Source organism: Artemia sp. Qi Xiang Cuo, chromosome 11 (assembly GCF_049724085.1).
Source record: "Artemia sp. Qi Xiang Cuo chromosome 11, ASM4972408v1, whole genome shotgun sequence".
Classification (NCBI taxonomy): Eukaryota; Metazoa; Arthropoda; class Branchiopoda; order Anostraca; family Artemiidae; genus Artemia; species Artemia sp. Qi Xiang Cuo.
This window is the reverse complement of record NC_142804.1, coordinates 47455540-47743897: the sequence shown is the minus strand read 5'-3', so window position 1 is coordinate 47743897 and position 288358 is coordinate 47455540. Positions and strand designations below refer to the sequence as shown.

The 288358-nt window shown below is 35.8% G+C and overlaps 4 protein-coding genes and 1 pseudogene across 7 annotated transcripts; 4 read left to right on the top strand and 1 right to left on the bottom strand.

The window, feature by feature from the left end:
* The first annotated feature begins 50092 nt into the window (after window positions 1-50092).
* Window positions 50093-70799, top strand: LOC148947062 (suppressor of cytokine signaling 6-like). Of its 4 annotated transcripts, none has more exons than XM_089096854.1 (2): window positions 50093-50192; window positions 69771-70799. In XM_089096854.1, the coding sequence occupies exon 2, from the start codon at window positions 69788-69790 to the stop codon at window positions 70706-70708; it is 921 nt and encodes a 306-aa protein (XP_088952980.1). In that variant the 5' UTR covers window positions 50093-50192; window positions 69771-69787; the 3' UTR covers window positions 70709-70799. The 4 variants fall into 4 exon arrangements, with proteins under 4 accessions (XP_088952980.1, XP_088952979.1, XP_088952978.1 ...); XM_089096853.1 differs by having other exon boundaries at window positions 50099-50168; XM_089096852.1 differs by lacking the exon at window positions 50093-50192 and adding an exon at window positions 50209-50427.
* A 12752-nt stretch (window positions 70800-83551) lies between these two features.
* Window positions 83552-84484, top strand: LOC148947061 (suppressor of cytokine signaling 6-like; annotated as a pseudogene).
* Window positions 84485-95427: 10943 nt separating this feature from the next.
* On the bottom strand, window positions 95428-166453 carry Lkb1 (Lkb1/serine/threonine kinase 11). The gene is made up of 8 exons (XM_089096850.1): window positions 166356-166453; window positions 151452-151700; window positions 150086-150259; window positions 148093-148225; window positions 138881-139017; window positions 105544-105729; window positions 101833-102008; window positions 95428-95622 (listed from the first exon to the last, which is right to left on the bottom strand). The coding sequence occupies exons 2-8, from the start codon at window positions 151691-151693 to the stop codon at window positions 95549-95551; spliced, it is 1122 nt and encodes a 373-aa protein (XP_088952976.1). The 5' UTR covers window positions 151694-151700; window positions 166356-166453; the 3' UTR covers window positions 95428-95548.
* A 62-nt stretch (window positions 166454-166515) lies between these two features.
* VhaAC39-1 (V-type proton ATPase subunit VhaAC39-1) lies at window positions 166516-271292 on the top strand. Its single transcript, XM_089096851.1, has 7 exons — window positions 166516-166690; window positions 183703-183874; window positions 220563-220741; window positions 222793-222950; window positions 225742-225918; window positions 242219-242296; window positions 271067-271292. The coding sequence occupies exons 1-7, from the start codon at window positions 166570-166572 to the stop codon at window positions 271226-271228; spliced, it is 1047 nt and encodes a 348-aa protein (XP_088952977.1). The 5' UTR covers window positions 166516-166569; the 3' UTR covers window positions 271229-271292.
* On the top strand, window positions 227097-236431 carry LOC148947059 (phospholipid-transporting ATPase ABCA3-like). Its single transcript, XM_089097113.1, is given in 5 exon segments — window positions 227097-227901; window positions 232585-233415; window positions 233418-234416; window positions 234419-235126; window positions 235245-236431. Coding segments are annotated over 5 exon segments (4530 nt in total).
* Window positions 271293-288358: the final 17066 nt, after the last annotated feature.

Sequence of the window (288358 nt, the reverse complement as noted above, 5' to 3'; positions counted from 1 at the left end):
ATATAAATACAACAAATGGATCTATGCCCAGTAAATAAAAACGAAGAAAAAACAAAATGAATATTTCGCCCTATCAAAAAGCGTCTTCAGCGTAGACAAAAAAAAATAAAAAATGTACATAAAACTAAAATAGACTCACCTAAAAACATAATACACAATTTCATAAAATTTACAATTTGGAGCTACCTTCGTGAAAGACCTCACAAAAGTAACTGGATTAAATCTTTTAAAATACCAAATTAACAAGGAATAAGTTATTGCGACATAATTCTATGCAAAGCTTTTGATGCTGCTATTCGCTTAGATTCATTATTTGAACTAACCCCTGGAGCTTTTTGCAATACTTTATTTTTTAAATTTGAATGGTGACGGCACCGTTCTTCAGTTCTGAAGACACAATCGTGATTAAATTTTGTATGCCGCAGCACTTGCCGGAAAGTTATTGCCTATTCCTGCAACTAGTGTAACCGCAGAAAGACTATTTTTGGTGGTAGGCCTGATAGTGAATATGATAGCTACTTAGAAAAGAAATGGCCTCAGTCCACACAGAGTGGATAAAATGATTCTCATTCACGAAAACTATAGCCACATCCCGCAGTTCAAATATACTTCTGAAGTTTGCCTGACGGAGCTTTTTATCGACTTGCACTAATATTCGAAGATAAATGATAAATTTTGTGATGCGGTATTCGAAGTTTTGTATGCAGTATTTTTCGATGAATAAAAATACTACTGATTTTGATAATTAATTCTGTTAGGAATACGTAGCTTTTAGATATTTCAACTATTCTGCAAGGGTTCTGAAATGCCACGGCCATTTCGTTTTTACCAGATTTCTTCTTTTCTTGATGAATAACGAAGAAGACCAGCGTCCAGCCAGTGACTCGCAAAGTTTCTGCTTCCTGAATAGGTAGAATATCTTGTAAATAAAATGGGATTTGAGAAAGACTGATCAAAAAATAAGCGCTTCTGGTCAACATTGATTACCTCGGTATTCTCTTACAGGTGTGACGTCGGGGACTAGTGGTAATTGTAATAGCAGTGGTAGCATACACATGCGTATTAAACCTTATAATAAAAACATTATATGTCCTCAGGGCATAACTTGCAACCCATACCTTGAGGGTTGTGGTGGTGGGTACCATTCTCAAAGACCTAATTTTCAGAATTTTAAAGTACGTTAACAAAATGGCAATCTCAAAACTTTGATTCAATATGTTTAGGGAAATGGTGGGTGTGAGAGGGGGATTTGTCGCCCTTCAATTATTTTTTACTATTAAAAAGGGTACTAGTCCTTTCAATTTCCAATCGAAGGATTCCTTTTTGAAGTTTCTACAAAAAGACTTTTTATAAAAACCTTTTATACCCCCAGAGCATAACTTACAACCCTTACCCCGAGGTTTTTTTTTTTGGGGGGGGGATTTCATCCTCAAAAACCTAATTTCCAAAACTTTCAACTACATTGAAAAAAGTGAATTTTGATTGGATGGGTTTGGGAAAATGGTGGGTGTGAGAGGAGGGTTAGTTACCCTCCAATCACTTTTGACTTTTCAAAAGGGCATTAGCCCTTTCAATTTTTAATTGAGTTAAGCCTTTTTGAAGGTTCTACGACAACACTATATAAAAACCTTATATGGCCCCAGGGCATAATTTACAACCCTTGCCCTGTGGGGGGTTTGTCACCATCAAAGACATAATTTCCAGAACTTTCAACTACGTTGAACAAAATAGATATCTCAAAATTTTGATTGGATTTGTTTGGGGAAATGGTAGAGGTGAGAGGAGGGTTCGTTGCCCTCCAATCACTTTCGACTGTCAAAAAGGGCACTAGCCCTTTCAACTTCCAATCGAATAAGCCCTTTTGGAAGTCTCCACAAAAATGCTTTTTATAATAACCTGATTCACTCCCAGGGCATAACTTACAACCCTTTCCCTGAGGATTTTTGGGGGTTTGTAATCTTCTAAATCATAATTTCCAGAAGTTTCTACTACGTTGAACAAAATGGCTATCTAAAAATTTTAATTGAATGTGTTTGAGGAAATGGTGGGCGTGAGAGGGGGGCTAGTTGCTCTCCATTCACTTTTGACTATTGAAAAAGGCACTAGCCCTTGTAATTTCCAATCAAATGAGCCCTTTTCGAAATTTCTACGACTACGACATCTATAAAAAACTTATTTGCATCTAGGGTATAACTTAAAACCCTTGCCCTGAGGCCTCTGAGGGGGTTGTCATCCTAAAAGACCTAATATCCAGAACTTTTAACTACGTTAAATAATTTGAATATCTCAAAATTTTGATTGGATGTGTTTGGGGAAATGTTGGACGTGAGACGGGGGTTAGTTGCCCTCCAATTACTTTCAAATATTAAAAAGTTCACTATCCCTTTCAATTTATAATCAAATGAGCCCTTTTTGAAGTTTTATGACAACGCTCTCTATAAAAACCTCATATGCCTCCAGGGCATTACTTACAATCCTTGGCCTGAGGGCTGTGGGAGGTTGTCATCCTTAAAAACATAATTTTCAGTGCTTTCAACTACGTTGAAAAAAATTGCTCTCAAAATTTTGATTTTATGTGTTTGAGAAAATGGTGGGCGTTCGAGGGGGTTTAGTTGCCCTTCAATTACTTTCGATTATTAAACAGGCCACTAGCCATTTAAATTTCAAATGGAATAAGCCCTCTTTGAAATTTTTAGACAATGCTTTCTATAAAAACCTTATATACCCTCAGGGCATAACTTACGACCCTTGCCCTGAGGGCTGTGGGGGAGGGGGCTGTCATCCTTAAGGACCTAATTTCCAAAACTTTCAACTACGTTTAACAAAATGGCTATCTGAAATTTTGGTTGTATGTGTTTTGGGAAAAGGTGGGCGTGCAAAGGGGGTTAGTTGCCCTCCAATCACTTTAGACTATTAAAAAGGGCACTAGCCCTTTGATTTTCAATTGAATGCGGCTTTTTTTAAGTTTCTAAAGCAAAGCTTTGAGTAAAAACCTTATATGCCCCCAGGGTATAACTTATAACCCTTGTCCTGAGGGCTCTGAGGGGTTATCGTCCTCAAAGACCTATTTTCCAGAACTTTCAACTACATTCAACAAAATGGCTATCTCAAAATTTTAATTGGATGTGTTTGGATAAATGTTGGGGTGGAAGGGGTGTTATTAGCCTTCCAATCACTTTCAACTATTAAAAAGGGCACTAGCCCTTTGATTTTCAATTGAATGCGGCTTTTTTTAAGTTTCTAAAGCAAAGCTTTCAGTAAAAACCTTATATGCCCCCAGGGTATAACTTATAACCCTTGTCCTGGGGGCTCTGAGGGGTTATCGTCCTCGAAGACCTAATTTCCAGAACTTTCTACTACGTTCAACAAAATGGCTATCTCAAAATTTTAATTGGATGTGTTTGGATAAATGTTGGGGTGGAAGGGGTGTTATTAGCCTTCCAATCACTTTCAACTATTAAAAAGGGCACTAGCCCTTTCGATTTCCAATCGAAACTTCACCCTTTTGAAGTTTTTACGACAACACTTTCTATGAAAATCTTATATGCCCCCAGGACATAACTTATAACCCTTGCCCTGATGGCTGTGGGAGGGCTGGGGGGTTCATCCTCAAAGACCTAATTTTCAGACCTTTCAACTGCGTTAAACAAAATGCATGTCTCAAAATTTTGATTGGATGTATTTGGGGAAAAATTGGGCCTCAGAGCCCTACAATCACTTTCAACTATTAAAAAGGGTGCTAGCCCTTTGAATTTCCAATTGAATGAGCCATTTTTGAAGTTTCTAAAACAATGTTTTCTATAAAAATCTAATATGCCCCCAGGACATAACTTACAACCTTTGCCCTGATGACTGTTGAGGAGTGTCCTCCTCAAAAACATAATTTCTATTTGGAAATCAACCACGCTGAACAAAATGGCAATCTCAAAATTTTGATTGGATGTGTTTGGGGAGATGTTGGTAATGGAAGCGGTGTTAGTTGCCTTCTAATCACTTTTGACTATTAAAAGGGGCCCTAGCCACTCCAATTTCCAATCGAATGAGCCCTTTTAGAAGTTTCTATGACAACTCCTTCGATAAGAAGTGCCCTGGTATATAACAAAAAAAAATAACACATTGTTCCAACATCGTTCTTTACTTAGGCACTGCGATTACGCTGCCCATGATATGACTATCTCAAAATTTTGGCCGGAAGCTTTTGGGAAAAAAAGGACGTGGGGAGGAGGGTCAGTCACCATCCAATCCCTCTTGAATTTTAAAAAGGAAGCTAGAACTTATTAAAGTGAGCTCGATTTTACCCTGAATTAGCCTTCTCCGAAGTATGTGACCACCCTTTCCAGAAAAACCTTAAATGTTAATAATGGGCAACTATTATAGCTTACAGCCCCTGCCCTGAGGGCTGTGTGGGTTTTTCATGAAGGGCATTTCTTCGGGAGGGCAAGGGGTAGTTGCCCCCTCAATAATTTGGAGAAAAAATATTATATTGCCCATTCTCCTTCACTATTCAGGTATGGATCCCTCTTGCCCCCCCCCCCCCCGAATAAAAAAGCTTCATCTACGCCCCTTGTTGTCATACCCAAAGACATAATTACTGGAACATTCGAAATGGATATCTCGGAATTTTGATTTTCGCTTTCACTTTCGACTATTAAAAATTGCACCGTATTTGTCCATTATCATCGAAAGTGCAATCGCGCTGCCTAAGTAAAGAACGATGTTGGCACAATGTATTATTTTTTTTTTTTTTTTTTTTTGTTGTTTTTTCCATACCAGGGCACTTCGTGTCGAAGGATTTGTCGTAGAAACTTATAAAAGGGCTAATTCGATTGGAAATTTGAGTGGCTAGTGCCCTTTTTAATAGTAGAAAGTGATTAAAACCCTATGCCCACAAAACCCTATGCCTTCCCAAGGCCAGAACATAATTTGCGATTCCCAAGGCCAGAACTTAATTTGCACTTTACTCAAAAAATATAATTGTTCTTACTTTTATAACTTTAATAAGTCAAATAATATTAACATTTTGATTACTAAGTATCACTATATGTATATTAAAGTGACAATGCGCATTCAATTGTATTTTTTTCAGTAAAGTGCAAATTATGTTCTGGCCTTGGGAAGGCATAGGGGCTTTGAGCCCAACTTATGTTAATTTCTGTTCGTTTTGAGTTTGACTCGGTTATTTAATGTAATTTATATTCGGTTTTGGGTTCATTTATTTATCAATGCTGATTTGCGGTAGTTTCACGCTTCGTAGATTATTTTATTTTATGATTGCTGATTTTGAGTTCTTTACTTTTCTTTAAAAAACTTATTTTGTGGAAAAAGTTTTTTTAATTAATTTCTCTTCGTTTTATATTGACATAAGTAGAAGTGACCCTAAAGGTCCCGTACTAACCACGTGGTTTATGGTCCAAATAAGGGCATAGCCTCCCTAGGGAGAATGATTGCGTAATCGGTCAATGACCTCTTTTTCCAAGGTCGATTTATTTGATGTTTCTATGTGTAATAACTCCGGAACGAAGGTTGCACATGCGTATTGAATTCTAACGGGAACAATGTTATTGATCTAGGACTCGAGGGGGAAGTGAATTTCCGAGAAATTGATTGTGTAATCGTTCGCGAATGTCATGGTGTCTAGAAATAGTATTTGTTGTTGTTGCTCTCGCCCAAATGTTATGAGTTTCCCGGAAACAGTTAGATCACGTGTTTCCTTCTCAGCCAATCAGCGAGTCGGATACATCCCCCTTCTCAGCCAATCAGAGGGCTTGTTTACATATGAGCGGCGGAGTGAATATAAGGAACGGGTTTTTTTGCTAGATTTGTGTTAGTCTGTGAATAGAATTCAAAGGAGTGAGAAGAAGAACAGTTTTGACTTTACTCATTTGGATATATATTTGTGTTGGCGATGAGTGGAATGTTTACCCTAGTAGAAGTTGATAGTGGAGTTGATGATAATAGTACAAGAGCACCAAACATTGCGGTGGAAATTACGAAAGGATCGCGGCTTTGTCTGGAATGGGATGCAGTATATGCAAGATATGTAATATCCTTGAGCAAATTTAAAATGGAGGATCAATTATGTTTCACCGCTAAAGTTGATATAGCACATGTGAATAGACTTTAATGTGCTTTAAGTGCATTGGTGAAACATATTGAAGACAATAAACAGTATCGTTAATTGTACATGCTCTGTATTATTGATTGTTATTGTTGTAACAATTCGTTACAACTATTTTGAAATCGAAAACGTTTCCATTCTTCTCTTATTAAGAGCGACGAATCAGGCTCAGTCTAGAGTCAGCAGTCAGGCTAAAAGTAGTGAAAAATGGAAGAATTCGAGACAGAGATAATTATTCAAAATCTAGAGTTTATGGAAAAATATTGGATTTTGGATAACGATTTTCTCGAGTTATCTCTTCAACGCAGGATATTCTCTCGTCAGGGAAAACTTGACAATATAATGAGGACTGATTCTCCCCATTGGACTATTGTATGAAACTTTTAAAATGTGATTCAAATGCTTATACTCAATTTATTGATATATTAATTGGAAAAAAGCAGAATCATATTGTGGATATACTTTTGAAAACATTGCCAATGGATTCAATGTAGATGGCTCCCCCCATCATTCGAAAGAAGTAACATTACAGAGTTACTCCTCTCTCCCACATTTCCCTCTCGTTGAATTTATGGAACGAAGAGGATCAGTTTCGTTTTAGCTGTGAGTGAGTTGACATCAGAAACCCAAAAATGTTCTATATATGTCCATTGTGCATGTACACTCTTGGCAGTTGGAATCAATGTGAGAATTGTACAATTATTGATGACTATAGTGAAAAGTATAAATTATGTAATCCTTGTAAATTACATAGAGGCTATGCAGTACAAATTAAAGGATGTAATTCATGTCTTGAGGAGGTGTGTGACTCTCATCCTAGAGGGCACCTGTGCTCCAATTGTCACTATGATAAATTTGATCAGTGGGAGAATACTTACCCCACTATAATCATAGCGGGGTAAGTATTCTCCAAACGTGATTTTAGGTATTTTGGGTATTCTCCAAAATCCCAAACGTGATTTTAGTTTATTTCTACGTGATTGGTATCGTCGTGGATTTAAATTATTCTGGGAAGAGGAATCTGGTCTACGATTCAACTGTTGGGGTAACAAGACAATCTGGTTTCTACGTCATCGCTGTGATGACACTGCCTACTATAACTATAAACCTAGTGATTTTTATTTGGCAGTTACCGAATGTGATTCGCCACTTGAAAACATTGTATGTGATATTGCTTCAAAAAGACAGATTGAAACTCTTGAATTTCATAATATGAATGCAAATAGTATCATTGACTATACAAAGAGATATGACAAGAGTGAAGTTACATTGTACTGTAGAAAATGTGACCCTGACTTTGCAGTCAATCAAGATCAATATACAGTGAATCCAAATGATTTACCAACATTAGTGGTTCATGATAGTTGCCTATACATCGAAGATGAAGAAATCTAAAAGTGAAGATTTAAAGACATTGTTGTATATATATACATTTTATTAATAAACAAATTCACAAACATTTTTTAAGCACTTTACTCTTAGGGCACTGAAATCAATACTATATAGGTCTGAGAGGATATTTTCCACTAGAAAGTCGTTCAGACGGGGATTGTCACTATAAATGTGGAGAAACTGCTTGTAAGTGTAACCACGACATCGGAACAAAAAATATAGTAGTGCATGGAAACCACAGCTTTTAGTCGTTAGATCCTGAACCCTCTTCCAATTTTGAATAATAGTTTTCCCACTGCTCTCAATATAGTTGCGGAAGTGAGGTGAGTAGAATGTATAAGGTAGCCAAGAGGATAAAAAAATTCAACCGCCTTAATTGTTGGAAAGATGCACAGCCAGTGACCCGTCAGCACAGTCGACGGACTGCTATTAACAATAATTAAGGTATTGTTGACACTTTGAAGTTTTCCAAGAAAGTCCGAGGGCAGACAATAGGATTTGTTCTGGAACATGTTGGGGTCCATATTAAATACCTCGATTATTTGACTGGTGTTCATGGCGCCAAGTCTAGTGGAACACTGCCGTCGGGAGTGATTTCACAATAGGTTTCATATTGGTTTAGTGAGATTAGTGCAATATTCTCTGCCAATGGGTCGGCAAATGTACACTCTAAACGCACACTCCCCATACGTACTATACTCATATCCTGTGTACCCGACAAATCCAGTACAATGATACCATGTGTTTTAGCAAACATATCTTCGGTTATACCATTTTCAAATAGTTGCGAATCATGATCTAGGGTTTGCATGCTCAACTCGTAAATGTTCTATAGGATCTGTCAAAAGATATATTGTATAGTGGTATGCCGTTTACTTTGCACACAAGAGATGAAAGTCCAAACATCTCGAATTTATGTGGGCATTCAGTCCATGATCCTATTGCACTGGCGCTTTTTACAAATGCCAAGCCAATTTCGAAGGGATTTCGCCATTGATAAAGGATGAATCGGTGAAGGTGCGTGACCCCATGGCTATATGACGCTGATTGGTGATTGTATGAGGCACAAGTAGTTTAATATTATTGCCATTGGCTCTCAGTTTTTCCACGGCCAAAGCAATAGAACTCATGACCTGTTATTTGCGTACATGTAGTATTGCCGAGGTGAGGGAGAGACTTACATCGGGATTACCAGCAAGTTCTTTTCTCAATATGAAATTGGAGGGTGCAAGCGTCAATTTTATATCCACTTTAACATTGGGTGGCAGCCATTGGGGTATATTAAATATTTCATGAAATATTTTTCCAACTAGATGTAATTAACTAGTTGTAGTATTTTTAAGTGCATCAATACTATCAGTATTAGTAATATATTCATATCAACTAAAGATAAACTTCATGTCCTTGTGAGACTTGGTCTTCACCAAAACGAAATAGATATAGCTTTCGGAATTTGAGAGATTGGTCATTTTTCTCAGCATCGTAACGTTGTTGCAGACACTCATGTGAGGAAATAGATTATTAAGTATACAATTTTCAAAGGATATCCCATCGACCCGAATTGGCATTGTATTATCGGATTTCCGGACTTTCATTTGCAAATCTATAAATGTGGACGATAAATATATGAAGTAGTCTTCATTGGAATAAATTTGAAAGTGGATATTATCGGAGAGGGGTTGTAGTGGATAAAATTGTTCATAGTATCCATGCTTGACACTCCCATCAACATTTTCGGCATTGAATAGATTCAATGAGGCGGTGATTGAAGGTTGAGAATCCTTATGCGGTAGGTAGGACATTTTAGGAGAAGAAATCTAGTTTCGATCTAACAATTTTCTTCCTGGGGCTTCTGCTTACACTACGTGTCGGCTTTTTTCTTCTTTTCTTTGACAAAGGGATGTCTTACGTTTCCGTCCTGAGTAGAGACTGATGAGTGATGCGTTGTTTCTTGACCTTTTTAAACCTTTACCATTCTGTTTTAATTTCTCGCCAAGGCTTCGCGCACTGGACCTAAGATTTTCCGAAGCACTTTTTTTAAAATCCTTGCCAGAGCCCCAATCGTATAGTGTAGAGGATGCAAAATCTGTCGCAGCCGGTACAAGATATTTTCTAACCAGTTGTAGTGGAGAGCGAAAGAGCTTAGAAAACCAACTGCCAAGAACATAGCCAGACACTGACGAGCGACCCTTGTAATAGTCCATTCCATTACCCTCTTGTCTGGGGCCAAGAGTATTAACATAGCTGTCAATATCATGACAGGTGAATGCCACTTTTTTATTAGACATCTTGTTGTTGAATGATGGGTCGAAAATGGAATGTAATCACAGCCAAACCTTTTGAAATTGCTATTGGATCACCCAATTTGATTCTTATTGTTAACTGACAGAGTTCCAAATAGCAAGTGTTTACGGGAATATACTGAAGATGCTTTATATTGTAGTGATGAATATGTTCTTGATTGGTTTTTCTTTCAAGAACTCGTAGGAGGGGAACATTTGAATTACCAACCCGAGATGTTTCCACAAATGAAGCATAGAGAAATATACAAGTGTCATTGGAGAAGGCAGGCGGTTAGTCAGCGAAAATGAAATTAGTGTTTCCGGCACTATTATCATTGATTATATTGAGCTTAAAGACAAGAACAACCTTGATATTGTCGTTGAGAATAACCTTTTTGTTGGAAATGGTTGAACTAATGTAAATCTAACCCTACTCATTTGAATAGTTGAAATGAAAAGCACCCTTTTCATGAGCGCCAATTCTTTTAATGATAGCACGATATAACTAATTCATACAGGTGAGCTCCTCGTAGGGTAATTTAATATATGGATAATCCAACCAATTGATTTTTTGAATTTGCTCTTGATCACCTGGTAGTGGTGGCCAATCATAGGGTCTAATTTTTATTTCATATTTATGATCCTTTCTCAGGGTGTCATAGGTATTTTTGAAAATACAATCGACAAGAGCCAATTCATACTTTCCGTCGAAATTGATGGTGGGGGAGAGTTTAGTCCAAAAATCACTTGTTCTATTCAGATCATTGTAGAGATGATCAGAAACATTGGACATGAAAGTAACATATAAATCATTGTGCATTGTTAATATCTTCAGCACTGACCCAATAATCAACATCCGAGTTGTATCCTAGCCAGCGAACAAGCAACTGTTTCTTGCCATGGCATTTACGTATCTTTAATATCTTTTCAATTTGATAACTTTCACTAGTGTTTCTAACTTTTTGCAGTTCATATTAATAAAAACCACCGAGAATCTCATCATCTGTGGTGTCTCGCAGTCGATACGTTATGGGTATGGTGTCTAGGATTTTGGACACTTTAAAAAGTTCGGTGCTCCATAAATAAGTCCCCTTTTCAAAAATATTGGTGGTTCTATTAATTCGAACAGTATCACCAACATTCAATTTCTTCTTCTTTTTCTCTTTTTCACCCTTGGAGTATTGCTTTAGAAAAGCATCATATGTATTTTCATTGTAGTGAACATCCGTTGGTGTAAAGTTGGACAGAGATCGATGGGGTCGATGGTTGTATATCTGCATGATTTTACCTAAATCATTAATAAAAGCCGGCGTATTTTTCAATGTGCAATATCTTGAAATTAATTGACGAATCTTTCTTATTAGTTGTTCGGCCAATGCAGCCTTTATCGGACTGTGACTACGATAAAGTAAAGTATTATATTTCAAAAGAAACTTTTGCAACTGTGGATTAACAAATTCACTACCATGATCCGATTGAATTTTTCTATATGAATCCTATTTTAGAATACTTTCAATGGCCCGAGCAACTTCAACACCTCTCTTTGATCGTAGTGGAATGGCATAGGCATAGCGACTAAAGATACTGATTGCCACTAGAATATATTTGTAGGGCGCATTGTGACGTTGTTGAAGTGCGTCTAAAGTTAAAAGATCCGTTTGCATTATATGCAGAGAGAAAAAGGCTTTAGTTTGTCGATATTTTTTACTGCGAAGTCTGTGATTCCGATGCAGTGTGTAACTTGGTTCATTTTCTAGATACTCTTTCGCATTTTTCAATGTGGTGGTGCCGGAGACAGCTTTGGAAAGTGTTTTGGGAGAGCTTAAACTCCCCGCTTCACCAATATTTTCATAGACACCTTTCAAAACTTCATCCATTTCGAGCGTAAAAACGTAGTGTAATGTCCACTCCCCTTCTGCACACTGATGGGCGAATCAATTCGTCTTCGCTTTTGACTAGCAACCACAGGTGTTGTAAAATCAGTGACGCTGCTAGTATCTTCAAATATTGAATCTTCTTCTTTTTTCAATGGTGTTGTTGGAGGACTATATTCTCTTAGTTTCTTTAGAATTTGCTTATTGCCAATAAGACTTTTGGGAAAGTTTGATATACACAGAAAGGTGTATAGATTATCGTCAAAGGATAAGAGTCCTTTACGATTCGTCACCATATCGCAAATTAAATCAACTAGATTATAACTTTTTCCCTGAATTATAATTCGTTTCCCTGTGCTCTCGACTTGAACTTGATCGCCAGTTTCCAACATGAGATAAGATAATACTCTTTTACTCTGTTCTCGATAGGTCAACGGCAATAGGTTTCCAATTTTCAATACAATCGAATTCAAGTCCTTCTCCTTTAATTGTACATGATCTGGAGTTGTTTCCTGTTTAGAGGGATCAGTGACAGGTCTCTCACGATATGGTTTATGTTTGTCCACACGTCGCAATACATCTTGAAGTAAAAGCAGTTTTTTGTCATCGGCAATATTCTCATCGTTAATGAATTTGCTTAGATTGTCCTCAAAATGTTCGATGGGCGAGAGGACAAGTTCAAATGGTGTCAATTTATAGGGTTTTGCCATTCTCACTAGAGAAAACTGTTTACAAGTCCTTCAATTATTGGCATTAAAGGTGTGTAGAGGCTACCACCCGCCTGAAGTGGTTGCTTTCTTTTTAAATTTTTTCCCTTTTTTTTAAAAGCCACCGCGCGTACAGTGGAACCATGTTGTTTTTCTTTTGTCTAACACCTTCTGGAAGTTGACCATTAACCTCAGTTAAATTTAAAAATAGTTCAGATATTAGATTAATTAAATCATTTCCAGCACCATATTTGAGTATAGCCTTCATAAGCAATGGTTTTCAAGTGATTCAAATGGAAAAAAGATGTCGTTTTTCGTATAGTTTTTTTCAGTCTCATACTGGTAACTGGTAGCCTATTCGAGTGCTCACTGGACGATATACCGTACTTCCATTGTTTAAAATTTTGTCGACTATACTTAGACCATCAGGTGTCCACTGATTAAGATCCAACCAATTGTAACGACAGGGATTGCTCGTCGCCTGAGTGTACGCTGACAACAGAATTTTAGGGGTGCCAGGGTTTATCTGCTTATTGAGATTTATGAGTGAGCTAGAATCACGAACGACTCGATAGATAATATAGACAGTGCAATTCAAAGCAAGGGTTCGCATACATTTGCTCTGATGAAACAGATTGTGTAGAACCAGAGTAACGGAAATGTGTTCATGATGGGAGCGAACGGTGAACAGTTGTAGCATTTCCTGTGAGAACTGTTCAATGGATTCAGCCAAATCATCAATAATCAACCACGAGTTTGATTCAATACCATTGAAAACATCAAGTCCTCGTATGAATTGTATTGGTATGGATGTGGCAATAGCTTTTATTTTATCATATGACTCCTGCCAAATACTATAGCAATAGTAGATTTTTTTTGGCTTCTTCGAAAACATTTTATCGCAATTTTGAATTATTCAAGATAAAAGCGTTGTTTTCCTCGACATTGAGGGTCCACACAGGAACGATCTGAAGGGCGTTTTAAATTGATACATGCTGTTGACAACAGTCGGACTACAACTAACTGTAAATCATATGTGCTCAATGAATAAGTAGTAATTTCCCCATAGATCTATCTATTCAAGAACAACAAAAACAATAGTTCATGGCAGAATTTATTTTGACACTGAATGGAAACAAATATTTGCAGACAACATGCTCAACGATAAAAATAACACAATAAAAATTGACAAAATTTCATGGTCCACAAGAAAAATCTATTTGTTCAACACGAACAGCAACGATAAAACTTTATAAATAAACACTTTTTGTCCATCAGCAGCACTTTTTGTCTTTAAACACTTTTCTTTACAATAAAAAAACACTTTTTATACAGCAACTTAAACACTTTTCTGTACAAAAAAAAACAACAAACACTTTTCTATACAATAACACTTTTTGTACAACAGAAAATACACACACGGGAACATGAACTAGCACAGTTGAACTTGATTACAGTGAATTTAAAAATGGGACCCCCACCCCCCGGGGACTGTGGGGCCGAAGGCCGGCCGGCCGCGGGCGGGACCCCCCCCCCTGGGGGGCCGCGGGAATGGACCCCCCCCCCCCCGGAACCGCGGTGGAAAAAGAATAGTTGTCGTCACTGCAGGTTAGTGGATGGGTTAGTGGTGGTGGTTAGTGCTTGGGTTAGATTAGTTGGTTAGGTTAATTTATGAAAGGTTGAGTGATGGTTAGTCAGATTAGGTTAATTTATCCAGACCAAGTTGATTGCGATAGTCAATGCATTCAACTCGGTCTGAAATACGGTAGTGGCCGTGGGGTAGAACAGTCACACCATTCTGAAGCACATAGACCTTGTCGGATATACATGACATTGCATTCTTTTCCACTCTCACAGTATAATTTCTATACTGTAGAGAGCGAATTGCAAGCACTTGTGCTCTCGGCACTAGGCTACTTTCTACACAGTCTCTGTACACGCTCATGTTGAAATTGCTCTTTACAAAATGTTTTGGCACCCCTTTACACGCCTTCTTTTCATCCCCACTATGTGTTTCCACGCAATAGATTGTAGGACTCGGGAAAACCCTCCGGGATATCAACTCACTCCCTGTCTCTAATTTTAATGTTAATATTTGGTTGGGGGCTTGACGTTTCACTAACTCGGGGCAGAGAGATGGATTCCAGTTGGTAAAATCTATCTGTGAGCTGATGTGCACCCCTTTTCTAAATCACCCAATAAATCTTCAGACTCATTTACCTTTAACAGCAGAGAATCTGTATCACCATAGTAAACATGAACCTCCCCCTCCCGTTGCCAGTGCACCTTGCACATATAGTAAAAGAAAGACAGCATGAGCTTTTTTTAATTTTCCAGTACTGAACTGCCTCCTGCAATATTCTTGTTCAGTACCACATTTCTCTTTCGCCTGTGTAGAAGAGCCATACCGGTCTCTATGCACGTGAATGATGTAAAATTGGGGTCGGCACTAAGTCATGCATTCTTTAGAGGGTCAGTCACAACGTCGCAGCGAGATCTATTACGAACGCTTTCACACATTTTGCCAAACGCTGAATTTAGGATGAGCTTTTACATTTCCTTCTCCACCTTTGAATTTGCCCTAGAGCGTTTATCGACCAAGGTGTCAATAAACGTTTTCAAGTAGGGTCGCTGATTGAACTGCAGGACCCTGGGTATTTTAGTGATTTTGTAACCGTTGTTCACCATCCAGTGCAAAAGCAAATGGTGAACAACGATATTCTCCTTAGGGTCCGAATCAGCAATAAGTTTCTTTTTGGTGGGGGTACAAAGAATCCACAGATCCTCACCACCTGAACAAATGTAGGGGTTCAGCGAGTCTCTGCTCACTAGTAAATTTATACATGGCCAAACTAAAAAGATGAATGTGTCATGACCCGCCAATGGACGTTGAGCGTTTATTTCAAAGAACCATCCTTGTGGCCCATTGTCCTCGACGGTGGTAATGTCGGGGAACTCACAAGGATTCCCAAGCCATTGATAGTTCCCACACGGCAAACAGTAGTTGGACATTGCCGAGGGGTACAATGAGTTCATGTCCAAGAACACTGCATTTGACTTTGCACCGGTGCTTTGTCCGCTCGGATCGGTTGATAAGACGCGGTCCCCATGAAAAACGTACCCTCCCCTCATTGAACGCTCTACAAAAAGGTGCTGATCTACATCGGTGATTAGGCCTATTTCCTCCCTGCTAATTTTTAAAATTAAATCCATCACTAAATGGGGTGTAGAAAAATAATAACCTATATCTAACCCGAACTCTGAATAGATTTGGTCTGTGTTCTTACAGACTATATCCAACAGAGTTAGAACGTCACTGGCCAAGTACAGTCTACAATAATCCCACCCATTTTTACAATCCCCCTTGGACCACACCTTCTTGGCAAACTCATACTCCTCGGCTGTGCATTCACTGTGGTCAGTGGTCAGTGAATTGTAAAAAGCTTCAATTGGAGGTAGTTTCTCCTCACTTAAGCGTGCGCCAGAACAGTAATAATCGTATGCGTATATACCTTTGCAGGCCAACAGGTCATACATTTCACTGTCTGGAAAGTGTTGTTTAAGCAAGGGAAAGCTATCAAAATTGTCGCTTTTTTGCACTTGAATCAATTGACTCAATGCCTTGGGGAAAAAACTAAAGGAATCTAAAAACCTGATTTTATTCCAGCACGTATGTGCATTATCCACTGCCTGCCATTTCAGTTCGAGAAGCAGTAGCTTCTCAGCCGATTTGGGAATTATTTTGTAGGTAAATGAACTATTTACCCATGGACAATCTACTCCCCCTCCCTCCCTGTGCCTACGTGCCAGTGCTGGTAAAATAAATTTTAAATCATAATTGGAATTATGAATAAAAACAGGGATAAAAAACTGCTGGCTAAAATTTAAATTACACGATTGATGCGCACCCCCCCCCTAAAATTACTACCGCCCGAGGATATTTCCTGCCACAAAGGATTATGATCTCTGACTTTCCCCCTCCCCCCACGTTTCCCTTTAGTCCCCTTATCCCCCTCTGCAAACTCCCCCATACAAACCCAACCTATTTTTTGATTTTTAATCGCGAGACGATCCTCTGCAGACAACACCATTGGATAATGAGTATTTCTCAAACGAGAAATAGCACCATTAGCCGTGCCAATCAGTTTAGTGAATGCCTTGACCATGCACTCATTCTCATCCTCTGTTTCTACTATTTTTAACAAATACATGGTGTTAGAACTGTCTCTTTGCGCGTGGGCATAGGAAACTGCAATAGCCTGGTGTTCTTTGACTCGGTTTGGATATTGGGGGTCATTCACCTCCACCAGCTTAGCCTCACAGTCTAAAGATATTTTGTTGCACTGGAAAAGGGTATTCTGGAAATTTTTAAAGAGTAGAATTGCCCTATCCCCTGAAACCGTTTCCACTGTCTGGTATCCGTGGCGTCTACAATGCCTCATATGATTTTGTAACTTTAGTTCAGTCCAAAATCTAGAGAGGCATGTTGGACAGTAGAAACGAGTCCCCCTATTCTTACCCTCCCCCAGAACTCTACTAATGTCAGTGATAGGGTTAAAATGACCAATTGCGTTCGGTTGACTAGGTGGCGTGTATAACAACCAAACCCAGTGTTTAACCAAATCAACTGACGGGCCCCATATAGGGAAGACCACCCCCTTCTTGTTAGAACGAGTCCCATCTTCAAATTCAGTTTCGTACTGAGCCACAGTAACGCTAATATCTAAGTGGGCATTAGCCCTTTCAAAAATATCAATGGATCTAAGCGTCACTGGATATTTCCCTTCTAAGCATGAAAAATCTACAACTGGGACATGGGACCCCTCCTTCCCATGCACAGCCCAAACGTCTAAATTCTTCTTGGTAGCGTCCCGAGATAGAGGCTCGTATGCTGATATGAGGAAAGCATATCTTAAACACTTTTGACCTGTTTCAAAACGAATCCGCTGGACACCGCGCCAACCCACTAGATCTGGATTATAATTTGAAACAGTTGACCTCTAAGACCTTGCCCCCCCTCTTGAAATAAAATTTTCTTAATTTTACAAATATTTACACTTAAATTTTCAACAAAAAGAACTAGAGATCCACTCCTGTTTTCGTTATAGTTCTCGAGATGCGTTATAATTTGATCCACCCAATCGAAGACTGCTCCCTCAAAATTTTCTAAATTTGAATAAACCAAACGCATCTCGGAATGTATAAAATGATAGTAAACCTCGCTTTTCCCCTCATTCAAATAAAACACCTTTAGAACAATTGAAACCTTAATTGAATCCCTACCTCCCCACAACTGAATTTGATTCTCCAGAAGTGCACGAATTTTATCTACATATGCAAGCACAATTTCTACAGGGTCATAAACAAATTTTCCCGCCATAAGTGTATTAAAAGGATCCCCAAACGTCGCAGTGAAAACAACTATATTATTTAAAATTCTGTTGGACAATTGAAAGTCTGGGAGAGTTGTACCCCCCTCCCCCGCGTGGTTATTACCCCCTCCCCCCAGTTGTTCAACAATATCTGGCGAATGCTCCACTTCAGTTGTTCGAAGTGGAGTCGTGTGGGTGTCGGAGGCGGGTGGGTTACCTGTTAATTCCCCGGGAAAATAGTCTAAAAATTTCAAAGTGTTTTGACTCAAGTCCCCCAGTTCAACTGTGCTATTATCTAAATTAAAAAGAAAATCATCTAAAAACTCATCAATATTAAAGGGTACTTCAATGCTATCGTCCCATAGTGAATTGTCCTGAATCTCCATTGGCGGTGTTAGAATCGGTTCTTCCTCTTCTTCACTGGTCGGAGAGTAGGGGACCAATGCAATCTATAAATGAAAAAATAGCTTATTTTCAAAGTGTTCAAATCAGCCCTACTGTTTTTAAAATTTTGATTATTGCTTAATAACATTTTGTTAATTCAACTTAACGACAATCAAAGATATGACATAGAAGGTGACAATTTGTTCGTTTATTTTCAAAGTGTAAAAAAAATTTTTTTTTTTCAGCGCTTCCCCCAGCGCCTCCCTAACCTTGCCCCACAGCGCTTCCCGGACCCATCGTGGTGCTTCTCTGACCCACAGCGCATCCCTGTGGCGCTTCTCTGATCCGTGGCGCTTCTTGGACCCACAGCGCTTCCCCCCGGCGCTTCCCACATCGCTTCCCCGGCCCCACCACAAGCATCCCAGCCCCCCTTTACACAATGCCCGTCAAAAGTTGAAATATTCGCTTAGACTGCATAAGTACAAGTTTCTCTCTAATTCCGTTCTACAGGTTCGGTGAACTCTTCATTAGCTCACAATTATTGTAAGCCACCACGCGAGTGTTCCGATTTCCAAGCCTGAACTTGAGACGAGAAAACAGTACACTTAAATGCTGTAAACCGTTAACTCAGTATATCGTCAACAATGTTTCCCCATCACTAAAATATTGGCAAGGCTTTGTAAGATTGAAGGCTATTTTAAAATATCCTTGCGCAAATTACGGGATCCATATGTGACAAATAGATAAATGTGAATAATCTCTCAGTTCCTTCTCTTTCACAATTGTGATAATCAATTGTGAAAAATATGAGATTTTGAGTTTCAAATGGTGAGCATTAATTGACTAGAAATTACCCATGAAAAATATTCGCTTATGAGATAGCGGCGAAGAGATAGGGGGAATGCATAGAAAATAGTAAAGATTAGAAAAAATAGCATTTTGAGTTTCAAAGGCAGTGATTATTAATAGAAATTACCTAAAAATATTCGCTTATGAGATATCGAAGCGATAGCAAAGATTAGAAAAGAGCAGTTTCTTTGACATGCAAAAAATTACATTATATTTAGATATCTCCGAGGGAGGGGGGGAGCAGAAAAATTTAAAACAATGGGTGTGGAATTATAGAGAAAATAACATTTTTTTAATATCTCTGAGACAAACTTTTACAGTGTTGAAAAATAGTGAAAAAGAAAAGACTAAAAAAACATTGGAAGAAATAGAAAGGTAGGAAAAAATGCTTACATTTGCATATCCCGGCTGCACTTGGGCATCCGAAGAACCAGGTAGTGTATGCTGGAGGGCCACTTCCTGACCTAGCGTAAGTGGGGAAGCTCTTGAAGGCCCAGGCAACGTATGATGGAGGGTGGACGGAGCGGTATCGATATGTTCGTGTGTAGCTGGGCTAGATATTTAAAGATCGTGTATAGCTGAGCCGGTATGGTTCTACAGATTATAAGATGCTAACTACTCTCTTTTCGGGGTTTGACAGGGCTGTATGGTGGCTGTATTGTCATCTCTGGCTTTTTAGGAAGGAGGGGGCAATCTTTCTTCATAATTGGCCTTAAAAAGAAGAGAAAAAATTAGTATCAAAATAATTTCCCCCTTTTTTACAGAAAGAAAGGTAGTACCCTCATCCATATAATTTTGTTTAGATAAAGCTTTTTATCTCTTTTTAGTAAAGCAAAAAGTAAAAATTTCGCGAGAAATATATTAGGCTTAGAAATCAAACGTTTTTATTAGACAATCAGTAGTCTATAGCCATAGGATAGGAGTCATTGTTTCTATTTTTACCATTTAGAAAAATATTAAATTTTCCGGTCTATAGGCTTTAAAATAGATCGTTAACCCATCGACCTGTAGGCCTATATTTTGCAAACATAGGTTAAAATGCTATTCAATTTATACATAATATTAGCTTCATGCAATTTCCAAAGACTTTTCTAGCCCCGCACTGTTTGTTTTCATCTTACACTGTTGAGGGTAGAATTGAGGGTCTTGCGTTCCCCCTTCAAATAATTTACTTACAACGAAGCGGTTAGAAGCAATGTATTGACCCCCCCCCTTTCACATAATTTTCTAAATATATTGTTAAACTTAATTTGAAAATAATCTCATTCACCGGCTCTCTGACAAATACAAGGCCATTACTTTTAATGCGAAGAAATAGTTTGTTTTCATTTTACACTGATGGCGGTAGAATTGAAGGTATTGCCCTCCCCCTTCACATAATTTACTTACAACGAAGCTGTTAGAAGCAATGTATTGCCCCCTCCCCCCTTTCACATAATGTTCTAAATATATTGTTAAACTTAATTTGAAAATAATCTCTTTCACCGGCTCTCTGACAAATACAAGGTTAATATACAGCAATCTCTTTTTGCTTAAAACTGTTTTAATTTGACAGAAGAATAGTTCCATTGACCGCGTTTGTAAACCGGAAAAAGGGTGACAGCTAATTATAGGCCTCACATTGGAGTCTTGTGTCAAAACCAGAGCGAGCTAATAACAACAGTGACGGAAGTCAATGGTCGCTTTCAGCTAGGATATAGAACACTTAAAATTGCATAATTTAACGAAAAGATTATTATTTCCATTTGCGAGAATTTGGTTGTAAAACAATGGTGGGAGGGGGTTAGGGTATATTTTACGTTTTCCATTGATTATAATGATGTTTGTAAGGTTTGGGGGGGGGGGGGTTTGGGGTAAAGGAATATATTTACGTTTTAGCTGAACATACTGGAGGATGTCCAAGGAAAATAATTTTGAAAATAAAACGGAACTTACATGGTAAATTGTAGTTGCCAAGGCTTCTAATTCATCAATATTATCCATTGTTATATCAACTATGTCAAAATACTTTCTGATAATTTAATCACATTGCATGTCCGTTATATACGAAATCTCAAGGGCGAATTGTTATGTAACGGTGAAACTATATGTAACAAGGCCTCTGATTGGCTGAGAAGGGGGATGTATCCGACTCGCTGATTGGCTGAGAAGGAAACACGTGATCTAACTGTTTCTGGGAAAGTCATAACATTTGGCGAGAGCAACAACAACAAATACTATTTCTGGACACCATGACATTCACGATCGATTATGCAATCAATTTCTCGGAAATCCACTTCCACCTCGAGTCCTAGATCAATAACATTGTTCCCGTTAGAATTCAATGCGCATGTGCAACCTTCGTTCCGGAGTTATTACACATAGAAACATCAAATAAATCGACCTTGGAAAAAGAGGTCATTGACCGATTACGCAATCATTCTCCCTGGGGAGGCTATGCCCTTATTTGGACCATAAACCACGTGGTTAGTACGGGACCTTTAGGGTCGCTTCTACTGACATAGTCTTTTCAGGAAGAAAAAATTAATACTTTAGATCTTTTCGTTTTTTTAAGACTTTATAGTTTGGTCTGCTATTTGTATACTGGAGAAAAATTTTCAGCAGTTTTTAACAACAAACACCCTTTTAAAAATCTGGACACAAATAGTAGTGATTAATTTCGTTTCATACCTCCTTTAGTTGACGTGAAATGGAAAACTTGATACCATTTGCAAAACAATCTGCTTACTTTCTTTGATAGCTTGGATACGCTTACGCTATTTTGACTTGGTAAAATTTTAAGAGCAGAAGCAGTCCCAAAAGTTTGAACATAATACCCTCAGTCGTTCTTGGGATACTTATGAGATGCCTTATTGGGAATTAACATTAACACAGTGCATTTTGATTTAATCTTAAGGCAACATTTAGTTTTTAAACACAAAGGCAAATTGGGAGGGTGGGCGTAGGAGAAGGATTAGTTGCCCTCCAATCACTTTCGACTATTAAAAAGGGCTTAAGTCCTTTCTACTTTCAATCAAGTGAACCCTTTTCGAAGTTCTTACGAGAACTCCTTCGATACGAAGTGCCCTGGTCTAAAAAACGACAACAACAACAAAAAATCATACATTATACCCACATCGATCTTTACTATAAAAATTTCAAGCCTTCAAATCACTTTCTACTATTAAAAAGGGCACTAAGCTTTTCGATTTCCAATCGAATGAGCCCCTTTTGAAGTTTTTACGACAACTCTAACTTTAAAAACCTTATATGCCCCTAGGGCATAAATTACAACCTTTGCCCTGGGGGCTCTGGGGGATTTTTCATCTTTAAATACATAACTTCCAGAACTTTCAACTACGTTGGACAAAATGGTTATCTTTAAACTTTGATTGAATGTGTTTGGGGAAAATATGGGCGTGAGAGGTGCGTTAGTGGCCCTCAAATCACTTTCGACTGTTAAAAAGGGCACTAGCCCTTTAAATTTCCAATCGAATGAACCCTTTTTGAAATTTCTACAACAAATTTCTATATAAACCTAATATGAATCCAGGGCATAACTTACAACCCTTGCACTGAAGGCTCTGAGGGGTTTATCATCCTAAAGACCTAATTTCCAGAACTTTCTACTACGTTGAACAAAATGGATATCTCAAAATTTTGAGTGGATGTGTTTGTGGAAATGGTTGGCGTGAGAGGGGTTTAGTTGCCCTTCAATCCCTTTCGACTATTAAAAGGGCACTAGTCCTTTCAATTTCCAATTTAATGAGCCCTTTTTGATGTCTTTACAACATCGCTTTCTATAAAAAACCTTACATATCCCCAGGGCATAACTTACAACCTTTGCCTTGAGGGTTTTTTTGGGGGGGAGGGGTTGTCATCCTTAAAGATTTAATTTCCAAAACTTTCAATTATGTTTAATAAAAGGCTATCTAAATATTTTGATTGAATGTGTTTGGGGAAAAGGTGGGCGTGAGAGGGGGGTTAGTTGCCCTCAAATCACTTTCGACTATTAAAAAGGGCACTAGCCCTTTGAATTTCAAATCAAAAGAGCTCTTTTTCAAGTTTCTACGACAAAGATTTCAATAACAACTTAAATGCCCACAGGGCATAACTTATAACCCTTGCCCTGAAGACTGTGGGGGGAGAGTCCTGCTCAAAGGTATAATTTCCTGAATTTTAAACTGCGTGAAACAAATGGCTATCTAAAATATTTGATTGGATGTGTTTGGGGAAAAGATGGGCGTGAAAGGTGGGTTAGTGGCCCTCAAATCACTTTCGACTATTAAAAAGGGCACTAGCCCTTTAAATTTCCAACCGAATGAGCCCTTTTTCAAGTTTCTACGACAAAGATTTCAATAAAAAACCTTATATGCCCCCAGGGCAAAACTTATAAACCTTGCCCTGAAGACTGTGGGGGGAGGGTCCAGCTCAAAGGCATAATTTGCAATGGTCTGTAAACTGCAATGGTCTTTTAAATATTACAGAAAACCGGCTTTTATTACAGAAATATTACACAAAGCATTGAAAGAAGCTGTTGTTTAAAGTTAATTTCTTATTATCAAAGAAGTAAGGCGCACTCGTAAAACAAAGTAGGGCTAATCAAATATGAGTAATATTAAAAGTAAGTTTTGCCAAACACTGGAAAAGATGTGAAATCTGATGTCTGAAAATATAAAGGAGACTAATAACCTGAATGTCAGCCATCAATGAAACGTATTCGTTTGAGATGCCACCCTAATAGAACGCCTGTGTGAATTTATACCAAAGAAAGCTCAAAATACCAAGCAACTCTATGTGGGAGGCAGCATTTTTTACAATGACAATTTTAGTTCTATGCTTTACTGTGGAAGTTATGGTTGTAATTTCTATGAATGTTTAGCAAATTCGTTCAAACCAATTTACTCCGCATTTATCTAACTTTTTTCCATTCTAGGATTAGAGATAGACTATTGCTCAAGACTCTTCGTCACTTTAACCAAGTTGGAATAGCCGGAGGAGTTTTCTGAAGATAACTTTTATCATAGCAGCGCAATCACGCTGCCAAACTAAAGAACGATGTTGGCACAATGTATTATTTATTTTTTGGTTTTTCCATACCAGGGTACTTCGTATCAAAGCAGTTGTCGTAGAAACTTCAAAAAGGGCTCATTCGAGGAAATTGGAGTGGTTAGTGCCCTTTTTAATAGTCAAAAGTGATTGGAGGGCAACTAGGCACCACCACCCCTCACGCCCATCATTCCCCCAAACACATTCAATCGAAATTTTGGGATAACTATTTTGTTCAGCATAGTTGATTTAAGATAGAAAATATATTTTTGAGGAGGACACTCCCCCACAACCCTCGGGGCAAGGGTTTTAAGTTATGCCCTGGGGTATATAAGAACGATGTTGGCACAATGTATAATTTATTATTTTTTCCTTTAGAGCAGGGCCCTTCGTATCGAAGAAGTTGTCGTAGAAACTTCGAAAATGACTCATTCAAATGGAAATTGGAGTGGCTTGTGCACTTTTTAATAGTCGAAAGTGATTGGAAGGTGAATAAAACCCCTTCCTCGCCCACCATTTCCCGAAACACATTCAATCAAAATTTTGAGATAGCCATTTTGTTCAGCGTAGTTGATTTCCAGATTTTTTAGGAGGGCACTCCCTCACAGCCCTCAGGGCAAGTGTTTTAAGTTATGCACTACTACTAGGCTACTAACAACTCACCGCCAAACCAAGCCACCTGAGGCCAACACAGCTACGCACGCTCGTCCTCCATCCCAATCTATTCAAAGCCTCCCTTTTTACACCCACCCATGAAGTTCCCATTTCCTTTAAATCTTTCTTTATGACGTCCTCCCACCCCAGACGAGGACGACCTGCTTTTCGTTTAGCCCTAGACGGTTGGCCAAAAGCACAATCTTCGGCAATCTGTCATCCTTCATCCGCACAAAGTGCCCTAGTTACCTCAACCTTGATTTCCTTATAGCCCTAGAGAGCGGTATTGAACCATATTTTTATTATAGCCCATTGTTTGAAATACGGTCAGTTAGCCGGGTACTCAGAACAATCCTTAAGCAATTTATCTGGAAAATATCTAGCAAATCTTCATCCGCTTTTCGGAGCGCCTATGCTCCTCAGACATATCTGGCCACTGTCATCTCTATAGCTTCCAATATTCTAATCTTGGTTTGCAGACTTATCTTCCTATTCTTCCAAACTTTTTTCAACTGTGATAATAAATCACCCTGAGCCTTGGCTATTCTACTTTTGACATCTTCCCTGCTCCCACCTTCTTTACTAATAATACTACCAAGGTAAATGAAGATGTCCACCTGATCAATCTTTTCGTTTCCCGACGTCACCTTTTCATCTTCACTTATTCCTAGCCTTAGCGGCCTAGTCTTCTTAACATTCATTTTCAAATCTATTCTAGGATCCTGAACTTGCAAAACCTCTAAAAGTTCATTCTCTTTGCTCACACTTTCATCTAGGATGCTTAAATCATCAGCATAGTCAATGTCCAGGAGTTTTTCCTCCCCATTTGATTCCTTGGTATCCCATTGCCTTTCCTGTGCTCCTTAAGATAAAGTCCATCAAAATAATCCATATAAAGGGGGATAGAACACAACCCTGCTTAACTCCTGATTTAATACAAAACCAGCTGCTAACCTCATTTCCTACCTTAACCGCAGCATTGTTATTCTTTTACATAGCACTAATCGCCTTAATGTATTTGTTTGGTATACCATACAAGAATAAAACCTTTACTAAAGCTCTTCTATCAACAGAATCGAACGCTTGCTCATAATCTATAAAACTGAGGACCGAAGGTGTTGGAAAACTCAGGCACTTCTCAATTATTAACCTAAGAGTCAAAATATGGTTGACACATCCTCTACCTTTTCTAAGACCGCACTTTTATTCTCTTAAAACTTTGTCTACGGCATCTCTCAGTTTAAAAATTATCATATTACTAAGCAATTTACTACCTACAGAGACCAGACTAATCCCTCGATGATTACCCCACTCACTTTTATTACCTTTCTTATAAAGTGGCTTAATTAAAGTTTTCCTAAAATCGTTAGGTACTGCCCCTTTTTCAAAAATCATATTCATAATCTTCAATAACTTATTTCTAACCTCACAGCCACTATATTTAAGACACTCATTTACCACACAACCAGCACCTTGGGCCTTATTTTTTTTTGTCATTTTAGTACTTTCGCTAATTCCTCTTCACAAAACAAATCTTCCTTCACATCCAAGGTATCACAAACTCCTCTGAATCTCTTCCTTCAACTCTATCTCGGTTAAGCAAATTCTCAAAATGTTCGGCCCATCTTTATTTAGTTTTTTTCCTTATTGCTAATTGCGGCCCAATTCCTATCTTTAACTCGGCCAAGTCCGCATTGACTACTCCCTCTCAATTTGTTAACATGCCAGTACAATATTTTACTATTATGCCGTCTAGCTGTGTTGTGAAGCGTTATTATTTGTGGCATTGGGGGGTTGTAGCCGTAGATGCCTTAATTCTCTCTTTATAGGGGAGATAAACTCTAGCCCTAAGTTAATTAAACTTTTGGTAGCGTGCCCTAGGCTACGCCCGAACCAATGGGGCGTACCGACTGGGGATGTTCGAGAGGCTAAAATTAGATTGTAGAGAGGTCACCTAAAATACAATACTGTTATTTATCTACCATAATATATAATCTGATAAAAATGATCTACTGTGACTGGCTGTCCCGAATAGCCCACAATTCTCAATAAAACAGAAAAAAAGTATAAAAAAGATACTTACACAATAACAGTGATAAGAGAAAGTCCAAGGTATTTCAAATGAGAAAATAAACTGGCAGAGGTTCACCCGGCAAGTCAAAAGATCTGCCTTCAGTTTCAAAAATTGGGGTATATATATGAAAAACCTAACCACGTCTTTCCGGTAAATTGACGCATTTAGCCAGGAAATTAGTTATTGAGCAAGTTCCCTCCAAGCCCACACATTCCACGATTTGTATCCTTATCTTAAAAAGTGGTATTTTGAAAACTCTATATTTGCGTCATATATAGTTTTACTAAATTAATAATTAACTAAATTAGAAAGCTTTAACATAATTTTCTCTAATTAAAGAAGAATTATCCTATTTCTCAATATTATACTTTTAAAACAACTAAATTTCGTTTAAATCTATTGTGCTGACATCGGTGGGTCAGTAGGTTCGCATACTCGAGCGTTTTGTCATTGTGGTTCTTATTCCGTGTCCTTATTGGACATGTTGCTTTTTTTTGTCGAGTGATTTTAGATTTAAATTTATCCGTTTTTCTCTTTTTCTCTATCTTTAGAACAGAAACTTACTCTCTACCCTCTTCCTATACATAGTCTCATTTACTTGAAACCAATCGGCTTAAACATAATATTAATGGTTTTTGCTAAAATTAGATTTCAAGTTATATTAGACAAGTTTATGAATTATTTGAGTTTAAATTTATTTCCCCTTAATATTTTAATTTATCTGTGTGACGTGGCTGATATACCGTTTTTTTTTTTTTTTTCGTTTTAGAAATGTCTTGGTTAGTCAATATATAACAATTTGTTTTGTAACCACAGATTTCTTTAAACACAACACTTTACATTTTCTTAACATTTTAAATTAACTTAATGAATGTTTAGGCTATAAGCCATTTGCTTATACATCTTAAGCATTGAAAAGTACTGATTTAAATTAACTTTTCAGTAATTAAATTGGTAGTAAATTCTCACTTATTATTGGATTTTGTTGACGTTGATTTCGGAAAAGGTAAACGTTTCGGTCCTGGATAGAAAGATTATCTTGGGCTATGCTAACTACAAGCTCTTGCAGTGCACCAAAAATTGGTTGATATTAGTATCATACATGAACAAAAATTGGCTGAAGTTGCATCCAACTTTGGTTGATATCGGTAAAAATCAACCAAAAATAGGTTGTAAAAAAACTATGTCTGTGATCTAAAGAAAAAAAATTAATATCAGCATAAAAATAAAGCATTATCGTTTGTATATATAAGGAAAAAAATCATACACTAATAAATACAAATAATTTTTTTTTTCTTTTTTTTTAAGTAAGAGGCTAATTATTTTCTTACTCGTTTTCTAAACACAGTGTGCCGCTACAATAGAAAACTTTTGTTTAGGGTATATTTTAATTTGATTTAAATTATTTACATATTAAAACTATCATTAATTATTAAATAATTAAAATAACATATTAAACCCTCATATCTTTGTAGACATCAAAACATTCGATAGTTAGTTACTTTAATTACTTTCTCCGCTTTTTTTTAATCACTCAAAAAATAATATCCCGGTTAAATTGAAACATTATATTCCTTGCTGGATTATTCTTTCAAACTTAAATACTAAACTGATTATTTTACAATATAAAAATTATTAATACTTTGACTCGATGTAAGACATTTACATACAACATTACATAACTAGTAAAAATTTAAAGTAAATTAAAAACATAGTATATACATAAGTATTTTGTAATAAACTTACACAAGCATTGTTAAGCAACAAAACTTAGATACAACATTTATAAAAAAATACATTTGGTTAAAGTTTAAATATACACAAAGCATTTTTTTTTCAAAGTAAATTTCTTAAAAAGCAACACTAAAATGTGTTATAACTCTTTTTTTTCCATTAGCAAAACGCTGAAAATACCAATTTAATTACAATCAAAAGTATTACTACTGTCATAGCAAAGAATTAGCTTATCGTACTGTTTTACTTTCATACTTATGCACTCGTAGTGCCAACCGTTGTCTGTGGTTGCAGATAAAAGTTATTTTTTTTTCTTTTCTTTTTAATTAATTAATTTCTTTGCGAGAGATTATGGTTTCGTGCAGACAGGGGTTCTTACATCCTTCCCTCTGGGGTTTGATGTTTCCTATAATACCAATATTTAAAAACATATATAATCAATCCCATAATCATTAAAGTAGTTATGAAATATCCCCAAGTTCAGGCTAATAAGCCTTTATAATAAGTGGTTCTTTCCACTTTCATCTAGGTAAGTCTTTTTTTCCAGTTTTAGTGTCCTTTTGGGACAAGGCTTAGCTTACAGCTTAGATTTGATAAGCTCAGAATTTAGCTATTCGCCTTTTTACCTGTTTTGGCACTACCAATTTACTTGTGCCCGTACTCTGAAGGTTTGCTTACCAGGGCTGCCTTCTGGTAGCTCATATAACGTTTCTAAGTTCTCTTGTCATCAGCTACAGCTAAAAAGACTATTATGAACCTGCATACAAAATAGTTCTGAACACAATAATCACATTCTTAAGGCTATTATGTGCCTTACTTTCAATTTATGTCATGCTAGTCATTTTTCTGAAAACGCTTCCACATATGAGAGCCAAATTTCTTTTCTTGACTACTTTGAGCAGTTGTGCAATATTTTTACTTATCTCGGCCGACGTTTACCAATGTAACGGTGGCTCCGTAGTATTACTGCTACTTATTGGTACTTATTTAGTACAATTTTCACACTAGTTTGTTCGGCAAGTTCAATAAGTGCGTATAACAGAGTTTAACTGACTTCATTCAGTTTATTTTCCTTTTAGTTTCATCTGACTATATTTTGAACTTAAACTTTCTTTTTTTTTCTTTTTTTTTTTTACTTCAGTGAAGCCTAAGCGGTTTTTTCAAATCTTTGTAAGCTTTTTCAGTTTAATAGGTCTTTTCTAAGCCTATATTTATACTTCTCCTTTTTTATTCAACAGATTTTAAAAGTTTTTACGCCGATTGCCATTCTTCGGTCAATTTCATTATCTCCTTGTTTTTAAGGGGGGGGGGCTTCTATTGTCGCAACCTGTATTATTCTGAAATTATTTAAGTTTCTCCGTCCAAAAGTGTTTGCATTCTAAAAGCACTGTATTTTCCAGTTGATTTTTAGAGCACTTTTAGTTAAGTTTTACGCCGCATTTTCTAGCCCTCATTTGTTCATAAAAATGCAATTTTTACGATATACTGGTTGCAAATTTTATTCTAGATTTAATTACGATCCTTTTTGCCAAGGAAAGAAAGAAAATAGTCCCATTGGCAAGGCTGAATAGCTTTGAATGCATTTCTCCTTAGTCTGCGGTGTACTGATAAGCTTGAATTTGGGAGAATTACTAGAATGAATCTATGCTCATTATGGCGAGTTTTTTTCTGGTATGAAAGGTTATATTTTATTCTTAAATAAAAAGTGGATATTTTTAGTTTCTGTTAGAGTTTGATGTCTTGGGATTTGGGTGTTTGGGTTGGCAGAGGTAAAAACCAATTGTTTAAACTCTCCTGTGCCAATTCTTTTTCTCAGATCCAATACATCGCTAGAGTTAAAATTATTATCTTGAACAATGAACTATGGTTTGCTTGTGACGATGGGGTTAGTTTTTGGCTTATTTTTACTGGATTTTGTCCTTGGCTTTTACCTCCTTGTAAGTTTTTAGGTTATATATTTTTTTATATTGCTTTTCGTTTCTTTTACCTCGCACTTTTTTTGCTTTATAAGCTTATTCTAAGTTTCGCTTTAATCTTTATAGCGCTTGATTATTGTCTTTATTTTTTTATATTTTTTTTTCTTTTTCATAGCGTAACTAATAATAAGAAAATTATTAAGTTATACTATGAATAATTTTAATAATAATACAGCTAGATTGTACTTGTCTTGCGCAAGTAATGTAAAATCTTGATGTTTTTCCTATTATAATTATTTTAAAATTGTTCCAAAAACATTTTTTTTCAAATTCGACTGAAAGTGTCACCTCAGAGTCAAAGGTCAGTAGATGCATTGCATGTACTTAACAACGAGAGGCCAGCCGTGTTTGAGCTCAACTCCCAATTTTCTAGCTTACTATGACCCTAGTTCAGTAAACAACTCTTCTTGGGTTTTTTTTAAGGATCTCCCCCGAAAAAAAATTATTTTTTTTTCAATATGCATATCAAAAGAATCGTCTTTTAATTCTGATTCTAAATATGTATAATTTAATTAGGTTTAATACACCCATTTAAAAGTTACGTGGCCTTACTTATTTTCCTTTTTCTCTGAATTGAAGCCTAATTTGTTTTGTCAATTGGATATTTCACCGCTCGCGAAGGCTTATCTCATAATGAAAGCAAAATTTGTTGCAGGAACCTACGATGCCACTTCCGATCGGAAATAATAATTAGGCTTTGGAATGTGACGGTCATAATAGATATTTCTATAGTGACTGTTATACTCGTTTGATTTTTATTTAATATTTTTTTTTGTTAATATTATGTTATTAAAATATTAATATTCTTGGGGCTGCACTTGTTCTGTCTTTATCCGTTTAATGTTCTGAGTTTTGTACTTATTTGCTTTTTTTCTTTATAATATTGGAAAGTCTTTCCGTGGTTTCTATATTGTGGCTTACAAGGCTCTGAATCCGAATGCTGTTTTGTTGCCTCGTCAAATATCTTCAATCTTTGTTTCTCTTAATGTTTGGCCTTCTTCATAAGTTTTTTAGCAACTTGTGTGGCTGACAAAGGAACTTCTTGCTGCCCCTTTGGTTTCGTTACTGTTTTCCATAATTTTTCTCTCAAAGAAGGTTTTCTTGACGATGGCCCAGGTTTAGCTATATCGATTTCTGTCGAAGAATTTTTGGTGTCACATTTTGTTAGCTCGTTTTTGGTAGATGACGTTTGTTCCGAAAGCTGTTTTTGCGCTAGGACTGTAGGTGAGTCGAGCGTATTAAAATCAGATACTTCTTTGGTTTCTTCCAATTTTTCTTCCTCTTTGAACCTACCCTCTCGTTTATTACGTCTTAAACCATTAGGTTTTGCTTGAGACTCTTTTGTCACTTTCATCGCCTGTATCCGATGAATATTGAACTTTTCTTTTTTTTTCTCTTGTTTGTTGTGGAAAGTTCGCAGCAAAGACTGAGCTAAATTTTCCTTCAGATTCTCCCAACTGTTGTGGTCATTAAAAAAGTCATAAAATTCATATGGCCTTCTGATATATAAAGGTTAGATCGTTTTTTCTATTTATTCTTCTAAAAATATAGGCTCTGCTTTCCACAGTTTTGAAAAATATCCCTTTTTCATTCTATTATGGTGTATTACATCTTCCTTTTCCTTATGCTGATGTTTTAGAACATATGTTAAGTTATTTGGTAGAATTTTTGTAATCCTATAAGGTCCGTCCCATTTCGGTTTTAACTTTTTTGTTCCTTGTGGATTTGTTTCGTGAACATAAACTAAATCTCCTAGACAGTAACTCGTTTTATTTTTGCTTGTTCTGTCATATTTTTCTTTTTGTTCTTTTTTCGCATCTTCCAGATTGTCTTTAACTTGTTCCATAGCTTTTTTCATTCACACCACCATCTCTTGATTATATTGGTCTAAGTTGTAATATTTTTTGTCATTTTCTATTTCATTTAAAAAAATTATGGGATCTCTTATGTGTTGCAAAAAAAATGGACTTTCTTTTAAGGTACGTGAAAAAGCCGTATTTATTGCAAAGACTAAAAATGGTAAATGTTCATCCTAATTTTCATTTTCCTCTCTAGAATGTATTCCCAGCATGTAAGCTAATTCTAAATGCTTAAGTTCAACTTTCCCATTAGCTGCTGCAAGGTGAGACAAGGTAAACCATCGTCTACCCCCAGATATTCTGTAATTTCGTCTAATAATTTGGCTCTAAAACATGGCCCATTGTCGCTAAGTAAAACTCTAGGGATAACCCCGTGTTCTAAAAATAGGCGATTGACCAAAACTTTCGCAACGGTTATTGTTCTTTAATCTTTAATTGGAAAAGTGTGTAAATATGAATTAAAATGGTCTACTATGGTGAGTACACACCTGTTTCCTTTCCTGGAAACTGATAAACTTCCCCCTGATCCCCAAACGTTAATTGACAGTATTTGTCCTACCCCTGAAGGGGTGGAGTTTTGAGCTAATTCAGCCTTAGGGTCTTTGGTGGCGACTTTTGTTTGGCGCACTCTTGGCAGCTTTGTATAAAAGCTTTTACTTTTGAGTACATTTTTGGAAAATAAAAATTCCCTTTCAGTCTCCCCATAGTTTTTGCTTCTCCCGTGTGACAGCCAATCGTTGCATGAGCCATCTGTAAAACTTCTCCTTCCAGAGATATTGGAATAACTGGAATAGTTTTAAACTATTTTCTTCTATATTCTTGCTATGATCTATGGTATTTTACTAGAAGTTTTTTACTTTCGGCCATATAAAAATTACGTTGGTCACCTAAACATTTTTTATAGTGCTCTGGCGGTTCCATTCCTTCTGATAAAAAATATTTAATTTCTAAAAAAAAATCTACTTTATTTTTATGCTTTGAAATATTTTCATTAGAAAGTATTCCTACCCCTTCCAGTTCGTTCTGGATGGTTGCTATCACATTTTCTTTCGTATCTGGATTTCGTGATAAATAGTCTGGTAAAATATTTGTACGGCCCTTTATATATATTGGAGTATATGAATATGCTTGCAGACGCAGTATCCACCGTGTCAGCCGGGCTGAAGTATTTTGCATCGTATGTAGCCAAACTAATGATTTTTGGTCTACTCTTAATATAAATTTTTTTCCAAGTAAAAATTGTTGAACATATTCTGTAAAAACTACAACTGCCAAACACTCCCTTTCAACTCTCGAGTATTTTTTTTCTGCTTCCGTCAGTGACCTACTGGCGTATTGAACTATTGATTCTACTCCTTCAGAATTAATGTTTAATAATATGGCCCCTATACCGTACCCCGAAGCATCTGTTTACAAACAGAAGTCTTGTGACAAATCTGGCAGTTTTAGTATTGGTGCCAGTATTAATTGCCTCTTTATTTCATTTGGCGCTCGTTTTGCGTCCTTTGAACATTTAAATTTAACTGATTTCTTTAAAAGGCTCGTCAAAGGTTGTGCTATTGTGGCATAATTTTTAATATATCGTCTAAAATAGCTTAATAGCGCACAAACTGATCTGCAGCTTTTTTGATCTTTATGAGGCTGTAAATTTTCAATGACTGTAAATTTTTCTTGATTTGGTGAAATAGTACCTTGGTTTATCAGGTGTCCAAGAAATACTAATTTTGGTACCACTATTTTTAACTTTTATGGTTTTAATTTTAAGCCTGCTTTTTCAAACTTTTCCAGTATTTTTCTAAGTCCGACCATGGGGTCTTCCAAGTTTTCATTAAACAGAATTACATCATCTAAATAAGCCAAGGTATCTTTTTTCCTCCCTGGTTCGATATCTTTTAACACCAAATTCATTAGCCTACTAAAACAATTTGGACTAAATGATAAGCCAAACGGCATACGTTCAAATGTGAAAGTTCTCCCGTCGTCTAATATTACTGTAGCCTTATGCTTTGTTTCTGCATCTAAAACGATTTGCCAGTATCCTGCTATTAAATAAAACTAGAATAATATTTTAAACCCCCTCCCGCATCTAAAATCGAATCAATTCTTGGTAACTTCATTATGTCTTTAACCGTGACTACGTTTAGTGCTCTAAAGTCTCTACATAATCTCCAGGTACTATCTTTTTTTCTGACTATCACTAATGGAAAGCACCAGTCACTAATGCTTTCTTTAATTATACCCTGATCTTCCATTCTTTTATTTGGCTTTCTAGCCATGGCTTTAAATGATAAGGTGTTTTATACGGTGACTTCTTGATTGGAGGGCCCTCTGTTGATATCTTGTGCGTGATTAAGTGAGTTAATCTGTAATTTGATTTTTGTCTTGCAAAAGTCCATTTAAAATCCCAAAGAATATTTTCTAACCTAGTTTTTACGTTTTCCGGTAAATGTTTTAAATCAAATTGTTGCAAAAAATCCACTTTCGCCATTGCATACTCTTCTTGTGGTTGCGGTTTTAATGAGGATAAATGTTCGCGGTTATAAGTGAAGTTTATGCTGAATTCTGGACTGTTTAGCGATTTTATTTCTTAGTGCGAAATTTTTTCTACTGGTCCAAGTACGATCTTGTTCAATTATATTTTATCATCAATTAGATTTGATAGTTTTAAACATTTTCTACTCTCTTAAATTTTTATAACTTTATTCTAAACAAAAATCATAGTGTATTCTTTTATGGTGTACCCCCTTATCACGGCATCCATCGCTTTAACCTTTCCATCTTTTTCATTTAGTGTAGCTAGAACTTGATCTCTCGGTCCCCCTTCTATTGTGACTTTTCCGCTTAATTTAGGTTATCATTTAAACCTTCACTTTCTTTATTTGTTACTACGCAAATTTGGCTATTATTTTCATTTGCCTGGTTTATTGTGATTGTATTGGATATGGGCTCCCATAAAATCCCATATTTTCTGATGGCATCTACTCTTAGAAAACAAGGAAATGGTAGCTGCTTGCATATTATTGCTGTTAATGTTATTTCTTTATCCCCTGCACTAAATTTTAGCGGACAGTCTCCCAAAATTGTCAGCTTGTGCCCTGTCACTGATTTTAGGTTATTTTGGCATCTGCTTACTCGATTTTTGACACTATGAGGAAATCTATTAAATACTTCCTCTCGAATTAATGATTTAGATGCGCCTGTATCTAGTAAACATGGTAAATTTTGAAAACACTCAATTTTAAAATAACGCAGAATTGGTAGATTATTATTATTTGCATTTGTGTCACAACATTGTAAACTACCTAGGGGTCTTTGTAAGGAAACAGCTTTGTCGACCCTTGCAGGCTTGTTTCTCCATTAATATGCCCACTGTTTGGCCAAAAATTTCTGGGATTATCCCAGTTTTCTTCAGCGCTGCTACTTTGACCCTGGGTATTGTTAACCGTTTGCCTTCTCGGGAATATTATTAGGTGTTTGCCAAGTATTATCTGGTTACTGTAGTCCTAAATATATGTACACCTACGTTCTGATTTGGTCTTATATCTGGCACATATGGGCTTCTTTGCGTAGTCACTGTCAGAACTCTTATGCATAGTGGTTTGTAGTGATAAAATAATATCACTAAAAGATTATCTGTATTTGTCTGTTTGTTTACTGTTTTTTTTTATATGTTTTTGATCTATTCTTGTTGATTCCCCAACTATCTGTCTTTGGTGGGGGGGGGGTGCCCATATTTTCTATAGTTATTAGCTGCTAATCTCTCAAGGTCGTGTAACTTGTCAGCTATCTCCCTAGACGGCAACCCTTGGCCTCCGTCGCGCCTTTTTGGTTCACAATTCGGCTCTTCAAAGTTCACCCTTTTCTGTCCTCTTTCATATTTTATATTTTCTTGGGCTCCTGTGTTATTTATTGACATTTGGTCAAACTTTTTCGTAGCCTCGCCAATTTTTACCTCTGTTTCGACTAGTATTATAGCCTGCTCTAAATTTTCAGGTTTTCAAGATAATATTAGTCTTAATAACTTTTTTGGCAACCCTTAGCTGAAATTATATAGTTGTATTTTTTATATTGTCGTCATTTTTACCCTTTTTTAATCGTAAACAGACGGATCTAAAAATTGCGTTAGCATACTTTCTGATATTAGTTGAGGTATTTAATGTCGCTACCTATCTTCTTAGCTTCTCGGAGATGCTTGTCTCAATGAATCTTGTTTTAAAAGCTTCAATTAGAGTACTGATGTCCTTGGGCTCTTTTTCCTTAATTGTTTCAATATATTTAAGGGCGCTTCCCTTTAATCTGGCTGCAACGCATTGCTCTTTGACCTTATCTTCAAACAATTCTGTTAGTTCGTCGAAAATTTTTAATTTTCAGACAAATTCATCTACATCTGAATTTTCCTTATATTTTTGCATAATTTTTGCAACTTCAAGTAATGTTGATAGGGACGTAATTTTTTCATCTGGTAAAGCCATTTTATTTCAATTTACTATTTTATCAAGCCTTCTCGACCCAGTTTTTCTAGCGACCACCAGTTGCTGTGAAGCGTTATTTGTGGTATTTGGGGGTTGTAGTCGTAGATGCCTTTATTCTTTCTTTATAGGGGAGAAAAACTCTAGCCCTAAGTTAATTAAACTTTTGGTGGCATGCCCTAGGCTACGACCGAACCAATCAGACATATCGACGGGGGATGTTCGAGGAGCTAAAAATAGATCGTAGAGAGGTCGTCTAAAATACAGTACTTTTATTCACATACCATATAATATATTGATATAATCTGTCTACTGGGCCTGGCTGTCCCAAGTAGCCCACAAGTCTCAATAAAACAAAAATAAAATATAAAAAAGATACTTAGACAATTACAGTGATAAGACAAAGTCCAAGGTATCTCAAATGAGAAAATAAAAGGGCAGAGGCTCACCCAGCAAGTCAAAAGCTCTGCCTTCCGTTTTAAAAATTGGTATATTCATATAAAAAACCTAACAACGTTTTTCCGGTAAATTTACACATTTAGCGTAGAAATTAGTTACCGAGCGAGGTACCTCCACGCCCACACATTCCACGATTTGTATCCTCATCTTAAAAAGTGGTATTTTGAAAACTTTACATTTGCGTCATATATAATTTTACTAATTTAATAGTTAACAAAATAAAAGAGCTTTACCACAGCTGCATCTTCCAGATCCTCGGCAACTTTAGCCCTGGATTCCATTTAACACCTCCTTAGTTCATATTTTAATGCTTTCTCCACTTCCTTTACACTCCTTTTGTTTTTATATGATATATCACTAAGGTAATTCTTGTACAAGTCCTTTCTCCTTTCTATCAAACATAAAGCTTTTTCACTAATATTCTTACCTACAGTTCTAGCTTTCTTCCCTAAGACACCTTGAGCAATTTCAAAATTATTTTTCTAGAATTTTTCCAACCATCTTCCACATTATCAAATTTTAAACTCTCAAGTTTAGTATTCAACTGTTCCTGGAAAGTTTATCTCATATTTTATCCTGGATTCTACCAATATCATAACTTCCCGGGAGTAGTTACCCTTCCGATATTTCAGCTTCAAATTAACCCTTGAAACTACTAGATGGTGATCTTTACTTTTAACATCAATGACGGCGCTCCTATATACCCTAGTATCTTGTATTACTTAGGTTATGCCCTGGGGGCATGTAAGGTTTTTATAGAAGGTGTTGTCGAAGAAACTTCAAAAAAGGCTCATTCGATTGGAAAGGGCTAGTGCCCTTTTTAATAGTCGAAAGTGGTTGGAGGGCAACTAACCCCCCTCTCACGCCCAACTTTCCCCAAACACATCCAATCGAAATTTTGAGACATCCATTTTATTCAACGTAGTTTTAATTTTTGGAAATTAGGTCTTTGAGGATGAAACCCCCCCCTCCCCACAGCCCTCAGGTTTGTAAGTTATACCCTGGGGTCATATAAGGTTTTTATAGAACGCGTTGTCGTAGAAACTTCCAAAAGGGCTCATTCGATTGGAAATTGAATCGGCTAGTGCCCTTTTTAATAGTCGAAAGTGATTGGAAGGCAACTAAAACCCCTTCCACGCCCACCATTTCCACAAATACATCGAATAAAATTTGAGATAGCCAATTTGTCCAACGACGTTCAAAGCTCAGGAAATTATACCTTTGAGCTGGACACTCCCCCCACAGTCTTCAGAGCAAGGGTTATAAGTTATGCCCTTGAGGAATATAAGGTTTTTATTGACATATTTGTCGTAGAGCTTGAAAAAGGACTCATTCAATTTGAAATTCAAAGGGCTAGTGCCATTTTTAATAGTCAAAAGTGATTTGAGGGTAACTAACCCCCCTCTCACGCCCACCTTTTCCCCAAATACATACAATCAAAATTTTAGATAGCCATTTTATTCAAAGTAGTTGAAATTTTTGGAAATTAGGTCTTTAAGGATGACAATACCTCCCTCCACAGCCCTCAAGGCATGGGTTGTAAGTTCTGCCCTGGGGGCATATAAATTTTTCATTGAAAGTGTTGTCGTAGAAACTTCAAAAGGGCTCATTCAATTGGAAATTGAAAGGGCTGGTGCCTTTTTTAATAGTTGAAAGTGATTGGATAGCAACCTCCTCTCACGCCCACCATTTTCCCAAACATATCCAATCAAAATTTTGAGATATCCATTTTGTTTAACGTAGTTGAAAGTTCAGGAGATTCGGTCTTTAAGGATGATAACCACCTCAGAGCTCTCAGTGCAAGGGTTGTAAGTTATGCCCTTGGGGCATATAAGGTTTATATAGAAATTTCTTTGAGAAATTTCAAAAAGGGCTCATTTGATTGGAAATTGAAATCGCTCTTTTTCATAGGCAGCGCATTTGTGGTGCCTATGTAAAGAACTATGTGGGCACAATGTATTATTTTTTTCCATACCAGGGCACTTCGTATCGAAGGAGTTGTCGCAGTAACTTCAAAAAGGGCTCTTTCGATTGGAAATGTGAATGGTTAGTGCCCTTTTTAATAGTCGAAAGTGATTAGAAGGCAACTAACACCCCTTCCACGCACACCTTTTCCCCAAACACATCTAATCAAAATTTGAGATAGACATTTTGTTCAGCGTAGTTGATTTCCAGATATAAATTATGTTTTTGAGGAGGACCCTCCCCCACAGCCCTCACGGCAAGGATTTTAATTTATACCTGGGGGCATTTAAGGTTTTTATAAAAAGCACTGTCGCAGAAACTTCAAAAAAGGTCTGTTTTATTGGGAAAAAAGGGCTAGTGCCTTTTTAAATAGTTGAAAGTGATTGGAGGGCAACTAGTCCCCCTCTCACGCCCTCCTTTTCCCCAAACACACCCAATCAAAATTTTGACATAGCCATTTTATTCAAAGTAGTTGAAAGTTCTGAAACTAGGTCTTTGAGGATGACAACCCCCAAGATCCCTCAGGGCAAGGGTTATAAGTTATGCCCTGGGGGCAAATAAGGTTTTCAAAGAAAGCGTTGTCGTAGAAACTTCAAAGAGGGCTCATCTGATTGGAAATTGAAATGGCTAATGTCCTTTTTAATAGTCGAAAGTGATTGGAAGGAAACTAACACCCCTTTCCACGCCCACCATTTATCCAAACACATCCAGTTTTGAGATTCAGTTTTGACACATCCATTTATCCAAACACATCCAAATTTTGAGATAGCCCTTTTGTTCAAAGTAGTTGAAAGGTCCGGAAATTATATCTATGAGGATAACACTCCCCCACAGCCCTCAGGGCAAGGGTTGTAAGTTATGCCCTGGGGGCATATAAGGTTTTCATTGAAAGCTTTGTCATAGAAACTTGAAAAAGTGCTCATTCGATTGGTAATTCAAAGGGCTAGTGTCCTTTTTAATAGTCGAAAGTGATTGGAGGGTAACTAACCCCCCTCTCACGCCCATCTTTTCCCCAAACACATCCAATCAAAAGTTTTAGATACCCATTTTGCAACGTAGTTAAAAGTTTTAGAAATTAGGTCTTTGAGGATGATAACCCCTTCAGAGCCCCCGGGGCAAGGGTTGTAAGCTATACAATGGGGGCATATAAGGTTTATAAATAGAAACTTCAAAAAGGGTTCATTAGATTGGAAATTAGAAGGGTTTTTGCCCTTTTTAATAGTCGAAAGTGATTGGAGGATAACTAAAACACCTTTTGAGAACTAACAAAATTTTGAGATAGCCGTTTTGTTTGACGTAGTTAAAAAGCCTGGAACCCTCAGGGCAAGGGTTACAAGTTAGGCTCTGGGGGCATATAAGTTTTTTTATAGAAAGCGTTGTCTTAGATAGTAAAAAAAGGAATCATTCGATAGGAAATTGAAACGGCTAGTACCCTCTTTGATAGTCGAAAGTGATTGGATGGCAAGTAGCCCCCCTCTTACGCCCATCATTTCCCCAAACACACCCAATCAAAATCTTGAGATAGCAATTTTGTTCAACGTAGTTCAAAGGTCTGGAAATTATGTAACACCCCTTCCACGCCCACCATTTCTGCAAACACATCTAATAAAAATTTTGAGATAGCCAATTCGTCCAACGACGTTCAAGGCTCAGGAAATTATACCTTTGAGCAGCACACTCCCCCCCACAGTCCTCAGAGCAAGGGTCGTTATGCCCTGGGGAAATATAAGGTTTTTATTGAAATCTTTGTCGTAAAAACTTGAAAATGGGCTCATTCAAAATTTTGAAATTCAATCAAAATTTTTAGATATCCATTTTGTTCAACATTGTCGAAAGTTCTGGAAATTAGGTATTTTAGGATGATAACCCCATCAGAGTCTTCAATGCAAGGGCTGTAAGCTATGCCCTGGGGGCATATAAGGTATATATAGAAAGTTGTTTTAGAAATTTTGAAAAGGGATTTTAATTATGCCCTCTTTCACGCCCACCATTTCTCCAAACACATTCAATCAAAGTTTAGAGATGGCTATTTTTTTCAACGTAGTTGAAAGTTCTGGAAATTATATATTTAAGGATGACCAGCCCCCAGAGCCCCCAGGGCAAAGATTGTATGTTATACCCTGGGGGCAAATAAAGTTTTTATAGATAGAGATGTCGTGAAACTTCAAAAGGGGTTCATTCAATTGGAAATTGAGAGGGATAGTGCCCTTTATATAGTTGAAAGTGATTAGAGGGTAACTAACCCCCCTCTCACACCCACCATTCCCCCAAACACATCCAATCAAAATTTTCAGATAGCCATTTTGTTCAACGTTGCAGAAAGTTCTGGAAATTGTCTTTGAAGATGACAACCCCCCCCCAGCCCTCAGGGCAAGAGTTGTAAGTTATACCCTGGGGGTATATAAAGTTTTTTATTGAAAGCGTTGTCGTAGAAACTTCAAAAGGGCTCATTTGATTGGAAATTGAACGGACTAGTGCCTTTTTTAATAGTTGAAAGTGATTGGCGAGCGACTAACACCCCTCTCACGCCCACCATTTTCCCACATACATCCAATCAAAATTTTGAGATAGTCATTTTGTTGACCATAGTTGACAGATCTGGAAATTAGGTCTTAGAAGATGACAACCACCCTCACAACCCTTAGGGTAAGGGTTGTAATTTATGCCCTTGGGGCATAGAAGGTGTTCATACAAAGTGTTGTTGAAGAAACTCAAAAAGGGCTTATTTTATTCTAAATCAAAAGGTCTAGTGCCCTCTTTAGTAGTCGAATGTGATTGTAAGGCTCTACATTTTTATACTAAAGATCGATGTGGGTATAATGTATTCTTTTTCTGTTGTTCTTGTTGTTTAGACCAGGGCACTTCTAATCGAAGGAGTTTTCGTAGGAACTTCGAAAAGGGCTCATTCGATTGAAAAAAGAAAGGGCTGATGCCCCTTTTAATAGTCGAAAGTGATTGGAGGGAAACTAATACCCCTGCCACGCCCACCCTCCCATTTGTCTTTATGTTTAAAAACTAAATGTTGCCTTCAGAAAAAATCAAAATGCACTGTGTTAATGCTAATTCCCAATAAGGCATCTCAGCAGTATCCCAAGAACGACTGGGGGTATTATATTCAAACTTTCAGGGCTACTTCTGCTCTTAAAATTTAACCAAATCCAAATAGCATAAGTGTATCCAAGCTATCAAAGAAAATAAACAGATTTGTTTGCGAATTGTATTAAGTTTTCCATTTCAGGTCAACTAGAGGAGGCATGAAACTAAATTAAACACTACTATTTGTGTCCAGATTTTTAAAAGGGTGTATGTTGTTAAAAATTGCTGTAAATTTTTCTCCATTATAAAAATATCAGGCCAAACTATAAATTCCTTAAAAAAAAACGAAAAGATTTAAAGTACTAAATTATTGTTCCCTGAAAAGACTATGTCAATATAAAACGAACAGAAATTAATTTTTTTTAAACTTTTTCCACAAAATAAATTTTTCAAAGAAAAGTAAAGAGCTCCTTTTAAACAAAAATTGAGCAAAAATAAAATCAAACAATCTACCAAGCGTGAAACTACCACAAATCAGCATCGATAGATAAATGAAACCCAAAACGAGCAGAAATTGCAATAAATAACCGAGTCAAACTCAAAACGAGCAGAAATTAACATAATTTGGGCTCAAAAACCCATATGCCTTCCCAAGGCCAGAATATAATTTGTACTTTACTGAAAAAAAATACAAATGAATGTGCATTGTCAGCTTAATATACATATACTTATATTTAGTAACCAAAATGTTAATATCATTTGATTTATTAAAGTTATAAAAGTAAAACGATTTTTTTTTTTTTCAGTAAAGTGTGAATTCTGTTCTGGCCTTGGGATGGCATAGGGGTTTTGAGCCCTATTCATGTTAATATCTGCTATTTTGAGTTTATTTATTTATGATAATTTTCTGATGATATTATGATAATTTATGATATATTTATGATAAATTTATTTATTTATTTATAATAAATAAGCTTCGATTTGCTTAGGGTGGGAGGCAGGGACTAATTTGGACACAATCTTCCGACACCTTGAACATCCTTTCGACACAACTGTCCCATACACCTCTAAGAAACGCTTGGTAAAAAAAAAAGCACCGTGTATTTTCTTGGTCATGGGAGTTGATTCCAGCTCGTTGTATTTTCTAAAATTCCCTTTTCCGTGAAAAAAAACTCATCTTTTCAATTTTAATTATCTTTTAAAGCGTATAGTTTCAGTGTTTAGAATACTGTTATGTTGACGATAGTTTTTGGTTGATGAAGAAGCGTTGCAACTGAAAGCTTGGTGGGTGTTCATGAATATGTCTTGGCTTATTTGAAAAACCCTAAGCAATTTTTTAAGGAAAGAAATGCTAGTAGAATGATTAAAAAAGAACATTGGTCGTCCTTAAAAAAAAAAAACAACTACAGTATCTTAATGATAAACTGGACATGTGCTGTAATGCCCTTTTAAATATTACACAAAACAGGCTTATTTTACAGAAAGCATTGAAAGTTACTGTTGTTAAAAGATAATTTCTTCTTATAAAAAAGTAAATTCGTTCAAACCAAATTACTCTGCATTTAACTACCTATTTTCTATCCTAGGATGGGAGATAGACTATTGCTCAAGACTCTTCCTCACTTTCACCAAGTTGGAATAGCCGGAGGAGTTTTCTGAAGATAACTTTTATCTTCAGAAGATTGACATCCTTTTTCTTGTCTAGGTACCGTAACGAAATAGCTGGGTAGTAAATTTGCTCATTCCGTATAAGCCTATTATCTGTTAGATTCGTTTTGCTGTGTAATGGCGCTCATTTTTACATAGAAAGTCAGTGTAACATTACAGGTCTTTTTAAGGTTTAAGTTTAAATTACAAAAATAAAAAGAATCAAGGGTTCTAAACTTTAAGCTAACTAGACTCTCAGTACAATTCATGTGTATGCCTCTTTCTTTCCTTTTTTTATATTTTTACAAAAAAAAGAACCCTTAACATTTTTCTAAACGATTTCCTTTTTTTTCATTCCTCATCTAACAAATCTAATGCTCATACAAGCTGCCCACTTATGTGGCCTCTACTCCTCGGCCAAGGAACCCCTTCCTGAGTCAACATTCAAGAACAATTTAATATTTTAATAGGAATTTATATAATATAATGTAGTTTCCTTATATTCTGGGAAATCACATGTTTTTCCTCGAGTTAGGGATTTTTTATTGATTTATTTATTTCTTACCCGTCAAACAAGACAAAAAAGTACACAAAGACGGAATATTTTACAAGATTGTGGAGTGGGGGAAATGTGGAATAATGGATTAGTGGAATAAGGTCGCAAAGATGATGGGTAATATACTACGTGATCAAGATATAGTGGTTTGGCAGTATGAAAAAAGCCTTTCTTGTTCCCTTCGCATCTACACGTCGGCGAAGGAGACATGGAGGGAATGGATTTTGTTTAAGGTGAATTTAAAAAAAAGGAATTGAAGTAAGTAATTGAATTAAGGGGAATAGTTTTCCACTTGGGGTCAGAAGGAAGTATTTAGGGAGGAGGTAAGGCAGGATGGTCCTTACTTTTTCTGGATATGTGGATGTATGGATGAGAGTGTGGGTCACGTGATGCATGAGTGTGTAGAGTTTAGAGATGAAGTCTGTGGAATGTGTGAGTTTGATGAGAAATGGCTGGTGAATTTAACGAGGGATAAATATTTTGCAAGTATTAAAATTTAGGACGATTTTTCATGTTGGCAACGGAGCACAGAAGTAGATTTTTGTGAATTTTGTTTCTCTTTGTTTTGTAATTTATTTTTCTCTTCGTGTTATGTGATGTTTAAGTTACGTTTATGTAATGAAAATTATTTAAAAGTGAATTTCCTTTTTTTGTATTGCCATGGCCCTAGGACCTTTAGGACAATAAAAATTACTTACTTACTCACTATTAATGCTATTTGCTGTGATTGGTTCAGTAATATTTGAATGTTATTAAGAATTGAACTTTACTTGTATGTTTTTCTTTCTTTTTTTATATGTTGTGTTTAATTTTGCTTAATTCATTTCTATTTTCGTTGATAAAGGCTCCTAGATGCGGAGTCAAAATATTTGGATTTTTAATACTTAAAAATTGTTATTTTTTGTTTCAACTACTTTGTTTAATCATTTCACCTGTTGTTTTCTCTATATCTTCATTAATTAAACTGTTAATTGCAGGATTTATCCTTGGGAAATTTTTGATCCTTGGTGTGTCTGACAAAGTTAAGGGTGTTGAGATGAAGCTTCAGGGAATTTTGAGAGGTATTCTAGACAAAATCAAAAGGTACTGTGGGCATCTAAACTATCAATAGTATGGGATATACAATACCTTAGGAGTGGCTTAGGTTGTTAATTTGAAACTTTCTGGACAATTACTACTAAAACGGGTACAACTACGAATTTGGATACTTAGATTCTAACCACTTGCAACTGAGACTGGAACTACTTTCAGGAAGTTTTGAGGAGGGGATGTTTCTCGGCATTATTTAAAAAACGGCCAGAAATTAAAATAAAAAAATTAGTTTTTTTTAACTGAAAGTTATCAGTAACATTAAAACTTAAAACTAACAAAAATTATTATGTATTTGAGAGGGTTGCCCACTCTTCAATACCTCACTTTACGCAAAAGTTTTTTAAAACTTTTAAAAAGGCCTATTGTTCTAATAGTTATTCTTCAATAATTTGAACAAAAAGTCAAACTTTTCCGCAATAAGCGAAATATTGAAGAGGGGGCAACCCCTTCAAATGCGTAATAATTTCTGTTCGTTTTAAGTTTTAATGTTGCTCCTTATTTTAAGTTGAAAAAAATTTTGTTTTTTTTACTTAAATTGTTTTACCAGAAGAATATAAAATAATGCTTGTTATGTTGTAAATATTCTTTAACGAACTTGCGACTTATGTAAAACTTCTCATCAGAAAGTATCAAAGGTTCCGGCATATTTTTTTCCTGTTCCGGCAATATTGCATTATAGTAAACAACACCCCTTAAAAGTTAAATGTTGACAACGTCAACTCTGGAACCTGAGGTTAACAGACCTTAGAATTAAATGTTGACAACTTCAACTCTGGTTGCCGCTGAGGTTACGTTCGTACCATTTTTGGAACGTTTTAAATAAGACGGCACGTTTTACGTTACGGTCCTAAAAACGTTACATTTTTGTTACGTTTCTGAATTTATGTTACAATTATGTTACGCTTTTTAATGATGAGTAAGTTTCAAATTTTCTGAGTAATCTATTTTTTCCCCTGCGAAAAAATCCGCTGTTCCCATTTTAATTACTCTGACATGAGTGTGGACTTTCTTTCACATCGCGGTCATTTAATCTTATCAAGTAATCACTCAGTTATTAGGATGAGAAAATACCCACTTCGCTTGCTCAAATAGTAACTTAAGATAACATTCTCTTTCATGAGCATAAGATTATCATTTGTTTAGTGACAAGTAAGAATAGTCAGTTAGTAACCTAGCCAACTTTCAATTTTATCAATTGACCTTGAATCTTGTTCAGTCAACAGTCATACTGAAATAATATGGAGAAGGCGCAAGCTGAAGTCAGGAAGGAAAATGTATAATAAAAACAGGTAAATAATAATCAAAGTTGTTTTCTTTATAATTTCTTTTTAAATAAGTGATTATAAGATGATATGGTACTCTTCAGTTAGCGAGAACACGTGAGAAGTCAAGTTTGGTTAATGCTAATGATATAAAACAAAATATGATGAAAATATAGAAACAAATTTGGGCTATATATTTCCAAATTAGGGGAGGGGAGTAAAGCATGGTGCATATTAAATAGGTAACCTAACCTAGATACTTTTTCCCCCTAAACCTAAAAAAAAAAGTAGTTTAAATATTGTAAACGCCATGACAAACCATGCTTTGCGATCGAATTCTCTATTGACTGATACTGGTTTGACTAGTTTCCTTTCGCATCTATCCTGCGTGTGTATCAGCTAAATGACAAGTACCGATGATATATGTATTATTCGTTGCGTAAAAAACTCACCTCCCACCCCCTTCTGATTGGTTGGACATAATATCAGGTTATATACAAAACTTGTTCTTTTTATATGGTATTATGAACAGCTGATATTGACAAAATATATGAAACTGTAAAAATGAGCCATTTTTGGTTATATCTAAGCATTGATAAGGGAGGTGGGTTAGTTGAGCCGGAATTTCCGATTTTGTGCTAAATTTTTTCAAAATATCATGGTCACTTTTTTGACATTATACCCCCCTCCCCATCTGTGGTCCCATATATAACTGCATAAATACATTTCATCGTTGTGTTGAATCTTGTGATGACATTATTTCTTGTTATATTGTTTGGTGTTATTTCATATTATAAATTAAGAATTTTATTGTTTTTTTTTTCAATGTATTCTTAGGGGTATAACTTAGACCATCAGGGGGAGGGTGTATTTTCAGAAAATGGGCCATGATATTTGGAAATAGTATAAAATAAAGAATTTAATGGTACTGCTTGTGTGTTTAGTATGTTTTCTTCAGAAAAGAACAATCACTAAATATTTGGCTTTAGAAAAAGAGGTACTAGTGCATTAAACGCACTCTTTTATAAACTGTATATGGAATGTCAAACTGGAGATGCTAAAGATACCTGGTAGAAACTGCCAAACTGGTTATTTCAAGCGACCGCTATTAAGAATTGGAATGCAAAGAGTAGTTTTCATTGCGTTTACGATATTTAAACTGTTGTTTTTTGGGGTTTAGGGGGAAGGTACCTAGTTTAGGTTGCAATTTAATATATGGTATTCTTTACCCCCTACCACTCCCCCCCCTATTGTGCAAATATGTAGCCCAAAATTTGTATCTAAACTATTATATATTCATCCTATTTTATTTCATAAGCATTAACCAAACTTGATATCTTTAGCAGTATATAAAAGAGTACGTTTAATGCACTAGTACCGAAAAAGGCAACTAGACTAATGCCCATTTTTATGAAGAAGATTAACAGTCTTTTATCTGTATAGGGTAGGCTTACAGTTTACTTAAAAACTGATTCTTAGGGACCACGCAGGCTGGACTGGTGCCCCAACCCCCTGAAAACTTAAATTTCTCCGCATTTCTTTATTAAATTGTATTTTTTTTATTATCCCCCCTAATTTTTTAAATAAAATCCTTTCCAGTTCATTTTTATTATCTCACTGATCTTTTTGTTCCATCTGCCATTTATTTCTTCGTCCCACAATATTTTTTAATTTGTGAACTATTTTTCAAGCAATTCCAAATGTTCAGTTACTTGCCACTTTTATCAGTGTAGCACAACGGTAAGAGCAGTTCCCAAGGCTGTGTTAACTTAGGTTGTAATATCAGATTGAGACATTATGTTTTTTTTTAATTAGAAAATCAAAAATTTGAAAATATCAAATATAAGTGAAAATTTGGGGCAAAATATCGATTTGTTTTTTGCAAAATTTGATCTTTTTTATTATTTTTGTCCTCAACTCATCGACCTTTTCCGTTTAGGTATTTGAAACATACGGAAATTGCTGTTTATGCTATGTAAGACCCAATGCTTTTTGTGCCCCTCATGTTCACTGATATTAAAATATTCTTGAGAAAAAAAATTTCAATTTTTTGGTTCATTTCGGATATGAATTTTTTTTTTCATTGTTTGACCTCCTCCCCTAATAATTCTTTGTGCGTGCCTAGACTTGCGAGGCCCATCAAAACAGCTTTAGGATCACATTCTTGAAGTTGAATTGTATGAACTCTTCTTTTATTTCTTGATAAAAAAAATAATAGACGTTAAAAAATTTTTACCAGTTTTATGCGCAGTACTAAACAGCGCCAATTAGTCACGGCTTTGGCCACGGCTACGATAGTTCTTTATAAAATATATGAGTCTCTATTGATTTCTTTTGGTTTTGAGAGTTACGATTCAAATTACAAACAGAAAAAGGCATTTTATGTAAACTAACTGCTGTTTCGTATAAAAACTGAAGACAACGGTTGAAATATATTTTGTTCGATAAAATAAAAACAAAACAAAACTCTGTCACTTGGAATTGCTTAAATCTTCATGTTAGAGCGATGTAAATTTAAAGCTGGAAGAAGTAATACTATTTGAAACTGGAGAAGGTCAATCTAAATTATTAAACGGGACGGAAGCGAATAAAATGATTTTTTGGGTTTTTTAAGAATCTAGACTTATTAAGACCGTTTTTATTGAAATTTAACAATAAAAAAAAATCTAGTTTGTTAACTTCTTTTCTGATAAACTCTAAATTGTATTGTGTTTATTGGTTTGCCTTTCATTTTGTATGTACTATTTGTAAACTTTTATTTGAAAACACCAAAGATGGCAATTAAAAACAACAACAACAAAATAAGCAAAACATTTGCCTGGGGCTATATAAACGCATCGGGGGGGGCGTCTTTCTAATGTGCAGGTTAACTGGAAGCAGCACTTACAGTTGAATAAAAAGAAATTTCCTGCAGGTAAAAAAGCATGAATTGTTATTATTGTATACTTTATAGGCACCTTTTAAAAGTTTTAGGGAGGATTTTTAATGAGATTATGTACAAAAATATTTTTCAAATTATATAGGCGACAAACGCCCCCTCCCCTCTTCATGTAAAGCTCTCGATATTAATATAAAGGCACCCTGCCATGAAAATAGACTTTCCTATCAAAATTTACGTTTTTAAGAGTTTGAACGTTACAAATTTTTTTGGTCTGGTGGTAATCCTGCTCAGAAGGCGGTATCATGGGCGTTTAAGCCAAATCAATAATCCTTAATAATCTCTTTTTTTTTGTAAGTGCGCTACGTTATCTTAATTTTATCTTTATCTTTTGCATACAGCCAGAAATAATAGTCATGATTTGGCAACGACCTAAAGGAAGAAAAAGAAAATATCTTTTAGCAATATGCACTTGAAAATAAAAGATAACAAGAATGAGACGTAATTGCCTAATATAAAAATATGGTAGTGAGATACCTTTAGCTTCAATATTCAAATCTGCTTCTAATAAATCAGGGACTCAGAGATCAATCTGACTATGATTAAAATCAGCTTGAAAATTTAGGCTCTTGCAAAATCAATTTAAAGCTGGAAGAGGTGATACTATTTGAAACTGGAGGAGGTCAATCTAAAAGCCTTGGTCTAGGCTACTCTTACATGTATCAAAGGATAGAAGACTCCCAATACAATCTCAAAAATTGTAAATCTGGTTTAGATTTCATTGAAGGTCATTGTGATAAGTAGACAAAGCTTTGAGATGTAGCCTAGATGGTAAATTTTTGGCTGTTCATAGTATTGACTTACAAATAAAGTAAACAAACCACTCAGTGCTTTTTGGTAAATATTCACCAAATCATATTATTGAGTTGCAACTAAAGTGAATATACCACTCAATGTCCTTTTGTATGCTCTTTACAAATATAATAATCATTTTTGTCAGAAATGAATTTTAGCCCCCACCCCTAAATATAGGGCCTATATCAGTTCCGTGTATATATTTGCAACGTACGGGGGTAGGGGTAATTTTATTTCTTTTGCACAGGTTAGTTACTTTTAGACTTTCCCCCAACCCCCCTACTGTGCAAATATATAGGGTAAGACACCCAGTAGTCGGCCACCTGCCTATTCTCAGACATAATCTTTTATGCTATTTTAATAACTAATTTACAATGAGATGTTTGTATGTCCAAGTTTAGGCAGAATTGTCACTTGTTAGTAAATTCAAAAATAGGAGGTGCTGTACAAGTGAAACTATTTGAATTAGTAACCTACTTGTTCAGAAATTTTTTGATACAAAAATTAAGTTTCTAGGTGGTATAATACAGTAATTAGAGTAGTTTAAATGTCAAAAAGTTTTCAAAGTGATTAAAGTGTCTGACTACTGGGTGTCTTACCTACCCTGAATTGGTATATATAGGGGTGGGGGCTAAAATTCATTTCCAACAAAAATGGGTATTATATTTGTAAAGAGCATAATAAAAGGCATTGAGTGGTATATTCACTTTAGTTGTAACTCAATAATATGATTTGGTAAATATTTACCTGCTTTTTTTATGCTCATTACAAATACAATAATCATTTTTGTCAGAAATGAATTTTACCCCCACCCCTATATATACCAGTTCAGGGTATATATTTACAGATTAAGGGGGTGTGGTTAAAGTTAAAAGCTTACCTCTCATTTGCATCAGAAATAAACTTTACCCCCACCCCCTAATATGCGAATATACCCTGAATTGATATATATATATATATATATATATATATATATATATATATATATATATATATATATATATATATATATATATATATATATATATATATATATATATATATATATATATATATATATATATATATATATATATATATATATATATATATATATATATATATATATATATATATATATATATATATATATATATATATATATATATATATATATATATATATATATATATATATATATATATATATATATATATATATATATATATATATATATATATATATATATATATATATATATATATATATATATATATATATATATATATATATATATATATATATATATATATATATATATATATATATATATATATATATATATATATATATGTATATATATATATATATATATATATATATATATATATATATATATATATATGTATATATATATATAAAGTACAGAAACTTTCAGGAATGGGTCTACAGGCTAAAGTATGTCCTGGGAGGGTATTTTGAAGTACCTACTCTACTACTTCTCCCTCTAGAGGGTCCTGGCCTTTGATGACCTTTCAAAATTTGTGTGTTATAAAAGTGAAACTTTGCAAAATAGATCTTCTGCTTTAATGAAGTGCAACAAAAATGTTTTCAGCTTCACAACTTTGATCAATCCCAATTTATAAGGTTTTAAAGAAATGCAAATATGTTTCCTAAATTTTGGAAAAATAACCATTGATATGGCTTAAAATTCTACTCAAATAACAGGAATTACATTTTCAGAACTAAAGCCAGAGAAAAAGAAACTGATAACTGAAAATTAAGGTAAAATATTGTTTTGTCAAAATTTTAATAGGTTTAGACCTGTCAAGTAGGCAAATTTCAGGACCCTCTAGAGAGAGAAGGAATGGAGGTAGGTACTTCAAAATACCTCCTTGGGACATACTTTGGCCTGTAGACCCATCCCTGAAAGTTTCATTTTCCTAACCTAACCCCTTTCCAAGAGAGCCAAAAGTACCTCAAGTAGAATTTTACCAATGAATAATCTCCCAGAATAGTATTCTTTCTTCATTTCCTGGCAGCTTGATGTTAAGCAGTTCACTTGTGTCAGGCTTTATTTTCAATCTTGATAAAATATTTCTTGTTTTATTTGCTGACTTTGCAATGCTATTGCAGCTAAAGATGAGGTGTTGTGAAGTCTCAGGGACTAAAGAACAAAATTTACAATTTTTGTTCTCCCTTTTTTTCCAGTTGTATTCTTCTTTCCTCAGGATCAAGTGTATCACTTAAAATTCAGAAATATAGGGCATTTTCTTCAAGTGATGGAAAAATAAGTACTAGTGGTGGTAGATTCTTTGGTAAATTTCTAGGTGGCCCTATAATTTAGCTAGGATGAAAGTGAAAACATCATTTGATGCCTTTTTTATGCTCTTTCATAATTCAATAATTGCTTCTTTTGCAAATTGCATCTTGTGCCCCTAAAGGAGCCCCAAAGGTATTTTATATGAATTATAAAAGAGCATAAAAAAGCATAGAATGAAGTTTTCACTTTCATAGTGAAAGTTTGCAGATGACACCAAGCTGAATAAAGTAATCAAAACAGCTGCTGATGCACAATTTCTACAAGAGGACCTTAACAAGCTCAATAGTTGGATGTCCAACTGGCTGATGGAAATCAATATTGACAAAAGCCACAAGCTAACAATAGGGAAACCCACTATCCACTATGAATATAGATTAGGAGACTTACCAATCATATCCTGCCGGGAGGAGCACGACTTGGGAGTTGTCATTGATAGCAACCTTGACTTCTGGGCCCACTATAACAGAATTATTGGGAAAGCAAATCATGTTGCAGGAGTTTTAAGGTGCAACTTCACTTTTGGAAATGACAAGACCCTTTGCCTTCTCTACAAAGCTCTAGTACTGCCAATCCTTGAATACAGTCATTGCACTACACATCCTTTTTACAACAAAGGCATCAAAGCTCTTGAAAAAGTTCAAAGACAAATAACAAAGTCCTGTCCAACTCTGAGAAACTTACCTTATGAAGATAGGCTCTGCAAGCTCAAGCTTCCTTCACTAGCTTATTGACTGCACCAAGGAGACCTCATTGAGGTATACAAGTTTTGCTATGACTAAAAAACATCCAAGCTACCAATGTTCTCAACTTCAGCCACAAAAACCTTTGCGGTCACAACCTCAAGCTTCAAGAGGAGAGTTTGCAAAAGGATATTGGCCAGTTGGCGTTCAAGAACCAAGTAGCAGAACACTGGAACAAGCTCCCCTTCAAAGTCAACAATGCCAACTCATTAAACTAGTTCAAGCAGGAACTGGACAAATACTATGATGAAAGTGCCTATAATTTTTGTCAATTTAAAAGATTTTTGTACAGTAGAATCTATGAGTTGATGCCTTCTACTAGATCATTGAGATACAGGTTAAATAAGAGAGGGCCAAGGACCAAGCCCTGAGGAACACCACTAATTACCTTGACTTTGAGTGTGCTCAGAAATCTGTCTACTGATACTGTTTGAGGCCTTCCAATAAGGAACTGTTCGATCCAATCAACTGTGGTTCCCAGACCAAGGTTGCAGAGTTTGTATAAGAGGCAACAATGAGGTACTTTGTCAAAGGCCTTTTTAAGGTCTATGTAAATGGCATCAACTTGATCACCCTTATCTGCATGCATTTTCCAGTTTTCCACTGCCAGAAGAAGCTGTGACTCTGCAGACCTTCTCTTCAAGAACCCAAATTGTGTGCTAGTGATTATCTTTCTTTTGCACAGGTGCTCAAGGATGTGGTCAGATATGGTAGGTTCCAGTATTTTGCAGGTTAGACTGATTGGGTAGTCATTTAGAGGATCTTGGCAGTTTCTCTTTTTGTGCAATGGTATCACCATTGCCTTTTTCCAGATACTAGGGAGTTCATTCAACTGTAAGGATTTTTGAAGTCATTGATAGGGCCTCTGCAATTAGATCTGTGGTTTATATTAACACTGGGGTGCAGTCTGTCTGGACCTGGGAATTTGCTTATCCTTAGCTCTTTGAGTCTCTTCGGTACCACCTGTGGATCTATCTTGACCCTGAGTGTTTAGTCAGAGACTATGGTTTGCAGGGTTGGTAGTTATGACTAAATAGGTTCCTGGGTGAAGATGGTAGTGAAATGTGTGTTGAGTAAATCTGCTTTTTCTACAGATCTTTCAATCAGGAGTCCAGTTGTAGGGTCTTTTAAGCTTGGAATATCTGGCTTTGCAATGCATTTAGAATTTATGTGATTCCAAAACATTCTGGGGTTGGTCTTGACAGATTCTGCAAGGTTTTGCTCTTGCATGCTAGCTGTTTGCCTGGTTTGTCACCTCACTTTATTTTGTAGCATTTGGTAGGCTCTTGCTTTGAGAGGGCTTGACTTGTCAGCTACATAATTTTTCCAAAAGACTTGCTTTTTCTTGATGAGGTCCAAACAGTGCATGGTAGGGTTGGTCTTTTATATTGTTTGGCAACTGATACGGGTTTCTCCCCAGCCTGAGACATGACAAAGAGAAATTTGGAGTACATTTTGTCACAATTTTCAGTCAAAGTGAACTCTTTTTCCCAATCCACTGTACTGAGGTCATTGTGTATTGCAGCAAAGTCTACTCTGTTGTAACTTTTTCTTGGTGTTGTTCATGTATTGGGGATCTCCCACCCCCTCCCCTGGTAGTTTTGGGCACTTGGTAAAAAAAAACAAGTCAGTAAAATTGCAGCACAAAGCACCACAGTTTTTCTGATGCCACCAAGACTTTTTGTTTGGCTAAATAAAGGCCACAAAAATATTGATATGTCATATACAAAAAATCTTGAACTTGCTTGGTAAATGCAGCAGTTTTACCAACTCCTGCCATGATTTTACAGATGATGCCACAATATTCCATTTGGTTGAATAAAGAGCATGAAAATATACCAAAAGTTACATGACATATACCAAAATTTCAGTCTTGGTTGGTAAATGCAGCAGTTTTAACAAATTTTTTGGTGAGTTATGTATTGTAATTGAAACAGAAATTATGCTAATTATTTATAAAAAACAGTAAGTAAAAATGGCCACCCAGTTGGTTACATTTTGGCTAGTAATTCCCCTGGGTAACACTAAACTTAATCAATTATATATATTTGGAATCACAGGCAGTGCAATGACACTGCCTAAGTAATGAATGATGTGGGTACAATGTATTATTTATTTGTGTTTTCTGACCAAGGCTCTTTGTATAGAAGGAGATGTTGTAGAAATGTCAAAAAAGGCTCATTCAATTAGAAAGTGAAATTTCTTGTGCCCTTTTTAAGAGTAAAAAGTGATTGGAGAGCAACCATCTCCCCCCCCCCTCGTGCTCATTTCACCAAACCTATCCAATCAAAATTTTGAGATTTTTCATTTTTTCAAGTAACTGTATCTTTGGGGATGACAACCCCCACCACAACCCTCAGGTCAAGAACTATAAATCACGCAAGTTGCCCATTATGGACATTCAAGGTTTTTATGGAAGGCGTGGTTGTATAAACTTTGGAGGGGGCTCATTTGATTGGAAATCAGAAATTCTATTGCCCTTTTAGGAGTAAAAAATGATCAGCAACTAGCCTCTTCCATCCTATATTCTTTTTTCCCAAATGCTTTCAATAGAAATTTTGAGATAGCTATTTTAGTTCAAAAAGTCCAAATATCATATAATAAAGCCTTCAAGGTAGGCTTGTAAGATGTGTCCCAGGGACATATAAGGTTCTTATGCACAGGATGGCTGCATAAAATGTAGATGAGGTTTGTTTGATTAGTAATTTAAAGTTCTAGTTCCCTTTTAAGAATTAAAAGTGATGGAGGGCAACTAGTCTCCCCCCTTTCAACAACTCATCAACCCCTTTCAATCCCCCAAACTCATCTGATTGAAGTTATGACATACTCATTTTCTTGAAAATAGTCCAAAGAAAATCTAACAATACCTCTAGGGTTGACAAAACCCCCAGAGCTCAGGGGCAAGGGTTGTAAGTTCTGGTCCAGGGGCATATAAGGTTCTTATGGAATGCTGTAGGTGGTTGTATAAACTTTGAATGGGGCTCATTGGATTAGAAAAATTGAAGTTCTAGTGCCCTTTTTATGAGTCAAAAGCGATTGGAAGGTAGCCAGTCCCATGCTGATCATTTCCCAAAAGACATCTAGTCAAAACTTTTAGACAACTATTTTGTTCAACATTGTTGAAAGGTCCAGTAATTATGCCTTTGGGGATATCAAATCCCCCACTGCCATCCTGGCAAGGGCTGGAAGTTAAGCAATTTGTTCATTGTTTATATATGGTAAAGGTTATTCAGAAAGGTGGGCATGTTTGACTTTTACTTTCCCAAAAGACAAAAGGGTATTCAGGTGAGCTTCCCAGAGAAGTGTTGAATTAAATCAATATACATTATGTGCATATGGGTTGTCAAAAGAGCATGACTCAGGAATGACAAAGTATATTAATTTGAAACTTTCAGGACATGATAGGGGAGGTGATCAATTGACTAAAATGGCAATATTTGCATGCTATTGCTGCTACCACAACCACTACTACCACTAAAACAACTGCTTCTGTAGCAAGTCCTACTAAGGCAGAGAATATTGAAATAAACATCTGAGTAAATGCTGAAGGAAAAGTTGAAGCAAATCAAAACATACCTTGTGCATACAGATTGCTGATATAAGTGTCTTGGCAATTTTTTGGGAACAGCTCACTGTTTCATGAGGAAACTTCTTGAGAAACACCATAAGTGGGTAATTTTGAAAACTGCACTGCCTTTCCATGTCAATAAACCAATAATAGCATTTCTGCTGATGATGGTCACTGTACATGTGATTAAAATACCTAGTATTTTTGCCAGTGTTATTATTACTGTCTGATAAAAGGATTTATTGTTATATGCACTTTTATTTATCATCACAAGTGGATGTTCAACTGACCAAAAGGTGACACGTAACTGGTACTACTGCTATTAATACTGTTGCTGCTACTGTTACTACTACTACTAATAAAACATAATTGCATCCTATTGCTACTGCGTCTACTCATACTGCTATTGTAACATTATGTGAAATTAAGAAAAACCTTAATTTCCTACAAAGCTGCATTTCTTAAACAAACTACCAGAAATTTTACTATCAAGTTTTTGTTTTGTAACATGCAATTGCAATTAGAATTCAAGCAAGTTGCTTGACAGGTAAATCCAAGTAGATTGCATGATGCTCTCTTGCACTAAGCAAGTTGCTTGTCAAATAAATCCAAGCAGGTTGCATGATATTCTCTTGTTCAAAGCAAGTTACTTGTCAAGTAAATTTATGGTAATTTATAGATACTTTCTTGAACTAGGCAAGGCAATCAGAAATATTACTGCCATTGAAATTCATATATTTAAGAAAGAAAAATGGGAAAATATTTGGTAAAATTGTAAATGTAGAATTCGTAATATTCGAGTTGATTTAGCTTTTTAATATGACCCAAGCACCTGTAAATACAACAATATAAGCACACAAGCAGAGCAAAGCAAAGCAGCACTAAATATAAGCACATAACAAAAACAACACTTAAACTAATAAGCAAGCGAGCTCAGCGGGATGCTACATCTTCCTTCTTCTGAGCATGCTGTTGTCTCTATAAGTTTAACCTGATGGGTTTGGTTATTGTTCTACCAGATCTTGTTTGCATCACTCCGTCTCTGTCCGGGACTGATCTCATCTGTTGTTGCGCTACAGCGCTAGTAGGGGCGGTGGCACTATTTCCGTTGCGTTCAGTGGGGGCTGCCAAGCTGGGTGAGGCTCGGCGCTCAACAGGGTTGACTTCGGGTACCACCTCGGATGGTTCAGTGGTTTCTGCATTTTGGTATTCTTATTCTGAATGGATTGCTTTTTCTGATTTCCTGTGGGAAAGTCTAACCCTGTTACATCAGAGCATCGATCCGTCGTCGGTAGCAACTGTGTACAAACGTGGCTGCGAGCAAACTTCGACAATGGTTACTCTCTTCCAAGGACTGCTGGGTGTCACCTGGACACTCACTCTCGACCCTACCTGGATTTCGGGCAGGGATTTTGGGGTCCTGTCATAGTACTCCTTCTGTTGCACTCTAGATTTCTCTCTGTGTGTCCGAAAGCTTGCTTTGGGCACACTATTCTTCTCTAGGTGCTGCTGCGTGACAGGGAGGACTGATTGCAGCTGCCTGCTCATGAGCAGCTGGGCTGGAGCTGCCCTACCATCTACGGGCATGTTCCGGTATTCTAGGATGCCAATGTATGGGTCCTGTCTGCTGATCTTGGACTTGTTAAAGATTCTCTTGCAGGTTTGCACGCATTTCTCGACGAGCCTGTTTGTCGTGGGGTGATAAGGGCTAGACGTTTGATGTTTGATGCCCCAGTTTTTCGTGAATAGCCTGAATTCGCTGGAACTGAACTGCAGCCCGTTATCAGAAGTGAGAATGGCTGGTATTCCATGCCAAGCAAACTGGCCTTTGAGTTTTGTGACCACTTGAGAAGTGCTGTTGGAGGCTAGGTTGTCCACCTCAAAATAGCGGCTGTAATAGTTGACCGTTATTGCATACTGCTTCCCATTCCATTTGAACAAATCGCATCCCACGTGCTGCCATGGTAGTGACGGGATTGGCATGGGAATCATTGGCTCTTTTTGATTGTTTGACATTGTGTGAGTGCAGGCATCGCATCTTTGGATGAACGTTTCAATGTCTTTTCCAATACCTGGCCAGTAAACAATCATTCGGGCTCTTTGCTTGTTTTTTTCTGTGCCCAAATGAGTGGAATGTAGTCCCTTTAAGACGTCATCTCATAGAGTGGTAGGAATGATGATTCTCGAACCTTTGAAGATCAGATTGTCGTGCATTGAGAGATCTTGGCAAATACTCCAGTATTGGACTATGGTGTTTGGGCATCGTCTCCTGTTGTTGGGCCATCCCTCCAAGATGACAGTCTTCAGCGCTTGGAGTTCGTGATCTGTCAAGGTCCCCTGTTTGATTTCCTCAAGTCTGCTGCCCGTGGCGTGTATGGATTTTACGAATGAATGTACAAAGATGTCGATCTCTTTGTGTAATTCTTTGTCAATGTCTGGAAGGTGTAGTCTTGAGAGTGCATCTGCAACAGGGATTTCCTTACCAGCCCAGTACTTGAAAGTCAAGTCATACAGCAGTTTGTACATCATCAGGCGTTGAATCCTTGGTGGTGCTGTATGGAGGGGTTTGATTAGTATGGATTCGAGTGGTCGATGATCCGTGATGACCTCTACTTTCCTTCCGTATAGGTAGTGGTGGTAATGATGGCAGCCATAGACTATGGCAAAGAGTTCTTTCTCCAGCTGTGAGTAGTTCTGTTCGGATTTACTCAGCGATCTTGATGCGTAAGCGAAGACTTTGCCGCTCGCGGATATTCGTGCTCCTAGTCCATGTTTCTAGGCGTCAACTTCGAGCTCAAGGGTTGGGCTGGAGCTGTCAAAGAAAGCCAGGTTGGTTACTATGGACTCTTTGAGCTGGTTGAGACATGTGGTGTGGAGCTCTTTCCATTCGAACTCGTTAGCTTTAATCAGATCCCTTAATGGTTGGTTCTGTGTTGCCAGGTTTGGGATGTACCTCGAGAGAAAGTTCAGCATTCCAAGGAGAATCTGCAGCTCCTCCTTCGATTTTGGGGTAGGCATCTCGTTGATAGCGTGGAGTTTCTCGGGGTCTGGTTTAATGCCGGCGTTGCTGATGATGTGACCAAAGTAGCAGACTGACTGGACTGCAATCTGGCACTTTGATCTGTTGAATTTCACACCCTTCTGTTTAGCTCTTTCAAGCACGTCTGCAAGTCTTCTGTTGTGCTCTTCTCGGGTGGCTCCGTAGATAAGTAGGTCATCTCATCGACGAGTATTTTAAGACCTTCCAAACCTTGAAATATCTCTTCCATCTTCCACTGGAACTCGTCCTGGGCAGATATCAACCCAAGGGGTTATCTCTTCCAACGGTATCTGCCGTAGATTGTATTAAATGTCGTGAGGTATGAAGCTGCTTTTGAGAGCACAAGCAACCAGTACCCAGAGGTGGCATCAAGCTTTGAGAAATATTTTGCACCACTCAGATCAGCAACGGCGTCTTCGAAAGTCAGGATCGGGTAATGAGGGCGCTTGATGGCCTTGTTGAGGTCTACCAGATCGATACAAAGTCTCACGCCTCCATCCCTCTTTTCAACTAGCACCATCAAGTTGACCCACTCCATAGGCTCTTCCACCCTTCCTATTATTCCCAAACTTTCCAGTCTGTCCAGCTCTTGTTTCAATTTCTCACGCATCGCAATAGGCACTTTTCTGGCGGGATATGCTGTCGGCATAAATCCTTCCTTGAGGTGAATCTCGCACTCGCCTTGTATTTTCCCGATGCCAGAGAACAACTCTTTGTATTGTTCGAGGAGTAACTTCAGATCTGGCGTCGACTTGCCGTCATCTGAGGCATCTATATTAAGGACAAGTTTCATCAGGTTCATATTTTTGCTAGACTTGAATCCTAGGATAGGAACAGAATTTCCTCCAACTATGAAAAACCTATGTTTCTGTTCAGAGGTTCCATTGTAGCTGCATGATAGGAAGCAGGTTCCAACTGTTGAGATGGTTGAGCCACAGTAGCTGGTGAGTTTTTGCTTTGTTGGCTGTATAAGTGGTTTTGGGGCAAGGAGATCGAAGTAGTGTTGTGGTATGATGTTTGCCTGAGCCCCAGTATCGATTTTGAAGCTTAAAGTAGTCTGATTGTTGATCTTCAGTGGAGCAAACGCCTCATCCTTACTCCCATCTTGCTGTACGGCGTATAGCAGTATTTCATCCTCTTCAGCAGTTTCTGCTATTCGGCTCCGTTTGTCATTTTTGATGGCATTCACAACTTTGCTGCAGCATACTTTTGCGAAGTGGTTTAACTTTCTGCACTTTGAGCATGTTTTCCCTTTGGCAGGACAGCTGTGTCCAGGGCCATAGATTCCTCCACAGAAGTAGCACTCTGTGCCTCTCGATCTTGATCTCGCGTCTGCTGGTTTCGGTTGTTTCCGGTATACTACATCCACTTCCTGTTTGATTGGGGGATGGTATGAATTGTTGTTGAATGACTTCAGCTGTGCTTGGGTCGTTTCATAGATCCTACAAACTTCTACTGCTCTCTCCAGTGTTAAGCTGTTGCCTTCAGCTAAAAGTTTCTCTCGTATTCTTGGATTTCTGATGCCACAGACGATTTTATCTCTGGTCATCTCTTTTGGATCATGGTATTCGCGTGGCTTGACTAATAACTTCAGTTCTATGATGTATTTCTCAAGTGTCTCTCCATCACGCTGGTCACGTTTCTGAAATATATATCTGGCAAACACTTTGTTCTTCTTTGGAGCAGCATATTCACGAAATTTCAAAAGATAAGGCTCGATTTTATTTGCATCATCCGCTTCAATGTCGAAAGTTTTGAAAATGTCTCTTCCTTTTTCGCCAATCCATATGAGTAGATAGGCACACTGAATCTTCTCTGATTTACCAGAGAGAGGGCCTCGAAACATAAGTCTTGCATGTTCTTCAAACTTCGAACATTCTTCATCAAGATTTTCAGATTCCCAGTTGATTGCTGGAAGGGTTATATGTAGAATTCGTAATATTCGAGTTGATTTAGCTCTTTAATATGACCCAAGCACCTGTAAATACAACAATATAAGCACACAAGCAGAGCAAAGCAAAGCAACACTAAATATAAGCACATAACAAAAACAACACTTAAACTACTAAGCAAGCGAGCTCAGCGGGATGCTACAGTAAGAGTAGAAGCAGTAATAGTAGTAGCCCTGACAGTTTCATTAATACTCCTAGTTGTTCTTGGAATATTGCTGAGATGTCTTATTGGCAACCAGCATACACACAGTGCCTTTTCCTTTAGTTTCAATGCAACATTTAGTTATAAAGTATAATGAACAAATTGCATAACTGTCAGGTTTGACATCCCCAATATCCCTAGAGACATAGTTACTGGACTTTTCTACTATGCTGAACAAAATGACTCAACATTTTGTTTGCAAGTGTTTGGGAAATTATGGGCTAAAGAATAGGGCTTCTTGCCCACCAATCACTTTTGTCTCTTAAAAGGGATAATAGAACTTTTAATTTCCAATCAAATTAGCTCTTTTAAAAGTTTCAATTATATTACTAGCTATGATAGAAGAGTGCTGCCTGTTATATTGCTTATGTGCCCTTTTGAAAACCTGATGTATATGGTCTTGCCATTTAAGTGAAACATTCACTAAAAGTATCACCTTAATATCCTTAGTTGGCATTAGTCACAATAACCATAGAAATGATATTAAAATTATAAGCACAGTATCTTCTGGCCAGTTCAAAATCCACAACAACTTACCATGAAAGGTCTAACTTAATAATGTAAGCTGTTCTTGAGATATTGCTGTGTTACCATTTTGAACATCTACATGCTCATAATTCATTTTGATTTAGTTCAACATCTGCCTAAATATTCCTTGAAAGCTTCATCTTAATATCCTTGGCCTGTGTACCAATTAGCTTGTGTAGTAGTAATAGTTGTAGTAGCAGTATGCATATAGCTTCTTTGGTTTTCTTCAACATCCCCTTCAACACAAAATGAAAGTTTCAACTTAATACCATTGACTATTAATGGAGCATTGCTGGAATGTCCTCTTGACTACCTGTGTGGGCATAGTTTATTTTGATTTAGTTCAATACTGCCCTAAATTCTATCTTAATACCCTTAGCCTTTGTAGCAGTCATAGAAATTGCAGTAGTTGTAGCAGTAGAATTAATAGTAGTAGCCTTAGCATTAGTAGTAGTAGTATCATGAGTAGAAGCAGTAGCAAGCGGATGCAAATATTGTTTTTTGGTTAGTTCAACATCCCCAGCAGCAAGCCCTGCAAGTTTCAACTTCCCACACAAAAGTGTTCCTAAGATGTTGCTAATACGCCCTTTTGACAACCTGCATACAGACAGTATGTTGTGATTCAGTTCACCTTCCCCCTAAAAATTTTCAGAAAGTTCCATCTTCATGCCCTTGGCATAGTTGTAATAGTAGTCACAGTAGTAATATTAGTAGTAGTAGTAGTATTAATAGTAATAGCGCTAGTAATAGTAGCAGCAGTAGCATTAAATTATTTCCTTTTGGTCAGTTGAACATCCCAGTCATCAAGTCTTGGAAGGTTCTATTTAATACAATTAGCCATTGCTATGACATTGCCAATATTTCCTTTTAATAACCTTTATATTCATATACTTCCTGAAATTTTCATCTTAATGCTCTTGCGGTTGTAGCAGAAGTAGTGTTTTGTTAGTAGTAACAAAAGTAGTGGCATTATTGATAATAGTAGTAGAATGTACATGTTGCCTTTTGGTCTGTTGAACATCTCCCTCATAATACCCTGGAAGTTTCAACTTGATATGGTAAGGTGACTGCTACTACTAAGACACCAGTACAATTAAGGCTATGTGTATGAAGCTGAAAATTTGACAGAACATTAAGGGAAAATATGAACTAAATCAAAACACACTAAGTGCATGCAGATTGTCAAAAAACCATATCTCAAGAATGGATTTGGTATTAAGTTGAAACTTTCAGAGAATACTTGAAGGAGAAAATCAATTGACAAAAAGTTAATATGGGCGTGTCACTACTAACATTACTACCACTGGTACTTTTAATACTACTACTGCTGCTCTACTGAACTATTCCAACTTCTACTTCAATTGTACCAACTTGTAAGGCTTAGAGTATTAAGATGAAAAGGGCATCGAAAGGGAAAATCAGCCATATTTTTGATTGGAGAACAAGTAGGGACTTCAGAGGACACTAGTTAAGGATATCTGAGTCTAAAAGGGTTATGAAACCCAAGGAAGATATCTTGTGTTCTGTATATGATCAATGCATTAACCCTAACAATAATTGGCCACTCTCTTTCAATCATATTAGCTCATCCTTTTTGAGAATCAAGTATTTTATCCTCTTTAGAGATGATTTTTAGGGCACACTTTTGAGTTGATTTTTGATTTATCTGGAAGAAAATTCAGAAAAGTCAGGAAGCCTCATAGAACAGGCACATTCTAAAAGAGATTTGTAAAGGAGAAGTAAAGTCAGGGTGAAGTGGAAAGAGGATGGTTAGATTTTTTTCAAGAGCTTACAGAAAGGGATTGAGAAATTACCTTGTCTAAAGATATGTTAAATCTGAAGATCCCCCCCCCCCTGCCCCTAAAGGAGTTTTAGACTAGCCAAGTAATAGCAATTTATTTTAATTGTGTTTGCTATCACTTTAGTTCATTCAGTCACAGTAATTTCTTTCTGTTTAAGTTGTAATTATAATATGTTTTTTTTGTATGTTTTAACTTTTTAGTGATGCCTTTTACTTCTCTTTAAAAAAAACCTCTGTTAAAACAATTTTGTTTCATTTTTAATAGTCATAGTTGTTTTATGTGGTAATTGTAGAATTTTCAAGCTTTTCTGATTAAGAGCTAATATGTTGGCAAAACTTTAGACTTGGCAAAACGAATTGGCAAAACTTGTAAATTTTCGGCAAAACTTTGGTCCATGTTTTACTCAAAAACTTGTCCAAATTTTGTATCAGCCACAGTTTGTGTGGCAATGTTTATGATAAAAGTTTTGGAGTTTAATTTTCAATCAGATTGGAAGTCTGTATAACATTTAGTCTTTTAAGAGGCTGGTGTGACCCTGCACTCCATCCTGTCGGGACTTCAGCATAGATGTATCTTATTCTATTGTTTTATTACAAACATCATTGAATTTTCTGTTTTGATGTAACTTTTAGTCCATTTAAATAAATGTATGTCTTGGTATTGTATATTGAAGGAATTCCTTTTTATTTTCTTTAATCAAAATTGAAGCCATGTTGTCTTATTAATAATTTCCATTTTGAATGTTTTTTTTTAACTAAATTTGTAAGATACCTCAACAACAGCAATTATTTCTACTGTAGATATGATAGATGTTATTCTAAGACATTTGACCATGCTTGGAAAAACCTGTTGTTTTTTCTTGTATTTGCTGCTATGAAAATAAATCTGTTGCTAGGATAAAACATTAAAATTTGTTGATAGAAAAGAGTAATTAATTAACTGAGTAATATTTTGGAGGTTCAGAGACAGAGAGGCTTAGATTTTAGTTTGGAATTTTTTATTTTGGTTTTTAGTTTGCTTTCTTTTTGGAGATTCTAGTTTTGGAATTTTTAGATTTTAGCTGTTGTATTTTAAAAGGTTAATTTGGGACACAGGGGGAAGGAGGAAATGTATTTTGTCCTCCCTTGCCTTCAGTAAATATTTACAGATCTTACAAATTTATAAACAGATTAGCAAAATCAGTAAAAAATGAAGATTTGTTTAGGAATTAAATTAGTCTTTTACTCATCAATGCCAAAATAATTTAAAGAAAAGGGGGAGGGGGTGGTATGGTTTAGCCCCACCAAAAGTTTGAAGAAGGAAGAAAAAGGTTTCATTTTCTTTCCCCCTGTTTTTTAACAAGAAAAGTGAATTTAAATTTCACATACTGTATTGTAAATTTTAGTAACTAGAGAAAAGACTCATTCTTGACTGAATCTGAATACTAAATCAATAGTTTGGTTCAGTCACTTATTTTGTCTCCCTTTTTCCTCATAGGGGGCCTTCTTGTCTCTAGACACTATTCTTATCTACAAGCTTTTGACTTCTTTGCTTGACCACTTAAAATCCTTTCAGACCTGAACATAGAAAGTATTGAAAGACAATTCTAACATGTTATGTGATATCCCTCGGGGTCCCTATAACTAATTCTACTTCATTTATATTTCAATTCACTGGGGTACAAAAATGACAAATGTAACCATATGGTCCTGTCAGGAACTTAGGGTAAATAACACTACCTTCAAGAGACAGTACTTGGGCTACTTATGGTAGAAGAGATTAAAGCAAATGGAATCCTTGTTGATACAGAGGTGAAATTTACACTTGGTACACATTGTGCAACTGGTGCCATCCTTCATATACTCTTTGTAATGGCACCTTCATTGCCATTTCAGGGTAGTGTCCAACTTGGTCAAACCTGATGGGTTTACTTGAAAGTCCCTCTTTTGTTGTAGTGGTAGCTCTCTTGGAGAAGGATGGTGGACAGCTTGCCCGTAGGCTGAGCTAAACAGTGCTTACTGATAGTACACATGACTGTGTCCATCTTGAAATTCAGCAAGGATATGTGGTCCTTCAAATCTTTACACTGTCTACTGTGTAGCAGCCAAGCATTTGTTACAGCCAGGTCAAAAAAGTAATAAACTATCCTCATATATCACTTTTTTGACCTTATGTCTGTGCGATAAAGTTCAGGCAACATATCAGCCAAGTCCATGCATCTATCGACTTCTTGTAATTGCAAACAGCTCCTGGCCTATCCACCTCAATGTGTTTCTTGGTGATATTGTCCCATTTCTGGCATTTGTCAAGCAGCTCCACACAACAATAGAAAGAGGCCAAATGTACTACTTTGTTGTTATACCTGACCAATGGACTCCTGACTGTGTCTCTCAACTCTCCAATATACACAACCCCTTCTCTGTTTCTTCATTTTGCTGTTGAAAGTGAGGACAGCTCCTCTCTGACTGTTGCTTCTAATGGTTCTGCATGATTCAATTCCCCGTTCAGCTTTTAGCTTCTTGATGAGTTTGATGGAGGTGTCAAAGTTGTCAAAAAACCTTTTATAGTTCATGAACTTGCGGATGTCCTGTACCAGACTTAAGTACAACTTCTGCACCTTGTCTCGTTGGACTAGTGGTAACAGTTCCTTTCCCAGTGTAAATCTCAATGTTGTACACAACACCACTAATACCTGAACAAGTGGAGACTTTTACTCCCCACAAATGGGGTTATCTTTCAGGTACTGTTTAAGCCTGATTCTTCCTTTGAAAGGGATCATTTGTTTATCCATGCTGTGGATTTCTTCTAATGGGATCAACTTGGTGTTTCCTCTAAACCCATCTTACAATGTCTTCCATGGTCTTATTTTGAACAGTATATCATGTTCAGGATGTCCAGTTGTTTGGCGAGCATATTGTTCTGAAGATGTGGAAGTTTGTGCATAGTTGCATAAATCCGTCTTGACTGATTAAATCAGAAACTGGGGAATACCTGAGGGTCTTTTCCCAGTGCATCCACTGAGCAGAAAGTTTCACAATACCTATCGCAATCTGAACGCCAAGACTTCCTTGCATATCTTCACTTGAATACCTTCAGTGTGCATGTACTTTTTCCTGAAAGCATTCAAGTTGGTTTGGTCTGCTAAGCTGGCAATCATTTATTTCAGTTATAACCTTGCAAAACAGGTTGCTCAGAAGGTCAATATTGGTGTTCTGTGGCTCACATCCTTTCCAAGTTGTCTCTGTGCCATTCTTCAACCATTGGTACCCTTTAATCTTCTGTTTTTTCCTGCAGGCTGTCTTTCTCCACAAGACACTGAGTCATCAGACTCACCATCAGCTTTGGCAAGATCTAAATCAAACATCTGCATCTGAGAGAGAGGTAGATTTTACAATGGGTCTACATATTGTTTGTGCTTGCACGTAGATGATCTAGCAGCAATATCTTGGTGCAGAATTTCCAGAAATTTTGCTAGACTGAGGTGCCCATGACAGGACGTTGTCATCATCAGAAAACATATCCAAGTCAGAAAGGTCATTGGGCTTTGCCACTTTTTCTGCTGACGGTTTTTGGCAACTCTTTGTGATTTCTTGCCGAAAATCTTTCCTCTGACGGCCGTGAATGCAAAGACGGTTGTGTTTCAAGTTATATCTTCATCACCTAGAAAATACCATCGTAAGTACTGCTATACCTGACAATATCCATGCATTGTTCTGTAGAATACCCTTCTGTCCCTGATGTAATCATATGGTCACAGTTGCCCTACATTTGATGTTCCACCTGTTTTTTTTTACATTTACTTTCTTATTGTTGGATGCTAGACGTCAGCTAAATAACACACATGCAGTCTGACGCCTCTGGGAAACACAACCACAAAGACCTAACTTAACCATTTGGTTACAGTTCGAAAAATGTCCAAAAATTGTCACTCACTTGCTGCTATTCCTCCCGGAATAGAAGACTTTTGCTTAAATTGGGCATGTTGACTTTTCACCCTGTTAACCTGTTAGCAACTGACCACCAGAGACATCTACCAAACAAAATTTCATTAAGTAGCCTGATCAGTGAGTTATGAGATAGTGTGCTTTACATACTGCTCCAAGCAATCAAAGGGAGGGGGTATCAAAACAAACCATAACCATATGGTTAGATATGGCCTGAAAGGGTTGACATCTTATGTTTTGTCCAGAGTTATCATGAATATGGTACCAATGTATTTCTTCTTCTTAAAAAAAAACAACGGGAATCCTAAACTGGCTACTTTCGGCTTCTAACTGCACTTTTCTTTTTCTTCGTTAGAAATCACTTGGACTCCATTGATTGGTGTCTTTAGGGCTTCCAAGTTGGTGGATTCTCCTCCATGGCATTAAATTTATTTTCTTCCAAGGAGGGGGGGGAGAAAACTAAATTGGCTTTTTCATAAGGGCCAAACAATGGAAGCGTAGGGTCCTGCTACCATTTCCCCGCAATTTAAGAGTAAACTCGGCAGGTACCTCTACGGCTCTTGCGACAGGACCCTCCCCTTCTTCTGCTTGTCGACCCCTCCTCATTAAAGTTACAATACTTCGGAAGATGTTACTCACTCAAAGAACATCTAAATTTATTAACACAATTGTCTCTCTGTAAAACTTCTTTTCTATGGAGGCTGGCAAGGGAGCATCCACAATCAGGTTAATATCTAGTGGAAGTTTAAAATTTTGGGATAGGGTACGTAGTTTATTAATTACAGGAGTACTTGCAGTGCATTCAAAGAGTATTTGTTTTGTTAGTAGTCTTAAGTTAAGCATAAATAAGCTATGACTTTTTTTCTTTCTTTTTTTATGTCTGAAATCTTGGGAACGCATGGTTGGAATCTCAAACTTGTTCAACATCTAGACAAAATAATATTTAAAATGGTGGAAGTGGAGCTTCTCCTTTTCAGGGAGTGCAATACTGTATGAAACTCGTCAGCAAAAAAAAAATATCAGAACTTATGCTATAACTTATCCCAAGAGCATTATGATTGTGTGTGTATATACAGGGTTTTCAATTCTGTTGTTCCTTCCACGAATTTTGACTTTGTCTGTGCATCAGCATCTTATTCTGTCTCTAAAATAATACTATTTGTTGACTTTTACCGATTTTTTTTTCCACAGATGATAAGAATAAAGGAATGAAGAGACTTAGTTTCGTATTTTTTGGAAGTCGGGATGGTCGATGTACTGGTACTGCAGACAATGTTGAGAATGCTGGTACAAGACATGTAACACCCCATAGATTGAGCAAAAGCTTATCAGATTTGGTAACTAACAATGATCAGGTGAATTTTGATCAAGATCTAGAATTGCCATTAAAGATACCCAAGTCTAAATCCAGCTTTTTCAATGACTTGAAGAGAAAAGTTTTTAAAACTTTTCACAAAAAATCATTCTCAAGAGTGTCTGTCAGAAGATTTTCTACATCTGTCAAAAACTTGTTTGATAACAGAACAGTTGATGCAAATGAACCTGATAATAACAATACTGAATTGAATTACGAGACTTTACCAGCTCAAGATGATGTACAGAAACAACAAACAGTCTGTGTTAAAAAGCCACCAACCTCTCTTGCCTGGGAAATATTTAAATTAGTTAAATATGGTTGGTATTGGGGAAAGTTGACTCCCTCAGAAGCAGAACAACGCTTAGAAGATCTACCAGATGGAGCCTTCCTTGTTAGAGATTCATCAAATGACTGTCATATCCTCAGCTTGAGCTTCCGTTCATATGGAAGGACATTACATTCCAGAATTGAGCACAGCAGTGGCTATTTTAGTCTCCATGGTGACAGTGATACAAAATTTGAAACAATTCCAGATCTAATTCTTTTTTTCATGGAAAGATCAAATGAAGGGATGTTCTGCTTTATGAGGTCCCGTAACCCCTCCCCATCTATGCCTGTTAGACTAATTAAACCAGTGTCAAGATTTGTTAATGTTCAAAGTTTGCAAGCCTTATGTGCGTTTGAAATCCGACAATATGTGCGAATGGACAATGTCCAGAGTCTCCCTGTTCCAGAGAGGTTGAAACACTTTATTTACTACCCTTCTTCATAGCGTGCCATACACAAAAGTAATTGTTAATTATTATTCCTTTTTTATATTAAAGGTTATGTTAGCGTTGAAAATGTCACTGCTAGTCTTTTCTTCTCTGCTTTTTTTAAAATTAGAAAATGATTGCTAAATGGATACTTGTTCAAATTGTGGCTACTGTAAATACTGTAGTGGAAAATATTATGATATGGCGACATTAAGGGTGATGAAATTTTATGCTTGTTCCCGCTCACTAAAAACTGTGAATTTTATATGGAAATGATTAATCTTTATTTTTGATCTTCACAATTTTAAATACCTTAAAAAGACGTATTGATTCTTTATTTGCACTGCCGACTGCCAGTGCCAAATATTAATGTGTTTTTTTAAACATCAGTTAAAAATTATGTGTTTTTTGTCAAATTTCCCAAATTCCTTATGAAATGAAAAATTTCTTACATAGTGGGTGTAACTGAAATACTGTGTTGATGATAATTGTACACAGTCAATGATTCTTTTTTTAAGAGCAAGGGGCCAGAATATAACCTAAAGGCTAATGTCATCCAGCTTGCATAAATGGACTGACATTTTACTTGTCAACAAGGGAACGTTTTACCAGCTACATCCTATAAAAATGGACAAAAATACTTTTTTGAGGGAGGGGGATCTTGTGTAATTTTGGTAATTACTGACACAACTTGGTTTTGCAGCAAGACTTGTAACTTTTTCAGTTGATATCTTCCCAGTCTTGGTTTTTAGCTAATCACCTGATATACTGCGTGTGCGTGGGGGGGGGGGGTGCACTTTTAATTAGGCCTCCACAAGAACCTTATGGCTCTTGAATTGGGAGGGGAACAGTTGTCCCTCGCCCCCTTGATTTTGAAAAAAAAACTTTATGGTATATTTATTGAAAAATAAAACAGAAGTACCCTCCCCCCTAAATCTCGAAAACTACATTTCCCCCTACGTTTTGGTAAATTGACGTCTCTAGACCCTTCCTGCTGGTCTGTCATTACTTAGTGGGAAAAGAACAGCCAATGAGCTTTTGCCTATTAATAGCAAAGGCGGAGGCAGTTGCAAAGGCGTAGGCAGTTGCAAACCTTTGCCTAAAAATTAATATTGAATAAAAAAACTTTTGCATAGCACTTTGAAGGCTAAGATAATGCTCGTTCAGTATTCCTTTAATTCAAAGTACCTTAGTTAAAATTGAGTAGTACTTGAAATAGCATCTCTGTCGACATGATACGGAATTTTTATTTTATTTGATTCTGTGTCGGCACCACGGGTGTTTCATTTTGAAAATGTTGACATCATGTCGACTTTCTGTTGTCTTGTGATGATACAAAAAAAAAGACTCGTTTGTTTTCCTTGGCAACAAAGAAATGATGAATTCAAGCAGCAAATTCAAAGTAGAAAGTAAATTGATGACATTCGTTTTAAATTTTTGGAGGTTTATATGTGCTCAAGAATGGTAAGGAGCATTAAAATTAACTAATTATCTGATTAAAATCTGACAGTTGGTTAATTCGGTAGTAGATGATGTTAATGTATTATATTCGAAACTAGCGCCCGAAAAAAAATGTGTTCCACATGCTATTATGATCCAAGTCGGCGCAAAGAGACACAAACCAGACGCTAAAGAGTAAAGATTATTTTTAACAATATTGAAACTTAGGAAATAAATTGAAAAAGAAAACAGGATCTAATAACTAGTGGCTATAAACGGAGTTGATGGTGCAGACCTCAAACCAAAAAAGATTATTTTATCATACGTGGTTGTGAAAATAGAAACATTTTGAAATGCGGAAATTATGGAATGCGATCATTCAGAGTCGTCACGTGTCAGATTTAACGATTTGACCATCTCACATTAATTTTGCTGAAACAGGTAGGTAGATTCCTTCTGCATTATTAAATAATAATGCATAAACTGCGACCTATTATTGCTACAAGTGCTACATATATTCCATAGGAAATTTATTATAGTTGACAAAAAGAGTTCTTTTTAACAATGCTAGTACTTTCTATTAACAACTCACCGCAGCACCAAGCCGCCTAAGGCCAACAAAGGTACACACGCTCCACTTCCATCCCAATCTATTTTAAGCCTCTCTCTTTACACCCTCTCAGGAAGTTCCCATTTCTCTTAAATCTTTCGTTACGAAATCCTCCTACCCCAATCATGGACAATCCTTTTTTCGTTTAGCCCTAAACGGTTGGCCGAAAAGGACAGTTTTTGTATCAACTATATGCATCTACTATGAGCGCTAGTCTTGCCAATAATTTTTGTTAGCATTTGGAGATACGAGCTTTAACATCTTGATGCAAACAAAGCCAAACGTAGCTTAATTCTGTTTCTTTGAAGCAAGTAGTTCTTCATAGCTATAGTAATTATCGTTTTAGTACTTCTAATGACATTTTAAGCTTCTTTTTTTTATCACTATGCACGTAAAAAAGGAAAATATAAATAAACTGTTTTGATTATTTTTAACAATGAGTACTTTCTCATTGAATTTTTAACAATGCTAGCACTTTCTATTAACAACTCACCACAGCACCAAGCCGCCTAAGGCCAACACAGGTGCACACGCTCCATCCCAATCTACTCAAAGCCTCTCTCTTTACACCCTCCCAGGAAGTTTTCATTTCCCTTAAATCTTTCTTTACGATATCCTCCTACCCCAACCATGGACGACCTTTACGATATCCTCCTAACCCAACCATGGACAACTTGCTTTCCGTTTAGCCCTAAACGGTTGGCCGAAAAGGACAGTTTTTGTATCAACTATATGCATCTACTATGAGCGCTAGTCTTGCTAATAATTTTTTGTTAGCATTTGGAGATACGAGCTTTAACATCTTGATGCAAACAAAGCCAAAAGTAGCTTAATTCTGCTTCTTTGAAGCAAGTATAGTTCTTCATAGTTAAAGTAATTGTCGTTTTAGTACTTCTAATGACATTTTAAACTTTTTTTTATCTCTTTGCATGTAAAAAAGGAAAAATATAAATAAACTGTTTTGATTCAAGACTTCTTTAGTTAAAATCATGAATTTATTCACTTTACAAACTGGTCAATGATTCTAATCATAAAATAGATGGCGGTACATTATCGTATAGATGTCCTCTATCCATACCAAAAATAACCTGTTCAGGAAATTCATGGCAGATCCTACACATGAAAATCAGGCCAAATTTCGGCAGTACAGAAATTGTCTGACAAAGTTACTGCGAGAAGCGAAGCAGTCATGCTATCTTGATGAATTTCAAAATGCTGAAGGGTCCCCAAAAAGACTTGGTTGAGTATTAATGAATGCCTCGGGAAAAAGAAAATGAAAAACCTTCCGGAAGAGATATTATCACCAAAAGACAAGAAAATTGTTAAAGAAAAGTGAAATGTTGTTGGTGTCATAAATGAGCACTTCGCAAATATTGGTCACGTAACATCGCTTGAGGCACCAACTCGAAGTTTACCCGAATCAGCATATTGTACTTGCGTGCCGTCTCCATCGGATTGCTCTCTTTTCCTAACGCCGGTGTCAGCGGAAGAATTACCGCAAGTTATGTACCAACTGAAGAATGGGTCGTCGGAAGGTACGGATGGCTCGTAGACAAGCCTATTAAAACAGATAATGCTTCATGTTACAGAATTTTTGGTTCATGTTATCTACTTATGTTTTCAAGTGTACGTTTCCCAGCTTGCTTAAAGTCTGCACGTGTTTTGGCCCTGCATAAGGGTGATGACGTGAAAGATCCAACAAATTACAGGCCAATCTCGATCCTATCTTTATTCGCAAAAGTAATTGAACGATGTCTCTACAACCGCATAGTGAAGTTTTTTGATAAGAGGGGATGTTTTAATGGCCTTCAGTTTAGCTTTAGGAAGGGTCATAGCTCTGAACATGCGATTCTGGCACTCACACAGTTTAGACACGACACTTCGGATAAAAAAGAAATTCTTGCTACTATATTTATAGATATAAAAAAAGCGTTCGATACTATTTGTCATGCAATTTTTTCTACGTAAACTGGAAAATCATGGTATACGTTGACCTACAAATTCTCTGATTTACTCATATTTAACTGGGCGCAGTCAGTTTGTGGATGGTAGAAATGCTACCTCTTCACTACTTGGTATCACTGGTCAAGTCAGCGTTCCTCAAGGGTCCATACTTGGACCTCTACTCTTTCTTATTTATATTAACACCATCAACAGGGCAATGGAAGATATCGGGCTAAATGTCCTATTCGCTTACGGTACGGCCTGCACAGTGTGCGGTGCCGATGAAATGTGGCTTAAGAAGAAAATGTTGGCAGCTTTCGAGAGGATAGAAACTTGGTTTAGTGCAAATAAATTATCTGTTAATATGTCAAAAACCAAGTTCATTATTTTCTCTCGTACTGACCAGTCTTTACCTGAACTTAGTAGACTACCCATTGATGAATATACTTATTTAGAGCGTCTATCTACCATGAGATATGTAGGTGTACTAGTTGATCAGAATATAAGTTGGAAGAAACACATTGCTAAATTGCGGATGAAGTTGGGAAGGAATGTTGGAATATTGCGGCATTTGAATTTCATTCTACCTTGTCATGCAATGAGATCGGTATATTTTGCCCTAGTCCATTCTTATCTGAGTTACTATCCCCTCATTTTTCTGAATACATTTAAAACTCATATAAAACCACTTCAAAGGCAGCAAAATAAAGCACTGCGTATCCTGAAAACTTTCATCCCCTCCCCAATATCCTACCATCAAAATCGCCAAATAAAAGTATATATTCTTTCCATAATATATTACCAGTGGAATTATTATTATCTTTTCATGGATTGATGTTTTGTGTTAAGCATTTTGCTAAAATTCTACCGAAAAATTTTTATGCTATGGATCTATTTAACCAATGTGAGCATGATTATGGAACGAAGGGATCTTCTAAGTATATTGAACCCCGAGCGTGCACTGGGAGATCAAGGTTCTCACTCATGCACTCCATAACCAAACTTTGTGCATGGGTCGGGTCTTAATATTGGTGTTTCTGTTGGTACACTCCGGGGTCATTTAAAACTCTTTTACTAACTCTTTGATCATTTTTTTTATTTTTCTTTTTTTTTTTTTTAATTCAATTATGGTCTTCCCGCTGACACATTCTATTGGTAGTGTTTCCCCACGGCTTCACTATTTTTGGTGTTTTGTTTTAGTTTGTTCTCCGTTTGGCTGCTTATAACCTTATGGCTCTTGAATTGGGAGGGGAGCAGTTGTCCCTCGCCCCCTTGATATTGAAAAAAAAATTATGGTATATTTATTGAAAAAAAGACAGAAGTACCCTCCCCCCTAAATCTCGAAAATTACATTTACCCCTACGTTTTCGTAAATTGACGTCTCTGGACACTTCCTGCTGATCTGTCATTACTTAGTGGGAAAATAAAACGCCAATGAGCTTTTGCCTAATAATAGCAAGGGCGCAGGCAGTTGCAAACCTTTGCCTAAAAGTTAATATTAAATAAAAAACTTTTGCATAGCTCTTTGATGGGTAAGATAATGCTCTTTTAGTATTCCTTTAATTCAAAGTACATTAGTTAAAATAGCATCTCTGTCGACATGATACGGATATTTTTGTTTTATTTGATTCTCTGTCGGAACCACGGGCGTTTCATTTTGAAAATGTAGACATAATGACGACTTTTTGTTGTCTTGTGACGATACAAAAAAAGTCTCCTTTGTTTTCCTTGTCAACAAAGAAATCATGAATTCAAGCAGTAAATTCAAAGTAGAATATAAATTGATGACATTCGTTTTAAGTTTTTGGAGGTTTATATGTGCTCAAAAATGGTAAGGAGCATTAAAATTAACTAATTATCTGATTAAAATCTGACAGTTGGTTAATTCAGTAATAGATAATATTAGTGTATTATATTCGAAACTAGCGCCCGAAAATAGATGTTTTCGACATGCTATTACGATCCAAGTCGGCGCAATGGGACACAAACCAGACGCTAAAGAGTAAAGATTATATGTAACAAGATTGAAACTGAGGGAATAAATTGAAAAGGAAAACAGGATCTAATGGCTAGTGGCTATAAACGGAGTTAAGGGTGTAGACCTCACACCAAAAAAGATTATTTTATCATGCGTGGTTGTGAAAATAAAAAGATTTTGAAATACGGAAATTATGGAATGCGATCATTCAGAGTCGTCACGTGTCAGATTTAACGATTTGACCATATCACATTAATTTTGCTGAAACAGGTAGCAACAACCTTTTTGAAGCATTCTATTACGTAGATTCCTTGTGCATTATTAAATAATAATACCTAAAAGTGACCTATTACTGCTACATATATTCCATAGGAAATTTATTATTGTTGACAAAAAGAATTTTTAACAATGCTAGTACTTTCTATTTACAACTCACCACAACACCAAGCCGCCTAAGGCCAACACAGGTGCACACTCTGATGAGGGCATCGCTTGCTCTCTTTTCCTAACGCCGGTGTCAGCGGACGAATTACTGCAAGTTATATACCAACTGAAGAATGGGTCGTCGGAAGGTACGGATGGCTCGTCGACAAGCCTATTAAAACGGATAATGCCTGATGTTACAGAATTTTTGGTTCATGTTGTCAACTTATGTTTTTCAAGTGTACGTTTCCCAGCTTGCTTAAAGTCTGCACGTGTTTTAGCCCTGCATAAGGGTGATGACGTGAAAGTTCCAACAAACTACAGGCCAATCTCGATCCTATATTCGCAAAAGTAATTGAACGATGTCTTTACAACCGCATAGTGAAGTTTTTTGATAAGAGGGGATTTTTTAATGACCTTCAGTTTGGGTTTAGGAAGGGTTATAGCTCTGAACATGCGATTCTGACACTCACACAGTTTAGATACGACACTTCGGATAAAAAAGAAATTCCAGCTACTATATTTATAGATATAAAGAAAGCATTTGATACTATTTGTCATACAATTTTGCTTCGTAAACTGGAAAATTATGGTATACGTGGACCTACAAATTCTCTGATTGACTCATATTTAACTGGGCACAGTCAGTTTGTGGATGGTGGAAATGCTACCTCTTCACTACTTGGTATCACTGGACAAGTCAGTGTTCCTCAGGGTTCCATACTCGGACCTCTACTCTTTCTTATTTATGTTAACGACATCAACCGGGCGCTGGAAGATCTCGGGCTAAATGTCCTATTCGCTGATGATACGGCCTGCACAGTGAGCGGTGCTGATGAAATGTCGCTTAAGAAGAATATGTTGGCAGCTTTCGAGAGGATAGAAACTTGGTTTAGTGCAAATAAATTATCTGTTAATATGTCAAAAACCAAGTTCATGATTTTCTCTCGTACTGACCAGTCTTTACCTGAACTTAGTAGACTACCCATTGATGAATATACTTATTTAGAGCGTCTATCTACCAAGAGGTATTTAGGTGTACTAGTTGATCAGAATATGAGTTGGAAGGAACACATTGCTAAATTGCGGATGAAGTTGGGAAGGAATGTTGGAATATTGCGGCAATTGAGTTTCATTCTACCTTGTTATGCAATGAGATTAGTATATTTTGCCATTTTCTATTCTTAACTGAGTTATTGTCCCCTGTTTTTACTGAATACATTTAAAACTCATATAAAACCACTTTAAAAACAGCAAAATAAAGCATTGTGTATCCTGAAAGCTTTCATCCCCTCCCCAATATCCCTACCATCAAAATCGCCAATCAAAAGTATATATTATTTCCTTAATATATTACCCGTGGAATTATTATTATCTTTTCATGGATTGATGTTTTATGTTAAGTATTTTGCTAAAATTCTACCGAAAATTTTCTATGCTATGGATCTATTTAACCAATGTGAGCACGATTATGGAACGAGGGGATATTCTAAGTATGTTGAACCCCGAGCGTGCACTGAGAGATCGAGGTTCTCACTCGTGCACTGCATAACCAAACTTTGGAATGTGCATGGGTCGGGTCTTAATATTGGTCTTTCTGTTGGTACACTGCGAGGTCATTTAAAAACTCTTTGATCATTTATTTATTTTTTTTTCTTTTAATTCAGTTATTGTCTTCCCGCTGACACATTCTATTGGTAGGGTTTCCCCACGGCTTCACTATTTTTGGTGTTTTGTTTTAGTTTGTTCTCCATTTGGCTGCTTATAACCTTATGGCTCTTGAATTGGGAGGTGAGCAGTTGTCCCTCACCCCCTTGATTTTGAAAAAAAAACTTTATAGTATATTTATTGAAAAAAAACAGAAGTACCCTCCCCCCTAAATCTCGAAAATTACATTTCCTCCTACGTTTTCGTAAATTGACGTCTCTGGACCCTTCCTGCTGATCTGTCATTACTTAGTGGGAAAAGAAACAGCCAATGAGCTTTTGCCTATTAATAGCAAAGGCGGAGGCAGTTGCAAAGGCGCAGGCAGTTGCAAACCTTTGCCTAAAAGTTAATATTAAATAAAATACTTTTGCGTAGCTCTTTGATGGGTAAGATAATGCTCTTTTAGTATTCCTTTAATTCAAAGTACATTAGTTAAAATAGCATCTCTGTCGACATGATACGGATATTTTTGTTTTATTTGATTCTCTGTCGGCACCACGAGCGTTTCGTTTTGAAAATGTTGACATCATGTCGACTTTTTGTTGTCTTGTGACGATACAAAAAAAAAGAGGCTATTTTGTTTTCCTTGGCAACAAAGAAATCATGAATTCAAGCAGTAAATTCAAAGTAGAATGTGCATTGATGACATTCGTTTTAAATTTTTGCAGGTTTATATGTGCTCAAGAATGGTAAGGAGCAATAAAATTAACTAATTACCTGATTAAAATCTGACAGTTTGTTAATTCAGTAATAGATAATATTAGTGTATTATATTCGAAACTAGTGCCCGAAAATAAATGTTTTCGACATGCTATTACGATCCAAGTCGGCGCAAAGAGACACAAACCAGACGCTAAAGAGTAAAGATTATATGTAACAAGATGGAAATTGAGGGAATAAATTGAAAAGGAAAACAGGATCTAATAGCTAGTGGCTATAAACGGAGTTGATGATGTAAACCTCACACCAAACAATATTATTTTATCTTACGTGGTTGTGAAAATAAAAAGATTTTGAAATACGGAAATTATGGAATGCGATCATTCAGAGTCGTCACGTGTCAGATTTAACGATTTGACCATATCACATTAATTTTGCTAAAACAGGTAGCAACAACCTCTTTGAAGCAATCAATTCTATTACGTAGATTCCTTGTGCATTATTAAATAATAATACCTAAAAGTGACCTATTACTGTTACATATATTCCATAGGAAATTTATTATAGTTCACAAAAAGAATTTTTTACAATGCTAGTACTTTTTATTAACAACTCACCACAGCACCAAGCCGCCTAAGGCCAACACAGGTGCACACGCTCCACCTCCATCCAAATCTACTCAAAGCCTCTCTCTTTACACCCTCCCAGGAAGTTTTCATTTCTCTTAAATCTTTCTTTACGATATCCTCCTACCCCAACCATGGACAACTTGCTTTCCGTTTAGCCCTAAACGGTTGGCCGAAAAGGACAGTTTTTGTATCAACTGTATGTATCTACTATGAGCGCTAGTCTCGCTAATAATTTTTTGTTAGCATTTGGAGATACGAGCTTTAACATCTTGATGGAAACAAAGCCGAACGTAGCTTAATTCTGCTTCTTTGAAGCAAGTAAAGTTCTTCATAGTTATGGTTATTATCGTTTTAGTACTTCTAATGACATTTTAAACTTTTTTTTATCACTATGCACGTAAAAAAGGAAAAATATAAATAAACTGTTTTGATTCAAGACTTCTTTAGTTAAAATCATGAATTTATTCGCTTTACAAACCTGGTCAATTATTCTAATCATAAAATAGATGACGGTACATTATCGTATCGAGAAGTTCGGGTATCCGCCCTTCAACACTGACTTCTTGTGTCCTATGATATATGGTTTAAAAATTTCGATCAGTTAGATTAGCGAGCTCGTAAGAGAAAAAACTAGCCAATTGAAATAAATTAGAAACTGTTAGCATCACTGGCGCGGCGTTACCGAACAGCTATAATAAATCGAACCCATCCTAGCTTTAATATAATATTATAGTCTTTGTTTTTAGCTAATCACCTAACGTACTGTGTGTGTGTGTGGGGGGGGGGGGTGGCACTTTCAATTAGGCCTCCACAATGAAGAGGGTCCCCTAAACCCTCTTCATTGAAGTCAAGAAGACTCGACGCTGCTTCGATTGTAGTTCATGAACTTGCGGATGTCCTGTACCAGACGTAAGTACAACTTCTGCACCTTGTCTCATTGGACTAGTGGTAACAGTTCCTTTCCCAGTCTAAATCTCAATGTTGTACACAACACCACTTATACCTGAATAAGAGAAGACTTTTACTCCCCACAAATGGGGTTGTCTTTCAGGTACTGTTTAAACCTGATTCTTCCTTTGAAAGGGATCATTTGTTTATCCATGCTGTGGATTTCTTCTAATGGGATCAACTTGGTGTTTCCTCTGAACCCATCTTACAATGTCTTACAGGGTCTTATTTTGAACAGTATATCATGTTCAGGATGTCCAGTTGTTTGGCGAGCATATTGTTCTGAAGATGTGGAAGTTTGTGCATAGTTGCATAAATCCGTCTTGACTGATTAAATCAGAAACTGGGGAATACCTGAGGGTCTTTTCCCAGTACATCCACTGAGCACAAAGTTTCACAATACCTATCGGAATCTGAACGCCAAGATTTCCTTACATATCTTCACTGGATACCTTCAGTTTGCATGTACTTTTTCCTGAAAGCATTCAAGTTGGTTTGGTCTGCTAAGCTGGCAATCATTTATTTCCGTTATAACCTTGCAAAACGGGATGCTTAGAAGGTCAATATTGGTGTTCTGTGGCTCACATCCTTTCCAAGTTGTCTCTTTGTGCCATTCTTCAACTATTGGTACTCTTTCGTCTTCTGTTTTTAGCTGCAGGCTGTCTTTCTCTACAAGACACTGGGTCATCAGACTCACAATCAGCTTCGGCAAGATCTAAATCAAACATCTGCATCTGAGAGAGAGGTAAATTTTACAATGGGTCTACATATTGTTTGTTGTTGAACGTAGATGATCTAGCAACAGTATCTTGAAGTGCAGAATTTCCAGAAATTTTGCTAGACTGAGGTGCCCATGACAGGACGTTGTCGTCATCAGAAAACATATCCAAGTCAGAAAGGTCATTGGGCAGAGATGAGAGCATATTTGCCACTTTTTCTGATGACGGTTTTTGGCAAATCTTTGTGATTTCTTGCCGAAAATCTTTCCTCTGACGGCCGTAAATGCAAATACGGTTGTGTTTCAAGTTATATCTCTTCATCACCTAGATAATACCATCGTAAGTACTGCTATACCTGACATTATCCATGCATTGTTCTGTAGAATACCCTTCTGTCCCTGATGTAATCATATGGTCACAGTTGCCCTACATTTGTTGTTCCACCTGTTTTTTTTTTTACATTTACTTTCTTATTGTTTGATGCTAGATGTCAGCTAAATAACACACATGCAGTCTGACGCCTCTGGGAAACACAACCACAAAGACCTAACTTAACCATTTGGTTACAGTTCAAAAAATGTCCAAAAATTGTCACTCACTTGCTGCTATTCCTCCCGGAATAAAAGACTTTTGCTTAAATTGGGCATGTTAACTTTTCAGCCTGTTAACCTGTTAGCAACTGAACACCAGAGACATCTACCAAACAAAATTTCATTAAGTAGTCTGATCAGTGAGTTATGAGATAGTGTGCTTTACATACTGCTCCAAGCAATCAAAGGGAGGGGGTTTCAAAACAAACCATAACCATGTGGTTAGATATGGCCTGAAAGGGTTGACTTCTTATGTTTTGTCCAGAGTTATCATGAATATGGTACCAATGTATTTCTTCTTCTTAAAAAAAAACAACTGGAATCCTAAACGGGCTCCTTTCGGCTTCTAACTGCACTTTTCTTCTTCATCGTTAGAAATCACTTGGACTCCATTTATTGGTGTTTTTCTGGCCTCCAAGTTGGTGGATTCTCCTCCATGTCATTAAATTTATGTTCTTCCAAGGGGGAGGGGAGAAAACTAAATTGGCTTATTCATAGGGGCCAAACAAGGGAAGCGTAGGGTCCTGCTACCATTTCCCCACAATTTAAGAGTAAACTTGGCAGGGACCTCTACGGCTCTTGCGGCAGGACCCGCCACTTCTTCTGCTTGTCGACCCCTCCTCATTAAAGTTACAATACTTCGGAAGATGTTACTCACTCAAAGAACATCTAAATTTATTAACACAATTGTCTCTCTGTAAAACTTCTTTTCTATGGAGGCTGGCAAGGGAGCATCCACAATCAGGTTAATATCTAGTGGAAGTTTAAAATTTTGGGATAGAGTATGTAGTTTATGAATTCCAGGAGTACTTGCAGTGCATTCAAAGAGTATTTGTTTTGTTAGTAGTCTTAAGTTAAGCATAAGTAAGGTATGACTTTTTTTTCTTTCTTTTTTTATGTCTGAAATCTTGGGAGCGCATGGTTGGAATCCCAAACTTGTTCAATTTCTAGACAAAATAATATTTAAAATGGTGGAAGTGGAGCTTCTCCTTTTCAGGGAGTGCAATACTGTATGAAACTCGTCAGCAAAAAAAAATATCAGAACTTTTGCTATAACTTATCCCAAGAGCATTATGAGTGTGTGTATATACAGGGTTTTTAATTCTGTTGTTCCTTCCACGAATTTTGACTTTGTCTGTGCATCAGCATCTCATTTTGTCTCTAAAATAATACTATTTGTTGACTTTTGCCGATTTCTTTTTCACAGATGATAAGAATAAAGGAATGAAGAGACTTAGTTTCGTATTTTTTGGAAGTCGGGATGGTCGATGTACTCGTACTGCAGACAATGTTGAGAATGCTGGTACAAGACATGGAACACCCAATAGATTGAGCAAAAGCTTATCAGATTTGGTAAATAACAATGATCAGGTGAATTTTGATCAAGATCTAGAATTGCCATTAAAGATACCCAAGTATAAATCCAGCTTTTTCAATGACTTGAAGAGAAAAGTTTTTAAAACTTTTCACAAAAAATCATTCTCAAGAGTGTCTGTCAGAAGATTTTCTACATCTGTCAAAAACTTGTTTGATAACAGAACAGTTGATGCAAATGAACCTGATAATGACAATACTGAAGTGAATTACGAGACTTTGCCAGCTCAAGATGATGTACAGAAACAACAAACAGTCTGTGTTAAAAAGCCACCAACCTGTCTTGCCTGGGAAATATTTAAATCAGTTAAATATGGTTGGTATTGGAGAAAATTGACTCCCTCAGAGGCAGAACCACGCTTAGAAGATCTACCAGATGGCGCCTTCCTTGTTAGAGATTCATCAAATGACTGTCATATCCTCAGCTTGAGCTTCCTTTCATATGGAAGGAAATTACATTCCAGAATTGAGCACAGCAGTGGCTATTTTAGTCTCCATGGGGACAGTGATACAGAATTTGAAACAATTCGAGATCTAATTCTTTTTTTCATGGAAAGATCAAATGAAGGGATGTTCTGCTTTATGAGGTCCCGTAATCCCTCCCCATCTATGCCTGTTAGACTAATTAAACCAGTGTCAGGATTTGTTAATGTTCAAAGTTTGCAAGCCTTATGTGCGTTTGAAATCTGACAATATGTGCGAATGGACAATGTCCAGAGTCTCCCTGTTCCAGAGACGTTGAAACACTTTATTTACTACCCTTATTCATAGCGTGCCATACACAAAAGTCATTGTTAATTATTATTCCTTTTTTATATTAAAGGTTATGTAAGTGTTGAAAATGTCACTGCTAGTCTTTTCTTCTCTGCTTGTTTAAATTAGAAAATGATTGCTAAATGAATACTTGTTCAAATTGTGGCTACTGTAAATACTGTAGTGGAAAATATTTTGATATGGCGACATTAAGGGTGATGAAATTTTATGCTTTGTTCCCGCTCGATAAAAACTGTGAATTTTATATGGAAATGATGTATCTTTATTTTTGATCTTCACAATTTTAAATGCCTTAAAAAGAAGTATTGATTCTTTATTTGCACTGCCGACTGCCAGTGCCAAATATTAATGTGTTTTTTTAAACACCAATTAAAAATTATGTGTTTTTTGTCAAATTTCCCAAATTCCTTATGAAATGAAAAATATCTTACAGAGTGGGTGTAACTGAAATACTGTGTTGATGATAATTGTACACAGTCAATGATTCTTTTTTTAAGAGCAAGGGGCCAGAATATAACCTAAAGGCTAATGTCATCTGGCTTGCATAAATGGACTGACCTTTTACATGTCAACAAGGGAACAGTTTACCAGCTACATCCTATAAAAATGGAAAAAAAAATACTTTTTTGAGGGAAGGGGATCTTGTGTAATTTTGGTAATTACTGACACAACTTTGTTTTGCAGCAAGACTTGTAACTTTTTCAGTTGATATCTTGCCAGTCTTAGTTTTTAACTAATCACCTGATATACTGTGTGTGTGGGGGGGTGCACTTTCAATTAGGCCTCCACAAGAACCTTATGGCTCTTGAATTGGGAGGGGAGCAGTTGTCCCTCGCCCCCTTGATTTTGAAAAAAACTTTATGGTATACTTATTGAAAAAAAAACAACAGAAGTACCCTCCCCCCTAAATCTCTAAACTTACATTTCCCCCTACGTTTTGGTAAATTGACATCTCTGGACCCTTCCTGCTGATCTGTCATTACTTAGTGGGAAAAGATACAGCCAATGCGCTTTTGCCTATTAATAGCAAAAGCGGAGGCAGTTGCAAACCTTTGCCTAAAAATTAATATTAAATAAAAAACTTTTGCATAGCTTTTTAAAGGCTAAGATAATACTCGTTTAGTATTCCTTTAATTCAAAGTACCTTAGTTAAAATTGAGTAGTACTTGAAATAGCATCTCTGTCGACATGATACGGAATTTTTTGTTTTATTTGATTCTCTGTCGGCACCACGGGAGATTCATTTTGAAAATGTTGACATCATGTCGACTTTTTGTTGTCTTGTGACGATACAAAAAAAGGCTCCTCTGTTTTCCTTGTCAACAAAGAAATCCGTGAATTCAAGCAGCAAATTCAAAGTAGAAAGTAAATTGATGACATTCGTTTTAAATTTTTGGAGGTTTATATGTGCTCCAGAATGGTAAGGAGCATTAAAATTAACTAATTACCTAATTAAAATCTGACAGTTGGTTAATTCAGCAGTAGATAATATTAATGTATTATATTCGAAACTAGCGCCCGAAAAAAAATGTGTTCCACATGCTATTAATAGTAATAGTAATTTATTAACACACACAAGGACAATACATTTTACTCACTACCGACCCAAGAACCTGGGGTCAGGTTGTCCTAAGGGTAGGCATATATCAAAATTTCATATTCACAACAGAAATATACAACCTAGGCCTAAAAAATAAAATAAAAGAAAAATCATTCCCCTTCGCACGCGGTTCCTACCACCAATCACAAAATCACTATACTTGTCCTCCAGGTACATAAAAAAAAAAAAAAAAAAAAAAAAAAAAAAAAAAAAAAAAAAAAAAATTAAAAATCATATTTCTCATATAACATTCCTTTTATTTTATTTTTAAATTCCTTCAGATCCCCTATTTCTCTTAACTCAAGTCGGCGCATTATTACGATCCAAGTCGGCGCAAAGAGACACAAACCAGACGCTAAAGAGTAAAGATTATTTGTAACAAGATTGAAACTGAGGGAATAAATTGAAAAGGAAAACAGGATCTAATAACTAGTGGCTATAAACGGAGTTGATGGTGCAGTCCTCACACCAAAAAAGATGATTTTATCATACGTGGTTGTGAAAATAAAAAGATTTTGAAATACGGAAATTATGGAATGCGATCAATCAGAGTCGTCACGTGTCAGATTTAACGACTTGACCATCTCACATTAATTTTGCTGAAACAGGTAGGTAGATTCCTTGTGCATTATTAAATAATAATACATAAACTGTGACCTATTACTGCTACAAGTGCTACATATATTCCATTGGAAATTTATTATAGTTGACAAAAAGAATTTTTAACAATGCTAGTACTTTCTATTAACAACTCACCGCAGCACCAAGCCGCCTAAGGCCAACAAAGGTACACACGCTCCACTTCCATCCCAATCTATTTTAAGCCTCACTCTTTACACCCTCCCAGGAAGGTCCCATTTCCCTTAAATCTTTCTTTACGATATCCTCCTAACCCAACCATGGACAACCTGCTTTCCGTTTAGCCCTAAACGGTTGGCCGAAAAGGACAATCTTTGTATCAACTATATGCATCTACTATGAGCGCTAGTCTCGCTAATAATTTTTTGTTAGCATTTGGAGATACGAGCTTTAACATCTTGATGCAAACAAAGCCAAATGTAGCTTAATTCTGCTTCTTTGAAGCAAGTAAAGTTCTTCATAGTTATAGTAATTATCGTTTTAGTACTTCTAATGACATTTCAAACTTTTTTTTTATCACTTTGCACGTAAAAAAGGAAAATTAAAAATAAACTGTTTTGATTCAAGACTTCTTCAGTTAAAATCATGAATTTATTCGCTTTACAAACCTGGTCAATGATTCTAATCATAAAACAGATGGCGGTACATTATCGTATCGAGAAGTTCAAGCCTCCGTCCTTCAACACTGACTTCTTGTGTCCTGTAATATATGGTTTAAAAAATCTGATCAATTAGATTAGCGAGCTCGTAAGAGAAAAAACTAGCCAATTGAAATAAATTAGAAACTGTTAGTATCACTGGCGCGGCGTTGCTGAACAGCTATAAGAAATCGAACCCATCTTAGCTTTAATATAATATTATAGTCTTGGTTTTTAGCTAATCACCTAATGTACTGTGTGTGTGTGGGGGGGGGGGGCTGGCACTTTCAATTAGGCCTTCACAATGAAGAGGGTCCCCTAAACCCTCTTCATTGAGGTCAAGAAGACTCGACGCTGCTTCGATTGATAAACTGAAAAGTTTACTGTCCCAAGTCGACCGGTCTCCCTGCTTAGAATGTGACGACGTGGATCAAGCTACTGAATACTTCATCAACCCGTTTGAAATAGTACTTAATAAGGCATGTCCTTTATCAAGCCTGCAAGCTAGGCGTTATATTAAACCAAAGAAACCATGCATTACAGCTGCTATTCTGTCCTCTATCCATACCAAAAATAATCTGTTCAGGAAATTCCTGGCAGATCCTACACATGAAAATCAGGCCAAATTTCGGCAGTACAGAAATTTTCTGACAAAGTTACTACGACAAGCAAAGCAGTCATACTATCTTCATGAATTCAAAATGCTGAAGGGTCCCCAAAAAGACTTGGTTGATTATTAATGAATGCCTTGGGAAAAAGAAAATGAAAAACCTTCCGGAAGAGATATTATCACCAAAAGACAAGAAAATTGTTAAAGGAAAGCGAAATGTTGTTGGGTGTCATAAATGAGCACTTCGAAATATTGGTCACGTAACATCGCTTGAGGCACTAACTCGAAGCTTACCTGATTCAGCATATTCTACTTCCATGCCGCCTCCATCGGCTAGCTCTTTTTTCCTAATGCCGGTGTCAGCGGAGAAACTAATGCAAGTTATATACCAACTGAAGACTTGGTCGTCGGAAGGTACGGATGACTCATCGACAAGTCTTTTAAAACGGATAATGCCAGATGTTACAGAATTTTGAGTTCATATCATTAACTTATGTTTTTCAAGTGTACGTTTCCCAGCTTGCTTAAAGTCTGCACGTGCTTTAGCCCTGCATAAGGGTGATGATGTGAAAGATTCAACAAAATCAGGCCAATCTTGATTCTATCTTCATTCACAAAAGTGATTGAACGATGTCTTTACAACTGCATATTGAAGTTTTTTGATAAGAGAGGATGATTTAATGACCTTTAGTTTGGCTTTAGGAAGGGTCATAGCTCTGAACATGCGATTCTGACACTCACACAGTTTAGACACGACACTTCGGATAAAAAAGAAATTCCGGCTACTATATTTATAGATATAAAAAAAAGCGTTCGATACTATTTGTCATGCAATTTTGCTTCGTAAACTAGAAAATTATGGTATACGTGGACCTACAAATTCTCTGACTGACTCATATTTAACTGGGCGCAGTCAATTTGTGGATGGTTGAAATGCTACCTCTTCACTACTTGGTATCACTGGTCAAGTCGGCGTTCCTCAAGGGTCCATACTTGGACCTCTACTCTTTCTTATTTATGTTAACGACATCAACAGGGCGCTGGAAGATATCGGGCTAAATGTCACATTCGCAGATGATACGACCTCTACAGTTAGCGGTGCCAATGAAATGTGGCTTCAGAAAAATATGTTGGCAGCTTTCGAGAGGATAGAAACTTGGTTTGGAGCGTATAAATTATCAGTTACCATGTCAAAAACCAAGTTCATTATATTGTCTCGTAGTGAACAGTCATTACCTGAGCTTAGTAGAATACCCATTGACGAATCTACTTATTTAGAGCATGTATCTACCATGAGATATGTAGGTGTACTAGTTGATCAGAATATGAGTTGGAAGGAACACATTGCTAAATTGCAGATGAAGTTGGGAAGGAATGTTGGAATATTGCGGCATTTGAAATTTATTCTACCTTTTCATGCAATGAGATCGGTATATTTTGCCCTAGTCCATTCTTATCTGAGTTATTGTCCCCTGATTTTTCTGAATACATGTAAAACTCATATAAAACCACTTCAAAGGCAGCAAAATAAAGCACTGCGTATCCTAAAAACTTTCATCCCCTCCCCAATATCCCTACCATCAAAATCGCCAAATAAAAGTATATATTCTTTCCTTAGTATATTACCAGTGGAATTATTATTATCTTTTCACGGATTGATGTTTTGTGTTAAGTATTTTGCTAAAATTCTACCGAAAAATTTGTATGCTATGGAACTATTTAACCAATGTGAGCACGATTATGGAACGAGGGGATATTCTAAGTATGTTGAACCCCGAGCGTGCACTGAGAGATCGAGGTTCTCACTCGTGCACTGCATAACCAAACTTTGGAATGTGCATGGGTCGGGTCTTAATATTGGTCTTTCTGTTGGTACACTGCGGGGTTATTTAAAAACTCTTTTACTAACTCTTTGATCATTTAATTTTTTTTTTTTTTAATTCAGTTATGGTCTTACCGCTGACATATTCTATTGGTAGGGTTTCCCCACGGCTTCACTATTTCTGGTGTTTTGTTTTAGTTTGTTCTCCATTTGGCTGCTTATAACCTCATGTTTCTTGAATTGGGAGGGGAGCAGTTGTCCTTCGCCCCCTTGATTTTGAAAAAAACTTTATGGTATATTTATTGAAAAAAAGACAGAAGTACCCTCTCCCCTAAATCTCGAAGATTACATTTCCCCCTACGTTTTCGTAAATTGACGTCTCTGGACCCTTCCTGCTGATCTGTCATTACTTAGTGGGAAAATAAAACGCCAATGAGCTTTTGCCTATTAATAGCAAAGGCGGAGGCAGTTGCATAGGCGCAGGCAGTTGCAAACCTTTGCTAAAAGTTAATATTAAACAAAAAACTTTTGCATAGCACTTTGATGGGTAAGATAATGCTTTTTTAGTATTCCTTTAATTCAAAGTACATTAGTTAAAATTAAGTAGTACTTGAATTAGCATCTCTGTCGACATGATACGGATATTTTTGTTTTATTTGATTCTTTGTCGGCACCACGGGCGTTTCATTTTGAAAATGTCGACATCATGTCGACTTTTTGTAGTCTTGTGACGATACAAAAAAAGGCTCGTTTGTTTTCCTTGTCAACTAAGAAATCATGAATTCAAGCAGTAAATTCAAAGTAGAATGTGAATTGATGACATTCGTTTTAAATTTTTGGAGGTTTATATGTGCTCAAGAATGGTAAGGAGCATTAAAATTAACTAATTACCTGATTAAAATCTGACAGTTGGTTAATTCAGTTGTAGATAATATTAATGTATTATATTCGAAACTAGCGCCCGAAAAAAAATGTGCTCCACGTGCTATTACGATCCAAGTCGGCGCAAAGAGACACAAATCAGACGCTAAAGAGTAAAGATTATTTGTAACAAGATTGAAACTGAGGGAATAAATTGAAAAGGAAAACAGGATCTAATAACTAGTGGCTATAAACGGAGTTAAGGGTGTAGACCTCACACCAAAAAAGATTATTTTATCATACGTGGTTGTGAAAATAAAAAGATTTTGAAATACGGAAATTATGGAATGCGATCATTCAGAGTCGTCACGTGTCAGATTTAACGATTTGACCATATCACATTAATTTTGCTAAAACAGGTAGCAACAACCTCTTTGAAGCAATCAATTCTATTACGTAAATTCCTTGTGCATTATTAAATAATAATACATAAACTGTGACCTATTACTGCTACATATATTCCATAGGAAATTTATTATAGTTGACAAAAAGAATTTTTAACAATGTGAGTACTTTCTATTAACAACTCACCACAGCACCAAGCCACCTAAGGCCAACACAGGTGCACATGCTCCACCTCCATCCCAATCTACTCAAGGCCTCACTCTTTACACCCTCCCAGGAAGTTCCCATTTCCCATAAATCTTTCTTTACGACATCCTCCTACCTAACCATGGACAGCCAGCTTTCCGTTTAGCCCTAAACGGTGGGCAGAAAAGGACAATCTTTGTATCAACTATATGCATCTACTATGAGCGCTAGTCTAGCTAATAATTTTTTGTTAGCAGTTGAAGATACGAGCTTTAACATCTTGATGCAAACAAAGCCAAACGTGGCTTAATTCTGCTTCTTTGAAGCAAGTAAAGTTCTTCATATTATGTTATGGTAGTTATCGTTTTAGTATTTCTAATGACATTTTAAACTTTTTTTTATCACTATGCGCGTAAAAAAGAAAAAATATAAATAAATGTTTTGATTCAAGACTTCTTTAGTTAAAATCATGAATTTATTCGCTTTACGAATCTGGTCAATGATTTTAATCATAAAATAGATGGCGGTACATTATCGTATCGAGAAGTTCAATACTGACTTCTTGTGTCCTATGACATATGGTTTAAAAATTCTGATCCATTAGATTAGCGACCTCGTAAGAGAAAAAATTTGCCAATTGAAATAAATTAAAAACTGTTAGCATCACTGGCGCGGCGTTGCCGAACAGCTATAAGAAATCGAACCCATCTTAGGTTTAATATAATAAAATTTAGATTTCAATTTGAGGTATAAGTTTGTTTGAATTCTGCATGATTTTTTTTATAGTATGCTGATTTATTTGTTGTTAAACTATTTTTTTTATTATAAAATAGTTAAAGCTAGGGTAGTTCACAGAAAATAGATTAGTAAAAAAAATAATGCACACAAATCTGCTTATTACGGCTTTTTGGAAAAAAGTATGTTTTATCTTCTACCCATTATAAATAGTAAAATTAAAAAAAAAGATAAAAACCCAAAATACAATCAGTATTTCCATTCAGATTTAAGCTATTATTTTTATTATTTTGCTGGATAGCATTCAATGGCATTATTTTTTCTTTTCTTGGAGACAAGCTTGATTTTCGTCTCTCATCAGTTCTCTTATTTACTCAGACATTTCAGACTTTAACTTCTCTAATTTTGTTTCAATGCTTCCTTTATCATATTTTTACCTTCAAATATCTAGTAAGAAATCGAATTAGCTCTAGGAAGAAGATTAAGGACTAGTATCCAGGAACAGGACCATGAGCTAACGCAGAAGATTCAGAGATGTGATCACCTATCCCTAAATCCGGGGAATTTATAAAAAGAATATGTAAAGAGAAAAATTTAATGAAAAGACAAAATGAAAAAAGGGCCATTTCGCAGTACTCGTCCTCCAAACCCCAATTAAAATCCGCTCTCTCTGTAAAAGTTAACTATGGCTAAAACCACAGACAGGATTGCAGTGTCTGTGGATACTTGAAACACTGCTGCAATAAATAATAAAATTTTTTCTGATAGTTGTTCAAATTGTGTTTAGGCTATGTTCAACTTTTGGACAATTCGAAACATCTTCACATTCAACATACCGTCATGCCAGAACAGAAGGAAGTATTTCACATTTTTAGAGTTTCGAGGAGAGTAAAAATAAAATTTTAAAGCTTTCCATAGGACAGCTTTTTGTTCAAAAATTTGAAAAAGCGCATCGTGCAACTGGATAATTTAGCTTCATTTTGGTAAATGGCACATACAATTATCTTTGGTAGCCTTTGAGCTAAAGACAAAAAAAAAAAAAAGAATTTCAGAATATGCAAATTAAGTTAGGTAGTCTGAGAACTGAAAACTATTTTTTGCCTCAATCAAAATCGACCTCTGCTAGCTCTTATGAGATAATTTTGCCTCTGCAAATACGAGCATTAGATAGAAATCTTTTAGAGGAATATCTCAATTATTTTCGAAATAAGGGTGAGATAGCCCTTGTGTTCTGGATACGGTGATATTAAGTATATAAAAAAAAATAGTAAACATAAGAAAAAGTTTTTAAAGTGGACTAAAAAGTAGAAGGCAGTATACAAGAGGGGGGAATTTTGATGTTGTATCATTGCAAAATTATCGGAAGTGAAAATACTGATAAAATTTGGAGGTAGTTTAACATTCGGAAGTAAACACAAAATGGCTCGCAAATTTACGTGACAAAATTACCTACGAGACGGTGGATTAAGGAAAATGAATTCATAAAAAATGAAAAGGCACCAGAATCCTTTCAGAAAATACTGACTGCTCGTTACAGAGCTTCCATTATTACCGAATTTCTCAGGATTTATATTAAAGAAAAATGGATTCTCAGAAGTCTTCCAAAACTTAACGTTTGTAAATTCAAGAATATTAACACGAAATACAAATCGTTAATTTTCGTTAAAACTCATTTTCGAGGAAAATTCAAAGAACTCAAATTTTCGCTCGGCAGAAGTTGGGAAAACCGGACAAATTTGAGGATGGTTGAAGCACTGTTTCGTCACGACGCACTTGCACTATGACATATTCGATGGTTACAACTCAACATACCAGTACGACTGAACATAATTATAACAAAACTGAGTTCAAATAAAGCCATATATTCAGTGGCTTTGAATATAAAGCAATATAATCAGTGACTCAATAAAGCAATATATTCAGTGGCTTTTACTTTTTATAACGGTGAAAAATCTGTTGATTGTTTAGAGACCACAATCCCCTAATGGTCATAACATTGCGGCCAAAGGAGTATGGATTAATAGAACTGATCACACACAAAGTTTTAAACATTAGCTTCTTTTTTTCTGGATGAGCGGGGAGCCAAAGAATTTTTTTTCGTCTTTAGTTGTTGTGGCTCGAAGAAGCTCCGGAGACACCGGACTAAAACTTTCACCTCGAATCAGACACTTACACAGATATTTATTTCAGAAATAAGGGAATAAAAACCAAAATTAAATCAGACAAATCGAATGAATGAATGATATATACAAATTGTAAACATTTGTCAATTTTTGGAGACAAGAATAGACCTGTAAAGAAGCAAGCAACCCCCCCCTCTTGGGTAAGTTTTAGGTCAAGTCTTTGAATAAGTAAATACTTTCTATGTTCATCTTTCTCATGAATTGTGGTGAGAACAAAACCGAACTGATATCATTCCGCAAGTCGCATAAGAGTTACACAAGCAGCAGTTCTAGCCAATAGAAAACAAATGCTCGTTTTAGCCCAAATAATGAAAGAGAAGAAGTTAGCTCCGATAACAATATCATTAAGGACTTTTGCACCCTTATCAAATTTTGGTTAAAATGTAGGGATACTATTTTCCCAAGAAACTAGGGGGTAGCCCAGGCAAGTTCTTCATTGTGGGTCTTACGCCAAATTTTTCACTGCGTCCCAAATCAACAATAACATATGCATATTGGGTATTTATCTCTTATAGCCACCCCACTCGTGAAGTGAAATTAGATTAATCTTAATGAAATATACGTAAGTAAAATGAAAATAAAATACTTTAGTAACAAAATTATGGAAACTACAACAGAGAATTATAGAAATCAGGCCCCCAAGAACGCATTATACTAAATGGTTTCTAACCTAACCAAAATACCAACTAATGTATTTAATTAAAATATGACTACATTGTAGTTTATCTCTCTCGTGCTAAGCTGATTATCACACAGTGCATACTGAAATACAGTAAGAAACCGGTTCTACATAGACCAACAACTTGAGTGTGGAAATAAGAGATAAGTACCGCATATTTTAGTAAGCAGCAAACAATGATAATTTCTACAATATAAAAAAATAGTTCAGGGAACCTCCAATAGAAGTGTTTCAAAAGCCGATCCTGAAAAGGCAATTTGAAACTATCGAAGAACGCTATTCAAACTTTTCTTGGGAGATTTAGGCAATATTTCAGAGACTTCATTTTTGACTCATTTTCAGGAAATCATTTTTGCACATATTTTACGAAATTTGAAATGTAAACTTTTCTCAAAGCAGCTCCCTGCCATGGGATTATTCAGCCGCATGTTCACAACAAAAATTTTTCATTTTATCTTGCTGAAAAAAAAATGGCGGGCCATAAGAGGACATCCCACGGACCATTGATTGGCCACCACCTACACTAGTACTATCAAGAACTCTTCTTGAGACTGGCTAAGGAAAACTTTAAATAAATAAAAACAAATAAACGAGTTTAATGTTTGGAATAAAAAACACAGTTTGAGTAAAATAACAATAACCCACTTTTGAGATACGGAACACACAAGCTGGAAGATTTTCTTCTCAAAATTTTCTTTTTCATTCATACAACACTACATCCAATGAAAGACCTTCGACCACGAAAATCTGGCTTTTCTTCTTCCTCTTCTAAATTTTCTGTAAATAAAATTATTTTGATAAAAATATATACATGGGCAGCAGCAGAATATTTTTTGATGGGAGAGAAAGGGAGAAGAATCGCAGTTTTCCAAAGAAAATTTCAGGACACAAGAAGAGTTTTGAAAATAGTTTCCTTTGCCCCGAGCGTCATATTTCCCACAATATTTTTTTTATATACTTGTCTTTAGTCCTCCAAGATGAAGAGGGGGAGGGAGAATGCCCAGCGCGTTTCCTAGCAGATGGTCATAAACACATCTTCAAACTAGTTGAAGCAATCGGCAAGAAACTTCTCGTAAAAGAATAGCGTTCCGCACCAATAGATGAATGGCAGAAATTTGATAATTCCTCCGTATAGATGTAAAAACCAGCTGTTACGTTGTACAAATATTTATGACAATGTCACGAACATAATTACTTGGAAATAAATTTACATAGCCTTTTAATTTCACTGAAGAATTATTTGTCTTTCTTCCTTGAAAGCGCCGTTTTTGTGCGGTTCTATGCAAATTTTCAAATTAAAAGACGCATGGGGAAACCCTCAAAAACGGATGGATACCACGGGAAGACCGATCAGTTTCTTCCATAGTAACGACCGGTTTTGAGGATTATTTCTGGTTTCCAAATGATACCGATTGGTTTTTCGTGAGTCGTCGAGCAAAAACGAGCAAGTATTTTTGCAGGCAGAAAGCATGCCAACTTTTAAGCACGCGAAAGTTCGAAATTTGGCGGTTATTATCCAGAATCCCTGGTTTTTATACAATTCAATTTATGTTTTGCATAAAACTAGCAAGAAAAGAGGAGATACTTGGCAATAAATACACGTGGCTCAGAGACTTGCCGAGCACAAATGCATGATGGGTGCTTTTTATGAAAAATAAAGCACCTATCGTTTGAACACTTTTCCCCTCGTACACATTGTTTTTTCTGATAGCTTTTCCCATATGTCTGAACTGACCACAATTTAGTTTTGAAAATTAGCCGATCCCCACAAGCATGACATCGCGGAGAAAAACTATGTACGAAAAATATTGTTCAAATAGATAGCACAAATTTTCAAATCCTATATGATGATTGGCTCTGTTTGTAAACTCAACCAGAAATAAATCCTGGTTATTTTGATATATAATAATAAATAAGATATAAAATAATTAAAATAAGCTCGGCTATTCAAGTCTGTAGAATATTAAACTCCCAATCTTAGGGTAAAAGCTGGACATGAGGAGTTTAAATAGAGAACATATCGATTTTTTCAAGCAGAAGTTGCCTTTATGCAGAAAACTCGATATCAGAGAAGATACGTGAGCAGATAATTCGATAAATTTCGGCATGAGTTGGATTTTTTTTTTAAATTTAAACTATATTTTTGAAAATCTGGAAAACTTTTGATAATGTGAGGGGAAAAAATAGTCCCTTACCTCCTACATTGGTCTGTATATGGTGGAGTTTATAAAAACACTTTAAATAATTAATAAATTTTGGTATATTATAACTTCTCATAGATTTAGACCTCCATCCTGGTATTGTGTGCATATTTTCGTGAACGATAATGATAATAATAATCTTACTTCATACAGAGAGAATATTTGTTAACAAAAAAACAGAAAAAAAGGAAAATTTACTGATAAGTCATATAGCTTGCGTGGCCATCACTAAACTACAAAATAAAAACAAACAATAATAGATTCAAAATAATATTTACGAAAGAAAAGAAGTTACAAGAAAAAAAAGACCACCTGGAATCAGGTGGCCACCACCTAGCAGCAGCATCTATTATGGATCCAGAATATTGCGGCATCTGCTCAAAAAGAATAACCAGCAAAACAGGAAGCGTGCAGTGAATTAAATGCAATGAACGGCCTCATTTTAGCTGTGGAAAAACTAAGTACTCAAATGATTTGAAGAAAACCTTTGTGTGCGTAATTTGTGCGCAAAAAGATTCTCCAAAAAACTGTATCCTGGCTAAATTGAAGTCGAAAAATAACAGTCAAATAACAACAAGAAGAACCATGATCAATTTCAAACGAATACTATTTTCCCGAGTGAAAACGTGTTGACAAAATCACCAGCGGTTCCTGGCGTAGCACCGAGACTTATGGCTGATGCAGAAAATATAATGACGGAAAGAAAAGACTGCTCAGCTTCTGAACTGAGTTGTCTCATATGTGACGGAACGTTAAAAGACAGCCCCTCGTTTGATTGTCATCAATGCTTACGTCACATGCATTCAGCTTGCGCTGCAATTGATGCAGACATAGTTTTTGCTCTGTAGAAGCCCTCGGGACGATTCTTTCTTTTTACCCTTGAAAAGTGCTTAAATCAAGGTAATAAGACCGGCTCAAAATGTCCCAGTACTGATGTATCTGTTCAATACAGTAGCTTTGTTGCCAGTCAAGCCACTCAAAGTAAACAAGAGTATCCTCAGTCCCTTCATACAGATTAAGAGACTCATACAGCTAATATTACCCCCGAGGGACATGTTTGCAGATTTCACATAAGTGGAGGTTGCAGAAAGGCGGAGAATTGCACGTTTCTTCATGTCTGCGTGGATTTTTTTGAAGGTAGCTGCCATGACGAGTGTTGTCTTCTGCCACACAAATTTCTGTGTAAAAAGTTTGCTCTTGGATTTTGTTTCATGAATTGTTGTCCTAATGTGCATCTCACTTTCCGCGGAAGGAGAAAGCTACGTTTCAAGACTGAATTACGAAGTCGGAAAAACGGGGAGCGGAAAAATGCACCTCTGTTGATGCAGGGCTGCCAAAGATGGCCATATCAAGTCCCTCTTATGAGTTTGAGTCTCATACCGCCTGTCTTAAATCAGCCAATGCACATCCCTCCTCCATCATACCAGCCCCCCCCCTCTTGAAACCCTGGAGAAACTGGCAAGAACCAACTTTAGACAGGTTTCCGCCAATCCGTCCGGTCCAAACAACCAATTTTAAAGAAATCAAAGGAATTTTTAAGAAATCAAAGATTGACCTACCATTCAAACCATGCTTTCCGAGTTTCCCAACTTGGAACCGATTCAGTGTGCTCGCAAGCAAATTCGAGACCGCAGTGTAAATCCCCCAATTCATCCCCATTCATTTCCGAAAATACTATTGTGAAATGTCCGGCCACTTATGAACAAAATGGAAGAGGTCGAACTATGCACGAAAAACGAACTTATTGATATTGCTTGTATCTATGAATTGTGGTCCGCGACTGAAAAGTATGTTGCATTTGATGGATATGATACCTATTTCAAACCAAGAATGACACCCAATGACATTACAGTAACACATGGTGGTGGTGTTGGTATTATTTGTCAATCATCTATAAAAAACAGAGTCCTCAATTTCAGCAATATACCAAATAAACACAGTTTTGAAGCCTTATGGGTGTGGTGCAGGCCCAAAAGGCTACCTACGAAAGTGGAATCACAGGTGATATGTGTTGTTTACTACCCGTCCCGTGGCCCTTATGGTAAAGACCTGGTGAATTACTTAATGAATTGCACTGGTAATGTTCGATCCTTGTATCATAATGACTGGCGACTTTAATGACTTGGATCTCAAATGGATAAGCAATTCACTGTCGCTTAAGCTGATTGTTAATATGCCAACAAGAGGTAACCGTATGTTAGATCTCATCTTTAGCAACTGTCCGGAATATCACAATACCCCAGTTACATTACCCCCATTAGGTATGAGTGAAGACCTGTGTGTTGCTTGGGTACCTAAACATTTTATCCCAAATAGACAAAAAAATATGTGGTGTACAGGCCCTACACACCCAAGCTAGAAAATATCTACAAGAAATGGCTCAAAAATCGTGACTGGCGTGATATCCTCTCATTGCCTGATGGTGACGAAATGACACGTTTATTTTGTAAGGACCTGTTCGAAAAATACTCTGAAATTTTCCCACAAAAAAACAAATATAAGTGAAATCTAATGAAAAACCATGGATTTCCCAAGATATTCGGGATCTGATAAAATTTAAGAATGAATTGCATTTAACTGGACCTGAGAACGAATTCAAAAGATTAATAAATACAACTGTGTACAAAATAAGATGTTCACGTAAGCAGTATGGTTCAAAAATAATAACCAAAATATATCAATCCAACCCAAGGAAGTTCCGTCATACAGTTCAGAATATTATCGGCAAAAAAGTGACCAAAGTTGAAGTTAACGATAATGATGGTAAACCCCTGCAACCTAATAAGATTAATGAATTTTTTGCATCAATTTGTAAAATTCATCCGCGACTATCAATGTTACCACCTAATGACTCAGTTTCAAATATCCCTATCCTAGAGATTAGTTCAGTTGTTAAAAGTTGAAGGCACTTGATCCTCGTAAATCTAGGTACCCAAGTGAGATATCGATTAAATTGATTATTAAGTGTGCTAATCTTTTATCTATTCCTTTAACGGCAATTTATAACCAAAGTTTTATTGATGATGTTTTCCCTAGCATGTTTACACAGGTGTATGTTATCCCAATCCCTAAGTGTACGTCCCCTAAGGGTATTACTGATATGAGGCCATTTTAAAAAACACCGGCTCTTTCAATAGTGTTTGAAAGTTTTATTTTCGATTGTTTATTTGAGGACATACAAGATAACACAGATTTACTACAATTTGGATTTAGACCCGGGCATAGCACTGTCCATTATTTGGTTGAATTCTTGGGTACCATCCTTAAATATTTAGAAAAAATGGGGCTTATGTTGATGCATTACTTGCTGACATAGTTAAGGCTTTTGATAGTGTCGACCATAATCTAGTAGTGGAAGAAGCCAAGGCTATGGGTGCCCGTCAATTTGTTGTACGTATGATTGCGAGTTTTCTTTTTAAAAGATCTCAGTGTGTCCAACTCCCTGATCATGAGCCATCTGGATTTTTAGATATTTTTTTGCAGTTCGCCACAAGGGACTAAATTAGGCCCACTTTCTTTTCTAAGAGTTTTTAATCGTATTTTAGCAACAGTTCGTGCGCGTTCTAAATTTGCTGATGATTTAACTGTCATCACTGCAACTAAGCCCTCAGACTACTGATCAGTCCTGACTTGACAAGAATTTTTAATGACCTAAAAGCTGAATTAGAAAAGGTGAAACTAACGGTCAGCGAAACTAAGAGCTCTTATATGACTGATTTCCTTCCTAAAGGTTGACAGCCACTTTTTTCTTAATTCCCTAGTGCCGACAAAGAAAACCGTTAAAGTACTTGGAGTGCTCTTGAACAAAGATTTAAGATGGAACTCACGCGTTGGCTTTCTGGCTAAAAAAGGGGCCTCACTTTTACATTCATTTTCCAACCTGAAGAGGTTTGGTATGCCAACTGAGGTTTTCAAGTCCGTTTACTGCTGCTATGTTAGACCTTCTCTTGAATATGCATGTCCAGCTTGAACGAAAGATCAATCAGATAGAATTGAGATGATACAAAAAAGAGCTGTAAAAATTATACTTGAACATAACTACTTAACATACGATGATGCACTAAAACCACTCAACTTGAATAGTCGTAGACATGGGTTGACATATCGGTTTGGACTAAATTGTTTGATTTCCCCAGCTTATCGTGGTCTACTAACCAACCTCTAGAGCCCTCCTACTGAAGGACCAGTCACTAGACTCCGACAAATAATTGTCCACGGTATAACGACTTACCCAGCCTCTAGTACCGAGACATATTGCAAATCATTTGTCCCTTATTTTACTCGGTATTTTAATAATATTACCTTACAAAAATATTTAATTATTATGCAGTTTATTTCAGGTATTTGCATGTGACTGTTTTTGAGTGTACCAACCATTTAATAGTCTGGTATTAAAAATTGAAAACTCTTAAAATTGATTCTTGACTTATATTCATTTTATATTAATTTTAATATTGAATCATTTTAACTTATTGACCTTGAAAACTTTAATTTATTGACTTGATGCCTTGATTTTTTGTGTTGCTATTTATTTGTTTTTTTTTATCCTTGTTTCGGGTCTCTTTTTTGTCATGACATGCTATTGTTAGTGAATGAAATATATTCTATTCTATTCAGAACCCTGCTTCAAACAAAAGGAAAAAGAGGTATTAAATTACACAAACACAAAAAAAAAGTGGTTTTCTATCAACTAACAAAAAGTGGACTTATTAGTCTCTTGGTTAATTCTATAAGGAAGGTAGCTTAATCTCGTTAGCCAAGTATTTCATCCGTGCGCTATGCTTACCTTGCATTTCATGATGGGCAAATACATGGTCAGAGTGAGAGCTTTCAGACCCATCTTCATGAACACGGTGCAGTTCTTCTAAATAAGGAATTACAGTCATATTGTGGTCCTTGTCATCACAAAATGGGGGTATACACACGGGCAGAGAGTCATCTGAGTGCTTTTTTGCAAACCACCTTAAAAGTATAAACTTTTGCTACAATTAATTGGTAAGAAAATTTGATGTCAATAAGATAAATTAAACCAACTTTCATCTTATGTAATTTGGGTACGACTTCACAAGCTAAATCCTTATTCTGATGGAATATGTAAATTTTAATTATAGAACTTAGATATTCTTCTTATAAAAATATGAATGGCGACACTGAAATTTACGTAAACTGGCTAAACACATACGTGCCACTTTTAAAGAATATGGAACTATTTATTCCACTTCCTCAAGCAAAAATTTCATTCGTCAACAGAGCACACTTGTTTTATCCGCATCAAAAGTCTCAAGTAAAAACTCTTACTCATTTGTATAAAGGAAAAGCATCATTCTTTTCGGAAAAAAACTAAAATATCATCTGATAATTTCTTTTTGATAAGTACACTGCGCACAGCGAAATAATATGCTTATGAACGAAAATCACCACCATATGATAGTAGGCCCTTGGAAAAATAATTTTTTAAAATTAATAATATTTTAACATATAGGAAACATTTTTATAAAATATTTATAGAAAATATTGATGCATAAAATATTTTACTTTTAGGATTTTTTTTATTAGTGAATATGTTTTTATTAGACTTTTCGAGGCTTCGAACCTACCATTAGCTTACATGTTTTTGTCTTGCTTTTTCTTTTTATTACAATTTAGACCATAAATGTTGCTCAGTGAAGAAGAGTGGGAAAGCGGCAGTTTATTGAATTTCGATATTTTTTCTTCTGTCATTTGAGCGAGTTTTCTCCTTATTTTCTATGACCTTGTTCCTGGACATATGCTCCTAATCCCTCCTATCCACTATGAAAATATAACCGTATGGAAGTGATATTTCATTTTGCATTCAGATTTTTTCCTCAATATGAGGGGGCCACTGCCATCTTCAGCACATATTCTCAGGAGTTTTGTCGAACAAAGTCGCTTGTAGTAAAGAAAGGCTAGGGGGAGGTAATCCAACCCCTACTGTTTCGGCCTAAAGGAGTGCTCCCGAGAGTTTCAGTCTAAAATACCATTATTTGAGACGCCAAGAGCCCCTTACCTTAAACCCCTTTAATTACCCCTTAAAACTTGAAGTACAGTTCGGAGATTTGAGCTTCTCCCAATATTTTTTTTCAATTCAGCTACTATGAGCTGTGGTTCACTTTTTATTAGATAGTAGCTACTGCTACAACTAAGAGTATCTGAATTAAGCAATACCCCTGGGAATATTAAAAAAAAATATAGCATGTACGTACATTCTCTTAAGTTTAATTGAGTTGGCAAGAAGATCAGTATTAATTGTTTTTGTCTGGTGTAATTGAAAAACTAATTGCAAGAAGCAGGCAATCAGAATTTCATATAATTTCATGGTCACTGAAAAACTAACGTGAAACAACTTTAAGAAATGACCAGAAACGATCAGAATAAATGCTTGCGAACAGATTGAACTGTCGAAATTCGGCTAAGAATTTCGGGAAAATTACACAGCCCAACAGTCAACTGGTGTCTGTCATATATTTATATTGAATAAATTTCTGTTATTTTCCCTCATAATCTGCACTTTTCAATTTTTATCTTGTTTTATATACATATATATATATATATATATATATATATATATATATATATATATATATATATATATATATATATATATATATATATATATATATATATATATATATATATATATATATATATATAAATGTTCGTTTATTTTTAGCTTAGTAATGATAAGGCTCCCAAAAACAGTTTCTCTCTTTTAATCAGTCATAAGACTTTTTTTTAAAGAACAGAACTATTCAGAGTTAAACAATCGAAATGTACCCTAAGATTATTTATACTTATACAAAAGATGGCTGAGACAGTTGCGTGTATATACTCGATATGCTCGATTATGTATGAAGTCTCAAGCTATAATGCTCGATTATGTATATAATATCGAGCTTGATGCACACAATATCGAGCAAAGTGCTAAAATGTGTGTCATAGTCGATTATAATCAAGTATTACATACAGAAACCTACTTTTCTAATGAAATCATGGGGTTAGAAATTTTGAATTGTCTAACAAGATAAGACATGGTTCGTTTGTAGCTTCGATTCTATTTTTTTTCTTTTTCTTTTTGGCGTCGCTATGTTCTCTCATTTTGTGGTGAACTGTATGGACGAACTCGAGTTTTACCTCCACAGAACAATTGGTCTGGACATTATCTGCAGAAATAGCTACAATCTAGTAAATAACGAAACACAGCAACCGAAAATCCAAAAAAAAACTATTTTTGAATAAATTTTCAAACGTAAGAGAATAATCATTTGAGGAATTTTAACTATTATCCTTATTGAACTGCTAAAACATAAAAGTAATGAGGAAAACAAATGTATGAGAATTAAAAAAAGTTTCAAAACCTTCGAAAACGCTGGTGGATCAAAATTAAAACTATACAATTGGAACTCCCATGGTCAGTCTAAAAACATTTTAGCTTGGGTAGGACTGTTATGTCATTTTTTCCCCAAGGCGCTGGCAAGATACTAGAAAATCGTCGAAAGCCGTTTATGGACTGTTTTGAAAACTAATTCTTACATCTATGTGCTTAAAGAATCCCTTAAAAGGCACAACGAATTTTATAAAAAGAAATTGTAAAAAAAAATAAAATAAAAAGAAAACACCACCGCTTATAAAATTACAAAATCAACTAGAAATGTAATTTCAAGCAGTTGTTAAAAAAAATCTATCAATTCCACATATTATTATCTTCAAAAACAAATGAGATCATTAACTTAGCATTATCAGAGGATTTCCTGATAATGTAAGGAATTTTCCTCATGAATCCCACCCTCAGGGAATTTCCCAGGAGTAGGAACGCAAGTGTTACCAGAAATTCTGTTTTATCTAAATTTGAGAGGAAATATTCGGTTAAATGCAAATACCAAATAGTGCAACAGAAAGATTACTAAAAATGATGATATAAAAACTGGAAATTTGCATTAGATTATGCTATTTTAAAAGTGCTGCTTAGGAAACAAGAGTTTTCCGTGACTTGGCTTAATTTCCCAAGATTTCTAGATTTCAGGAGATATTGCCAAATAATGCAACAGCAAGATTACTAAAAAGATGATGTAAATTTGCATTAGATTATGCTATTCTGAAAGTACTCACCTTGGAGACAAGAGTTTTCCATGACTTGTCTTAATTTCCAAAGATTTCTAGATCTCATGAGATATTACCAGATAATGCAACAGAAAGAGTAATAAAATAAGGCAAAAAAAACGAATATTTTGATAGCCGAACGGGAATAAAGTATTGTAACTTGGTTTCAAATAAGTGAGGTTCCGCAGTCTCCACTTGGAAAGCCTCCATTCCAGAATCCAAAACGCAGCCTACGGAACGGAGAATACTACGCGATTGAATTCATTCGGCACCAAGGGCAAATTTAGCATCAACACCCTCTATGCCCAATTAAAAAAAATATTGGCGCGTTTCAATACCTTTTAGACTATTTATAGAACTTCAACTTCATTTTTTTTACCTGGTATTCCTTACATCTCGTATGGAAAATCTGTTATCTGGATCTTTTTGAAGCATACCAACAAGAAGTTCCTCGAGAGAGGACTCTACGATATCTGGAACCGAAAATATCCCCTTGGCAATATTCTCAAAGAGCTTAAATACGTTTGCTCCTTCAAATGGATATTTACCTGTTGTCAGGTTGAATCTGAAAAGAAGAAACACAATTTACGATAACTCCTTGAGAAAACATCTTAAGGCACATTCACATTGAGATTTCACTAATACTGGGAATTAACTAGCGTTAATTTGAGCCAATCACAATTTTCCGTGAATTTTTTTACCAATCAGAAAATTCTATGAAAAATCTAATTGGATAAAACCAGAACTAGCTAAATCTCGCTATGGTAAAATCTCTTTGTGAATAAGCCTTTAGTGTGTCAATCTCATTGAGAGGTCTCAATTAATAATCCAGCTAGACAGTGACCTAAAAGACAAATTCAAGGATCAATGCAGTTCAAATGGGATTCAGGTTCCCGTTTATAAGACCAAGGTCATGCGCTTCAATCCTCTGAAAAGAGACGTTGATTACCCTGACCCCTTGTACCCTACCACTTCGACTGCAGTTGTCCTTGGTGTGACATTTAGAGACAATTGTGCATTTAGTCCAAACGCTACGAACCTTGTAAGAAAGGGTAAATACGAGCTGTGATCCTTAACCACAATGCGTCGATAGGATTTTTTTGTAAAGCAATTAGTGTTCGCGTACACGTCTTATGAACACCCTCTGATTGAATACGCATGCCCAGTTTGAGGATCACAAGTGCATAACATCGAATACCTCAAAGATGAAATTGAAACAGTGCAAAAAATGGTCTTGAAAATTATCCTAGGAACCAAGTATGTACCCTACCACTTCGACTGCAGTTGTCCTTGGTGTGACATTTAGAGACAATTGTGCATTTAGTCCAAACGCTACGAACCTTGTAAGAAAGGGTAAATACGAGCTGTGATCCTTAACCACAATGCGTCGATAGGATTTTTTTGTAAAGCAATTAGTGTTCGCGTACACGTCTTATGAACACCCTCTGATTGAATACGCATGCCCAGTTTGAGGATCACAAGTGCATAACATCGAATACCTCAAAGATGAAATTGAAACAGTGCAAAAAATGGTCTTGAAAATTATCCTAGGAACCAAGTATGTCACTTACGAACCTGCCCTCGCAGCTCAACGAATCTCAACCCGAACGCAGGTAACATCTGATGTGTAAGTTTGGATACTCCGTGCTTTTGAGTGATAAACGCCCTTCCCTACTACCTCTTACCATTGCAGTCAATAGAAACACACGCCACAAGAACAAGCGTGAATCAGTGCACTGCAGGACAAATCATTTCAATAATTCATTCGTTCCTCTATTTTTTACTAGTTAAGTGATAAATCATACTTATTGTCTATTATGTTGTAAAAGGTAGCGTAAATTAGTTGCGGCACTAGCCGTAACTACAATAGTTTTTTATTTTTTATTAAATGAATCGAAGAATACAATAGTTGGACATGAAAAGGTGACAACAACTGAAGGGAAAGCACGGGATCATGGCATTCAATAATGGCGAATTCAAAATAAGACAGAATTCTCAGCATAGCAATACTGAGAAACATTTAAACCTTGCGTCAAGTTTTTAAAGAAGACTTTCTAAACAGAAACAAAAAACAGAATGAAGGCACTATATTAGGTATGACTGGTTTGTTTAATTGAAGGCTAAATTATCTGGTTTTTCTAAAGGAAAAACATCAATTAAAGCCCATCAAAAATAAAATTTAAATCAAAATTGTGATCTTCTTCTTGATGCTGTCTGGATTAGCATGGAGAGGCTTTCGCATTATCTTATCACCGGAATCAAATGCTGTGTGTCACCAAATATCAATTCTTTAATTACAAACCCTATGAAGATAAAAAGATGCTTGTGTTAATTTTATAGATTCTATGAAGACACTTTCTGTTGATTTTCTTGATAAACAGGTCTTGACACAGTTATTATTGGCATCATGATAGACATAAAACTGGACATTTGGTTGTTCAGCTCCCTACTTCTAACATCGTTGTCAAGAATGTTTGCTTAAGTGTATTTATTAGCTATCAACAGGGACGTTGTTTGGGAAGGGGGATAGTTGCCCCCCCCCACAATAATATGGAGAAGAAAATTATTATAATCCCATGCTCCATGACAATCCGGATATGGACCCCTCTTAAGTGAATGTTTGCGTAAGTAATATAATGTTGATCTTCTTGAATTTTTTTGGCACATATATTGGACATTTGAATCAAAGTTGTTATTAGACATTATCACAGGCATAAAACCGAATGTTTGTCGGTTGTAATAATTTTTGGCTTTTAATATCAAAATGTAAAAAATTAATCAGCGGCACACCGAAAGCTAAGCTTAAAAGGGGAATACTGTGAAAATACTGAGAACAAAATGAAAAAAATATAATGAATAGAATTAAATAAAGATGACGGAATGAATTTTAAGATTATTTTAAGAATTAGGGGGGAGGCTGTGCTATTGAACACAGGCAACCAAACACATAAAATCTAAACAAAAAAGGAAGAAGCCTTCCAAGAGGCAAAATAACCGAAATAGGCGCTTAAATAAGGATTTATTTTCGCAGAGAGAGAATCGACATTACAGCGAAAACAAAAAAAAACTATGTGAATTGATTGCAAGAGGGGTATGTTCTTAATATATGTTTTAAGGAAAATCGCGATTTTCCGTGAAGAGGACATATTCTTATTAAATTTTCAAAAGCATTGTATACACAGAAGGATTCAAGACCCCCTTCCCCGATCACATGCCTTATACATAGGTGCCTGCATCACAGTTAAATAGAAATTCCACGAATATCATCGACAGAATGGTGACTTCACCACTGGCGGATCCAGGGAGGCTGGGGGACCCTCCCCCCAAAGATTTTCAGGCAACCTCATTCCTTGTTTTTTTTTCCTGCTTTTCTCTCTTTTTTAAATAAATTTTTCAATCTGGTCAAGTATTGGTGCCCTTGCCATATTGCCCCCCAAGATTTTGATTATTGGCAACCTTGTCACACTACCCCACCCCCAAATTTTTCGCTCTTGATCCGCCCCTGGACATCACAGGAAGGATTTTACCATAGACATATACCCTGGATGCGTGCATGCAACTATGTAACAAAGCAGCCACATTTCGGAAGTTTTTTCACTTAAGAAAGATTTAAATATGCTAATTGATTCCTACACTTTTCTTGAGCAAAATCTATAAATTTCTGAAAACTTAAGACTAAAAAGAATTCACTGAGAAAGAAGCTTGGAGCCTCATTAATTTTACAAGATGGGCAAACAAAAATTTAATGAGACAAAAACAAGGCAAGTCGATCTATGTGTATGATTAAATAAAAAAAACAAGTTTTTTTTTAACTGAAAGTAAGGAGTGACATTAAAACTTAGAACGAACAGAAATTATTCCGTATATGAAAGGGGATGTCAGTAGTAAGCTTGTATAAGATTCGAAAAATGCATGAAAAAATATATTGAATTGCACAAGAAAACCCATACCTGAGACACTAAACTTACAGGTGAACATTCTAAAAAGCTGAAAAGATTGCATTATTGTTGTCAATTGCACATTTTTTTTTAAAGCTGGCATGGTATAAAGTAGTCCAACAAGTTTTGGGAGTATGCACGAAATTATATAACTCAAGCAGAGTGTTTTTCGAGCCAACATCCGTTTTTTTATTTGTCCTTGAGATTTCGTATAAAATGCCCATACATTACGATTTAATTTTCATTATGATTTGATATATTCTAGATAATACACCGAATATTATTAACTTTGGAACAATGGATCGGTCAATTTTAAACATGATTACATCTTACTAAATTTCTTCATGTATTGTCAAATAAAAATCATTTTACTAGTACACACAAATTTCAGTGGCACAGGCCCCCCTCCCCTCCAATACTGCACAACTATCAGAAAATCTAAGCGTACTTGTTAGGAAATTCAAAGTATGCTCTTTTTTCTATTATGTCAAAGAAAACCAACCTCCCACAGCTCTATTTACGAGCATAATTCTGTAGTTTTACTTATCTCGTTCAAAATGGCCCTTTTCCCAATTGTGTATTTAAGATATTTTGTCTTTTTCCGGTCTAAAACCGCATGCTTACTGAATTTCTTAATTTATTGCCAAATGAAAATCATTTTACCAGTAAATTCAAATTTCAGGGGCATAGGCCCCCCTCCCCTCCAACAATACAAACCCTAAAATATGATGAGTATACTCACTAGAAAACAAAAAGTGCGCTCTTTTTCTATTATGTAAATAAAAACCCCTCCTCCACTGCTCTGTTTACGAGCTTAATTCCTTAGTTTTAGTTATTTCGTTCAAAAATGTCCCTTTTCCCAATTATCAAAAATCTTTTTTCCGGTCTAAAACTGTACCATGAGTAAGATGCGATGTATTTAAAATACCAAAATAAAGTTCCTTTTTTCTAAAGATAATTCCGATTTCCTATAATTAAGTTAAACGTAGTTTCAAAAATGAAGTCCTTAATCAGCAAAGAGAAAAAGTGCAGTAGCCCCAGACAAAGAACAGCACTATCCAGGCTTAAGATTTCGCTAAGAGAGTGAGAAATAAAAAATATGCTACGTACGATATTTCTAAGGAAGTTTTAATGGCAAAAACCGTGTGAACGCCTGAATCATCAGAAAAATCTAAAAGGAATTATTGGACGAAAGATTTACATCCTTGGTCCAGACGGGCCAATGGCGAGCCAGTCCTCACAACGCAGGACTGAAAAGCTATGTTTGATAGTGGGGTAGATGTGCCTTTTAAGATTATTGGTAAATCAGATCTAGAGAGAGATTCGTAAGTCAAATTTGGTATTATTTGTATATAAGATTAGGGAGGATTCAGACGAAATTCTCATATTCGTGTCACCGTTATTGTCATTGAAGTGACCCATTGCTGTGCACCTAAATATGTAAGTCAATAAATCTATTGCCTTTTTTATCTATGTTTGTTTCATTTTATATGTCTGCATCCAGTCTGATAATAGATAATTAGTTCGTATGTCTGCAAGGTAAACGCTCCTAAAGGGAATTGGATCTCCAGATAGCTCGATAAAAAAGAGGCCACATTTATATGTCTACATATTCAATTTTCTCCCATTAATTGAGAGCGGCGCTAGCCTAGTTGACACAATCTCCAGTGCTATAAGCGGCGCTATTGGAGAATTTTCTATCGCTACAAATATCAATTTTTTCTATTGCTACAAATGGCGCGAGTCGGAAATTGGAGAAAAACTTGCGAACTAATTAGGCTACGAAAGTTTGTAATTTGAATTTCATTGTTGGGAACGATACAGATATATAGGTAGAGTAATTACATCTATTGCCGCTAAGCTACGATAGGAAAACCCTTGTGTCTCATAGGAGATAATAGGATCCCCCAAAATAGATTAAGTAAAAATAAATTTATTTTCAAATTAACTCAAAAAAAAAGGAAGAACTAAACGGTTTATTAATAATGCAGAAGTTAGTCGCAAAAAATATAGAAATAGTAAAATATATACCAGAGTACAATGGTCAATCGGATATTGACGAATTTAATATCCAATTGACCCAGTTCGTACAACTAACAAAAACGGACGTTGGAGCGTTAAAAGACATGCTCCTACTACGATTAAAAGGCCAGGCCTTAACCTTTATAAAACAGGTCGAACATACCATAGGCAATAACGCCAACTTGCCAATAAATACGGTTGATGACTTGTTAAAATCATTCAAAGAGAGATTTATAGAAACCAGTTCAATAAATAAATTAAAACACGGAGCGGTGAACTTTGATTTTTCACAGAATATACGAGAATACCTGGATATTATACGCATTTCTGTAGAAGCAAAATACGGAAGTGGTTCAGGACAACTGTATGAAAAAGTCATACTAAATACCTTTTTGCAAGGGCTACCCCCAAAACTATATAGAGCAGTAATATCCAAAAATATTCAGACGTTGGATCTTGCAGTTCAGGAGGTAGAGCGATTAATCGAAGTTGATACAATGGTTGCTAATCATAGTAAAGCAAAAATAAATAGCCTAGACGATTCAAACGCGAACCTAATTTTCAAGGGCGATCAGGCATCCCCCAATTTCTTTTCAAGGGATAACTCCCCAGTGCCAAAAAAAACGCCAGAACCCGCTAGGCAGAAAACAGTACGCTTTCAGCCTATTAAACAATCTAATTATGGAAATAACCCTACAATAATAAGGTGCTATAATTGTAATCGTGTTGGCCAAATCTCCAGGGAGTGCCATTATATCACCAATCGCATACCAAGAATTGCTGTCGATAACACGCAAAATTAAGGCAACCATTTTTTCGGAAGAACAAATTTTAGCACCGGTCGTGCAATAGGCTATAGCCAGGGGGGATTGCGCCAATCAGTACCTTATAATGCATACCAACCAAATTTTTATAACCCTCCCCCCAACAGACAAATTAATTACCGATTTGAAAACCCAAATACCCGCCAAAGCCAATATAATGCAAGAATGCCATATAGAAATCACGAAAATTTGCCGATGGGAAATGAAAATTTTGCAAGCCAACGGCATTGGCAGGCAACGCCAGCAAACGGCACTGACACGAGACATCCAAGTTACCATAATAATACACGGAGCAGACAGACAGACGTAAATCAATTAAATATGCCTACGGAACCTAATACGTCTGAATATCTATTACAGGCACCGACACATGAAATAAATTCCCAGGGAAAAGCTTCAGGCCCCTTAGAAATATAAATCGGACCTAGAGGGTGCCCGGAAAATTTAATAGGTCCAAGACAATATTAGTGCCGTCTTGTAGCGATATTAACAACAAGTTACCTATATTTAATGATTTTTGTGTAGAAAATGTTTATTTTAAGACTTTGATTGACTCAGGTGCAACAATTAGCATCATAAACTCTTGCGTATTCAATATGTTGCCTCTTCATATTAGGCGACAGAGGAACCCTAATAATCCGAATTTAACGAGCGTTACAGGTCATAAATTAAATACAAAAGGGTCAATTTGCCTAAACTTAAAAAGAGACAATAGAACGTTCATGACAAATTTTATTATATGTGATAATTTCCCATATGAGGCTATTATAGGCGCAAATTTTCTAAGGTCTAATAAAATACTATTAGACGTGGCTAATGAGAGGGTTGTCTACCCAGCTAAGGTAGGGGAAGACATTTATACCTTAAGAAATCGTAACAGAGGTTACGAAGACAACGTAACAGTAAACAAAATTTCTGGTGGTATAATGTCGCAGTATTTTGAACCTCATGTCTCGCAAAGACTTGGCATAATTGGAAATTTGTTCAATTACCCTGAGAGATATTGCAGAAAAGAAGTAAATTTAAATAATAAAAGTATTGAATCTGCGAAAATAAAAATAGGAGATATGCGACAGTACAGATCAAACGAAATTAAGAAAATAGCGGACTTAAGGAAGAGCATAGTACAACCCAGCGTGACGCCACAAGAGGCCGCAATGACGCAGCATAGCGCCAGTATGAATCTAATAAACAATGAAAATAAAGAGAAATATTACGGATTCACGATAAGAAAAACAAAAGTCCCTCCCAAAACGATGCAAAAATTCAAATATCACAGATGATTGAGCCAGTAATTAGCAAATCAGAAATATGGTTTGTGACACCGTCTGAAATACCTGAAAATCTGTTATGCGAGGAACTGATTATATCTTATGACAAAGGGGAAGGTTTTATATGGGTAACCAATAACCATGAAAATGATAAAATTACAATTAAAAAGGGGACGTGTTTAGTTCAAATCCAGGTTTTAACGGAGAATGATTTGAATAGATGGGAAAGTTCTAAAAGAAACCTAGTTAACGGTATTAAAACTTCAAATAACAAATATCCTTTAACTAAATCACATTTTTTAAACAAATTTAATATGGATCATATTACGGACTTGGAACTTAAGAAAAAATTATGCGAATTATTATGGAATTTTAAGGATGTATTTTCTACATCTGAAGATGACATAGGGCTAATACAATTTTATGAACATTCAATTTTAACGACTGGTAATCCCGTAGCAAAACAGCCATATCGTGTGCCATATAAGCACAGAGTGGTTATAAAATAAAATCCAAGAATTAGAAAAAAACGAAATTATACGCCCAAGTATAAGTCCGTATAGTGCACCAGTGATCTTATTATCAAAAAAGAATGGAGATCTTAGACTCGTAGTAGATTATAGGACCCTCAACAAACAAGTAGTTAGCGATAAATTTCCTCTACCAAGAATAGACTAAATTCTTGACTCAATTTCAAGCAAAAACAAAATTTTTACTTCTTTGGACCTTACCCAAGACTACCACCAAGTGAAAATAGCCGAAAAGGATGTCCATAAAACTGCATTTTCAGCATCCGAATATGGATCTTATGAATACTTAAGGATACCATTTGGGCTTAAAAAAAGTTCAAGCGCTATGTAGACCCCCGTTGCACCTGTTAAGAGGATTAAAGAATATAACTCGTTTTGTTGATGATATTATATGCGTGGGGAAAACACTGAACAACACTTAGCAACGTTAGCTAAGGTGTTCGAGAAGTTCAGACAAGGCAATTTAAAATGCCGGCCCGAGAAAGTAAATTTATTTCAACCTAAAATTAAATTTTTAGGAGTAGTAGTAACCCAGGGAGAGATATCCCCAGACCCTGATAAAATAAAATGTGTTGAAAAGCTCAAGCCCCCCAGAACTATGAAATAATTAAGTGGAATTTTAGGCCTTACTGGCTACTTTAGAAAATTCGTACGCAATTACGCCCAAATTGCGAAACCCCTCATAGAACTAACTACAAGGAAATCCATAATGTTAACTGGTTTCAGGAAGCTCAAACATCCCTAAACCGTTTCAAAGAGGCCATCCCTTTTGAACCAATATTAGCAATCCCCGATTTTAAAAACGGAGGATTTGTAGTTACAACTGATGCTACTTAAAAAGGCATTGGTGCATTTCTTTCGCAAATAATCCCGGTAGAAAACACCAATCTTCTTGAGACAACGCCTAAGCAGAAACAAATAGAAAAAGTTATATTCTATTCAAGTAAAACCTTATCAAAAGGTGAAAGCAGTCATTCCACCACAAATTTGGAATTATTATCTATTATCCACCACTTGGACAAATTTAGACATTATTTAATTGGTAGAAAACTTATGCTAAGATCAGACCATAAGGGATTGCAGTACCTACGCACATTTAAAAACTCCCCAGGTATTCTAGCTAGGAGTATTAGGAAAATCCGAGACCTAGATTACGAATTTGAACATTTAAAAGGCAAACAAAATGCAGCTTGTGACTTTTTGAGTAGATACCCAGAAAATATTCCGTCGGGAACTGACGAAAATGAAGTTAATGCTATCAATGCTAAAAGAGAACACAAATGTAAGAAAAACAAAGTCAAAGACACAGTAAAAGAAAATAAGATTAACTATTGTCCCTTGTCCTTGGAAAATATAAAAAGAAAGCAAAAAAAGACGAAATGTGTGTAGCACTAATTGATTATTTTGTGAATGATGATGCGTTACCAGATAAATTCAAAACTCTTAGAAAAGAGATAGATAATTTTTACTATGATCTGGATGAAGAAATACTGTGTAGAATTGTGACCGCCGAGACAAATAGAAACTAAACCTCGATAATACCTGTGTTACCACAAAACTTAATAAGGCCTGCATTTGAATATTTTCATTCAGAAATAGGTGGACATTTAGGGGTAATGAAAACGTTCCATAAATTGAAACAATATTTTTACGTACAATCTACACTGACAAAACTTAAAGAATTTGTAAGTACATGCGAAGCATGTAACTTGAGAAAAATCCCCCCATCTATCCAAATCCTCCAATGGGAAGAATCCCAGTAGCAAAGTATCCCTTCGATATTATCTCATTTGACCTATACGGGACAAGTGGAGGCTTACCTGTTTCTAGCAGAGGCCATACTTGTATTCTTTCGGTTATAGATCACTTTTTCGGATTTACTTTTGCAAAAGCTTTAAAAAATCAAGGTGCTTATGCCACAAGTAAGGCATTAGCAAAGTTATTTTTACAATTTGACATTCCTAATAAAATTTTGAGTGACAACGGGAGCAATTTTGTTTCGAAAATAACAAAAGACTTGATGAGTTTTCTTAATATAGAGAAAATGGTGACAGCGCCGTACCATCCACAAGCCAATGACAAAATAGAAAACAGGCATAAGATATTTTCGAACGTACTAAGTATTTATACGAAAGACAATAGGAGCGACTGGGATAAATTCTTACCTTATTTAACTAACGTAATCAACACTGCTTATTCCGAAACAACCAGAGACAATCCATTTTATTTACTTTTTGGTCGAGATTTTAGAATCCCGTATAATGAAATTATTCATTCTCGGCAGTGTTATAATAGCTCGGAAGATTACAAGCGAGAATTCATAAATAGAATGAGGAAAACTTATAAAATAGTTAGGCAAGAGCTGGAAAAATGTAAAATAAACCAAGAACTAAGAAACCAACCCAAAGTCAAGGGGAGTGTAGATTTCAAAGTAGGAGACTTCGTTTACCTAAAGAACGAAGCAAAAACCGAAGGCAAAAAACTTTCCAACAAATATTCTGGACCGTACAGAATATTCAAAAAGTACGATAACGAATATACTTTTAAAATGGAAAACCCCGATAGTGGAAGAACTTACAAGGCGCATGTTAGCCGAATAAAAAGAGCGAAATTTCAAGAGAGATGGGTATCACAACCCTCTTCTAGTAATTCTTCAGATTCATAAAATGAGCCCCCTTGGTCAAGATTGGCAGAGCTAAAACCTTTGAATTTTCAACAAAATTATTTTGAAGGTGACAGTGATAAGGAAAACTTTGAAGAATTTTTAGCCATGAAAAATCTAGTTATTCCTAAGAAAAAATCCCTAATACCAGGATTCTTTCCTGAAATAAAAACAACAAAAAGTCCAAAAAGTTATTCATCGGCGAGCGCATGAGATTTAGATTATACAATATCTCCAAAAACCCAATTTTTCCCCGACAGAATTTCGACCCCATGTCCCCCCAAAAGATTTCCAGACGATATGGTTTCCCCTGCAACATCGATAGAAAGACCCCTGTCTTTACAGGAAGAATTAAACAGAGCTGTAGAGACCCCCGGTATCAATTTAAAGAAAACTCCTCCTGAAAATTTAACTAATACATGCCTACGAGAGGTTATAGATTTAATAAATTTCCCATTAAAACGAGTCGAAGTACATTACCCAAGAATAAAACTCCCAAGGATGAACAGCAAGATCAAGATCTTGATATAACTGTGTCCAAGGTCAAACCTAAACAGTAGACTTCACGGAGGGAATCCCTATTGCAAAGAATGCCCCATCCCCCTGAAGACATGGCCTTCAAACAATGGAGGAACCCCGCAAAAACTCTAGATTCCTCCCAAGGCTCTCAAGAATCTTTCAAATCTCCCACGTTGAGGTCTCAAGACGAGGACGTAAGGAATAAACCTTCGACTTCCAGAGGAGTAGAAATTTACGAGGGAAGGGTAGGTGATACCTCAAAAGGTGCCATCTGTAAAAGTTCCAATCCGGATTCGTCTGAAATCAGTTCCGAAAAGTCCGACGGCGAATCAGACAATATAGTAGTTAAAGAAATAGGGAAATCAAAACAGAATTCAGCAGCTGCACACGCGAAGGAAACAAGCTTTAAAGGGGAAGAATTTTGGAAAAAAACAATGCAAGAAGTTTGACCTTATTTCGCTAGAAAAACTGAAAAAGAAAAAAACACAAGAAACAGAGGAGAAAATAATGACACAGTCAGGTAGAACGGTTAAAAAACCTGACAGATGGAAATATCCCTAACTAATGTAAAGACAAATTTCAAAAGATAATAAATTTAACACCATAATAAGTTCAACACTGTGCAAGTAAGGTTAACCAAGTCAACATTAATGAAAATAAAAATAATAATAATACGAGTGATGTCAAAACATTGGTGATCAGAGAGAAAGGTGGGAACAGAAAATAGCCAAAGGTAGGAAGCTCGTGGTCTACTGAGGACGACAACTGGCGTTTGGGACTGTTTTGTGGGAAGCCTGGGGAGGAACTCAAGGCCCACGCGGTTTTTAATTTACTGGGTTTTGGCGGTCTCCTTGGATTTTCTATGAAAAATTGACCCAGGTCAGAACAAAGATTGATGTCATGAAAAAAAAAACAAAAAAAAACAACCAATAAAGAAGCGTCTAATTATGAGCTGATCATGTTCGTGGATATGTACCGGATCATAAGGATCATGAATTCCGTTCCCTTGGATCCTGTGCATATTTATGAATGTTATCATGATTTCTGTTCCAAGAGAAACTATTGGTCCTATACCCGAACATGATCGTGGAAAGTCCTAACCTTGAGCATTTTCAGATCATGACAATGGAATCGAAACCTATTCGAAAGGCGATAATTGATACTGAGTTCATTACCATAATGAACGCGAAGGAAAACATATTATATTTGGCAGCTATGCTAGTCGTGGACGAACAAGGAAATCAAATATATGAGAAAGAATAGGATGTAACCTACAACCTTAAAGGGTATGCACCCCACACTTATAAGTATGGTTTAGCACTTGCAAATTCCCCCAAGTATCGTCCGGCTGAAGGGAGGTCAAAACAAAATATAGGAGAAGAAGCGCAAAGCAACTTGGCTGTCTAAAATTATTGATAAAACGCCTACAAAAGAACTTCAATACCAAGTATTTCTGTTGCAAGGGGCCAACTCAAACAGACTTATTAGTCCTTGATAAGCGCAGATCCCCAAAAATTTGCTACAGCCTTGAAAAAAATCCCCAATGTGTCAAATATGAAGGCATACATCATCCTTTAGCGGAAATCCAACATTACAAACAATTTTTATTTGACCCTGAATCTGAAGAATACAATTCCCTTGGTAGTAAATTATTCCTGAAACGTATGAAAATTAACCAAAGGAAAAGAGACGCCTATAAAAATAGTAACAAGAAAATTAATAGAATATTCTAAACTCAAAACTACCTATTAGTAGGTAACTGTGGATGAAATTAACCTCGTATACATAAACTATTTTGTCACAATGCAGATTATAATTGTTTTAGGCCTACACATGAAATAGGATACCAGTGTAACTATGTGCTGCACGCTCGCTTATTCATATGTTCCTTACTCGAAAAATATAATGTAAAAAAAAATTAAATTGTATAGCGATTATTAGCAACGCTTTAAAGTTATATCTCAACCAGTCACAGAGGTATATCACGACCAGAATTAAGCTCGGAAGTCCTAAACTTTACTTTCCTTACCTATCTAATTATAAAATATTTATTCTGTTTTACGCCTATAAATCAGTTTTCTTTGGCCAATGCCACAAAATGATTACATAATAAGAAATAACCTAAGTAAAAATTAAAGTGCCTTTGAAAAAAAATACATATATATGATAATAACAAAGGAGTATACAAAAGAATTTTGCAAAAAAAATGGGTACAATTAATGATAAATTAAGCATATAAACAAACAATAAGATGAGGCCTAAGAATATCAGCCTAACCATCGTTGTTCATGCAATGGTCCAAGATATTGTAAAACACGGAGTAATATTCAAGCATGAAAATTCACTGCTAGTTAGCCATGACGCATGGAAAATCTTCATGAAATTGGACCCCAAACCTTTCGAGACCTTGTTCCAACAAGTAACAAGACTAGAAAAAAACACGAATGAACTCAAGGAATCGATATTTCAATACCTTAGATCGAACAAAGGACTACAAGCCAGTAAAATAATGCATAATAAAGATAATAAAGAGTTTCCAACTTCAGTTGTACCCAAACAAAAATCAAAATTCGTAATAGATTACCCTGGTGAGAAAAGGACAGGAATTGACATGGCACTTGGAACGACCATCGAGGAAGACCAAGAGAAAAGACTGGCGGATAATGTGGAATACTTTGCGAAAGACGTTGCCAAAACAAAATCGATACTAAACCCTAAACTACTGACTACAGGGAACGGAAAACCTTACGATGGAAATTACGCAACGACCGAAGAACCACCATTGTACAATCTAAATGAGAAAAATACAAAAAAATTTCAATTCATCAAGCCTATTTGATAATATATGGAAAAAGAGTACAAGAACTATTGGCATCATTTACCACAGAAGTACAAGAAATAAAACAAAGTATCAAAAAGATTTTCGAAGTAATATTTCAAAAAACTCAATACCGTTGGTCCAGAGGCATAACTCCCATCATCGGAGAACTCGCCTCCCGACTTTTCGGTTTAACGACAGAGGAAGACCTAAACAGCCTAAGGGAAAGTGTAAGAAAGTTGAATAATGCCATGAACGTAACATTACACGTTCAGGAGATACAAGCCAGTGTAGCAAATTACCAGAGAGATAAAATCGATATGATATCTAAGAGAATCTGAAAAACTATAAACGTAATGAATTACTTGAGGAATGAAGTGGACCGCGTGGTAATAGACGCGATCTTAACCAAGGTTTCACTCGATACAATTACCATGTCATTACTAAATTTGGCGACAGACGTCAGCAAGTTCGAGTTTGCACTATTTGCCCTCACGGGAGGAACTTTGTCCTACGACCTAGTAGATCTTGCTAGCCTAAAAATTATGCTAGACAAAATGAAAACGCACCTAACGTTTGGCTTACATCTGCCCATAGAACCAGAAGTATCAAATTTAATCCATTACTATACTAAATTAAAAGTCCACGTCACGGAAATAAATGAACAGCTATTTGTGGTAGTAACAATTCCATTGATAAATCAACAATCCGTTTACGACCTGTACAACATTTCGACCTTCCCGGCTAGCATAAAGAAGACGAATTCATTTATGACTATCACGCCTGAAGAAGAGTACTTGCTTATTGATCAAGATAGACGAAAATACGCCCTAGCCAATCCACAAAGACTTAAAAGAGTGCGTACCATTCAAAAACTTAGTATGCCAACTTACGTTACCTATTCATAATGTCAAGTCTGGATTCTGTATGTTAGATATATTTTTGAAAGACACACAACAGGAAGAAACACCGAATTCATGCAAAGCCGTGATAGGAAGTACTAAGCGAGAAATATTCGTTCACCTTAGAAATGACCCTTGGTTATTCTCAGTTTCAAGAGAAACTGTCGGAACTCTGTCTTGTTACAATAATACGGAAAGAATAGACCCAAGTTACAAAACAGAGGTACTGTTACAAGATGTGGGTACGATAACCATAAAACAAGGGTTTCGACTCGTAACTAAAGAGTCAACCGTCCGAACCCCGTTAGTTACCACAACCACAAAGGTAATAAGTCCCGAAATAACAAACTTCAAGGCTATCAACCTGTCGTACACTATTCCCAATCTAGAAAACGAGGAAATAAAAACGTCGATATGGTTAAAAATAGAGAAGAATAAAGGAACGATAAGGCTTACAAAAATGAGAGAAGCATTAGATTCGCAGATTTCCCTATTTACAAACGAAGACCAAAGATTAACGTATGTAGATAATAAATACGGATTGTTCTCGACCAATTTCTGGTGGAACATATTATTGGCCGTATGTTTCGTATTCGCAACCTTCCTGACCATAAGAACCCTATTGACTTTTAATTACGGAAAAGTCCTAAGAATAAGAAGACGAAAACCAAGAGAAGAACACGGGGAAACAGTCGAAATGCATAGGTTAAACCCGGAGCCCCATCAGAACGCCTAAGCCAAGAAATAGGGAAAACATTAGAAAACGAGTGGGTATTGAGGTCTCCATTCGTCCTTGTTATGTCTTGTTCCCTCATTGTAGTATCGTTCACGTAAAACTGTGTGGCTACGACGCTGCAACATGCGTTTCTTAAACAGCACGGACGTGCGTGAACAATGCAGGAATGAAATATGTTGTAAAATTAGACCTCAAAAAATTAACCATGTAGCATAAACTCTGTTTAAATGATTATTTTAGATCTAATGTAAAATTAACTAAGTCTTAAAAGAAGTTAAAATAAAGTGTATGTAGTAGTGTATATTAAAAAGTATAATAAGAGACTATACTTATAGCTAAAGAATTAATATTTTATAAGAAACTTCTATGTATTGAATTTCCCAATGGGAACAATGTTGTTTTAACCCAATTAATGCGTGAATTATTGTATGAGTATTTACTTCAAAGAACGCGTGATTCTGCCTCGCTATTTTTATTACAGGAAGTAAATGGACACATTGGTTATTGAGCATTACAATGAGTTGCCCAGTACAGATACCACCTAGTAGCATCTATTTTCATCATATCTCAACCAACGAAGAGTACTCACCATAGACTCAAGGCAATTTTCATCTCAACTCCGTCTACGAAAACAACAGTTACCTTTGATCGTTGTTTCTTCGACCATGAACCATATTACGTATCAGGTAACACTAAATTTGAATCTCAGTATCAAGTGCTTTAATGAACTATAATTAGCTTTAATAAACTATAGCTTTAATGAACTATATAATCACAAAAATGCTGAGAAACCTATCGGTCAGTACAAGATATAAATACATAGATATCGCCTTTGATACTCACTATGGACCCCAGAATAATTTGACAGTATAGTGACGATATTTGAAGCTAAATGGTATTTAACGATATTTGAAGTTAAATGATATTTAAAGACATTTGAAGATATTTGAAGCTGAAGTTAAAGACAATTTGAAGTTTAATTCTGAGAACCCCATCAATCAGCGCACGATAAACGATATTTGAAGTTAAATGATATTCGAAAACATTTGAAGATATTTGAAGCTGAAGTTAAAGACAATTTGAAGTTTAATTCTGAGAACCCCATCAATCAGCACACGATAAACGATATTTGAAGTTAAATGATATTTAAAGACATTTGAAGACATTTGAAGCTGAAGTTAAAGACAATTTAAAGTTTAATTCTGAGAACCCCATCGAGCAGTACAAGACAAACGATATTTAACGATATTTGAAGTAAATGATATTTGAAGATGTTTGAAGTTGAACTTAAAGACAATATATTAAAAGAGTCACTATAGTATGACGACAACCCGTTTCAAATCCAAACTTCAATTTCCCCGTGGTTAACCTAGGAATCACCGCAAAGGCTAATCGACGCAAGCCACGAGCTAACAATTTTATAAAAGGCACAAATGAACAATTTTACGGGAGAATACATTCTCTATGTGCCTCAAGACATACTAAAAAATGATATGCTGAGAAGAAATACGCCAACACCTGTAGTGGGGAAGCATCATTTCCCAGTTGACTATTAGAGAAAACTTGTCGTGTGAAGACAACCAGGCTCGAACTGTTCCATGAAGAAACCATAACGTAAATGCTTCAAAGTTTTTGCCAAGACAAAAAGAGTGAAGGACAATAATTTACAACAGAAGGATTGAGTACATTAAGGACTCGAAGGTGATGAATAGATGTGAATCTACATATGTTACTTCCTAATAACTTTGATAATTCAAGAATCCCAATAGTGAAGGTGTTTTAAAATTACAAGTGAACATGGTAAACACAATATTGTGTGTTTTAAATCGTTTTTGTATGTAGTGTTAGATATCCAGATAGTTATGTATAGCGTTGTCAAGCTATTCATTTAATGTAGCGTAGATAGAAAATAGTGTACCATATAGACAAAGAAAAAGTGAATTAAAAAAAAAACTAATGTAAAGGTAGAAGAGCCCCAACCTTGTTGGAAATGTAAAAGTAATCAGTGTTAGATATAGAAAAAAAATCCTTAGTATAGTAGCTAACCTAGAACCATGAATAATCTTAGTCCGGTAGATGAATTTTAGATAGGGATGTAGAATAAAATAAGAAAAATAATAGAGAAATTTTTAGCACTCCTAATGACGTAAAGTTACTAATGACGGGACGTCATTAATTGATGGGAAGGGTGATATGTACCACGAGTAAGATGCGATGTATTTAAAATACCAAAATAAAGTTCCTTCTTTCTAAAGATAATTCCGATTTCCTATAATTAAGTTAAACCTAGTTTCAAAAATGAAGTCCTTAATCAGCAAAGAGAAAAAGTGCAGTGACCCCAGACAAAGAACAGCACTATCCAGGCTTAAGATTTCGCTAAGAGAGTGAGAAATAAAAAATATGCTACGTACGATATTTCTAAGGAAGTTTTAATGGCAAAAACCGTGTGAACGCCTGCATCATCAGAAAAATCTAAAAGGAATTATTGGACGAAAGATTTACATCCTTGGTCCACACGAGCCAATGGCGAGCCAGTCCTCACGACGCAGGACTGAAAAGCTATGTTTGATAGTGGGGTAGATGTGCCTTTTGAGATTATTGGTAAATCAGATCTAGAGAGAGATTCGTAAGTCAAATTTGGTATTATTTGTATATAAGATTAGGGAGGATTCAGACGAAATTCTCATATTCGTGTCACCGTTATTGTCATTGAAGTGACCCATTGCTGTGCACCTAAATATGTAAGTCGATAAATCTATTGCCTTTTTTATCTGTGCTTGTTTCATTTTATATGTCTGAATCTAGTCGGATAATAGATAATTAGTACGTATATGTGCACAGTAAACGCTCCTAGAGGTATTTGTATATACAGATGGATAAAGAAAAGATTAGCAACTTTGATGGGTATAAATATTAAATTTTCCCTTGCTAATGGAGATCGATACTCGCCTAGATCTCACAATCTATCGTGCTCTACTAGCTAATATTGAAATCACTTCTATTACCACATATATCAATCTTTTTTATTGCTACAAAACCAGATGTGTTTATAATTAAAGAGAGTCCCTTTTGAAGCCAGAGTTCAAACGTGTCTTATCTGAGTTATGAAAACAAAAGGCTGATGATTAAGACAGGGTTTGTGTAATTCTCGCCAGAAACTTAGAATTTATATAAAACCAAATCGTATTCAAATATTTTCTTGGGGAGAAATTTTAAGTCTAGTATTAATTTGGATTAGCTCACATTTAACAAACTTAGTCGTAGTTAGGTGAAAATATGCATAAATATCTTAATTTATAGTCTAATTGGATGGCTACTAAAGGAACAATGAGCATTTTTTTTGGGAAGAAATTAAAGTTTTGTATAAACAAAAGGACACAAAGTGCTAAAAATATCAGACTCGACTTTAGGGTGCACATTAAATTATGGGGAAGTTTTACTGAAATCTCCCTTCCCTCCAAGCTCAAAATTTCCAAAATTTTGCTTTAGAAGGCTTTTTAATTATTTCTAAAGCGTCAGGACATAGAGCACTGCAAACATCAGAATTAACTTTATATGGCAATTCATATCATGGAAGGAAGTTATGTAAATCTCACGTCCCTCCAAGCTAATATTTTCCAATTTTCTGAATTAGAAAAATTTTTAATTATTTATAAAGCACTGGGACTCAGGTTTCTAGAAATATCGTACTTAGATGTACAGGGCAAATAAGATCATGGGGAGATTTTTTTGAAATCCCCCTTTCCCCCCAAGCTCAAATTTTCAAAAATTTTACTTTAGAACCTTTTTTTTAAATATTTTTAAAGTGCTAATAGTTATAGCACTACAAACATCAGAATAAACTTTAGAGGGCAATTTATCTGTAAAAGAGGGGTTATTATTTCCTTACTAAATTTTTCTTCTTTTATAAGGAGGAGAAGGAGGGGGTGGATTCATACAATTACTCTACCCCCAACAAGAGACCAAGATGGGGTGATACCACATCGATGCAAGCTGCAAGACCATCCATCATCAGATATGCTAGCTCTATTGCAAGTTCTCTGGACCAGCCGGACCCTCTCATGCCAGTGTCAGCTCTCTACAGACCACTAGGCAACCTGGCAGAAAATTCAATAGGGACTGGATGCTTTCTCACAATGCATCAGCCTCATCTAGTCAAGATCGGGAACGGATCCCTCTTCATGCTTTGCCAGGGGCTTCAGGCATGAAAGTGCAGTCTGAATTTGTAGATTTATGTATTCTACCACTACCTCATACGTTATTATTTACTTAAATAATTCTAGCAGGATTTGAGTTTTGTGGCAGATGTGGAAAAATGGTACGTGTTAAATATTCAGGTAAACATACGACTAAGAAATACTTCACTATGAGTAACGCTATTAGCCTACACGTCTCTGAACTTTGTGTGAGGCAGGGGTAGGTATTTAATTTAAATAAGTCTAGGAGGAATTGAGTTTTGTGGATGATGTGGAAAAATGGTACGTATTAAATATCCAGGTAAACATACGACTAAGAAACGCTTCACTATAAATAAGGCTATTACATCTTTCTGAACTTCCTGAGGGAGGCGGGGGTAAGTAATTAGCTTAAATAATTGTAGGAGGAATGAGTCTTGTGGATGATATGGAAAAATGGTACATGTTAAATATTCGGGTAAACATACGAGTAGAAAAATGCGTCACTATAGATAAGGCTATTATGTTTTTTTTCTGAACTTTCTGTGTGAGGCGGGGGTAAGTATTTAGTTTAAATAATTCTAGGAGGAATTGAGTTTTGTGCCTGGTGTGGAAAAATGGTAGGTGTTAAATATTCAGGTAAACACACGACTAGAAATGAACATGATTTTTCAACTTTATGAAATAATGGTTATTTCACATAGAAAATAAACCTTTTTTCTATAGATTAATGAAATAGCAGCGCCATTGGGTCATAAAACATCAACATATACTGGACCTGAACCAATTCTAGCACCACCAATGAAATTCAGAGATAAACCTTCATTAGTCCTAGACAATATGAAGTGACATAGGGGTTTTCTTAATGATTTTTTTGGGGGTATGGCCAACCTAAAGGACTTAAATTATGAAACGGAAATGTTGGAGTATCCGGACTGGGAGAATAGATGTATGCTTGAGCCTTTATGGGATGTTACTAGTGTATCTGAACCGGGTCCTCATAAAGAAATCCCATCACAGGACAATACAGGCTGGCTCGATCAGCTGTCCCCAAACACCTTAGAATATGTACTAACAGGCCTAGGGGACTTCATGCCATCTCCAACTATTGGAATTGAAGAGACTGGGGGTGGTGATATTGACAATTCTGTGTCACCCCCCACCATTCCGATTAATGATATAGCTAGTACTAGTACTAGTAGTAGTAGTAATACAGCAACAACAACATAAGTTACCCCTCTTCCAGATTGTTTTCTGTCCAACTGTGCCTTGCACCCCACAAAGGTCTACCGTACCAATTTCGATGAGCCCTTCAACTCTAGTGTCGGGGGATATAATAACAGAACCATCGACCATTACACATTCATATACTAATAGGATTTGAGCCATTCTTGAACAACAGATGGGGGCGTGGGGGGTGGGGGTCAGTTTAAAAGCATAAATAGCACTAAAAATATTTTTTTTTAAATGAAAATGCGAGCGAGCTGTATTCGAAGTACTTGCATACAGAGATGTTGGCAATTCGCCCGCATTTATCAAATTACGAGGAGATTTTTTTAATTGGGCTAATAGTATTCAAAGAGAGTGGGAAAATTATAACGAGTTGGGTAGTGGGTCTTTGGTTTAATTTATTGAAAGTTTAAATGTTAATATTTGTAGATTTAAAAAGGATTTTATTGTAAGAGGTGGGGCTGGGGAGAGGGCTATAGTTTTAAAATATCATTCAGATTTAGAGAGGTGTCAGGGGGTACAACAAATCTGTTTCGATACGAGGCTACAGTGTTTTAAGTATGCATTTTTAATTGCAACACACAAACCTTTTCAAATAGATGCATCTAAGAAAAGGTTGGATAAAATGGCAGTTAATGGTAGGGAGGGTTCAAAGTTCCCCAAAGTAGATATTAATTGTTTAAATGGCCAATTTCCCGTGACACTAAAAGGAATATATATTTTCGAGCGGGCTAATGCAAATTTAAAGATTGGTGTCACGGTGTTACAGTATGAAACAGAATTTGAGGAGGGCCACCGTTCCGATAAGAAGGGGGTATTATTTCCAGTGCGGGCTCCTTCAATTGAATCAGTAGAACATTGGATGTGGCTTCTATACACTCCACCCAGAGACTCCGATTCAATTGGTCACTTTAATCCAATTACGGATATTAGTAGGGTTTTGGGGGAGGGTAAAAAGGGGAATGTGGGTTATTACTCTCCAACATGCCTCTCAAGATTTCGCTCTGATTTAAAGTTAAAGCATCAAACGAAACACTGTAAATGTCATCGATACCAGGCTGCGGAGACGGTGATTAGCGATAAAGTGATCTTACTTTTTAAAAATTTTTAGAACACATTGCTGCATAGCACTGTGGTCACCTGGTATTGTGAAGAGCAACTAATGGACATGTGCAATTCGTCGAATTCAAATCGTGTTAAAATAAATGAAGCCATAAGGGTATCTTACGCTCATGCGCAACGAGATTCCAATAATACCATGCAAGTGCTGGACGTAGTTGAGTTGTTGGGTGACGGTGAAGACTGCATGCGCTCGGTATTGGTCAGTATAATCAAAACAGCGAACGGTGCAATTTCGCGCCTTCGTTACACAAACTATCCTATGCCCTATACCCAGATGACATAACGGCTATTAAAAATCGTAAAATGTGTTGGGTTTGCAATGGAGAATTTGATGCTGGTGTTGGGAATGGAAGGAGGAGGAAGGTGATCGACCATGATCATTTGTGGCAGGAAATTATATCGGGGGGGGGGAGTAACTTTAGGGGGTAGCATATCAGTCATGCAATTTAAACGTTAGACAGTTATACTTCGTACCTGTTTTTATACACAATTCCAATTACGACTTAAAGTTTGTTGTAACGGCGTTGGCCCGCATTGCCAAGGGTGGAGTTGTAGATGACGCATGGATAGATGGTTCTTTTTCATATAATATCATACCCAAATCATCGGAGAAGCTACTGCTGCTATAATTCCTGTGGAAAACAGTTGATAAGGGCAATACTTACATGAATAAAATCCGTTTCTTAGACTCTTCCAGCTTCTTCCCCAAATCTTTAAATCAATTGATTCATGTACAGAAAAGTGACAATTTTGATAGCCTCCCCTCCTCAAACAGCGCGTCCCCGATGATGAAATGTATGATTTATTAACGTGTAAGGGTATTTATCCATATGATTATTACAACTCTGGCTCGAGGCTAGATGAGTTGGCACTACCATCAATTGAAGCTTTTTACAATTACCTTACTGAGAGTGACTGCACCACTAACAACTACGAATTTGCTAAGAGGGTTAGGGGACAGGGCAGATGTAAAAATGGGTGGGATTATTGTAAACTATACTTGGCCAGTGACGTACTCACTTCTGGACATTGTGTGCAAAACTACGGATAAAATCTATGGGGAATTTGGGTTGGATTTAGGTTATTATTTTTCCACTCCTCATCTGGTGATGGAATTTATACTTAGAATCAGCAAGGAAGAAATCGGTCGGATCGTAGATGTGGATCAACATCTGTTTGTAGAGAGATCAATGAGCGGTGGCTATGTTTTTCACGGGGACCGTATCTTGAAAACTGATCCGACCGGACAGCACACCGATGAAAAGTCGGACGCAGTTTTTTTGGATATGAATTCTCTTTACCCATCGGCAATATCTCACTACTGTTTGCCGTGTGGCAATTATAAATGGCTTGACAATCCAAGAGCTTTGAATTTCCCCACATTGCCAGTGTTGAGGAGAATGGGGCAAATGGACGGTTTTTTGAAATTGACGGTGAAATACCCATGGAAATCCATGACTCGGTAAAAGACTTTGTTTTTCCGTGCATAAATAGACCGGTGGGTAGGGACTCTCTGAGCCCCTACAATTTATCATTAGTAGAGGATGGGAGTATGCACTGGGTACCTTCAAAACAAAAACTAATTGCCGACCTCAACCCGAAACAGAATATCGTCGTTCATCAAGTGCTATTGAAATGGATGGTGTCCAATGGTTTCAAGGTCACAAAGATTCATAGAGTCCTCCAATTTGTTCAAAAGCCTTACATGAAAACGTTTAATGACACCTTTGTCAGTAAGCGTTCACAAGCAAAAACGAAAGTTGAAAAAGAAGTCTATAAACTCATTTTGAACTCAGCTTTCGGTAAAATGTGCGAGAGCGTACGAAACGCTCGTACATTGTAACCAATAAGTCGATGTGACATTGTAACCAATCCCAAAGATTGTGCTCGAATCATTGCGGATCCAAACTTCACATCGTTCACAATCATAGACTCTGATATGGTGCTCCTACACCGTAAGAAAAGAAACATTGTTTTAAATACAAATATTGCAGGCGGGAGTGCAATAATGGAAATATCTAAGAAACTCATGTGGTCATTTTATTATAATGTATGCAAGGTACAGTGGCTGAGTGAGGGACAAGTTCAAGTATATTAGAGGGACACTGATTTACTCCTGTTAAAAGTCAACACTGAAAATCTATTGAATGATTTGGAAAATGGTGAGTACATTAGCTCACGAATAGACTACACTATTTTGGACGAAACCCTCCACCCAGAGCTAGTGAAACATCAGGCCCCAAATCAATTGTTAATACTAAAATCTGAAAAAGGTAGCGATCTGATATCTAGTGGTGTGTTTCATTATCCAAAGGTAAACCGCTTAGAGACGCAAAACAAGGATATCAAACAAGTTTGCAAAGGGGTACCTAAACATTTAGTTAAAAAGAATTTTGACATTAGTGTGTGTATAATCTGTGTGGAGCATAGTCTTGTCCCAAGGTACAAACATGTACACAAATGCACAGGGTGTACATGTGCACACATTTACACATGTACATGTGTGTACATGTGCGTACATGTACGTACATGTACACATGTACACACATGTACATGTGTAAATGTGTGTACATGTACACACATGTACATGTGTGTATTGGCACCAAACTATGTTCCAAACAGTTTCTATACACACTCATGTTTTTTTACAAAGTTTGTAGGTACCCCCTTGAAAACTTATTTGATGTCCTTGCCGTGTGTTTCGAAGCAGTATACTTTCAGACCGGGAAACACACTACTGGATATCACATTGCTACTAGTTTTAGATTTTAACAATCACACCTGATTAGGGACCTGATGTTTAACTATCTCCAGGTGACGGGAGTTATCCCTGTTGGAGTTGTTAATTTGTGATCTAATTTACTCAATATTTTCAAAATTACTCAACATGTTTTTAGAATCAAATTTTAAAGGGAATGAATCAGTGTCCCCGTAATAACATTGACCTTGTCCTTCACTCAGCCATTGTACCTTGCAAAAATTGTAATAATATGACCAAATGGGTTTCTTAGATATTTTAGTTATTGCACTCCCGCCTGCAATATTTGTATTTAAAACAATGTTTATTTTCTTACGATGTAGGAACACCATATCAGAGTCAATGATTGTGAACATTGTGAAGTTTGGATCCGCAATGATTCGAGCAAAGTCTTTGGGGTTGGTTACAATGTCACATCGACTTCTATTTCATACACTTTCGCAAATTTTACCGAAGGCTGAATTCAAAATGAGTTTATAGACTTTTTTTTCAACTTTAGTTTTCGCTTGTTAATGCTTTCTGAAACAGGTGTCAATAAACGTTTTCATGTAAGGCTTTTGATCAAATTGAAGGGCTCTATGAATCTTTGCGACTTTGAAACTATTGGGTACGAACTATTTCAATGGCAAATGATGATCAACAATATTCTGTTTTGGTCTGAAGTCGGGCAATTATTTATTATTTCGAGGGTACCCATTGCATACACCCATCCTCTATTGAAGATAAATTGCAAGGGCTCAAATACTCCCTACCCACCGGTCTATTTATGCACGGAAAAACAGTCTTTTACCGAGTCATGGATTTCCATGGGTATTTCACCGTCAATTTCAAAAAACCATCCCTGTGCCCCATTCTCCTCAACACTGGCAATGTCGAGGAAATTCGAAGCACATGGATTGTCAAGCCCTTTATAATTGCCACACGGCAAACAGTAGTGAGACATTGCCGATGGGTAAAGAGAATTCATATCCAAAAAAACTGCGTCCGACTTTTCATCGATGTGCTATCCGGTCGGATCAGTTTTCATGATACGATCCCCGTGAAACATATACCCACGCCTCATTGATCTCTCTGCAAACAGATGCTGATCCACGTTGGTAATTATATCAGATTCTTCTTTTCTGATTTTAAGCATCAAGTCCATCACCAGATGAGGAGTTAAAAAATGATAACCTAAATCAAACCCTAATTCCCCATAAATTTTATCTGTATTTTCTCACACTATGTCCAGAAGAATGAGTATGTCACTAGAGAAGCGTAGTTTACAATAATCCCACCCTTTTTTACATCCACCCTTTGCCCGAACCCTCTTAGCAAATTCGTAGTCCCTAGTGGTGCACTCACTCTCAGTAAGAGAATTGTAAAAAGCTTCAATGGGCGATAGTGACACCTGATCTAGCCTCGAGCCAGAGTTGTAATAACCATATGGATATATACCCTTACACGTTAATAAATCACACAGTTCATCATCGGGGAAGCGCTGTTTAAGGAGGCGGAAGCTATCAAAATTGTCGCTTTTCTGTACCTGAATCAATTGACTTAAAGATTTGGGGAAGAAGCTGAAAGAGTCTAAAAAACGGATTTTATTAAGGCACGTGTTACCCTTGTCAACTGTTTTCCACATGAATTCTAGCAGAAGTAGCTTCTCCGATGATTTGGGTATGACATTAAATAAAAAGAACCATCTATCCATGCGTTATCTACAACTCCACCCTTGGCAATACGGGCCAACGCCGGTAAAACAAACTGTAAGTCGTAATTGGAATTGTGTATAAAAACCGGTAAGAAATATTACTGTCTAACGTTTAAATTGCATGACTAATGTGCTACCCCCTTAAAGTTCCTCCCCCCGATGTAATTTCCTGCCAAAAATGATCATGGTCGATCACCTTCCTCCTCCCCCCATTCCCAACACCATCATCGAATTCTCCCTTGCAAACCCAACACATTTTACGATTTTTTATAGCAATTCTGTCACCTGGTGATAAAAGCAGAAGATAGATTATATAACGAATATACAAAAGTTTGTTATTTGCATTTTCGATTGTACTGACTATTGCCAAGTGCCGGAAGGCTCCGCTGTCACTCAACATCTCAGCTTCATCCATCACGTTTTTCGCATAATTGACCTCCTGCTTTGAGTGAGCGTAAGAGACCCCTATGGCTTCATGTATTTATAGCGCGATTTGAATTTGACGGATCGCACACGTCTGTCAGTTTAGCTTCGCAGTTTAAAGCGATATTATTGCCCTGCAGGAGCGTGTTTTGGAAATTTTTAAAACGTAAGATCGCTCTATCTCCGCTTACCGTCTCCACAGCCTGGTATCCATGACGTTTACAGTGTTTCATGTGATGCTTTAACTTTAAATCAGAGCGAAATCTTGAGAGACATGTTGGACAGTAATAACACACATTCCCCTTTTACCCTCCCCCAGAACCCTACTAATATCTGTAATCGGATTGAGATGGCCAATTGAATCGGGGTCTGTGGGTCGCGTTTGTAGAAGCCACACCCAATGTTCCACTGATTCAATTGAAGGAGCCCTCACTGGAAATAATGCGCCCTTCTTATCGGAACGATAACCCTGCTCAAATTATGTTACATACTGTATCACCGTGACACCAGTATTTAAATGTCCATTAGCCCGCTCGAAAATATATATTCCTTTTAGTGTCACGGGAAATTGGCCATTTAAACAATTAAAACCTACTTTGGGGAACTTTGAACTGTCATTTTATCCAACTTTTTCTTACATGCATCTATTTGAAGAGGTCTGTATGCCGCAATTAAAAATGCATACTTGAAACACTTTAGCCTCGTATCGAAACAGATATGTTGTACCCCCTGACACCCCTCTCAATCTGAATGATATTTTAAAACTATAGCCCTCTCCCCAGCCCCACTTCTTACAATAAAATCCTTTTTAAATCTACAAATATTAACATTTAAACTTTCAATAAATTAAACCACAGATCCACTACCCACACGTTATAATTTTCCCACTTACTTTGAATACTATTAACCCAATTTAGAAAAACCATCCCATAATTTGATAAATGCGGGTGAATTGCCAACATCTCTGTGCGCAAGTATTTTGAATACAGCTCGGTCGCATTTTCATTTAAAAAAATATTTTTTAGGTCTATTGATGCTTTCAAACTGACCCCCACCCCACACCACCATCTGTTGTTCAAGAATGGCTTGAATCTTATTAGTATATAAATGTGTAATGGCCGAGGGACTTGTTATTATATCCCCCGACACTAGTGAGTTGAAGGGATCATCGAATTTGGCGCTGTAGACCTTTGTGTGGTGCAAGGCAGAGTTGGAAAGAAAAAAATCTGGAAGAGGGGATACTGATGTTGTTGTTGTTGTATTACTACTACTACTACTACTACTAGTACTAGCTATATCATTAAGCGGAATGGTGGGGGGTGACATAGAATTGTCAATAGCACCACCCCCAGTCTCTTCAATTTCAATAGTTGGAGATGGCATGAAGTCCCCTAGGCCTGTTAGTACATATTCCAAGGTGTTTGGGGACAGCTGATCAAGCCAGCCTGTATTGTCCTGTGATGGGATTTCTTTATGAGGACCCGGTTCAGATGCACTAGTAACATCCCCTAAATGTTCACGCATAAATCTATCTGCCCACTCTGGGTCCTCCATCATGTCAATGTCACAAGTTAAATCGTCTAGGCTGGCCATGTCCCCAAAACAATCATTAAGAAAACCCCTATGCCACTCCATATTGTCTAGAACTAATGAAGGTTCGTCTCTAAACTCCATTGGTGGTGCTAGAATTCGTTCAGGTCCAGTAAATGCTGATGTTTCATGACCGAATGGCACTGCTATTTCATTAATCTATATAAAAAAAGGTTTATTTTCTATGTGAAATAAGCATTATTTCATAAAGTTGAAAAATCATGTTCATTTCTAGTCGTGTGTTTACCTGAATATTTAACACGTACCATTTTTCCACACCAGCCCCCCCCCCAAAAAAAAACTTAATTCCTCCTAGAATTATTTAAACTAAATACTTACCCCCACCTCACACAGAAAATTGAGAAAAAAAACATAATAGCCTTTTCTATTAACGACTCATTTTTCTAGTCGTATTTTTGCCCAAAAATTCAACAAGTAACATTTTCTCAACATTAGCAACATCACTCAATTATTAATACACTAATTTAAGGCAATTACCCACTCCCCATCTCCCACACAAAATGCTAGGGGATGTGATAACCGTTTGTATAGTGAAGTGCTTCATAGTCGTATGTTTACCCGAATATTTAACACGTACCATTTTTCCACAGCAGCCAAAAAACTCAATTCCTCCTAGAATTATTTAAACTGAATAGTTACCCTGCCTCCCAGAGAAAGTTCAGAAAGATGTAATAGCCTTATTTATAGTGAAGCATTTCTTAGTCGTATGTTTACCCGAATATTCAACACGTACCATTTTTCCACATCTGCCACAAAACTCAATTCCTCCTAGAATTTTTTAAGTAAATAATCACGTATAAGGTAGAGCTAAAATAAATACATTTACAAATTCAGACTGCACTTGTATGCCTGAAGCCCCTGGCAAAGCATGAAGGGAGGTCCCTTCCCGATCTTGACTAGATGAGGCTGATGCATTATGAGAAAACATCCATTCCCTCTTGAATTTTCTACCAGGTTGCCTAGTGATCTGTATAGAGCTGACACTGGCATGAGAGTGCCCCGGCTGGTCCAGAGAAATTGTAATAGAGCTAGCATATCTGATGATGGATGGTCTTGCAGCTTGCATCGATGTGGTATCACCCCATCTTGGTCTCTTTTCGGGGAGAGAGTAATTGTATGAATCCACCTCCTCCACCTTAAAAAAGAAGAAAAATTGAGTAAGAAAATAAAAACCCCTCTTGTATACATAAATTGCCCTCTAACGTTTATTCTGATGTTTTTAGTGCTATAACTATTAGCACTTTAGAAATATTAAAAAAAATAGCTTTTTAAGTAAAATTTTGGAAAATTTGAGTTTGGGGGGAAAGGGGGATTTCAAAAACATCTTCCCATGATATAATTTGTCCTGTAAAGCTGATTCTGATGTTTGTAGCACTCTATGTCTCAGCGCTTTAGAATTATTTAAAAATGTTTCTAATGTAGAATTTTGGAAAATTTGAGTTTGGAGGGAAGGGGTTTTTCAAAAACATCTCCCCATAATATAATTTGCCCTATAAAGTCGATTCTGATATTTGTAGCGCCCTATGTCCTTTTTATACAAAACTTTAATTTCTTCCCAAAAAAAATGCTCATTGTTTCTTTAGTAGCCATGCAATTAGACTATAAATTAAGATGTATATGCATAATTTCACCTAACTACGACTAAGTTTGTTAAATGTGAGCTAAAATCCACATTAATACAAAACTTAAAATTTCTCCCAGAGAAAATATTTTAATACGATTTGGTTTTATATAAATTCTAAGTTTCTGGCGAGAATTACACAAACCCTGTCTTAATCATCAACCTTTTGTTTTCATAACTCAGATAAGACACGTTTGAACTCTGGCTTCAAAAGGGACTCTCTGTAAATATAAACACATGTGGTTTTAGACCGGAAAAAAAGATTTTTGATAATTGGGAAAAAGGAACTTTTTCGAACGAAATAACTAAAACTAAGGAATTATGCTCGTAAACAGAGCAGTGGTGGAGGGGTTTTTATTTACATAATAGAAAAAAGCGTACTCTTTGTTTTATAGCGAGTATACTCATCATATTTTAGGGTTTGTATTGTTGGAGGGGAGGGGGGCCTATGCCCCTGAAATTTGAATTTACTGTTAAAATGATTTTTATTTGGCAATAAATTAAGAAATTCAGTAAGCATGCGGTTTTAGACCGGAAAAAGACGAAATATCTTAAATACACAATTGGGAAAAGGGCCATTTTGAACGAGATAAGTAAAACTACAGAATTATGCTCGTAAACAGAGCAGTGGGGGATGGGTTTTTGTTGACATAATAGAAAAAAATCGTACTTTGCGTTTTCTAACGAGTATACTTATACTATTGTATGGGTTTGTATCGTTGGAGGTGAGGGGGGCCTATGCTCCTGAAATTTGAATTTACTGGTAAAATGATTTTTATTTGAAAATAAATTAAGAAATTCAGTAAGCTGTACTCACATTGAAAATTGACGGATCCATTGCTCCAAAGTTAATAATATTCGGTGTATCATCTAGAATATATCAAATCATTGAAATTTAAATTGTAACGTATGGGTATTTTATACGAAATCTCAAGGACAAATAAAAAAACGGATGTTGGCTCGAAAAACACTCTGCTTGAGTTGTATAATTTCGTGCATACTCCCAAAACATGTTGGACTACTTTATACCATGCCAACTTTAAAAAAAAAAATAATAAAAAAAAAATGTGCAATTGACAACAATAATGCAATCTTTGCCAGCTTTTTAGAATGTTCACGTGTAAGTGTAATGTCTCAGGTATGGGTTTTCTTGTGCAATTCAATGTATTTTTTCATGTATTTTTCGAATCTTATACAAGCTTACTACTGATGTCCCCTCCTCAACGCCTCGCTCTTTACGCTAAAGTTTTTTATTGCTTTAGAAAATAAAGTTGTGGGACAGAGTCAAACTTTAGTGCAAAGAGCGAGGCGTTGAGGAGGGGACAGCCCCTTTCATATACGGAATAATTTCTGTTCGTTTTAAGTTTTAATGTCGCTCCTTACTTCCAGTTAAATTTAATTTCTGAACGTTTTTGAATCAATGCAGCTTTGATTTTGGCTCACCGTACATGAATAATTAGAATGAAATTTGCATTGTTTTGGCTAAATGGCTTTCTCGAAATTTTGTTATGACGTAACTTACGTAACGAATTTCTATATTTGTATGTTTTTATTAAGTATATAAAGATGTTTACCCTTAGTCAATACCTCGCTCTTTACGCTAAAGATCGAATTTTGTTCGAATCACAAACCCCTGAATCACAAAGGCCGGGTAATTCGAATCGATAGCTCTTTTAAAAGTACTAAAACAAACTTTAGTGTAAAGGGCGAGGTATTGCCTAGGCAGCGAACCCCTTCATATACGTAATAATTTCTGCTTGTTTTAGGTTTTAATGTTGCTCCTTACTTTCATTTGAAAAAACTTGTTTTTTTATTTAATTTCTGATCGTTTTTTAAATAATGCTGGGAAATCCGGCGCCCCCTTCATAAAAATGTCCCTTCTCCCACGGAAACATCCTCCATAGAAAGATCCTCCCCCGACCCACCCCCCACCAGAAAAAACACTCTTCTGAAACGTCTGTATACTTCCCATTTACCAATACTATATGTAAACAATGCAATAGGCAAAGTTCATAACTTGCAGCCCTTCCCGCGGGAACTGTGGGAGATTAAGTCATTCTCAAAGACATATTTATTAGATTTTCGACAATGCCGAACAAAATGGCAATCTTAAAATTTTGATTGGTGACTTCGGGAAAGAAATGAGCGTGGAAGGGGGCCAAGTTGCCCCCCCCCCCCAATTTTTTGGTCACTTAAAAAGGGCACTAGAAATTTTAATTGAAGTTCAGATGAGCCCTATCACGATATTCTAGGACTACTGGATCGATACGATCACCCCCGGGGAAAATAAAAAAGCAAAAAAAAAAAAAAAACTAAACACGCATCCATGATCTTTCTTCTGGCAAAAATACAAAATTCCACATTTTTCAAGATAGGAGCTTGAAACTTCAAGAGTAGGGTTCTCTAATGCGCTGAATGTGATGGTGTGATTTTCATTAAAGTTCTATGACTTTTAGGGGTTGTTTCCCCATTTTTTCGAAATTAAGGCATATCTTCTCATGCTCTTAACTTTTGATGAGTAAAATTAAACTTGATGAAACATATATATTTGAAATCAACATAAAATTCCGATTCTGTTGATGCATATATTGGTATCAAAATTACAGTTTTTAGAGTTTTGGTTACTATTGAGCCGGATCGCTCCTTACTTACAGTTTGTTACCACGAACTGTTTGATATTGAAAATACACACGTTGGCTACTTCTTAATTTATCCATCAGGGCGATCGATTTAGACCGAAAGATAATCTGTTCATGAGGCTCCTAAGTATATTAGCCAGAACTGTAACCAAGAGTTTATACAATTTCTGACACATAGACAAAAATGGAACGGTTTCGTAAATTCAGAAAGTAAAAACTTACAAAGTTATTCCGGAGCTCCACACGTCTAATTTAAAGCCAGAGAAGCGATCAACACCGTTTGCCACTTCGGGAGGCTGAAACACAGGGGAGCCCTGACTTGTGTGAATAGAATCGTCTTGTGCAAAAAGATCCAGCATCTGAAATAAATATTTATGATAATGTAGAAGAAAAACCCAGCATAAAGTAATTTCTTGTTATTTTTTTCCCCATATTTCCAATCGCGATTCACGATTTGAATCAGTATTTTGCGGGTATCGCATACACACATTGCATGTCGAAAGATGTTAATTATTCGAGAGAATTCTAAAATCAATTTTAACACAAAAAACTGATATTGAATAATAAAAAAAAGTCGGCATAGTAAAAATAAACCTATTCATATAAAAAAATATTTTAAAATCAATGTTATCAGCAGAATAGAGAATATTTTTCGCTAGATCATGAGCAAATTAAGGTGCGAGAATTATTTGGAATATTTCGGCTTTATTTAGTTTTTTTTTCATAGGCATTGAAAATGAAAAACCATTTTTATAATTACGAAACCCCAGATTAGAATTCATACGGCTATCTCATCCATGTATCTTCATTTTTATTTTGTTCATTTATCATTTATTGTCAGGGGCTTCCAAGAGAGAGTAATATTCAAAAACTTGTCATAGACAAGGCTGCCATATAATAAGTTTTATTTAGTCTAAAAATAGATAAATGAATTGGAAGAAAAATTCCTTTTTATTTTGCTTTAACGAAACATGATCTTGGAAGTAAAAATATAGAAACATTGAAAACAACGATTGAAAATAACAAGAAACTGGAAAACTTTGGAAACGTCTACAGGACCTATTTCCGATGGGTATATTTCCTATAAATACTTAAGACACCCATTTCCCAGAAATGCTTAAGACTAGTAAAGAAAATTAGAATTTTAAAAAAGCAAAAACGATACAAGTTTTTTTTTTGCCTTGCTAGTTTTCTGTATTTCAGATTATGTTTGAAAAAAACTCAACAGAGATTTTCCGAAAATTTTGCTTCTGTTTAATTTTTTCCACCGTCGAAAAAGAATACCCAATTGTTAACTTCTTTCCCTATAAATATATATATATATATATATATATATATATATATATATATATATATATATATATATATATATATATATATATATATATATATATATATATATATATATATATATATATATATATATATATATATATATATATATATATATATATATATATATATATATTATTAACAGAAATATTGTCAAAAGCGTTTACTTTTCTTCAATTTCATTTCGCTGTTAATATAGAACCTCTTATTGTTCTGATTTTTTTTTTTTTTCTAAATTTACTATGGGATGACCCACTTATGGGATACGGATAACCCACGGTTTTTAGGGTGACAGATTGGAATGTTTTCTTTTTATATACAATGTTAGGGCAAATCTAAGGGGGTGATTTTTTAAATGGTGACAATGATAAGCTGTTAGTGGGGATCCATAAATCAACGATATCTAAATATACCGTGGCAATAGACAATTTTATTTAAAGGATTTAAAGGCTCGAAAATAGGAGTTTTCTTTTATATATTTTCATCGGCTTACTCTCTTATGCTTACACAGAAAGTAATCCCCATACACAAAGGGCCACCCCCTCCTCAATACCCCGCTCTTTACGCTAAATTTGTTTACTACTTTGAAAACCTGCTTATTCTAATCAAACAGCCCTTTTGTTTCCGGAGTCGTTCTTAGAGAATTGTGATAAAAATTGAAAGCAAAACTAAACTGAAAAGACAGAGTACCAAAGAGGTTAAAAACTGCCATTAAGTCATTACGCCATTAAGAGTATAAACTGCATTAATGGGAAACAGCCATTAAGCTTGACGTTTGGAGGGTTTTTCCACTCTTTTTTCTAAAGTCAGACAAATTTTCTCAAGCCTCTAGCCTTTGATGGGTGACACCATGAATTAAATTAAAATTCAAATGAATTTAAATTAATTTTTTTTTGAAGTTTTTTCTTTTCCAACTGAAAGTAAAAGCCAAATCAATCCGAAACAAGTCCTCCGCATGAAATCCACCCCCCCCCTCCACATAGAAGCACTTCTAATATTGCTGGAATTCCCGAGACTGACAACATAATTTTCAAAAAAAGTTACCTGTCTATAATACACCTGTCTCTATAACATGACTGTATTACCTATATACATAAAACGCCAATAAATTTATGTTATTAAACGAATAATATTGTATATATATCCATTTGTTATTTTTTCTACAAATTTTTCTCGAAAACGACACTATAATTTTTTTTAAATTGATATGCTGCCATTTTCTGTGTGAGAAAATAATTCGCATCGCAACTTAGAAAATTTATTTTGGCAAAGAAAATTTCAATGAATGACGTCACATAGGCGTGGAATAGTTAGAATAAATTTTGGTGAAGATGAGTATCTATCCTAAAGATTTTCCAAGACATGTTACAATTTAATATACAAAAAGATTTGCTGAATAGAATAAATTAAAGCGGTTTTGTAGAAGAGATTAAAAAAATGTCATTGCAAAAGGTGTCTTTGTACCTTTAATAATATATATTCATTTACAAATAAACAGATTAGAGTGAAAAAGATAAGGGCCCCCTAAGAGCCTTTCGAAATCACTCAAGAATAAATTAGCGAATTATGAATACCCTTCAAGCATGAATTAGTCTAATCATGGCAAATCTGAAATTATTTATCTTCATCATGGCAATTCTGAAATCAATAATTATGGTTGCCGCGCTCTAATTAGTTTTCAGTTAACAGTGAAATAAGCGATAATGCTAATTTCTATCATGATTGCAGCTGTAGTAAAGGGACAACCGCAGCCATTAGTAACCATTAGTAACCAACAAAAAGTTGAAAAAGGCATTTGGAAAAAAAACTGCCGGATAACAAAAAATTGAAATCTAACCCTGATTCAGGAATGGTAACTATTATTCCAGTTAATCTTAAAAGTAAAAATTTATAGCAAAAAAAATCTTATGGCGATAAAAAAAGCCAGAAACCCCTCGAAAATTGGGTCGGATCTTTTTTCTCTCTAAGGCTACCGAGGCATCAGAACATCATAGAGAGATGTTTAATGGCTCGTTTTAAAGATATTATTTTCTTAATAAATCATTTTTTAAGAAAAACTGCATTTCCGCAATGAAGATCGTGGTTGAAAGTGTAAAACATGAACGCGGCCAATTCCTGTTTCTAAGAATCTTCGAAAAGATGTGAGAGGGGATTAATGGCTCATTTGAAAGGATCATGGTTGCAGAAATTGCCACATCTAGTGCCTTTTGTATCCACAGAAAAGAATATTTAAAATAAAATGAATTTTTTTTCTACAAAGAATACGTTTTCATAAACAAGATGATGAATGATGTCATAATCGTAGGTTGCAATGATAAATGAAGTATATAGTAAAAGCTATATTATGATCTCAGCTATGATGAAGTTAACAAGATAGCACAAAGTATAAAATAGATAACACAAGTGGACCAAGATTTGCTCGGAGAAAAGAAACACATCTTTTTTTTGACGGTTTTTTAATCTTTTTCAGGTTTTACAACAGTTTTAATTTGTTTTTATTCAGCAAACCTTTTCGTATACTAAACTGTAATGTGTCTTTTAAAATCTTTAGGACAACTCATCTTCAGCAAAACTTATTATAACTATTCCACGCATGCATCATTCATTGAATTTTCTTTGCCAAAATTAAGGCCCTAAAGGAATTTTCTAAAGTCGTGATCCGGATTGTTTTTCCAGCCAAATATCAAGAATCCTAAATAAAGATGCGTGAAAATAAAATCTAAAAATAGACAATGTTCACCAGAATCAGCTAATTCTCCTTTTAAGATTGTCCTCCCTCAGAAAAGAGAAGAAGCCCCGAAATAAATGGCCACGCATTCGTCTGAATCTGATGATAAGACTGTAAGCGAAAATCTGTTTCTTGGTGTTCGATAATCAATGAAAATGGAAATATGGGGATAAAATGAAGCGAAAATGTGGTTCTTGGTGTTCAATAATCAATGAAAACGGAAATATGGCGATGAAATGAAGCGAAAATCCGGTTCTTGGTGTTCGGTAATCAATGAAAACGGAAATTTTGCTTTCATATCGTCAATAAAAGGGGCCCAAATCGTGTCCAATAATTGGCAGCATTTCCAACTAGATTGAATTTTTCTTTATTAACATAAATTGTCTCCGTACGTCTGAACGTTGACTAAATTACTGAATATAAATATTTTGATTGATTTGATTTGTATAATGAACTAGTGCAAAAGTTCACGTAAAAGTACAGTATATCCTAACTTTGACGAGATGCTTGTTTTTTTTCATTCCATCAAAATTTGGAGCCACGTGTGCTTTTTCGCAATGCGGTTTGACAGCCGTGTTTTCTAATGGAGTTGTCGGCCCCACTCCTTTCTCCAGTCTGGTCCTTTTTACGACTTAACGCCTAATTACCATGGAAATGGCTTGCTTAGACAAATGTGACACCCAAACGCATTCCCCCCACTTAAATCCCGTAAGTAAATTCATGGTAGTTCTCTTGATCTTGTCGTAGGATTGTCAATAACAACCAGATTGATGCAGCTACATCGTCAATGAAAATGGAAACCCTACAACCTGATTGTCAATTTTAGAAATAATTATATCAAATAGTTAGTTGTAGCAAACTATAAATGCCGTGTACTAGTTTCCGCCTAAGAAATGGGCAATCAATCAATCTTCCTTGTCCATAACATGTATGATATAAACATCCATATTCTTCACTTTGTGACAGTGGGGTGAATAAAGCTACGCTCAAGAACAACTAAGATCGCGGTTCAATTCCCTGTGTTCCAAGGAATGCTGTTGATTCTTTATGTTACTTTCTGTTCTTCTCTAATAATTTTTTTCTTTACTTTTTCCTGCCAATCACTTTTTTCTGTGCAATAGATTTTTATCAGAGATGACCTGCCTATCTTCCGTATCCATAACATGTATAATCTAATATCAATTTTTTCATCTTGTGGCAGCGGAGTGGATAAAGCTATGCTCGGGAGCAACCGCAGCCACGGTTAAATCCCCCGTGTCACAAGAACTGTTCTGCACAAATTTTATTCACTAATTTATTTTTTTTTACTAGACTATCGAAAATATTTATAAATTCCAAAAAATATAGGCAATATTTACGTTTAGAAGTATAGGCTGCACTTAGCTCTACCATTGAGCTTGGTAATATTAGACAACATCAGAGGTCATGGTTAGAGCGTTAACTACACCTTAGTAAAGGAGGAACTTTCGTGACCATTCCAGATAAAAAAAAAAAAAACTGCTAGATGAAAGGGGTTCCTCCTGTATATAACATAATAGCCAAGAAAGCGAGGATGTTTTCCTTAGATATCTAATGACTAGGCTAGAAGAGCGAGTCATTAAATATTTAATATATGTGTGTTACCATCTGATGTGTTACCGCAAATTGGTGAATGTCAACATTCACCGGGAAATGTCTGAAATACCTTTTTTTTTCTCCTTGGTTTAGTCAGTGTTGCCAGTCAACTTTCAATTTCTTGCAAGGTTTGATGATGACACCTTAGGTTCGGTTAGATTAGGCTTGGTTAAGTAAGGTTAGGTTGGGTTAGGCTAGCTTGTGTTAGGTTGTTAACCCATTTCTGATATTTGAAACCAAATTTAACCTAGCCTCATGTAACCTATACTTACAAAACAAGTCATTAAATATCAACACTGGGGTGCTGGCACAAGCGCTTCGACTACTTTATTTTTATGTAGAAGTGTTAAAGAGTTTTGGTGGGGAATATTTTTTCATGTTAAATTTACCAATTAAATATATTAGAATATGGACTCAGGTGCGAGCTAATTGTCTACCAATTCTAACAAATTGGAGGGACATTAGTTTAGATTAGAAATTTGATCACTATCAAGGGCAGTTCTGGCATGTTTTGCGACTGGGTCAAATTCTTGATTAGCAAACATCCCCTGTCTCCCAAAAATTTTCAGGCCAGATTTTAAGAAAATTTTCATTTATTAACAAAATTTTCTATTTATTTAAATCTGTCTAAAATAATCAAATTATGTCTACTTAGCCCTGTAGTGGCACAGTGGGTTTGACCTTAACTTGGTAATACTGGGCCCAAAGATTGAAAATTGCTGCAGCAGCATACTACAGGACCAAGGCAGAGACCATAGTAATGAAGAAGCATCGTTAATCTGATTACTCACTTCGGTGTACTTACTTTTATTTTCAGGAATAAAGATGAAGATATGGGGAAAAATGAAAATTTTGGATTCAATTTGCTTTTACTTACTGCCAACTGCGCCCTCTGCTTTATTTTAATAAAAATAAAATTCCAAAAACTACAAAAAGATCATAAACATTGGATTATTTATTTCAAATTTTGCCCCCTTAAATTTTGTGCGCGCGGGGCAAGTACCCCTTCTAACTACTACTACTACTACTAACAACTCACCACAGCACCAAGCCACCTGAGGCCAAAACAGCTACACACGCTCTGCAATCTTCGGCAATCGGTCATCCTTCATCTACACAACGTACCCTAGCCACCTCAACCTTTCTTTCATTATAGCCCTAGAGAGCGGTATTGAACCATTTTTTTTGTACAGCCTATTCTTTGAAATACGGTCAGTCAGCCGGGTACCCAGAACAATCCTTAAGCAATTTCTCTCAAAAACATCTAGCAAATCTTCATCCGCTTTTTGAAGCACCCATGTTTCAGAGCTATATTTGACCACTGTCATTACTGTAGCTTCTAAGATTCTAATCTTGGTTTGTAGACTCATCTTCCTATTCTTCCAAACTTTTTTTAACTATGAAAAAACACCTTGAGCCTTGGCTATTCTATTTTTAACATCTTCACTGCTCCCACCATCTTACATACCAAGGTATGTAAAGCTGCCCACCTGATCAATCTTATCATTACCCAGCGTCACCTTTTCATCTTCACTTATTCCTAGCCTTAGTGACTTAGTCTTCTTAACACTAATTTTCAAATCTATTCTAGCACCCTGAACTCGCAAAACCTCTAAAAGTTCATTAATTTTGCTCACACTTTTATCTAGGATGCTTAAATAATCAGCGTAATCTAAGTCCAAGAGACTTTTTTCTCCCCATTTGATTCCGTGATCTCCCATTGCCTTTCCTGCGCTCCTTAAGACAAAGTCCATCAAAATAATCCATATAAAGGGGGACAAAACGCAACCCCGCTTAACTCCTGATTTAATACAAAACCAGCAGCTAACGTCAATCCCCACCTTAACCTCAGCAGTGTTATTCTCGTACATAGCACTAATCACTTTAATGTATTTGTTTGGTATACCATACAAGGATAAAACCTTTGCTAAAGCTCTTCTATCAACAAAGTCAAACGCTTGCTCATAATCTATAACACTAAGGACCAAAGATGTTCGGCAACTCATGTACTTCTCAATTATTAACCTAAGAGTGAAAATTTGGTCGACACATCCTCTACCTTTTCTAAAACCATACTGTTCTTCTCTCAAAACTTTGTCTACGGCATCTCTCAGTCTAAAAAGTATCATATTACTAAGTAAGTTCCTACCTACAGAGACCAGGCTAATGCCTCGATAAAACCTTTATTAAGGTTTTCCTAAAATCGTTAGGTACTTCCCTATTTTCAAAAATCATATTCATCCCTCCCTATATAGGGTCTTAGAAGGTGTTTAAAGAGTAGAAAAAATATATACATACAAATCTAATAGTTTATAGTTTTTGCGCTAAATGAAAATTGAGACCTCAGAACACAAATGCTTGACAATTCTTTTAATTTTTCAAATACTTTTTAATTAAAAAAATACTATCGTTATTTTGAACGTGGGGAAATTTTTCCAGGGAGGAATTATCAGGGGGAGGAGGTATAAATTTGCCAAGTGGTCAAACTGTGGGAAGGGGGAGGGAATCCAACGTTGGAGGGAAAATTTCAATATTAAAATGAATTTGGTTTGGTTATCTTTTTCCGACTCTTTGCATATATCATCAAAAAGAATTGATTAGGCAATTTATAAAAGTGTATGGTAAGAGATAAGTTTATTCCATCCGGGATTAAATCTATTGTGGAAAAATCGATGTTCGTGATTATCGACTCAGTGCATCATTATATTTTCCAATAAATAGACTCGATTCCCTTATGAAGGGGAATTGTCAAAGAGAGGGGAGGATTTCCAAGGGAGAATTATGTTGCACGGGGAGAGGGAATTTCTGTGGGAGATTTTCCGCAGAGGAATACGTGAAAGAATTCTCCATATGGGATTTTTGAGAGCTTAAACATGATCTGACAGCCAAAACATGAGGAGAAATTCACATGGTAAACTCGATCATAAAACTGGTATGAGGCTCGACATGTAACAAAAAAAAACCTGTTTTAAAGGTAGAAAAGATGATGGTTTTGTATGAATCCCAGATGTCCAAACCAAAAGATTTCTCTCAGCAACTATGTTCATATGTAAAGATCCTTTAAGTTTAAATACAAAAAAGCCCTTGGGGAAAACCATATAATAGTTATGTTCATTTTTAAACTTTAATGACAACGGCATGCAAATAGCTCCAGAAAATCTTTTTCACGCCTCCTAAGGCAGAATTCTTGATGCTTGATCTGACTACGGGATGGTGGCCACCGTGCAACGGGATTGACCACGGACTCAAGAGGATGTCAGCTTTATGATTGTTCCAAGCACAGCTAGGGGGATACCCAATTAAAAAAAAAACAAAAAACATCTTGTAAAACAAAATGCCAAGTTTCTTTGATAAAAATATAGTTTAAATACACCTAAATAATGTATATCTTTTAATTTCAAATTTAAAATTAATTACTTTACATGGTACCTGTTTTTTTTTAGGGGGCGGGGGCGGCATAGGCTTAAATTTCAAGGAGAGAGAAGTTGAATTTCGGACATTGAATTTTGGAAAGAGGATTTTTCAACAGCGCCCAAAAGTATTCTTTTAGAGTAAATTATGGAGTTTTTCATAACTTTGTGTCAAACATTCAGTCCGTCTCCTACTATTTTTTTGTCTTAATCATAAAACAAACAATAAGCGCATGTTTTGCCATAATTAACCTTTGGACTAAAGAACAGAAAAAAGTATGAATTTTGACGAAAATGTACAGAACTTAAGGAGTTTTAAAGAACAAGTCTGATTTGATAATTTTTTTTACCTCGGCTACTCCAAAATCAGAAATTTTCAAAGTTTGATCCGTTGTAAGAAGAAGATTTCCCGGCTTTATATCCTTATGTATCACACCACAACTATGTAAGTATTCAAGGCCATTCACAAGTTGAACGAAATACCTGAGAAATCAATACAAAGATTATTAATCTTCAGTAGGGAATAAAAAGGCTGTAAAAAATGACAATGAAATATTAAATGCACGATAGAGTACTCTTTTTTAATAATATTATATATTTATTTAACCTGATATATTTATTCAATAATTTATGTGTAAAATCAATATGACTCACCCAAAACCAAATAGCTGAAGTGGGGCGAATCAGGTAAAAAACACATACATATAACATCATTTAAATTCACTGTATTAAGAAAGAAAAAATTAAAGAGAGAATGAAAAATATAACCTGACAAATACAAATTGAAATTGACAAACAAGGGCAGAGAAAAAAGTAGTTAATACTTTTTCACAACATTTCAGACGGAAGGGGGGCGCGTTCGTCGAAATCCTCAAAATGCTCGTCAAGGCAATATGTACGAAACTAAACTATTTTGGGAAATGAGCTGAGACGAAAATTTATCAAATTTATTAGACATACGCCACTTGGTTTTACTCTACGGAAGATTGAGCACGGATTGGTTAATATACCATTAAAAATAAATTCATAATTTAATAAAAAGAAAACGATTGGCTTAACTGACGGAATTGGGCCAAAAATTATCTCAATACCTTATTTAAAAATAAATATTAAATTATAGAATAATGATTAATAAAAATATAAAATGTAATAGTAAAATAAAAATTGAAAATAAATAACAAAATTATCTCAAATATTTACTTTCCAATATTTTTTGAACATTAATTTTTTTTGTATTTTTTTTTGCATTTTTTCTTGTTTCAGTTCATATAATTGTTTTACTTCATTGAAATTGAAGTATCATTACTACCTTATTTTTAATTCCTAAAATTAACTACCAATGGTGTCATGGTTGCCCCAAAAGGGTTTCAAGAGAGCAGGGAGGTTCATACCTGCAAAAATACTTTCAAGAGGCCATGACTTGGAAAAAAGTTTTACTTTTAATAGAGTAACTTAACATTTTTGCAATTTTGTTTTTTATTATTATTATAAAAAAAAATAAGAAGAAACAAAAGACCTTTTACAGAGAGGGGAGGAGGGTGGGCCTAAAGAGGCAATAGTATCTCATGTTGCATTACACCACGATCAGAACGATCTGTTCCAAGGATGACATCAAAGAAAACGAGGATTTAAAGAAAAAAACATAATATTCAAAAGACAATTATTATGCCAAAAATATTGATAAAATTGTAATAGAAAACGCGAGGTCAAAATAAGATTTTCAATGGATGAAGATATTTTAATCTCTATTAAAATGAGAGGCTAGGAATTATGACGCAATTTTCGAGTCTCCGTCAGAACCAAAAGAAAAAGATATCGAGTAGCTCATTGTAAGTCATCACTGGCTGTTTTTTCACAAAGCTCAGCGCGTAATACCATATTGAACAGATGGCGCTGTGTTATTGAACATAAGAAGTTATGCACGGAGACTGCTTAAAATAGTGCTCTGTGGTATCCAGTAACAAAATTTTTTTAGTTTTGGTTTATATTAATCTTATGGATTTTATTTTAATCAAATATTGACTTTCCAATATTTTTTTAACATAAAATTTTTTCTTTGTAAATTTTTTTGCATCTTTTTTTCTTGTTTCAGGTCATATGCAATTGTTTTACTTCATTGAAATTGAAGTGATACTTTTTTCTGCGGAGTGATACTCACTCTTACTGATTGCTCTATAGTGATCTATTATGTATTACACTATCATATTACTACATTCATTTAGCTTAACAGATCTGAACAGAGTACATTACTGGATTTGTTCGACTGAATAGATCTAGCATGGACCTTGGATGTTCCAAAGTTCAAGGGGAATACGGAAACCCTTTTAAGGGTAAGTTTCTTACGTATGGGCTTGCCAAGTAGGTAGCTTCTTTTCTGGTGTACTGTCAAGTAGTTCCTGAAGTCCACAAACGCAGTATTCCATCACAATGTATAATTTCTGCTTTTCATCATTGAAGAAAACGTCAACAAGTCCACAGACATTGCGATGAGACAGTTTCTTCAAAAGGCTTATTTCTCTAAAATAAAACAAAGCAAAAATAATTTTGCAAATTATTTTTACAAATATTTAATTAATTAACTTTTTTATGGTAATAGACTTTAAATGCTTAAAGAAGTTAAACTAAGAGATTCACAGCTGAATAAATGAGAGCGTCTTATACGCTTAAGATGCTACAGGAGAGTGAAAATAAGTATGGGACAAAAAGAGAAAATATAATTGAAAAATAAACGAGAAAAGCCAGTTTTTTCGTTTTTTCTTTTAATAAGGTGAAGATTGAAACACAAAGAAGGAGACAGAATTTATTTCCTTTTGCAATCTTGAAAAATATAAACTGGCAAACAACCCTTGCATGTTAAAAAGCGTAATTAGGAAGATAATAACATATTATTACATATCTACATAAAAATTAGACATAATTTGAAAAAAAACCTAAAACGACATTGGTCATATGCTCTACACAAGCTTGACATCAAGCTCTGCCCAGTATCTTAAATTAAACTCGTTTTCTTAGTTATTTTTAAATTATATTTTGTCTTTTTTTTTTGACAAACGTTACGCATAACCAGTTTGGTGTTAAAACGTATCTAAGTGAAAATAAAACTTATAAAGCTGTCTGCGAGATCCTTTTTCTTAGGGCGGGGGTGACTGTAGGGTCTCAATGGTTGTCTTTTCAACAATAAATCTACGTGTTAACATAAATACTGTACAATTAAATAAAATCTTAGCAAGTATAATTAAATAGAATCCAAAGAATAGAAGTACATTTTACCTTGAAATGTAAAAAAAGTAAAATCTATGCAAAGGGCTTATAGTTCTTCTTTCTGAAATAAATTGATTGGTAAGCATAACCTGAACTTCAACTTCAGACCCACCCTGTTTTCTGTCAATGTATATTTAGAAGACAGCAACTAATTATAAACATTTTTTTTGAGGCCAGTCAGTTTGAGTCTTGATACACCTTTAGAGTGTATCAAGTCAAATAAAGCGTTCAGGGTTAATTAAATAAGTTCACATCCTTTTGCTCTCCCATCTCTTCCTTGATTGAGCATAGTAACCTAGTAATATTGTTATTCTCCTCTATATTTCTCTTCTGCAAACCACAGCCTTAACTAAAACTGCTCAAGTGAAGTGTCTTATCAACTTTTTCAACAACTTCATCACCTACCTATATAGCCCTTTGGGTTATCGTGCTGATAATTTTACCATACCTTTGAACGTTTTGTTCCCCATTTGGGATTCGTCTTAGTTTTTTCTTCTTTAAGATTTTTACAGCCATTCTACAAAGACTATCAGTATCTAATACTTCCTTCACTTTGCCATAGCTACCTTCACCGAGACTGTCTCCAAACATATACTTTCCTATAAATTTGCACTTCTTTTTCTTCTCTTGATATATGATTTCTTCGGAATCAATTCTTTGTATAAACATACTTTCTGGTTCATCATCCATGGCAAAACTGTAAAGAAAAGGAAAATAATCAGATTAAACAGTATTTTATATGAAAAACAAAACATATTGTAAATTGAGCATGGTAATTCACTGTTGAATAACTTGGATTGTTTGGGCTATTTGATTTTATTCTTTAAACCACGTTGGGAACGATCTGTGATACTCTTATTTACTTTAAAATTACCTGAAAGACCAGCTTGGGGTAAGTTAGGGACTTCGATCCTTGTCTAGATATTTAAGAAACACCATGTTTAGTATTCCCTAAATCAATTTTAAAGAAGTAAAAGTGATATTGATTGAACTCCAGTTCTCTGGAGTACCCTTTTCTCCTTTTTTAATATAAGTGTTATATCTGCATTTTATAATCTGAGGGAGCTGTTGCAGTGTCAATTGATTTTTGGGATAGTTAAGCAAAACAAAAAATAGGACATCCTTGGCTTGTCTGAGTACCTTGGAGTGGATGAGGGTAGCGGTGACAAAGTTCAAATGGTACAGCTGAGAATAGTGTGCTTTGTTTATGCCTATTCACAAATAAGGGTCAAGACCTAATGCTGCTAGTTTCAGTCCCTGCCCATCCTATTCAGTGTCTGGTCATGAGGTGGGTATTTTGTGGAATATGCTGTAAAATTTGGAGGGATTGAAGGGATATGACATCATATAAAGTGACAGGAGACATTTATAATTCTGGGTCATGGTTGAGGGAAAGGGTGCAGTGGATAAAACTCGACTGTATCTGTGCCCAATGCCATCAAACAGTAGAGGGTCCCAGATTTATTCTAGTTACAGAGGCTGCCCTATCATTTATTGCTTAATCTTGTATATTAACAAAAAGCACTGTTTGGGACACCAAAAGGGATGCAGAGGTAATATAGGGGAGGCTCCATCCAAATTTATCACCTGAAAAATATTGTGTTTAATCTTTACTATTGAATGGGTGCTACAGACTGGATATCTAGCAGGAAAATATTTGTGGAAAATGGAAATGAATAATTTAAAGATCACATACCCTTCATTCCTTCACGGCATCATCATGGGATCTGATATACTGCTTAACAGCAACACATCTTGGTCAAATTTTGTGGAAGATATAGCCTTCCACAGACCCTTCTATTGGGTCTGTACAGCACTGTACAGACCCAATAGCAGCCAGTAATGACTGTCAAAATTATTCCAATGGAGGCAATCCCCTCAACACATGAAGTGCCAACCATGGTGCAAGAAAAGATATCTTGAGGAGCAATTCAAGGTGAGAGGAAGATGCTTTCTTGCTATTGGCAGTTCTGAGAATCAGGTGCTGCTTATTATGGATAAATGGAGAATGGTGGGTGACTCTCTCCTCTGTTTTGATGGACAAGTGTTGCATCATACAATATTTTACGTAGCTATTGATCATGCTAGTCTTAATGTTTACATCCATTTGATGATAATGCTGATTCACCTATTTGAGGAGTTGCTTTGAAATAAACCATTCATTCACCATCCCATGCTGGCAGATGGGGTTCTCTAATAGAAGTGGGAAGCAATGATGGACAACTTGTTTTCGCCTTCTCAGAAAGCTAAACAAAGCTAAAAAAGAGTTAGGAAGCCCTATATCAAAATACAATACCAGAGGGAACATCAATAGTCCAGTGGACTAGCTTTGACTAAGGGGGAAAGTCCCTAAACAAAGAGTCAAACAGATAAAAAAGAAGAAAAAGCTTTGGCTACTGCCTAACCAAAAAAACAAACTTAACAGAGGCTACTAAACTCACCCCAATAAGAGCAATACGCAGTCTTGGCAAAACTGTGAAGGAAAAGGCATTACTTCTGCAGTTGGAAAGCTAATCTAACAGATTGTTAGTATAGAAATTCTGAAACACTTGACAACCCCAAAATTATTTTTATAATGTCAGCGTGGCTTTAGAACTGGTTGGTCAATTGAAACAAGCCTAATTTATTGATATAAATATGTCACCCTAGACCAGAGGTTTCCCATTGACACTATACTACTGGACTTACCTTACCTTAAATCGCATTTCCAGCGAGATAAGGTGGCGATGAGCCTCCTGGGGAACATCTCGTTGGTGGTGTGACATGACTATGGTTTGGCATCTCAGGTTAACCTACACTCTGCATTGGCCCAGTCCGGGTCAATTCCTTTCCTGAACGCATATATGGTTTGGGACTGGATGGTGGCTTCGGAGAGGCTGTTCCAGTAAGGGACGGCGCATACGGAGAAGAATTGCTGGCGCTTACGTCGATGGCAATGGAGGATTTGTAGCTTGCTGGCCCTTACGTCGATGGCAATGGAGGACTTGCAGCTTCTTTGAAACTCTTGTCGTACTTGCGAGGGACGAGGAGAAAACTTAACTTGAGAGGTCGTTTTGTAGCAGTTTGCGAGTAGTGATTGCCTCTTTTCTCTTTCTTCAATAAAATAGGGTGGGGAGTTTGAGGGATACAAGTCGTTCATCATAAGGCTTGTCTCGCAAAGCTGGTGCGAGCTTTGTTGCTCGCCTTTGAACACCCTCGAGTCTTTTAATTTCACAAAAGCTTTTGACAAGGTCTGCCATAAAGGACATTAAATTAAGGTTCAAGCCATTGAAGTGAATGAGCATCTTGTTAAGTGAGTGATGCAGTTTTCCAGTTGCAAGAAATTCCCTCGGGAATCCCACCCTCAGGGAATTTCCCAGGAGTAGGAAGGCAAGTGTTACCAGAAATTCTGTTTTATCAACATTTGAGCGGAAATATTTGATTAAACACAAATACCAAATAATGCAATAGAAAGGCAATATAAAAAATGGAAATTTGCATTAGATTATGCTATTCTAAAAGTGCTGCCCTAGGAGACAGGAGTTTCCCATGACTTGTCTTAATTTCCAAAGATTTCTAGTTTCTAGGAGATATTAGCAAATAATGCAACAGAAAGATTACTAAAAAAGATGATACAAAAACTGGAAATCTGCATTAGACTATGCTATTCCGAAAGTGCTGCCCTAGGAGACAAGAATTTTCCATGGCTTGTCTTAATTTCCAAAGATTTCTAGATTTCAGGAGATATTCCCAAATAATGCAAAGGAGAAAGTAATAAAAAAAGCCAAAAAAAGCTTTGACTGCTGCCTACCCAAAAAAAAACTTTACAGAGGCTATTTAACTCACCCCAATAAGGGCAATTGGCAGTCTTGACAAAAGTGTGAAGGAAAAGGCATATACAGAGAAAAATTGCTGGCGCTCACGTCGATGGCAATGGGGGACTTGCAGCTTCTTTGTGTGACCTCTTGTCGTAATTGCGAGGGATGAGGAGAAAACTTGACTTGAGAGGTCGTTTTGTAGCATTTTGCAAGTAGTGATTGCCTCTCTTCTATTTCTTCGATAGACTAGGGTAGGTAGTTTGACGGATACAAGGCGTCTCCATACGGCTTGTCTCGCAAAGCTGGTATGAGCTTTGTTGCTTGCCTTTGGACACTCTCGAGACCTTTAATCTCGCAAAAGCTTTTGACAAGGTCTGCCATAAAGGACTCCAAAATAAGTTTCAAACCATTCGAGTGAATCAGGATCTTGTTAAGTGGGTGGTGCAGTTTCTAACAAATAGAAAATCGATAGTTTAGAATATTTGGCGAAGAAGAAAAGACATTCATCTCTGGGAGGGTGAAATTGGAGTGGAGCACCCCAAGACACAGCATTATGATCTCCCCTATTCAACATACAAAAACATTATCTTCTTACAATCCTTGATCAGAGGCAATGCTATAGCGTTGCCTATAGTAAAGGCCATACGACTCAAATGTTTCATTATTTTTTTTTTTTTTCCCAGAGGCACTTCATATGGAAGGGGCCGTCGTATAAACTTCAAAGGGGGCTCATTCGATTGGAAATCGAGAGTTATAGTGCCTTTTTAAGGGTCAAAATTGATTGGAAGGCAACTAACACCCCTTCCAAGCCCACCATTTCCCCAAACACATCCAATAAAATTTTGAGATGGCCATTTTGTTCTACGTAGTTGATTTCCAGGTAGAAATTGTGTTTTTGAGGAGGAAACTCCCCCCACAGCCCACAGGACATGGGTTGTAAGTTACGCCCTGGCGGCATATAAGGTTTTTATAGAAAGTTTTGTCGTAGAAACTTCAAAAAGGACTCATTCAATTGAAAATTTACATAGCAAGTGTCCTTTTTAATAGACGAAAGTGATTGGAGGGCAACTAACCCCCCTCTCACAACGACCTTTTCCCCAAACACATCCAATCAAAATTTTGAGATGGCCATTTGTTCAACGTGGTTGAAAATTCGGGAAATTAGGTCTTTGAGGATAACAATCCCCCTCCCCACAGCCCTCAGGGCACAGGTTGTAAGTTATACCCTGGGGGCATACAAGGTTTTTATAGAAAGCGTTGTCGTAGAAACTTCAAAAAGGGCTCGTTCGATTGGAAATTTAAATGGCTAGTGCCCTTTTTAATAGTAGAAAGTGATTGGAAGGCAACTAACACCCCTTCCACGCCCACCATTTCCCCAAACACGTCCAATCAAAATTTTGAGATAGTCCTTTCGTTTAACGCAGTTGAAAATTCTTAAAACTATATCTTTGAGCAGGACATTCTCCCCAAAGTCTTTAGGGCAAGGGCTATAAGTTGTGCCCAGGGGGCACATATGGTTCTTATGGAAGGAATGATTATATAAACCTCAGAGAGGGCTCATTTGATATTAAATTGAAAGTTTTATTTCACTTTTTAAGCGTCGAAAGATATCGGAGGGTAACCAGCTCCCCTCCCCCCACACCCTCCTTTCCCAAATGCATTCGATAAAAAATTTTAGATAGCTTTTTTGTTAAAAATAGTTCAAAGACCATATAACAAAAACTCTGGTGTCGACACAACCCCTGGGGCGCGGGGGCAGGCGTTGTAAGTTATGCCCAGGGGGAATATATGGTTCTTGTGGAAGGGATGCTCGTATGAACTTCAAAAAGGGTTCATTTGATTGGAAATTGAAAGTTCTAGTTTACTTTTTAATAGTCAAAAGAGATTGGAGGGTACCTAGCCCCCATTCACGCCCTTTTTTCCTCAAACACATGCGATAAAAACTTTGAGATAGCAATTTTTAAAAAGTAACTTAAAGACTACAGAACAAATACTCCGGGGCGGACAAAGCCCCCCAGGGCCCGAGGGCAGGCATTGTAAGTTATGCCCTTGGGGACTATATGGCTCTTATGGAAGGGATACTCGTAAAAACTTCAGAGGGCTCATTTGATTGGAAATTGAAAGTTCTAGTTCACTTTTTAGGAGTCAAAAGAGATTGGAGGGCACCTATCCCCCCCACGCCTTTTTTCCTCAAACCCATCCGATAAGAACAATGAGATAGCCATTTTTTAAAAAATAGTGCAAAGACCATATAACGGAAACTCCGAGGCGGACACAGCCCCCAAGGCCACGAGGGTAGGTGTTGTAAGTTATGCCCTGGGGGAATATATGGATCTTATGGAAGGGATGCTCGTAAAAACTTCAGAGAGTGCTCATTTGATTGGAAATTGAAAGTTCTAGTTCAGTTTTTGAGAGTCAAAGAGATTGAAGGGCAACTATACCCCCCCCCTCCCACACCCGTTTTCCCCCAAATGTATCCGATAAAAATTTTGAGATAGCCCTTAAGTGAAAATTTGTTCAAAAATCAGATAATAAAATTTCCGGTTTTGACACAACCCTCCAGGGCCCAGGGGCAGGCGTTGTAAGTTATGCCCTCTGACATATAGGGTTCTTATGAAAGGGATGCTTGTATAAACTTCAGAGAGGGCTCATTTGACTGGAAATTGAAAGATCTAGTTTACTTTTTAAGAGTCAAAAGACATCCGAGAGCAACTAGCCCCCCTCCAGAGACCCTTTTTTCTCCAAATTCATCCGATACAAATTTTATGATAACCATTTTTTTAAAAATAGTTCAAAGGTCAGATAACAAAACTCCGGTGTCGACACAATCCCTCAGGGCCCCGGGGTCAGTCATTATAAGCTATGTCCTGGGGCCGTATATGGTTCTTATGAAAGGTATGCTCGTACAAACTTCAGAGAATGCTCATTTGAATGGCAATTAAAAGTTCTAGTTTATTTTCTCAGAATAAAAAAAAAAAATGAAGGGCCACTAGCTCCTCCGGCCCTCCACACCTTTGGGTTTATTGGATGGATAAACCCATCCGATAGAAATTTTAGGTGACAATTTTGTTAAAAATAGTTCAAACATCAGATATTAAAACTCGAGGGTTAACACAACCCCCCAGGGACAGGCACTGTAATTTATACTCTGGGGGTATATATGGTTCTTATAGAAGGGATGCTCGTACAAACTTCAGAGAGGGCTCATTTGATTGAAAATGGAAAGTTCTAGTTCACTTTTAAAATCAAAAGAGACTGAAGGGCAATCCGCCCCCCCCCCTTACGCCCTTTTTTCCCCAAACCCATCCGATAAAATTTTGAGATAGCCATTTTTTTAAAAATAGTTCAAACATCAGATAATAAAACTCCAAGGTTGACAAGAACCCATTTTTTAACTTTGATACCAGTTTTGATACTTTGATGAACATTTGATTTTTCTTAAAAGTTTGATTTTGAAATAAAGAGTTTTTAAAAACTTGAAAATTTTTGCAATCTAAATCGAACAAAAATTAATTAGAAAAACTTTCCGAAAAATATGTTTTTCAAAGAAAAGTAAAGACGATTTTGAACTTAAGTTCAGCAGATACAAATACCTGTCAAAATTCAAACTCAAAACGAAAAGAAATTACTATTAAAGAATAAATGAAACCCAAAACGAACAGAAATTAAATGAACAATCATAGCAAAAAACATACAACAAGTAATAACATAAATGAATAAATAGATCTTAACGCGAGTAATGCTTGGATTAAATATGAAAATCAAGCTTAAAACGAGAAAAAATACTTTGCTATTGAAGTGTAAATAAAACTTAAAACGAACATAAATCAAATAAACAATCAATGCAAACAAACATACAATAGATATTACTGTAATGAATAAATGAATCTTAAAGCGAGTGAAAATTAAATTGAATATGCAAATCAAGCTTGAAACGAACAAAAAACCACAACAAACAAGAGTTTGGGTATCGCCTCCTTCTCTCATCAGTAAAAGTCTAAAACCTACTGCGTCATTGGCGCTTTACTGAAAACCATATGCGTCTTGAACGTCTTGGAAGGTATAAACAACATCAAATTGAAAATTTGATGTATAATGATATTAATTGTTGAAAGATCCATCAGTTCAAGAGTTTATTTGAAAAACTGTAATTTTATTTTTATTTTCTATGTTGTAAGAACTGGAAAAGAAAATATTTGTAACAATTCGTTTTCAGTTAAGTGCCTATGACACAGTAGGCTTTTGGTTTTTATTTACAGTTAAGGATGGGGGTAGTAACCAAACTCATGTTTGTAGTGAAACTATATTCGCCTTGAACAACTTTAGAAAGAACTATTAAATGAAACTAAATATTTAATGTATAATGATATTAATTGCTGAAAAGCTCACCAATTAAAAATTTTATTATAATTTTAATGTTTATTTTCAATATTAAGTACAAAAGAACATATTTGTAGTAAAATTGGTTTTCAGTAAAGCGCCAATGACGCAGTAAGTTTTAGACTTTTACAGTGAGAGAAGGTGATACCCAAACTCTTGTTTGTCGTGATTTTTGTTTGTTTCAAGCTTGATTTTCATATTCAATTTAAGTTTCACTCGTTTTAAGATTTACTTAATTATTTGCATTAATATCTATTGTATGTTTCTGTGTATTGATTGTTTATTTAATTTCTGTTTGTTTTAAGTTTCATTTATACTTCAATAAAAAATTTTTGTTTTGTTTTAAGCTTGATTTTCATATTCAATCTAAGCATTACTTGCTTTAAGATCTATTTATTCATTTATATTATTACTTGCTGTATGTTTTTGCTATGATTGTTTATTTAATTTCTGTTCGTTTTTTGTTTCATTTATTCTTTAGTAGTAATCTCTGGTAGTTTTGAGTTTTAATTGTAAAAGGTATTTGTACATCCAGATCTTCATTTTAATATGACATTTACTTTTCTTTGAAAAACTTCTTTTTCGGAATTTTTTTTTTTAAATTAATAACAAAGAAAGCCTTTATGCAGGTGACTAGAAAGTCGTTATTCAAGCAGACACAGCATGGAATATTCAACGAATCTAACAATACCTCATTGAATTTACATACTGGACTATCACTTGGAAGCTGCAATTCAATGGAAGCAAATGCAATACCCTCTCTCTTGGAAAAAAAAACACAAACCAAATACAATATGAAGTGTAGCAAAGGTTATCCTGCAAGGATATTTCCAGCCACCATACAGAAAGAGACCTTGGTGCATTGGTTGACAATAAGCTTAATTTTTATCTCAATGCACAAGAAGCTGCTGCCAAGATCAACCAGACATTTGGGATAATTGAAACAACATCCACTACTTTATCTTACCTATCATGAACAAGCTCAACATGAGTCTGGTTCAACCAGATGTAGAATGTGGGATGTGTGTCACATGCCCAGTCAATAAGACTAATTTAGCAGCTCTTGAATCAGTGCAGTAAAGGTTAACAAAATGCATTAAAGGCATCTATGATGTTCCTTATTCATCATGTCTCCAGAAGCTTCAAATACAATTCCTCCCTTATTGTTGAAAATGGGATGATGTGATTAGTGATTACAGCTTATGAGATTCTGAATTCTAACAACACCATCTCAGACCCTTTTCAACCTGAAGACTCAATATGAATTCAAGTTCATTCTCATGAGCTTTTACAAAAGTTAACAAACATCAGATTGAGAAACAAGTTCCTTACCAATAGAATTTTCAGTTCATCGACTCTCTCAGTAAGAAAACAGTTACCTGTACCAGTGTGGACGTGTTCAAAACATCAGTGGACAGGAAGTGATTTAACAAACCATAGTTCACCATTTGAGACACAGATCACTACCATCACTGAACTAACAGATACATGATTCATCCTACTGCTAGCTAATGTGATTTAATGTAATAATACACACATGCTTTGGATAGTAAAATCTTAAGCTGAATTTCCTTATACTGCAGAATTTTCTCGAAAAGACTGCAAGGTGACTTAATCATGGTCTGATGTTGGGATGAGCAACCAGCCTTGTAGGCAAAGGAGATGATGAATGGTGCTGAATTGGGATATCTGGCCCTGTCACGACAAGATGTGCCACTTCTTTTTGGACTTCCTTTTGTGTAAGCCAGTAGAACGGCTAGTGTGACATTGGTGGACTTTAGCAGCTTCCTTGGATGCAAGAATAATAACATATCCAGGTCTCATACCAAGGGTGATGCATTGACAAAGTCATTGACATACACCTGTTGGAAGAAACAGGGAAACATAGTTTCTAGATAAGGATCATTCAAGATAAGGGGAAATATGTTTTTCAAATTGTTGAGCAGTAATGTTGGAGAGCAAAATGCCAATTAGTTTTTGACATTAGCCCCCACTCATCAAGGCAAAGATGTACCTTCATCACAAGATTATGTTTGTTTAATACCAGTATATGAGCTGCAAAGACTAGAATACTGATAGATCAATTTGCATCACTACACAACAGCTTCATGTAACCTTATGGAACTATTAGCAGAAAAACAGATATTTATAGCAATAGTAAAGGAACCTTGGGCAAAACCAAACATAGCAAAGGTCAAAATTACCTTAAATCAACTAAGATATGTCCTGTGATGGTGATGGTGAGTTATGGCAGTGACTCAAATTGGCTGCAACTCAATTTATCTTCCATGGTTCATCTACCAATCATAATCAACTCCAGATTTGAATGCAGTGGTGGTAAAAGATTTTACCCTGTCATCAGGCAATGAATTCCAGTAGGACATAATTCTACTTGAGAAGAAGTGGTTTTCTTGGTTTGAATTTCTTAGAACCTATATATTAGCTGAGTATCAGGATTGCATCCTGAATCTAAATATAACATTCATTTCCATCACAAACTAACTTTGCCGACATCCCCCTGATGTACAAATATATACCCTGATTTGGATATATTTAGGGGTGGGGTTGAAGTTTACTTGAGATGCAAATGTTTGTTATATTTAAGTTGAGGATGCGATTCTGGGTATATATTTACACATTAGAAGGGTGAGGGTATATACTCTGTTAACATATAGGTTCCAAGAAATTCATGAATTTCTTCAAAAAACAACAAAAGAAGTGAAGATAAAGGTTCTCCCCATGCAAAATAAGTTAACTATGATTATTATGCATATTTTGAAGTATGGATTGTTTTCTTAAGATGTTTGATTATGTGCAACTGGGCTTGTAGGCTTGTATCTGGATTTATAATGAAATAGTAAGTTTGAAAAAAATATTTTAACCTATTTTTATATCCAAAACCATTTAAAGAAATTACTATTTTCAAGTGTCCTAAAAGGGCTTAAAATGGAATTTGTAAAAAAAAGCTATCATTATATTCAGAAAGAGCATAAAAAATACTATCAATTAGTATGTTTGGTGTCTATCTAAGTGCAATCCAGTACATTAGAAAACATGTTAAGAAAACAATTCTTACTTCATAATATGCAGAAGAATCCTTGTTAACATATTTTGCAGGGAGAAACCCTGCAATCTTCACTTCTTTTCTTGTAATTAATTGAAAGAGCTTTTTCCACAAAATAACTTTTTCAAAGAAAAGTGAAGAACTCCATTAAACCAAAACATAGCAAAAATAAAATCAAATCATATGCCAAGGATGAAACTACCACAAAGCGGCATCAATAAATAAATGAAACCCAAAACGAACAGAAATTACAATAAATAGCCAAGTCAAACTCAAAACAAGCAGAAATTAACATAAGTTGGGCACAAAACCCCTATGCCTTCCCAAGGCCAGGACATAATTTGCACTTTACTGAAAAAATATAATAGTTTTTACTTTTATAACTTTAATATATCAAATAATATTAACATTTTTGATTACTAAATATCAGTATATGTATATTAAACTGACAATGCACATTCATTTGTATTTTTTTTCATTAAAGTGCTAATTATGTTCTGGCCTTGGGAAGGCATAGGGGTTTTGAGCCCAAATTATGTTAATTTCTGCTCGTTTTGAGTTTGACTTTGTTAATTATTGTAATTTCTATTTGTTTTGGCTTTCATTTATTTATCAATGCTGATTTGTGGTAGTTTCACGCTTGGTAGATTATTTGATTTGATTTTTGCTCTTTTCTTGTTTAATGGAGTAACTTTACTTTTCTTTGAAAAACTTATTTTGTGGAAAAAGTTTTTTTTAATTAATTTCTGTTTGTTTTATATTTATATAGTCTTTTCAGGGAAAAAGAAAATAATTCTTTAAATCTTTTCGTTTTTTTTTAAGACTTTATAGTTTGGCCTACTATTTGTATGCTGGAGAAATTTTTTTTGCAATTTTTAACAGCACACACCCTTTTAAAAATCTGGACATAAATAGTAGTGTTTAATTTAGTTTCATAACTCCTCTAGTTGACCTGAAATGGAAAACTTGATACCATTTGCAAAAAAAATCTGTTTACTTTCTTTGATAGCTTGGATACACTTACGCTATTTTGATTTGGTTAAATTTTAAGAGCAGAAGTAGCCTTGAAAGTTTGAACATAGTACCCTCAGTTGTTCTTGTAATACTGCTGAGATGCCTTATTGGGAATTAGCATTAACACAGTGCATTTTGATTCAATATTATGGCAACATTTAGTTTTTAAACATAAAGGCAAATGGGAGGGTGGGCGTGGTAGGGGGATTAGTTTCCCTTCAATCACTTTCGACTATTAAAAAAGGCATCAGCCCTTTCTATTTTCAATCGAATGAGCCCTTTTCGAAGTTCCTACAACAACTCCTTCAGTACAAAGTGGCCTGGTCTAAACAACAACAAAAATAATACATTATACCTACATCAATCTTTACTATAAGAATGTCAAGCCTTCTAATCCCTTTCGACTATTAAAAAGGGCACAAGGCCTTTCGATTTCCATCAAATAAGCCCTTTTTGAGTTCCTACAACAACACTTTCTATAAACACCTTATATGCCCCCAGGGCATAAATTACAATCCTTATCCTAAGGGCTGTGAGGCTGGTTAGCATCCTTTAAGAAGTAACTTCCGGAACTTTCAACTACGTAAAACAAAATGGCTATCTCAAAATTTTGATTGAATTTGTCTGGGAAAATCGTGGGCGTGAGAGGGGCATTGGTCGCTCTCCAATCACTTTAAACTATTAAAAGGCACTAGCCCTTTCAATTTCCAATCAAATGAGCCCTTTTGAAACTTCTAAGACAACACGTTCAATAAAAACCCTATATACCCCCAGGGCATAACTTAAAACATTTCCCCTGAGAGCTGGTGGGGGTGTTATCCTCAAAGACCTAATTTCCAGAAATTTCTGCAATGTTGAACAAAATGACTATCTGAAATTTTGATTGTATGTGTTTGGAGGAATGGTGGGTGTGAGAGGGGTGTTAGTTATTCTCCAATCACTTTTAACCATTGAAAAGGGCACAAGCCCTAAAAAGGGCACTAACTTTCTTAATTTCCAACTGAATGAGCCCCTTTTGAAATTGTATGACAACTCTATCTATAAAAATCCTATATACCACCAGGTCATAACTTACAGCCTTTGCCCTGGGTGCTCTGAGGGGTTTGTCATCCATAAATACATAATTTCCAGAACTTTCAACTACGTTGACCAAAATGGCAATCTCTAAACTTTGATTTTGAATGTGTTTGGGGAAATGGTGGGTGTGAGAGGGGGTTAATTATTCTCTACTCAGTTTTGACTATTAAAAAGGGCAATTTCAATTTCCAATCAAATGAGCCCCTTTTGAAATTTCTACAACAACTTTCTATATAAACCTTATATACCCCTAGGGCATAACTTACAACCCTTGCGCTGAGGGCTCTGATGGGGTTATCCTCCTAACAAATTTTAATTGAATGTTTTTGGGTAAATGGTGGGCATGAAAGGGGTGTTAGTTGCCTTCCAATCACTTTCTACTATCAAAAAGGGCACTAGCCATTTTAATTTCCAATTGAATGAGCCATTTTTGAAGTTTCTTTGACAACACATTCTATAGAAACCTTTTAGACCCCAAGGGCATAACTTACAACCCTTGCCCTGAGGGCTGTGTGTGTGTGGGGGGGGGGTGTCATCCTCAAAGACCTAATTTCCAGAACTTTCAACTATGTTGAACAAAATGGTCATATTAAAATTTTGATTGGATGTGTTTGGGGAAAAGGTGGGCCTGAGAGGGGGATTAGTTGTCCTCCCATCACTTTCAACTATTAAATGGGGCACTAGCCCTTTGAATTTCCAATCAAATGAGCCTTTTTTTAAGTTTCTTTGACAATGCTTTCTATAAAAACCTTATATGCCCACATGACATAACTTACAACCCTTGCCCAGAGGGCTGTGGGGGAGTGTCCTCCTCAAAAACATAATTTATATCTGGAAATCAACTATGCTGAACAAAATTGCTATCTAAAAACTGTGATTGGATGTGTTTGGGGAAAATGTGGGTGTGAGAGGGGGGTTAGTTGCCCTCAAATCACTTTTGACTATTTAAAAGGGCACTAGACCTTAGAATTTCCAATCAAATGAGCCCTTTTTCAAGTTTCTACGACAAAGATTTCAATAAAAACTTATATATCCCCAGGGCATAACTTATAACCGTTGCCCTGAAGACTTTGGAGGGGAGTGCCCTGCTCAAAGGTATAATATCCTGAACTTTAAACTGTGCGGAACAAAAAGGCTATGGTATCTCATAAGTTTGATTGGATGAGTTTGGGGTAATGGTGGGCATGGAAGGGGTGTTAGTTGCCTTCCAATAATTTTTTACTATTAAAAAGGGCACTAACCATTTTAATTTCCAAACCAATGAGCCCTTTTTCAAGTTTCTATGACAATGTGTTCTATAAAACCCTTATATGCCCCCTGGGCATAACTTAAAACCCTTGCCCCAAGGGTTGGGGGGGGGGGGGGGTTATTATCCTCAAAGACCTAATTTCCAGAACTTTCAGCTATGTTGAACAAAATGGCTATCTTAAAATTTTGATTGGATGTGTTTGGGGAAAAGGTGGGTATGAGAAGGGGGTTAGTTGACCTACAATCACTTTTGACTATTAAAAAGGGCACTAGCCCTTTCAATTTCCAATCGAATGAACCTTTTTTGATGTTTCTATAACAATGCTTTCAATAAAAACCTTAGCCTATATGCCCCCAGGGCATAACTTACAACCCTTTTGCAGGGGGATAGCCTTACACATTTTGCAGGGGGATAGCCTTTATCTTCACTTCTTTCCTTGTTTTTCCAGTTTTTCTAAGAAATTCACAAATTTCTTAGGACCTGTAGGCAATATTCACAGAATATAGGATACCCCCACCCCCCTAATGTGCAAATATATACCTAAAATTGCATCCTCAATCTAAACATAACATTCATTTGCATCACAAATGAACTTTATTCCCATATTAGCCATATGGTGGATGCCCCTGTGCTCACTTTATTTGTAAGTCAATAATATGAACATCAAATTAGGCTATTTAGGCTACTGTTAGACAATGTTATGAATAGTCAAGAGATGAATGCTTCATTCAATATTTCCATTTATTTTAGAAATACATTCGAAAAAATTACTTGAATTTTTAACTTTGAATGTGGATTAAATGGACCTATTTCTGAATTCCAAATAGGGATAAACAAGCATTTCCTTCTTTCAAACAGGCTGCTCAAAATTGGAATAAATAGGTATAGTAAAATCAAAATTTTGTAAGAAGAAATAGAAGAAATTATTGTCATATGACTCATTTTATTAGCTTATAGGCTAATTTTTAGAGTTTATAGAGGAAAAATGAACGATTTTTACTTTAATGTAGATAATGGCTACCTTGAAGGGCTTTGTCGTGGTTTCAAATGCGGAATCTTGAAGCAGGCTGACTACCTTAATCTTGTCCAGTGTGAAACACTAGATGGTAGGCTAGAGTAAAACACTTGTTGAAAGTTTAGACTAGGAGTTTCACTCGACAGGACATAAGTTAGATAGGCTAGAAGAAAAAAAAATAGATTAGGCTACTCAATACCCTTTCTATGCATGATTACCACTTTTGTTACAATTGCACTAGGCTAGTCTATTCCTGGTCAATATCTTCCAAATCATATCATTGAGTTAGAAATAAAGTGAATACACCATTCAATGCCTTTTGGTAAAATTCTACTTTAGCTACTTTTGGCCATCTTGGAATGGGTTTAGGTTAGGAAAATGAAACTTTCAGGTACGGGTCTACAGGTCAAAGAATGTCCTGGGAAGGTATTTTGAAGTACCTACCTCCACTCCTTCTCCCTCTAGAGGGTCCTGAAATTTGCCTACATGACAGGTCTATACCCATTGAAATTTTGACAAAACAACATTTTACCTTAATTTTAAGTTATCAGTTTCTTTCTCTCTGGCTTTAGTTCTGAAAATGCAATTTTAGTTATTTGAGCAGAATTTTAAGCCATATCAATGTTTTAATTCCAAAATTTAGGAAAAGTATTTGCATATCTTTAAAACCCTATAAATTGGGATTGAGCAAAGTTGTGAAGCTGAAAACAATTATGTTATGCTTCATTTAAGCAGAATATCTATTTTGCAAGGTTTCACTTTTATAACTCACAGATTTTTAAAGGTCATCAAAGATTAGGACCCTCTAGAGGGAGAAGGAGTGTAGGTAGGTACTGCAAAATACCTTCTCAGGACATACTTTAGCCTGTAGACCCATCCCTGAAAGTTTCATTTTCTTAACCTAACCCCTTTCTAAGATAGTCAAAAGTAGCTAAAGTAGAATTTTACCTGCCTTTTTTATGCTGATTATGAATATAATAAGCATTTCTATCAGAAATGAATTTCAGCCCCCCCCCCACTATATAGGCTATATCTAACCTAACTCTGAATTGGCATATAGGCCTATAGGGGTGGGGGGCTGAAATTCCTTTCTGATAGAAATGCTTGTTATATTCGTAATCAGCATAAAAAAGGCATTGAATGATGTATTCACTTTATTCCTAACTCAATGATATGATTTGGTAGGCTAGATATTGACCAGGCATAGACTACAATGCAATTGTAATTGTAACAAAAGTGGTAATCATGCATAGAAAGAGTATTGAGTAGCCTAATCTATTTTTTTTTCTATCTAATTTATGTCCTGTTGAGTGAAACTCTACTTCTCTATTTGTGAGCATAATATAATTGCATAAAAGGTACATTTTTTTTTATCTAGGATATAATTTATTGTTTTTGTGACAGTCTTGTTTAGGCTACCTCCCCCCTCCTTCCAAACTCAGAATCCACCCTTCCATGACAAACCCTTATATAAAAAACTTTCACTTTATTACACTAATAAATGTCTACTTTTTAGATTCTCTGGGTTCGTTTTAGTTTAACTGATACTTAGGCTATCTGTTATAGCTACATTACTCAAGTTCTTTCACCAAAGACTGAAAAAGGTGGAAATTAACACAACCTGCCTAACTTAATTATTTTCATCATATTTTGGTATACTTCATTAAGATTAAGTATCAATGAAACCAGTTCTACTTATATAGAGAACTTCAGTGTTAGAGCTATAAAAGATAAGCACTTTTTAACTTTCTCCATATCCCATGGGCACCAGCAGGGGGGGGCTTGGCCCTCCTGGAAATTTGGGGCTATAAAGTAATTATAGGGAAACCAAAGGAAAAAGAACAGAATAGGGGAAACCATGAAAAAAATATATTGTTGGCTTCCTGCCAATAGATTTTGACCCTTGATAAGGAAAACATAAGTTCTAATTTGTGACTGAGTGACCCCTTTCCAGTTTTCCACAAACTTTTTTTCTATATGATTTGGTTGGAGTAACAAAAAAAAAAAAAATCTAATTCTTCATAGGAATGAAAAGTAAATAAATAACAATCCTTGTCAATATTAAAAATTTAAGAGCCTAAAGTGGCGTTCACAAGTATGTCTAGCTAGAATCCCATGTCTAGATAGAATTCAATGTCTAGGCAACAACCATTCACAAGTAAAATTTGGTGCTTAGCTAAAACTCCAAATTTTGTTTCAAATTGTCATTTCTAGCCAATCAAGAGAACTTATTTGGGTAAAACTTTCAGAATTGTAATCCCTATTTTTACTGTTGCAAGATAATGGATGAGATAAGTGAAACAATTGCCTTGGTGTGCTTCACTATTATGCCTGATGTTGGGTATTTGCCTAAAATGAAAAAAAGAATTATTGAGAAAACAAAAATTAAATTTCAGTTTAAAAATGTAGATATAAATGATGAAAAAGTGGAACTTGACACATTCTGATTGGCTGTAATCAAAAATCCTAGACATTGAGTTCTAGAGTCTAGAACTCAATGTCTAGCCAAGCACTTTGTCTAGCTAAGCACCAAATTTTACTTGTAAATGGTTGTTGCCTAGACATTCAATTCTGGCTAGATGCATGTCTAGACATAGGATTCTGGCTAGACATGCTTGTGAATGCTGCTTAACTATTGATAATACTATCAAAGAATCAGCTTTTTATGCTGATCCATAATAAGTTTTTGTTTGTTAGTAATTAGTGCAGTTATTAGTACACAAGAAAGTTTGTATAATTATAAAAGATGCAAGAAAAACAACTTATTAATAAGGGACAATTTTGGTAAAAATATACCATCAACTTTTGCTTGTATTGCAAGAGTACCCATGAGCTGATACTTGAAGCCAATATAATCATAAATGTTTCCCCTGAACAGAATGCTGGGAATTTCTGTATTTTCTCCCTGAAGTGATATGGTCTTTGTGTTTTAATATCATTTTTTTTCCCAGGAGTGATTGTACTTATCTAGTTGTCTCTGTGAAACAGATTTAATTTTTTAAAGTTATGAAGTATAAAGGTTTCAAATATATTTTTTTTTGTGTTCCAAATTAAATTAAAAATATTGAATTAAAAAGTTCATTTGATTTAATAATCTTAGTTTTAATGTTTTACTTCAAACAAACTACTTTCATAATGTGTTACTTTTTACAAACACTCAGTCTAAAAGTATTAATATTTTGGTGTTTGATAACCAAGTTCAAAACTGTTGATATTTAAAAAAAAAATATCCATCCAATGCTTTGGCATTGCTCAACAGAACTGAATACTGGGAGTTTATATTTTAGTTTATGTAAGTAGGCTATTGTTTTGTGTATATTTTGTAATTACTTACTTCTTTCATTTTTATATACTTTTACTTTAATTGACATACTTTTTCCATTGCCTTTGTTTGTCTCTGTTTTTGATGTAACATCTTTAAATTAGGTGTTGTTTTCTTAGACCACACTGCTGTTGAAAGACAAAGAAATAAACTTTCAAATGGGGATAATCCATTTATTTAGACATTTATCTGGACTTTGTACCTGTTTTTTCACTGTCTAAATAAATGGATTTATCCCCATTTGAAAGTTTATTTGTTTGTCTCTAAGCTTCATTAAATAAAGAAAAACAAGTTTTATCAACTGAAAGTAAGGAGCAACATTAAAACTTAAATCAAATAGAAACTATTATGTGTATGAGGGAGGTTGCACCCTCTTCAACACCTTGCTCTTCAGGCTACTGCTTTTTGGCACTTTAGAAAAAGTTACTTATTGTTCCAATCAAATGACCCTTGTGTTTTAGGAGTTGTTATTAAGGAATTGGGACAAAATTTAAACTTCAGAGCAAAGAGTAAGATGTTGAGGAGGGGGCAATCCCTCTCATATATGTAATAACTTATGTTTGTTTTAAGTTTTAATGTTGCTCCCTACTTTCAGTTGAAAAAACTTGTCTTTTTAAGTTAATTTCTTATCATTTTTCAAAAATAAAGCCAGAATATCTGGCTCCACCTCCACAAAAAAATGCCCCTCCACACAGAAATATCCTCTGGACAATTCAATCCTGGCAAAAATCTTCCCTACTCAGAACAATTACCTTTAACATCTCCACACATAAAATTGAATTGGTAAAGAGAAAGCAAGACATATAAAGAAATTTTATACAAGAATTCTGGCAAATTCACCCAATGTAAAGTTTCCCCTGAAAACATCACCCCCTGGAAACTTCTCTCTCCATGGAAAATTCTCCCCATGCAGAATCCTCCCAGTACAAAATTCATCCTTCCCTCCCCACCTGAAAAATATATGCATACTTCCCAATAACAATTAGTATATGTAAGCAATGGACAAATTTTATAACTTAAATGCCTTTCTTCAGGGGCTGGGGGGGGGTCATTTTATCTCCAGAGACATAGTTATTGGACCTTTCAACTATGCTGAACAAAATAGCTATTTCAAAATTTTTATCAGACAATTTTGAGAAAACAGTGGCATGGGAGGGGGTCTAGTTGCCCCATTCTTTTTTGTCACTCAAAAAGGGCAATAGAACTTTTCCTTTCTGGTATAATGATCCCTCTCCTGACATTCTTGGCTCACTGGGTTTATATGATCACCACTGGAAAAAAAAACAACAAATAAACACATCCATGACATTTGTTCTGGCAAAAATAATAAGATTCCACATTTTTGCATATATGAGCTTGAAACCTCTACAGTAGTGTTCATTGATAGGCTGAATCTGATGGTGTGATTTTCATTGATATTTTTATGACTTCTAGAGTGTCTTTTCCCCTTTTTTGAAATCAGAAAAATTTTCTCTGGCATGTAGCTTTTGATGGGTAAGACTAAACTTAATGAAACTTACATATTTGGAATCAGCATAATAAGCCAATTCTTTTGATATATCTATTGGTATCAAATTCCATTTCTTAGAGTTTTGATTACTATTGAGGTGGATTGCTCCATACTTACAGTTTGTTACCACAAACTGTTTGATTACCCATCAAAATCCAAACAGAGATTATTGAAATATTTATCGATTTTCTGCATTACCAAAAGAATTGTATTCATAAAACTTTACAATTTCCTGAAATGTAATTAAACAAATAGAAAAAACTTTTTCAATTAAAGTAAGGGAAAAGTTTAAGACTTGAAACAAGTTGAAATTACTCTGTATAGAAGGGGGACTGTCCCCTTCTTAACACCTTGTTCATTAAACAAAAGTATTTTAGTGCTTTGAAAAATCTTTTTTTTCCAATTGCATGCTTTCTGAAAGCCAGAATATAGTTTGTACTTTCATGAAAAAAATTCTTTTAAATGTTTTTGCTTTCATAGCTTTAAGAAATCCAAAATTAATTAATAATTTAAGGAATAAATATCAGCATATGTATGTTAAACTGACAATGCCCATTCATTTGAATTTTTTTCAGTAAAGTACAAATTATATTCTGGTTTTTAGAAAGCATGGGGTTTACAACCCTACTCACATTAATTTCTGCTCGTTTTGAGTTTGACTCTGTTATGTGTTTTAATTTCTGTTTATTTTGGGTTTCATTTATTTATTGATAGAGATTTGTGGTAGTTGTATGCTTGGTAGATTATTTGAGTCTATTCTTGTTTATTTTTGGTTTAATGGAGTCCTTTACTTTTTTTGAAAAACTTGTTTTGTGGAAAAAGTTTTTTTTTTAATTAATCAGCATAAAAAGCCAATACTGCCAGTTTAGCTATTGTCATGAGAATTCCATTTTTAGTTTTGGTGAATATTGGACCAAATCACTTTTTACTTGCAGTTTTTATCAAAAACCGTCTAATTCCTCTTGTGACAAAAATTTTTTTGAACCTGTTCATTTTATTTAGTTGAATAGGACAATAAAAAGAAAGAGGGCTAATCTGACAGCTGGATAATTAAGTTTAAATTTTGTTTTTCTTTCACTATTTTATTTTTTTTAATGTCTGAATATATAAGGGATTTAAGTTTGAGGGGGAAAATTGCCCTGTTATGAAAGAGGCACATTTTACATGGCCATTATAAAATCAAAACATGGTATTTATGCAGGCAGGATGATTTTTGAGTATATGTACTCCTGTAAACTCTTCTAAAGCATAGGAAATTGCATAAAGACAGGTATGCATCTGTTATAATGTACATAAGCAATAAATCTTTCTTTAATTTTGGTTTGAGTTTGATTTTCTTTTAAGATGAAATGCATAATAATTAAATATAATATTAATTAAACGAATTGATCCATTTGCCAGGAATTCTTGTTGTTTAAAATTTAATGTATTTTGTTTCATTTTGCATGCAATTTAATTGCTCTTCTTATTTGAGAGTTTTTTCCTAAAAGTATTGAAAAATAAACTTATTCTTTTGAAAAATGTCCTGAAATATATTCCCTGCCACCCAACCACCACAACTATTTTTGTGTCTGGCCCCCTCCCTGGAAAATTTTCTGCCAGCACCCTTGCCATATCCCATCTCCTTAATGCCTAGGTATAGTCCTTGGCTGTATACAAAGCTTTGCTGGCTCTGCTGGTTAAATAGTTAATAAACATATTCTATTCTTCTATGAATAAAATCCTCACAAATAGAAACCAGGTTGGTCAAGATGGCATACACTCTAAACTTCTGATAGAGACATATCTGTTTACCCAGCTTTTCCAGAAGTCTCTAGATTCAAAGTGTATGCCTGTTGATTGAAAGATAGTGTATACCCCAGCACATAAATGTGGTAATAGAGATCAGGCAGTCAACTACCAACTAGAGGTGAAAATCAGTATCACTTTGGCTGTTGGAAAAATACTTAAAGTATAGTTAAATCTCTAGTCATTCAACATCTGACCTAAGATAAGCTATGTCCCTCTGCCAGCATGGTTTCCATTACACTCAAGTGGCTCATACCAACCTTATTAATGCATGTGAATAATTCACCAAACTTTTAGACCAGGATTTTCCAGTAGACAGGATTTTGTGGGATTTTATCAAACAGTTTGTGGTAACAAACTGTAAGTAAGGAGTGACCCAGCTCAATGGTAACCAAAACTCTAAAAAACGGAATTTTGATACCAACAGATACATCAAAACTCAAATTTTTATTCTGATTTCAAATATATACGTTTAATCAAGTTTAATTATACCCATCAAAAGTTACGCGCCTTAGAAAATTTGGCTGATTTTCGAAAAAAGGGGGCAACACCCCCCTAAAAATTATAGAGCCTTAATGAAAATCACACAATCATATTCAGCGTATCAGAGAACCCTACTGTAGAGGTTTCAGCCTCCTATCTACAAAAATGTGGAATTTTCCAATTTTTGCCAGAAGAAAGATCATGGATGAATGTTTATTTGTTTGTTTTTGTTTTTTTTTCTTTTCCCCAGGGGTAATCGTATTAACCCAGTGTTCCTAGGATATTGTAGGAGGGTAGGGGGGCATTATTTCTCAATAATGCCCCCATTATTATATCTCAAAAAATTTTGAGATAGCCATTTTGTTCAGCATAGTCAAAAATCTAATAAATATGTCTTTTAGGATGACTTAATCCCCCACAGTTCCGAGGGGAATGGCTGCAAGTTATGAACTTTGCCCATTGCTTACATATTGGCTATTGGGAAGTATACAGACATTTTCAGGAAGGATTTTTTCTGGTGGGGGGGGGGGCTGGGGGAGGGGGTTACTTGGGAGAATCTTTCCGTGGAGGATGTTTCTTTGGGGTAAGGGACATTTCTATGAAGGGGGCGCTGGATTTCCAAGCACTATTTTAAAAAACGATCAGAAATTAAATAAAAAAAGCAAGTTTTTTCAACTTAAAGTAAGAAACAACTTTAGAACTTAAAACGAACATAAATTATTACGTATATGAGGGGGCTCTCCCCCAAGTCAATACCTTGCTCTTTACGCTACAGTTTTTTTTTTTTTTAGTGCTTTCAAAAGAGCTATCTATTCTAATTAAACGGCCTTTGTGATTCAGGGGTTTGTGAATTAATTTTTTTTTTTTAATTTTAACTTAAAGAGTGTGTTATTGACTAAGGGGAGAACCCCCTCATATACATAATAACATATACGTAATAAAAAAAACAATAAAAAAAACAAGCGATATGGCTCAATAGTAATTAAAACTTTTAAAAACGGAATTTTGATGTCAATAAATGTATGAAAAGAATGGACCTATAATGCTGATTCAAAATATATAAATTTTATTAAGTTTAGTATTACTCATCAAAGGCTATGAGCCTGAGAAAATTTACCTGGTTTTTTAAAGGGGAAACATCCCCTACAAGTGAAAGAATTTTAATGAAAATCACACCGTTAGATTCAGCGCATCAGAAAAACCTAATACATAGGTTTCAAGCTCATATCTGCAAAAATCTGCAACTTTTTATTTTTTGCCTGAAGAAAAATATACGAATATAGAAATTCGTTACGTAAGTTAATTTGTAAATTACGTCAGAACCAAATTTAGAGACAGCCATTTAGCAAAAGAAAAGTAAAATTTTAATGCAAATTTTATTTACTTATTCAATGACGGTGAGCCAAAATAAAAGCTGCATTAACTAAAAACGATCAGAAATTAAATAAAAAAAACAAGTTTTTAAACTGAAAGTAAGGAGCGACATTAAAACTTAAAACGAACAGAAATTATTTCTGAGAAATAATTAATAATGAACAGAACTCTTCAACGCCTCGCTCTTTACGCTAAAGTTTGACTCTGTCTCACAACTTTATTTTTTTAAACAATAAAAAACTTTAGCGTAAGGAGTGAGGCGTTGAAGGGAACAGCCCCTTTCATATATGGAATAATTTCTGTTCGTTTTAAGTTTTGATGTTGCTCCTTACTTTCAGTTTAAAAAACTAGTTTTTTTATTTAATTTACAAAAGCATTCAATAAGATGTGCCACAGGCAGGGATCGGCTGCAGTCACTTTTTGTCACTTTTGTCACATTTTTTGGGACATGTCACTTTTTGTCACTATTTCTGTCATTTTGTCACTAAAGTCACTTTTTTCGACGTTTCGGACCTAATTTTTTTTGGTGAAACAGTGTGTTATAGGTGACTGTCGACTGTGGCATAATTCATAAGAAAGGTAAGTCTTTTTTTGATAGTTTGGACTGTATTTCAAGATGCACAATGTATTTGGCTGTGATAGACGTGGTTAGTGTGTGTGTTAAGATCTAGGCTTTTGCAGATAAGATGATAGACTGAATTATTTCTACCTTACCATAACTGCCAATGGTTCTTTTCAGGCCCTTGATTTACTTAGCATCCTTTCTTGCCTGGCTGCTTAGCAAATGGACAGTTAGGCCGATATTCCTTCTGTAAGTTTTCAGTGTTAGCCAGTTTCTTTGATTTTGTACCATTTCGTGCAAAAGGCATGCATGCCCACAGGTCTGAGGACGTTAAAATATAAGATTAAGTTCGTATTTTCATTGGTTTTGTCAGTTAGTATTTGTATTAGCTTTATATGTTTTCAAATTCCGTCCTAAAACCCATTCTTATTTCAGATGGCTGTAAAATAATGGGCAAGACAAATTTTTGGAGAGCTGGCTCAGTAGGGAAGACGGTGCTGGGCATAAAGTGAAAGAGTGGTGCAGTCCACTTATTCAACATGCGGTTCAGTTCAACATCGTGGTCCACGCACTTATTCAACATGCAACCACACAAGATCACAAAAAGCATGCTTCTGTCATGTCAAACCAGTGTCAGTTGAGACTCGCTGTATCAGCTCCAACCAACTCACAGAGTGACAATAGCGTACTATAAAAGAATCTGGAAATGCTCCGAGAGCGGAATGTAGCGTCAAGGGCAGAGATAGTTTTGGTTTTAAAGACTATTGCTAGTTCTTTTGCTGCAGCTTCATGTGATTATATTGCCGAGGTGTTCCGAACAATGTCCCCTGATGCTGTACCAGAAGGCGTGTTGTTAAATGCTAAAAAATGACATGCTTGTTGACGGAGGCTATTTATTCGTACTTTCGAGAAATTCTAGTCAAAGACATCCAGAAATCTGACTTAGTGCTGGCACATGATGAAACAACGAACAATGATGTTGTAGAGGAGCTCCAAATAAGAGTTCGGTACTGGTCAAAAGAGTGGAAAAAAGTGGCTAGTTGGCATCTTTGGACATATTATATGGGACATGCAACCAGTGAAGATCTGAGTAAGAAAATCCTGCAGAGTATTGAAGATGAAGAACTTTCACTTGAGAGATTGCCAATGCTTGCAACTGATGGCTCAGCAGTCAATAAAAAAGTGTGACCCACTGTAGACTCAAAAAAGAGAAAAAGGTATTCAAAAGGCCTATTGAATATGGGAACCTGTAACATGCATGCTGTGCATAATGCATTCCTGAAAGGGCTGCAAGAACTCAGCAAGGAGTGCTCTGATATGATCATCGCTGTTTACCACTTTTTCACGGGATGGCCAGCTCGTTCTGACGATTTCAACCAGTGCCACGGAAAGTTAAAGTTCCTCAGCATAAGTTTATGAAGCACGTCCACACGTGATGGCTCACCATAGGGGAAGCAGCAAGCCGCTTGATGGAACAGTGGCCTACATGGATAGAATATTTCCTAGAATTCGTGCCAAAGAAAAATTGTCTGGAGTTCCTGATATCAAATGCAAAATATTTGAAAATTGTAAAATGGCTAAAAAAGCGAACAATGAAAGGCGAAATTGAGTTTATTGTAAGCTCTGCAGCAAATTTCACCGCTTTTACTGGTGTATTTCAATGACAGGAGCTGTTAATGCATGTGGTACACTTTGAGCTGAGACGATTATGCACAGTTCTTTTGGGGCAGATTGTGCCAGCTGATGATGTCAATCTCCGGATCTTCGGTGGTTTTGAAGGCTTAGTTAGTATTGTAGATTTTACCTTCAGCAACCCTTGTGTAATGAAAGGGTCCTGGCTGCCCTGGATTCTTAGATTGGATTCGTTATTCTGAAAGACAGGAAATTTTTTTCCTGAGAATTAGAAAGCATATCAAAGCTGCTGTACAGTACCTGCTGACAAAATACCCTGTGAACAACGAGTTTTTCCGAAGCCTTGCCTGCCTAAGCCCTCCCAGTCCAGATTGCCAAAGAACGAGTTGCAATGGGATCTTCCACATCGCGAGAGAACTTCCATTTGAGACGGACATCGAGCACGTCCTGGGAGAATGGTTGTTATTACAGTCAGATCCTGTTATGCCACCCACGGAGAGTACTCGAATCGACAGCTATAGGCAAGGGATCCTGGAACTGAAGACGCCATCTGGTGAAACCAAATATCAGACCTTAGGTCGGATCTTCCGGGCAGCTCTGTCGCTCTGTCATGGAAGTGCAGACGTAGAAAGAGAATTTTCTCGGTAAGCTCTGCTGATTACTAGCCTTCAAGCGTGTACAGAAGAGCAGACACTGAATGCTAAGGCTTTTGCTGTGGATGCGCTCCACGACGATGAGAACAGACCAGAGCGTGTGCTGATCACAAGGAAGCTGCTTTGTCTGGGTACGTCAGCTAGAGCCAGCTATGAACTATTCCTTATTGAACGAAAACAGGAAGAATCAGAGAGACCAGCTTGAAGCTGAGAAAGAAGATGCTGAACAAGAAATCCAGGAGATGGCGCGGAAGAAGCAGAAAATAGCGGCCATAGAGTCAGACATTGTGCAAAAAAAAAGAGATGGTTAAGTAGAAGGAAATTGGCGATGCCCTTCTGAGAGAGGCAGGGGAACGGTTGAAGAAAGCTGTGGCAGAGAAGGACCTCCTGAACATTGGTCTTGCTCAAAGTATGCTGGAAGTAGCATTAAAAGCTCGCTCCGAAGAAAGGGAAAGGGTAGATGATACTGAATCGGTTGAAGTACTTGTTCTGAAGAGGAAATCCGAACTAATTGATCACCTTTCGAAAAAGTCAAAGAAGTGATGACATAACATCCAGTGATTGCTAATACCTAGTCGTGGTGGACGCTTGATTTTCAATTAATCAGTTTTCGTTCCTAGTGCCATAAATCAAATTTCGCATTTACCGAAGTTATCGTTTTGTATAAGTAAATAAAATCAGTTGAAGAAACAAAGAAGGATTTCAACCTTTCTGTCCGTAACTTCTTGGACTCTCATAGGCCTGTGATGATCTGACGGTAGTAATTTTGATCCGTGTATATTATCTGACTATGCTCTGACGGCTTCTGAGCAGTCACTTTTTGTCACTTTTTTGGTGTCCTCAAGTAACTAAAGTCACTTTTTTCGTGCATCTCGTCGCGGCCGACCCCTGCACAGGGGACCACATATTAAGCTAGAAGTTATTGGAATGAACACTTAAACTTTTGACTGGGTGATGCTTTTTCTAAGTAATAGAAAACAACTAGCAAAAGTGTTGAAGGAAAACAGGAAAACATTTTTTTTTAAGGTTTAGACTATACCCCAAAAGGTCATTATTCAGAAAACCTTAAAAATTACCTTAAATTGCACTTGGTAGTGATATGGATAAATCCAGTGTATGCCAGTTAGTCATGATCGGGCTGCAGGACATTTGTAGCATTCCAGTGAGTGAGCCATGGTTTTGTTGCCCAGTCATTGTCAAGATTTGACTTGAAGCTATCAATCCACTGTCCTCGCATGCTATAGATCCCACTGTCCTCTTGCTTAGGCTGTCCTACAGACCTACAGTTTGATTGTAGAAGAAATTGTTTCTTTTTCTAGTCTTGGCATGCTTGCAGAATAGCTTTGCTGAATAACCTTGGTACTTGACAACCAGACAGGTTAAACATATCTTTGTTGTCAGACTTGAGCAACCTATAGGTCATTATAATGCTGCTTCCGTGTCAAAGGTATGTCAGAGTTGGTAGCTTCAGACTCTATAGTTCACATCCATACTCTTTATCTTTGAGACCCTTTATGCATTTTGTGTCCTGTCTTTGAACAGATTTGAGAGCCATCTGGTCTGTTTTATTAATTGGTATGGTAACACACATTCCATACTCCAGTCTATGCCTCACCAGGCTTTTATAGAGTTTAGTCACTATTGCTGGGAATATACTAATGATTGTTTGCTTGATGATACCATGAGTCTGGGTAACCCCTGCTACTGCAGCACAGGTGTTACAGTTAAATTTGAGGTCTAGATCCACAACAACCAATTCTCTTTCTGAGGTTCTCTTGGAAATTGGTTGTCTCTCACCAGAATTTGATAACATTGAGTATTGCCATTATGGGTTATTTCTTCCAAAATGGAAAACTTTGCACTTTTCAACATTAAACATGAGTCTCCATATATTGGCCCAGTCATTGTCAAGATTTGACTTGAAGCTATCAATCCACTGTCCTCGCATGCTATAGATCCCACTGTCCTCTTGCTTAGGCTGTCCTACAGACCTACAATCTGATTGTAGAAGAAATTGTTTCTTTTTCTTGTCTTGGCATACTTGCAGAACAGCTTTGCTGAATAACCTTGGTACTTGACAACCAGACAGGTTAAACATATCTTTGTTGTCAGACTTGAGCAACCTATAGGTCATTATAATGCTGCTTCCGTGTCAAAGGTATGTCAGAGTTGGTAGCTTCAGACTCTATAGTTCACATCCATACTCTTTATCTTTGAGACCCTTTGTGCATTTTGTGTCCTGTCTTTGAACAGATTTGAGAGCCATCTGGTCTGTTTTATTAATTGGTGTGGTAACACACATTCAATACTCCAGTCTCCTCACTAGGCTTTTTATAGAGTTTAGTCACTATTGCTGGGGATATACTAGTGATTGTTTGTTTGATGATACCAAGAGTCTGGGTAACCCCTGCTACTGTAGCACAGGTGTTACAGTTAAATTTGAGGTCTAGATCCACAACAACCAATTCTCTTTCTGAGGTTCTCTTGGAAATTGGTTGTCTCTCACCAGAATTTGATAACATTGAGTATTGCCATTATGGGTTATTTCTTCCAAAATGGAAAACCTTGCACTTTTGAACATTAAACTTGAGTGTTCATATATTGGCCCATTTGCAAAAGCAATCTAGGTCTGACATTATTGAGGCTAGACCCTGTTGTGTGTCAATGGGACCAATAAGTTTCCAGTCATCAGCATATAGGCTTAGTTTATTAGTGAATATTTGAATAATTGAATATTGAAAGTTGTCGGCCCCAAAACAGTTCCTTGAGCTACCCCACTTGAAAGGTCGTTTTGATAAACTAACACTTGCTATAATTTATAATTCAATGTTTGCACCTCATGTATTTTTCATTGTTCCATTTTCTAGTTTTTAAGTAAAAGTGATAAAAAGCGTACCCATTTGTACTTTTTCCAGTTTTGTAAATATTTCCTTGGAATTTCACTATGGTTCTAAAATAGGTATATTATTCAAAAATTCGGAATATCTGATATTACTGTTAAAATGGATCAACAATACAACAGATTTGTTAGACGATCTAGAGAAAATAGAATAAATTTTTCCTTAATTGTCTTGTTTAATGGAAAAATAGTCTTGTCACCATTGCTTTAATAAAACAGCTATTTATGCATTATGTATTATGAGTGTTTATGTGTTATGTTTTATGAGTGTTTTTAGTCTTATGCACTAATGAGCTGTCATAAGCTATTTATTATATATTCATGAGTTATTAAGTATTACGAGCTACTTATTGTCATCCTTTTCGTTATAAGTGGAATTTTGTATTTTTCAGTTTTCTTTTTATTTACTTCCTGTACCCTGTGTACATCTATGTATGTATAGAGGGCATAAATAAATTATTATTATTATATTTACAGTACAATTGAAACTGCTTCAGAAATTAAAATTATGTACAAAGTAAGGTACAAATAAGACAAGTGTCTGTCAGTTGAATTAACAGGTGGTAGGATTAGCCTTTGAGGACCAATTAACTAGGTAAACTGTCTGGTACAGGGAAGATTTAAATCTTCTGAACAAGAAAGATTTAACATTGTGGCCTCAGATCTGTTGAACAGAAAAGAAAACAAGATCTTTCATATTCTCTGCAATGCAGCAAAAATTTCAATTCAAGTTTTTCAAAATTTTGAATTCTAAGCTCAGCATCCTGTGTGTAGGCACAGGATGACTGGCCACCCAACCTCCCATTTCTCTGACTGAATGGCCAATAAATTGAGAGCAGCAGGAAGTGTAAAGTCTTGTGCTGTATCCAGTTTATTGCTATAGCTGAGTTTGAACTATGGGTAATAAATTACTAAACTGAGATCAAGCCCACTGCATCACCACAGAACACTTTAAAATGTTCAAATGCTAGTTTAAATGTTTAAAATAAACTGTCCACAGCAATTATGTATTTTTTGTGCTACTGCAATATAGAGGTAAGATAGAGATTGAGGAAGCAAGAAGCTTAGCGCAAGGGAGAATGAGATTGTTCATGTCCAAAGAAAAAATGGGAAAGAAGAAGGGGCATGTTCGTTTAGTATAATGTAAATTCTTTCTCTTGGGATCAGGATGTTTATAAGTCTACAAAAAAAAAAAACAACAACAACAATGCTTTGCAAATTTTTACATGGTTAGCCATGAAAATGGAACATTCTAATTTATACTAGGCCTGGTTATTCCATCATTTTGTCTTAACTTAATGTTATTTTGTATCAATGCTTTTGAAATACCAATTTGTATGACAATGCTATTCAAGTTGACTTTTAAAATTATTGGAATGTTCTGGGAGTGGTGAGAGATAGTCTTAAGTTTACTCTTGAAAATTGGAAAGTAAATTACTCTAAAAAGCTTTCATCAAACTCTCTCTAATATATGAGAGAACTACGGTATTGTATAGTAATTAAGACTGTAATAAATTGAAAAATTACTTTAAGAAATCATAAGCTTTAATTAATTCCATTGAAAAAAACTGCAGTATAAAATTCAGGTTGAGTTTGGTAGAGAAGATAAATTTTTCTTTTCAGAAAGACTCTCAGTAGCAAAATATTACCAAAGTTACTTTTAATTCTAGTTCTGAGAAAATAAAAATAGTGAAATGCAGTAAAAAAAATTACTTATAAAAAAAATTACATGAAATTCTATTAGTCAACAATAGATATATTATAAGCATGCAACGAATCAATAAAAAAAAGTATACAATAATGGGCAAAAAAATTAATCAAAAAATAAAACACAAACTACAAAGTGATTTAAATGTTAATATTAGAAACAAGGATAGAAAAAGGGACACGGAGAAAGATCCTCTAGAGCCATTGATGACGCGTAGGGCATATAATTGACATTTCCTTTGCTGGGCCTATTTGATGTTGACAGGTAGCAGGCCTGTTCTTCAATCTTTCGGCAAAAGGAATCGAACCCCAGGCCCTGTATTTTAAGCTTCGTGTTGCCCCCCCCCTAATTGACGGTCCTGGCAATAATTGTAATTAACATTGTTTAATGTACAAGTTTTTGGTTTTAATCGAAAACATATATAGAAATGCTATAGTGTTTGCCTATAAATTTAAAGGTGTCCAAGACGGACTTCTAAAAAAAAAAAAAAATTGTTCAATATTTTTTGACAGCCTGCACCTAATATTCTGCTTAAGTTAATCACTAGTATAAAAAGGAAAATCCATCACGGACGTGTGCCATTCAAGTAATCTATATTTAACTACTATTCTTTATCCAGGATTCACTTTATTTCTTAGGAATAATGTGCCTATTTTAGGGCTTTTATTTTGTTTTTTTAGTATTCAACGAATGACATTTCCGTTAGTCAAAGTACATACTTATGGGTTAAAACTTTACTAAAGTGGGACTGTACTTATCCAAATGCAGCAGGGGATAGTCTATATGTCCACGCAGCAAAAGATCTTTATAAATCAACAAGTATAAGTGCATATATATTGAACCTATTGGGGAAGGGGGTGAGGGTCAGAAAACTTTTTACCTAAGGAGGGTATCAAGTTCTTTGGTGTGAAGGGACCCTTTGAATGAACTAAATGGGAGAATATTCTTCCATCCCTTGTTAGGTCTATGCATCTTCACAAGATTTATGTCTATCTATGAAATTATCTCACTGCTGATATACAAGTTATTATTGATTAGAATTAGCATCTGAAAAGCTTTCTTCTTTGTATTAGTTAATCCTGAATCCCTATTCCTCCCCTCCCCAAAAAAGAGAAATTAAATATAAAATTAATGAAATTCAAGCACAGCTTAATCTATTTACCTAATTCTAGACTTGAAGCTGCATTTGCAGAGTACTGACTATGGTAGCTTTCTAGCAAATGAGCCCAGTCCATTGGCAGTATCAACCATTGATGATAAGCTTAGAGAAAAACTGGTCATTGAATTTCAACATCTCAGAAATCATGCTGTGGATCCTTTGGCCACATTTCTTGACTTTATTACGTAAGAAGTTCAATTTGGCCTCTTAAACCTTATTTCGCTATAATGAGGAGAATAGCTATTGCTTACTGTTATCAGGGGCTTCCCGTGGGGAAGGGGGGGGGGGGGGTAGGGGATGGGCCTCGGGACGCCCCTGACTGTTATATTCACTGGTTGAAAATTACCCTCATTTGGTTTTCTTTTTTTTTTTATTGATTATTACTGTTCTTTGGTCTTAGGATTTACTTGTCTGAAACAAAATTGAATCAGTGAATCACTAATAAACAAGACTCGTGTAATTATAAATATTCGTATCTTAATGACGAATTTTATACACATTTTAAAAACCACAATTGACATGAGCGAGTATAAAACTAAAACCCCGGTTGACGGTATATATATATTATTATTAATTACAAAAGCACGTAGATTTGGTAATTTTCTTTGAAATGAACTTAAACAGCTCTCTATGATGTTGCAGTTCCCAGCCATCTTGGGAAAAGGAAAAGGCGAAAAAAATGCTGTCATTGCAAATATCTTGGTTGTAGCCACTTTCCTTGTTTTTCTAGTCAATAAATTTTCCTTGCTGTTCAAGCCCAGAGATTGTAATGTTTTATGCAGGGGTTTTGGACAAGGCGGCTCTAATGGCTTACTTTATAGTTTGATCTGATACCATTTTTAGGAGCTATTGGACATTATATTTCTTAGTATGGGACGTGATCTTCTCTTATTAGGTTGCCGCTACAGCTGCAACCCTGATTCGAGAACCTTCAGATATTTATATAAACCAAGCATCATGGTTGCAGGTATAGCTGCAACCTAGTAAGAATACAGCCTATAGAGATTAAAAAAAAAAAACGATAAAAAATTGTATTGTGAGAAAACCGGCCATTTTTAGTTTATTTAGGACTGGTTACTCTTATTTCGATAGTTGTAATTATAAAAGTTTGCTGGGAAATTTTCAATCACAATTTACGGTTTTGTGGCCGTGATAACATGAATAAAGTACCTGACGTGACTCCCTGTTAACAAAAATGATGACTGATGTGATGTGACTAATGTTAACACAACCTTGCTAGTAGATGTTATAGCAGATTGCTATTGTTGAAAATTTTGATACTACTCCTTTTTTGGAATCAATCCATTTTGGTTAGGTTGTAGAAAATCTTCAAGAATTGCTGTTACCATTTGATTGAGAAGGAGATCTAATGACTTCCAGTTATCATTGCCAGGTTTGGAGACTAATTCCGCGTAATATTTAACTTTTGGCTCGGTTCCACTTGTTCTCAATGTGATGATCAGTCCATTTTCAAAAGAAAAGGTGATCATTTCAGATGCCTTGCTTACCGGAAGGACGGCCTTCTTGTCAGGCTTAGAATCGTCATAGCCAGTGGTTAAATCTCGAATAGATACGATTTTGTACTTACCACCTAAGATGCTTGTTGGATATGTGCTTGGACCACTGAAATTCCTAAGCCTTGCAAAAATTCTGGCAATTATTTGCTTATCGTAGCAGAGGAAGTACGAATTCAAGTTAGCATGGTACCCGTACTCTTTGTAGATCTCTCTAAGCTTGTCGGCAACACTTTTCCCTTCTTTTGCAAGGTGCGAAGCAAGCTCACACATGACAGCTCCTGCACTAATTCCATCTTTATCAAGAACTTTTACACCTGTCATAAAACCTATAGACTCTTCAAAACAAAATATTACTTTTTTACCAGTTTCCATTACATCTATGGCACGATTTGCTATCCATTTGAATCCAGTAAGAGTTTCATCGAACATAAATCCCTCTTTGGAAGCAATGCTCCGAAGAATTTTTGAAGAGACAGCACTAGATATCATACATATATCCTTATTATCTGAAAGTTTTGTGTAATTGTAGAACTGCCACCAGCCAAGTAAAGCTCCGAGCTCATTTCCAGTAAAGATCTTCCATTTACCTTCCGGCTCTTTCTCAGCAAAAGCCATTCGATCAGCATCAGGATCGTTCGCAAGAATATGGTTAATATGATTTTCCTCTGCTGTTTTGATAGCGAGATCCAGCGTGGCTTTGCCTTCTTCTGGGTTAGGAAATGTTACAGTTGGAAAATTGGGATCAGCTGATATTTGTTCTTCAACTGCTATATAAGGAGGTAGTCCAAATACTTCAAAAGCTTTTTCCATGAATTCAGCTCCAACTCCGTGGACGGGTGTATAAACAAAGCGTAAATCTGTGGTTCGATTAATATCCGAATGATTTGACAGTGTTTCAAGGCTTTTGAAATAGTTCTTCGTAACAAGTTCAGTAGGATCGGTACAGAGGTTCTCCTTTCGAACATTCTTGTAGTCCCACGCTGCTATCCATGGTTTCAAGTTTTCCAAAATTTCATTATGGATTCCTTTATCGTGAGGAGGAATGATCTGTGCACCATTCGACCAATAAACTTTATAGCCATTATCTTCTTTAGGGTTATGAGATGCAGTAACCATAATGCCAGCAGCACATCTATTCATAAGAATTGTGTATGGTACAAAAGGAGTTGGACACATTTTGGAGAATAGTTGAACAGGAATCCCTTTACTAATGAACGCACATGCTGCCAATTCAGCAAACCTTGAACTGTTGTGTCTCTGGTCAAACCCAATTACAACGCCAGATTTTACACATTTGGGATTGACTTTTAAAAGATAACTGGCAAAACCTTGGCTTGCTTGTATAACTACAAGGTCATTCATGCCTGTATATCCAGCTCCCATGCGTCCTCTAAGGCCTGCTGTTCCGAATTGAATTCTATTTAGCAGTAATTTCTCCAATGTCATGTAATCATTTGTCTTCACTAAATGTTCTATTTCAGTCTTTGTAGACACATTGTTATCCCAATCTAACCATTCTTGTATCTTATTTTCTAGAATAGACATTTTAATATTTATTACTTGTTAGTACCCATAAAATCATGTGTCAAGTACCAAGAACCTAACAAAAAACCAAGCTAATTTTAAAATTTTCAGGTATTTTTCTAGTCCTAATTAAAAAATTAATCTTATTGCTCAGACACCATAAATATTTTTGCAATTTACATAATAACTTTACCAATCCACGAAATAAAATTATTTTATTTAAAATTTTCGGGAGTTACTCTAGTTTCAATTCACCAATCAGATTTTTTGTTAAAACTCTAAAGGAATTACTATATTTTATATAACTATATGTGCATACTTTTATGTCATATAAAATATATGCATGATAAAATTTGTGCTTGATAAATTATGTCATTCTTTCGCCCCCCCCTCACCACAAGAGTGAGTATATTGTTTTATATCTATGACGCAAACAAAATGGAAAATATTTAAGACATGAAAAAAAATTTGGAATTTTTTTTAAGTTCAGCTCAGAATCACTTAAGTTATTATGTAAACCGAAAAAGCATTTACGGTGTCTGAGCAACAATTTCAATGTTTTAATTCAAACTAGTAAAATACCTCACAATTTTGAAATTAGTTTGTTTTTTTTGTTTGTTAAAAACAACGGAAAAAAAAGTATTGATGTAAGTTACGTCATTTTTATATACGTCAGTATTGCAATGACTGTCACTTATGTGGAAAAATTGAAGGTTTTCATCTATGGAGAACTTTATAGTAAATTTCTTAAAGAGTAAAAAACTGATAATTGTAAAAATATTTGCATATATTTTGAGAAGGGATTACAACAATTCAAAAATCTTAAAAAAGAAGACCAAAAGTCTGATGAATTACATCAATCTCAAACATTATGAAAAGATATTAAATTTCGTAAAAAGCTAAAAATTTTTGCCTCGGCCTGTCTTTTGTCATTATGAAAGACATATCGCCGAACGTTTGTTTCTTTCAATTGTTCAGGTGGTGGGACAAAAACTTATTTTTCTTCCAGCGATTTATCTAGTCCAAGTTTTTAATTTTCATAGGTATGGAAGGCATTGACGACCACCTTTGTGTCTTAATTGTTCAGGCGGTGGGACAACAACTTCTTATTTTTCCTTGGCTTGTCTTTTGTTATTATGAAAGACGTATCACCGAACCTTTTGTTCCTTTTAATTGTTCAGGTGATGCGACAAAAACTTCTTTTTCTTCCAACGATTTATCCAATCCATATCTTCGATTTTCAAAAGTATGGTAGGTATTGATGACCTTATCCATGTGAAAATCGAAAACCAATGATCATCTCTATCATTTTCTATTTGTTTGGTTCCTTATAGCTCAGTCAAAAGTATGGTAGGTATTGATGACCTTATACATGTCAAAATCTAAAACCCTATCATCATCGCTAACATTTTTAATTCGTTTGATTTGTTACACCTCGGCTTATCTTTCGTCATTATGAAATACTTATTGCCGAATCTTTTTTTTTTTTTAAACACAGGTTTAAAAAGATTTTTTTAACTGTCGCTTGTCTTCTAAAAGCAGGCAATTTGAGCCTTTTATTGATGTCACGATGTCCATATGGACCTTAAATTAGAAGTGGTGCCTTTTTAAAATTACAGTTTTTTTTATTGGACCTTTAAATTTTTCCTCGGCTTGTCTTTTGACATTATGAAAGACATATTGCCGAATCTTTGTGTCTTTTAATTGTTCAGGTGGTGGGACAAAAATGTATGTTTCTTCCAACGATTTATCTATTCCAAGTTTATCATTTTACAAGGTATGGAAGGCATTGACGACCATTTTTGTTCCTTTTAATTTTTCAGATGGTGGGATAAAAACTTCTTTTTTTGCCTTGGCTTGTCTTTTGTCATTATAAAAGACATATCGCCGAACCTTTGTTTCTCTTAATTGTTCAGGCGATAGGACAAAAACTTGTATTTCATCCAACGATTTATCCAGTTTATATTTTGGATTTTCAAAGGTATGGTAGGTATTGATGACCTTATCCATGTCAAAATCCAAAACCCAATCATCATCGCTATCATTTTCAATTTGTTTGCTTCGTTAAACCTCGGCTTATCTTTCTTCATTATGAAATACTTATCGCCGAATCTTTTTTTTTTTTTTTAACACAGGTTTAAAAAGATGTTTTTAACTGTCGCTTGTCTTCTAAACGCAGGCAATTTGAGCCTTTTCTTGATGTCATGACGTCCAAATGGACCTTAAATTAGAAGTGGTGCCTTTGTAGAATTACAGTTTTTTTTTTATTGGACCTTTAACTTTTGCCTCGGCTTGTCTTTTGTCATTATGAAAGACATATTGCCGAATCTTTGTGTCTTTTAATTGTTCAGGTGGTGGGACAAAAATGTATGTTTCTTCTAACGATTTATCTAGTCCAGGTTTTTCATTTTACAAGGTATGGAAGGCATTGACGACCATCTTTGTTTCTTTTAATTGTTCAGGTGGTGGGACACAAACTTCTTTTTTTTGCCTTGGCTTGTCTTTTGTCATTATAAAAGACATATCGCCGAACCTTTGTTTCTCTTAATTGTTCAGGTGATGGGACAAAAACTTCTATTTCATCCAACGATTTATCCAGTTTATATTTTTGATTTTCAAAGTTATGGTAGGTATTGATGACCTTATCCATGTCAAAATCCAAAACCCAATCATCATCGCTATCATTTTCAATTTGGTCGCTTCGTTACACCTCGGCTTATCTTTCGTCATTATGAAATACATATCGCCGAACCTTTTTTTTTTTTTTTAACACAGGTTTAAAAAGATTTTTTTAACTGTCGCTTGTCTTCTAAACGCAGGCAAATTGAGCCTTTTGTTGATGTCACGATGTCCATATGGACCTTAAATTAGAAGTGGTGCCTTTGTAAAATTACAGTTTTTTTTATTGGACCTTTAACTTTTGCCTCGGCTTGTCTTTTGACATTATGAAAGACATATTGCCGAATCTTTGTGTCTTTTAATTGTTCAGGTGGTGGGACAAAAATGTATGTTTCTTCCAACGATTTATCTAGTCCAAGTTTATCATTTTACAAGGTATGGAAGGCATTGACGACCATTTTTGTTCCTTTTAATTTTTCAGATGGTGGGATAAAAACTTCTTTTTTTTGCCTTGGCTTGCCTTTTGTCATTATGAAAGACATATCGCCGAACCGTTGTTTCTTTTAATTGTTCAGATGGTGGGACAAAAACCTTTTTTTTCATCCAACGATTTATCCAGTTTATATTTTTGATTTTCAAAGGCATGGTAGGTATTGATAACCTTATCCATGTCAAAATCCAAAACCCAATCATCATCGCTATCATTTTCTATTTGTTTGCTTTGTTACACCTCGGCTTATCTTTCGTCATTATGAAATACTTATCGCCGAATCTTTTTTTTTTTTTTTAACACAGGTTTAAAAAGATTTTTTTAACTGTCGCTTTTCTTCTAAACGCAGGCAATTTGAGCCTTTTCTTGATGTCACGATGTCCATATGGACCTTAAATTAGAAGTGGTGCCTTTGTAAAATTACAGTTTTTTTTATTGGACCTTTAACTTTTGCCTCGGCTTGTCTTTTGACATTATGAAAGACATATTGCCGAATCTTTGTGTCTTTTGATTGTTCAGGTGGTGGGACAAAAATGTATGTTTCTTTCAACGATTTATCTAGTCCAAGTTTATCATTTTATAAGGTATGGAAGGCATTGACGACCATTTTTGTTCCTTTTAATTTTTCAGATGGTGGGATAAAAACTTCTTTTATTGCCTTGGCTTGTCTTTTGTCATTGTAAAAGACATATTGCCGAACCTTTGTTTCTCTTAATTGTTCAGGTGATGGGACAAAAACTTGTATTTCATCCAACGATTTATCCAGTTTATATTTTGGATTTTCAAAGGTATTGTAGGTATTGATGACCTTATCCATGTCAAAATCCAAAACCCAATCATCGCTATCATTTTCAATTTGTTTGCTTCGTTAAACCTCGGCTTATCTTTCTTCATTATGAAATAAATATCGCCGAACCTTTATTTTTTAACAAAGGTATGGTAGGGCATTGATGATCTTGTACATGTCATAATCCCAAACCCAATCATCATTGCTATCATTTTAAATTTTGACACGTTTTGATTCTCGCTATCCAGGTTGATTTTCATTTACTATCTGCTCTTCATTTTCATTTTTGAATCCCACACTTGTTCGGTGTCGTGTTTCTTCTACCCGCGTGTGTCTTTGCCCTTCATTTTCTTTTTTAACACGCTCTAATTGTCGTTTTCGCATATCTTCCAACCGCCCGTGTCTTTGCTCTTCATTTTTTATTTTTGATACGTTTTTAGATTTTGATTATTTAAGATAATTTAGTAATGGCCTTTGCTATAGCTGTCCGTATTGGTGTTGTCACAATTGATGGTCCAGGTTTTCAAATTTCAAATCTCATCACGTTTGATAGTTCCGGTTTTGGTTCCAAAGAAGCATCATTTATAGTAACTGCAACTACAAATTTGGTCAAATCAAGTCAGGGGACTTGGTCAAATTCCGTCGAGCTACTTTTTCTTTGAGTCAAGAATAATTTAGATCCAAGGAAAACTTTATAGCTCGCATATTTTCTTTAATCAGTGATAACTTTTAATACTTTTTCTGCTGTAGCATTTTTCTTATTCTTAAAATCGAAAACAATAAAGATATGTTTATTTTACGTTATGGACGTACTGACAGGCATCCTTCTGTCTTACGCATCCTTTGTCTTGAATAGGCTATGATTCAACAGCGCCCTTCCCGTTTCATTTTTTGCTATCCATCCCCACGTAATCCTTCAAAACACTTGAAAGTTCAATGGCATACATTTTTGCTCAAAACTGTCGATAGGCTCAATAAATCCGAATGTGGAGATGACATGACCCCCACAGCCCTGGGTGCGAATTTTACGAATTACCAGTTGTTAGTAGATGGGCTATAAAGTGAGAAAAAGGGAACGCTTTTCACTTGCTTATCCGTTTTCGTAATTAATATTAAGAACTTATGAAAATCTGCAATTTTTACTAAAATCAATCTCACCTTCGTACATTCTGCCCTTAATTTTGGAGGTTTTGAAATCTGTGGAATTTAGTGAACCTCCAGAGATAAAATTCAGAGTTCTGGAAATTAGTGGCAAAAGAGTGAGGTGTGAGCTGTGTATCTCGTGACGTGAGTGTGACTCTAGAACAGCCTCCTACACCTCAGTGGGGCTAGGTTAGTGTATTTAAAAAATCAAAGCCCAGAAAGTTTTTTCCTAGTCGTAACGCAGGATCAGAACTGGTTGTTTGTGAGTCATAGTTCAGTTTTTGTTTCTCTTAGTTGTTTCTTTGTTCATGTGTCATGTTAAGATAGGATAACATCGAAAAAAGTCGATTACAACTGTAATTTAGGTAAAACAAGGGCTCGTTTCAGTCGTAGTTACATTGAAAATCTTGGAAGTCGCCAAGTCGCCAGTTTACAGTTGCAAGATTTCCAAGATGTGAGATATTTAATTTGTGACTTGTCTCATTTATTAGATGGAAATATAGCAAATATCACAAAAAACTTGTGTGATTAGAAAAATGCAAAATAGAGTACCTATACATTTTTTTATGGAATGATAATATATTGTCAGTATTTAGCAAAAATTATTCAAGAAACAATAAGACGGATATCTATTGAAATTTGTGAAGGGTGAGACAAATTTTTTCCACAAAAATATAAAAAAAAGTCATTTTCAAAATTGTCGCTGGTGTCTCAGTAATTGTACTAGCTCAACTAAAGTAAAAAGGAAATAGTTTCTGTATTTTTTGGGAAAAAACTGGGGTTTTGAATAAACAAGGAACAAAAAAAAAACTAAATATTTTAATTAGATCACCGGTTACCAATTTTCACTGATCGGGCTGCCAAATTAGGAAAGTACAGGGAAGAAGCGTGGATTTTATTCTATTCTCTTCATGAAGATGCAAAAAGACATTTAAGCTTTAATTAATTATTAGACAAAATTTGGACATTTTCGGTGCAAGGGGTCTCAGTCAAGCAGCCAGAATGGTTGAAACCCATCAAAATTTGACGAAAAATATTTGCTTGAGAAAAAACAAAACACCAGTCTAAAGCCATTTTTTTTTCATATCTAGGGGAGTAATCTTATCACCTTTCCGTAAGTACTCCTGTAGTCCTGTATAGAACACGGTAAAGAAGCAATATAACCATTAATTACACTGATAAAGAGTATTATAATCCTTGTGATTTTTTGGTTTGTTTAGTGATTTTCTTTAATAATCTTATGATTTATGTGCTGATTTAGTGATTTTTTCATCAGGCAGCAACCCTGGGCACAAGCCACCTGGTGCAGGTAATTCTAGAAATTGACCCCGTGCCTTCTATAGATGATAACATAATTTGCTCATACTGAAAGCAAAAGATATTTTGAACGTTTTTTCTTTTGTTAACTTTATTAAATCCAAAATTATTCAGACTTTCAGGAATGAATTATCAGTATATACATTAAACTGTCCATCCACAACCATTTTTTTTTTCTTTGCCATCAATCTTGGTTATGATGGTGCTTTTTTATTCTTTTTAATGTTACAAGAGATAAAAAAAAATAGCTTGAAATTATAATTTTTTTCAGTAAATTGCGAATTATATTCTGGTCTTTAGAAGCCTATTTACTGTAATTTCTGTTCGTTTTTGGGTTTGGTAATTTATATATAAATTTTAACACTAGAAACATTATTTGACTATATTTCTGCTCATCTTTGGGTTAAGGCAGCTCTACTCTTTTTTGAAAAACTTCTATTGAGAAGAAAATTAATTACTTTAAAAATGTAATCTTAATCATTCAGTGTAAAAAACCGCGGCCTGTAGGATTCGAACCTACGCTCCCAAAGGGAATCTGATTTCGAGTCATTCGAGACTTAATCAAAGACTTAAAGTTAGAAACTTAATCATTCGAGAAGTGTCAAATATCCATAAGTAACGAAACCTATGAAGGCAGGTGAAAATGCATGGGCTCTAACCTCAAAGGAGAAAGATACTTTTCAGCTCAGAAATTCGCATTGCAAAAGTTAAACTAAGGCGCATCAATTCCTAAAAATTTAGAGTGAAGCAAGTATTTCTCTAATTTAAAAATTAAGATACAGAAAGATATTTTTAAATCTAGAGGGGTGTTTTTTAACGAAAATACCAAAACAATGTATTGATATAAGCCTAGATAAGTCACTGGACATAAAAAAAAACATGTTAAGAAAACAATTCTTACTTTATAATATGCAGAATAATCACAGTCTGAACACATTTTGCATCATTTTTTTACTTTACCCTCAACCCCCCCTTAATTTGCAAATTTGCCGAGAGAACTACCCGGAGAGAAGGAAACATGTCAAGAAAACAATTCTTATTTCATAATGTGCAGAATAATCATAGTTAACACATTTTACATGCAGCCTCGCTATATTTTACCCCCAACCCCCCTAATGTGCAAATATATAGCCTGAAATTAGCCTCCGTTTTCAGGGGGGGGGTAAAGTATAGCGGGGTTGCATGCAATATATATATATATATATATATATATATATATATATATATATATATATATATATATATATATATATATATATATATATATATATATATATATATATATATATATATATATATATATATATATATATTTAATATATATTTATATATATATATATATATATATATATATATATATATATATATTTTAAGTTTTTAAGTATGTATCTTATAAGGCCCATCCAACCTAGGGGAGGGAGTACAATACTGACCTGCTGAAAAGTTCAGTATAGTTTACACACATCGCATTGAAAATCTTGGAAGTGTTTCCACTTTCCTTTAGCTTTCTCATTCAACATAAATATTTTTCAGTAATGTAGCCAGTGTTTCCACTTCTACTTATATTGGTAGTAGAATACTACCAATATTAGATATACCCCACATTAGATGGGGGGGGGGGGGTGTGGCAAAGCATAGCATATATTAAATACTTAACCTAACCTAGGTACCTCCCCTACCCCCCCCCCCAAAAAAAAAAACAAAAACAAAAAAACACTTTATATATCTTATACGCAATTAAAACCACGCTATATATTGTATTTCTCTACAGCGGTGTCTTGAATCATCCCGTAAAAACGGGTTTTTTCGTCGCATCTGCAGTTTGACATATATAAAAGAGTAGGTATAACGAAGGAGTACCTATATTATTATATATAACATAATATATTGTGCAAGAAAACCGGTCACGAAAAACCCGCCAGACGGGTTAACCGCAAGAGACCGCTATAGAGAAATGCAATGCAAAGCGTGGTTTTAATTGTGTTTACGATATTTAACCTGTTGTTTTTTGGGTTGGGGGGGGGGAGGTACTTAGGCTAGGTTAGGCTAGGTTACGTATTTAATATATGCTATCCTTTACCACCACTCAACACCTTGCTCTTTACGCTCAAGTTTTTTAGAAGTTTTAAAAATACATCTGAGCATATTTTTCCAATTAAACGGTCCTCGCGTTTAAGGAGTCATTCTGAAAGAATTGGAACAAAATTCAAACTTTAGCGTAAAGAGCGAGGCGTTGAGAGGGAGTAACCTCCTTTATATACGTAATAATTTCTTTCTTTTTTAAGTTTTGATGTTGCTCCTCACTTTCAGTTGAAAAAACTTGTTTTTTTTCAATTCTGATCGTTTTTAAATAATGCCGGGAAATATGGCCCCAACTCCATGGAGAACCCCGCTCCCAACGGAAATATACACTAGAAAATTCGATCCCAGTGAAAATTTACCCCGGAAAATTACTCTTAACCACTCTGTGCGTAAAATTGAGACGGAAAAGAGAAAGCAAGACATAAAAAAAACTTTGTACTAGAATTCTGGACAAGTCCCCCAGTGTATAATTTCTCCTGAAAATTTCACTCCCTGGAAAATCTCTTCCCCATGAACAATTTACCCGTGGAAAATGTCCCAGCAGAAAATTTGTCCCCCCCACACTATAATGTATGCATACATCTCAATAAAAAATACTATGCCCAAACAATCGCCAAATTTATAACCTCAAGACCTATCCCCTGGGGCGGGGGGGGGGGGGAATCTTATACCCGAACGCATGTTTATTGGGCCTTTTAACTATGATGAGCAAAATGCCTATCTCAAAATTTCGATCAGACGATTTTGGGAAAAAGGTGCGTGGGAGGGGGCCGAGCCCCCTCCCTTGCACCTTATTGATACAGATCTAAAGTTCCATAGATTCCCTGTAGGAATTTACTTATTATGGTGCCCTTATGATTATCATGATTCAAAGCTCCTCCTAAAAAAAGGAGTTCTAATACTTTCAGTGAAAACAGCCTCTTAAAACAGAAATTGTCTGACTTTAATGAGCGTAAAACTTCATTTGTTGAACTACTGGGTTGACTGTTGTTCACCACTAATTAATGACCTTATTTTAGAACATCTGGCAGAAGTCAATCTTCAAATTTATCCATTCAAGCCTTCGTTTATCCGGTTTATTTTATTAACAAATATGTGGAAAATCAACAAGTGCACCATACCTTTAGTATTTTGTTATGTTTTACAAAGTGTATAATGACTGAAAATAGTGCAGGAAACAAATTTGGGCATGGCAAAAACTGTTAAGATTAGTTTTAAAACCTTGAGGAGCATAAATGTGATGATCGATAACTTGATGAAGAATGGAGTAATATTTAAGGTACTAGACAATACATACTGAGAAACATAATCGAATTTTGTTTTCAGATGATTAAAGATCAGCCGTCTATTGACAGTTTTTACAAGCTTATTGGAAGACAGACGCCTCATAATAAAATTTTATGAATTGACAAGGATCAGTCTACAAGTCCTACAGGAAATATAATTGATAATTATTGTAGCCAACAACCAACAACGAGTTCACATATCGTTAATGGTTGTCTATTTAGAAGAGCTTCAGAAACATTGAGAAAAAGAAAAAGCATGGACATAGTCAGTACTAAAAGCAGGGAAGAAGAATCTAATACATACTCGTTGATTTTGACCAATATTAGGCAACAGTATTCTGAAGTGGAAGATTTAGACCGAGACAAAAATATAAGAAGCAATCTGGCTGTTGGGAGTGTTATTGCAGATTCAGAGTTGAGCCGGTCTGAGAGCACTGCTGTAGCAAGGGAAGAGGAAATTCAGTCAGATAGCTCAACTGCTATTGCTAGCTGTAGCAACAGTTTAGAAGATGAAAAAACGCCTTAAGTTACTGATGAATCAGAATCACACGTTACGGCTGCTGGAGCTAAGAAAGCTACTACAAGGAGGCAGAATGACAAAAGAAAACTTACCCCAAATTCGAATATTGATATTGAGGGTATATGGTACCTCGCCAAAGGCTATACTGGGTAGCTTTGTTGTAATTTGTGTAATACCGACTCAGCAGGTAGCAGTTTTCAAATTGTGTACCAATTAAGCACTCCTCCTCGTTTTAAAAAGATGTCTGCAACACTTAGTACTGCTCCCCTGGTACAGTTCTCAATATATAATATAGAAAGGAATGACAGGCTTCTAAGAAGACAGAGAATCATGCAGGTCGAATTGACTTTAGGTTAATTTCCAGTAATTCATAACTCTGCGGTCTATATTATGAAAGAGCTTCCCGAAATCTCAAGAACAGAATTTCCTGACTCGGACATTGCAAAGGCCGTTCAGTGGAGCCGCACAAAAACTCCGCTGGTGATGAATAAAATTATTAGACAATTAGCTCACGTGGACTTGTGCAATCTGATTAAAAAGAACTGTTTTTCGTTAATAATTGACAAAAGTACTGATGTGAGTAATTCAAAAAACCTAGTTGTTGTTATTCGTCATGTCGATGAAGAATGGTGGATGGAAGAAAGTTGTGAATGACTCATTCTTGCAATTGGTTAAAGTACAGCAGCGCACAGCTAAAGATATGTATACAGTGTTAACAAAACTTCTGTTTAAAGAGATTGGAATGCCAAAGCAAAATCTGATTGGTTTTGCATCAAATAATGCATCTGTGATGATGGGAGTACAAGGTGGTGTGCAAGAAAAGCTTTTGCTAGATATACCAAACCTATTCGTTCTTGGGTTTACACGCCACTCCATCCTTTTGTGTGCCAGTACAGCAAGTCATAAGCTACCTTCAGACGTAGAAGAATTCTGTCAAGACCTCTACAATTACATTGGCAGAAGCCCCAAAAGGGCTGGTGAGTTTGTCGAAATGCAGAAGTTCATGGAGGTAGACGAACACAGAATTCTGCGCAATGTCACAACTAAGTGGCTTTCCCGACGTCCAGTCATTATATGTTATCTCGAACAATGGGATTTTTTGATGCTTTTCTTCCGGAGTGAAAGCTTCAAAGAAGGAAACAAGCCAGTCAAAGCCATAGCTATATTCAAAAAATTGCTATCCCCGACATTTAAAGCTTATTTTGCTTTCCTCGCATATATCCTACCATTTGTTACTGACCTTAATCGGTTGTTTCAGTCACAGGATACCCAAATCCACATCTTGTACAGTCAAGTTAATGAGCGGTATATAACGATTGTCAACCACTTCATGAAGCCGAGCTATGGGAAGAAGACAGAAGCACCTTTGATACAGCTCAGGGACCCACAACACTTACATAAAAGTAGTAGACCGTGGTAGTCGTGTTACTAGAGATTATATTTATTAACAAGAAAATTTCGTTATCAGCTGCAACTGCCTTCAAAACGGTTTGTACGGAATATATGATAGAACTGAGCAACGACATTAGGAAAGGTTTTTCAGTTCTAAATACTCCTCGGTTAAAAACTTAGACAGACTTGACCCAAAGACAGCTATGCCTCCAGACCACTCCAACTTAAGCATTGTCCCACTACTTGTCCAATTTCCAAATTTGGCCAAGGAGAATGATGTGCAAAACATTGCCAAAGAATGGAAAAGGCTGCCATTTTGCACTGATCTCAAGAAATGTCCAGATTCTGACCCAGTTTATTTCTGGTTTAAAGTACTAGAACGATGTGATGGTCCTCAAGTCAAAAGTTTCTCATTCTTGGGTGAATTCATGATGAAAATGCTTATCCTACCACATTCTTCTGCTTGTGCTGAGAGGGCTTTTTCAACTATTAATTTAAACAAAATAAAATTGTGAAATACACTCGGCTTTTCTACTCTAAATGCTTTTCTGAGTACTAAACGGTTTGGTACCAAGAACTGGAAACCCCCCCATGAGCATGATGACTTACCCCAAGTGTCAATATACTGGAAAAGGGTATAGAAAATATGCAACTGCAAGTGCCACCATGGCTTTTGATTCATATAATGATGTTTAATGTCATATTTTTAATCATTTTCTGATGTATAGCTTTTGCAGTATAGAGTAGTTGGAACCTCAGATAACCCAAAGCTTATAAAGCCAGTTCCAGTTTTAAAAATAGAAGATGCCGTTATCTAGATGTTTAAGGGGATTTAAGAAATAGTGAACGACATGGCCTCTATTGTACCATTCGTGGGGATATATCAAACTCGACCTTACAAGGTGAGTTGAGGATCTTTTAAAGGCATTTTGGAGAAAAATATTGTTCCAACATTACAATCTCCAGTACGTATTAGACCAGACCATAGCCCCCAAAGTCATTTCTTTAATCAGTCTCAATTTAAAAAGAATTTTTTGTCCTGTATTGTTGGTAGTCGGTAGCTTATATTAGGGGAGGGCTACAAAAAGGAACCTCCCCCCAATCGAAATATTCAAAGAAAAGAAAAGGGGGATTTTTATGCAAACTATTAAATGGAAAATCAGGTCCCAGCAACTGCTTTTCGGCAATATATTGTAAGAATACAAGGTTAAAATGCAATTTCAGATCCGATTTGTGTTATAATCTTTATTTTGGATCAATTTCAAGCGGTACTATAAATGGTCGTAAATGGCCGAAATAACTATTGTTGGCCTGTAGAAATTGTTTACATAGTGATACATGTAACTCCGAACAATTGCTTCAAGTACTGTCAGTATTAATATACCGCGTTATAGGAGAAAGAAAAAGAAAAGACTGAAGAGAGAAAGTAAACAAAACTGTATCAGAAAGGGAGAAAAACTAGCAACAATTGGGTTTTTGCAAATAAAAGTAAAATATTGAAAAAACACAACCAAGCAAATATTTCAAGATGACACATGCCTAGCCTTTTAATTGACCCATGAACAAATATCTCCGCGGACAGAGCATAAGAAAATACCACCAAAAAACAAGCGTTGACAATCAATGTGAAAAAAACAAAACAAACAATGAAAAAAACAAAAACTGACAAGAAGAATAAAGGTAAAAACAGCAAAAAGTTATATCACCGAAATAAAAATACCTAACAATCAGAAAAACAAGTTTTTCGCCAATATCCGCGATTTGCACAAAATCCAAAAAATTATTCGCATTGTTCTGTGTTTTCAGTATTTTCATTTGGCCTTTAAAAACCTCATTTTTGCTCGTTTTTCTTTCTTTATGTTATGTCACGCCAATGTGGTTTAAGAAATTATCTTTATGAAAATGTCTTCTGCAAAATTTTCAGAGATAGCACTGTACGTCACAGACGACCCGCGAGTTACGCGGATCGTAAAAAGCGGGAAAAAAATTGCGATATGATACAATTTTTTATCTTTGGTCATATTTAATGCAATTTTTGGTTCTGTTTGTCTGTTCATGTTGGTAACACTGTTCCTATGCTGAGGATTGTAAACAGTGATTTATCGCTTTTACAATATTTAAACTTTTGTTTTGTGGTCTTTATGGGAAAAAAGTTACCTAGGTTAGGTTACGTATTTAGGTACTCTTCTGAAATACAGGACACATGCGAGAAGTGAAGTTTGGTTAATGCTAATGAAATAAAACAAAATAGGATGAAAATATAATAGTTTATGAGCAAATTTGGGCTATATATTTACACATTAGGGGGGGGGGGGTAAACATAGCATATATTAAACACGTAACCTAACCTAGATACCTTTTAGTCCCCCTAAACCCCAAAAGACTAATGTTTAAATCTTTTTCACGGAATGAGCAATATCTCAACAATGCTGCGGAAACCTGTTTATCAATACCGGCTTTGTGATTTGGATGCGGTCTTTCTTTCGTGTGTCCTGTATTTCAGAAGAGTACCTTTATTTAATATAGTATGCTATACTTTACCCCCACCCCCCTGATGCGCAAATATATAGCCGAAATTCGTTTCTAAACTATTATATTTTTATCCTATTTTGTTTCATTTCATTAGCATTAACCAAACTTCTCTTCTCGCGTGTTCTACAGATAATACGACAGTACCAAGAGTTGTCTTTAAAAAGAAAGAAAAAAAAAAAATCAAAATAGGATGTCACGGATCAACGCAACCAGATTTGTTTCCTTAATTTTTGTTCTGATGAAACTTCTCTTTGCCCTATCTTCCTTCATGCCCTGCAGTTTTCAAGTGGAACTACTACTACTACTACTACTAACAACAACTCACTGCAACACCAAGCCGCCTGAGGCGAACACAGCTACTCCCTGAGGCGAACATAGCTACGCTACTCCTCCATTCTTATTCAATTTCTTGTTTGTTGAATTCATTTACTTTAAGGGGAGGGGGATCATTGATGCTAAGCTAGAGGAACGGTTATATCATGTTCCTTCTGTGTAAGCATGCATTCTTAAACATTTGAATACGGTAAAACAGAAGCAGCTAGCTTCGTCTATTAGAAGGAACTATAAGGAGCTTTAATCGTAATCATTAGAAATGTGATTGGGTTTCCATTATTATTTTTGTATCAAACAAGACAAATATAAGAACTTGGAATTTTGAACTCTTTGGAGGTCCCCACAATTCTACCACTAATCCCAGAATTGTACTGCTATATCAGTTTTTTTTCAAATTTTAATACGACATCCATATGAATTGTTTGAATATTTTTTTAAAGGATTATAATAATTTCCCGCAAAAAATAGTTCCATAGTTCCTTTTTCTACACCTGGCCCACATAAAAAAAAAACCAGCAAACTGAAGCGATAATCCAAAATCAAATAAGAACGATTTCTGAGTTTATTTTATTTAATAAAATGGACACGTACAGAATAACACATAAACTAAAAATTTCCTAGACTATACGCCGAAACTTTCCTGCACAAAAACTTGCAGTTAATTTAAGGCATTATAACCTTTTTTAAATCACTAAAGAACTTCAGCGTGAATAGCGAAGACACCTTGTCAGAACCTAAGGCATTTATAAGAGCACCCCTTGAAACTAGAAACTGACAAATGTTTAATTCGCCTCGTCTGGCAGCATAATATAGAGGCGTGTGATTTTTAGAATCTAATGCATTTATAGTTGCCCCATTTGAAACTAATAGTTGACAAATATCTAGACTACTTTCTTCAGCTGCATGAAGTAAAACTGTTTTCTGGGAATTATCCTTGAGATTTAAAAGAGCACCCTTTGAAACTAGAAGCTGACAAATATCAGATGCGCCGCGTCTGGCAGCATAATACAAAGGCGTGCGATTTTTAAAATCTAATGCATTTACATTTGCGCCGTTTGAAACTAGTAGCCGACAAATATCTAGTCTACTTTCTTCAGAAGCATGATGTAGAGCTGTTTTCTGGAAATGATCCTTCAAATTTGGGTCAACACAGCCATTGGTGATCAATACAGCCATGCGTAAATCGCATAAAATGTTTTCATTCACATCAGTTTTATCTTGGCCCGATTCCTTATCTTTATATTCCTGCATTTTTTCCACTTCTTTTTCTAACTTGTCTATGGTTGAACTCAATTTGGTCATTTGAAAATAAAAGCTGGATAAAATTCCATCCAAATCACGCTTTCCTATTTGGCTTTGGTATCCTTTCAATTTATCTGTAAGTGAGCTTGTCTGTCTAATAGCATCCATTACTTCCTTCCGTAATCTGAATCTTTTTTTCACTTCTGGGGTTCTATAAAACATGGATAGCATTTTGGCAATAATGGCGATCTCTTTGTCTAGTTGTTCAAACGCCTTTTTAGCATCAAGTCCTAATTTAGAACTTCCAGTAGATTTAAAGATATTCCCTTTCTTCACTACTACTCTCTTCTCTCCTAGAGCACACAATACATCTCTGCCCTTCTCAAAATTTTCAGTTTTTCTAAGAACTTTAGTTGACATGATAGATTGTTTGCTTTGCAGTAACTTGTTTAACTAATATTGTTTAACTAAAAAGAAAATCACTGGGATCAGTCTTATATTCAAGAGGTGACGTCATTTTTGCCGTGTAGTATGTAACTAGAATAGGCTGACTTGTGATGACGTCATTGAACACTATTTTCCATTTTATCAGTCAATTTATAAGTTATTTGCGATGACGTCATCCAGAATAAGTTGCTTTTCTTATTCGGTATTAACACTCTGCTTTATGCTAACAATAAAAAAAATACTGCTAGCTAGCGTAATAGATGACGTAATACAAAGGGCAGGGGTGTCTTTTGAGAGGGGGGGGCCAGTTGCCTCCCAAATAATGTGGAGAAAAAAATAATATTGCCTTTTGAATATCCGGATATGGACCCCTTTTGCCCCCCCCCCCGCTCCTCCCCCAATAAAAATGCTGGAGATTCGCCCCTGTCGAAGGGTAAAGGGTTAATAGGTCTGAACCCCTTCCCCTCGAAATATTTCTTCGACTATTAAATTGTTGTTAAAATGTGGATTAAAAATTTTGATTTGATAGGCTTTTGCATAAGAAGCATAGCAAAGGCTGGAGGCGGAAATGGAATTAAATCAGAAGTTAAATTCAGCCACATTTAGATTGTGGATGCCATCCACAATCTAAATGTGGCTGAATTAAACTTCTGATTTAATTCCATCCAGTGGATGGGATTTGACTGTCTTAGGTGAATTCTATTAAAATCAGTTATTTTTTTTTATTGTTATTAAGAGAGTTCAGGGTGCAAGATTTGGTTTGAAAATTGGTCTTACAAAGATCAGAGATTAAGACCATGCTTGAGCGCAAGAAGGTCCGAACTGCCTCTCTGAAAATTTGCATGAGACCTTTACGGGCAGTAATGGGAAGTGTTCTCAAATAAAATGAAATGATGATTGTTATCATAAGCGTGTTGAGCCAAGGTGGAATCAAAAGTTTCAGGTATTTTTCGTAGCTTCATGGCTTTATCGGTACTTGTTAATTAAACAAAACACACCCAAGAATTATGCTTAGGTTAGATCTCAGAAAATCGATTTTATAGCAACAAAGACATGTTACGGGTGAAACAATACATTATACTTGTATAATTTTCGCTATATATTTGCAAATTTGGGGGGAGGGGAGGGTTAGGTTAGGTTGTATGTTAGGTTAGGGCTGCTGTACTCTATCCCCCCCCCCCCTTAACCCCCAATTTGCAAATATATAGCCCAAATTATATTATTATATAAACTAAAGGTTATACGAAGGTTATATTTTATTAACTTCACTTCTTGGATATGTTTCGTTTAATTAACAGGTACGGCCTTGTCTATTGATAATTTGTGTTCCAATCTCTCTCCTAGTTGTTGGTGGGTCCTAATCATGGTCCTGACCACAGGAACACGGGAATTTAGGCACACCACTACCCTAATCGGGGCTAGTTTTATCCCCCCCCCCCCTTTCCGCAGTTGGAAATGCTCTGACTTCTTTACACCCTAAAATGTAACATTGAAGTTATGTTTATTTAAAATTCTTCCTGGTCTATCACTCAGTCTTAGGAATAAAGGGTAAAACAGTTTTTAATCGCCCATCAATACGATGCCTTAAGGTGAGGGCTGAGATGTTGTTAGTGTATAAGAATAGACAAAGTGTCTAGTGTGCAATAGAAAACAATTAAAAATTAAAACAAGCTGAAATTTTAGGCAAGTATAATAAAACTTTACAACACAAATAAAAAAATGGGAATTTAGGTAGAAAAAAAAGAAAAAAGTGAAAGTTTAGTTAAGCACAATAAAAAAAAGTAAAAATGTAGTAAACAAAGACTCAGAAAGTGAGAATTCAGTGAACAAAAATTAAAAAAGCGAAAAATCAGTGATATAATATATATAAATTATTCTAAAGCTTTACAACAACAAAAATGAGAATTTAGTTTGAAGAAATGAAAAAATGAAACTTACTAAACAAAAAATGAAAAAAGTAAAAATTTAGTGAATAAGAACTGAAAAGTGACAATTTTGTGAAGAAAAACTGAACAAGGGAAAATCTAGTGAACAACAAATAAAAAGTGAAAATTTTAGTGAAAAAAAACTGCAAGTGAAACTTTGGTGAACAAAAATAAGCATTAAATTTTAGTCGGATACAAAGTACTGGTGTTGAAAGTATAAGGAATTAAATGTGACATGTAATAAATTAATGAGAGGGATGATTTGTATTACGGAGTGTTAAATGTTGGTGTTTTTAGAACTTTTCGGGCTATTCCCATACTTATCCTTTGTCAAAGTGAAAATATTGAAGTAAATGTATTTCAAGCTGGCCTGGAGTTCTAATTCTGAGAGGGAGTAGAATCACTCATAACGGTGGGGCCGAATTAATCAGCCGTACCAGTCATAGAGCAGATACCGCCAACTGATCGCCGAACCCGTCCTAGAGTAGATACATCTACCTGTTCGGTTGATACCTCTGGAGCGGTAGCAACAACTCCCAGCTTCGTCAGGCCGAATTTCCAGGCTCTTTTTTTAAATTCCCATAAATTTGTTTTTGCAGTAATCTTCTACTATTGAACTTAACCGAAATGATAGTTACCAGTCCTGAATCAGTTTCAAATGGTAATTTAAATATCACTAGAAAGTTCTTCTTTTGAAAACGTGCTTTTAAACTTCGATTACTTTTGGTCGTAATGTACCGGGAGTAAAACACGATATACTTGAAATACCAAAATAAAGTTCCTTCTTTAATTCGGACTCCTATAATTAAGCTAAATCTAGTTTCAAAAATGAAAAAGTCCTTAATCAGCGAAGACAAGAAACTGCAGTCTTTGGATTTCGCTAAGACAGTGAGCAATAAGAAAAGTGCTACGCACAATATTTTTAAGGAAGTTTAAACGATAAGAACCGTGTGAACGCCTTAATCATCAAAAATATTTAAGAAGTATTATTGGACGAGGGTTCGTGTCCTTGGGCCACGCAAGCCAATGGCAGGCAGTCCCTAGAGCGCAGGACGAAAGAACTGCGTTTGGGAGTGGGGAAAATGTGTTTTTTAATTTGAATATTAAGTTGGATCTGAAGGAGTTGGCACCGCAACCATTTATTTGTCTTTGAAGTGACCCATTGCTGTACAACTAAGCATGTAAGTTTAATAAATCTATTGTCTTTTTATAAGTGTTCGTTTCTCTTGTATGTCTGAGTCTAGTCCGATAATGGGTAACTAGTTCGCCAGTCTCCAAGGTAAATGCTCCCAAAGGAATCTGATCTCCAAGTGGCGCTATAGGAGAAATCTCTCTCGCCACGAGCAAACCTTTGCTATTACCACAATTAATTCCTCAATGGTACAAATGGCGAGGTCTGTAGTTGGAGGAAAACTGCGAACTAGTTAGGCCGTTTAAACTTTGTAATTCAAGTTTAATTTTTGGAAAGATACAGACATATAAGAAAATTGATTAGGCCTATAACCTCTAGGCTACTATAGTAAACCCCTTATATCTAATTTTATATAATAGCCAACCCCAAAATTTTTTATTAAAATTTTAATATAAATTTATATAAACGCAAAAAAAAAAAAAAAAGAAAATATGGACGATCTAAATGAATTACTATTAGTGCAAAATTTAGTCGCAAAAAATATAGAAATTGCGAAATCTATCACGGAATACAATGGTCAATCAGATATTGACGAATTTAATATCCAATTGACCCAGTTTGTACAATTAACAAAAACAGACATTGGAGCGTTAAAAAACATGCTCCTAATACGATTAAGAGGCCAGGCCTTAACCTTTCTAAAACAGGTCGAGCATACCATAGGAAATAACGCCAACTTGACAATAAATACAGTGGATGACTTGTTAAAATCATTCAAAGAGAGATTTATAGAAACCAGTTAAATAAATAAATTAAAACATGGAGTAGTGAACTTTGATTTTTCACAAAATATAAGGGAATATCTGGATAATATACGCATTTCTGTAGAAGCAAAATACGGAAGTGGTTCGGGGCAACTGTATGAAAAAATCATACTAAATACCTTTTTGCAAGGGCTACCCCAAAACTATATAGAGTAGTAATATCCAAGAATATTCAGACGTTGGATCTTGCAGTCCAAGAGGTAGAACGACTAATTGAAGTTGATAAAATGGTTGCTAATCATAGTAATACAAAAATAAACAGCCTAGGCGACTCAAACGCGAACCTAATCTTCAAGGGCGATCAGACATCCCCCAATTTCTTTTCACGGGATAACTCCCCAGTAGCACAAAGAAACAAAACGCCAGAATCCGCTAGGCAGAAAACAGTACGTTTTCAGCCCATTAACCCTACAATAATAAGGTGCCATAACTGCAATCATGTTGGCCACAGAGCAAGAAAGTGCCACTACGTCACCACTGCCATACCAAGAAAGGCTGTCGGTAATACGCAAAATTACGTTAACCATTTGTTCAGAAAAACAAATTTTAGCACCAGTCGTGCAATAGACTATACTAAGGGGGGAGTGAGCCACTCAGTACCTTATACTGCCTACCACCCACATCTGTATAACCCTTTACCCACCAGGCAAATTAATTACCGGTTTGAAAACCCAAATACTCGCCAAGGTCAATATAATGCGAGAATGCAATATAGAAATCATGAAAATTTGCCGATGAGAAATGAAAATTTTACAAGCCAACGGCACTGGCAGTCAACGCCAGCACATGGCACTGACACGAGACATCCACGCTACCATAATAATACAGGGCAAAGACTGGAAGACGTAAATCATTTAAATATGCCTACGTAGCCTAATACGTCTGAATATCTATTACAGGCACGGACAAATGAAACAAATTATCAGGGTAACTCTTCAGGCCCCTCAGAAACATAAGACGGACCCAGAGGGTGCCAGGAATAATTAATAGGTCCAGAACAATACTAGTGCCTTCTTGTAGTGATATTATTAACAAGTTACCTATATTTAATGATTTTTTTGTAGAAAACGTTTACTTTACGGCCTTAATTGACAGTGGAGCTACTGAAAATATCATAAACTCTTGCGTATTTAATACGTTGCCTCTGCACATTAGGCGACAAAAAAACCCTAATAATCCAAATTTAACAAGTGTTACAGGCCATAAATTAAACGCAAAAGGGTCAATTTGCCTAAAATTAAAAAGAGACAACAGAACCTTCATGACAAATTTTATTATATGCGATAATCTCCCATATGAAGCTATTATAGGGGCAAATTTTCTAAGGTCTAATAAAATACTATTAGACGTAGCCAACGAGAAGTTTGTATACCCAGCTAAGGTGGGGGAAAATATTTCTACCTTAAGAAATCGTAACAGAAGTTACGAAGATAACATAACAGTAAACAAAATTTCTAGTAGTATAATGTAAAAATCCTTTGAAACTCATGTCTAGCATCGGCAGATCTTAATGGGAAATTTATCCAATTATCCTAAGAAATATTGCAGAAATGAATCATATTTAAATAGTAACAGCGTCGAATCTGCGAAAATACAAATAGCAGATATGAGAAATTAGAGATCAAATGAAATCATGAAAATAGTGGACTTGTGGACAAACATAATAAAACCCAACGTGAAGCTACAAGATGCCGCAATGGCGCAGCATAGCGCCAGCATGAACCTAATAAACAATAAAAATGAAGAGAAATATTACGGATTTGCGATAAGGAAAACAAAAGTCCCTCCCAAAACGATGCAAAAAATCCAAATATCACAAATGATCGAGCCAGTAATTAGCAAATCAGAAATATGGTTTGCGACACCGTCTGAAATACCCGAAAATCTGCTATGCGAGGAACAGATTATATATTATGACAACGGGGAATGTTTTATTTGGGTAACCAATAACCATGAAAACGATACAATTGCAATTAAAAAGGTGACGTTTTTAGTCCAAATCGAGTATTTAACGTAAAATGATTTTAATAAATGGGAAAATTCAAAAGAAACCTAGTTAACGGTAGTAAAACTTCATATAACGAATATCCTATGACTAAATTGAAATTTGTAAACAAATTTAAAATGGATCATATTACGTATTTGTAACTTAATAAAAAATTATGCTATTTTTTATGTAATTTTATGGTTTTTTTTTCTGCATCTGAAAATGACATCGGTATTATCCCATTTTACCAGCATTCAATTTTAACGACTGGTAATCCCGTAGCAAAACAGCCATATCGTGTGCCATATAAGCACAAAGAGTGGTTAAAAAATAAAATCCATGAATTAGAAAGGAACGAGATTATACGCCCAAGTATAAGTCCGTATAGTGCACCAGTAATCTTAGTGCCAAAAAGAATGGAGATTTTAGACTCGTTGTAGATTATAGGGTTCTCAACAAACAAGTAGGTAGCGATAAATTTCCTTTACCAGGAGTAGACGAAATTCTTGACTCAATTTCAAGCAAAAACTAAATTTTTAACTCCTTGTTCCTTACCCCAGGCTAAAACCAGGGAAAAATAGACAAACGGGACTTCCATAATACCGAATTTTCAGTGTCTAATCTGGTTCTTATGAATACTTGAGAGTACCCTTTGGGCTTAAAACAAGTTCAAGCGCGTTATGCAGACCCCTATTGCACCTGTTATGAGGATTAAAGAATATAATTCATTTTGTCGATGATATCATATGCGTGGGGGAAAACACTGAGCAACACTTAGCAACTTTAGCTAAGGTGTTCGAGAAGTTCAGGCAAGGCAATTTAAAATGCCGGCCCGAGAAAGTAAATTTATTTCAATCCAAAATTAAATTTTTAGGAGTAGTAGTAACCCAGGGAAAGATATCCCCAGACCCTGATAAAATAAAATGTGTTGAAAACCTCAAGCCCCCCAGAACTATGAAAGAATTAAGGGGAATTTTAGGACTTACGGGCTACTTTAGAAAATGTGTACGCAATTATTCCCAAATTGCGAAACCCCTCACGGAATTAACGAAAGGAAACTCCCATAGTGTTACCTGGTCCCAGGAAGCTCAAACTTCCCTAGACCGACTCAAAAAGGCGCTCACTTCTGAACCAATTTTATCACTCCCTGATTTCGAAAACGGAAAATTCATCGTTACCACTGATGCTAGCTAAAAAGGCATTGGCGCTTTTTTTTCGCAAATAATCCCGAAAAGAAACCCTAAACCTCTACAAGGAATACCTAAACAAATTGAAAAAGTTATGCGCTATTCAAATAAAACCTTATTAAAAGGCGAAGGTAGTTATTCCGCCATAAATTTAGAATTACTATCTGTTATCTACCACTTGGACAAATATAGGCATTATTTAATTGGTAGAAAATTTATATTACGATCAGACAATAAAAGCTTGCAGTACCTGCACACATTTAAAAACCCCACGGGCATTCTATCTAGATGGATTATGAAAATCCAAGACCTAGATTATGAATTTGAACACTTAAAGGGAAAACAAAACGCAGCTTGCGACTTTTTGAGTAGATATCCAGAAAATGATCCGTCGGAAACTGAAGAAAATGAAGTTAATGCTATCAATGCTAAAAGCAAACATGGATGTAAGAAAAACAAAGCCAAAGACGCAGTAAAAGAAAATAAGATTAAATATTGTCCCTTGTCTTTGGAAAATATAAAAAGAAAGCAAAAAAAGGACAAAATGTGTGTAGCACTAATTGATTATTTTGTGAATGATGAGGCGTTACCGTATAAATTCAAAACCATTAGAAAAGAGATAGATAATTTTTACTACGACCTTGATGAAGAAATACTGTGTAGAATTGTGACTGCTGAGACAAATAGAAACCAAACCTCGATAATCCCTGTATTACCACAAAACTTGATAGGGCCTGCATTTGAATATTTTCATTCGGACACAGGTGGACATTTAGGAGTTATGAAAATGTTCCATAAGTTAAAACAACACTTTTACGTACAATCGGCACTGACAAAACTTAAAGAATTTGTAAGTACATGCGAAGCATGTAATTTGAGAAACACCCCCCAGCTTATCAAAATCCTCCAACGGGAAGGGTCCCAGTAGCAAAATACCCCTTCGATATTATCTCATTTGACCTGTACGGGACAAATGGAGGCTTACCTGTTTCTAGCAGAGGCCATACTTGTATTCTTTCGGTTATAGATCATTTTTCCGGATTTATTTTTGCAAAAGCTTTAAAAAAATCAAGGTGCTTAAGCCACAAGTAAGGCACTTGCAAAATTATTTACAATTTGGAATTCCTAATAAAATTTTGAGCGACAATGGGAGCAATTTTGTTGCAAAATTAACAAAAGATTTAATGAGTTTCCTTAATATAGAGAAAATGGTGACAGCGCCTTACCATCCACAAGCTAATGGAAAAATAGAAAACAGACATAAAATATTTTCGAACGTTCTAAGTATTTATACTAAAGAAAATAGTAGCGACTGGGATAAATTCTTACCTTACTTAACTAACGTAATCAACACTGCTTATTCCGAAGCAACCAAAGACAATCAATTTTATTTACTTTTTGTTCGATATTTTATAATCCCTTTCTATTATATTATTGAATCTCGGCGATATTATAACGACTCAGAATATTATAAACAAGAATTCATAAATAGGATGATGAAAACTTATAAAATAGTTAGGCAAGAATTGGAAAAATGTAAAATAAACCAAGAGCTAAGAAACTAACACAAATTTAAGGGGGATACTGATGTCAAAGTAGGAGACTTCGTTTACCTAAGGAACGAGGCAAAAACGGAAGGAAAAAACTTTCCAACAAATATTCTGGGCCGTACAGAATAGTCAAAAATTACGATAATGAATATACCTTTAAAATGGAGAACCCCGATAGTGGAAAAACTTACAAGGCGCATGTAAGCCGAATAAAAAGAGCAAAATTTCCAGAGAGATGGATGTCACATCCCTCTTCGACTGATTCGTCAGATTCGGAAAATGAGCCCCCTAGGTCAAGACTGGCAGAGCTAAAACCCTTTAATTTTAAACAAGATTATTTTGAAAATGAAAGTGATGAACAAAACTTTGAAGAATTTTTAGCAATGGAAAATCTAGTTGTTCCTAAGAAAAATCCCTAATACCAGGATTTTTTCCTGAACTAAAAACGCCAAAAAGTCCAAAAAGTTATTCATCGGTAAGCGCAGGAGATTTAGATTATACAATATCTCCAAAAATCCAATTCTTCTCCGATAGAATCTCGACCCCATGTCCCCCCAAAAGATTTCCAGACGATATGGTTTCCCCTGCAACACCAATAGAAAGACCCTGTCTTTACAAGAAGAATTAAACAGAGCTGAAGAAACCCCCGGTATTACTGTAAAGAAAACTCCTCCCAAAGATTTAACTAAAACAAACCTGCGAGAAGCTATGGATTTAATAAATTTTCCCATAAAACCGAGCCAACGTACATGGCCCGGGAATAAAACGACCACGGACGAAAATAAATGTAAAGATATGTATTGAACTTTTGCAAAGTAAAAAAATAACTAAGACAGGACATGGACCTTCAGGAGGTGCACCATCTAGATCGAACTTTGTCATACCCTGGAAAACATGTCCTCCAATCCAGGACGGACCCACAAGAAAACGATTGAGTCCTCCCCCAACTCGCTAGATTAGCCACAATTTCCTGAGGTGAGGACTCAAGGTGAGGACTTAGAGAATAAACCTTCTACTTCCAGAGGAGTAGAAATTTACGAAGGAAGAGCATGTGACACCTCAAAGAGTGCCACCTCTAAAAGTTCTAATACGGATTCGTCGGAAACCAGTTCAGAAGAGTCTGATGGTGAATCAGACCAAATAGTAGCTAAAGAAATAGGGAAATCAAGGCCGACCTCAGCAGCCGCACACGGGAAACAAACGATATTAAACGGGAAAGAATTTTTGAAAAAACAAAACAAAAAGTTTGACATTATTTCGTTTGACAAACCTAAAAAGAAAAAACCGCAAGAAACCGAGCATAAAGGCACGACACAGTCAGGTAGAACCGTTAAAAAACCTGACAGATGGAAATATCGCTAATTAATTTAAAGACAAATTTCAAATATATGAATTTAACACAATAATAAATTAAAAAGTTTGAAATTAAATTTAACCAAGTCAATATTAATTAAAAAAAAAAAAAAAATAAAATAACACGCGTAATTTCAAACCGTTGACGATAACATAAAAAAACCAAAGGTTGGAAGCTATGGGTCTAATGAAAACGACAACACGCGTTGGACCACGTCTTGTGGGACGCCTGGGTAGGAACTCAAGGCCCATTATTGTTTTTTTTAATTTTTTTGTAAACGATCGTAGGAAGGAATATTTCTCAGTCCTTCAAGTGTAAGAAATTAGTATTTTTATGCCAATCAGGGCCAGTCAAAACAATACTTAAAGGTTGACTAGAAACTTCTGTGAGCTAGTTAAGTTTTCGTTTTTTGGATCAGAATGCTTTGAAAGAGAAACAGAGAGTTTACTTTCTTATAGCTCCGAGAAAAAAAAGCGTTTTAATTTCATTATATTATATCTATGACGTATGCTGTCCTACAGCTGTATTAAACATTAGCTTCATATAGAAACAAAGGCATTTACGTCTTTAGCTTTTTGGCGAAAAAAATTTTAATTTCATTAGTTTATATCTATGACGTATACAATAACAGAGAGATCACTGTTCTATAGTTCTGTGACAAGAATGTTCTTTAATTTCCTTGGTTTATCCATGACATTTTTTGTGATATAATTTCTGTGGATTTTTTTCGAAATTATTTAACTTTATATCTTACATATACTAACTCAGGTCCCCCACGTATTTTCTATTAAAAATCGACCCATGTCCCAACAAATATATAAATTATCAAAAAAAACAAAAAATAAATAATAAGTAAAGAATCGTATATTTATATGAAATATTTTATCTTAGTGCAGATTATAATTATTTTAGGCCTACCAGTGTAATTATTTGCCGAAAGCTTGCTTATTCATGTGTTTCTTACTCGAGGAATATAATGTTTCTTACCCGAGTAATATATGTACCAATAGCCAACTATTGGTAACTATAAACAAACAACCTATGGTACGTTTATATGTAGAATTTCACGGCGGATGTGAAATTATATCTCAAAAACAATATGTAAAATTTTAAGACCATTTAATCAGTTAAGATATATGGATTGAAACCCTGTGTATGTCCAATGGCGACTAAGTAAAAACCCACAAGGAATTCCCTATTAATGTGAAGGTGTTTCTCGCTTAACGTATTCTAATAAGACTTTAATATAATATTTATTTATTTAGTGCTGAAGGATTTGCTCAAACAATAGCCTTCTAAAAAGATATTGATGTCAGTTCTTCATTATGCTTATATTCTTTGCCAAGCATTAACTGGAATCTACGGAGGCAAGCTTGGAAATCCTGCATCTAATGACCTTATTCGAAAGGCGAATACGAGGCACCAATGTTGACTTGCAATTACGGAAAAATCCTGAGACTAAGAACCTCGGCATTTCAGCCGTTAAACCCGGAGCCCCATAAGAACGGCTAAGCCAAGAAATAGGGAAGACATCAGAAAACTAGTGGGTATAGAGGTCTTCACTAGTGCTTGTTATGTCTTGTTCCCTCATTGCAGTATCGTTTGCGTAAAACAGTGTGGTTATGACGCTGCAACATGCGTTTCTTAAACAGCACGGACTTGCGTGAACAATGCAGGCATGAAAAATATTGTAAAAGTAGACCTCAAACTTAATAATGTAGGGTAAATTATGTGTATTCAATATCGATTTTGTCGTTCCCAAAACATATTTGAAGACATTTCTGTTTTAGATTTTCAATTTGAGTACTAATATTAGCGTATTTATTTAATTCTGTCTAAAAGATAAGAAGTTATAACACAATTAATGCTTGACTTATTGTATGTGTATTTACTTTAAAGAAAGTTTGATTCTGCCGCGTTGTCTTTATTACAGGAAAGTAAATGGACACTTTGGTCATTGAGTATTACGATAAGCTGCCCAGTACAGATACGACCCAGTAGCATCTATTTTCATAATATCTCAACCAACGAAGAGTACTCACCATAACTCCAGGCAACTTTTATCCTAACTTCGTCTACGAAAACAACAGTTATCTTCGATCGTCGTTTCTTCGACTATGAACCATACTACGTATCAGGTAACATTATATTTGAACCTCAGTATCAAGTGCTTTAACGAACTATATAATCTCATAAACGCTGAGAAACCCATCAGCCAGTACAAGATATAAATACGTAGATATCGCTGTTGATACTCACTATGGACCCCAGAATAATTTGACAGTATAGTGATGATATTTGAAGCTAAACGATATTAAACAATATTCAAAGTTAAATGATACTTAAAGACATTTGAAGATATTTGAAGACGAAATTAAAGACAATTTGAAGTTTAATTCTGAGAACTCAATCGATCATCACATTATAAACTATATTTGAAGATAAAAGATACTTAAAGACATTCAAAGATATTTGAAGACGAAATTAAAGACAAATTGAAGTTTAATTCTGAGAACTCCATCGATCAACACATGATAAACAATATTCGAAGTTAAAAGATACTTAATGACATTTGAAGATATTTGAAGACGAAATTAAAGACAATTTGACGTTTAATTCTGAGAACTCCATCGATCAGCACATTATAAACGATATTTTAAGATAAAAGATACTTAAAGACATTTAAAGATATTCGAAGAAGAAATTAAATACAATTTGTAGTTTAATCCTGAGAACTCCATCGATCAAAACACGATAATCGATATTCAAAGTTAAAAGATACTTAAAGATATTCGAGGATATTTGAAGCAGAAATTAAAGACAATTTGAACTTTAACTCTGAGAACACCATCGAGCAGTACAAGATAAACAATACTTAACGACATTTGAAGTGAGATAATAGTTGGAGAGGTTTGAAGTTGAATTTAAAGACTATATATTAAAAGAGTCACTATAGTAGGACGGCAACCCATTTCTAAAGTCACAAATGAACAGATTTACTCAATAGTACATTCTTTTCAGGCACCAAAAAATCCTAAAAATGATATGATGAAAAGAAAAACACCAACACCTATAGTGGGAAGAATCATTTCCCAGTTGACCATTTGAACGATATTTAACGGTCATTTCCCAGTTGACTATTAGGGAAAACATACCGTGTAAAGACAACTAGACTCAAACTGTTCCATGAAGAAACCATAACGTAAGTGCTTCGACATTTTTGCCAGGACAAAAGGAGTGAAGGACCGTAATTTACAACAGAAGGGTGTAGTACACTAAGGACACGAAAGGTGATGAATAGATGTAAAGCTACATGAGTTTCTTCCTAACAGCTTTGACAATGCAAAAATCTCAATAGTGAAAGTGTTTTAATGTCATCTGTGAATATGTTGAACCAAATATTGTATGTTATAAATCATTTATGTATGTAACACAATTATAATTAGGTTTAATAATATTATTTTAGTCATTTAACGTTGTTTATATATTACTTATTACTTAATATAGAAACAAAAAAAAAAAAAAATAGAACTAATGTAAAAGTATAATATTCCCAACCTTATTGTAAAATTAAAAGTAATAAGTTTTATATATATAAAAAAAAAAAAAAAAAATCTTTATTATATTAGCGGAACGAGAACCAAAAATAATCTTAGTCCGGCATATGAATTTTAGATAGGGATTTAGAATAAAATAATAAAAATAATCGAAAAACTTTAAAACTCCTGATGGGCAGTAACTAATGACTGGGCGTCATTATTTCATGGGAAGGGTGATATATACCGGGAGTAAAACACGATATACTTGAAATACCAAAATAAAGTTCATTCTTTAATTCGGACTCCTATAATTAAGATAAATCTAGTTTCAAAAACGAAAAAGTCCTTAATCAGCGAAGACAAGAAACTGCAGTCTTTGGATTTCGCTAAGACAGTGAGCAATAAGAAAAGTGCTACGCACAATATTTTTAAGGAAGTTTAAACGATAAGAACCGTGTGAACGCCTAAATCATCAAAAATATTTAAGACGTAGTATTGGACGAGGGTTCGCGTCCTTGGGGCACGTGAGCCAATGGCAGGCAGTCCCTAGAGCGCAGGACGAAAGAACTGCGTTTGGGAGTGGGGACAATGTGTTTTTTAATTGGAATATGAAGCTGGATCTAAAGGAGTTGGCACCGCAAATAATCTCGGTCACCATTTATTTGTCTTTGAAGTGACCCATTGCTGTACAACTAAGCATGTAAGTTTAATAAATCTATTGTCTTTTTATATGTGTTCGTTTCTCTTATATGTCTGAGTCTAGTCCGATAATAGGTAACTAGTTCGCCAGTCTCCATGGTAAATGCTCCCAAAGGAATCTGATCTCCAAGTGGCGCTATAGGAGAAATCTCTATCGCCACGAGCAAACCTTTTCTATACCACAAACAAATCCTCAATGGTACAGTAATTCGCTCTATACTAGGTTGCAGCTATTGCTATAATAGTTTTTCTTAACGATCCATATGTATTGTAAGGCATATGCAATGATAGTTAAAGGAATATAATTTCAGAAAAACAGACTATTTAGATATAATGCACTGTAGAAATTTGAATATAATTGCGGTCAACTCACTGGAAATGAGCAAGTTTAAAGTTATGTGTTTTGCAAATATCATTTTTACTCACCTCCTTAGAACAATAAAGATAGCCCTAGAAACAAAGGAGGGGATTGACTAGATCAAAATTGAAAGTTGTAGTGCCCTAAACATAAGTTAAAAGTGATCACTGGCTGTTAAGTTTAGTGTTTTTTCACTGGCTGTTAATTGTCCTCGTTATCTTCCTTTCTTCGCGATTTTTTGTTTTATCATGATTAGCCAGTGTGGTCTCAGAAATTATTTACCTTTGAACACCCTGTACCCCTCCTGGAATACAATTTTGAAATAGATATTTCATTAGAATAATAGAAGGTTCAAAAACCATACGTTTAGGTATGATCAGATTTGTGGTGCCCCAAGAACAAGGACCCCGAGTTATATAATTGACGAATTCTTCCTAGACTCATTTTGTAGAAGCAAGAGCATTGTGAGTCTTATTGAAAAGGGAGCAACTCAAGGAATTTCAGTCTGTATTATTAGAGTTTCAATTTTAGCCTTTGACAAATCCGTCAAATCCCGCATCCTTTATCCCTTACTCAACTTGTAATAGATAAGTTAGTATCCTGCATCTCCTTTAATTTTAAACCTTGCCCAAGTCCAAGCTGTAGAAATTCAATAATATGGTGAAAACCGACCCAAGTTCTTAAGCAGTGCGAAAGCCAGCTAATTCCAACCTGCAGACTGACCCGATACAAAGTGGAGCTAAATTCAGATTTGACTTAAATATGCCTCCCTCTTTACACCCTCCAAGAAGCTCCTATTTCCCTTAAATCTTTCCTTCCGACATCGTCCCATCCCATTCGGGGAAGACCTGATTTTTGTTTGGCCCTAGACAGTTGGCCAACAAGGATAGTCTTTGGCAATTTGTCATCCTTCATCCGCAGAACTTGTCCTAGCCTTCTCATTATAGCCCTAGAAAGTGGGATTGAGCTACGTTTTTCGTACAGCTTACTGTTTGAGACACGGTTAGTCAGTCGGGTACCTAAAACATTTCGTGGGCAATATCTCAGGAAAACTCCTAGCAGAGCCTCCTGTGTTTTTCAAAGAATTTATATTGGGGACATAGACACCCTGAAAACAGGCCAAAGCACTTTTAGTCGATTGACTTGAGACTTTTGGACCAAGGGAATACCAATTTACAAAAGAAAAGAAAGAAAAGGAGTGTATTATTTCGTTTAAAACCTGGCCTAGAAAAGGGCCAGCAACCTCTTTAATCTGAACAGATTGAAATTTAAAACTGCAAGTCCCTGGCCTAAGCGGACCCGTGTGTACAATAAAATCTTAGTATGGGGGTGCGATGCACCCTCTAAAAAAGGGCCAAGAAGCATTTTTTCAAATGCCTTGAAACTTTCAAGGATCGTTGCTGGGTAAAGGGACCTCACGTTTTTGTTGGGAGGGAGAAGGGTGTTAGACAACCCGGAAATGGGCCGGAAAGTTTGTTGTCCTTAATTAGTTTGATACCTGCATCCGAGAGTCCGTGGGTTAAGGGAATCTAATGTAAAAGAATTTTTTTCGGCCAATTGGTGCCCAAAAAGGCAAAAAAAATTTTTTTTTTCTGAACGCAAATTTAGAAAACCGTAGATTAGCTTAAAGCCAACGGAACCTTAACGAAAATGGAAAATTAAAAAAAAATGGTTTGTATCGTTCTTGAAATAAGGGACTTGTTCTTGAAATACGCCTTTAGCTTTGCTTCAATGAAATTTGTAAAATTCTCCGTCAGTGCAGAAATACCTCAATTTCAGGCTGCGGCTGTTTAAATTTACTAACCATACAAAACTGAACGTATTCCTAACTCTCAGTCTTAAGACTTAATGCTAAAACAGGGACAGAGTAAGCGCTTGAGACAGGATTTTATTTTTAAAAAAGTATTCACATCGTATGAAGGTACAAATTTGAAACTTATTTTGCTGTATCGATTTATGCCTCCCGAAAATGGATCTTAAGCTTGCTTTGTCTCTGATAGGGTTGAAACATATACGAATTTTTGACAGGGCGGGCACACCTCAATGAAGACAAATCATTTCGAAGGTTTTAGGTGTATTTTGTGGTAAATTTGCACTTAATTAATTAATTCGCATTAATTCGTGGCGTTATATTTTTTTCTAAGACAACAAAACATATCCTTTTTTTGATAAAATGTCATGACAAAGGGTGCTCGTGTCTAAAGAGGCTATTGGAAAAAAGATTGAAGCTTTAATTATTGCTTTAATTATCTTTATGTTGATTTGATAATTCATTTTAGTTTTTATTCGTTTTGGGTTTCATTAATCCGTTTATAGTAATTTCGTTTCGTTTTCAGTTCGGATTATTGTATGGTATTATTGATACTCGTTTTAGGTTTTAATATGGCTTTTTTCTTTTATTCAGAAACCTATTTTTTGAAAACATATATATATATTTTGAAGTTAATAAGGTAGAAGCCTGAAATTTTCTTCAAATAATCTTAGGACCAGCTGAGCTGAATAGCTAAAATATAAAATACTAGAAAAAATTCGCTAGAAGAGAAAACCTCAGGAATTAAACCTTGGGTGACGTCATGCTTTTTTGAATGACATTCGAATCTAGCAGCTCTGACTCGGGAGCCGGCTTTTACCCCCCCCCCCCCCCGCAGCTGGTTGGTCTCAAATCACTTTCGACTTATAAAAAGAGGACTAACTCAATTTCTGACGTAATGAGCACCCTCCGAAGTTTCTGCGACCATGAGGTGGAGGTGGAGATGAGGATCTTAATCGCTCTTGATTTCCAGGAATATTTCTGGTCTACGTTGTTATGATGAAAGTAAAGAGTAACATTTAACCCAAAAATGAGCAGAATTTATTCCGTATAGGAGTGGGACTGCCCTATTCTTATCCCTACCTCTGCCTCATGGTCGTGAAAACTTTGGAGGGTGCTCATTCGATCAGAAATTGAGAGTTCTGGTCCTTTCTTATAAGTTGAAAGTGGTTGGAGACCATCCGGGGTGTATGTTCCAGAAGGTTTTTCCGGGGGGGGGGCGTAAACACCTGGCCCTTGACAATCTTGATGCAATGTGTTTAAATCTTTTTCTTCAGGTACAGCTACATGATTGACAATATTATTTTGCTTATTACTGGAACATTGCATCAGCGGCCAATAGCCGAATTGATCTCTAAATGTCACCCCCTTGGAAGCTTTGAGCAGATGGAGGCTATTCATGTTGCGTCCACACCAGCTGAGCTTTATAGTGCTGTCTTAGTAGACACTCCATTAGGCAAGTATTCAGTTTTATTTATTTATAAGTTTCACAGGTCTTTATTCATCTTCTATAATTCAGGAGAAAAGCCTATATACAGCAAGACAGGAAGGCTAGGCTACTTTTTTTCCTTAGATGTTGTTGAGTTTGATATATTTCGAAATCCAGGAAAACATCTGCTAAGCCTAACCATATTTTTTTTATGTGCTTAAAAAAGACCACGTGGTCCCAAGATATAAGCCACCAAAGACGACTTCTCAATCCCATTCTCGGAGTCTTCTCTTTTTCTTTTTTTTTCTTTTTTTTTGCAAAGATTGGCTATGCTCTAAGAGTCTGGTGTAATCTATTATCGTGTAGCATTATTTTTTCTAAATATCAGGATGCCCTCTGTTTGTAAATATGTGCTCAAGTTGAGTGTTGTAAACCTCTTCAATTTTGTTTACCCAAAATTGGAAGTCATATTTCTCTAAATGCCATTCCTAAAACAGTTTTTTTTTTTATTTTGTTCTTAGCTTGTTAATGCGAGACCCAGAGATCGAACCTTGCTGTGGCAACACACTGAAGGGCTGACGCAGTGACCTTAGCAGTCACGTAGTGTCGTAAATCTGATTACTTACTTGCTTATATGCTTTTTATTTTGTTCAGCGTTAGACTACTACATCATGAAAAAAAGAAATTCCTGATTTTCAATTTCGGGACTCCTGGAACTGGGGACTCCTGGACTGGTAGAGTATTGTGGGGAGTTCCAGAGTCGTCAATAACTGTCAAAAAAAGACGTTTATCTTGTTCAAGTTTACCTCTTATGCTTTTGAGAGATCTTGCTGAGACATTTTGTTAAAGAATTTGCAAATTTGGATGAAAATTAATTTTTGTGATCTAGGGTATATCTATCATTTCTGATTGATCAGGTGTTGTGAACAAGGTGAACCTTGATTACAATAATGGCATATTGTTTGTTTTGTTTCTCTAGTGCTGCCCCAGACCGTAGTTGATTCACTAGGACATTTTCCTTTTTTGGATAATTTAAGGTTCATAGGACTTTTCTTTACGAACTAAGCATAGGGAGGGAGAGAGATAGAGCGACTGTTAGTCTGAGTCATGTTCTGTAAAAAAAGTGACAAACAGTGGCAAAAAGCTCTATTTTTTGTGGCAAGGCACATTTTTACCATCGTTTGCAAAAATAAGTCAAACCTTTTGTAGAGATTTTTCACGTGCAAATTTGTGAAAAAATGGGATTTTTTCCTTATTTATTTTTCTATTTGTTTACATATATTATTTATTTTATCCTGGTAGTGTTCCATGTTTAGCACGCATGCTAGTTTGCCGAGGCCTGCCCTTCACAACAGGCACATAAACTATTTCACAGCAAATACAAAAGACGTTGAAATTTTGGTGTTCTTACATTAGCTAAGAGAACTTAATCGAACAAAATTGTGGTGTTTTTTCGAGTGGGGATGGGGACAAAAGATGGACTTCTTCTCATCGGAAATAAAACTCTTTTTTTTTTTTTTTTCTTTTTTTTTTTTGTAGCCTCTATGAGCCAACGTAGCTCACCATGGTCAACAATTAGGGTTTTTGGCCCTTGAAATCGTGCTCTCAACCATATTGGAGGGTCCACACCATGTTGCTCTTGCAAATTTCTCCCAATTCGCTCTTGCACTTCTCAGGCCTCTGGCTCTCGAGGGTGAGGCTCTTACCTCTACCGGATGGTGCTGGGGTGTGTAAAACTTCTTTTTTCACGATTTTTAAAGATTATACTGTTGGATTTACACGTTTCGACCTTGACTTGTTTAGCTGTTTTCAGTGTATGTATTTTAAGTATACGAACTATAGGAGAAGGCGTGAAAATCTTGAGATATTAAAGGGGAGGCCACACATTTGATTACCCCCCTTCCCCCATGGTACGTGCCTATCTACACCCCTGCTTACTGTCCAACTAGCTGTATCAAAGGCTGAGAACTAGTCTGTTCGTAGTCTTATTGCTTAAAGAGGCTTACTTATGCTATTATTTGACCTAAAAAATTGTAAATATGTTTATTTTGTAGTTTAAATATTTTGTTTCTTTTCAGCTCCATTTTTTGTTGACTGTATTTGTGAGCAAGATCTGGATGAGCTCAATATTGAAATCATCAGGAACAAACTGTATAAAGCGTACTTGGAAGCTTTTTACAGTTTCTGTAAGAGAATGGGTGGAACAACGGCTGACGTCATGTGTGAAATTTTGGCGGTAAGTTTCTTCTTTTCCTAGTAGAGAAGTCTCTGAAATAATGCATTCCCAAGTAGACATTATATACATTGCGTTTGTGGTGGTTGGGCCGTGCTCAATAACTTACGCGCTTTGTCACTGAATGTGTTTTGGTAATTACAAAAGTTCGTAGATGTAGCGATTTCCTTGAAATGAACCCTTAAACAGATCACTTTGACATTTGAGTGCCCCGCTATCAATGGAGAAAAAAAAAGAAAAAAGAGGACACATCCGTGCTATCCTTCCAAAAAAACGATTTTCCTTGTTGTTCAAGCCAGGGGACTGTAAGTTTCCTATACAGGGTTTTCGGCCATGGTTATTCCAATGTTGCACTTTTGTTTCCATCTGATGCCTTTTCTACGCGTTCCAGGCAATTTTTTTTAAATTCTTTTAAAATTGTTTTCAAAATAACATATTACTATTAAGACTGATTTACCAGACAATAGTTACCATTCCTGAATCAGCTAGAAATGGCAATATCTCCCTTGCCATTTTTTTAAACCCGTTATTTAGTTTTTGGTTACTATGGGTTGTGATTCGTCCTTTACAAGGTTGCAGCTACCGCTGCAACCATGATAACTGCTGAAGTATATGGAGCAATGGGGCCGTATTGGAAAACGTGTTGGTTTGATAATGTCTTCTATAAGTTGGATCTAGAAATCGTATGAAACCTTTGCCATGTGACTTTTTTGGCATTATCAAACTTTATCAGATTAAGTATCCAGTATTAGATTTACAATTCTTTCCCTTAAACCGGACATAAAAGTCGACAGGTTCAGTTTGTTCTCACCTATCTTAATTAGCTCTCAAGATGTCCGAAGTTTCTGCTTTTTATGTTTTATGTTCTTCTCTATCACTGGAATCACCAGGACAGATGTATTTTGACATCATAATTATTTCTTATATCCCTGATACTTAAAAAACGTTGATCGTGTGTACAGATGGTCATTAAAAGTAAACCGAAATAAATTGATAAAAAAACAAATAATCCCATTTGTAAACTTGTCAATAATAATAGTTTTACACAAATTATTGTACATTATGGATTTTATTTATTTTCTTTATATTTTCCAAATGATTTGAGGGTACTTGTATGATATATAGCCTCTACCTAATAAGTTGTGCATTCATTGACGCATTATAGAACCGTTTTATTTTGTTAATTTCTTTCATCTTAGCGTGAGACAAGATAAAGAGAAGTGATAGAATAGATGGAAAATATATAATTTGGGCTGTATATTTTCACATGGGGGGGGGGGTAAATTATTTGGACATTTTGAAGTTAGAACACTATTTTTACTTCATAATATGCAGAAAAATTGTATCTAATACATTTGACATCCAGACCCGCTATACTTTACCCCCCCCCCCCTCCCTAATTTGCAAATATATAGCCCAAATTTGTTTCGAAAGTATCATATTTTTATCATACTTAGGTATATTTCATTAGGATTGAGTGTAAGAGAAACGTATTAGAAGAATATTAGGTAGGGGCTGTATCATACAAGTAACGATTTGCGATATTGATTGACTACTCGACAGGACTTTTTTTTTCACCTCCTCTCCTCTCGGTGACTTTCAAATTTACTTTAAAAATATCTCATAATTTATTTAATGTCACCTACTCTTTTCTTAATAAAAATCTTCTGTAATAAAAATTTTTATAAAATTGAGCATTCCAAAATATATCAGGTTATAAAAATAGAGGTATACTACATTTCACTCGACAGGACTTTAAGTGTAAGAAGTGGTTTTCAGTAAAACCGTTGGTTTCAATGAAGCTGTCCGCGATAGCCACTAAAGTAGGTCGTATTTGATTTTGAATCAGAGGTTCTTTCTGCTTTATTACGTTTTGATTACGATAAGGAATAGCAAGCCGAGGATGGACAAGTGGATGAAGAATATTGTTCTGAAGCTAAATAATGAGAAGTCCAATTGGATAATATTTTCTAGATTGCGAAAATACTACCTCTGGGAGGCCTTAGAGCTTACTAAGAAAACGAGGGTGATTTTCATCCAGTTGACGAAAACAAGCGAAAAGACAAAAGCAGATATTTTGGTAAGGACCTCTGCCAAGCCGTCCTCAGTATGCTACTTAAAAACAAAACAAAAAAATAAAAAGACCTTGTGAATTAAACTCCAACTGAAGACACACTGAGTGTCTTTGAGTGTTTCTTCTGCTTGGTTAGAGTTAACTTCAAAATTTTTTTTTTTTTTTTCAGCGCTGAAGACGGCTTGACGGAGGTCTATACCGAAATATATGCTTTTGTCTTTTTGTCCACTGGCTGAAAAGCACCCTCGTTTTGTTGGTAATTTTTTAGTTATATATATATACATTTTTCTTTTTTGTCAAAGGTTGTGTATAGCCAATGTAATCTTAGGATGTATTTATGGTACGCAGATAAACCGTGATGGACAATAAATTCGTTTTAGAATGTCAGTAAATGTCCGTCATAAAATACCGGACATTTTAACATGTACTTTACCTTGCTAGTGTAACATAAGATGCACTAACTTAGCGGTTGGAGGGTTGTTAAGGGTTATTAGCATGATGCTTTGGTCTTTGGACTTCCTTAAACATCTTGTTCAATGCTTGTTTTTTTCTAGTGGGCATTAACACTTTAATTCAGCTAGTATAGGAATAAGGTGTATAAAACCGAAAAATTTGTCTCCTCATGTACTAACAATAATATTAAGGGTTTTCTAAGGTGTGAGAAGCTAAGGTATGGTGATTGACCCATCATGTTCTCTTAACATTATTCTTGTTTTCCAGTTCGAGGCTGATCGACGAGCATTCATTATTACAATTAACTCATTTGGTACCGAACTCTCGAAGGACGACAGGGCAAAGTTGTACCCAACTTGTGGAAAGCTGCATCCCGATGGATTAGCTGCACTTGCAAGAGCTGACGACTATGATCAAGTCAAATCTGTCGCGGAATATTATGCGGTAAGTTTGATTAAAGGGGGGGGGGGGCGTCAGATTACAAAACGTTATAAAAAAAGACACGTGGGGAAAATAAATTAATATATGAGCTTATCTTGGGTGGTTGAGCTCAAAACTCGAACTAATTTTAGTGCACGACATTTATTTATAAGATGGCTCTTAAAGTTTTCTGAAGCGTGTAATCGTAGTCCAATAGCAGGAAACTTACATAGTATACAAGAGACACATGCGCACACATTGATGGGATTTTCACCCCCACCCTCTCAAGCCAGACCTGGCGAACCCTCTCTCGAAAACAAATGTCCTCAGAAATCTTACTCCATATCCTCAGAAAAGTCTTCGGAATTTCCATCTAAGGATTGGTCCTGTAATGGTTGCCCTTATGAGGCGAGACATCATGAGTTCTAGCACTACTGACTTTTTGTAGTAAGTTCTTTCACTGAATTCATATCTGTACACAAGGGGGAGGGAAGCTCCACACTTGCTATAAACCTGACTTTTGATTTATTTTTTTTTTTTTTTTTTTTTTACAGTTCTGATTCTATATACTAAAATACGATTAGAAGTACAGGATTTTACAAAAATGAGATCAGGCATAAACAGGACCAGCCTCTAGGGATGGTAGAGCTCGTTCCTTATTATCAACGAAAGAAAAACCAAACTAATTTAAGAATTTTCAGGTTTTTTTCTGTTTTGAATTAAAAAACTAAAATTATTGCTCAGACATCATGAATATTTTTGCAGTTTGCAGTTAAATAAAATCATTTTATTTAAAATTTTCAGGAATTATTCTAGTTTCAGTTAACAAATGATGTTTTGTTATAACTCCCCAAAAATACTGAATTTATATAATAATTGATAATTATTAAAAAAAAAATATGTATTGACAAACACAATTTATGATGAACTATACCGGTCCTTTAATAGCGTTTGTATATCTATGACGCATCAAAATTACAAAAGGAAAGTATTTAAGACATGAAAAAAAAAATGATTTTTTTAAAGTTCAGAATCTTTAAAGCTATTATGTAAACTGCAAAAATATTTATGGTATCTTAGCAATATTTTTAATTTTTTAATTCAAACTAGTAAAATACCTGAAATTTTAAAATTAATTTGTTTTTTTGCCAGAAAAAAGTAACTTGATACTTCAATAACTTTAGCCCTACAGGCTATTGAAAATGTCAGTCATTTACCAAAATAATCAATATTCAAGTGGCTGGAAAAAGTTCCGATTGCTTTTATGAAAAAATTGGTTAATACAAATAAGACACCCAGTACAGACAGTCTTTGAGCTTCTAATACCTTTGGTGTTCTTTCTCATTTTAGTTGCCTTGAGATCGAGGTATAATGTTAGGTCTAATCAAGGGACCACTTGGGAGTCCTTTACGGTTGATGAACTGCCGATCAATAAGACCATGAATAGATTTTATTATTCTCCGAATAATACCGCAGTGAAAAAGGCAATGAAAATCGTGGCAGAAAGATTAAATCTAAAAATAAATCAAGAATTTGGATTCGCTGATGACGATCAGATGGTTGAACATATTTTAGAAAACAACAATAAAAATCCTAATCTATCAACTGATTTTCTCGGTGGAGTGAGTTTTACCAACTATTTTCCGGATCCGGATAAATTCCCAGAGGAAATACACATGAAGCTCCATCTCCCTGGACATTTTCCAGTACAGAGTAATTTTGATGACGAGCAAATATTAGAAACAAATATTAGCAAATATTATGCAACTCCACCAGGGGAAGAAGCAAGATACGGGACATATCCTGATTATTACCGAGGGGGATTTCTTACTTTACAACATGTTATATCATCTTCTATTATCGAACAAGTTTCAGGTGCTAACATGTCATCAGTGGATCTACAAATGCAGCGATTTCCCCACCCAAGTTACGATATAGACGCTTTTGCAACAGTATTAAAAAAATTTTTGGATTTATTTATATTGCTGACTTTTATCTATCCTGTCTTGAACACTAACAACTAATACTACTAACAACTCATCGCAGCACCAAGCCGCCTGAGGCCAACACAGCTACGCACGCTCCTCCTCCACCCCAATCTATTCAAAGCCTCCCTTTTTACACCCGCCCACGAAGTTCCCATTTCCTTTAAATCTTTCTTTATGACGTCCTCCCAACCCAGACGGGGACGACCTGCTTTCCGTTTAGCCCTAGATGGTTGGCCGAAAAGAACAATCTTCGGCAATCTGTCATCCTTCATCCGAACAACATGCCCTAACCACCTAAACCTTTCTTTCATTATAGACATAGAAAGCGGTATTGAACCACATTTTTCGTATAGCCTATTGTTTGAAATACTTTCAGTCAGACGTGGACCCAGAACAACCCTTAAGAAATTTCTCTGGAAAACATCTAGCAAATCTTCATCCGCTTTTCGGAGCGTCCATGCTTCAGAGCCATATTTGACCACTGTCATCACTGTAGCTTCTAAGATTCTAATCTTGGTTTGCAGACTTATCTTCCTATTCTTCCAGACTTTTTTTATCTGTGAAAAAACACCCTGAGCCTTGGCTATTCTATTTTTAACATCTTCACTGCTCCCACCATCTTTACGAATAATACTACCAAGGTAAGTGAAGCTTCCCACCTGATCAATCTTTTCATTACCCAACGTCACCTTTTCATCTTCACTTATTCCTAGCCTTAGTGACTTAGTCTTCCTAACATTAATTTTCAAACCAATACTAGCACCCTGAACTCGCAAAACCTCTAAAACTTCATTCATTTTGCTCACACTTTCATCTAGGATGCTTAAATCATCAGCATAATCCAAGTCCAGGAGACTTTTTCCTCCCCATTTGATTCCGTGGTTTCCCATTGCCTTTCCTGTGCTCCTTAAAACAAAGTCCATCAAAATAATCCATATAAAGGGGGATAGAACACAATCCTGCTTAACTCCTGATTTAATACAAAACCAGATGCTAACCTCATTTCCTACCTTAACCGCAGCAGTGTTATTCTCGTACATAGCACTAATCACTTTAATGTATTTGTCTGGTATACCATACAAGGATAAAACCTTTACTAAAGCTCCTCTATCAACAGAATCGAACGCTTGCTCATAATCTATAAAACTGAGGACCAAAGGTGTTTGAAAACTTAGGCACTTCTCAATTATTAACCTAAGAGTGAAAATTTGGTCAACACATCCTCTACCTTTTCTAAAACCGCACTGCTCTTCTCTTAAAACTTTGTCTATGGCATCTCTCAGTCTAAAAAGTATCATATTACTTAGCAATTTGCTACCTACAGAGACCAGACTAATGCCTCGATAATTACCACACTCACTTTTATCACCTTTCTTATAAAGTGGCTTAATTAAGGTTTTCCTAAAATCGTTAGGTACTTCCCCTTTTTCAAAAATCATATTCATAATCTCCAACAACTTATTTCTAACCTCAGAGCCACCATATTTAAGAAACTCATTTACTACCCTATCAGCACCTGGAGCCTTATTATTCTTTAATCCTTTTAGTACTGTTTCTAATTCCTCCTCACAAAACAAATCTTCCTTCACATCCAAGGTATCACAAACTTTTTCATTTTCCTCTATATTTTTTCCTGCAACTCTATCTCGGTTAAGCAAATTCTCAAAATGTTCGGCCCATCTCGCTTTAGCTTTTGTCTTATCGCTAATTGCCACCCCATTCCTATCTTTAACTGGGACAAGTCCGGATTGACTACTACCTCTCAATTTGTTAACGTGCCAGTACAATATTTTACTATTATGCCGTCTAGCTGCATCTTCTAAATCCTCGGCAATTTTATCCATGGCCTCCACTTCACACCTCCTTATTTCATATTTCAATGCTTTCTCCACTTTCTTTACATTTCTTTTGTTTTCATGTGATCTATCACTCAGATAATTCTTGTACAAGTCCTTTCTCCTTTCTATTAAACTTAAAGCTTTTTCACTAATATTCTTAGCTGCAGTTCTAGCTTTCTTCCCTAATACACCTTCAGCAACTTCACAAATTATTTTTCTAAAATTATTCCAACCATCTTCCACATTATCAAATTTTAAACTCTCAAGTTTAGCATTCAACTGTTCCTGGAAAGTTTCTCTCAAATTCTCATCCTGGAGTCTACTAACATCATAACTTCCCGGGAGGTAATTACCCTTCCGATATTTCAGCTTTAAATTAACCCTTGACACTACTAGATGGTGATCTTTACTTTTAACATCAATAACAGCACTCCTATATACCCTAGTATCTTGTATTGATCCTGCCATTCTTCGATTTACTATAACATAATCAATAAGGTTTGCTGTCTTACCATCACGTGAATACCATGTTAGCTTATGAGCCAATTTATGACCAAACACCGTATTGGTTATAACTAGATTGTTATACCTACAAAATTGCAAAAGTCTGTATCCATTACTGTTTTCTTTTCCTACACCAAATTTACCTAAGCTGGGATACCATCTATCCATATTTCTACCAACCTGGGCGTTAAAATCTCCCAGCAATAACATCATATTTCTACGTGGGACCTTGTCTATTTGCTCCTGTAACTGTAAGTAGAATTCATCTGAGTCACTAGTATCTCCATCAGTCGGTTCTACAGGGGCGTATACTACTATAACTGATACCTTGAACTTTCTAGTCATAAAAAGAGCAATTAGTATTCTATTATTAATACCTTCCCAGCCTAAACAAGACTTAGCCGCTTCCTTATTCATCATGAGCCCTACTCCCTGTCTATGTAACCCATCCTTCCTGCCTGAGTAAACAAATTCTATATCACCTAATTTCATGCTTCCTACCCCTGGGATATGAGTTTCTGAAACTCCTAATAGATCCAGTTCGAATCGTCTTAATTCGTCAGTCAAAATGTCGATACGATAGTCATTTTTTAACGTCGTAACATTCTAAGTTCCAATTTTCTTGTTCTTTAAGTGACTGAAATTATTTTTGCCTCGGGAAAAGCAATGATCCCAAATACCAGTGTAGGACGGAGATCACATATCTTCTCAAGTCTACACCAAAGTGCTTAAACTGGCTTAGAACCGGACAACAAGGAGTCCTTTGGACCTCCTTGAATGCAAGTTTTGTGCAATCCTGGGCCCATCTTGGTCACAACATGGTTTTCAGCGCTTGGCGATGCTCTTCTATCAACAAGAGTCGAAATCCTGCACAGACAATCTCAAGCCTATTACCTCCGACTCATTATATATTCATGCCTACAAATATTATGCTACTACGGGGAGGCACCCCGTAATAGATAAATTAGCTAGGAAGAGGTTTTTCAGCCCAAAGACGCCCATCAAAACATACCAATCCCAGAAGAATTGTCCATTAGTCAGAATCCCGTGCGAATGCTGTGTCGTTTACTAGGCTATAATTTCCTTGAGGGGCGCCACTCCTCAAGTGGGAATAGAGTTGACCGCAAGGTCCCCAGTCTTGCAGGTACCACGAAAAGGTCGAGGCAGCCCTTTCCATAGGCCGTTGTCCATAGATCTGGATCTTACGCCCTGCCACATTTGTCCTCCTATAGAGGATCATCCCATGATGGTGTTCTACGTCACCATGCAATTTAACCCATTGCTGGGAGAAGGTTTGCAACTCATGGAACTTGTGGATAAACAAGTGGGCCCTTTTGAGTGTACATTTGAGGGGCCTTCGTCCTCCTCCGCCTGTATTTATGACCCCGGGTAAGGGTGCCCCAGATTCTATTATGGACCCCCAGGGACAAGGTCCCCCCTTGGTCCATGCCTCCTATGGAGGTACCCTACATATCTGTAGAGCGTTCCCCTATCGCCACCTGGGGACATGCTGAATGGCCTGGGGAGGCCAGACAAACGGATCACTTTTGTTTTGCAAAGGCAATAACTCAGTGACATATTTAACCTACTACTTATAAATATACATAACTCACTGACTAGACCTATATAAGTTATATACAGAAATATATAACTCAGTGACATATTTAGCCTACTACTTAAAATATGTGTAACTCACTGACTAGGCCTATATAAGTTATATACAGAAATATATAACTCAGTGACACAATAAACCTACTACTTATAAATATCTAGCCTAATTTAATGATTCACTTCAACTAATATCTAATATCTTCAACTAATAAACTAATATCTAGCCTAATTTATTGATTAACTTCAACATTAGCTTGCACAACTAATGTAAAACAAATATCTAGCCTAATTTAATGATTCACTACAACTAATATATAATATCTTAAACTAATAAAATAATATCTAGACTAATTTATTGATTCACTTCAAAATTAGCTTGAAAAACTAATGTAAAACTAATATCTAGGCTAATTTAATGATTCACTTCAACCTTAGCTTGCAAAGCTAATGTAAAACTAATATCTAGGCTAATTTATTCATTTACTTCAACATTAGCTTGCAAAACCAATGTAAAACTAATATCTAGGCTAATTTATTCATTTACTTCAACATTAGCTTGCAAAACTAATGTAAAACCAATATCTAGCCTAATTTAATGATTCACTTCAACTAATATTTAATATCTTCAACTAATAAACTAATATCTAGCCTAATTTATTGATTTACTTCAACATTAGCTTGCAAAACTAATGTAAAACCAATATCTAGCCTAATTTAATGATTCAATTCAACTAATATCTAATATTGCTTCTTGCTTAGCACATTTTTCAAATCAGGATCAAATACATCGCTTATAGTGGGATTCTTATGGCTTTTGGTGTATTTTCCTGTATTGATATTGAAAAGTAGATTCAGAATAATGACCCGAGGAAGTAAATTTGGTGCATCCATTATAGTCAACATAGCTATGGGGCTTGCTATGAATATTCTTTTCATGTTTGAAGAAACTGGGGTTGGATTACAATGGTCGACGTTTTTTACTCCTGTGGCAGCTGATGACAATTTTTCTTTTGGGGACGCAACGATTATGATTGCAGTGGACGGTTTTTTTTATCTTATCCTAGCTCTCTATGTTGATCTCGTGTTGCCTGGTGAATTTGGTATTCCCAAGAAATGGTATTTTCCTTTTACGAGGTCTTTTTGGTGTCGTAACGGCAATAGCAGGAACTATGTTGAGGAACCTGCTAAATTCTCCTGGCAATCAGAAAATTGTGAAGAAGAGCCATTAAATCTAAAAGCAGGTGTTGTGCTCTCGCGTTTAACCAAGGTATATAAGCACAATAAAGTGGTTGTGAATAATTTGAATCTAAGACTATTCGAGGGTCATATAACAGTTTTAGCTGGACACAATGGAGCAGGCAAAACCACAACTATGTCTATGCTTACTGGACTTACTTCGCCAAGTTCTGGGACCGCTAACGTTAATGGATTTGACATTTGCACGGACATTGAAAATGTGCGAGGAAGTCTCGGATTATGTCCTCAACATAATGTTCTTTTCGAGAGTTTGACTGTCGAAGAACATATAAAGTTTTTTTGCGAGCTAAAAGGACTTGACAAAAAGCTAGTTTCAAATGAGATTGAAAAATTCTCCAAATGCTTAAGCTTGAAAGCAAACGCTCTGTATTGGCAAAACAGCTATCTGGAGGAATGAAAAGAAAACTTTCAGTCGGAATAGCCCTCTGCGCTGGCTCAAAGGTCATCATACTTGATGAGCCAACCTCTGGGATGGATCCTTCGTCTAGAAGAGCTATCTGGGATCTTCTTCAGAATGAGAAGAAAGATCGTACGATACTTTTAACAACCCATTTCATGGACGAGGCCGATTTCTTAGGAGACAGAATAGCAATAATGGCATCCGGAAAAATACAATGCATTGGTTCCTCTTTGTTTTTAAAAAAAGTTTATGGGGATGGCTACCATTTAACAATTGTAAAGGACATTGATTGTAAGGTAGATGAAACAACAAGATTGCTCACAGAATTTGTGCCAAATGCTTGTCTACATCAAAATATTGGTGCAGAATTGTCGTATATCTTACCAAGAGAACATTCAGCCATGTTCGAAAGAATGTTTATGGAGCTTGATAGGAAAAAACATGAGCTAAGGATACTAAATTATGGAGTGTCCGCATATTCGATGCAGGAAGTGTTTTTTAAGACATTACAACAATGTAAAGAAACTGTAGATTATGAAAAATACAGTGTCAGAAGTAGAGGACCTCATGAAATAATACTTGGTCCTTCTACTGCCAAAAATAAAGGATTTGATCTGTTCATACAGCAATTTTGGGCAATGCTTGTGAAAAAATCATATACGCTAAGAAACTGGCCTCTTGTTCTAGCTCAGCTGATGATCCCGTTGTCTTTCAGTGTTTTGATTGGTATGGCTAGTATGGGCTACAAACGTGAGCTCCAAAACTCACTTTCAAGGAAAATGTCACTTGACGACTATCAATGGACGACTACTCTCTTAAAGTCATCACTAGATCCAGCCGCGTCTAAACTGGAGCAAATTTATTCAAAACTTGACGTGTTTACTGGTAATAATAACCTTATAAACGTAAATCAGGGTACCATAGAAAATTTTTTTTACAACGGGGAGAATATGATATTTCAAACGTTATGCGGCACTATGTTGCAGGTGCAGAAACTGAAAGTAATGACAATAATGAAATTCAATTTAGAGCAATTTTTAACGGAAATCATTACCACGCCCCAAGTATTAGCTTGAACCTGGTGCATAATACGTTACTCTGCTATTTTACTAACAGAAACATGACTATCAAAGTAGTCAATGCCCCACTAGACGAAAAAACAGACGGTAAGAAGGTTGAAGCTCTCTTGGTTGACCGTTTACGGGATCCGATTGGCTGGTTAATCCTTTTCGGGTTCTTTAGCTTTGGGTATTGCTTTTTAGCCAGCAGCTATATTATATTTCTAGTCAAAGAGCAGAATTGTAATTCAAAACATTTGCAATTTGCATCTGGTGTTAGTTTTTTAGCATATTGGAGTGGACATTTTATCTGGGATTTTCTGTCATTCTGTATTCCATGTTTGGCTACATTAATTGTTTTCTTATCATTTGGAATAGATGGTTTAACTAGCGTGCAACAGCAGGGTTGGATGTTTATTTTATTCTTGGGATTTGGATGGGCAGTATTGCCACTAGTATATCTTTTCTCTTATCTCTCCAGAAATCCTGCAAGCGCTTTGACCAAAGTTCTTGTGCTTTTTATCTTTACAAACCTTCTAACCTTTATTTTCTTTATTATAGCCAAATTACTGATACGTAATCGTGTCTTTGAGATACTCGAGTGGATTGTATTGATACCACCTGTTTCCACTTTTTTTATGGGTCTCTACAACTTATGGGTTTCTACAAATTTTCCGTTTTTTGATTTTTTTTTATTCTCCAATTGGAAAATTTTTGGCTATTTTTGGATTAGAAGGTTTAATATTCCACCTTCTAATTATGATTATTGAGTCAAATATAATCCATAAATTATCCTGCAAAAAGAAGAAAATTGAATTTGACTTCGAAAGTGCTGAGACTCAAGACGAGGAAGTAGTCAAAGAAAAAATATATATCACAGATAAATCCAAAAGTGTGGCAAAATTAAACGAAGTAAACGCAGTGATAGCTAGAGAACTGACTAAAATATTTCCTGGTGGAGTTTTGGCTGTCGATAACCTCAGCTTTGGTATCCGACGGGGTGAATGTTTTGGTATTGTAGGAACCAACGGTGCTGGAAAAACATCCACTCTTAAGATTCTTACTGGAGACGAAGAGGCAACAAGTGGTGATATTTTTCTAGAAAATGTTTGCGTTCGTTCTTCTATGAAACATATCAAACGACGGATAGGATATTGCCCTCAATTTGACGCTCTTAATGAAGAAATGACGGGGCGAGAAATATTAAGGATGTTTACCCGAATTAGAGGGATGCTGGAGTCTCATATTGATAGAATTATTGAGGACCTGAGTAAAAGACTTCTCTTTGAGGAGCATATTGACAAAAAGATTAAAGAAATGAGTGGAGGAAATCGAAGAAAACTAAGTGTAGGTGTTGCCCTGGTAGGTAACCCCCAAATTATTATTTTGGACGAGCCAACTACAGGTTTGGATCCTGTTGCAAAAAGTCATTTGTGGAATATTTTGACTTGGCTGATAAAAAGTGGAAAATCAATAGTACTTACTTCGCATTGCATGGAAGAATGTGAGGCACTTTGTACAAGAATTGCCATTATGGTAAATGGGACGTTCCGATGTCTCGGATCTATACAGCATTTGAAGTCTCGGTTTGGCAAAGGTTATACTTTCATAGCAAGAACACGAGATGGTTTAGAGGTAGAGAACAATTCTAAGAAATTAAAGGTCTTCATTGAACAACAATTCCCAGGTAGTATTATAAAAGACTCACGTCAGAATTTTGTTGAATATAATATACCATTTATAAATGGCGGATGGTCTTCTGTGTTTGGTATTATCGAAAGAGCAAAAGATGGCTTGCTTATTGATGATTATTCAATTAGTCAAACTACCTTAGAAAATATCTTTCTTCAGTTTGCAAGATCTCAGAAAATAGAGGAGTAAAGTTTCAAATTGATTTTAACGTTTAATAGGCAATTCAATTTTTGTTACTAATTGAATAATCATCATACGACGACTCTAAGCTATACGACGACTCTAAGCTATACGACGACTCTAAGCTATACGACGACTCTAAGCTAAATACGACGACTCTAAGCTTATACGACGACTCTAAGCTATACGACGACTCTAAGCTATACGACGACTCTAAGCTATACGACGACTCTAAGCTATACGACGACTCTAAGCTGTACGACGACTCTAAGCTCTACGACGACTCTAAGCTATACGACGACTCTAAGCTATACCACGACTCTAAGCTATACGACGACTCTAAGCTATACGACGACTCTAAGCTATACGACGACTCTAAGCTATACGACGACTCTAAGCTATACGAGGACTCTAAGCTGTACGACGACTCTAAGCTTTATGACGACTCTAAGCTATACGACGACTCTAAGCTATACGACGACTCTAAGCTATACGACGACTCTAAGCTATACGACGGACGACTCTAAGCTATACGACGGACGACTCTAAGCTATACGACGGACGACTCTAAGCTATACGACGGACGACTCTAAGCTATACTACGACTCAAATATATACGACGACTCTAAGCTATACGACTACTCTAAGCTATACGACAACTCTAAGCTATACGACAAATCTAAGCTATACGACGACTCTAAGCTATACAACAACTCTAAGCTATACGACGACTCTAAGCTATGCGACGACTCTAAGCTATACGACGACTCTAAGCTATACGACGACTCTAAGCTATACGACAACTCTAAGCTATACGACAAATCTAAGCTATACGACGACTCTAAGCTATACGACGACTCTAAGCTATACGACGACTCTAAGCTATACGACGACTCTAAGCTATGCGACAACTCTAAGCTATGCGACGACTCTAAGCTATACGACAACTCTAAGCTATACGACAAATCTAAGCTATACGACAAATCTAAGCTATACGACCAAACTAGGCTATACGACGACTCTAAGCTATACGACCACTCTAAGCTATACGACGACTCTAAGCTATACGACGACTCTAAGCTAACGACGACTCTAAGCTATATGACGACTCTAAGCTATAATAGAAAAAGAATGGAGACTTCACTATAATAACTTCACTGTATAATAGAAAAAGAATGGAGATTGTTTCGTGGAATTATTTTCCAGCTGTCTCTTGTAATTTTTATCTTGGTTGCATAGCAACCTGAAATTTAAAACGTGTTTTGGAAGAAAATGTCAAATTAGGAAAAAAAATAGTCATTTGAAGCGGATACAGTAATGAATATTTCAAAGTAAAAAACTCTTTACTGCATGGTAAAAAACAATATTGAGATTGTTTTGTTGTATTATTTTGCTGCTGTCTCTTGTTATTATTATCATGGTTGCATAGCCACCTGAAATTTAAAAATATGTCTTGGAAAAAACCGTTAAATGGGAGGGAATGCAAGGTGCATGTCTGAATAGAATGAGGAAGAATAGGAATTTGCCCGGCAATGCCATCCTCTGATGGCTTAGTGTTATGATGAATTGTTTTTGATTGTGGCAAACTACAATTTCCAGCTTCTTGATATGAACTATAAGCAGGATAATTTGAATCTTGAAAACATGTCCATCTGATTTTCGAGACAGGCTTTGGTACTGTTGTTTATGATTAGTATAAAAGTCACTAACTAAGTGCTCGCCTGTGGTTTTGTCGTTTATAAACCTTGATTCCAAGAAACAAAAAACGATATGTATTCAAAGCTTCAGTTTTTAGAAGTACATTTTGTTATTTGACAGAAAAAATTCTGTAATAAGAGTGTGTATTTGTTATTTCAAATAGTACATTTTTATAAATGCAATTTTATTTTTTAGAAAACTATCTTTAATGAGAGTGTGTATTTGTTATTTCGAGTAGCAAATTTTCATAAATGTAATTTTATATTTCTTAGAAAAATATCTTTAGTGAGTGTGTATTTGTCATTTCGAATAGCACATTTTTATAAATACAATTTTATTTTATTCCTGTTTTCTAGTGCGAGACATTTGTCTTTCTTGTTCTCTTCCGACCTAGACAATATTCATCTTTATTAGGCCTGTCAATCTGTGTTCAAGATGCTTACCCGTTTCATGGTTATTTTAAACTATTAGAAATGACAACGCTGTGCTGAAGAAAACCTTATTTTTAAAAAGAGAGAAGATTTAGCCAAAATTTATTGGCAATCTGATTCAGTAAATGAGTATATTGAAAGTTAATGAAGAATATTTGAGACTTAGGGAAAGAAGCTCCTTTGTCTAGCGTAACTTTTTTCTCTTCCTCGAAATTTTCCCCAATTTTAAATCCAAGCTCTTTTGGAATTGACTATCATATTTAGACAAAAGAAAGTATTTAGATACCTTACATTGTAGATAGGAAAAGAGTACAAAACTGGTTAAAGAGAAACGTAAAGAGTAAAAAAACTGGTTAAAACAAAGCAAAACTGTTTAAACAACTGGTTTCACAAACAGTAAAAAAAGAAAAAACTAGTTAAATGAGAACCATATGCTGAAGAATACCTTTTTTGACATGAAGAGAAGATTCAGCCGAATTTCTTTGGTAATATGATTCAGTAAATAAGTATATTGAAAGTTAATGAAGAATATTTGGGACTTGGAGAAAAAAGCTCCTTTATCTAGCGTATTTTTTTTCTATCCCTCGAAATTTCCCCCAATTTTAAACTCAAGTTCTCTTGGAATTGACTATCATATTTAGACAAAAGAGTATTTAGACACCTTAAATTGTAGATAGGAAAAGAGTACAAAACTGGTTAAAGAGAAACGTAAAGAGTAAAAAAAAACTGGTTAAAACAAAGCAAAACTGTTTAAACAACTGGTTTTACAAAGAGTAAAAAAAACTGGTTAAATGGGAACCCTATGCTGAAGAATACCTCTTTTTTGAAATGAAGAGAAGATTCAGCCGAATTTTTTTGGTAATCTGATTCAGTAAATAAGTATATTAAAAGTTAATGAAGAATATTTGGGACTTAGAGAAAGAAGCTCCTTTATGTAGCGTAACTTTTTTCTATTCCTCGAAATCTCTTCAAATTTTGAACTCAAGTTCGCTTGGAATTGACTATCATATATAGACAAAAGAAAATTTAGACACCTTACATTGTAGATAGGAAAAGAGTAAAAATAGTAAAAAAAACTGGTTAAAAAGAAAATAAAAAGAGCTGAATTATAAGAATATAAAGCTTACTGTTTCTAAAAGCGCATGTCATTACATGTTTAAGCAATACCAAAAATAGTATCACATATCTACTCCTATAATCAACATGACATCCAGGGGTGAGCTTTATGACTAAGCTGAGATTAATCTGGAAGCTGAATAATACGGCTAAGCATTCTTAGAATAAGATGTATTTTTCTAGGATTTTCGTTTTTGTCATTAGATTATAAAATGATTAAATCCTGAAATACTTTTTCATTTGCCTTGAAAGAAGATTTTACAGGCTAGTCACTTTCATTGTTTACCTTTTCCTGCGATAATCACCCACCGCAGATTACCCAGCGGCGCCGATTCATGAAAATCTAGGGTGGGGGAGGTTAAAAACGACCATTTACCTATGATAAAATAAAAAATAGCTATGGAATAGAAATAAAAAGGTATTTTTTAAAGTCTGGAGGGAAATGCCCCCCCCCCTCCTAATTGGCGTTCCCTAATAAACTTCTACGAAATATCTTCACATTTTAACCCAAATGTCAAAATTTTAAAATTAACGTAAGTCGTATCTCAATCGTCTGAAGACTGACCCTTAGAAATCTTTTCTTATATTTTGAATCTGCCCTCAAGCATCTGTTCGGGCACCCTTGAGGTTTGAGTCTTTGGAAAAGTACTGGGAACTTGTAGGGTTTCAAATGTCTTTTGAAAAATTGTGCGGATTAAAGAGCATGTCTTATCCCCTGCAGTGTTACCGCTTGCACCATGTTTTTACGATGTTCAGTTATTTACGCCAAAAAAGTACCTTGCAAGCGCGTATGGAAAAACTGGCAATTTTTCGAAATTTTTCTAAACCTAATAGAATTTTAAAAATATTATGCTTTGATACGAAAGTTATTTTCAACCAGTTTTCTAGTCTACCATGAATTGTTATTTCGGGTTTGCAAAATATATTAAGATGTGAGAGTATACAGATTATATTTTAGAAAGGGGGGATAAGTAACGCAATTATTGGTTTTAAATATTATTTGTAGCTTCTCTTTTTAATTGTAATTACAAAATCATGGTTTGCAAAAGACAATTCCTCTCATGAAAATGGTAAACATTCTTTTTGTAAAACGGTTTTTGTCATGAATATGGTAAAAAAAATAATCTTCATTTTTGATTACTTTTACATCAAATTAAAAGATTATTTAAAGATTATTAAATATTATATTTAAAGATTATTTTTGAAAAATAATCTTTAAATATGGAAATCGTAAAATGTAGAAACAGTGGAAACTGGTAGGGTGAAACAACTGGTTTAATGTTCACTTGTAAAATAATTGGCCTCCAATGGATTTTTTTATAGAATTTATAAAGCTAATTATAAAAGATTATAAAGCTAAGTTTCGCAAAACATGTCATATACCGCTTATTAATCAAAATTGCAGCAAGTTTACTTTTTGAATTTCACGTCGTTGAGTACTATAAAATAAGTGCAGTATATGCAGGACGTTTTCAGAAAATCTGTTTTAGAGTATCTCTCGAAATAATACCCAGCGATGATGTCACATGTACTGTTTTTTATGAATGAAGTGGTTCGATTCTACTCAGGCTGTGTCGTATGGAAAATATGTTTTGTTGGGCTAGATATGATCTCAGCATGCGCCAAGAAGTCAAATAAGCCAAGAAATAGTGTGTGATCATAAAGATAGGGTATGGGTTTTTGGAATGTAACCAAAGTTGACGCCTTTCATTAGACAGTGCTGAGGATAGTGTTCGCTAGTGTCTCATCCTTGGGTAGCATAAAGGTGTGGCGAGTTTGTAGTAGGAGTAGCAGAATTATTTTTTTCAAGGCGTACGAAAATACAGTCGCATAAGGTATCTAGGAATGCACAAATGAAGTAGACAATAAAACTAGGAAATGATTAATAAAGTAAAACAAAGCCTATTTTAGAAAAAAATATATATTCTGTGCTCAAGTACGGGTAGAATTTCTGTTCTATGTCAAACAAAAAAGACAAACGCACGAAAGCACATAACAGTCAATTTATAATTTATGTCAAAATAAATAAAAAAAACAAATGGAATAAAAAAATAATAAACGTTCGAAATTTCCGAAGCTAAAACAGTGAAATCAGAATGTGAGCCAAAATACCTATTTTGAGAAGAGGAATTTCTTGTAGTCACCATTTGCAAGTTGGAGTGGTGTGGTCATTAAAGTTTAATGATTTTCTAGGAAACACTAAGGATGTTCCTTCTACTTCCACTAAAAAATGTATATGATAATTTTTGTTCACCGGTGTAAAACGAGGTAAACATGGAATTAATCTTTTTTTTAATGTACAGGCCGTAGCTCTTTAAACTGAGTTCTGAGTAGACCCTATGATTCTGTAATAATTTCAAAGGATACCTAAAGAATCATACAAGACAGAGCTTAAGTCAATAAGTTATGAAACAAAGTTCAACAAGCCTAGTATCTCAAGAATGCCAATATCTAGATAGACTGTTAAGATTGTAGGAGGTCCAGTCTTATTCACCACTCCCTCCCCATCTGTGCTGTGTTTTAATTCTAATAAAAAGTACTTTTATTTCAGGAATATGCGCGTTTGTTTGAGGATGCTAGTAACAACCCTGGTGAAAAGACACTGGAAGATAAATTCTTTGAATATGAGGTAACTAACATTGAACAGTAGCTTATTAGTAGAACTGTAGCTTATTAGTAGAACACTGGAAGATACATTCTTTGAATATGAGGTAACTATTATTGAGCATTAGCTTATTAGTAGAAACTGTAGATTATTAGTAGCTTATTAGTACAGCACATTGAAGATAAATTCTTTGAATATGAGGTAACCGACAGTGAGCAGTAGATTATTAGTAGAAAATGTAGCTTATTAGTAGAGCACTGGAAGATGCATTCTTTGGATATGAGGTAACTATTATTGAGCATTAGCTTATTAGTAGAAACTGTAGATTATTAGTAGCTTATTAGTACAGCACATTGAAGATAAATTCTTTGAATATGAGGTAACCGACAGTGAGCAGTAGATTATTAGTAGAAAATGTAGCTTATTAGTAGAGCACTGGAAGATGCATTCTTTGGATATGAGGTAACTAACATTGAGCAGTAGCTTATTAGTAGAAACTGTAGCTTATTAGTAGTTTATTAGTAGAACACTGGAAGATAAATTCTTTGAATAGGAGGTAACTAACATTGAGCAGTAGCTTATTAGTAGAAACTGTAGCTTATTAGTAGTTTATTAGTAGAACACTGGAAGATAAATTCTTTGAATAGGAGGTAACTAACATTGAGCAGTAGCTTATTAGTAGAAACTGTAGATTATTAGTAGCTTATTAGTACAGCACATTGAAGATAAATTCTTTGAATATGAGGTAACCGACAGTGAGTAGTAGATTATTAGTAGAAACTGTAGCTTATTAGTAGAGAGAGCACTGGAAGATACATTCTTTGAATATGAGGTAACTAACATTGAGCAGTAGCTTATTAGTAGAAACTGTAGCTTATTAGTAGTTTATTAGTAGAACACCGGAAGATACATTCTTTGAATATGAGGTAACTAGCATTGAGCAGTAGCTTATTAATAGAAACTGTAGCTTATTAGTAGAGCACTGGAAGATACATTCTTTGAATATGAGGTAACTAACATTGAGCAGTAGCTTATTAGTAGAAACTGTAGCTTATTAGTAGTTTATTACTAGAACACTGGAAGATAAATTCTTTGAATATGAGGTAACTAACATTGAGCAGTAGCTTATTAGTAGAAACTGTAGCTTATTAGTAGTTTATTAGTAGAACACTGGAAGATAAATTCTTTGAATATGAGGTAACTAACATTGAGCAGTAGCTTATTAGTAGAAACTGTAGCTTATTAGTAGCTTATTAGTAGAGCACTGGAAGATAAATTCTTTGAATATGAAGTAACTGTTATTGAGCATTAGCTTATTAGTAGAAACTGTGGATTATTAGTAGCTTATTAGTACAGCACATTGAAGATAAATTCTTTGAATATGAGGTAACCGACAGTGAGCAGTAGATTATTAGTAGAAACTGTAGCTTATTAGTAGAGCACTGGAAGATACATTCTTTGAATATGAGGTAACTAACATTGAGCAGTAGCTTATTAGTAGAAACTGTAGCTTATTAGTAGCTTATTAGTAGAGCACTGGAAGATAAATTCTTTGAATATGAGGTAACTATTATTGAGCATTAGCTTATTAGTAGAAACTGTGGATTATTAGTAGCTTATTAGTACAGCACATTGAAGATAAATTCTTTGAATATGAGGTAACCGACAGTGAGCAGTTGATTATTAGTAGAAACTGTAGCTTATTAGTAGAGCACTGGAAGATACATTCTTTGAATGTGAGGTAACTAACATTGAGCAGTAGCTTATTAGTAGAAACTGTAGCTTATTAGTAGCTTATTAGTAGAACACTGGAAGATAAATTCTTTGAATATGAGGTAACTATTATTGAGCAGTAGCTTATTAGAAGAAACTGTGGATTATTAGTAGCTTATTAGTACAGCACATTGTAGATAAATTCTTTGAATATGAGGTAACCGACAGTGAGCAGTAGATTATTAGTAGAAACTGTAGCTTATTAGTAGAGCACTGGAAGATACATTCTTTGAATATGAGGTAACTAACATTGAGCAGTAGCTTATAGAAACTGTAGATTATTAGTAGCTTATTAGTACAGCACATTGAAGATAAATTCTTTGAATATGAGGTAACTAACATTGAGCTGTAGCTTATTTGTAGGAACTCGAGTAATTGTATTGCAGATTCATCTAGTACTATTGGGTAGACACACAGGGATTTGTTTTGGGCGATCAAACTTTTATTGCTTGGGAAATATATAAAAATGGGAAACTTTAGAGATCTCCCAATGTCTTTGAGAAACAAGGCCCAAAGGTTTTCCACTTGCTCTTCGCATATACTTGACATTATTCTTTAACGGTGGGAATTAAAATTTTTACTGACTAATAATTTGTGTGCAGGTACATATTTTTAGGTGAGTTCTTCCGACAGATTCGGGAGAGTAAGTTGTTTCTTCCCTTGGCTAATTTTGTGTATGGACCGTATAGTATTTTCTCTCTCTTGCAATTTTAGTTCAAGTGTTAATTCGATTTCACAGAAACAAAACCGGAACCAAAGGTCACCCTGTAATCATGTCTAGCATTGGGGATTTTCAAAGTTCTCCAGATTTGAATTTTTTTTTTAAGAGTCTTAAAAGTGGTTGAAAGAAAAGAAAATAGCTGGAAATGTTGAAGTAAAATTGAAAGCCAATACTTTTGTGAACCGTCGTTAATGTAAATATATTAATTTTATTGTAGCGAAATTTGTAGTGCCTTAAATTCTTGACAATATGTCACTAGTCTCGGAAACCAGGTTGTTACTAGATTGATTAAAAATTGGAACATTAGAGTTGAAAATTTTGCGTCTTATTCCTAAATATGAAAAAATTCCTAAATATGAAACTTCCAAACTTCCTAAATATGAAAAAATTCAATTTTACAAGGTGGAGTAGCATTTTTGAGCTTGGTCCTGAAATAGTAACCACTATCCAATTATTGTTTTTCGCTATGATTTTGAAAATTTTCTTTATTATCTTGTGTTGAATGTTAAGCTGTTAGGTTTAAATCTGATTAATGTTTTGTATATCATTTAATGCTGATATAATGAGGAATCAAATATACCCCAATGGGGATCTAGCATGATCAAAAGATAATGTATTGAATAGCCAAATTGGTTTATTTAGTGTTTAAGTAATTAAGTCGGTTTATTCGGTTTTGCAGAATTGAATAAACCAGTTTTTTCAGATAGTTTGCCTCAACAAATAATAATCATTTGATAAAAAAAAGAAACCAGGTTTAGAACTTGTTTTGGAAATAAAGATTTTCTGATTAGGCTAGGGAATTATAGATTTGAAATTTGCGCAATATAATTAGCTTGACATACATTATGATGCTGTTTTGTTATAGGAATTAGTAATTAAATATATGTCACGTTACCTCTTTTTCATTGAGATTTATACCCTATCCTGCCGCATATTGCTTCACCCAGGGCTGTGAATTAGTCTCTAAAGTCCCTTTTTTCGACCAAAGTCCCTTCCAAGTCCCTTTTTATGTAGAAAGTCCCTTAACTCCCCCAAAAGTCCCTATTTGGGAGCATGGTATATTTGAAAGCCCCTTCTGAGATAAAATAGCTCCTCCACAAATTCGGTTATACTTGTCTCTTGCTTACACCGTCGCAGTTTAGAAGGAAGCAACAAAACAGTGGGAACTTTGTCTGTGGCCAAAGTGTCTATTAATTATTGTAAACATAGGAAGCTGATAACGGCACAAAGTTGGTCTATATTGGGGGTGGAATAGATGGGTGACATTGTAGTACTCTTCAAAGATAGAGGCCTATAGAAACATTGGAGGCCTATAGATTACATTGGAAAAACTTTAGGAACATTGGGTGATATAGGGTATAGCCTATAGGGTGACTGGGATAGATTGGTCCTATTGTGGTAACGTTCAAGGATAGATAATTTCCTGTAGCTTCATACAATGAACCATACCAGTATGGACTTGTTTGAATTGACCTGTATTCCAATGGTGCAAATTATATATTCTTTCCCTTAGGTTAGTTAATAAACTAATAGCAGGTTGAGTGAGAAGAGTACCATGAGTGGTATATTCAGATGGTAAAAATGTTAATGTTTTCTGCTGTGTCTGAACCTACTTGTCTTTCGGGTCTCCCAAGTGTATTTAGGAAAGACAATGGGCAACTGCAAATTTTGTCGCTCCTGGTTAACTAAAGAAGACGGAGTAGCAGAAAGATAATCAAATGGTGTCTGATTAGTGATTATGAGCTTTCTTTTTACTGCAAAATATGCAGGAGTAATATTAACTGCCGCAAAGGCTTTTGCATCTTGGATTAGCATGCTTCGTCAGACGAGCACAAGAAACAGATTGGAATCCATCTCATTCTGTTACAGTTGCGATTGCGTGGATCTGCTAGGCAACAGTCCTAATGAGAAGAGCCATCAGCTAGCAATGGAAGTAAAACTCTTGAGATGTTTTGTGACAAAGATGATGCATACAAAGCAGAAATCATATGTGTACTCAAGTAATTACAAGCTTCTATGTCTGCAGCTTCACGTGACGGAATCATTAATGTCTTTGATGCCATATTCTTTGGTAAGCTACCGCTTGGGGTGTTGATGAGTGCAAACAAAGATATGTACATGATATCTGATGGGCTTCATCCACACTGTAAACAGAATCTTATGAAGGAAATTAAATATAAAAAAAAAATAATTTTTTTAACTGAAAGTAAGGAACGACGTTAAAACTTAAAACGAACAGAAACTATTCCGTATATGAAAGTAGAAAAGGGGGTACCAGTCGTGACATGACACCATATATGGGCATAGCCTCCCTAGGGAGAAGGATTGCATAATCGAAGTGGGTCAATGACCTAAATTTCCAAAGGTCGATTTATTTGATGTTGTTGTTTTGGCCAAGTGCATGCTCGAGGCGAATGTTAAGGTGTTTCCAGGAATTAGGAAACAGTTAGATCACGTGTTTCCTTTCTCAGACAATCAGCGAGTCGGATACATCTCCTTTCTCAGCCAATCAGAGGCTCGCTGACATATTAGCGGCGGAGGTTTGCAGAGAATATAAGGAAAGGGTTTTTGCTATAGTTTTATTAGTCTGTGAATAGAATTCAAAGGAGTGAGAAGAACAGTTTTGACTTTTTTCATTTGGATATATATTTATGTTGATGATGGCGAGTGGAATGTTTACCCTATTAGAAGTTGATAGTGGAGTTGAAGGTAATAATACAAGAGCACCAAACATTGCGGTGGAAATCACGAAAGGATCACGGCTTTGTCTGGAATGGGATGTAGTATATGCAAGATATGTGATATCCTTGAGCAAATTTAAAATGGAGGATCAATTATGTTTCGATGCTAAAGTTGATATAGCACATGTGAATAGACTTCAATGTGCTTTAAGTGCATTAGTGAAACATATCGAAGACAATAAACTCTATCGGTAATTGTACATGCTTCGTATTATTATTGTTTTAAATATTCAATAAAATTGTTTCGAAATCGAAAATGTTCCCTTTCTGGTTTGGTTAGGTTAGGTTAGGGCTAACGAATCAGGGTCAGTCTAGAGTCAGCAGTCAGAGTGAAAGGATTGAAAAATGAATAAATTTGAGAAAGAGAGAATTAGATCAAATCTAGTGTTTATGGAAAAACATTTGATTTTGGATGAAGATTTTCTCGAGTTATCTATTCAACGCAGGATATTCTCTCGTCAGGGAGCACTTGACAATATAATGAGGAGAGATTCTCTCCCATTGGACTATTGTATGAAACTTTTAAAATGTGACTCAAGTGCTTATAGTCAATTTATTAAGAATTAATAGGAACAAAGCAGAATCATATCGTGGATATACTTTTGAAAGCATTGCCAATGGATTCAATGTAGATGGCTCCCCCGCCATTCGAAAGAGGTAACGTCACAGAGTTACTCCTCTCCCCATTCCTCAAACTGAATTTATGGAGGGAGGACGATCAGTTTCGTTTTAGCTGTGAGTGAGTTAACATTGGAAACCAAAAAAAAAAATGTTTGACTCATGTCCACTATGCATGTAAACACTTGGCAGTTGGACTCAATGTGAAAATTGCACAATTTCTGATGACTAAAGTAAAAAGTAAAAATTATGTAATCCTTTTAAATTACATATAGGCTATGCAGTACAAATTAAAGGATGTAATTCATGTCTTGAAGAGGTGTGTGAATCTCACCCTAGAGGGCACCTGTGCTCCAATTGTCACTATGATAAATGTGATCAGTGGGAGAATACGTACCCCGCTATGATTTGAAAGAATCCCAAACGTGATTTTAGTTTATTTCTACGAGATTGGTATCGTCGTGGATATAAATCATTCTTGGAAGAGGAATCTGGTCTACTATTCAACTGTTGGGGTAACAAGACAATTTGGTTTCTACGACATCGTTGTGACAAAACTGCCTATTATGACTATAATCCAAATGATTTTTATTTGGCAGTTACCGATTGTGATTCACCATTTGAAAACACTGTATGTGATATTGCTTCAAATAGACAGATTGAAACTCGTGAATTTCATAATATGAATGCAAATTGTATCATTGACTATACAAAGAGATATGACAAGAGTGAAGTTACATTGTACTGCAGAAAATATGACCCTAACTTTGCAGCGAATCAAGATCAATATGCAGTGAGTCCAAAGGATTTACCGATATTAGTTATTCACTACAGTTGACTAAAAACCGATCAAGAATAAGAAATCTAAGGTGAACATTTAAAGACATTGTTGAATACATATATACATTTTATTAATAAACAAATTCACAAACATTATTTAAGCACTTTACTCTTAGGGCACTGAAATCAATACTGTATAGGTCTGAGAGGATATTTTCCACTAGAAAGTCGTTCAGACGTGGATTTTCAACATAAATGTGGAGAAACTGCTTGTAAGTATAGCCGCGACATCGGAACACAAAATATAGTAGCGCATGGAACCCACAGCTTTTAGTCGTCAGATCCTGCACCCTCTTCCGATTTTGAATAATAGTTTTCCCACTGCTCTCAATATAGTTGCTGATGTGTGGAGTGTAGAATGTATAGGGTAGGCCAAGAAGATCAAAAAATTCAATTGTCTTCTTTGTTGAAAGATGCACAGTCAATGACCCGTCAGCACAGTCGACGGACTGCTATTAACAATAATTAAGGTATTGTTGACACTTTGAATTTTTCCAAGATAGTCTGAGGGCAGGCAATAGGATTTGTACTGGGACATGTAGGGGTCCATATTAAATACATTGATTATTTGACTGGTGTTCATGGCGCCAAGTCTAGTAGAACACTGCCTTCGGGAGTGATTTCCCAATAGGTTTCATATTGATTTAGTGAAATTAGTGCAATACTCTCAGCCAATGGGTCGGCAAATGTACACTCTGAACGCACACTCCCCGTGCGTACTATACTCATATCCTGTGTGCCAGACAAATCCAGAACAATACCATGTGTTTTAGCAAACGTATCTTCGGTTATCCCATTTTCAAATAATTGCGAGTCATGATCCAGGGTTTGCATGGTCAACTCATACTATGTTCTATTGTATTTATCAAAAGATAAATTTTAGAGTGGGATACTATTTACTTTGCACACAAGAGATGAAAGTCCAAACATCTCGAATTTATGTGGGCATTCAGTCCACGATCCTATTGCACTGGCGCTTTTTACAAATGCCAAAGCGAGTTTTGACGGAATTTCGCCATTGATAAAGGATGAATCTGTGAAGGTGCGTGAGCCCATGGCAATATGACGTTGATTGGTGATTGTATGAGGAATAAGTAGTTTAATATTATTTCCATTTGCTCTCAGTTTTTCAACGGCCAAAGAAACAGAACTCATGAACTGCTGTTTGAGTACATGAAGTATTGCCGAGGTTAGGGAGAGACTTACATCAGGATTGGCTGCAAGTTCTTTTCTCAATATGAAATTGGAGGGTGCTAGTGTCAATTTTATTTCCACTTTAACATTTGGCGGCAGCCATTGGGATATATTAAATATTTAATGATATATTTTTCAAACTAGATTTAATTAACTATTTGTAGAATTTTTAATTGAATCTGTACTATCAGTATTAGTAATATATTCATATCCATTGGAGATGCCTCTCAATTCTCTCTATGACTTGGGTGTCATCAGCATGAATTGCATATAGCTAGTATAATTTGAGAGATTGTTGCTAGTGCTCACCAGCGTGCCATTGATGTAGACACTAATTTGACGAAATAAATTATGTAGTATACAATTTTCATAGGAAATTCCATCGGCACGAATTAGCATTGAACTATCGGATTTCCGGACTTTCATTTGTAAATCTATAAATGTTGAAGACATGTCTATAAAGTAGTCTTCATTGGAATAAATTTGAAAGTGGATATTATCAGAGAGGGGTTGGTGAGGATAAAATTGTTCATAGTATCCATGCTTGACACTCACATCAACATTTTCAGCATTGAATAGATTCAATGAGGCGGTGATTGAAGGTTTAGAATCCTTATGCGGTAGGTAGGACATCTTAGGAGAAGAAATCCAGTTTCGATCTAACAATTTTCTTCCTGGGGCTTCTTCTTCTGTTTACAGTACGTGTCGGCTTTTTCCTTCTTTTCTTTGACAAGAGGGATGATGTCTTTCGTTTCCGACCTGAGTGGAGACTGATGAGTGATGCATTGTTTCTCGACCTTTTTAAGCCTTTTCTATTTTGTTTTAATCTCTTGCCAAGGGTTCGCGCACTGAACCTAAGATTTTCCGAAGCACTTTTTTTTAAATCCTTCCCAGAACCCCAATCGTATAGTGTAGAGGATGCAAAATCTGTCGCAGCCGGTACAAGATATTTTCTAGCCAGTGGTAGTGAAGAGCGAAACAGCTTAGCAAAGCAACTGCCAAGACTGTAGCCAGACATTGATGAACGACCTATGTAATAGTCCATTACATTGCCCTTTTGTTTTGGGCCTAGAGTATTAACATAACGATCAATATCAGGACAAGTGAATACCACTGTTTTATCAGACAACTTGTTGTATTAGAATAATGGGACAGAAATAGCATGTAATCACAGCCGAACCTTTTGAAATCATTATGGGATCACCCAATTCAGTTCTTAGTGTTGAATAACAGAGGTCGAATTATGAAATCCTTACAGAGCTCTATTAAAATAGCTTCATATGTTTGTGATGAATATGCTCTTGATTTGTTTTTCGTTCAAGAACTCGTAGGAGGGGAACATTTGAATTACCAAACCGAGATGTTTCGACAAATGAAGCGGAGAGAAATATACAAGTTTCCGTGGAGAAGGCAGGCGGGTAGTCAGCAAGACTGAAATTAGTGTTTCCGGCACATTTACTATTGATTATATTGAGCTTAAAGCCAAGAAGATCCTTTAGATTATCATTGAGAATAACCTTTTCGCTGGCAATAGGTGAACTAATGTAGATCTTGCCCTCCTCCGTTGAATGGTTGAAATGGAAAGCTCCTTTTTTACGAGTAGAAACTCTTTTATTTATAAAAAAACATAGATCATTCATACAGGTGAGTTCCTCGTAGTGTAATTCAATTTTCGGATGGTTCATCCAATTGATTTTTTAAATTTATTATTTATCACCTGAAAGTGGTGGTGGCCAATCATAGGGTCTAATTTTTATTTCAAATTTACGATCCTTTCTCAGGAGGTCATATGTATTTTTGAGAATACAGTCGACAAGAGCCACTTCATACCTTCTGTTGTCGTCAAATTTGTTGGTGGGGGAGAGTTATGTCCAAAAATCACTTGTTCTATTCAGATCATTGTAAAGAGAATCAGAAACATTGGACATGAGAGACACATAAAAATCATTGGTCATTGTCAATGTCTTCAAGACTGACCCAAGAATCAAAATCCGAATTATATCCTAGCCAGCGAACAAGTAATTGTTTCTTGCCTCTACGAGTATGACTCTTTGATATCTTTTCAATTTTGTACATTTCCCCAATGTTTCTTACTTTTTGCAGTCCATATTCATAAAACCGCCGAGAATCTCATCATCTTTGGTGTCTCGCAGTCGATATGTCGTGGGCTCGGTGTCCAGGATTTTGGACACTTTTAAAAGGTCAGTGCTCCATAAATAATTCCCCTTTTCAAAAAAATTGGTGGTTCTATTAATTCGAACAGTATCACCAATATTGAATTTCTTCTTCACATTTTTCTTTCTTTTTCACCATTGGAATATTGCTTTAGAAAAGCATCAAATGTATTTTCACTGCAGTGAACTTTCCGAGGGCTTGAGTTGGACAGAGATCGATGGGGTCGATGGTTATATATCTGCATGATTTTATCTAAATCATGAATAAAAGCCGGTGTGTTTTTCAGGGTACAATATCTTGAAATTATTAGACGAATCGATATTATTAACCGTTCAGGCAATACAGTCTTTATTGGGATGTGACCATGATAAAGTGTTGTATTATATTTCAATAGAACCTTTTGCACATGGGGATTAACAAATTCACTGCCACGATCCGATTGAATTTTTCTATACGAATCCTGTTCAAGAATAGTTTCAATGGCCTGAGCAACTTCAACACCTCTCTTTGACCGAAATGGAATTGCATATGCATAGCGACTAAAGACATAGATTGTCACCAGAATATATTTGTAGGGTGCATTTTGACGGCGTTGAATTGCGTCTAAAGTTAAAAGATCCGTTTGCATTATATGCAGAGGGAAAAAGGCTTTAGTTTGTCGACATTGTTTGCTGCGAAGCCTGTGATTCCGGTGCAGTGTGTAAATCGGTTCATTCTCTAGATACTATTTTACTTTTTTCAATGTGGGACCGGAGGCAACTTTAGAAAGTGTTTTGCGTGAGAACTTAAACTTCCCGCTTCACCAATATTTTCATAGACACCTTTCAGAACTTCATCCATTTTGAACGCAAACACGTAGTGTAATGTCCACTCCCCTTTTGCACACTGGGGGATAAAACAATTCGTCTTCGCTTTTGACTAGCAGCTACAGGTGTTATAAAATAGTGGTGCTGCTGCTGCAGCTGATACTATTTTCAAATATTAAATCTCCTTCTTTTTTAAATGATGTTGGCGTTGTAGGTGGACTATATTCTTTTAGTTTCTTAAGAATTCGATTATTGCTAATAAGACTTTCGAGGAAGTTTTATACATTTAGAAAGGTGTATAGATTATTGTCAAAGGATAAAAGTCCTTTACGATTAGTCACCATATCACAAATTAAATCAACTAGATTATAAGTTTTTCCCTGAATTATAATTCGTTTCCCTGTGCTGTCGACTTGAACTTGATGTTCACCACCAGTTTCCAACATGAGATATGATAATACTCTTTTACTCTGTTCTCGATAGGTCAGTTGCAATAGGTTTCCGATTTTCAATACAATTGAATTTAATTCCTTCTCCTTTGATTGTGCAGAATCTTGATGAGATAATTCCTGTTTAGAGAGATGTTCGACAGTGGCGACAACGGTGGGTCTCTCACGATAAGGTTTCTGTTTGTCCAGACGTCAAAATACATTTTGAAGTAAAAGCAGTTTGTTATCATCGACAATATGCTCATCATTAATGAATTTGCTTTGATTGTCTTCAAAATGTTCGACGGGCGAGAGGACAAGTTCAAATGGTGTCAATTAATAGCGTTTTGCCATTCTCTAGAGAAAACAGTTTACAAGTCCTGCAATTATTGGCAGTAAAAGTGTGAAAAAGCTACCGCCCGCTTGAAGGAGGCGTTTTCTTTTTAAAATATTTCCCTTGTTTTTACAAGCCAAGGCGCGTACAGTGGAACGATGTTGCTTTGTCTGTTGTCTAACATCTTCTGGCAGTTGAACATTGCCCTCAGTTAAATTTAAACAAAGTTCAGATATTAGATTAATGAAATCATTGTCAACACCATGTTTGAGTATGGCCTTCCTAAGCAAGGGTTTTGAAGTGCTTAAAACGGAAAATAAATGCTGTTGTTCGTGTAGTTTCTTCAGTGTCATAACGCCAACTAATAGCCTTTTCTACTGTTCACCGGAAGATATACTGTAATTTCATTGTCGAAAATATCGGTGACTACACGTAGATCCTCGGGCGTGCTCTGATTAAGATCCAGCAAAATGTAACCGTAGGGCTTGTTAGTCGCCTGAGTGTACGCTGACAACAGAAATTTAGGGGCGCCGGGGTATATCTGTTTATTGAGAGTTATTAGCGAACTAGAATCACGAACAACTCGACAGATAATATAGATGGTGCAATTCAAAGCAAGGGTTCGCATGCATTTGTTCTGATGAAACAGATTGTGTAGAACTAGGGTTATCGAAATGTGTTCATGGTGGGAGCAAACTGTCAATAGTTATAGCATTACCTAAGAGAACTGTTCAATGGATTCAGCCAAATCATTAATAACCAGCGATGAGTCCGGTTCGATACTATTGAAAACATCAATTCCTCGGATGAATTGTATTGGTATGGTTTTGGCAATAGCTTTTATTTGATAGTAGGACTTCTACCAAATAATATAACAACAGTAAATTTTCTTTGGCCTTTCCAAAAACATTTTCTTACAATTTTTAATTATTTTAGCTAAAAGTGTTGTTTTGCCCGACATTGACGGCCCACACAGAATTTATCTGAAGGGTGTTTTAAATTGATACATGCTGCTTCTGCTTCTGACAACAGTCGGACTTCAACTAACTGTAAATCAATACGTGCTCAATGAATAAGTAGTAGTAGTAGTAATAATTTTCCAGTATATCTATCGAGTGTGTTAACAAGAACAACAACAAAAAACAAAATTATTTCATGGCAGAATTTATTTTGGCAACATGAAAACGTAGATTTGTTCAACATGAACAACAACGATTAAAATAACACTTGTTCAACAAGAAGAGTTGAAAAAATTTCATGGCGGCATTCATTTGCACTGCATGAAAACTCTATTTGTTCAACATGAACAATTGACGACAACGATAAAAATGACACTTTATGTACAACATAAAATAAAACACTTTTTGTCCATCAACAGCAACTGTACAACACTTCGATTGTCTTTAAACACTTTATGTACATTAGGTAGCAAACAAACACACTTTTCTGTACAACAATAACAACAAGAGCACTTGAAAACAACAAAAAACACTTTACAGAAAATTCTGGATAGCACAGTTGAACATTATGAATTTAAAAGTGGGGACCCCCCCCCCCCAGGGCCGCGGGGCCGAAGGCCGGCCGCGGATGGGACCCCCCACCTCCCTGGGCGGCCGTGGGCGGGAGCCCCCCCCCAACCCCCGGGAACCACGGGGGGCGAAAACTGTACAATAGTTGTCGTCACTGCTGCTGCTACAGGTTAGGTTAGGTTAAGGTTGGGTCAGTGGTGGTGGTTAATTTATGAACGGGTTGGTTGGGTCAGTTAATTTATGAAAGGTTTGGGTGGTTAGTGCTTTGGCTAGGTTAATTTATCCAGACTAAGTTGATTTTTAGAGTATGTGCGTTGAAATCTGTCGGAAAGACAATAGTGAATTATTAGTTAGAAACTTAAGGCTGTCGTAAGAAAATAGGCTTTGTTAAAAGTACATGAAAGTGCATTTTTTTTCCACTCTTACACCATAATTTTTATGCTGTTAAGACCAACATGCAAGTTTCTTTGCTCTCTGCACTAGGTTACTTTTTACACAGTCTCTGTACACGCTCATGTTGCAATTGCTCTTTACAAAATGTGTAGGCACCCCTTTACACGCCTTCTTTTCATCCCCATTATGAGTTTTAACGCAATAAACTTTGGGACCCGGGAACACCCCCCTGGATATCAAATTACTCCCCGTCTCTGATTTTAACATTAGTAGTTGGTTGAGGGCTTGACGTTTCACCAACTCGGGGTAGAGGGACGGATTCCAGTTGGTGAAATCCATCCGCGAGCTGATATTTTCCCCATTTTCTAGATCATCCAATAAATCGTCGGTTAAATTTACCTTTAACTACAGATAGTCTTTATCCCCATAGAAAACTTGAACCTCCCCCTCCGGGGGTCATTGCACCTTGCACACATTGTAAAAAAACGACAACATGAGCTTTTTGGAAATTTCTAATACTGAACTGCCGCCCTCTATATTCTTGTTCAGTACCACATTTCGCTTTCGCCTGTGTAGAAGAACCATGCCAGCCTCTATGCTCGTGAACGATGTAAAATTGGGATCGGCAATAATTCGTGCACACTCTAGAGGATCAGTCACGACATCGCAGCGAGATCTATTACGTACGCTTTCACACATTTTGCCAAACGCTGAATTTAGAATCAGTTTGTACATTTCCTTCTCTACTCTGGAGTTTGTCCTAGAGCGTTTATCGACAAAAGTGTCGATAAATGTCTTTAAATATGGTCGCTGATTGAACTGCAGGACCCTATGTATTCTGGTGATCTTGAAACCATTGCTCACCATCCAGTGCAAAAGCACATGGTGAACAACGATATTCTCCTTAGGGTCCAAATCAGCAATCAGTTTTTGCTTAGAAGGAGTCCAGTGCATCCCCATATCCTCGACCAATGATCGATTGTAGGGGCTCAGTGAGTCCTTGCTCACGGACCGATTGATACAGGGAAAAACAAAATCTCTGACTGAATCGTGAAGCGCCAGCGGAATGTGACCGTCAATTTCAAAGAACCTTCCTTGTGGCCCATTGTCCTCGACGGTGGTAATGTCGGGGAACTCTCAAGGATTCTCGCGGTCACAAGACGCGGTCCCCATGAAAAACATACCCTACCCTCATTGAACGCTGTACAAAAAGGTGCTGATCTACATCGGTGAATAGGCCTATTTCCTCCCTACTAATTTTTAAAATCAAACCCATCACCAAATATGGTGTGGAAAAATAGTAGCCTATATCTAACCCGAACTCTGAATAGATTTGGTCTGTGTTCTTACAGACTATATCCAACAGAGTTAAAACGTCACTGCCCAAGTACAGTCTACAATAATCCCACCCGTTTTTACAATTCCCCTTAGCCCACAACTTCTTGGCAATCTCATACTCCTCGGCTGTTCATTCACTACTGGTGAGTGAATTATAAAAAGCTTCAATTGGAGGTAGATTCACCTCGCTTAAGCGAGCGCCAGAACAGTAATAGTCGTATGCGTATACACCTTTGCAGGTCAACAGGTCATACATTTCACTGTCTGGAAAGTGCTGTTTAAGCAAGGGAAAGCTATCAAAATTGTCTATTTTCTGCAATTGAATCAATTGACTCAATGCCTTGGGAAAAAACTAAAAGAATCTAAAAACCTGATTTTATTCCAACACGTATGCCCATTATTTACTACCTGCCATTTCAGCTCGAGAAGCAACAACTTCTTGGCAGATTTGGGAATAATCTTAAAGGTAAATGAATTTTTTACCCATGGACTATCCATTCCTCTTCCCTCCTTGTACGTATGTGCCAGTTCCGGTAAAATAAATTTAAAATCATAATTTGAGTAATGGATAAAAAATGGGATAAAAAACTGTTGGCTAACATTTGAGATACACGATTGATGCGCTACCCTTATTAAATTACTTCCCCCAGCTGATATTTCCTGCCCCAAGTGATTATGATCTCTGACTTTCCCCCTCCCCCCGCCTCTTTTCCATTTAGTTTCTTTATCCACCTTTTCAAACTCTCCCGTACAAACCCGACATATTTTTTTATCTTTAGTAGCGAGACGATCCTCCGCAGACAACACCAAAGGATAATGTTTATTATTCAAACTAGAAAATGCACCATTAGCCGTACCAATTAGTTTAGTCAGTGGCTTGATTATGAACTCGTCCTCTTCATTCAATGTTTCTATTATTTCTGACAACTGCATAGCGTTAAAAGTGTCTTTTTTCGCATTATTAAAGGACACTGCAATAGCCTGGTGTTCTTTGATTCGGTTTGGAAATCGGGGGTCGTTCACCTCCACCAGCTTAGCTTCACAGTCTAAAGATATTTTGTTGCACTGGAGGAGGGTGTTTTGAAAATTTTTAAAGCGTAAGCTGGACCTATCCCCTGAAACCGTTTCCACTGTCTGATAGCCATGCCGTCTACAGTGCTTCATATGATCCCGCAGTGCTTCATATGCTTCATCGTACAGTGCTTCATATGATCACTACGGAATTGTGACGGGCATGTTGGACAGTAGAAACGTACCCCTAGATCCCTACCACCCCCCAGAACTCTACTGATGTCTGTAATAGGATTAAATTGACTAATTGGATTGGCAAGGTCACTAGATCATGGTGTGTACAACAACCAAACCCAGTGTTCGACCAAATCAGTTGACGGGCCCCTTACTGGGAATACCACCCCTTCTTTTAGAACGAACCCCATCTTCAAATTCAGTTTCATACTGAACCACAGTAACGCCGATATTTAAATGGGCATTAGCCCTTTCAAAAATATCAATAGATCTTAGCGTTACTGGGTATTTTCCCTCTAAACAAGTGAAATCTACAATGGAAAAATTAGACCCTTCCATCCCGTGTACAGTCCAATCGTCTAAATTCGCCTTGATAGCGTCACGTGCTTGAGGATCGAATGCTGATATGAGGAAAGCGTACTTGATGCTTTTATCATCTGTTTCAAAAAAGATCTGCTGTATGCCTTGGCATCCTTCTAGATCTGGATTATATTTTAAAACTATTGCCCTTCCTCCCCCAGCCCCGCCTCTTAAAATAAAATCTTTCTTAAATTTACAAATATTCACACTTAAATTTTCAACATAAAGAACTACAGAGCCGCTCCCATTTTCGTTAAAGTTCTAAAGATGCGCAATAATTTGACCTATCCACTCGGAAAAGGCACCCTCAAAATTTTCTAAATTCGGATAGATCAAACGCATCTCGGAATGTATATAATGGTGGTAAACTTTGCTTTTCCCCTCATTTAAATAGAACACCTTTAAAACAGTTGAAACCTTAATTGATTCCCTCCCCCCTCCCCACAATTGAATTTGGTTCTCCAGCAGTGCACGAATTTTATCTACATATTCATGCACAATTTCTACGGGGTCAAACACAAAATTTCCCCCCATAAGTGAATTAAAAAGGTCCCCAAAAGTCACAGTGTAGACAACTATATTATTTAATATCGAATTTGACAGCTGAAAGTCTGGAAAAGTTATAAATTGGACATTACCCTCCTCCCCCTCTTGTATATTATCAACTCCCCCTCCCCCACTTTGTTCAATATTTGGGGTATGTGAATGCTCCACTTCAGTTGTTTGAAGTGGATTCGTTGGGGTATCAGAGGCTAGAGGAGGAGGAGGAAGAGGAGGAGGGTTCCCAGTTAATTCATTTGTAAAATCATCCAAAAGCTGTAGTGTGTTTGGACTTAGCAAAGGTAAGTCCCCCTGCTCAACTGCGATATAAGCTACATTAAAAAAATAAACTAAAAACTCAACAATTTTAAACGACGGTATTTCCATTGAATTTTTGGAGAGGTCCTCTCCTTCTCCAACTGATGAGGACAGTGACAATGAATATGGGACCAATGGTCCAATCTATAAATGAAAAATAGCTTATTTTCAAAGTGTTCAAATCATCCCTATTGTTTAAAATTTGGATTATTATTTACATATTATTTAAAGTCAGCGCTTAGTAGTAGTAGTAGTAGTAGCAGCAGTATGCACATAGTAGCATTTGGTTAATTTACTGTTCCCCACTCCACTGATATTCTGAAAGTTCCGATTTCCAACCTAATATACGATATTTACAATCTAAAACACATTACATAGAAGTTATAATTTGATTTTGTTCAAAAAATAGCTTATTTTCAGTGTTCAAATCAGCCCTACTTTTTTTTTGTTTTTTTTTTGATTAGAGGCCATCGCGGCGCTTCCCGCGGCGCTTCCCGTAGCGCTTCCCGCGGCGCTTCCCGGCCTGCGCCGTAGCGCAAAAAGCTATCTTTTTCTTAGCTGAATTCTCGGTTAGGTTAGTTAATTATTGCAATTGTCTGCATGAAACCGTTTTAATTTGATGGAGAAAAAAACAACCCCCCCCCTCCCCCCTTTTCAGCAACGTCATAAATATCAAATATTATTTTTGGGGGGTATAACTTGTTTCGCTCTTACATATAATTTAAATGTCCTAAATATCGATCACTAATTTTGCAAAGAATTCCACTATTTTCGTGCTCAAACAACAGAATTACGTAAAAAGCATTAAAAGACTAGATTTGGCCTAACCACTAACCGCTAATAATAGAACAAAACAGGAAAAGGGTGAAACAGATCTATTTATATGCTTGTGCGGAACACGTATGCCAAAAATTAAAACTAATATTCTTCACGGAGAAAAATAGCATTTTGAGTTTCAAATGGTGAGCATTAGCAGTAAACTAGAAAATTAGCTTAAAATATTATTATAAGGTTGAAAATAGCGAAGATACCTACAATAGAGGGAACATAGAAAATTGGAAAGACTAGAAAAAGAGCGGTTTCTTTGCAAAAAAAAATTATATTTAGATATCTCCGAGGGAGGGGGGAGCTGAGAAATTTAAAACAAGGGGTGTAGTCCTATATAGAAAATAAAATTTTTTAAATATCTCCGAGAGATACTTTTACACATTTTTGAAAAATAGTGAAAAAGAAAGGACTGAAAACAACATTGGAAGAAAGAGATATATATATTTCTATAAGCAGAGGTAAAAATGCTCACATTTGCAAATCCTGGCTGCACTTGAGTGCCAGATGGCCCGGGTAGCGCGTGTTGGAGGATAGACGGTGCAGTAAAATCATACTCTTGTGTAGACGGGACAGGTATTAAAGGTCCATGGAAAGCAGCTGCCCACTCGCTCTTTAATTTTCGACCTGGTTGCATTGCAGCCTGCACAGATGAAACTTGGGCAGTCAACACTTGTTTTGGGGTCGTGTAAGGGCCAACATACTTAATAGTGGATAGTCTCACGGGGGCTACCTCGTCATCTCTTGTTTTCTTAGATGGAGCGGGCACACATTCCTCACAATTTGTCTTAAAAGAAGAGAAAAAAGTTAGTATGGAAAATAATTTCTCCCTTTTTTTACAGAAGGAAAATTAGTATCCCCGCCCCCACAAACCATAATTTTATCTAGAAAAGCATTTATCACTAAGAAGCCCCCTCCACCACCCTTTTTCAGCAAAGCAAAAAGAAAAATTTCGCGAGAAATATACTAGTCGCATAATATAAACTTCATGCAACTGCTGAAGGCTTTTCTTTCTAGCATTGCATATCAAAGTTAAAAACCATAGTTTGTCTTAGGATAGAAATTAATGTTTCTATTTTTACTATTTAGAAAAAAAATTAAATGTTCCAGTCTATAGGCTTTAAATTAGATAAAAAAAGATCGTTAACCCAGCGGCCTATAGGCCTAAATTTTGCAAACATAGGTTAAAATGCTATTCAATTTACACATAATATAAGCTTCATGCAACTTCTAAAGACTTTTCCTTCTAGTCTTGCATATCAAAGTTAAAAACCATAGTTTTCACGCCCCCTCCTGGGAATGGACACTAGCCACTTTAATTTCCAATCAAATGAGCCCTTTTCAAATTTTCTGTGACGACTCCTTCTATACGAAGTGCACGGCAATGAAGAAAAAACCAAAAAACAATATATTGTGCCCACATCGTTCTTTACTTAGGCAGCACTAGCGCTCTGCCTATGATTAGTTGCAAGTCCTTTTTTTTCTTATTTTTAGGCGTCTCTGTTCTTTTCTGGTTTTAATCTGCATTGAGCATGCCTCGTTTGACGCATTTAAAGTATTAGCGGTATTTTTTTATCTTTCCTTATCATTTTTTGATAGCTGGTCTTTATCCCCACCCTCAGAAAATACAGCCCGAGGAAAATAATCCCCACGGAAAATATCCCGGAGAAAAGACATGGAAAATACCCCCTCCCCTCGCGAAAGATATCACCCCATGCAGCAGATTGGTCTCCAATCTCTTTGAAAATAATCCGTTTCACTTCTCCAAAATAGAGATTGTATAGGACTACGCTTAATTATTGCAATTGTCTGAAAATGTGTTTTAATTTAACGGAGAAACAGTTCCTTTGACTTGGCGCCGCGTTCGTAAACACACAGGAAAAGGGGGACAAACTCATTATGTCAAAACAGAGCGGCCTAATGCCTAAAAATTGACAGAAGTCAGTGGACACTTTAATTCACAATAGAGAAAAGCCAAAATTTATCGAAAAGAGAATTATTTCTATTGCGAGAAATATCGTTGTAAAACAATGAAGGAGGGATTAGGTTTTGAGGGTAAAAAACATATTTTATTTTTTCTAGCGAGCATAAAGATTGCATAGTGATGTTTGTATTGTGGGAGGGGGACTTAGGTATAGTGGAGGGTGATCATGGAAAATAATTTTATTGTGAAAATGAAAATGTACTAAAACAGAACTTACATTGCAAATTGTGGCTGTCAAGTTTTCAAGCTCATCAATAGTATCCATTCTTGTTCTTTCAACTGTGTCACAATAATTTCTGATAATTTAATCACAATGCATGTCCGTTATATACGAAATCTCAAAGGTGAATTGTTATGTAACGGGAAAACCATATGTAAGCGAGGCTCTGATTGGTTGAGAAAGGAGATGTATCCGACTTGCTGATTGGCTGAGAAGGAAACACGTGATCTAACTGTTTCCTAATTCATGGAAACATCTTGACATTTGCCTCGAGCATACACTTGGCCAAAACAACAACATCAAATTAATCGACCTTTGGAAATTTAGGTCATTGACCCACTTCGATTATGCAATCCTTCTCCCTAGGGAGGCTATGCCCATATATGGTGTCATGTCACGACTGGTACCCCCTTTTCTACTTATGAAAGGGGCTGTTCCCTCCTCAACGCCTCGCTCTTTACGCTAAAGTTTTTTATTGTTTAAAAAAATAGAGTTGTGATAAAGTCAAACTTTAGAGTAAAGAGCGAGGCATTGAGGAGGGGACAGCCCCCTTCATATACGGAATAATTTCTGTTCGTTTTAAGTTTCAACGTCGTTCCTTACTTTCATTTAAAAAAACTTGTTTTTTTTTTTATTTAATTTTTGAATGTTTTTGAATTAATGCAGGTTTTGATTTTGGCTCACCGTACATGAATAATTACAACAAAATTTGTATATTAATTTTACTTTTATTTGGTTAAATGGCTTTCTCGAAACTTAATTAATTTTAATTTTATTTAGGAACATTTTTATTAGTAATAGATATAAGTAACTGACGAATTAACTTACGTATCGAACTTTTATATTCATATATTTTTAATACGTATATTAGGGGGTTCGCCCCCTAGTCAATATCTTGCTCTTTAAGCTAAAGTTCGAATTTTGTTCCAATTCTTTAAAAATGACCCCTTAATCACAAAGGCTGTTAATTAGAATAAATAGCTCATATGAAAGTATTAAAAATCTTTGGCTTAAAGAGTGAGGTATTGAATAAGGGGTGAACCCAATCATTTACGTAATATTTTCTGTTCGTTTTAAGTTTTGATGTTGCTCATTACTTTCAGTTGATAAACTTTTTTTTATTTAATTTCTTATCTTTTTCTTTAATAATGATGGGAAATCCGACGCCCCCTTCATAACAATGTCCCTTCCCCATGAAAACTTCCTTCATGGAAAGATCCTCCCATATAACCCCTGACCCCCCCACCTACCGAAAAAAATCCCCCCTGAAAACGTATGTATACTTCCCAATAACCAAAACTATATGTTAACATTGGGTAAAGTTCATAACTTTCAGCCCTCCCCCCGGGGACTTCGGGGGATTAAGTCATCCTAAAAGACATAGTTATCATATTTTCGACCATGCTAAACAAAATGGCTATCTAAAAATTTTTATCGGGGGACTTTGGGGAAAAAATGAGCGTGAGAGGGGGCCTAGTTGCCCTCCATTTTCTTGTCACTTAAAAAGGGCACTAGAACTTTTAATTTCGGTTCCACTGAGCCCTCCCACGATATTCTAGGACCACTGGGTCGATACGATCACCCCTGGAAAAAAAAATAAATAAATAAACACGCATCCGTGATTTTTCTTCTGGCAAAAAAATGCAAAATTCCATATTTTTGTAGATAGGTGCTTGAAACCTCTACAGTTGGGTTCTCTTTACGCTGAATATGATGGTGTGATTTTCATTAAGGTTCTATATCTTTTAGGGGGTCTTACCCCCTTTTTTCGAAAATCAGCCAAATTTTCTAACTTGATGAAACTTATATATTTGAAATCAGCATTAAAATCTGATACTTTTGATGTATCTATTGGTATCAAAAAGATTTTAGAGTTTCGGTTACCATTGACCCGGGTCGCTCCTTACTTACAGTTCGTTACCACGAACTGCTCGATAGGTGAAGTACATTTTGGTCTTGAATACGACAAAACGACAAAAACTGAAGGAAAAAAAGAGCTGCAGATTAGATTATGCTTTTGATCCTTTTTAAGAGATCAAGTTGTGAGCCACCATCTGGTGACGCATTTCAATTGTTATGCAACTGGTGAGAAAATTGTATAAAAGCTGATGTCATGCATTTAGAGCGAGAATTTACCTCTTGAAAGATTAATTAAGATAGTTAGCAATGGTCCTAATATCAACAAAAAGGTATGGTCGCAAATGAATGCATTGGACAGGGGTCGGCCGCTGTCACTAAACTCACTTTTTGTAGCTTTTATTTTAGCCTGTCACTTTTTCTTTGAAATTGTCACTAAAGTCACTTTTTTTTGCCGTTTCAAAATTGGATTTACTTATTGCTTATTTCAGTGAGCTAAAAGGTAATGTTAAAACTTGTTGGATAACAGAATGTTACCTGTTGAAAATTAGTAATGGTAATATGACACAGGAGTATGAAAAAAAGAAATAATTTAACATTCCAAAGCAACTTCTTTAAATGTTTACAGGTTAATATTGCATAAGCTATGCATTTATTTTTCACTACAAGCGATTGATCGTGCCCTTTACCCTTATTAGTTGTACTGGCGAATCCTTGGGGTGGGGTGATCCTTCTCCCTCCTGTTAGGTCTTCACCCTTCAAATCAATCACAACAAACCCTTATAGTTAAGTCTCAACTTATAGATTCTCAGTCACGCAGTATCAGTTTTTTTGTTGAAATGTCCTCACTTTGTCAAATAAGTCGTATTTGTTTTCCTCTATTTGATTTAATATATTCTATGAACTGAAATCGATGTAGAACCGTCGCCATGTCAAGCTAATAAAATTATATGGGTCCTAAATTCATTTGGTAAAACTATAGGATAAAATTATGTGGGTTCTAAAATTATATGGGTCCTAAATTCGTTTGGGAAAACTAGGATAAAATTATGTGGGTTCTAAAATTATATGGGTCCAAACTTTTTGAAAGTTTGTCTTCCCTTGCCCCAATTAAGCCGTCCGGAGCTTAAGGTCCTCGCTTAGAAGAAGTGTAAGGGCCCTCCACCAAATTTTGAAAGAAATCTGTAAGTCTAGACCACCAAAAAGAGAGTAAAAAAAGAAAATGATAAGCTCAGAAAGTTTGCCTGTTCGCGGCATAATAAAATGCTAATTTTGTTTTTCAATATTATTTGCTTTTCTGAATGTGCATCAAAGAAGTGAATATAGTGAAAAATACACTTCGCGACATAAAACAAATAAAAATATGTTTTTAAACTTTTTATTGACCCCAAAATTCTTCAGTCGTAAAATGGACGAAAGATACACTATCTTATCAATTTTTTTTATTTTTTGCCAATGACATCCCCCCCCCCCTCCCCGTACTTTTGCCCTCCAGAACCGTTAGCGTTCAGTTGCTGAAAATTAGAAAACTGTCTTTTAAGAAAGAGTTTTATGGACGAAGAGAATTTTTTAAATTGTAGAATAAATTGTATGCTTATTTCAAAGGTAACTTTGGAGCTTGGTAGAGGGGCGGGGGCTGCAAACCCGTATTTCCAATTTCTTAGCCTTGGATTATCAATCGTACTATTTTTTAATCAAACCCATTTTCGAGGGATTCCAGGCTCTTCCGGAAATTCAGAAAGCTTGTTTTCGTAGTTCCTAAACACGGTTTTGTGGGATATGGGTAACAGTTACCACTCTTGAATCGGATTCTATTCTGAATAGTATTGGATTTTAATCAGGAAAAAGAGTTTGTTTAAGCATATTTTTACTCTTGGTTATTTTGGGCCGGGATTTTCCCTTTATTAGGTAACCATGATGTTTGAAGTTGTACTGTAGTAGTACAGTCTTGTTATTTTTGTTACTTTCCTATTTGCTTCTTATAATGAATGTAATAAAAACAACAACAAATGAATGAAATATTAGGGTTTTACCCTTGTCATCTACAGCCAAACTGGAAGACTCCTGGAGGCAAAATAAGAAAAAAGTAGTGACTAGGACCTGTGCAGTCCCTGTGCCTCTGAGTAGTCTCTTTTTGTCACTTTTTCTGAATGGAAAAGGGCACTAAAGTCACTTTTTTGCGCATCTCGTTGCAGCCGACCCCTGATTGAAGAAGAAAAGGTCTTCAAAAGAGCTTGGGAACATTGGAACGCGTAATATCCCATGAAATGAAAGGGCTCCAGGAATTTGACGTGAAGCCATCCGACTTTGTTGTCATCCTGAGTAAATTTTTTTCATTAGCTGGCCTGAATGATGTGAGGATTTTTTAAGAATGCCAGGAAAAGAAAGGCTTCCGATAAAATAGTATCGTTCAGTACGTACCAACAAGGTGGCTGACGTTGGGCCCTGCTGTTTGTTGAGCGATTGATCAGTGACCGGCACTCTTGGAGTATTTTTTGCATTACGCGCCATCGAAGAAACATTTGAAGAATGTTGCGTCATCAGCGAAGTACCTCAAGATCGTAAGCTACCTAAAAAGGAAAGATATGCTTGCAGAACTCGAATTCGTGATTATTCACGAAGCCGAGCTGAAGCTTACTTCTTTCTGTTTTTGCGAGGCTTCTGAAACCCAACATTATCATGTCTGCTGATGAAATCTCTACCAGTTTGCTTGAGAGCTTAGACAACTATTTGCAGGACACTATTGCAGGTGAGCAGGTTGAGCTTGCGTTAGATACTCAGAAGCTAACCTTGGCAGAAATACAAGGGTTCCATAAAAGGGCGCGAAGGCATTTCAAGGCAGCTGCCGAACAGTTGATCAAGAAGTGCCCCATCTCTTATAATAGCCTTGTCGAAGCGCTTAGGTGCCCGGATCCCACGGAAAGGAAAAGAGCAAGAAGTCTGAAGTGAGTGGATATTGCTGCAAGCCGAGAACTCAGTAGAATCAACACCATCACACTTCGACCATTACTGGGATCAAATCTTCTCAATGATCGATGCTTTTGATGAGCAAAAGTGTATGCTTTTTTCGAAACTTGTAAAAGCTGCGTTGACATTGTCGCACACCAGTACTGACGTAGAGAGGGGTTTTTGGCTCTCAGGAAGAATTCTTCCATTGGACAGATCCCCCATGCCAGAAAGAGTTCTGAATTTGAAGCTGTGTGTGATTGACGAATTGAACACATATGGGGGCAAACCAGAAAGGTTTTCTATTCTAAAAGAATTGTTGACTTTGGCTAGGTCGACCTGTTCAATATACCAAGACTATGTGGAGAACAAGGCAACAGAACAAGCTGCTGAACAAAGCATTCAAGGCCAAGAGAAGAAAGGGAGCTGAACCTAATTGGCATCTTTAGCAAAAAAAGGGAGCTATATTGACTTGAGGAGTCATTGCAAGAAAAGCGGGCCTGTGAAAACAAAAACGAGTAATTGTTGAAGTCCTCTTGAAAGAGGCCACCGATTGTTTTCAGGGAGCGGTGGCTTCAAATGATTCCGTGGATATTGCCTTGGTCAATCCCCTACTAGAGAGTGCCATGAAAACGCGAGAAAACGAAAAGAACGAAACAGGTGAAAGAGAGCGGGTAGAAAAGGACATAAAAAAGAGGAAGTTGGACCTGATAAGCAAGTTGACTAATCTCTCAAAAAAGTGAATGAATTAGCTTGCAAGCTGAAGTCTTATGGATTGCTTTTATCTATTACTAGCCTTGAAGCTGGTTTCTATTTTTGTTTTAGATAAACATAACCAAAAGTTTGAATAAAAAGAAAAAGGAAAAATGAATACAACTACCCATCTCCAGGGAAAATGAGTTCCTTCCGAGGCTCATGAATAGGATGATTCCTAGGGTGGCTTGGCAACCGCTTCTGATTCATGAGCAAAGGAAGGTTTTGACCATGAATGGCATTCAAAATTCCTTCCCACTTTGGTCCCTATTGGTCCATTTTTTCACCCCTATGAGTCCCTTGACAAGTCGTAGTCCCTTTTCTAATGAGCAGGAATCATTCCGAGCCCTGTTCTCCAGTTTTTTTTATGCATCAGTTTGTTCATAAGGTTGCTAGATGTTTTTGGTCTCTCAGAGATAATTTATGTATTTAATCTAAAATCTCCAGGATTTTTTTGGAAAATCAAAATTTTTGGCTGCTTTACCAAGTTTTAAAACCTATATTGTTACTTAAAGTTGTGCCAGAACTCGAAATCTCTGTTCTAATGATTTTTCTTTCTAGTTTATATGGCACGGATCAATATGATCTGTTTTGTTATGGGGGAAAAAGAATGCATCAATTACTATCCTTCACCTGGTACACATTTTTTTTATGTTTTTGTAGAATGAAGGGTGAAATCTCCGTTCCAGCGCTCTCAGACATGTTGGATTTACTAGTAGAATATTTTACAAAATCACAACTGTCTTTGAGGATGTTGTTTCCTTTTTTTATTCATGTGAATTTTCTTGTTCTAATAATTTCTTAATTTCTCATAATCACAACTGTCTTTGAGGATGTTGTTTCCTTTTTTATTCATGTGAATTTTCTTGTTCTAATAATTTCTTAATACAATGAATGTCACATGTTTAGAAGGTTAAAATTAGCATGAAAAGTTTATTCATTTCATATACGTTTCGCAGTGATTTGACATAATACACGATTTGATCAGAATTCTTGGCATTTCCTTGGATAACTGATTTCATTATATCCCCTAAACTTACATCTTATTTTCAAACTTGTCTTTTCTGCATTTTCGGTTGCTATTGCGATGTTGGATTAGATGAATAGACGGTTAGATAGGTTTTATTTTACTCTAGGGCTGCTGGAACCCATTATTCTTAATTAATACATATTGTAATATACGAAGTCTGAATATCTAAATATCCATAACACTTTGTCAACGTTTTCTTTTATTGACTCAGCTTCACAGGCGGCTTTTTTCGTTTCTTTTTTTACAGTGATGATGTTGCCATAATAGTTGTTTATTCATCTTTCAAAATTGTCAATTAATTGTAAATGATTTGATTCAGCACATCTCACACAGTTTTCGCACACAAGAGGCACACAGTCCGAAGTTTCTTTCTTTTTCTTTGACAAGGTTAGGTTAGCCCTAAGAAAACTCCATTTTTATGCCAAGATATGCAAATTTTACTGCATATAAGCATTTAAAAAAAAAAAATTTAATCAACAATTGAGAAGGAAGGTACTTCGGACTAATCTTAACAGGGCGTGATAAAGGGCGATTGAGTCCAATCGGCCCCGTATTTGAAAGGGCCCCGCGCTACCAATAAACAGAACAAAAGAAAATTCGAAATTTGAAGCAAATTGCTTTTGACGATAAGGGATAAAGTATGAATTATTCAAATGATTAGAAATAAGTTTATTTTAAATTCGTATTGCTGGATGAGATTTGTTGATTTGATCATTATTATATAATATGTAATTTATAATATAGAAAGGTGATACCCGTAAAAGTTTATATCAAATGTATTGAATTTAATCGGGATGGTCATATATTATGGAAACTACTATGCAGGTGTCTGCACGCGCAACTAGTTGCGCAACCGCACCAGCCAGAGGTGGATGAATCGCGAATATCAAACATCAACTGTTTCTTGCATTTGTACTTTGCGATTCTTCTAATCGTTATAATTGTTAGAGTCCCATTTTGTGACTACAATTACTAACTGTTCTATGGAACAAAAATTTTGAAATATGTAAATTCATATTTAGTAATGTAAATTTATATTCAATAAAGCTTTCTGTCTTTTGAAAATTTTTAATTTGTGTAGAAGTTTACCAATCTGATGATCCATGACATTTGATACACACAAATATATATATATATATATATATATATATATATATATATATATATATATATATATATATATATATATATATATATATATATATATATATATATATATATATATATATATATATATATATATATATATATATATATATATATATATATATATATATATATATATATATATATATATATATATATATATATATATATATATATATATATATATATATCCAACGCCCTTTTGTATGAAGGTGTTCTTAATCCTGTCTAGACGAATAAGCTTAAAGGGTTAACATCCAACGGAATTGATAGTTGAGTACAAACAATTAACGAAACGGCCGTGTTTAGGCTGGTTAATCCATGATGAAAATCCAAACACCTGACAGAATTAGATATTCCGTTTAAGATCGATAATATACTATTCTTAAAATGGCCTTATTATAAACGTAAAGACGGAGTTTCTGTAACCTAGCTCTTCTTTTAGGAAAGAAATTGGAAGACAACTGCTTTTGTAAAAAAAAAAAGTATAAAATAATAGTAAAGATCTTTGTAAAAATGTATTAATATTTCCCTTTCTTTCTCATTATATATGAGAAGCACTTCATGAGTTTAAAATGTCTTGTAATGCAAATTTTTGCAATTAAATAAATTTTAGTGTAGTTCTTTAAATTAGTTTGTTGTGTACTATCGGGGACACATGAAGTCCATGTTTTTTTTAGGTGCAGCTAAATGTGAATGCTTTCATGCAGCAATTTCATTTTGGCGTCTTCTTTGCATATTTGAAACTGAAGGAACAGGAGTGCCGTAACATAGTTTGGATTTCGGAATGTGTTGCACAAAAGCACAGGGCCCGCATTGACTATTACATTCCAATTTTTTAAAATTTTGTTTTTAATTATTTACGCAAATCTTTGATGTTATTGTCTTTATAAACGTGTCTGGGAATTGTGTAGTTATAATTTAGATAAATAAGGAATATTTTCTACTCTCAAGTTCACTCCAGGCAGGAGTAGAATTTCACGCGGGTGAGTATTCTGTTCGGATCAAGGTAGGAAAATCTATTGTTGTGGCCGGTCAATTTTTTTTTATTATTATTTAAATATAAAGGTCTTTGCACAGGAAAGAATGTATTTTTCCCGTTCTTTTCTTGATTCGTATTCGACAGAGCTACTTTTTTATCATGGAAACTTTCAGAGTTTTACTATCTATCATAGATATCCCCACCCCCAAATTTACATGGCAATGTCGCTTTGTTGATCTTTCTTGAAAAGATTTACTGCCGTCCGTCAGAACTCTTGTTCTAGAAACGGTGGTCTGCTGTTGAATAATTACACATAGCTTCATTGACATGCATACACATGGTCTAAATTCTGTTTTAAGGGATTGAAATCATTCCAGGGGGGGACAAGTGAAAGTTCTATGGCTGTCAAAATAAAGATATTAAGTTAGTTTCTATATTAAGTTTCTAGTGCTCATAGTATAGGTTTTTCTTTCTAAGGAGGAAAGTCTCATTGTAAACGGGCATTTTCGGGATTAATGTTCGGTACATATTTTTATTTAATAGAAAATTTTCTTATCCAAGATAATATGCCATTTTGGATCTTTAAAATTTCAACTGCTTTCCAAAAAACTAGATTAGGGACTTTTTTTGTGAGTTCAGTCGTCTAGCCGCAGAAAGGTCAAAAAATACCCATTATTTACTGAAGGTTTATCTGATTTTCCACCTTTTGAAAGGAAGAAGATCAAGACCCTCTTTCTCACGGCTACCCTCTAGACTTCCATTGGTTTATATTCTTCCTGAACTGTCAGCCAGCTGGCGCACTATTTCTCCTGTTTTGTTAATCCATGGATAAAAAAGACCCAAGATCGATTAATTAACTAATTAGTGATTGCATAAATAAAGTAAGGCATAAATCTTTTGCTGTTTTTCTTTTAGACTGAAAGTCGGTTTTTCTTCTCTTTTCTTTTGTTTTCATATTTATTTTTTATGATTTCTTTTATTTTTTACTTATTTTTTATAGTTAAGAGGTTTTTCTTGTAAAATTAATTTCAGATTGTTTCTTTGGTTAGATCGTTGTCTTTTCTTCAATGAGTATAAACAGGGCCGGATTTAAAGCTTTGGCGCTTCTAGGCCTGAGCGTTTTTGCTGTTCAGTTTTTGTGAGATATTCTGGGAAACTCCTGAAAATTTGGGGGTAGTGGAAGCACTGAACAGAACGCAACTTATGCGCCAAAAGTAATGAAAGAGAGAGTGGATACCAAACTCTCAACTGCCATTCCTAGGAGAAATCTAACAGTTTATAAGTGGCCATGGAATTCCTGTAGTGTTTTATAATAACTTTTTTTTTAATGGGCAGCGCGGCGGTGGAGTCCACCTGGTACTTTGACGATAAATTACATCAGTCCAGTTTGATTAAGAAAAAAATCACTCGGTGATAATTCATTGCGTCCCTAGACCCGGGCTTATTGGTAAATCCAGGCCTGGGTATAATTATGTCTTCAGATAATTTGGTTTCTTTTAAGACCACAATAGGCCTGATCCATAGTTTGTCTAATATCCAAGTGTTATTATGTCTTGCCTTTTCCCATTGGATTCCGTTTTTGTTGTTGTGTGTTGTTTTATTTGGAATAAATTACTCAGTATCTACCCGTTTTAAATTAAGAAGAGTAACCTACAATGGAAATTGTACGGGTTTTTTGTTTAAGAAAACAACTGTCTTTCCAATTTTTTTTATTCGCACTCAACTTTTCTTGCTATCGAAAGCTAAGAAGAGTATAACCGCTCCTGAAATAACACTTTACCTTGTTTCTCGGATTGAAAGAAAGTAACCTTAATTACGAGGTTGATGCAAAATTAACTTGAAATTTTACAATGAAGTGCTGGACTGTATTGTCTAATTGTTATTTTTAAAGGTAATACTATTCATTTTTTAAAGCAAAAAAAGATATTTTTCATAAAACAAAGCATCTCACTATGTAATCGATACTATTAGTAGTCGTAGAAGTATCAGCTTTAGTAATAGTAGTAACAATTTTTAGCAGTAGTAGAATTAGTAATAGTGGTAGTAATATGTATTTTTCTTTCTTTTTTTTATTTTTTAATTCGCGGCGCCAGGTACAATTAAATATCTGATTCGCTGCTAGTCTTTTATCGAGGTTTTTAGGTGACTTAGATGCCATGTCCCCATTAGATCACCTTTGCTGACATAGCCTTTTGAAAACCTGCATGGACACAATGAGTTCGGATTTAGTTCAACTTCTCCCGCGAAATTTCCTGAAAACTTAGCCTTAGCAGTTATTGCAGTTGTAAACAGTAGCAGTAGTAGTGCCACTAGTGGTGTTAGGAGAAGTAGCATTAGCATGCACATAGTGCTTTATTGTTAGTTCAACATCCTCCTCAACACACCAAGTTGTTCCCGAGATGTTGCTTATTTGCCTTTTTGACAACCTTAATACACATAGCGTGTTTCAGTTTACTTCAACATCCTCAACACTTCCTGAGAATTTCGGCTTAATACCCCTAATCTTTGCATAATCAGCAGACTGGCAATAGAAGTAGAAGTAGTACCATGCATTTAGTGCCTTCTAATCATTTTGACATGCCTTGAAAGTTTTAGCTCAGGACTCTAAGCCGTTTCTAATATATTGCTGACGCACCCTTTTGTCACATAATGCTTTTTAATTTCGTTCAACATCCCCCTAGCAATTCTTTGACAGTTGTACCTGGATACCCTTAGGCTCAGTAGTAATGGTAGTCTCACTAGTGAGCAGCAGTATTAGTAGTTTCAGCATGCACGAAGTGCCTTTCGGTCAGTTCCGTACCCCCCTCAACATGACCTGAAGATTTCAAATTAAAACTCTAGGCCGTTCCAGAGAAACCGGAGACACGCCCTTTTGACAACTTACGGGCACTTAATTTGTTTTACTTTGGTTCAACATCCCCCTAAACAATCCCTGAAAGACTCACCATAATTCCCTTAGCCTCAGTAGTTGTAGTCACAGAAGTGGTAGTAGTAGCAGTATGCACATAGTGCCTATTGGCTAATTCAATATCCTCCTCAACATGCCCAGAAATTTTCTATTTAAAAACCTAAGCTAGTCCTCGGATATTGCTGATGCGACTCCTCACCTTAATATTTTACCTTAAGTTTTCATTTTAATATCTTTAGCCTTAAAAGTAGGAGCAGTAATATCAGTAGCAGTAGAAATAGTAGTAATGCCATGCATATAGTTCTTTTTGGTTAGTTTAACACACTCCCTCTCCCCTTTGACATGCCATGCAAGTTTCAACTTAATAATCTAATAATCTAGTGCCTTTTTGACAACCAACATGCACGTAGTTTGTTTTGATTTAGTTCAACTTCCCTCTCATTGTTCCGCAAAAATTTTACCTTGATACCTTTAGCTATAATAGCATCAGAAGAAGTAGTAGCAGTAGTTGTATGCATATACTGCCTTTTAGTCAGTTGAACATACCCCGGAAGTTTCAACTTAATACTCTAAGCCGTTCCTGAGAGATATTACTTAAGTGCCCTTTCGACAAGCTGCATGCATATATTATTTTTTTATTTAGTTCAACATCCTTTCAAACATTCCTTGAACTTTTCACTTTAATTCCCATACACTTAGTAGTAGTTGTAGCAGTGGCATTAGTAGTAGCAGGAGCAAAGGTTGTTGTAAAAGTATACACTTACTGCCTTTCCGTTAGCTCAATATATCCTGTAAGTTTCAACTTAATGCTCTAAGCTTATCCTAAGATATTGCCGATACACCCTTTTGGTGAATGGCGAGTATTTATTGCGTTTTGGTTTAGTTCCAACTTCCTACTCAACATTTTTTGAAATTTTCACCCTGCTTCAACAATTAGTAGTTGTAGTAGTAGTAGTACTTGGTGTAGGGTAATGAGTTGTTATAGTTAGACAGAATAACGTCTAGTGAAAACAGTTTGAAAAAATATGAAATTCGTGACAGCGAAGACTTGCGATTTCCGAATCCGCCTCTAGATTCTCTGAAAGTTCAAACTTGAAACCCTATCCGTTCATTCAATATTTTACATGTACCTTTTGACAACTCGAATGCAAATAGATTCATTGCTTATTGATTTTTTTCCCTTATCCTCCCTAAAATTCTCTAAAAATTTTGATAACCTAAATACTCGCAGCATCTTCTTGAACATCTTGTCAGATGGCATAATAGTAAAATGCTATACCGACATGTTAAAAAATTCAGAGGGAAGTCAATCTGGACCTGTCCCTGTTAAAGATTCATTAAAAAAAACTTTTTCCAGAAAATAAGTTTTTCAAAGAAAAGTAAAGAACTCCATTAAACCAAAAATGAGCAAAAATAAAATCAAATAATCTACCAAGCGTGAAACTACCACAAATCAGCATCGATAAATAAATGAACCCCAAAACGAACAGAAATTACAATAAATAACCGAGTCAAACTCAAAGCGAGCAGAAATTAACTTGAGTAGGGCTCAAAAACCCTATGCCTTCCCAAGGCCAGAACATAATTTGCATTTTACTGAAAAAATATAAATTTTTTTACTTTTATAACTTAAATAAATCAAATAATATTAACATTTTGATTACTAAATATCAGTATATGTATATTAAACTGACAATGCACATTCATTTGTATTTTTTTCAGTAAAGTGCAAATTATGTTCTGGCCTTGGAAAGGCATAGGGACTTTTCTTTCAAAAACTTCTTTTGTGGAAAATTTTTTTTAAATTAATTTCTGTTTGTTTTATATTGACATAGTCTTTTCAGGGAATTTAAACCTTTTCGTTTTTTTAAGACTTTGTAGTTTGGCCTGCTATTTGTATGCTGGAGAAAAATTTTCAGCAATTTTTAACAACATTCACCTTTTAAAAATCTGGACAAGAATAGTAGTGTTTAATTTACTTTCATACTTCCTCTAGTTGACCTCAAATAGAAAATTTGATACCATTCACAAAAATATATGCTTATTTTTTTTGATAGCTTGGATACATATACGCTAGTTTGGCTTAACCAAATTTTAAGAGCAGGAGTAGCCCTGAAAGTTTGAACATAATACCCTCAGTCGTTCTTGGGATACTGCTGAAATACGTTATTTGGAATTAGCATTAACACAGTGCATTATGATTTAATCTTAAGGCAACATTTAGTTTTTAAACATATTGGGCAAATGGGAGGGGGTGTGGGAGGGGGACTAGTTGCCCTCCAATTATTTTCGACTATTAAAGAGGGAGTTAGCGCTTTCTATTTTCAATCAAATGAGCCCTTTTAGAAGCTCATACGACAACTCCTTTGATACGAAGTGCCCTGGTATAAAAAAAAAATAAATAAATACATTGTACCCACACCGATCTTTACTATAAAAATGTCCAGCCTTCCAATCACTTTCTACTATTAAAAATGGCACTACCCCTTTCAATTTCCAATCGAATCAGCCCTTTTTGAATTTTTCTACGGCAACACTTTCTATAAACACCTTATATGCCCCCAGGGCATAAATTACAACCCTTTCCTGAGGGCTGTGAGGGGGTTGTCATCCTCAAAGACCTAATTTCCAGAACTGTAAACTACGTGAAACAAAATGTCTCAAAATTTTGATTGGATGTGTTTGGGGAAATGGTTGGCGTTAGAGGGGCGTTAGTTGCTCTCCATTCACTTTCAACTATTAAAAAAGGCACTAGTCCTTTCGATTTCCAATCGAATGAGCCCTTTTGAAGTTTCTACGACAACGCTTTCCATAAAAATCTTATATGTCCCCAGGGCATAATTTACAACCCTTGCTGTGGGGGGGGGAGGGGTTGTCATCCTCAAAGACTTAATTTCCAGAACTTTCAACTACGTTGAAAAAAATTGCTATCTCAAAATTTTGATTGGATTTCTTTGGGGAAATAGTGGGCTTGAGAGGGGGGCTAGTTGTTTTCCAATCACTTCCGAATATTGAAAAGTGCACTAGCCCTTTCAATTTCCAATTGAATGAGCCATAGATAATTTCGGAGGCCACACTGCCTTTCCATGACGATAAATTAATGACGATACTTTTTGAAGTTTCTACGACAACGCTTTCTATAAAAACCTTATATGCCCCAGGCCATAACTTACAACCTATGCCCCGAGGGCTGTGAGGGGGTTGTCTACTTCGAAAGACCTCATATCCGGACCTTTTAACTAGGCTGAGAAAAGTGGTTATTCAAAAATTTTGATTGGATGTGTTTGTGGAAATGGTGGGCTTGAGGGGGGGGTTACTTACCCTCCAATCACTTTCGACTATTAAAAAGGACACAAGCCTTTTCAATTCCCAATCGAATGATTCCTTTTTGAAGTTTCTACGACAACGCTTTCTATAAAAAAAAATCTTATATGCGCCCAGGGCATAACTTACAACCCTTACCCTGAGGGGTGTGGGGGAGTTTCATTTCAACAACGTAATTTCCAGACTTTTTAACAACGTCGAACAAAATGGCTATCTCAAAATTTTTATTGGATGTCTGGGTAAATAGTGGGAGCGAGAGGGGTGTTAGTTATCCTCCGATCACTTGCGACTATTAAAAACGGCAAAAGCCCTTCTAATTTCCAATCGAATGAGCCCTTTTTGAAGTTTCTGGAACATCATTATCTATAAAGACCTTATATGCCCCCAGGACATAACATAAACCCTTGCCACGAGACAAGGGCGTCCCGAGGCTCGTTTTATTAGGGGGCGATCTTCCTAAATTTTACCGAATTACTACCTGATTTATGCCGAATTTTCTGTAGAAATCAAGAGTTTTGCTAAATTTCGGCCGATTTTGCAAAGTTTCTGCCGAAATTTTCACCTGCCGTGTAAATTTTACCGAATGCCAAAAAATTTGGGGGGTGGCACGCCCTTCAACGCCCCCCCCCCCCCCCCTCAGGACGCCCCTTGCCCCGAGGGCTCTGAGAGGGTTATCATCCTCAAAGACCTAATTTCTAAAGCTTTTAACTACGTTGAACAAAATGGCTATCTCAAAATTTTGATTGGATGTATTTGGGGAAATGGTGGGCGTGAGAGGGGGGGGGTAGTTGCCCTCCAATCACTTCGAGTATTAAAAAGGGCACTAGCCTTTTGAATTTCCAATCGAATGAGCCCTTTTTGAAGTTTCTACGACAAAGCTTTCAATAAAAACCTTATATCCCCCCAGGGCATAACTTACAACCCTTACCCTGAGGGCTGTGGGGGGAGTTGCATCCTCAAAAATATAATTTTCGGACCTTTCATCTACTTTGAACAAAATGGCTATCTCAAAATTTTGATTGGATGTGTTTGGATAAATGGTGGCCGCGGAAGGGGTGTTAGTTCCCTTCCAATCACTTTCGACTATTAAAAAGGGCACTATCCATTTCAATTCCCAATCAAATGAGCCCTTTTTGAAGTTTCTACAACAATGCTTTCTATAAAACCTTATATGCCCCCAGGGCATAACTTACAACCCTTGCCCTGAGGGCTGTGGGGGGTTGTCATCCTTAATTACCTAATTTTCAGAACTTTCAACTACGTTAAACAGAATGGCTATCTCAATATTTCTATTGGATGTGTTTGGGGGAAAGGTGGGCGTGAGAGGGGGGTTAGTTGCCCTCCAATCACTTTCGAATATTAAAAAGGGCACTAGCCTTTTGAATTTCCAATCGAATGAGCCTTTTTTGAAGTTTCTACGACAAAAAATTCTATAAAAACCTTATATGCCCCTAGGGCATAACTTATAACCCTTGCCCTGAGGGTTGTGGGGGAAGTACCCTCCTCAAAAATATAATTTCCATTTTGAAATCAACTACGCTGAACAAAAAGGCCATATCAAGATGTTGATTGGATGCGTTTGGGGGAATGATGGGCTTGGAAGGGGTGTTAGTTGCCTTCAATCACTTTCGATTATTAATAAGGGCACAAGCCACTCCTATTTTCAATTGAATGAGCTCTTTTCGAAGTTTCTACGACAATTCCTTCGATACAAAGTGCCTTTGGTATGGCAAAAAAAAAATTAAATAATACATTGTGCCAACATCGTTCTTTACTTAGGCAGCGCGATTGCGCTTTCTATGATATAAAAGGGGTCAAAATTAGTGATAAGGAAAGAGTTAAAGAGCGATTGGTAGAACATTTTGGAAATGTGCCAAACCGTGATAAAATACAGGGGAAATACAGGGTTGCCAGAAGGTCAAACAAAAAACAAGCCCGAGCCTTTGAAAAACAAGCCAAAATACGCCCGAGCCTTTGAAAACCAAAACTGTCATCATGGTCAGTTCATAAATTTCTAAAATTGCCCAAATTTGTGTTTCACAACAATTTCGGTGCTAAAGTCAAACAAAAAATTTCGTGTGTGTGGAAATGTGCCAAACCGTGATAAAATACAGAGGAAATACAGGGTTGCCAGAAAGTCAAACAAAAAACAAGCCCGAGCCTTTGAAAAACAAGCCAAAATACGCCCGAGCCTTTGAAAACCAACACTGCCACCATGGTCATTTCATAACGTTCTAAAATTGCCCAAATTTTTGTGTTTCACAACAATTTCGGTGCTAAAGTCAAACAAAATTTTTCGTGTGTGTGGAAATGTGCCAAACCGTGATAAAATACAGAGGAAATACAGGGTTGCCAGAAGGTCAAACAAAAAACAAGCCCGAGCCTTTGAAAAACAAGCCAAAATACGCCCGAGCCTTTGAAAACCAAGACTGCCATCATAAGCAGTTTATAAAGTTCTAAAATTGCCCAAATTTGTGTTTTTCACAACAATTTCGGTGCTAAAGTAAAAAAAAAATTTTCGTGTGTCGCGGCAGGCGCCGCGACACACGATTAGAGGTTAGAGGATAGTAGCTGGTTTCGTATTGAATCAGGAGTCAAGCAGAGTTTTGTACTATCACCATTTATATGGATCATTTTGATGAATTTTGTTTTAAGGAGGACAGCAAAGGCTATGGGTGATCACTGATCACGGAATCAAATGGGGAGGTAGGACTTTCCTAGACTTAAATTATGATTTGAGCATCCTAGATGAAAATGTTAGCAAAATGAATTATACCTACAAAATTGCAGCAGTCTTAAGCCGTCATTATTTTCTTTCCCTACACCAAATTTACCTAGGCTAGGATATCATATATCCCTATTTTTACCGACTTGGGCATTAATATCCCCAGTCGAACACACCATATTTCTGCCAGTGATCCAGTATCGGTAAAAGTGATCCATATCATTTTCTAATACCTTCGACGTGTCTCCATCATTGAAATTGCTAGTTTCCAACGGTAAATACACTAAAAAAAGTAAACGAGTTACTTGTTAAGAATAAACGTTAATAGTCGTCATCAGGGCCGTCACGTTTGGGGGAGGAGGGTGACCCCCCCCCCCTCCAATGTTTTTGGTCACTCGGTAAAAAAATAAATCGGTAAAATCGTTGCGCTTTGCGCCACGATTTTTACGATGCCGTTGAAATTCTTTGTTTGGTTCAATAAAGACCCCGAAAATACCGAAATGTCATCTACAGAAATTTCAAACTTGGTCGGTAAACGCAGCAGTTTTATCGATTACTGTCGTGATTTTATAGATGGTGCCACAACTTTCCATTTGGATAAATAAACAGCATTAAAATAGTGACATGATATGTACCGAAATCTAAATCTCGGTTGGTAAGTTCAGCGGTTTTACTGACTCGTGCAGTGATTTTACGTATTGTATTTGAAACAGATATTATGCTAATTGTTATTAAAAACAGTTGGCAAAAATGACCAGCCAGTCGGTAAAATCTCTTGTCCCCAAGCATTTTGGCTAGTACCAGGTCTAAGACTGAAGAGGTTGAATTAGTGCGCAAACGGGTAGGGTTTTGAATATGCTGATGCAAGTAATGCTCATGTAAAGTTTGTAGGAATTGATTTTCAAACGACTCATAAGAAAGTTGAAAAACGACTCATCATAATCAGGTACTTGCTGGGAATACACATCTGGTTGCTGACAATTCTTGAGTAGTGATTCCGTAATAACAATGACATGGGGTTTGAGGGCTAATATTAGGGCTTGAAATTCATCAATTTTTGTAGATAAACAGTCTGCGTTTGTATATAGAACAGATAAATTACTCCCTTTATTTATACTATGTAGAGGTAGGGAATAGATTTTTAAAGGTCCATTCTGTTGTCTGAGGCAATGGCCCCCCGTTCTAGCACATTTTTTGTCACTATACAACCATTTTAATTCCTAAATTTTGCTCACCAGCAGCAGCTCTTTTCTTGATTTCTTCTACTAGTTCTTTTCTGTGTAGCCGGTCTTCTTTTGAGGTATCAGCATAGAAACGAATGTCTCCCTTTTTTATGCGGGAATGTGTTAGAGTGTCCATTTTTGTTTTAAAGGAGCTAACTGAAAATAGTAATGGATCTGGTCAATTGGATGAGTTGGGAGCATTTGAGTTGGGGTTAATGCTTGACAGCCTTTGCGAATTGGTCACTGCACCTACATCAATTTGAAACTTGTTTATAAGAAAATTTTGTAAGCACTATAAGTCATTGGTTTGGGGTGGGACACCATTTGCAACTAAATTCATACGTCTTTTCAGTCTGTCATTTTCTTGTAACACCATCTTTCGAACTTCAGTTTGCAGCTTATCAACAATGGTATGATTGACCATTTCCTCAACATTGGCAACAGACACCTTAGATGAGTGATGTTTTCTAAACGATGCACTCTAGCATTAATACCTTCAAGAGAGGTACGCGTTTTATTTTGAAAACCAACATAAATAGCTTTCATTTCATTACAATGCTCATTCAGAGCTGACTTCAGCAGCTGGGGAAGATCTTGCTGTGCTGAACCTCTAGATTTACACATGGGGCATACCCAGGTGCTACCAAGTCGGTCATTAATTTTTACAAAGATATCATATTCAGTGGAGGACATTGAGAGGTATTGTGCACACAACCATTGGTCACATTTATCACACTATATAGCGCAAGAACTGTTGTCAAGCAAACACCCAGCAACAGCACATTTATCTATGCCTTTTTCAGGAGTAGTTGGTTTCTGACGTTTGTTACTTTGTGGAGGGGGCATCACACTCATGTATAAATGTTTAAATGTTTGTGATAAATGTTTTGTGATAAATATGATAAATGTTGTGATAAATATGATAAATGTTTGTATTATTTTCCAGTTTTTCTATTTTAGAATTTTTGTGCTCGGAGCTTGCAGCTTACGATGTCGACCTAGCTAGGCGAGGAGCCATCTTTTGCTTTTCAGATAATGAGCAAGAGACCCAGCCGATAAAAGAGCTTTAGCAAAGGTTCTGTCCTTGTATTGAATACTAGATAATACATTAAAGTGATTAGGGCTATGTACGAGAATAACATTGTCGTGGTTAAGGTATGAAATGAAGTTGGTGACTGGTTTCATCTTGAATTAGAAGATGAGCTGGGTTATGTTTTAATCCTGTTCAGAAGGATCATTTTAATGGACTTTATCCTAAGGATCAAAGCTAAGGCTACGGGAGAGCATGGAATCAAATGGGAAAGTAAAACTCGTGCTGAAGCTCGTGCTGATGATTTGAGAATCCTAGATACAAGTGTTAAAAAAAATCAATGAATTTTGGTGGCACTGACCGTTCAGGGTTCAAGAATTGGTTTGAAAATTAATGTTAATTAGACCTTAGTAGCTAAAACTCGGAATAAGTGAAGGTGAAAAGGTAATGCTGGGTAAGAAGAAGATCTATAAAGTGGACAACTTCACTTGCCTAAGTAGTATCATTGCAGCGCAATAGCGCTGCCTAAGTAAAGAACGATGTTGGCATAATGTATTATTTTTTTTCTAGACCAGGTCATTTCGTGTTGAAGGAGTTGTCGTAGAAACTTCGAAAAGGGCTCATTCGATTGGAAATTGAAGAGACTAGTGCCCTTTTTAATAGTCGAAAGTAATCGGAGGGCAACTTACCCCCCTTCAACGCCCACCAATTCCCCAAACACATCCAATCAAAATTTTGAGATACCCATTTTGTTCAAAGTAGTTGATTTCCAGATATAAATTATGTTTTTGAGGAGGACACTCTTTCCACAGCCCTCAAGGCAAGGGTTGTAAGTTATGCCCTGGGGGCATATAAGCTTTTATAGAAAAGGGCGCTAGTCGACTATTAAAATGGCGCTAGTCCCTTCAATTTCCAATTGAATGAGCCCTTTTCGAAATTTCTGCGGCAACTCCTTCGATACGAAATGTCCTCGTCTAGGAAAAAATAATACATTATGCCAACATTGTTCTTTACTTAGGCAGCGCTATTGCGCTGCAATGATACTACTTAGGCAAGTGAAGTTGTCCACTTTATAGATCTTCTTCTTACCCAGCATTACCTTTTCACCTTCACTTCAGTCTTAGCTGCTAAGGTCTACTTAACATTAATTTTCAAACCAATTCTTGAACCCTGAACGCTTAGTGCCACCAAAATTCCTAAACTATTTCAACTACTGCTCCAATTGCAACAACTTGTAAGGCTTAGACTATTAAGGTTAAAAGGGCGTCAAAAGCGCACATCAGGAAATTTTTGGAACGGCTTACCATGTCAAGGTGAAACTCCGGGGCATCATGAAAGGGATTTTCAATTGACCAAAAGGCAAGATGTACATGCTACTACCGCAATTAATACTGAGAACTCTCAGGGAATGCTGAATTGGGAAATTTAAACTAAATTAAAACACACTAAGTGCATGCAGATTGTCAAAAGGGTGTATTTCAAGAATTGATTTGGGTTTTAATTTAAAACTTTCAGAGAATACCTAAAGAGGAAGATCAATTGACAAAAACGTGATATATACATATTACTACTAACACCATTACCTCTGCTGCTTTTGCTAATAATACTACTGCTACTAAACTACTTCAACTACTGCTCCAATTGCAACAACTTGTAAGGCTTAGAGTATTAAGGTTAAAAGGGCGTCAAAAAGGCAAATTAAAAGGGCAAGTTAAAAGGGCGGCAAATTTTTGGAATGGCTTACCGTGTCAAGGTGAAACTCCTGGGCATCATGAAAGGGAAGTTCAATTGACCAAAAGGCAAGATGTACATGCTACTACCGCAATTAATACTGCTGCTACTACTGATACTACTACTACTAATACCACACTAACACTGCAACTACTTCTATACTACCGTCGCAACTGCTGTGACACTAGTACTATTAAGGCTAAGGTTGTGAAGGTAAAATTAGAGAATATGGATGGAAAATTCGAAGTAACAAAAGACACGATGTGCATTTAGGTTGTCAAGAGGGCGTATCATATGAATTGATTTGTGTATTGGGTTGGAAATCTCAGAGAATGCTGAAAGGGATAGATCAATTGACCAAAAGGCAATATGTGTACACTATCACTAATATATTTACTAGTTCTACTACTAGTATTACTATTCCTCCAACTATTAGTTCTATTGGAACTACTTGTAAGGCTAAGATCATTAACAAGAAAATTTCAAGAAGTATATGAATATACAGGTTACCAAAAGAACATATTGACAATGGCATAGCAACGGCTAATTGTATTCCGTTAAGTACTAATACTACTGCTGTGGCTACTGTTACAACTATACCTAAGGGCATGAAGGTGAAACATTGAGATAATTTTTGGGGGGAAGGTGAACTGAATCACAACAAGGCATCCGTATGCAGGTTGTCAAAAGGGCATAACAGCAATACCTTAAGAATAGTTTTGTGTGTGAAATTAAAACTTACAAGGCTTGTTGTGGGAGATGATGAACATAGCAAAAGACAATATTTGCATCATAATACTACTGCTTCTACTCCTACATTTACTACTACTGCTACTATTCTTATTACTGCTACTACTACAACTGCTGCTAAAGCTAAGACTACTACAATTAATTCTACTGCTACTACTGCTATTATTATAGCTGCTGGTGCAACTACTACCGCTGCTAAAGCAAAGGGTATTAAGGCGAAAATGTTGGGTAATATTGAAACTGTATTGAACAAAATCGAAATACGCTATGCCCACATAAGTTGTCAAGTGGACGTATCAGCAAAGCTTCAGAAACGGTTGAAGGTATTAAGTTGAAACTTTCGTCTTGTGTTGAAAGGATGTTGAAAAAAAAACTAAAGGTGCTACAAGCATACAGCTACTAATGCTACTACTGCTACTACAACTATTGTTACTACACAAGCTAAGGGTATTTAGGTGAAGATTTCAATGAATATTTAGGCGGATAGTAAACCAAATCAAAACGAACTTTGATCATGTAGATTGTCAAAAGGGTGACAAAGCAATATCGCAATAACGGCCTATATTATTAAGTTAGACCTTTCAGGGTAAGTTGTGACAGATTTTGAACCAGCCAGAACACACTATATGTATGCTTTTGATGCTACTTCTTTGGTTACTGTAACTAATGACACTAAGGGCACCAAGTTGAAACTTTTAGGGAAAGTTTAGGGGAGTTTCAATTAAACAAAAAAAAATATATATCCGTGCAGGCAGTGCTGCATCATAGGGAGTGCTGCTCTATCATAGCTAGTAATATCATTGATATTTTAAAGGAGCTAATTTTATTGAAAATCAAAAGTTCTAGTGCCCTTTTTAAAAGCCAAAAGTTATTTGAGGGCAATCAGCCCTTCTATTTAGCTCCTAATTTTCAAAAAATATCAATCAAAATATTAAGACAGCCATTTTATTCAGCATAGCTAGACAGGCTAGTAACTATGTCTCTAGGGATATTGGGTAGTTCAGTCCCCCTCAGTTATGCAATTACTGTGGGGGAATGCATTCACACACTGTGTGAATGCTGTTTATCAACAAGACATCTCAGCAATATCCTAAGAACAACTGAGGGTATTACGTTTAAACTTTTATTACAACTTAATCTCTTAAAATTTAATTAAATCAAAAGAGTATAAGTGTGTCCAAGCTGTCAAAGAGCATAGGTAGAATTTTTAGGGGATGGTATAAGTTTTATTTTTCAGGTCAACTAGAGGAGGTATAAAAATAAATTAAATACTGTTATTTGTTTCAAGATTTTCAAAAGGGTGTATGCTTTTTCAAATTGTTGAAAAACTTCTCCAGCATACAAATATCAGGCCAAACTGCAAATTCTGAAGGAAAAAACCAAGAAGATTTAAACAATTATTTTCTTTTTCCCTGAAAAGACAATTTCAATATACAATGAACAGAAATTAGTTAAAAAAAACTTTTTCCACAAAACAAGTTTTTCTAAGGAAAGTAAAAAACTCCATTAAACCAAAAACGAGCCAAAACGAAATCAAATAATCTACCAAGCGTAAAAATACCACAAATCCACATCAATAAATAAGTAAAACCCAAAACGAAAGGAAATTACAATAAATAACCGATTCAAGTTCAAAACGAGCAGAAATTAGGATGAGTAGGGCTCACAACCCTTATGCCTTCTATGCCAACCCCTATGTCTTGGAAAGAACTAATAAAATTAAACTGAAAATTCGATACACAATAATGTTAATTGCTGAACTCAAGATTTTATTATTCTCTCACACACTTCCTGGAAAATTAGAAAATCAGATACTGTAGGCGAGATAGGAAACGGAGAAGTTATCCTTTAATTATCAATAGAGCCTTACTCTATGAATAAATTCAAGATATGGTGAATTTAACGATACCCCCGACATGAACTTAGCTCAATTTTTAAAGCATTGAACGAGGCACCTATCACAGGAAATGCCTATAGGAATTGTCCGAATCTAAGAAAAAATGCCCCAGAATCAGTCGCTCGCACGTATTGGCCCCCTTCCCCGTAACACAAAACCTCCTTATAATGACATTCTGGATTTTTGACTGTGCGAATCTATATTTAAAGCTATTCTGATAAGTATTATGGCCTTGCCAGCTTTTATTGCATTTTAGTGTTTCGTTTGTGTTTTTCTCATATACTTCCCGTTTCTCAACAATTTACTTTTGGAGGAATTCTTTTCAAATTTAACTATTACATTAAGAAATTACCGCCATATTACCTCAATCAAAGTTTGTTCTTTCAATCACAAGATTTACATAATTATAACACTCGACAAAAAAAGAGTATCTATATCAACAAGTATAATACTAAGTTATCTAAATTCACTCCGTTTGTATCGATAGCCCGGGACTGGATTCTGGAATACTCGTAAGAATCTCATTGATAAACTTACTTCTATCCTATTAATAAAAAGGAATCTTAAATTTTATGTAGTTCAAACTTATCTTAAATTCAGCGTCTATAAAATAATATAGTTATTTGTATGGTTTCTTTCTCTGGTTGAAAAGGGGCCTCTCGGCTATCTTATAGTATTAGTTTGTATTTGATAATATTGAAATTTTCGATATTTGTTTATGAATCCTAGACTAGCTATTAGTTTCATATCACTGTTGTGTTATTGTATCTTTGTCGTTGTGTTTATCTTTGTACTGAAGTGTTATAATATCTTTGTCTAGGCCTAGTTTTTCAAGCTCGTCTCCCCATGGGCCTAGTCAAACATATATATGTGTATGTGAATAATAAACAAATTATTGATGCAGACTAAAATACTTACTTTGCAATAGATGTAAAATTAGTTTCGGCAATATATAAATAAATCCAATAATGGTCAAATCCAAGTGATCTTCTCCCTTCTAATTCACCGATTAAATAATTTAACGAATCACAGTTACGAACACCTCAGTTACATCTATTGAATCGCTTTTCCTCGTTTCATTCAATCACTGTAAACATTATCCATTTTTAACATGCAGGATTGTTTGATCATCGGTGACTTCGAAAAGACTAAGGGTATTAACCTTTAATGCAATGTAAGGGTATGAATCTTTTATACAATGTATAACGTCACTGGAATACTGTCATATATTTTAAATACTTAAATATTTGAAAATATATATATATATATATATATATATATATATATATATATATATATATATATATATATATACATATATATATATATATATATATATATATATATATATATATATATATATATATATATATATATATATATATATATATATATATATATA

Excerpts from the sequence above, each read along its gene's own strand:
- LOC148947062 (XM_089096852.1), top strand. The coding sequence starts at position 50,385 with ATGTATCAAAGGATAGAAGACTCCCAATACAATCTCAAAAATT. Across the intron at positions 50,428-69,770 it reads CCAATACAATCTCAAAAATT|ATGATAAGAATAAAGGAATG; the intron begins GTAAATCTGGTT and ends TTTTTTCCACAG.
- Lkb1 (XM_089096850.1), bottom strand. The coding sequence starts at position 151,693 with ATGGATGATGAACCAGAAAGTATGTTTATACAAAGAATTGATTCCGAA. Across the intron at positions 105,730-138,880 it reads TGGAGCTCCGGAATAACTTT|ATTCAACCTGACAACAGGTA; the intron begins GTAAGTTTTTAC and ends TCTTCTTTTCAG. Across the intron at positions 95,623-101,832 it reads TGCCCATCATGAAATGCAAG|AAAATTTAGAAGAGGAAGAA; the intron begins GTAAGCATAGCG and ends TTTTATTTACAG.
- VhaAC39-1 (XM_089096851.1), top strand. The coding sequence starts at position 166,570 with ATGAACGATTTTTACTTTAATGTAGATAATGGCTACCTTGAAGGGCTT. Across the intron at positions 220,742-222,792 it reads CTTAGTAGACACTCCATTAG|CTCCATTTTTTGTTGACTGT; the intron begins GCAAGTATTCAG and ends GTTTCTTTTCAG. Across the intron at positions 242,297-271,066 it reads ATAAATTCTTTGAATATGAG|GTGCAGCTAAATGTGAATGC; the intron begins GTAACTAACATT and ends TGTTTTTTTTAG.